The following is a 243,791-nucleotide window of genomic DNA, read 5'->3' on the forward strand; positions in this document are numbered from 1 at the left end:
GCGGGGCTGCCTCCATGTCTCTGGATGATTGTTATTCCTCAGAAACCAAGAGGGCCAGGTCATCTTGCCTGAGGCGGGCACCGAGGGGGCTCATTAAGCCAGTCCATGAGCATAGCACATGAGGTCCACAGGGAAGGATCGGGGAAGCCACACACATGATGTAACTAAGAAGAGACAAAGTCTGTGGGGCAGGGGGGTAGTGGCTAGGGCCCAACTGTTCCCCACCTCAGCCCCCAGCCCCAGACCTGGACCCCCAGTCTTCCCCTCTGCAGACCCCAGCTTTGGGTGGAAGGGAGACGGCAAGTGTGCCTGTGGCCCCTCTCAGGAGGCCACAACCCTGGAGGAAGTCTGAAGGAGGCCGTGTTTATGGCTGGCTCTCCCTGAGGCGTGGCAGGGGTGAGGGACTCAGAATTGGTAATGTTTAACCATGAACGGTGGTGCGTGGCTTCCCCCGGGAGGTGGACGCCCTTCCAGGCTGGCAGGGCAGGCTTCAGGGTCAGCCAGTGCAACCTCTCTCTCTTAGAAGGTGAGGAGACTAATGCCCAGAGAGGCCAGCGGGGGCAGAGCAGGAGGGAGGACGCACCTCTCTCCTCTGCCCTGAGCCCTCCTCCACAGCCAGTGCGAAGGGCCTGGCCCTCTAGCTCAAAGCCCGCAGCCCCCGGGGGGGAGGCTGGGAGGCCTCCCCAGACCAGGGCTAGGGAGTGAGCTCTTGGGCAACAGGGTCGCTTCCTGTCTTACTCTCTGAAGTATCGATCCCCTGACTCCACAGAAGAGTGTTCAATTGAATAAATGAATGCTAGTCCCGCAGACAGCTTGCCAGAAGCCCCCAAAAGCTTCCTGGATGAGTAAAGAGACTTCTGCCTTACTCATTCCTACAGGACCTGCCTTGGGTTCCTGGGGGTCTCTCCTCAACCCACCTCCTCATTTTACCAGTGAGGAAACTGAGGCACAGGGAGGCTACAGTCACACAGCTGGTTTGGGAGATGCCCTGTCCCAGTTCCTTCCACACCTTATGGGCTTGGAGAGATGATGGGGGTCTCCAGTTGTTCAGGAATGAGGACCCTCTGTCTGCCCCCCCCCCCCGCTCTGTGCACCCCTCATTTGAGGCCTGGTCTTCTCAGGACAGCAGAGAAAGAGGCCAAGAGGGTGGGATGGGGCTGAGGCTGGCTATGGACTTCCCACTTGCCACTGAGGATGGCCTGCGTGGGAGCAAAGCCTCAGCTGCTACCAGTTCACACCCATCCAGGGTGTGAGACACACACTGAGCACATCAGCGTGGGGGGGCCATGGCAGCAGAGGCCACTTCCTCCTGGGGAGACCAGAGAAGGCCTTCCAAAAAAGAAACTCTTTAGCAAGGACATTGAAGGATAAGCAGGCTCCCTCCTGGGACCTGGAACTTGATCTCGAGCAAGTCACTTAACTCTTCATGCCTCTTCTGTCAAATGGGCACAGTGAGACAAGGATCTGATGAAGTAATGTATGTCAAAGGCTTAGAACAGTGCCTGGCACACAGAGAGTCACAGGCACTCAATAATTATCTGATAAATTTTTGTTCACATAACCAAAGGCTTGTATTTTATTTCATTATTATTACGTATTTTAAGAAAAAAATGATGGAAGGGCGCCTGGGTGGCTCAGTCATGTAAGTGTCTCCCTTCGGCTCAGGTCATGATCACGGAGTCAGAGTCTTGGGATTGAGCCCCGAGTCGGCTCCCGGCTCAGTGTGGAGTCTGCTTCTGCTCCCATCCCTGCTCCCGCTCTCCCTCTCTCTCTAATAAAAAAATCTTCAAAAAGAAAAAAAAAAAGAAAAAAAGAAAAAATGGTGGAGTACATGAGGGATGAGGTGTTTTTTTTTTCCCCTAATGAAATACCTTTTTAGGGGTACCTTTTTAGGGGAGCCACCTTTTAGGGGTGGCTCAGTTGTTAAGCGTCTGCCTTCAGCTCAGGGCGTGATCCTGGAGTCCTGGGATCGAGCCCCACGTCGGGCTCCTCTGCTGGGAGACTGTTTTTCCTCTCCCACTCTCCCTGTCTGTGTTCCCTCTTGCTGGCTGTCTCTCTCTCTGTCAAATAAATAAATAAAATCTTTAAAAAAAAAAACACTACCTTTTCAGTGGGGAAAAAAAAGTATTAATAAAAGATGGGGAAATTAGGATTCTCTGGATTCTTAGTTTTCTCAGTGATCTAACTCAAGCTGAAGTTACTGACAAGTCTAGAGCAGACCAGCTTCAGGCACAGCTGGATCATGACACCCAAACCATGTCATCAATGTCATCAGGGGCCAAGGTCTCACCCTCGCTTTTCTAGTAAGATGGCCACAAGGAGGGCGCATCCCTCCACCCCCTGCCACTTTCCCAGAAGTTCCAATAAAGGGCCACCACTTGGGTTTGTCTTAGGTCATGTGGCTATTCCTGACATCAGTCACTGTGGCCAGGAGATAAGGTAGGATAGGCAAGGCTGGGGTCCCAGGCCCATTCTGGAGCCCAGGAGAAGGGGTCGGCCCCGTCTTAACCCTAGGGACTAGGGGTGAGGGAAGGGCAACCCCCACAGAGCTGTTGGCGGGAGAAGAAGGAACGGATACTGGGCTGACGCCACCCCCTTGGCTCAGATTCAGATATGAAGAAGCTGCCACTGGCGGTCCATCCCTTGGCGGAGTCACATTCCCAGGTGGGATGGACTCCATGCCCCCACGTCTCTGACACGAGCCCTGCACCCTCTCTTTCCATTGCTTCACGGGGACTCACGGGTGGGAAAGTGGAGGCTTGCTCAAGGGCAGATTCCAGATGAACCGAATGCTGGGCAGGGACAAGGGCAGCAACATGGTGGGGACTCCCCAGGGCCAAGGGAGGAACGGACTGACTTTCACTTCAGCACAGCACCCTGGGAACACTCATCCAGCTGCAATCTGCAAATAGTCGGGCTTCCCAGGAACTGCGTGACTTCACCAGGGCTCAGTGATGGCGTCACTGCTCAGTTGGCAGTGGGAGCTGGGGCAGGCGCCAAGCCCTCATTCTGCCAGGCCCTCTGCTGCCCCCAAAGCTCTGTGCTTTCGACTCTCTGTCCCTTAAACATACACATCTTTCCAGAAAGCGGACTCAAACTTTTGGGAGCAGACAGGGAGTATAAATAATCAACAGCTGAGCGCTAGAGTCAGCAAACCTTCCGGGCCTTTGCAGGATGTGGCCCTGGTGACCGCAGCTCCTGGATTTTCCAGGTGGTCCAGGTGGTCCAAGTCCCGACAGGCTAGGGGTCAAATCCCTCTGCCACTTCCAGCTGTCTGACCTTAGACACGGCCTATGGTTTCTCTGGGACTCAGTTTCCTTGTCTGTAAAATGGGGATAATACCCTTGCTTTGCCAGAGGGGTCATGATGACGGAAACCACGTATGGAAAGCAGTCACCGGGGACTCCTGGGTAGCTCAGTGGGTTAAGCGTCCGACTCTTGATTTCGGATCAGGGCATGATCTTAGGGTTATGGGATCGAGCCCCAGGTCAGGCTCTGTGCTCGTTGTGGAGTCTGCTTGAGATTCTCTCTCTCCTTCTCTTTCCCTCTGCCCTTCCCCCTGCCCACACACTCTCTCTCAAAATAAATGAAATAAAATCTTTAAAAAAAAAAAAAAAGAAAGGAAGGAAGGAAGGAAGCAGTCACCAGCAAGTTCCCTCTTGTCCCAGCGTCCCTGGCTGGCTCTCCCTTGTCATATCTCCACTGCGTGCTGCAGATCGCAGAGAAGCTCAGGCTGGGTGCCCTGCTGAGATTCGAGACACTGGACAGGAAGGACTGTCACCTTGGCCTTTGTGGGAGCCTTTCCACTCCCCAAATGGCTCCCCCTCATTTTGTCTTTGGTGTTGGTTCCCACAAGAGCTCTGAGCGGCTAGTGGAGGGAAACGGCCAGCCAGGGTCAGGAGCAAGAGCCTGGAGGGCCGAAGTGGGGTGGGATACACAAGCCCGACTCAGCGTGGCCAGTGTCTCCCACGCAAGAGACAAGGGAGCACTTGCCTTGGCTGACCCATCCCAAGTACTGTACCAAGGGCGCCGAGAGCTTTGTCAAGGCAGGTTGGCCCTGAGTCGTGGTCAGAAGATTCTGGAGATTGTCCATCCAGTCTCCTTGCTTTATAGGTGGGGAAAGTAAGGTTTGGCGAGAGGAGGATGGGGAACGCTCCTCCTTCCTATGGAGAAAACCCGCTATGGGTCTGTAGGGGAGAGACTGCTGACCCACGGTCAAGCACCCATGAGGATGGGCCCTCCCACAGGTTCTGGGGCAGGGGCCCTGAAGCCCAAGGGGATCCCCATGCAGAAGAAACCTAGGAAACTGTCCCAGGAAAGCTGGATACACTGACAGCTCATGTGCTATCAGGCACGGGGCCTCGGGCTGCCTTGTGCCCTCTCTGGGGCTCAGTTTTCTCATATGTAAAATGAAAGAATGTGACAACTCACCTTTCAGGGCTCCTCTTGACTGGCTGGAGGCTGGGGCCAGATGGAGGCCTTCTGGGAGACGGACCCCTTGCAGCTTGGGAAGCCCATGCCATTTGAGAGAACAGAGGAGGCTTGCTTTCTTTCTTTCTTTCTTTCTTTCTTTTCTTTCTTTCTTTCTTTCTTTCTTTCTTTTTTTTTTCCTTAAACAACAGACATTTATTTCTCACAGTTCTGGAGGCTGGGAAGTCCAAAATCAAGGAGCCAGTTGATTTGGTTCCTAGTTGGGGCACTCTTCCAGTCACATAGACAGCTACCTTCTGTGTCCTCACCTGGTGGAGAGCAACAGAGGAGGCTTTCTATCAGACAAGGGGACACTAGACTGAGGGTGGGTACGTGGGCATAGGAGGCCTGGGCCCTCTCCTGGCACTGTCACCTACCTGACTCCCACTCTAGGCCTCAGCTCCCCTGCTGCACCATGGTGGGGAGGGGGGTGCCCAGGAGATGCCCTTTTCAGTGTGGGCCTGCTCTGGGAGTTGGCATCTGTGGGATCTCAGCAGCCAAGGTCGGGGCCAGGTCTGTCTTGGTCTGGAGGCCAAGAAGCCTGGTGGTTAAGACCAAGGTTGACAGGGCTCTGCTGCTTTCTGGCAGAGTGAGCTGCAGAGTTAAGGGACCCTTCTTACTCAACAGATTTTACCGAGCATCCTGCTATAGGTGCTGGGAGACATCTGCTTAAAAAAAAAAAATAGGGGTGCCTGGGTGCCTCAGTCAGTTAAGAAAAGAATTGAAGATAGGGCGGTGACTGGGAAGTATGGGTTTGGGGCAGTGGGAGGAGTAGGTGATGGGGGCACAGAGCCTCGTGGGCCACTCATGCAGGACTTACAAGCTGCTGGAGACCTCGGGCTCTAACTCTGGGAGATACAAGGGAGCACCCAGAGACAGGGGACGGCTTTGAGCAGAGGAGGGACAAAATCTGGGCACAGGATAAAAAGGTCCCTCTGCTGGGGAGAAGAAACAGGAAAATGGCAGGTGGAAAGGCTGCGGCTGTGACTGGGCCGGTGGAGCTCAACTGTCAAGGGAAGAGCAGAACCTGCCTCTCGGGTTGCTGAGGGAAGGCATAGCCACTGTGTACCCCACCAGCCCCTTCACCCCGCCAGGCCCTGTGGCAACGAGAAGCCTCAGCACAGCCTGGCTCTTGAGGATGCCACAGGCTCAGGTGAAGTGGGCGTGGACATGTTTGTTGGAAGAGCTTGGGTTCTCAAGTCCTTTCCCCACTCCTAAGGTTCTGGAAAAGCCTGAGGATGCCATGTGCCCTTGGATGGATGACGCCGGTCTTTTCGTCATCTGTAAGTTGGAGAGGCTGCCTCCTCTGGCTCCATGTGAGGCAGCTGGGCTGAGGCCAGGAATGAGGATGCGTGAACACTCGGGCTTGCCCTGTGAGGCATTTGGCCGTGGCCGGCACCTCGAACACACCCGCTGGGGACAGGGCCTTTCCTGGATCCTTATGGTTTCCAGGAAGACCAGGGGTGGGAGTACAAGAACAGGGGTGGGAGTACCAGGACAGAACTGTGATCTGTAGGCCATGGCCATTCCAGTGATTAGGCTGCACATTCAACCTTCCAGCTCTTTGTTTACTGATTAGTAGGACAAAGCCCACACTTGGGTATGCTGCCACCAAGTGCCAGCTGGTGCTTCTGTCATATGCCTGTGCTCCACAGATGTGCCTCAGCAGGGAGAAAAAAATGATTTCTCTTATCAAAGCTGTGACTTTAAACAACGTCCATGAGCATTATACTTCAGAAGAATCAAATAGAAAATTCATTTAGAGCAAGCTTAAAAATAAATATTTATATACACAAATAAATAAATAAAATACTTAGGTATGGTTCTTGCCAGTGCTTAATGACCAGCAATTTCATTAACACAGGGTTTTCCCTGGCTTGCTGTTGCTCCAGGATAAAAAGAGTTCTGTTACTTTTCTTTTCTGATTATAAAGGCCATACACGAAATGTATTGCTGACTCAAAAAGGCGACACCTCTTACAATTAAAATTATACTGCCAAAATTTCCTCCCCAAACATTGGGTAAACAAGCATGCCTTTTTAAAAGGCATCTAGAATTCTGTCCTCGAGCTACAATCCACTTACTTGGCCTCAAGAAACTCTCCCTTCAACAGCAGATTTCACAGCTGTTAAGATTTGGTATTGCAATTTCCCGATTCTTCTCTCTGGTGAATATATATATATTCAGTTATATATAGCTACAGCTCTATAGATCTTTCCAGTTTTCTTCCAAAGGTATTCCCGAAAGATTTTACTTCCTTAAGAGCACCCTTTCTTCCTTTCAATGAGACAAATGAAAATACTGCTTGTCATTCGCTAGGCCCCATGCACTGGTCTTTAAAAGCCCCTCCGCCCCTCCTCTCCACCCTCCAATCTAGATTTCTAGCTACAGGCAATTATAATTTTTCAAAGATTTTATTTATGTATTATTTATTTTAGAGAGCTAGAGAGCGAGAGAGAGTATGCATGTGTGTGATGGGGGGCGGGGGGGGGGGGGTAGGGAAAGAATCTCAAGCGGACTCCACACTGAGATTATGGCAGGAACCCAAACCAAGAGTCCAACGCTTAACCGACTGAGCCATCCAGGCGCCCCCAGGCAATTATTATTCAAAAGTTAAATACAGGGCCGCCTGGGTGGCTCAGTTTGTGAAGCATCTGCCTTCGGCTCAAGTCAGGATCCCGAAGTCCTAGGATCGAGTCCCACATCGGGCTCCTTGCTCAGCAAGGGAGTCTGCTTCTCCCTCTGCCTGCCGCTCCCCCTGTTAGTGCTCGCTCGCTCTCTCCGACAAAGAAATTAGTGAAATCTTCAACAACAACCACAACAAAAGTTAAATACAGTTACATCCTGGCCCACTATTTCAGAGCTTCCAGGTTTTTTCTGGTTTTTTTATTGCTATCCATTATAATCCTACCCTGTGGCCCGTGGGAAGCTACAACAGCTTGCACAGGGCAGGGCTTTCATCCTGATATTTAAACAAGGATTTCAGTACTAGTCGTAGTCGTAAAGTACAACAATCCAGATGTGCTCAAGGTAATAATTATTTTAAGCTTCCTTCAAACCTACGCCAGAATTAACAGTTGAACTGCAGTGATCTTCAAACTTTCATGACTAGGACTCTCGCTAAGAAGTACACATGTATATATAAATATCTAGATTCTTCAACAAACATGACTAACCTTTCATCCACGGGCAAAGGCAGCAATATTGTCTAGTCTGTTCATTCCACATAATTTTTTGGCTAATGCTGTTAGGTTGAACCATATGAAACTGACATCTTTGTAGTCAAAATGGTCAAATATGGGCGATTTCATGGGGCTCAACTAATTTGTGACACTAAAGTAGTTTCACATTCCGTTTAATGGGCTGCATCCCGTAGGAAAACGCTGTTTCGTGGGTCGTTGTTATTGCTATTTTTAAAATTAAAATGGGATTGAAATGTTTGTTTTCACTTAACATGGCATGACATCTTTCCATGCAAGTACGTTATGCTCCATCTCACCTTTCTCAAAAGCTTCATGGGATCTACCACATAGGCGTACCCCAGCTTAGGTAACTGATCCCCACAGAAGGCACTTAGATTTTTTCCCAGTTTCCTGTTGTTCCAAACCCTGGCACAGTGAACTTCCTTGTCATAAATGTTCACGTGCTGGTGCTGGAGCTGGAATTTCTGTAGCACAGACTCCTGGAGGCAGGATGGCAGGCATCTTGTGATCTTAATTGTGTCTCAAAGCCTTTGAATAGGAATTAGGCTCACTGTCTTCCCTGGGGTGTGTTTGGTGGAGGGTAAACAGTACTGACCGAGGGGGTTCAGCCAGGCACCCTGTTCTATCCATCCCTCATCTGTCCACAACCTTCTGCTGCAGGACTGGAAGCTCAGGCTTGCTCCAGACTTCTCCCTCTCTAGACCGACACTATGGAGAACCCCTGAAAAACAGGACATTTTACTGTCAACCAGACCTGAGTTTCCACTGTTGCCCAAGCTCCTTTTAAATTCTCTGGACTTCACTATCACGTCTACGAAAAGGAAACAAACCTCTCAGGGTTGCCAGGAGGATGAAACAGAAAACGTGGAGTGCTTTATAAACAAGTCACAGAAATCAGCCATTATCTTCAGCTCGTGCAGGGCTGTTCTTTCCCAAGCGGAAGAGAGGAAGAGAGAGACTACTCCGTGTTGTCTACTCACATTTACCCCCTAGTGGGCTGGGGGAAGGGCTCTACGTAAGACAAGAAGTTTCGCTCACCCTTCTGAGTTTACAATTTGCCTAGTCCCTGCCCTCATTTTCTTCACTTCTCCAGGACTTGAGGGCTGAGGTAAAGAACCAAATTCTTGGACAAAGTCATTCATTGGACAACAGGTATTTATTGAGTACCTACTATAGGCCAGTCACGGTGTACCTCAATATTCTCACTGGCAAAATGAAAAACAGTGCTTCTCAACGGAGAAACAATGGGCATCCTGGGTGGGATAATTCTTTGTGCGGGTCTGCCCCCTGCTCTCTAAACCACAGGGGCTGTACCTTGCAATTGGGACAACCTAAAAATGCCCCCGCACATTTCGAAACGGCCCCTAGGGGGCACTTTCGCCCGATTTGAAGAATCCCCGACCCACCCTCGAAGAGTCCAGAGACCGGGAAAGGGGGAGGACCTCTAACTGGCAGGTTTAGGATGCTGGCGAGGTCCAAGACGGGCAGGATCTGGACCGTGTTTCCGGGGAACGGGGCCTTACATTGGCCCCCGAACGAGCTTGTCAACCTCCTTAGGGCTATGGATTCCGACTCCTGAGTCAGAACTCCTGCTTCCTATGCAGCCAAGACACAACGCGGGTTTCTGTTCCCAGACGAGCCTGGGTTCCTGAGGAGGAGGGAATGGCGGTGCTCTCGTCCCCCAAGCCTTCGGGAAGCGAAGGGTTAAGGCAGGTGGCGCCCCAGAAGCCCCCGGCGCCGCTAGAGGGACCAACTCGGCAGCACCGCGGACGGCTTCGCGGTCACGTGGGAGCGAGGGCGGGACCAAATGAGAGGCCGGCCAATAGGCTGCGCTGTCGGTGGGCGTGATAGCCAATAGGAGCAGGGAGAGGGGTCCCGGGACTAGGAAGAAACGGCGGCCGGGAGGGGGCTACAGGGACCATGGGGCTTCTGACCATTCTGAAGAAGATGAAGCAGAAAGAGCGGGAGCTGCGACTGCTCATGCTGTATCCTCCTGGACGCCGGAGCCGCGAGGGTAGCGGGGGGACCCCGCCGGGCGGGCGGTGCCAGGCGCCCCCTACCGGGGGCGGGGTCCGCGGCCGGCGCGTACCAACTGCCCATTGTGCGTCACGCACGTGGGCCCTACCAATCGCCCGGGCGGGGGGCCGGGAGGAGGCCGTACCACCGGCTCGGGGCCGCGGGGGGGGCACTCCGTTCCCAAGGCCAAAGGTGAGGGCCTAAATGCCCAACGGCCGGACCAGACGTCCCTATGTAAGGGGGGAGGGGGTCCTGGAGGCGACTCGGATGTCACCACCCGTCGGTCTGGCTCGAGCGTGAGGCCGCTGTCCTCCTTGGCTCTGACCTTCCTCCCCCCGTCCGAGGGTGCCAGGCCCCGGCCCCGCCCTCAAGGTCGGAATCCCGGGGGCGTGCGGGCCCCGCCCTGCGCTCCTAGGGGAGGCGGGTGTAGACGCTGGGGGCTGTTTGTCCGTGTGTCCAACTCTCCACCTCTGTGGACGCACTGCTGGTCGCTATCCCCCCAACCCCCGCCCGCAACTGACGGCTTGTAGGCCCGAGTGCCCCGCCGACCTTCTGAGTCCGGTTAACGGGCGCCTGCGCTCGTCTCCCTTTCTTTGTGACAGGCCGTGTCAGGATTCTGCAATGCCAGAGCTGGGCGGGTCTCACCCGCAGCTCATCTAGCAGGGCAGAGAAGACATTTAAATAGGCAGATAACTTGATAGTACTCACCTCGTGTCTGGTTTAAAGAGCTCAGAGAATTCACTCATCCGCTTAAATATTTATTGAGTGCCTACTAAGTGCTAGGCACTGTCCTAGGGGCTGGGGTAAAATAGCAAAACAAATCCTTATCTTCATGGACGGTCTATGATGCGGTGGGGGGAGCGATGTTAACAAAGCAAATAGGTAAAATGTATAGGATGCATGAAGAAGAATGCAGCTTAAAAGGTCAAAGAAGGCCACAATGGGAAAGCGACCACTGAGTAAAGACAGGGAGGTGAGGGATGAACCATGTAGATAATCTGGGGAAATTTGTTTAAGCAAAAGGATCGGCAAGTGCAAGGTCTGGAAGGAGGAACTCAGCTGGTGTCTTAAAAGAATGCCAAGGAGGGCCATGTGGCTGGAGACAGTGCAAGGAGAAGATTAGGACAGAGAGGGGACGGAAGAGCCTCCTCATGTAGGGTTTTTGGCTTTTCCTTTAAATGAGAATTGCCGAGGGCACGTGTGATCTGAGATGAGTTGCTGCACCGCCGGCAAGACAGGATGGTGGCTTGGACCAGGATGGAAGCAGCGAGGTGATGGAAGTTGGGGGACCTTTTGACCAGAGGCCCAGCAGGCATTGCTGCTGGATTGAACTCGAGTGTAAGAGGCAGAGTGAAGTCAAGCTGACTTCTAGGTTTTTGGCCCGAGCAGTGCAAAGAACGAGGAACCACTTGCTGAGATGGGGAAGGGGGCAGGGAGCAGGTTCAGAAAGATGGGACCTCAGGGTTTGACCATACAAGATGCCTCTAAGACATCCTGTAAGTGTCAGATGGGCAGCTGGATAGAGGAACTGAGCCCAGGGGAGCAGCTGGGTGGGATGTGTGCATTTGGGAGTCATCAGCATAAAGATGGTATTTGAAGGCGTGATCCTGGGTGAGAGCGCTAAGGGATGAGAGTGGACGGAGGAGAACTGAGGCATACCTGGATAAGAGGTCAGGGCGAGGGGAGCCAGGCAAAGGATTGGAGGTAGGGGCAGGCCCCTCTGTGAGGTGCTGCTGATGGAGAGGAAGAGGGGGGCTGAGGACTGCCCACACAGCTGGAGAACAACTTGAGATCTTTAGAGACCTTGGCAAGAGCAGTTTCAGGGAAGCAGTGGGAACAACGGTCTCATGGGTTCAAGAAAGAGCAGGAGGACAGAAATGGGAGAGGGTGAGTATGGACAGCGGTTTGGGGGAGATTTGCTATAAGGGGTAGGAAATAAAGGAATAAGTAGAGGGGAAGAGGGACCAAGTGAGGGTGTGGTTTGCTTCTCCTAAGGTGGGAGAGACACCAGCTTGTCAGCTGTTGGGAATCATCCAGTGGATGGTGAGCTTGTGGGGTGAGAGGGGCAATCGGAGCGAAGCCTTGGTCTCTGGAGAGCTTTTGTCACCCTCATTCTACTGGTTTGAGTCACCTGGGCCCCGTCCCAGCTGCAAGCCCTCTTAAGTGTTGCAAGGATGGGATGGGGGAAGGTTCTCTCCAGCTGCTGAACTCACCCATTTGTTTGCACACTCACTTAGCAGCGAAGGGTTTAGAACATTCCAGAAACAGAAAGGTGAGGGTGGCTCCCTCCAGATACTTGCTCTCGCCCTTCACTCTATCTGGAAGACTCTTCCCTCAGTCCTTTGAAAAGCTGGCTCCTTGTAGTTTGGGCCTCAGCTGGAGACCCTGAGAGAGCTCCTGCAGCCGCCCCCTCCGAAAGCCTCTTAGTTGTGTTTTTTACACAACCCAGGAGCTGACGGTGCCTTGTTTCTCATTTGTTTGCACTCTGTGGACGGTCTCTGTACTAGAGCAGAAGCCGCACAAGGGTGGGGACTTCGACTCTGGGGTACCCCCGGCACCAGAAGAGGGCCCGGCACATAGTAAGCATTCAATAAATACTGTAGAGTAACTTAGGAACCTTTGGTTAGTTAGAGATGAGAAAAATCTTTATTTCTCGATCCTTTCCCACTTATTGTGGACCAATAAATTGTGTGTCAGGCACGTGCTCAACTAATGTGATACGTGGTAGGAAATGACTCGTTCCCTAAAAGAGGGGCCATGGGATGATGTCACCACCCTGCAGAGCACAGGGACTTCTCCTTAACCTGCCGCGCCCCAGCGGCCTGGACAACGCTGGCAAAACGACCATCCTCAAGAAGTTCAATGGCGAAGACATTGACACCATCTCCCCGACGCTGGGCTTCAACATCAAGACGCTGGAGCACCGAGGGTGAGCGGGGACCCTGCGGTGGGCTGGCCCCGAGTAGGGCAGGGAGCGCGGGTGAGGGGCCAGGCTGACCCTCTCGCCACCCCCCTTCCTGCCCAGATTCAAGCTGAACATCTGGGATGTGGGTGGCCAGAAGTCCCTGCGGTCCTACTGGCGGAACTACTTCGAGAGCACGGACGGCCTCATCTGGGTGGTGGACAGCGCCGACCGCCAGCGCATGCAGGACTGCCAGCGGGAGCTCCAGAGCCTGCTGGTGGAGGAGGTGGGCAGGGCGCCTGGCTGAGCAGGGGAAGCCAGGCTTCAGCCACATCCGGGCCCCGATACTTGGTGCCCGTACGTGGATGTGCGAACACCTTCCTCAGCGGATTCCCCGAGGGGCCCCTGACCCCAGAGGGACACCTAGGGCGGGGTCTCTTTCTTCACAGAGCCCTCACCGTGTGCCCAGCACCCTAGGGGAGGCAGAGACCACCTGTGTGCTTGGTACCAGAGAACCCCACAGTGCTGGGGGCAGGACGTGCTATGAAACCTGGTCCAAAACACTTTCCTTTAAATAAAATTTTAGATTTACAGAGAATTTGCAAAGATAGTGAAGAGATGTCCTATATACTTTTCATCTTCCTTCCCCTAATGGTAACATCATAGGTAACCAGTGTGCATTTGTCAAAACTAAGAAATTAACATTGGCAAGTTATTCTTAACTACAGGTTCTATTTGGATTTCATCAGTTTTTCCGTTAATATCCTTTTTCTGTTCCAGGGTTTGATTCAGGTTACTACACTTGCATTTAGGTGAAAACCAGGACGCTTTCAAGAACGAAAGAGGGACTTGTTAACAGTTATGCAGGGAAAACAGGCATAAACAGGACTGTTCTGGGCACACAGGGATGCGGTCACCTGCTCTAGCACTAGCCACCTCTAGAGGGTGTCCAGCAGGTCCAATGAGATCATGGCTGTCCATGCTCAGCCCTGGCCTAGCACCTCAAGGCCCTTTATCGGGCCCAGATCCACCTACCTACCCGGAGGGACTCCCGGTCAGAAACACGCGTGGAAGTAACTGGAAGCAGAGGCAGAGTGAGGCCTGGCAGGGTAGTGAACAGCGAAAGCGCTCCATAACCTTGGAAGAAGGAAAGGTCACTCCCAGCAGACCCCATGGCCCCGGACGGTTGCATTCTTTGTGCAGGTCAGGTCATCACATGCAAGCAGTCTAGAACCAAGGGCTCTGGGATCATCTTGTCCATCACCCCCTCCCCATTTATGGAGGAAGAAACTGAGGCATGGAGGAGAGAGGTGCCCACTGGGCCCCCGCCTAGGGCTCCCTCCCTCCCCCCGCTCCCACGTATGGTTGGATTCACAGGCCACGTCCACACCGCCTACCCCACTTGGGGCTCTCCTATCACCCTGGGGCCTTGCCCTGATTTTCCAGATTGATCTCTGACCCCACCTGCTCTGGGTGATCAGAGGAGGGGCCGGGCTGCCCTCTGAGCCCCCACACCCTGCCCCACCCCTGTTTCTCTCCCCCAGCGCCTGGCTGGAGCCACCCTGCTCATCTTTGCCAACAAGCAAGACCTGCCCGGAGCACTGTCCTCTAATGCCATCCGTGAGGTGAGTCCAGGCCTTAGCATAGGCCCATGGAGGAAAAGGGGCGCACGTTTCTTGGTTAAGTTATTTAAAAAGCGTGTATTAGCTCCTCTAGCGTGGCAGGACCTATGCAGGACACGGGAGAGTGCGTGATTAATAAGAGCTAGTTGTACCCTACCAGCGGGGGGAAGGCAGACGTGCAAACGTTACCCTACAGGGTGACAGCAGCCGGCCAGTAGTGAGTACTCGCTCTGTGCCAGGCTCCTGGTGTGGACAAACTCACTCAGTTCTCACCCCAGCCTCCTGAGGGAGGAGCCGTTACAATCATTCTGCAGCTGGCAAAGCAGGTTTAGAGAAGCGAGGTCACGCGGCCGGTAAGCCGACAAGTCAGGATTTCAGTGCAGGCCTGTGGGACCCACATCATATCCTGCCTCCTGCTCTGGACCGTGAGCACCAGAATGAGAGAGGATGGGATTAGAATCTTGGTTCTGTCACTAGCTGCGTGACGTCTGTGGGGCGCATAGCACAACACCCAGATCCTAGCAGGTGCTCAGGAGCCCGGGTTGCTCTGCTGTTACTGGGGGTAGTGCTGGCATGGCGGTGAGCACGGAGCCCAGGTGCCCTGAGGTGCGGACAGATCTTCACCAGGGGCCCAGGGAGACTTCTGAGAGCCTGGAAGGAGGCACGGCTTTCCCCTGGGCCAGGAGAGGGAAGGGGCTCTGAGTGGCAGGGCCTGTGGTCACCGGGGCCCACCACCCTCTCCCCCTTGCCCCCCAGGCCCTGGAGCTGGACTCCATCCACAGCCACCACTGGTGCATCCAGGGCTGTAGCGCCGTCACCGGCGAGAACCTCCTACTCGGCATTGACTGGCTCCTGGATGACATTTCCAGCCGCATCTTCACGGCCGACTGAAGCACTCCAGATGCCCCCCACCTCACAGTCCAGCTCCCCCCACCCCAGCCCTCGTCAGGCACCATCCATGGGGGAATGGGAGTCAGCCAGCCTGATGAACACCCCCGACCCCACTCCGTAACCTGCTGTTGCTGCTAATGCCGCCCACTGCTGCTCTGTGGCCAGCCGGCTCCCGTGGCTGGAGGGCTGCCGCCCTGGCTTCGCCCTGGCTCCCGACCCAGCCCGCCTGCAGCTGCCATAGCGAGAGAAGAGGGCTGGGGCTGGGAGGGGGCTGCCTCTGCTGCTACCAAGGCTGTGGGCCTCATCCTTTGCTCAGCTGTGAGAATAAACCGTTCCTTGTCCCAATTCCCGGGGGAGTCATTTGTTGCTTCCACAGCTGTACGAGACCACCAGGAGCCCCCAGGGTAGCAGGGCACCGAAAGGAACAGATCATTCCAGTCAGAGGGTTCACTGCTGCTGTGTCAGAGGGACACACGAAGAATTACAGAAGCACAGGACAGGGCAGCAACTAATTCCATCTGGAAGAGTCCAAGCAGGCTTCCCGGAGGAAGTGACATTCACGTTGGGCGCGAAGGCTAAGTAGAAGTTCTCTGTGTAGAGGAAGGGGGTGGACGGTTTACCAGAACAACTGCTGCCCTTAGAGTGTGAATAAGAAAAAGGGACCAGGCCCCCCATCAGGGCTCATGATCTGCTGAATGGAATATGGGCAGCATTTCATCTCCCAACTCCCCACCGTAGCCAGGAACCCGCAGGCAGTGGACTACCTACACAGATGTGTGGGCGGCGCTGGCTCAAGCAGAGGGACGCACGTGACCTGACCTGACCAAGAAATGAAGCTCAAGGGCTCTTGGGAAGTGGGGAGGAGAGAGGACTCGGGTGTAAGGACATGCGCATCAAGCAGGGCTTGCTAACTGAGCAGAGCAGGGAGGGGTCCTTCTCTGAAGACTAAGGCGCTGTCTGAAGCCAGGTGGCCCCGCAGGTGGCCCGACAGATGGGGGTCTTCATAGGGCCCCCTGCTCTGGTCCTACCGGTGGCAGCTAACTCTGCCGGGTTCTGTTCGAAGCTCTCCCCGCTATCATCACATCCGAGAACAGCCCTAAGCAGTAAGGACCCTCCGGATCCCGTCTATGGGGGAACTGAGCCTCTGGGCGGGAGGTTACGTGACTTGCTCAAAGCCAGCCAGCTATAGGAAGTCGGGGAGCTGGGATTTGGACCCAGCACATGTAACTGCTACACCGTACTATTCCAGGTTTTTGTCTCTCTGCTCAAAGCTCAGATGGCAGAGAGGAGGCCTAATGTGTCCAATGAGGAAAGAGTAGTTTTCCCAAGGAAAAGGAGAGGGAGAGACAGATTTGCTCCTAGATTGGCACCAGGATCCCTTCCTGGAGAGGTACACAGACACGTGCAAAATCTGGGCTCTGTTAGGATGGAAGAAGGGAAACCGATGTTGGGTAGAAGACAACCTTAGAACATAAACTGTCCGTCAGTGTGGAAAATCAAAACCGCCTGCCCTGTCCTCTGCTCAAGACAGACACGGTCGTCCCCGTGCTACCCAAACCCTGTGGTGAGTGAACCCACCCAGGCTCCAGAGCCAAAGCCCAGCCCACTCCCTGGATGATGCTGAGCAAGCGCCTCACGTTTGTGCCTCGGTGTCCCCATCTGGGGAAAGATAAGGCGCCCACCTGCTAAGGGTGGGACAAGGACCAAACGGGTGGGTGTCTCGTGTGTCGCAAGCAGAATGTTAGCCATCATGTTCATTATTTGAACCGGCAGGAGCTCAAGCACACCCAACCAACATGAACTCAGCCATGCACTGATCCCGCTGAATCACCCCAGGGTTCAAGTCCTCCTGGGGGCCCCTAGGAAGCAGCAGTCTTGATTTAAAATGTGATTTCTGCATGGCTGAAGACAAGGAAATAACAAGGTTATACTCATTACCAAGGCCTGTGGATGGGGGGGGGGGGGTCTGAGCTGTGGCAGCAAGCCTCCATCCTGTGGTCAGCCCGGTGGGGGTGGGAATGTGGGGGGCCGGGCTGGCGGCTGTGTATTTGCAGCTTTCCTCTTGCCTCCTGCCAGCTAAGAGGGCTCTTCTGTTTGCTTCTCCCGGTGATGGCAATGGTGGAGTTGGAGTTGGGGGGGGGGGGGGCACAAACTGATCTAGAAAGGAATGGGCTTGGAGGGGACAGAGCAAAAGAAGAGAAGAGAGAATTGGGAGCTGCAGGGTCAGGGAGGGGAGGGAATGATGGGCAAGAAGACGGCCAGTCCTGCCAGGAGAGCTTGAGAGAGCAGAAGTGATGTCTAAAAGGGGTCCTAGAGGTGTGTGTTGTTCAAGGGGATGCCACCCCATCTAAGCCTCCTCCCAAACACCTCCTGGATAATCTACCCTGTGTCTGAGCTTCCATGAGTCTCATTTGGGAGTTGGCTTTGTCTCTTTCTGGAAACCGGCCGTACAGTGTCCACTGTAAGAGTGGCCACGAGCCCTTGAGTGCTTCACCCACACTACCACTTTGAGGCTTCACAAGCTGGCGGTCGTGGTATCCGTCGCTGTCCTCAACGGTCTGCCCCAGACATGCATCATAACTGCCTTCAGCAGAACGGACGGTTCTTGGAAGGATACTAAGAACTCACAGCATCCCGACGGAGGTCTCAGGATGCCGGACACCAGGTTTGGAAAGCAGCGTGTCCAGAGGCTGGGCAGCTAAACCCGCAGCCAACACTGCACACCAGGAACAAACCGGTCCCCTTGCCAGGCCCTCTGTCCCTCACTCAAGAAACTCAAGATTCAGGCTTCAGGAGAGAGTCCCCCACCCCCACCCAGGACCTGGGGCAAGGAAACGAGATGGCTGTTAGTTTTTTTCTTGTCGCCAATGAAATCAAGACCGCAAGGCAAACAGGGTTCAAGGGATGAACTTTATCGCAAGCACCCTCGGGCGAGGTTCCGCGACTCAGGAAAGAGCCCAGGGCGACGCAGCGAGGGTTTTTATTGGGTACTGCTGGGGGTGGGGAAAGTCACTAGGACGGGTTTCGGTTTCCCGCCTACGTTTTGGTTTAAATCTTGGCGGGAAAGTCGGCCATCTTGGGTGTCTTGGCCCCTTTTTCTCGGCCAGCCCAACATTCCGACCTTTTGTTTTATATAATGGTATCGGGGGCGTCGACTCCATTCTGGCTACTTCCTGCTGACGGTCGGGCGTCATCATAGGGGTAGTCGGAGGTGGGCAGGCGAGAATAGGGCTATAGGAGCAGTTGGTTGACTGACACCCGAGTTACTTCCCGCAAGCGTTCCTGTATATGCTGAATAAGGCAGGGGGCAACCGAGATTAGCAGGAGGATTAAGCAGAGGGGTCCCGCTAAAGGGAGAAGCCACGTTACCCAGGTATGGGGGTCTAGGCCCCATATGGAGGTGTCTTGGCGCCTTGCTCGGATCCGGTCCTTGAGTTCCCGGATCTTGGAGGTGACTATACCCGACTGGTTGACAAAATAACAGCACTCCTCCTTTAGGGAGAGGCAGGTTCCTCCGTTTTTGGCGGTCAGGAGGTCCAGGGCGCATCGGTTTTGTAGGGCAATGGCAGCTAAACTGGTGATCTGGGTCTGTAAGGCAGTAAGGGAGTCGGCGATCCGTTCCATGTCATCGTTGAGTGCTTGGGAGAGTTTATAGTAGAAATTTATTGACGTCCCAAGCCCAGCCGCTCCCATCGCCACCCCAGTGGTTAAGCCCGCCCCTATCAGCAGGGGAAGGAATACGCCCCCCCCCCCCCCCCCGGCGGTGGGGGAATAGTATGGACAGGAGTTGGGAATGGGAGTAGATGTTGGTAGATGGGGATATAGGATAAATACACTGTCTAGGGAGTCATTAGTAGTCAGGCAGCGATAGATTCCCTTGGGGCACGAGAGGAACACCCCCGAGGGAGTGCAGTAAGGAAGGGAGGAGGTGATGTTGGCGGTGCAAGGGGTGAGGGTGTAGGGGTGAGGGTGTCGATGGTGGAGGAAAGATTAAGGATTGGTATGGTCCCTCCAATGGGTCCAATGTGGACTGTCTTATTGTCGATGGTGGAATTGGGGAGGGGCCACTGGGTTGGAATGGGTATCCCCACAATGTTAGAGAGAGTAGAGAAGGGGAAACAGATCCAGCAGTCGCGGTCCTGAGAGACGTTCCGCCACAGGTTATAGCTGTAGTTTAAAAGGACCACTGTCAGTTGCTCAGTGGTGGGAACCTTCTGGATGCTGTCGAGACTGATTCCCTTGTAGGTGGAATAGGCCTGGGCTTGTGTTGCTCATGTAACCTCCTGACTATTTGCCGGCTTTGGTTACGGCCGGCCTGGTCCTGAACCCCTCCTCCGTCGGAGAGTCCTATCTGGGCCAGATATGTCCAGCAGACCTTCCCCGTCTTGGGGTAAGTGTCGCAAGGGTGACTGTACCTTTCAGTGAAGTCAGACATCCAGAAGGTTCTTCCTGGGGCGTGGACAGATGTGCAGGTATATGGGGACTTTCCTGCATAGCATTTACTAGGCATATAGGTGAATGACTGGAAGTACCTTGTGCGTCCGCTGCCACGCATGCATTCACATTCTGTCGCTTGGGTCAGGGGGCTCAGGAGAACCAGAGGGAGGAGCCCGTACAAGCGAAGTTTGGTAGGGCCCACCATCTGAGAGGTCCAGTCATTACCTGCAGTCGCCCGTTTGTTGATGTGTACCCACGCCTGGTGCCCCAGCAGTTTTGCCGCGGTTGGGGTGGTAAGGATGACAGTATGAGGCCCTGTCCATCGTGTCTGCAAGGAGCCTGGGTGCAGATTTCTGAGGAGGACCTGGTCCCCTGGGAATAGCCCTTGAAGGGGGGCTTCCTTATGGTCATGGTCGTTCGGGGCAGGGATGACAGCATCAGCATGGGCCCTCAGGAGAGCCCGCAGGAGGGAAGGTAAGGCAGGTAGGACAGGAGAGGTGGGGGAACGGCTGGGAGGTTATGGCTTATAAGGAAGGGTCGGCCGTACAGCAGCTCAAATGGGCTCAACCCTGAGGGTCTGCGAGGGGTTGCCCTAAGCCTGGTGAGGGCCAGGGGCAAGAGTGTGGGCCACGAAAGACGGGTTTCCAAGGTCAGTTTGGTGAGCTGTGCCTTGAGGAACCCGTTGGCTTTTTCTACCTTACCCGACGATTGAGGGTGGTAGGGGATGTGGTTTCCAGGTGATGTTGAGACTCTCTGCCACCTGTTGGGGGAGATGAAAGCAGGTCCGTTGTCTGACTGCAGAGTTCGGGGTAGTCCGAATCTCGGAATGATGTGCTCAATGAGAATTGTGGCCACTGTATCCGCTCTCGGGCTGTGGGATATGCCTCGATCCAGCCTGTGAATGTATCGACCAGAGTTGACAGGTATCGAAGGTTCTGTGACGGGGCATATGAGTGAAGTCCAGTTGCCAGTCTTCTCCTGGCTGATGGCCACGGAGTTGATGGTTGGGCCCTGGTCTGCGGATTCTGCCCTGTGCATTTACGGCCGAACAGGTTTTACAGGCTCTGTGAACGGTCTCAGTTACCCGAGATAAGGAAGGGTGGTGAAAAAGAAGTTGCAGGAACTGGTGGAGGGCCTTTGGGCCAATGTGGAGAGACTGGTGAATGTCTGTGATTAGGGTGTGAGCTATGTTTTCTGGCAGGGCAATTTTATTCTGGATGTAGATCCATCCCTTGTCTCCGGGTTTTCCCCCTAGGCCTTGGAGGGTTTGCACCTCCTTTTCAGAGTAAGAAGGCCGGTGGGGGGTGTTGAGGAAGAAGATCGGAGCCAAAGAGGTGTTCAGGGCCGTTTGCCTGGCCACTAAGTCTGCCCTGTTATTGCCTTGGGAGACCGGGTCCTTGGAGGTCCGGTGGCCACGGCAGTGGACTACTGCTACCTCGGTGGGCAAGCTAAGGGCCTCGAGTAATTTGGCAATGAGAGGCCCGTTAACTATAGGAGTGCCCTTGGTGGTCAGGAACCCCCGCTCCTGCCAAAGGACGGAGTGGGTGTGAGTTATGAGATAGGCGTACTTGGAGTCCGTGTATATAGTGACTCGCTGTCCCTTAGACAGGTGTAGCGCCCTGGTGAGAGCTATAAGCTCAGCCTTCTGGGAGGTGGTCCCGATAGGAAGGGGAGCTGTTTCTATTACTGCCTCCGAGGTGACTACAGCATAGGTGGCATGTCTTTGGCCGTCCAAGGCCAGGAGGGAGCTGCTGTCCACGAAGAGCACGCGGTCAGGGTTAGGCAACGGCTGATCAGAGAGCCCTGGGTGAGAGGGAGTGAGGTCCTCCAGGAGTTGCGGGCAGGAATGAGTGGGTTCAGGGGTGAGCGAGGGTGCAGGCAAAAAAAGTAGCAAGATTTAAGCGAGGGGAGGCAGAGAGGGAAATTTGCGGATTTTCGACGAATAGCAGATGGTACAGTTGCAGGCGGGAGGGGGTTAACTGGGCCAGGGATCGGTGGCTGAGGAGATCCATGAGTCCGTGGGGAGAGTAGACTACGAGGGACTGTCCCAGAGTAAGTTTGAGGGCCTTCTTGGTCAGAGAGGCGGCGGCCGCCAGTGCTCGGAGGCAGGGCTGCCATCCTCGGGTGGTGGTGTCTAACTGTTTAGATAGGTAGGCCACGGCCCTGTATGTGGGCCCCGCTGGTTGGGCTAGGAGGCCAGTGGCTGAGCCGGAGCGCTCATCGGTGAACAGGTGGAAGGGTTTAGAGCAGTCAGGTAGCGCCAGGACTGGTCCGGCGGTGAGGTAGTCCCGCAGCTTGGAGAACAAGTGCCGGACTGAAGTGGGGTCAGTGAGAGGACCCTGGGGGGTCTCCTTGGCCGCTTGGTATAAAGGTCGGGCCAGGATCGAGAAATTTGGAATCCAATGTCTGAAAAATCCTACAAGCCCAAGAAAGGAGAGAATTTCCTCCGCGGTTTGAGGAGGCTGGAGTTCCCGGAGGAGGTGGATGCGGTCCCCGGTAAGGGACTTAGAGGTGGGAGTCAGGAAGATACCCAGCTACGTGACTGAGGGGGTGCACAGTTGGGCCTTTGAAGGGGTGACCCGGTACCCTTTGCCCCCCAGGAAATTGAGTACGGTAGAGGTGTCTTCCTGGGATAAGGAGAGAGAGGGGCTGCAGAGGAGGAGATCATCCACATATTGTAGCAGGGTACTGGCCTTAAGGGCACACTGCTGCAGGTCAGTGGCCAACGCCTGACCAAAAATATGGGGACTGTCTCAGAATCCCTGAGGCAGGACTGTCCAGGTCAGCTGCCCGGAGACATGTGTGTCCAGGTCCTCCCAGGTAAAGGCAAAGAGGAAGTAGGAGCCAGGGTGCAGGGGGATAGTAAAGAAGGCATCCTTTAAGTCTAATACAGTAAAGTGAGAAGTGTTAGACGGGACATGAGACAATAGGGTATACGGGTTGGGGACGACCGGATAAAGCAGGACTATAGCCTCATTAATGAGCCGCAGGTCCTGCACCAGTCGGTAGGCCCCCGAGGGTTTACGGACTGGCAGGATAGGGGTGTTACAGGGGGAGCTGATGGGGATCAGGAGCCCCTGCCGTCTCAGCCGGTCTATGATAGGCTTGAGACCCTGACGGTGAGTCAGGGAAATGGGAAACTGTGCTTGGGAGGGGAACTTGGAGTTATCTTTTAGCTGTATTTTAACAGGGGCATGGTGGGATGCAATGATGGGTTTAGAGGTGTCCCAGACCTGGGGATCCACTGCAGGAAGGTTATCTGGGGCGGGGGTCGGATGGGCAGGAAGGAGGGGTAAGACGAGGCATTCTGAGGTCGAGGGGGAGGGAGAGAGATGAATGGTGGCCTGCAGTTTTTGGAGGATATCCCTTCCCAGTAGGGGGACCGGACAAGAGGGAATTACGAGGAACGAGTGGGAGAAGGGGAAACCATCCAGGCTGCAAGTAAGGGGAAGGGTCACCCTGGGAGAGGAGGAGGTCCCATCGATCCCCGTGACAGTGACCGGTGAGGTTCGCGTAGGTCCCGAGTAGGATGGCAGAACTGAGTAGGTAGCCCCCGAGTCCAGCAGAAAGAAGATGGACTTACCCGCTACCTGGACCGTGACCCTGGGCTCGGCCTGGGTGAGAGGGGTGTCCGAGTCTGGGCTCCGTCAGTCGTCCTCCAACCCGAGTAGCTGGAAGGCCGGACTTACCATCTCAGGGTTGCCCCCACGTAGAGGCGCCAAGGATCCCCGGAGGTTAGGGCAGTCCGATTTCCAATGCCCCATCATGTGGCATTGAGGACACAGTTGGGTGGGCGTCTTTGGGTTGGGACATTGACGAGCCCAGTGTCCCTCAGCTCCGCATTTGAAGCATGCCCCTGGTGGGGTACGGTTGGCTGCCACCCTCTGCTGGCTCCCGGAGCCAGCCGACCGCAGGGCCGCTACCAAGGCCTGGGTCTGTAGCTGAACCTTCTGCTGGAGCCTGGCCTGCCGTTTAAGCTCAGCCGCCTCCTCTCGGGAATTAAAGACCTTAAATGCCATTTTCGCCAGGTCGGAAATGGGGGTCTGGGGGCCCTCCTCGGCCTTCTTAAATTTTTTCCGAATATCTGGTGCCAACTGGGAGATAAAGTGAGTGGCTGGGACCGTGGCCCCCGCCGGAGAGGACGGATCTAGACGGGTGAATTGGGTCAAGGCCTCGGTTAGCCGGTTAAGGAATACAGCGGGGTTCTCGTCAGGGGTCTGAACGATTTCCCTGATCTTATCATAATGTACAGCTTTATTGGAGGCCGCCCTCATCCCGGCGATGAGGCACTGGACCATGCGGTGGCGGCGTTGTGGCCATCTTGTCCGTTCTGATAGTCCAGCCTGGTTCCACGGCTGGGACCGCCTGAGCGCCGACCGACACGGTGGCGTCGGTAAGATGAACCTGGTCAGCATGCTCTCGGGCGGCAGCCTGGATACGTTCCCTCTCCTCGGTGGTGAGGGTGGTGGTCTGGACAACATGTAAGTCGTGCCAGGTAAGGTCGTAGGCCTGGGCCAAATACTGGAATTCTTTGATGAAATTACCTTGGTTGGCTGAAAAAGAGCCCAGGCGCTTTTCGATTTGGGAGAGGTCCTGCAGGGAGAAGGGTGCATGGACTCGGATGACCCCCTCGGCCCCGGGGACCTCCCTCAGGGGACAAACCAGGTCGGGGGAAGGATTCCGGGACTGGGTATGAGTGGAGATGGGAGGTGAAGAGAGAGAGTGGGGGTGAGCGGGGCTCGGTGGTGGTCCGGAGGGGTAGAACTTCAGGAGCCGTTGGAGTAGCCGGAGCTGGGGACGGCTCTGGGGTCTGCGGAGGATTAGGGGATACAGGCGGCTGAGGAACGGGATGGTAAGGGGGGGTGGAGGTACGAGGGGGGTCCTTGGGGGGGGGCGGCCGAGAGGTTCTCAGGAAGTTCAGAGAGAGGAGAGAGAGAGGGTGGATCAGGGTCCTTGGGAGCTGTAGGCGGAAGGGTTGGAGGGGGAGAGAGGGCGAGGAGGGCCTGAGAGGTCGAGCAGCGGGAGCATAGTGAAGGCTGAGAGCGTAAGGCCCAGAAAGCCTGGACACAGGGGACCTCGGACTATTTGCCTTGGCGTCTACAGAGGTTGTCAAGATCCACGAGCACCTGATAATGGAAGGTGCCTTCGGGGGGCCATTGTGATTGGTTGTCCAATTGACATTGGGGCCAAGCGACAGTACAGTAATGTATGAGGCGTCGCCTTCGTAGGTCCTGATCCAATTTTAGGGTTCGAAGATTGTCCAGGAGACAGCCCAGGGGAGTTTTAGGGTCAAATTTGGAATGGGAGGTTCCCGTGGCCCCTTCGCCTATCAACCCAGGGCACGGAGGAAGGCGTCCCTTCGTCCGTGTGCTGAGTCGCGGTTCGGAGGGGAGGGTAGTAGCCCGGAATGGGGACGTCTCCCGATTCCTCCGGAACTATGAGGGCCACCAGGTGGCCGGAGGGGGGCGGCTCGCCCTGACGCGGCCGCGATTAGGACAGGGTGTGCCGGAGGAGGATCGGGGACCAGGGAACACTCACCACAGCAAGTTCCGAGAGATGTTTAGAGAGGGAGAGAGGGGTCCCAGTCCGCTTGAGAGGAGGAGAGAGCCTCCGTGCCGAAGCAGGGGCTCGATCTCCTCCCGGGTTTCTGCACCAAATGTTAGTTTTTTTCTCATCGCCAATGAAATCAAGACCGCAAGGCAAACAGGGTTCAAGGGATGAACTTTATTGCAAGCACCCTCGGGCGAGGTTCCGCAACTTAGGAAAGAGCAGTGAGTTGGAGAAGTCGTGCCCAGGGCAAGGCAGCGAGGGTTTTCATTGGGTACTGCTGGGGGGTGAGGAAAGTCGGTAGGACAGGTTTCGGTTTCCCGCCTAGGTTTTGATTTAAATCTTGGCGGGAGAGTCGGTTATCTTGGGTGTCTTGGCCCCTTTTTCTCGGCCAGCCCAACACTGGCATCTTTGGATTCTGGGGTAGGAGGCTGAAGGGCTACACCTAAAGAGAACTACCTCCAAACAAAGATATGGTGCTAACAGAGACGTTGGGGGCGGGATGCTGGGCAGACCAAGAAGGGGAAAAAAGCATCATCCTCTGAAGTAGATTCTATCATAAACATCCCCTATTATAAACACTATCAACACCCTAGAGATGAGAAACTTAAGTTAAAGGAAACTCATACAGCTGGTAAGAAGTGTGACTTCAAAACCTGTGAAGCCATCCCGCTTCTCTGGGGTTCTTTTTGCTTCCCCTACCCTTGCAGAAAACATGAATTAGCGAATCCGATGGAGGGAGACAGGGAAATGATTTGGCCACATCTGGCACGCTGAACACAATAAAAGTTGGGGGGAGGGGATGAGAGAAAGGTACTGGGAAGCAGAAAAGAAGTCGTTTAGACACGTTGGATGGGGCGGGCTTGAACACTGCTCGGAGCCCAGTGATCAGCCTCCCCAGTCCTTAACTCTTAAATCACCTAGTTCACGCTTTACCAGCCACCGAGAACTTTTTAGACGCTCCCTGGCCAAACGCCGAGGCCGAGAACTGCGCCGTCACTTGCGACCAGCTCCCTGGGCCCGAGGCTGGAGGGCGCAGGCTCCGGAGAGGCAGTGGCTGGCGGAGACTGACCCGGAGGGGCGGGGGCGGCGTGGAGGAGGCCGAAGCCGGCGGTCAGCTCCACTCCGGCTCGGTTGCCATGTCCCGCCAGGCGAAGGACGACTTCCTGCGGCACTACACAGTCTCCGACCCCCGGACCCACCCCAAGGGCTACACTGAGTATAAAGTGACCGCGCAGGTGAGGTGGGGCCCGGCAGGGACCTTTACCCTTTTAACAGGAGCGGGGCAGTGTTTTACCTTAAGGCAAGGCACTGCTGGACGCTCCCTTTTTAGACGACAGAAATGGATTTCCCTTTAAGGGGAGGTTGCCGAAGGAGGCTTCGTTTACTTCTTTAGCCATCAGGGGGTGCGGCCCTGGGAGGGCGCTGTCCTTTTAAAAGGGCGTGGACGGCAGTTCTCGGAGTGGGAGGGGTGGGTTCCCACGCCCAAAGTGTGGTGCCTGCAGAGCAGGCTGTGAATTTATTTAAGTTAACACGAAAACTCTGGCTCAGTCCAAATATTAGTTAGTTCTCCAATCTCTTGGAGTAAGTTGTGTTATCTGGTTTGTTTGATATTTACCTAAGAGCCCTTTTTAAAAGTTTAATTTTTAATTAAAAAAAAAAACTATGACTTTAAAAATTCATACAGCTCAAGAGAAATTTTCAAGAGCAAGTCTCTAGCTTCAGTCACAGCTGGAAGTCAGCAGAGAAAGACCGAAGTTGATTAGGAAGCAGTAACAACGTTAGAAGCAGATTTTATAGATACATGGGGGAAGCTATGTGAAGAATTTAAAAACAGAAAGAGTATAAAAGAATATCTGTAGAATGATATAGGAGAACTGGTTGGGGGAAGACTTTTCACTGTAAGTTGTTTTGTACCTTTAGAATTTTAAACTAGGCAACTATTAAACTGTGCATTAGTTGTTAAAGGGAAGCAAACCCACAAAGACACTTCCAAAGTGATTTAAGTGCAGAATCCTAGATGTTTAAAAATTTTCCCATATCTTTTATGTCTTTCCCTTGCCCCCCCCAACACACACACACACACACACACACACACACACACACACACACAGATAGTCCCTAGGAAGACCAGACTGGGGGGTGGGAAGGGTCTGTACCCTTTTCCTATAAAATCTTTCTGTTGGTTTGTAAGCAAGTAACGTGCATAACTTCCATATGTTTTTATAACTTTGAAAGAGAGGGGCGCCTGGGTGGCGCAGCGGTTAAGCGTCTGCCTCCGGCTCAGGGCGTGATCCCGGCGTTCTGGGATCGAGCCCCACATCAGGCTCCTCCGCTGGGAGCCTGCTTCTTCCTCTCCCACTCCCCCTGCTTGTGTTCCCTCTCTCACTGGCTGTCTCTTTCCTGTCGAATAAATAAATAAAATCTTTAATAACTTTGAAAGAGAAATAGTTTTCCCTCCTTTACCATCCCCATTCGTCTGCCATCTTGTTGACAACCAATGCTTCCAGTTCCTTATTTGTCCTTGCAGGTAAACCCTACATTTAAAAGCAGATATGAGTATCTAGTCTATTATTTACACACAGTTCCGCAAGTCACTTGCTGGGATTCCTCAGTTTTTCGTTGTTTCCCCTTATAAATTGTTTACACTGAGACACCATTTATATAAGCGTACAGAGCTCGGTAATTTTTACCTATGTATGTATCTGCGCAGGTAATGCTCAGATCAGGAGACAGACACTCTCCTCACCCCAGAGACTCTCTTATCTTTCCGATCTATAGTTCTCTCACAGAAGTAACCACTGTCCTGACTTCTGTCACTGTAGATTAGTTTTGTCTGTTGAACCTCATCCGAATGAAATCATGACACAGAAAATACTCGCTTGTGTCTGGCCTTTTTCACTCTCTATGTAATGTTTTTGGAATTCATCCCTGTTGCACGTGTAAGTAGTGTGTTCTTTTTTATTGCTATGTGATCGTAGTCCCCTGTAGAAATATACCACCATTTCTTTATTCATTCTCCTGTTGTTGGACATTTGGGTTGTGTCTAAAACATTTTGTAGTTGTTACAAGTAGAATTGTATGAACATTCATGTACAAGTCTTTTTATGGACATGTACACCCATTTTTTCTTGGTATGTACCTAAGAGCGGAATTGCTGGGTCATTTGATAGCTACATGTGTAGTTGTTCCGGGCGCTGTTTGCTGTTGGTCCTAGCTGAAACTGACAAAATATTTAGAAGAGTGTTTACGGAGCTCTGTGGTTGGAAGTTGGCCAGGTTGGTGGTTGATATTGAGACCTGATTAGAACTTTTTTTTTTGGGCTTCACCCCTCTGCTAAATGTACCCAAAAGGACAGAAAAACTTTCCAACATAGATGGATGTGTCAGTCTTTTGATATCTTTTAGGTGGCAAGCCAATTCCCTGAGGAATTAAAAACAGCTGTCCTTGTTTTACACCTTGAATCTTCACAGGACTCAGGTGTGGCTCCAGAAAATTCAAAATCTGCCAGTCTTTTTTACCAATCCCTAAACCAATCCCAATTCCCTATTTATCTCCAAAGGCTTGTCCTTGTGCCTCTGAAATGTAATTGTGCGACCTGGTCCTTTCCAGGTTCTTTTATCTAGGTCATCTCTTTAAAATACCAACGTCAGGGGCACCTAGCCGGCTCAGTCGGTGGAATGTGTGACTCTTGATCTCGGGATCGTGAGTTCCAGTCTCACATTGGGTGTAGAGATTATTTAAAAATAAAATCATTAAAAAAAGAAGAAGAAGAAGAACCGGTTTTCCAAAGCGGTACTTTCCAAAGTACCGTTTTATACTCCCATTCTCACCAGCACTTGGTATCATCAGCACCTTCAGTTTTTGGCATTTTAGGTGGGTGGGTCGCGTACTATCTCACTGGAGTGTAGTTTGCATTTCTCTGACGACTGATGATGTCGAGCATATTCTCATAATCTGATTGGCCATTCAGACACCTTTTGTGGGAGGTGCCTGCTCAAATATTTTGCCCAATTTTAAAAGTTGAATTGTTTGACTTTTTAGTGTTCATCTATTGTTCTTTATATATTCTGGATAGGACTCCTTTGTCAGGGATATATATTCCTCAACAGTTTTTAAATCTAGTTTCTTTTACCCAAGATATTTCAGGCTGAGTCTATTGTGAAAAGGAACGGCCAGGGTTTCAGCCCTAACAGTCCCTCTTACTTGGTTTGTGACTTTTTAAAAAAACTTTTAACTGAGGTATAGTTGACATACAATAATATGTTAGTTTCAGGTGCACAACGTAGCGATTCGACATTTATGTTCATTATGAAGTGCTGACTATGGTGAGTGTAGTTGACCCTCGGTCGCCACACAAAGTTATTGCAATATTAGTGACTATATTCCCTGTATTGTACTTTTCATCCCTCTGACTTATTTACTGTACAACTGGAAGTTTGTACCTCTTAATCCGCCTCGTCTGTGTCACTTACCCCTCCATCCACCTCCCCTCTGGCAACCGCCAGTTTATTCTCTGTCTTTAGGAGTCTGTCTCTGGTTTTATTTATTTTGTTTACATTCTATATATAAGTGAAATCATGTGGTATTTGTCTTTCTCTGTCCACCTTATTTCATGTAGCATAATACCTTCTCAGTCCATCTGTCTTGTCACAAATGACAAGATTTCGTTCTTTTTTACGGCCGAGTAATATTCCGTGGTATAGATCTACGACATTTTGTTTATCCATTCACCTATTGATGGACACTTAGACCGCTTCCATGTCTTGGCTGTTGTAAATAATGCTGCAGTGGACATCAGGGTGCATGTATCTTTTTGAATTAGTGGTTTTGTTTTCTTTGGGTAAGTACCCCAGAAGTGGAATTACTGGGTCCAGTGGTATTTCTATTATTAACTTTTTAGTAAATCCCACACTGTTGTCCACAGTGATGCTCTGATTTACATTCCCACCAACACTGCGCGAGGGTTCTCTTTTCTCTACGGTTTCACCAGCACTTGTTATTTCTTACCTTTTTGTTCTGACTGGTGGAGGCGAAAGCTCATTGTGGCTTTGATTTACATTTCCCTGGTGCTTAGTGATGTGAAGCATCTTTTCATGTGTTTGTTGCTTATCTGTGTATCTTCTTGGGAGAAATTCTATTCAGGTCCTCTGCCCATTTATTTTTTAATATATATTTATTGAGTTACCTTTACCAGTGTTCGTCCTGTCCTCTCCCTCTCCTTTCCTTCCTTCCACGAGCCAGTGGGGGAGACAGAGAGAGTGGGAGAGACAGAGAATCTTAAGCAGGCTCCACGCCCAGCATGGAGCCCTGCATGGAGCTCAGTCTTATGACCCTGAGATCATGACCTGAGCCGAAATCAAGAGACCCACACTCAACCGACTGAGCCACCTGGGCACCCCCTCTGCCCATTTTTAAATTGGATTATTTTGGTTTTTTGGTGTTGAGTAGGAGTTCTTTATATATTTTGGATATCAGCTCGTTATCAGATAGATCATTTGCAAAACGTGCTGTGCGATCTTGCACAGGTCACGTCCCCTCTCTGCGCCTCCACTTCCTCATCTGGTCAATGGGCGTGTTAATTGTATCTGCCACCTCCGGATCTAGGACAATTAAGAGGAGATGTTTGGAAAACTATAAAGTAGTCCACACTGGAGAATGTTATTTTCTAATTATTACGAATATACCATAGTGAGTACAGAGCCTTCTTTCCAGCTCAGACCCATTCTGCTCTTCCCCGGGTCGCAACCCCAGGGTTGCTTTCTCCCGCAGCCCCACAGAGACTTTCTCACTGAAGGAAGGAGTGGCTCCTGGGACAGAACCTCATTCTTCAGAAGACTGGAGGTTCTTTGGTTTCAGAAGGAGATGCCGGGCCTTGGCCCTTCGAGGGAAGTGAGACAGTGCTGGCTTCGGCAGCACACATACAAAACTGGAATGATACAGAGAGGATTAGCGCAGCCCCTGTGCTAGGGTGACACGCAGATTCGTGAAGAACGGGGATAAAAGTTGGGCTGAGGACCAAGGGGTCTGGATGGGATCCTCCCATCTGGCAGATGAAGAAACCAGCACATGATAGAAAAACTGCTGGTGACACAAAATCTTGAAGCCAGGACACCTTGATACCAGCGGCCAACGGCCAAAGGCCACTGCCCCTTTGACGAGGGCTGGGAGGCACCTGGGGCATCTCTGGATTTTACTGGGCGATGGGGTGTCGGATGTCAGTCTCTGGTCTCACCTGGTTCTTGCCTCTCTTCCTCAGTTCATCTCAAAGAGGGACCCAGAGGATGTCAAAGAGGTGAGGCTCCTGGGAGGAAGGGGACCATTCCCCAGTTCCAGATGCAGGAGCAGCAAAGGAACAACTGGTAACTCCTCGGCCCTGGGAGGAGCAGCTGCTGTGCCCCAAGCCACGCACGCACACACGCACACAGGCACACGGGCACGCACGCATGCAAGCACGCAGGCGCTGGCCCAGGCTGGGGAGGGGGGAAGCCTGTTTCCACCATCACCATTGCCAGCCGGGGTCAAGGCTTGTGTCCCTGGCAGGTGGTGGTCTGGAAGCGGTACAGCGACTTCCGCAAGCTGCACGGGGACCTGGCCTACACCCACCGCAACCTCTTCCGCCGCCTAGAGGAGTTCCCGGCCTTTCCCCGCGCCCAGGTGTTCGGTGAGTGCTGATCTAGGCATTCAGGCCAGAGATGGAGGGGACCCCTGCTGGTGGGGGCTGGATGGGGGGCCAACACCCCCAGCCCTTAGAGACAGCCTCATTTCACACGTGGGGGAACTGAGGCTCAGAGCAGCCTAGCCTTCAGTGTGTGTGGAGCCCTTCAGCATTCCGTCTTCCTTAGCCCCATTTTCAGGACAGGGCAGCTGAGGCTCAGGGTCATAAAGGGGCTTGGCTGTAAGTGGCAGAACCAGAATTCCTCCCCGGGAGCTGGTGTCGCCTCCAGCCCTGCGCTGTTCAAAGCAGCAGCCGTATGGGTCGAACACACAGTGAAATAGATGGTGAACCGTGGCGATAATTTATATATTGATCACAGGTGCCAGGGAGACTATTTTGGATATACCGGGTTAAGTGGAATATATTATTAAAGTTGAGTTGACCTGTTTCCGTTTAACGTGGCTACAAGAAAACTAGTAACCGCACACGCCGCTCATGATGTGTTGCTGGTGGGCAGGACCGATCTGTTATTTGGGTCTCTAGACTCACGTGAGATACTCTTTCACACAAGGCGAAGGGTTGCTGCCGGCCGGTGACGCCAGGCTGGGGGCCGTGTAGCCAGCTACTAGGTCAGAGTTAGCTCATTCCGCAGCATACCTAGAACAGAGCAGGGAGACTGTGAAAAAGGAGCTACTTGCTGTGTGACCTTGGGCAAGTCACTTCTCCATTACATCAGGAACATCTGAAATGATCTTGTTTCTTGATGGTTGCCCACCGCCTCCCCTGTCTAGGACGTGAATCCATGAGAGCAGACACCTTGCTTCCCTCCCATTCCCCTTCTGAACCGAGCACGTTAGTAGGTGCTCCATAAACGTCTGGTACCTGGAGGACTGGACTAGGGAGCTTGGTCCCTGCTTGCAAGCACCCCAGCCCCCTCCCCCCCCCCTCCCGGGAGGAGCCAGGGAAGATTGCTGGCAGACTGGGGAGGAGAGCAGCTGGTTGCTGGGATCCTCTCCGGAGGAAGCAGGAAAGTGACCCGTGTAGATCACTGCTTCTCTCCCCACCCCTCGTCCTGGGGGGCTGCAGGCCGGTTCGAGGCCTCAGTGATCGAAGAGCGGCGGAAGGGGGCCGAGGACTTGCTTCGCTTCACTGTGCACATCCCTGCGCTCAACAACAGCCCCCAGCTCAAGGAGTTCTTCCGGGTACGTGTCCGTGCTTGTCCCTCGTCCCCAGCTCCTGGGAAGCCTACCTGCCCACTGGGCTGTACCCTGAGACACCCCCCCACCCCACTCCGTCCCTGTCTTCTCTCCTGCAGGGTGGGGAGGTGACCCGGCCCTCCGACTTGTCCAGACACCTGCACATCCTGCCACCCCCTCTGATCCCCACACCGCCCCCTGAGGAGCCCTGGTTGCCCCAGCCGCTCCCTGCAGAGAGGAGAGGCCTTGAGGAAGTGGAGGTGCCAGGTACATGGGGGTTGGAGAGGGAGCCGGGGCTGGGGGGTGTGGGGGTGGTGGAGGGCACACACCTCCTCAGCGAGCTTAGTAAAAGTTCTGCGGCGTGTCCCAGCTCCTCTACCAGTAACGTGCTGAGACGCTCTCAGCGGGCCATTTTCCTTGTCTAGGCTGTAGTTTCTTAGTCTGTAAAAGGGGTACAACCCTTACGAAGAGGGGGCTCGTCTATGCCCTTGGGTGCCACAGGAGTTAGTGAGAGGGGAATTGCATTTTGAAAGCTGGGAAATGATAAGGACAGGCATGAAGGTCCCCAATGATTTATTCCGCAGCGGATCCCCCACCCTCCAGCCCTGCCCAGGAGGCCCTGGATCTCCTCTTTAACTGTGGGAGTACCGAGGAAGCGTCCAGTTCCCCTGCCCGAGGCCCCCTCACAGAGGCTGAGCTTGCCCTCTTCGACCCCTTCTCCAGGGAAGGTAACAAGCTGGGACAAGCGGGGGGTGGGGGAGAAGCTGAGGTAGGGGCAAGGAGGGGGGGCAGAGCCACCGACTAGCATGTGTAGTGCCTGTGTAAATCCTAGAAGGTCGCCCCACTGCGGGCAGTTGGCAGCCTTAGCACTGGAAGCAGGCGCCCGGTGCCAGGGTTTGCGAGCTGGGTGCCGCTGGACAGTGAGCAACCTCGGAGGAAGGAAGGGGAGATCTCCTCAGGGAGAGGTGGCTCTTCTCCCTGAGAGAGCTTTGGAACAGGCAGGGGTCACACTGGCTTGGGAGGATTTGAGTTCCGTCCGTTGGGAGCCCAAGCTGGGGTTTCCTGGCCGGCTCGGGGTCGCACTGCAGATCCTGAAAGCAGGAGAGGCCTGTTGGGCAGGGCCGTGAGGCTTGGGCTCAGAGAGCAGCACAGGAGGCCCTCCCACGGGAGGCCCGGGCATGTGGGGGCATCCCAGACCCGCCATGGAAGGGGGAAGCCCCCCGCCTCTTCCCATGGAGGTCTGGGTCCTGGAGCTGAGAGTCCCAGGCTCTGGGACAGTGGCCCCTTTCATTCTCAAGGTCTGTTCCTCCCGCTGGGCTGTCGGAACGGCTGATCTGCTTCAGGATCCTCATGATGAGAGGGTTTCAGTTTGGAGTCCTCCCATCTTTTTAAGCCCATTTTGTTGGCCTTCTTCTTGGCCCTTTGGTGACCTGCTGGGCAGACCCTCAGCTTCGTGATCGATTTCAGGCATTGGGGTTCACTCACCCCGGGTCCGACCCAAATCGGGACCTTAGTCTTCCACCAGTTACGCTGCTGCACACCACCGCCCTGTGCGCCTGGGAGGAGAACTCTTTCCTCTTCTACTTCTGCTTCCTGCTGTCCCTGCTCCTTCAGCCCCTCCATGGCTGGCTTGGGGAAGAAGGGATTAGGGGGAAAGTGGGGGCGCGGTCACTGGCGTGCCCAGTGGCCAGGAGCCTGTCAAGACTCCTAGAACGTAGCTCCCATCAGACATTCCCTCGGCCCATAAGAAAACTCCCGAGCTCTTGCTGAGCCAGAGCCTGGAAATACAGTTTGCTTAGCTGCTGCCTCATCTCCTTGCCCCCCTGTTGTGGGCGCCTCCAGCAAGTCCCTCAGCGTCAGAATCCCCCAGCAAGCAGCTGGCGCTGGTCTTTCTCTTCAACACATGCGTCGAACTCTCGTACTCACGTTAGGGCCTCCCAAGAGCTCTTCTGCCCTCTGCTCCGTGAGCAACACAGGAAGGGCTGTATGTCCAGCTGGGAAGTGAGAGGTCATCTTCCCTGCCTGCAGGAGGCCCCCAGTCTCCTCACGGGGTCACTGGGATGGGATTAGAGACCTGCCCACCCTTCCCTCTCTAGGCCACTAGTGTGCCATGGCTTCCTGTTCTGGTACCTTCCCTCCAAAGGCCTTTTCACCAAAGATGGACCAAATCTCTAGCCTTCTCTTGTATAAGCTGCAGAGGGGATGTTTGTCCCCCTTTTGGCCAGTCCTGGGGTTTAGAATGAGACCTTCTCTCCGGAATGTGAGGATGCCCGCCCCCCACTGTCTTCATAGTTGGGTCCTCAGCTGAAGTTGAAGAGCTGAGATGCTCTGAATCTATTATTCTGACATTCCAAGGTTTGGAGCGTTTCTGCCCTTGGCCTGGCTTAGTTGGTCTAGCATCCTTCAGTTCAGTTTTGCGGAGGGAATTCTTGGGTTTGGATCTACTACAAAAGATCAGCCGTAGTCAGGAGGAAAGTAGGCCCAGTGACCCAGACCTCACAAACTCATGTTAATATGTACCTAGAGAAAGAATCAGGAAGGTTCTTTACAAAATCACAGGAGCTCCACCATTAAATCGATCATGGCTAGTCTGTTATTCATGAGTGGCTTTCGAATTGCTCAGAGACTGCTTCCCTCCACCAGGGGCAGCTTGGTACTTTGCGGGGCAAGAAAGGTCTGGGGATGGGCCGCCGGCCCTGGGAAACGGAGGGCAGTTTGGCCTGAGTCGTCCGTATCTGATCGTAGAAGGTGCAGGCCCCAGTCCCATCCATGTGGGTGAGCTGGCGGCGATGGAGGCAGAGTCTGAAAGGTTGGACCAGGAACCCTGGGAGCCTGGAGGGCAGGAGGAGGAAGAGGACGAGGAAGGCCGGCCGGCCCCTGCCTATCTGAGCCAAGCCACAGAGCTCATCACCCAGGCTCTGCGGGATGAGAAGGCAGGTGCCTACGCTGCGGCTCTGCAGGGCTACCGGGACGGCGTGCACGTCCTGCTACAGGGCGTTCCTGGTGAGTACGGCTGCAAGGTGGGAGGTCAGGCCTAGAGTCTCGGACGGTGGAGTGAAGGGAAGGGAAAGTGAAAGACAAGTCAAGGATCAGAATTGCTCATCACTGACCAACCGTGTAACCTTGGGCAGTTTCTTTACCTCTTGTGACCTCAGTTTTCGTATTTGTAAAATGAGGAGCATAAATCTGAGTCCCCGGGAGGTGGGGAAAGACACATGTTCATGCTCTGTGAACTGTAAGGGGCTAGACCAGGGGTTCTGAAACCAGGGATCTCAGCTGAGCCATTCTCTGTTCCCAGGTGACCCATCACCAGCCCGCCGGGAGGGTGTGAAGAAGAAGGCAGCCGAGTACCTGAAGAGGGCAGAAGAAATCCTGCACCTGCACCTGTCCCAACTCCCCTGCTGAGAGGGCGTGAACCTGTACCCAGGGCTCTAGCTCCAGCACTGCCAGCGACTCCCTTTTACTCTCCCTGGGGCCTGGCCTGATATCCTGGTCTTGTAACGCTAGGGGTCATTTCTGTATGTAACTGGACCAAGAATGAGACAAATAATGATTCAAAGCTCCTTGACCACACCTACCACTTTGGAATCAGGACAAAACACTTTTTTTTTTTTAATTTTTTTTTTTTTTTTTTTAAGATTTATTTGAGAGCGGGATAGTGAGAGAGAGAGCACGAGCAAGGAGGAGAGGGAGAAGCAGGCTCTCATGACCTGGGCCGAAGGCAGACTCTTAACTGACTGAGCCACCCAGGCAGCCCGGGACAAAACACTTCTGATCCTGCCTGTCCGTCTTGTGTGGGCAGCACCCCTGGTCCTAAACTAGCGGTTGACCCATCTAGAACAGGGGTCTGCAAACTAAGTAAGATACCTCCTGCATCCTACTTCCCACTGCAGTCACATCTTGCCCAGGGCCCTTTTTTGTAAGGCCCATGAGGTAGAATTGTTTCTACATTTTTTAATAGTTAAAAAAAGTCAAAAGAATAGTATTCTGTGACATGAAAATTACATGAAATCTAAGTATTAAAAATAAAATTCTGTTGGAAACAATCGGACTCATTCACTTAATACTGTCTGTGGCTGCTTTCCCACTACACCAGCAGAGTTGAATAGTTGCCTAGTTGCGACCTGCAAATCCCAAAACATTTACTCTCTGGCCCTTTGCAGAAAAAGTCTGCTGACCCCTGAACTAGAAAACGGGTAGAGTAGTCTCCAGGGAAACAAGAGTAGAGAATGACAGTAAGACCGATTGAACCAGGTTACTGGGTGAAGGGGATGATGGAGAGGAACCCAAATTGGGGTTACCCATTTGGGGAAGTGCCCAAAGGATAAGAGCGAGGGTTCAGGGTTCGGTGCCTTGAAGCCTGGGAGGGCATGGCTCCATGCCTCTCCCGCCCCTCCTGCAAAGCCATTGGTTGCGGGAGGGACTACAATCTGGTGCATCATGGGAGTGGGCTGGACTGTGCGCGGTGCATCCTGGAGGCTTTAGAGGCGTCTGAGTCGGAAGTGGCGGCGCTGAGCTACAATGCAGTGTGTCCCGGGAGGCCTACTCCAGGCTTTGTGGGAGGGGACAAGACTCGGTGAGAGGGCGGTGGTGGCCGGGTAGGCGGGGCCCAGCTGGGATCCGCGCGCCCCGGCGCCCGAGCCCCGACCGGCCCCGCCAGCCCTTGCGTAGAATGGGGCGGGTGGCCGCCCCGGTCTCTGGAATGTTGAGAGCCTCTGCTTTCCCCTCAGCGCCCCCATGGCCGCCTGCCAGCTGCCCGTGGGCACTTGCCCAGACATGTGCCCGGCCGCCGAGCGCGCCGAGCGCGAAAAGGAGGGCCGCCTGCACCGCTTCGAGGTGGCGCCGGGGTGCAGCGGCGACCCGCCCCGCGCGGATCCGCAGCGCGCCGTGAAGGAGTACAAACGACCCGCCGCCGGCAAGGCGCGGCCCCCGCCGAGCCAGCTACGGCCGCCGTCCGTGCTGCTGGCCACCGTGCGCTACCTGGCCGGCGAGGTGGCCGAGCGCGCTGACGCCTCCTGCGCCGAGGTGGCCAGCTTCGTGGCGGACCGGTTGCGCGCCGTGCGGCTGGACCTGGCCCTGCAGGGCGCGGGCGACGCCGAGGCGGCGGCGGTGCTGGAGGCGGCGCTAGCCGTGCTGCTGGCCGTGGTGGCGCGGCTGGGGCCGGACGCGGCGCGCGGGCCGGCGGACCCGGTGCTGCTGCAGGCGCAGGTGCAGGAGTGCTTCGGCTCTCTGCGGCGCTGCTACGCGCAAGGCGCCGGGCCGCATCCCCGCCAGGCCGCCTTCCAGGGTCTCTTTCTGCTCTATAATCTGGGTGAGTCGGGGTCTTGGCAGCGGGGCGGACGTGGTGCCTCCTTGGGGACAGTGGAGGCCGGGGAAGGAAAGAGAAGCTTTACTATCTCACCATTAACTCCCTCCCCATGCCTGCCTTCTAAATGTATGTCGAGGCAATGCACAAGAGCCACTGAACCCCCACGTGGGCCTTCTGGCCTGTCCCTTCCCATATTTGGGTCTCAATTTGGCGGCGGGGGGGGGGTTATAAAAGTGGAGAGGTCGGTGTTGGAGCGGAAATACTGGCCTTGTTTGATTTTCAAACTTTTTTAAACTCCCTTGCAAAACAGCCAAGAATATATCTGACACATTAGTTTCAAGATATTAGATCCTTCCTGTGGATGGATGGTGCATTCTAATAAACTCTGTTGTATTTGATTGTAATAAAATGCTCTTGGGGGACGCCTGGGTGGCTCCCTCAGTTAGGCGTCTGCCTTCGACTCAGGTCATGATCCAGGGTCCTGGGATCAAGTCCTGCATTGGGCTTCTTGCTCAGCAGGAAGCCTGCTTCTTTCTCTGTCTGCCGCTCTCCCTGGTTGTGCTCTCTCTCTCTGACAAATAAATGACATCTTTTTTAAAAAATTTAAAAATAAAATGTTCTTGGTTTCAAAACCCACGAATGGGTCAGAAGCCTCAGTTTACAAAAGTGGCCCAAGGTTCCGGTGTGCATGATCCTTGTGGAAGGGAAGCGGAGGCAGAATGTCCTCGGGGAAGAGGCCTTATGGGGTGGGCCGCTGAGCCAGCCTCCTCATCTGTGCCGCAGCTAGGGCAAGTGGGGAAAGGGCTGTGGGTCTGAAGTCTGAAACTTGGATTGTGTTGTGTCAAATTCTCCTACATTTGAACTCTAAGACAGCCTCAGGCAAGTCGTGAACTTTTCTGGGCCTGTCTCCCTCATCCAAACACAATGCCTCACTTCGTGGATCCAGTCTGGATGCAGACTGTTTGAAGGGGCTCTGGCAACTCATTCAGATAAGGCTCTGGAAGGGGCTGATGGAAAAAAGGGGGAGGGAAGGTGAGCTTGGCCCAGGGGAAGGGCGTGGCCAGAGTGGAAGGTAGGTGGGGCAAGGTCGGAGTTGAGCTGGGTGGCAGGCCAGAGGTGGGCCTGGCTGAGGACCCCAGCCTTTGGGAGGGGAGACGGGGGAGGCCTGCTGGGATGGGATGGAAGGTGGCCCGGGATGGGAAAGACGAGGAGTTCTCACTCTGGCTTCTGCCCTCACAGGCTCCGTGGAGGCCCTTCATGAGGTTCTGCAGCTCCCTGATGCCCTGCGTTCCTGCCCGGCCCTACGCAGGGCCCTGGCTGTGGACTCGGCCTTCCGCGAAGGCAACGCCGCCCGTCTGTTCCGCCTGCTCCGGATCCTGCCCTACCTGCAGAGCTGCGCGGTCCGGTGCCACGTAGGCCGTGCCCGCCGGGGAGCCCTGGCCCGCCTCGCTCGTGCCCTGAGCACCCCCAAAGGCCAGACCTTGCCTCTGGGCTTCATGGTCCACCTGCTGGCCCTGGATGGGCCCGAAGAGGCGCGGGACCTGTGCCAGGCCCACGGACTGCCCTTGGATGGACAGGAAAGAGTTGTGTTTCTCAGGGGTCGCTACACTGAGGAAGGGCTGCCACCTGCTGGGACCTGCAAAGTGTTGGTGGGGAGCAAACTTGCAGGGCGCACCCTGGAGGAGGTGGTCATGGCAGAGGAAGAAGATGAGGGTGTGGACAGATCGAAGTCCCCAGCATGAGGAGGAGCTCTGCCCTCTCCCAGAGCCCAGGACTGGATCTAATCACTCAGGTTTCTTTTTTCATAATTCCTACACAGTAAAAGGAACTTGTTTTGTAGGGACAATAACTCTGCTTGGTTTATTCAGGGGAGGGCAGGGAGGAGTTGACACACGATAGGGGTATATGGGGAGAAGAACCCAGACTGCCCCTACCGGGCCTCAGTTTCCCTGCTGGTCCCTGAGGGGTGGCTCTGGTGGTCTCTGGTTGGCATTACGCATCCCATCCTTACCCACCCACACCCCACCATTCCTGTCTCCTGTTCTTCATCCTCTGCCACCCAAGAGCCAGAATGAGGAAGGCTTCTCACTCCCCTCAGGTGTCCACAACTGGTGAGACCCTACGCTGTTGTCTCCGAAGCTTGATAGGGTCCCGCGACTGTGCCTCAGGTTGGCATCAGGGAAGACCGGGACACACCCAAGAAAAGCTGGAGTGGGAGAGCATTAGGATGAAGGACGGTGGGGAGCTGGGGTCAGAGGTCAGCCACAGGCCTTAGGGTGGCTGCCGCGCCCTCCAGGGCCACCACCAAGATGCTGAGCTGCCTCTGCACTTCAGCCCAGGCTGCAGACCCAAGGCCGGTGTCCATGGCCCTGGAGCAGGCATTGGCCAGGCCGGGGAATGTGGCTACGGAGCCGGTGCGGGGCGCCCAGAGCACGTGGCTGACGGGAGACACGGGGGAGAGATGAAGTCACTCAGGGACCAGGAAAGAGAGGAGCTTCGGCCTGGCACGGGCTCGTCTGTGTATAGCAAGGCACAAAGGCGCCGCCCCACTGCCTCCGAAAGCTGGGACCCTTCCAGCAGTGGTGGTGAGAGATGCAGGTTATAGTTCCAGGGTGACCTTGACTGATTGCCTCCCATCCTTTGAGCCGGATTCCCCAGCTGTTTCAAGGGGCTGGGTTGTGCTCTGAAGGCCAGCAAACTCTTAGATTCTCCTCCCTCAGGTGGGTGCCCACTGCCCAGCCTCGCCCCGCTGCACTTGCCGGGAGCTTCGGGACAGGCTCACCTGTAGTAGCGTTCCTCCGGGAAGGCTCGCGGGTTTAGGAAGGTCCGCTCCAAGAGCATCAGCTGGTCGTTGAGCATCCGGACCTGCAAGGGGCTGGAAGCGGCAGGACCTTCGTCACCCTGGAACCAGCAGCCCAGCTGCCAGCCTGCATCCTGCCCCGGATGCCGCCCTCCCAGACACCTGCTTGCTGCCCTTGCTCACTCAGGGCTGCCCTTCTGCAGCGCGGATATGTGTTGGTCCAAGGCCGCGGCTGCCCCCTCAAACTTCTCCACTGCAGTCACCAGAGGCCCTGTGGGGAACAGCCAGCGTCTCAGCCCTGGAGGAGCAGGGCTCCCCGTACCCCCATGTCAAGGGGGCTCCGTACCCAGACTGATGCCATGCTGCTCCAACAGGCCCTCAAGGTTCTGCTGGGCAGCCTGCAGAAAACTTCGGAGGGTCTCTCCATAGTCACTGACGTTCAGAGGAAGGAAGAGGCTGTCACTGAGCCTCAGAAGCACGTTCCCTGCTGTCCGGGCCACAGCCTGGTGGCTGCTGAAGCCTGCAGGGAGGGTGACCAGGCCAGGGCTCAGTCTTCGGCCCATCCTCCCCCAGCCTCAGGATTCCCTTTGCCCCCTCCTCACCAGGGTCCACAAATTTGTCCACGTAACCAAAGGTGTCGAAGGCTGTGTGGTAGGTGGGGTAGATCCTGGCTGAGGTCTTGCTCTAGGGGAACAAAGCCAAGGTGACAGGCTTGGGATGGGGGGGGGGGTGTACCAACAGTGAGCTACGACACAGGGACATTATCTCAAATCATAATTCCTACTTTACAGAGGAGGAAACTGAGGCTCAGAGATTAAGTCACCCGCCTGACCTCACAGCTAATAGCGGCAGAGCTGGGTCAGCTGCCAGATCTCCATTTCACATGACGGAGAAGAGCCTGAGGCTTGGGAGTCAGATGAGAGGATTCAAATCCCAGCTCGACGCCCAGGAGCGGTATGGCCATGAGGGGGAGAAAGGGCGTTTTGGAGCATCAAGCAGGGGGAGGCAAGCTGGGCACCCCACATCCCTTACCTCATTTCAGCCCGCACACCGATGCTATGAATCCATCCCTGTTTCATACTGTATTTAATCTATTCTGGGGTAAACATTTTTTTCATTTTTTATGATCTCTGGAATCAGAATGCCTCTTTTGTTTTAAGATTTTATTTTTTTAAGTAATCTCTACACCCAACATGGGGCTGGAACTCACGACCCCAAGATCAAGAGTTGTGCGCTCCACGGACTGAGCCCGCCGGGGGCCCCAGGATGCTTTTTAAGTCATTGTCATCCTGCAACTAACTGGCAGTGTGTGGCCCCCTCCGAGAGCGCATATCGCAATGTTGTCAGTAATGCCTTAAATCTGATAAAATAATAGGCGAGCATAAACATGCTCAGAGAGGTTAAGAAACTTGGCGAAGGGAGCACAGCTACTGAGTGGTGGAGCCTGACTCAGTCTGCACTAGAGAGGCTCTAAGAGAGGAAGGGGCTGGGGGAGCAACGTACTGAGCTGTGGGACAGAGGGGTACCCACTCACCTGGTCATAGGTGTAGGCGATGTCCATGGAGGAGATGCCCAGGAAGTGAATGAACGGTGCATAGTCGCTGCCAGCACCCAGAGTGCCCAGGCTGCGGAAAGAAAGATGGTTGGGCTGGAGGGTGCTGGGCCAGCCCGCCCTCCCGGGGGCCCCGTCCTGGCCCTGGGCTCACCTGGGGACCAGGCCGTAGGCTGCGCTGCTACGGTTGGAATGCCGGATCCAGTTGTCGTAGATGCTGAGCCCCACCGGGTTTGGTGCGGGGATCTGACCGGGAGGGGAATCTCGTCTGGGGCTGGCCCCTCCCCAGGCCCAAGAGGAGGTCCCCCGCCGGGCCCACCCGAGTCTCCATCCTAAGCACAGGCCCGCGGGTCCTACAAGGCCTTCTCCCAGCCTCAGTCCCACCGCCAGGCCCCTCTAATAAGGACCAGCTCCAGCCCCGCCCACCCCGCCCTGGCCGTCGTCCCCGCCCCGCCCCCCTTTCACCTGTTTGGCGGCGGCGAAGATGACGCTCTGGACCGGGGGCGTCCCCTGCGCCCTCAAAGTGGCATTGGCTGTGGCAAGACCAGAGAAAGACTATTCGGGCCGCCGCCCCTTCGTTGCCCCTCTCCCCGGGTCAGCGCAGCCGTCCCCCGCGCCGTACCAAACACCGAGATGTCCACGTTGATGTAGGCCACGGTGCGCTCCTGCAGCTTGCTGAAGAATTCCTGCGGGTGGGGGCCCGACGTGAGCCCGGCCAGGCCCCGCCTCGGGAATCCCTCCACCGCCCGCCCCGCAGGCCTCACTCACCTCGGTGAACTCTGTGGAGCCAATGAGCCCAAACTCCTCTGCCCCCCAGCTCGCAAACACTATTGATCTGCGGGGACGCCAGGTGCCTGGGGAGGGAGATAAGGGGCTGGAGGACAGGGTCGCCGGATCTCGGGGTGGCTTGGGGGACAGGCTGGGGATGTGGAGAGGAGGAAGGGCCGGCCGGGGCGGGGCAGCCAGTGACAGGGGGTAGGTCCCGCTGCGTCTCCAGCCCAGTCTCCAGCCCAGCCTTCTCCGAGGCACCGTCCTCCTTTTCCCAGCCTCCCGCCCGTGCTGGGAACCCCCCAACATTGCCCTCTATACCAATCTCAGGTGGTCCCTTCTGCCAGAATGCCCTGGCTCCCCCTTCCTTAGCGGTATGCCTTCAGGAGACCTCCGGACCCTCCACTCCCAACTGTCTGCTTCACGCATCCCAGGCGGAACCCTCCTGCAACCTCCGCTCCATAATACAGTGAGTTTCTCCTTAAGCGTTATCCATTTTGAGCCAGTCCTTACAACAACGCCTTGAGGGACAGAGCCTTGTTGTCTCCATTTCACAGATGAAACTGAGCCGCACAAAAGTTAAATGACTTGCCCAGGGTTACACAGCTGGTAGGCATGGAGCCAGGGTTCAAATCCAGGGTCTGGCTCCCGAGTCCAGGGGCTTAAGGAATTGGCCACACCGCCTTCCACAGCCTCCGGCAGCCTACAGCACGTCCTGTTCCTGGTTCTGCTCCCATCTCCAGTTCCAATTCAGTACCCTTTGATCATTTCTCAATGCTTTGTTTTAATTTTATCTTTTTAAGTAGGCTCCGTGCCCCAATGTGGAGCCCAACGTGGAGCCCAACTTGGGGCTTGAACTCACGACCCTGAGATCAAGACCTGAGCTGAGATCAAGAGTCGGACACTTAACCTTGACCGAGCCACCCAGGCTCCCCTCTCAGCTTTTTGTTTTAAATGAAAATTGTATAAGTATTAAAGGGTTCTATGCTGCCATCACAAATTCTCACACCGTTTCCTGCCCAAAATGCATAACCTGAATCGAATCAGACGAATCCAGATTGAGGGACACTCCGCAAAATAACCTCAGGATCGTGAAAGACAAGAACTAAGGAGCTATCACAGATGACACACGCCACTACCACAGGCAATGGGAGATCCCGCATTGACCCTCGGGTCAGAAACTTCTTCGCTCTAGAGGTCATCATAAGAACAGTGGGCAACATTGTTCATTTCCTCATTCTGATCATTATCCTGCCGCCATGAAAGAAAATGTCCTTATTTTCAGGGAATGCACAGTGATAAGTTTATGGGTAAAGGTGTAGCATTTCTGCAACTTTCAAACACTCCAGAAAACAATAGAGAGAGAAAGAGCCAACATGGTAAAATCATAATATCAGGAGTATCTGGGTGAACGATGTCCAAGGCTCCTTTGTACTATCTTGGCAAGTCTCGTGTAAGTCTGGAATTATTTCAAAAGAAAACACTTGAACAACAGAGACAGAAATTCCTACACTACCGAAGAGGGGAAAGCCACAAGCCCAGCCTCTCTCCACAAGCTCGTCCCCCCCCCTCCGATCTCAGTTGATCTCAATCACACCTGCTGGTTTTACATGTCATTGATGTCACCGACTCCTCAGTTTCTCTCTGGAGTCTCTTTTCCGACCCTGGAGATCAGCCCCTTCAACTGCCTGCTTGCCCTGTCCCCGGGAATGTCTCTTAGGCACCTCAAAATCACTATGGGAATGGGCACACGTGCATAAACGGACATGTAATTTGTGACATCAGTACCATAAAGGGGAAGGGCAGAGCTTTACAGGAGTAGAGCTTTTGTATGAGATTAAGTTGGTATCAATTCAAATTATATAGTTATAACTTTGGGATGTTATATGTACCGGAAGGTGAAAAAGTCCTACAGATGGATGGTGGTGATGGGTGTACGACACCGAATATACTTAATGCCACTGAATTGTACATTAACAATAGTTAGAGGGCGCCTGGGTGGCTCAGTCATTTGGGGTCCTGGAATCAAGTCCTGAGTCGGGCTCCCAGCTCTGCAGGGAGTCTGCTTCTCCCTCTACCCTTCCCCTCTGCCCGTGATCTCACTCTCTTTCTCACTCAAATAAATAAATGATATTTTTTAAAAACATGGTTAGAAAGGTAAATTTTAGGGGTGCCTGGGTGGCTCAGTCAGTTAGGTGTCCAACTTGATTTCGGCTCGGGTCATGATCTCGGGGTTGTGGGATCCAGCCCCGTGTTGGGCTGCCTGCTGGGCGTGGGGCCTGCTTGGGATTCTCTGCCTCTCTTTCTCTCTCTCCCTCTCTCTAAAAAAAAAAGAAAAAAAATAAAGGTAAAATTTATGGTATGTATATTTTACTACAATTTGTAATAAGCTAAAAAAAAAAAAATCAACATGTGACGAACAGAATTCACTTTCTTCCCCCTAGATCTGCCCTCTGCCCCTGATTTGTTTTTCATAAATGGCACTGCCATACACTAGGTTGCTCGAACCAGAAATTGGGGATCCGGGAGTCCTCCCCTTGTCCTCTCCCTCACCTCTGTCATCAACAGACCTCCTTCCCACAGCCCCCACCTTGGCCCAAGCCGCACTATCCCTCCGGGCCCTGAGGATGACAAGGCCTCTGACTCGTCCCCACAACCTCCCCCACTGGAGCAGGAGAAAGTGTGTACAATTGGGACTCCATCAAGTCACTCTTCTGATTAAAATCCCACACCAGGGGCGCCTGGGGGGCTCAGTCGGTTAAGCGTCTGCCTTCGGCTCAGGTCATGATCCCGGGGTCTGGGTCTCGAGTCCCACATTGGGCTCCCTGCTCAGTTCGGAGCCTGCTTCTCCCCCTGCCTCTGCCTTCGCCTCTGCTCCCCCCGCCCCAACGCTTGGGCTCTCTCAAATTAATTAATTAATTAATAAAAGTAAAAACACGTGGGAAAAAAATCCCGCACCATCTTCCCGCCAACCTCAGACTGAACTCCAAACTCCCCCGCAGGCCTGCCACCTGGTCCAGGCCCTCCTTTCCACATGCTGTGCCCTCCACCTGGATCCCCACCCCACGCCAAACTGCCAGCTCCACAGAGAGGCCTTCCTGAGCTCGGGCTTGTGTGCAGAAAGCCGCTTAGATATTCTTCCAGGGTTGTCTCTGCATGCAGCAAATCGGGTGTTCGCTGTGGGGGTCTGCTGTGCCGAGAACTGGCTTGGCACACGGTAGGCACACGGGACATACTTGAATTAACGACTGTTATCCCTGCCTCAACTGGGCTTGAGGCCCCCCGAAGTCAGAGCCTGGGCACTGCCTTGCTCAGGGCGGCGCTGGAGGGGCACGGGAGGCTCTCGGAGGCCACTGCACAAGGTCCCCATATCCCACGGGGCGACCTGAGCGAGGCCAGGGCTGGCGTCCATGCAGGTCGGCCCCCGGGGCCCTCGGGCTTGGCACAAGTGGGCACTGGAGCGTGAGGCAGAGGAGGTGGGGCAGGACGCCTGCGAGCTCAGGGAGGTGTGGGCTGGACGTGACCGCCTGCTGGGACAGTCCCTAGACCAGGCACCGGGGCCGCCTCACCCTTCTTCACCAGGGTCCCCAGGACTCGGGAGAGCTCCAGGATGACGGCAGTGCCACTGCTGGGGTCCACGGCCCCGTGTACCCAGCTGTCCCTGTGGTTTCCGTACAGCACGTAGCGGTCTGGCGAGAAGGGCAGAGACTCAGAAACCGGGGAGGAGCGAGTGTGGGCGGGGCCCGGCGGGCGGGGTGCAGGGGGCGTGGTCAGAGGATGCTCGGGGCGGGGCGGGGCGGGGCGGGGCGGGGCGCGGCTCTAGAGTGTCAGGGAGGCCCGAGCTGGCGCTCACCCGGCTCCACAGCGCCGCGGATGATCCCCAGGACGTTAGAGGAGTTCCGCAGCTCCAGGCGGTTGTGGACACTCACGTTCACCTGGCTTGGGGAGGCGAGGAGGCGACCAGAGTCTTGGGCCTGCCCACTCCCCCTCCCAACACAGTGCAGGGGAAACTGAGGCCCAGAGCACGAAAGGGACACCACCAAGTCTCTGGCCCACAAGTAACTGGAGAGGCAGCAAAGCCCTCCCTCAGCACCCCTCCTTGCCCTCCCCTCCACACCCCAACCCCAGGTGATCCGATAACCAAAGACCTTTCTTATGCCGGAAGCAAAAACTAAAGCTTTTTGTGGGCTTTTTCCTCCGCCACTTCCCACACCCCCTGATCCTCCTCCTTGCTCCACCCCCTGGCCCCGGGCTGGAAGCCCTCCCTCCACTTAAGTAACAGGGTTTTTTTTTTTTTTTTTTTTTTTAAGACTTTATTTATTTATCAGCGCGCGAGAGAGAGCGGGAGCGCACAAGCAGGTGGAGAGGCAGGCAGAGGGAGAAGCAGGCTCCCCGTTGAGCAAGAAGTGTGATGTGGGACTGGATCCCAGCGCCCTGGGATCACCTGAGCCGATGGCAGACACTTAATGGACTGAGCCACTCTGGAGTCCCTGAAGTTAGTTTTAAATGAAAGTTTACAGTGTCCGTTGGTGGCCCAGACCCTGTCTCCACCCTTCCTCCACCCCACCCTGAGGTCCCTGGGCCTCAGCAGAGGCTGGGGACCCTGCTCACCCCCACTCTGATCATGGGCAGCCTGGAAGAAGGAACAAGGGCAGAGGGAAAGAAGGTGCACAGCCCTAGCGGTTCTCGGCTCCTCGGGCGGTGGGCCCTGAGCCCTGGTCCCAACCCTGGGCTGCTTCCTGGGTGCTCTCCAGACCCCTCACTAGGACCAAGTCCCCCATCACGCTGGAGCGTGGATTCCAGCAAAGGAGCTGGAAGAGAGGTGAGACTCCACAGACCCCCTATGGGGGACCCCATTTTGGCCAAGGATTGGCTGTGTTGGATGCTCATGATACCTCAGGCCAGGCCCCTTTGCTGAGAAGACTCCATGCACTATTTTCCAAGAAGCCCCTACATACACCCCTGCACAAGCCACCCCTCCTGAGAGGCAGGGGGCCCTTGGCCCTCTCCCCTATGTACTACTCCCCACCTGTGTTCTGTTTGACCAGCACAGAAATATTAAATGTCCTCTATTCACCAGAAAGGAAAAAAAAAAAAAAAAGAGGAAGCAAGCCCCACTCTTCCTCTCCAGTTCTTTTCACAGACGCAGTGAAGTACTTACTGGATACTTAGCGTAGGCAAGCACTGGGCAGTGACTGGGACAGACACAGCCCCGCCCTCTGGGACCTCCCTCCCCTGAGCGAGACAAAGCCTGAGGAAGTGAGCCACTGCAGGGGTGAAGTGGCGTGGGCAGGACACTAACAGGCCCACCTGTGAGAGGATACCTGGTGGCAGGTGGGGAGGTTGGTGCTGGCCAGGAATGGCAGGAGTGTGGGGAAGGGTGTTCCAGGCAGATGGAACAGCAAGTACGGAGGTGTTGGTTTGGGAATGAGCTTGGCATGTTCAAGAGAGGGGGTGGCTGGAGCATGGAGGTCAGAGGTGAAGTGGGGGTGAAACTCCGCAGGGCCTTGTGGGCCATGCAGCTTTCACTGGCTTCCCCCAAAACAGGACAGGTAGTCTGGAGGCAGGGGAAGGTGGGGAGAGAGAAGAAAGGGAAAGGCTAGGGCTTGAGGTGGGCAGAGCAGCGTAACAAGGAAAGAGGAGAGGAGCCTCGAGGAGGGGCCCCACCTCACCTGTCTGCTGGGAAGTCACCATCAGACCGGAAGCCAGGCCCCAACTTGTAGTCACAACCCAGTGCTCCCTGCCAGGCATCGGGGGCCACGGTCCCCTGGAGGTTACTGGGGAGGAGGTGAAGGGTGTGGGGATTGAAGGTTGGGGGCCACTGGAGTGGGGGGGAGCGGGGGACCCCGGGGGACACCAGAGCTTACCAGAGAAGGATTTTTGCATCATCGAAGCCAATGGGTTGAGTGGGAATTGGAGGAAATCCAGGGGCATCATCGGGGTCCAGGCGGAAGGAAGAGGGATTGGCTGGAAGGTAGGGAGTCAGGGGATCCCCAAAATACTCAAAGTAGGAGCCTCGCTCCACCCCAGACGGGGGCAGGCCCCAGGAGTTTGGGAAGGTCTCGTTGGCGGAGCTCTGCCCATCGTTGATGTCTGCGGGGTCCGTGTACACCAGCACCCCGGCGACCCCATACTTGGCGGCGTTCACAGCCTGTGGGGGGTGGATGAGGCTGTATTCAGGGCACGGGGGAGGCGGGCTCAGGGCCTGCTCCCCGCTTCCTTCCTCTGTATGGCCGATCTATCTTCCCACGGGCAGGAGGATGTTTGCACCAATCATTCTCTGCCGCGCTGCTAGAGGTGGCAAAGACTGTGGGGCAGAGGCGGGCCGGTGCCTGGCAGCGCGGCTGGTGCAGAAACGGAGGCGTCCGGCCACAGCCCGCGGGGTGGCTGCCTGGAAGAGCAGCGTGTGCTCCTGAAGCCTCGGGCACCAGAGCCACAGGTGCGAGCGGCCCACGCGTCCACCGGCAGAAGGAGCAGATGAGCCGGTGTGCCCGGCGTGCAAGAGAATATTACTCAGCCTTCAAAAGCAGCGGCGCGCTAACCCAGCACCGTCGGGCCCTGAAAACCTGACGCTCAGTGAAGAAGCCAGACACAAAGATAGTGTGTGATTCCCCTTACGTGAAGTTTCTAGAACAGGCAAATTCGTAGTTTCTAGAAAGTGGGCTAGAGGTTACCCAGAGCTGGGGAGGAGGTAGGAAGGGCGTGAGTGTTTAATGGGCACGGAGTTTCTTTTGGAATGAACGAGAGTCCTGGGAATGGATGGTGGAGATGGTTCCACAACATTGTAAAAGTACTTAAGGCCACTGCGTTAAACACTTAAGATTTATTTTATAATTAGGTTAGATTTCATTTTATGCTGCTCTATTTTAGCGCCATAAAAACAAAACAGTACCTCAAAAAAAGAGAAAGAACAAGGACTCAATTTATGTACCAATTGAGAACAATCTCCAGGATGTATTAAGGTGAAAAAAAGCACAGCTTGAAACAGTGGATATAGTATGCTGCTTTTATAGAAAAAGATGGGGAGGGGCGCCTGGGTGGCACAGCGGTTAAGCGTCTGCCTTCGGCTCAGGGCGTGATCCCGGCGTTATGGGATCGAGCCCCACATCAGGCTCCTCTGCTATGAGCCTGCTTCTTCCTCTCCCACTCCCCCTGCTTGTGTTCCCGCTCTCACTGGCTGTCTCTATCTCTGTCGAATAAATAAATAAAATCTTTAAAAAAAAAAGAAAAAGAGGGGGAAATAAAAATACACATTCGTATGAGCCTTTTCCAAAGAAACTATGGGCAGATCTCCCATAAACTAAAAAAAAAAAAAAAAAAAGTGGTTACCTCTTTGGAGGATGGAGAACTTTTCCACTCTCAACTTCTTTCTAAAACTGAAAATTCTGTAATCTGTATAACTCCACCACGCCTCTTCCCTCTTTTCTTTTCTTTTTCTTTTTCCAGATACCATAAAATTTATGGCACTCTCCACTTCAATTTTTTTTTGAAGATTTTATTTATTTATTTGACAGAGAGAGAGAGAGCACAAGCAGAGGGAGCGGCAGGCAGAGGGAGAGGGAAAAGCAGGCTCCCCACTAAGCAGGGAGCCTGATGCGGGGCTCGATCCCAGGACCCCGGGATCATGGCCTGAGCTGAAGGCAAACGCTTAACTGTCTGAGCCACCAGGCGCCCTGCTCTCCATGTTATAGCACAAAGTTCAGCAGGATGAAGGACGTGCAGGTTATTACACGGCTGTCGCCACCACCCACTGAATTCTTCATCTTGCCAGTCTGAAACTGTAGTCACGAAACACTAATCCCTGGTCCCTTCCCTCACTCTATACCTTTTTAAATTAAAGAGAAAACAAACCCACATTTTTTAAAAACCATGGACGTGACATACTTAGTCAAAATTTTTAGCTGAAAAGATGCGGGCTGGGAGGGAGGCAACAGGAGGGATTTAAGTTGAATATTCAGAACTACTTTGCAGGAGAACTTATACTCCAGCAAGGTGGAACATTTTGCCTGATCCACCTATTTCCCAAGGCTCAGAGGGGTAGGGGAGGCATCCAGGGTCACACAGCACATCATGAGTGGTAACGGTACAAATACAGCTCGCCTCTTCCGCCCCAGCCCAGGGCTCTGCACACCACCCAACCCTGCTCTGTCCCCTCCCCGTCCCTGCCTCCTATTGGCAGCTGGCCCTCACCCCAGACCCCCCACCCAGCTCCCCGCCCTGGGGGCTGCCGCTCACCTTGGCCCCCCGTCCTGCACCCCCGTAGCGGGTCAGAGCAATGGTCCCTTCCAGTGCAATGCCCTGAGTATATAGACTCAGAAAGTCTTCTTCCGTTCCACGGTTGGCATAGACGAGGAGGCCCTGGTCCCAAGAGGAGGTGATCGTCAGAGCCAGGCCCAGGAAAAAGGGGGTGAGGAAAGGAGAGCGAGGCTGCGTGGCAGGGTGATGGAGTTGGATTCTGTTTTCCCGCCTCACCCAGAGCTTGGAAGCTCCCCAGGAACAGAGTTACCCCTGGTTTTCTGTGTCCAGGTACCCGGAAGCCAGCCTGGTCTTAAGTAGGGGCCATTAGCGTTTGCAGAATGACTAGGTGATGGGCCAAAGGAGTAGCAATGGAGTGTGCATGTAGGGGCCCGGGGTCAGGAAGGGAGAAGTTGGGGTGCAGCCAGAGGGAACTGGGGAGGGGATGTTCCAGGCCCACCTGCGGGGTTCCCGGGGGAGCATAGGCAGCATACGGCGGTATCACATCGGGCCCCGCCTGCTCCCCGGTCAGGTTCTCTTCACTCTGGCGGCAGGAGAAGAGGACCCCGCCGGTGGGACCCACTGTGGAGGGGAACAGGTGTCAGGGCTGGGCCTGGCGGCTCCCCACCACACAGGCATCCCCAGAGCCGCATGGCACCTCACCAACGGTCACGAGGTTGGGCTGCTCCTGGCTGGGGAAGGACAGCAGCACCTCGTAGGTGGGGGCCTCGGCCGAGTCCAGGCCGGACTCCGGGTCCTGCCAGCGCTGCAGCAAGAGCTGCACTAAGGCTTCATCTCGGGGGCTGGAGGCCAGGTGAGGCTCCCTGGAGAGTTCTCTGCAGGGCGGACAGAGGGCCAAGCCCGGGGTTAGGGAGGTGTCTGTGGCGAGCAGGAGGGGAGCGGGGACGGCCCTCTCACCTGAGGTTCTCTCGGATCTTGTTGGCATCTAGCTGTTGCATGACGGTCTCGAGGGTCTCCAGGTCCAGGTCCTGGGAGACGCTGGGAGTGGGGACATCGGCCCCTTTGGGGATGGCAAAGTGGCCCAGGATGATCCCCAGCCCCACGAGGGCGGCAGCCCCCACCACCCCCCCAAGCACCTTCACCCACTGCATCCTGTGGAGTCTTGGCAAGCTGGGGTCACTCCTTATAGATGGGTGTCGGGTCGAGTTAACCATTACCCTGTGGGTGGCCCTGCCCTTTGGCCCCCAGCTGGCAGGGAGAGTCGGGGAGCATCCTGCAGGGAGGGCCAGGAGCATTCACAGCCGCCTCGATTTCTGCATCAGTCACCTAGAAGGGACCCCCAGGGGTATCAAGTCCACACAGGCACACTGAGGCCCAGATAGGGACAAGGTCTCAGCCAGATCTCCCAGTAAAACGGAGGCCAAGCCCGAATAGGAACTCAGAGCCCCTGTTAGAGCAAGACTGGGCCAACTCCCGGCCATCCCCACCTCTGTCTCCTCAGTGCCACTTGTAATATAGTTTTTAAAGATTTTATTTATTTGAGAGAGAGAGAGAGAAAGAATGAGCAGGGAGAGAGTGGGAGGGAAAAGCAGACTCCCCGCTGAGCAGGGAGCCCGGTGCGGGGCACGATCTCAGGACCCCAGGATCATGACCCAAGCCAAAGGCAGACTCCTAACCAACTGACCCACCCAGGCGCCCCTCCTCAGTGTCGTTGGATTCCTGGCATATCCAGCCCTGGCTGCTGGAGCAGGTTTTGAATTCAAATGCCATCCTTGCTGGACATAGGTTGTGTGACTTTGGGCAATTCACTTAGCTTCTCTGAACCTGTTTTTTTTTTTTTAAGATTTTATTTATTTATTTTGACAGAGATAGAGACAGCCAGCGAGAGAGGGAACACAAGTAGGGGGAGTGGGAGAGGAAGAAGCAGGCTCATAGCGGAGGAGCCTGATGTGGGGCTCGATCCCATAACTCTGGGATCACACCCTGAGCCGAAGGCAGACGCTTAACCGCTGTGCCACCCAGGCGCCCCTGAACCTGTTTTCTTAGCTGTAAAATGGGAACAATAGACCTATTTCACAAAACAGGTGCTGTTTCCATTAAAGAAGACCACATCGATAGAAATATCTAGCCCAGTGTCTGCACATCAAAGGAGCCTGGTAAATTTTAGCCACTCCTGCCTCACCTGGATCCTAAAATGCACAGACTGGCGTTAAAGGAAGAAAGGGGATCTGGAAGAATTCTTTGTCTGTATCCTGCAGGGGTCCCAGCTTATGGGAGGACATGGAACTCTTAGAGGGGGGCCATTCTAGAGGACAGAGCCAGGGAAGCCCATTCTTCCTTGGCGAGGTGACTTCCTCCTCCATCCCCTGACTCTATCTGGAATCCATTCGTCTGTTCAGCCATCCATCCACCTATTTATTCACCCATCCATCCATCCACCCACCCACCCACCCATTTATCCATCCCCTTTTCTATCCTCCCACCCTCCCACCTCTCCGTTCGTCTAGTCACTCCTGCACTGATACCTGCAAGCTTCCTTCCTTCATTCCGCTCTGCGCAGGACCCATGCTAGGCCCTGAGAAGGAAAAGGTGCCCAGGTCCAGGTCCTGGGAGACTCAGATTCAAGTACAGCAGGGAGACAGGCAGGCTTTGGGCTCAACCATGTGGTAGGTGCCCCCATAAAGGGAAGACCAGCGTGTTCCCAGTGGGGAGGATGAGGAATTCCACCTGAGAGGGGATCTCCCAAGGTTGAGAAGGCATTCAGCATGCAGAGAAGGCGGGGGGCAGACCATCCATGCAAATGGCCCAGCCTGCTCACAGGGAGAGGGAGAGGAAGGCACCCAGTACTCTGTACACACGCTGACCTGCTTCCAGCCGCAGAGAGCCAGGCAGGACTGGGGAGGTCCCTGGGGCTGTGCCTCCTCCCACCCTCCATGGCCTATTCTGCTTTGGGCCTCTGCCCAATGGTTGTCCCAAAGATGCCAGAAGAGCCAGGGGAGCTAGGCCGCCGTACAGTGTGTGTGTGTGTGTGTGTGTGTGTGTGTGTGTGTGTGTGTCTGTGTGATTTCACGGCCCACTCTCAGAGCAGCCCCCTTCCTGCTCACAACCCTGTTTCATGGGCGCCACCTGCCCCTCCCCCTCCCGTGTCCGTCTCCCCGTGTGCTGCTGGTCAGGAGGATTACATGTTAGCCCAGGAGGACTACGGATGGGGTCTAGCGTGATCGGTGACATCACAGAGGCACAGCAGGAAGCCAGTTTTGGGCCTGGTGATTATCAGCACTAATCACTCAGGATATGACCTTGCGTCTTATCAGAAGCTGGTCTGCGTTGGGAGCACACACATTCCTGAGGACGCAGAAGGCAGACGGGCAGTGGGAGGGACATCAAGATCGGCTGATAAGTTGAAGAACAGACACGGTAATGACACCACGAGGCAGCACCCCGTGTCCCTGCCACCCCCTCCTGGAAGGATTTAGCTGCTTGAACATGGGACGTTCCAGACACGATACGTGGAGAAGAGTGTGTAACATGTGTGTGACTATCTGAGAACTCCAGCTCAGGGCGTTGGAATCAGCTGCCGTCTACACTGCTGTAGGCAAGGGACATAAATCGGTCAATTTTCCTTTCCCCATCCTGGCTCGGTGGGTGGCGTGGCCCCTCCCTGAACATTTTTTTAAGACCATGTTACAGCATTGTAAGTCAAAGCCAAGCATTGTAAGTCAAAGCCAAGGTCTGGAGCACAGGGAGGAGAGGGCTGGGGTATGTACCCTGCTACAAAACCTGGGGCCCGATATGCCTTCGTCCGGAGATTCCAAACACCCAAAGTACAGGGACGAGCTGTTGGCAGCATGACTCAAGATAGGTTTTCCAAAATTCCTAGAACAAGTAAAGTTGAATTTGTCTCTTAAAAAAAAATCCCCTTTTGTGGTAGGAAAGAAAAGAATGAAAAGGCACATAGGGATTTAAAAGAAACACAAAGAATGGAGTCAGAAGAGATCTTACAAATGTTAAGTTGATTTACAAGAGCTGCTCTGGGCAGTTAACAGTTGACAAGAAGAGCTAACTTTGAACCTACCTACATGGCACTTAGAAGTCCTTGTGGCAAGAGAAAGCCACGGCCGGCCGCGGCAGCCAGCATAAAACAGCCCGACAGAGTGGGGAAAGCGTAGGGATGAAGGCGGGGTTTGCTTTTTATTATGAAAGAAAGAGTGACTTCTCGGGAATCTTAACAGAGGAAAGGCTTATCTCACGCCCAGAGACGAGGCACCAGGATACAGAATGACAGGTGTTCCGACTGCTGGGCTGTCCCCATCGCCTCACAGAGCCCAGGTGGGAAGGGGACATTTGAAGCAAACAAGCGAAAGACAAAGGCTCAGAAGCCCTACAGATAGGATTAAAATCTAAACTTCTCTTTTGCTTTTGAAAAAATGTTAATCTATCAAAAGGCCCGCGTTGACGGCATTAGAAAATAATCCTAAGAGCCCCTTGTCAGTACCGCGCTCGAGTTGACCAGGTAACTTCTTTCTAAACCTCCATGTGTACATGTATGTCTTTAAACCAAAGCCTGGGGGGCTCAGTCGGTTAAGCGTCTGCCTTTGGCTCAGGTCATGATCCTGGGGTCCTGGGATCAAGTCCCACAGTCAGGCTCGCTGCTCGGCGGGGAGCCTGGTTCTCCCTCTGCCTGCCGTTCCCCCTGCATGTGTGCGCGCTCTCTCTCTCTCTGACAAATACATAAATAACATCTTTAAAAAAAAAAAGGACTTTTGCTTCTAAAGTGGGTCAATCCATCCTGACGCCGAGCTTGTCTTCAGGCGAGGGCCATTTCGCCCCAGGTAAGGGAAGGACTTACAGGGGGTGGGAGGGTGGGGGTGGCATTTTCCCGCCTTGTTCTCTTCTAAGTCTCACTTTTTTTTTTTTAAGATTTTATTATTTATTTGACAGGACGAGAGAGCCCAGGTAGGCAGAGGGAGAGGGAGAAGCAGGCTCCCCGCTGAGTACGGAGCCCCATGTGGGACTCCTAAGTCTCACTTTTAATGGAAAATCGGTTATAACCTTACAGGAAGGGGAACTTCCCACCAGGAGGGGAAATCCTAACGTGACCCCAGAGTAAGTAACCCCCCCCAACACTCAGCTACCTCGAAGAAAGAGCCCTCCCCTTCCCTTCACAAACTCTATGCTCTGTCCGGAGAGCTACGCCTTTTGGACAAACACGCCTGATTAAATGGAAACAGTGGTCATGTCTCCTCACGCCCTCCCCACGAACGTACTAGACCGCTTCAGTGACGGAAAAAAGGGGGGGATGTAAAAAGGTTAAGAACTTGACCCCTCTCTCCTGGCCAAAGAAAGCAAGAGATATTCCCTGGGCATGAGGAATAAAAAAAAAAGACCTGGCTATTTCACCCTTTGAGTTACGGCTACCAGGCCAGTCACGAGAGGGGCAAAAAGGGGTGCCTGGGTGGCTCAGTTGTTAAGCGTCTGCCTTCGGCTCAGGGCGTGATCCCGGCGTTCTGGGATCGAGCCCCACATCGGGCTCCTCCGCTGGAAGCCTGCTTCTTTCTCTCCCACTCCCCCTGCTTGTGTTCCCTCTCTCACTGGCTGTCTTTCTGTCACATAAATAAATAAAATCTTAAAAAAAAAAAAAGAGAGCGGGGCAAAGGGGAGGCAGGGTGGAGAGCTGGGAGGGGTTTGATGGCTACAAGCCTAGTCCACTTTGTTTTTGTACTGGGAACATTTGTCGCGGGCTTCTGTCACTAGAAAGGGGGTCACAGTTGGCAGAGGGCGACGGTCTTCCAGGTAACCCTTCTCCCGGTCGACAGTCTGGGGAATGCGGATGTGGCCCCACGGTTGGCCGGCGGAGAAGTCGATGCTGTTGGCTGTCTCATGGGATCCAGTTAGGCGCCGGGCATTATGCAGGCCCCCTCGGGATTGTAGGCTCCAGTGTGGTACTGGTGCTCGGTTTCTCGATGGACTCCTCAAGGTACTTCCAACCGTTCTCCTCTCGCGTGGCCTTGGTGTCAAAGTTGGTGTGGACACCTGCACCATCCCAGTTCCCGGCAATGCGCTCAGGATCAAAGGTCGCTATCATTCCAAAGTCTTCACAGACTCGACGCAAGATGAAAAGGGCCACCCAGAGATGATCTCCCAGGTCAATGCCTTCTCGGGGTTCTGTCTGGACTTCCCCACTGGGCGGGCATGACCTCAGCATCTGTCCCAGCAATCTTGGTGCCGGCGTGCAAGCAGGCCCAGCAGAACCTCTACAATACCCCTGCCATAGGCTTTGTCGGCTCCCACGCCCCGGTAGTACGGACCTTGGGCCCTCCCCGAACATGCTGGATTGTGGTGCTGATGGAAACCACTTAAGGCAGCAAACGCATTTCCTTTTTTCCTACTTCGCTCCTTGATCCCACTGACGGCAAGAGTTCTCGGGTCCCTCCAGGAGCCCTGATCCATTGGTGCGAGCTCTTCCCATGTCCCCTCTCCTCCCTCTGGCCCAGCCCCTTGCAAAGCCTCCCCCCAGTCATCTCTGCCTTGGCTACCTTCACTGGGAAAAAAAACCAGACTCTCCGCCCACCCTGCACCTGTACCCTTGACCCTGAATGTGCCTGCAGAGTCACATGACCTCACTGGTCTTGCTGTAAACTTATGATCTCAAACCTCAGCACAGCCCAGCAATCCTGCTGTCTTTCCCCGTCCCGGCCTGCTCACTCTTCCACGCTCCTAGAGAGCAATTCCTCCGTCAGCTGCAGCTCAGGCTTCCTGGAACCCTGCTCCCCCAGCCCCATCCTCAGGGCTCCTCCCTCGGTCCTCCGCATCTTTGCTCCAGTGTCGCTTCTCCATGAGATTGTCCTGCTGCTTTACCTAAACCATGTTCCTTCACCTCCCTCAGGCTTCCTCCTCCCTTTCTCCTTCCATGTTTCTTCATCACATCTGTCCCCATCTGACTTACCCATTATTTCTCGTCTCCCCTCTGAGGATGGAAGTCCTACTGGGATAGGGCTCTTTGTTTTATTCACTGCTCGACCCCCGGAGCCCAGGACAGAGCCTGGCACACAGGAGACACTCAGCAAATGCCTGTCAAACAGAGGAGAAGCTGACTTGAACCAGCACAGCTCCCCTAGGATTTAAGGAGTGTCTGGGACAACCTCAAGGGATCAAAAGGTGGGCTCAGACCCCCGGGAAACAGCCCCATCTGAAGGAGCCCCGGCAGGACTGCTGAGCCAGCTGTGAGGGGGGCTGCCTAACACAAGTGCCCTCCTGAGATTGTGACATGGGACCCAGCAGTCCTCTGGAGCAGGGTGTTTCCAGATGATGATGCCACGGCATAGAGGGTGATGCTGCCGGGCTGCAGGGGTGCGCCCCCCTCTCAGGCAGGGAGAGCAGCCCCTTTAGGCTGGGCAGGCGTTGGGGGCCTGCTGGGGTACCCCACCCACCCTGCGCTCACAGGGCCTCTGAAGCCGGGGCGGAGGCGTGGGTCGATCGCTGGCAGTCGGCTAACAACACTTACTGGCAGTGCCAACCCCTGCGCGAGGCCGCACTAGGTCCCCAGGCCTCCGAACGGCCTCCGTGGTGGCCGCTGTGCTTAACCGCGTGTGACAGACAGAGAAGCCCGCGCGCTTACTCAGTAGAGGTCACGCCGGCTGGCACCGCGGCAGGGCTGAGAGGAGGACTCAGGAGCAGGGCCTCCTGTCCTCAGAGCTGCGCCACCTCTCAGCGTCGGGGCGGGGAGAGGCATCCCGGGCTGCCCCTCACGAGACTCGGAGTCATGGGGACACAGGAGGCTGATTTGCGAACCGGGCCTCAGTGCCTCGATGACAGAGAGGGCACAGCTTGCGACCCACACAGTAGCCTGCTTTGACTAGCAGCTCTGGGGAAGTGTGTGTGTGTGTGTGTGTGTGTGTGTGAGAGAGAGAGAGAGAGAGAGAGAGAGAGAGAGAGAGAGAGAGGAGACCTGGTAGCACGCTGGGGCCCACACAGCTTTGCCATGGGATCCCCCCCCCCCTTGGAAGGGCCTTCCTGACGGGGAAGCGGGACTGTGGGCTGCTGTGTCCACAGCAGTGGCTGCAGGGCCTGCGCTCAGGGCGGACGATGCCGCGGCCTCTGGGCCATCTGTCGGAGGGACGTCTGGGGTGGAGAGACCCCTCTCCTGCAGTAGTCACGTGCCGCGCGCTTGCTCCCTCCCGGGCTCAGATGGGACCCCGCTGACCACTGTGTTGGTAGAAGCCCTTCAATGGTCCCATTGATTTAACCCTTTCACTGTCTGTCCCACAAACCCCCTCAGTCTGAGGATCAGCTGATTCCCTTTGGGAAAATAGCAACAGGGCTGCTGGTGGAGGACTGGCCTCCAAGTGGGAGGTGGGGACTCCGGGAACCTCCCGGCGGGGAGGGAGCTGCTGACGGGTGTGAGGGCAGAAGGATGGCCACTGTCCTTTCCGCGTCCGACTACAGGACTTCTGCCCGGGGACGTAGCAGCACCCTTAGGGTTTATGGGGCTCTGAAAAAAATCACTCGGGAGGATGCTGACCCCTTTTTGTCTAATTTATTTTTTTTAAAAGATTTTATTTATTTATTTGACAGAGATAGAGACAGCCAGCGAGAGAGGGAACACAAGCAGGGGGAGTGGGAGAGGAAGAAGCAGGCTCCTAGCAGAAGAGCCTGATGTGGGGCTCGATCCCATAACGCCGGGATCACGCCCTGAGCCGAAGGCAGACGCTCAACCGCTGTGCCACCCAGGCGCCCCCCTTTTTGTCTAATTTAGCAAGCTTATTTCAGGATTCCTTCTGTTTTCTCCCTTGACTGTATATATATGTCGATGTCTCGTTGCCTCCATTAAACTAGTTCTGTCAGCTTGCTGGCGCCATCATCTTCCTCACAAAACAAAACTGAAGCACACTCCTTTGTTGTGTGGGAATTCTCTCTCTCTCTCTCCCTCTCTCTCTCTCTGGGAACACTGGGGAAGGGGTGCGGCCTCCGGACTGTCGGGTGTTGGGTGTTGGACCCTTGTGGAGCTCCCACCAGCAGTCCCCACCCCCGCCCTTGACTTGACCTCCAAAGGGGAAGAGATTTATTCAAGGTCTCAGGGCGGCTAGTGGCTCTTACCGCCCCTCCCTAGTCTCCTTCTGCCCTTTGGAGTTAGACCAAGAGACTCCGTTCTGGGCGGGGGGTGGCCCCCTTCCAGTCCCTCCCCAGCGCTTATCACTGGGACATTGCCCTTGAGGCTGACACCAACCAGACGGGGAACTTCTGGGGTGGTGGGAGCTCAAGGAGAACCAAGGATTGGGGTGGGGGACGTCAGTGGGGGCCCAGGGACCAAGCTCATTCTGGAGCTGGTGACCTCCCGCGCTACCCGACTCCCAGGGCCTACAGACATGCAGCGAGCGACGGCTCAGCTTTGGAGAAGTTTATTTCTGTGACCTGGAGAGGAGCCGCTGGCATGGCTTCCCAGGGAGGTGTCTAGTCTCCAGCCTGGGGCGCGGCCAGGGCTGACGCTGGTGTCTGTGGGTCGGGGAAGCCCCAGGCTACAGGAGGAACAGGGCTGCCTGCTGGGAGCCGGGCTGCTACAGGCACAGGCTGCTGAGTGCACGGCTGGGGAAGGTGTGCCCTTCCTTGCCACGGGCCACGGTGGGGCTGCCCGTGCACCTGGAACAGTGCCACCCCCTGGACGGCCTGGGCATCCTCCTGTAGGGCCTGGGCATCCTCTGGGAAGACCTGGGCATCCTCGGGGAAGGCCTGGACATCCTCGGGGAAGAGCTGGGCTCCGTCTGAGACAGCCTGGGCTCCCTCCAGAACAGCCTTCACTTCCTCCTCGAGGACCTTTGCTTCCTTCCTTAGGCTCTCATATGACAAGGTCGGCTGGAACGAAGGGTTGCGAGGCCCGGAGGTGGGTTCCCGACCCCAGGCAGGACTGTCGGAGGTGCCCTCACTGGGCTGGGAGGCAGGGAGGAGGCACCACAAAGAAAGGGGGTCCTGGGCTGAGGGCCTTACCAGGTTTTGCAGCCTCTCCCCCAGGGCCCGGTTGTCTGCTCGGACAGAGCTCAGTAAGTCCCAAAGTCTAGAATTGAAAGAGACCCCTTCAGCCCGCAGCCTCTTGTCCGAAGCAGCTTCCTCCACGCCCAGCACCCGCCTCCTGTGTGAGCTGTGTGACCTGAACAGCCACCTGGGAGCAGGGTCCGCTCTCGTCATGGCAAAGCCACAGGAGGGGAGGGAATGTTCTTCCCAAGTGACTGGCGCAGGAGACCCAGATGGAGATGACATGTGTTTTTTCTCTTCTTTAGCAAGAGAAGGGCCGGCCGCTCTGGGGCGCGGGTTAGCCATTCCACTCTGTTGGGCTGGAGTGGGGACCGTGACAGAATTCTGTGTGCTTCCAGGCCAGCAAGAGAGTCAAGCCTGGAACCCGCCCTGCCTGAGTGCTCTGGGTGTGAACGGAAGTGCTGACCGCTCAGATCCATGCTATGGGGGCCCACGTGCTGCCCCGAGGGACAGTGTCACGCGCTGCCCCACTCCCTAATCTCTGGCTCCAGGCAGAGATCTGACCCTGGTGTCACTACAGAGGGGCCAGTGCCCATGGAATGTCGCAGACCTAAACTCCAGAGCCTGATATCCAGAGACCAGACCCCCCACCCCTGCTGCTCCACTGACCAAACTACCCTGTCAAGTTCTTCGGCAATTAAAGGGGGGAGGTCCCTTACAGGCGGCCTGTAGACTGCTTGCAGACCAGGTGTGTCAGCATGCAGTTGACTGATGGGAAAGAGCGGTGGCCCCAAGCCCCAAGCAGTGGGGCAGGTCCTGCTCACACAGGACACTGATGCTTGGGAGGGAAGGGACCTGCTGGCCAGTAAGGAGGTCACACAGAGCAGAACAGTGAGAAGGCATGGGACGGAGGGAAGGAGGAGGGGCAAGGAAAGGTGCTCACCCACAGCCATCAAGCCCCAGGCCCTGACCTCAGTGGGGGTAAACCCTGTCACCCTATCTGTCCCCACCTGCCCCAGCCCAGCCCAGCTCACCTCATGCAATCATTCTGCAAATGGCCGATTTCCTTTGAGGTCCGCCGGGGCCCCCAGTCTTCCTTGTCCAGGAACCGGCACTCCTGGGTCTCTAAGTCCCTGGGATGCGTGCACAGGGAGGGTTCGACCAGAGGGTCTAGAGGCTGAGGGAGGGTGGGGTGGGCAGCATGGCGGGGGGGGGGGTGTGGAGGCAGCCCGAGGCACAGGGCCTGCCCCTGGGTCTCCCCTCTCCCCACCCCAGGTGGAGCCCTGGCCCAGGTCTGAATGTTAGCGGAGAGAAGCCCCCTCTGCGCTCCTCCCCTGCGCACATGCACGTGGCCTTACTCTTCAGGGTCTTTGGACTCAGTGGGCTCCGCCGTGCTCAGGAGGGTAAACAGGAAGGTCACGGTGGGTTCTGTTTGCGGGTCCGGCTTCTGCTCTGGAGTAGACGGCTCTGGGGGAGGTGTCGCGGCCCCATAGCCCAGGCAATGCCACCCTTCCTGCCACCCCTGCTCTCTGCCTTGGGAAGCCCTGGGGCTTCCTGTCACCTCTAAGCCTGGCTCCCCGGAGACCTGAGGGTCTTCTGGCTTCGGCTTCTCAACACGCTCTGCCTCCGGCTTCACCACGGGCTTGGAGTGGGCTTTCCATCTGCCCCTGGGAGACTGAAGGACACGAAGACCAGTTGGCAGGACATGTCCACTGTCCTGCCGGTTTCCCCCTTGCCGGCCCTGTCTGGTTTTCCTGGGGCAGCCTCCGGTCTGGAGAGCTGCCACCCCCCAGTTCTGTCCAGGAAACCAGACCCCTCAAGATAAGGGTAAGCACATTTAGCAACTAAAATACAAGGACACATGGAGCGATCTGAATTTCAGATGAAAACCAAGTACTTTTAAAGGTATCAGCATATGCCATGCAATGTTTGGGAAATACTTATACTAAAAAAATGATTCATTACTTATTGGAAATTCAAATTTCGCTAGGTGGCCTGCTTTTTATCTGGCAACATGCTACATGCTAACAATATTTCATGAACTAGACTCAGTTCGTGAACTTGCAAATGCCAAGTTATCGGGTATGGGGGCACAAGGGGCGCCCTGTTGAAAGGAATCCTATAGAACCTTGTAAAAAAACTGGAGAATCCCTCCCATTTTGGGTATAGAAATTATCAACTGGACACAGAGAAGCAAATAGTGAGGCATTCAAGCCCCTGTGTTATGAACACACCCTTGCTTGTAACCCCCTAGATAGTCCGCTGTCCCCGAACAGGGGTCTGCGCAGACCGGCCAGGAGCCTCGCTTCCCAACACCAGCCCGGTGTCCCCACCTCCACGCTCTTGCGCATGCTCTCCTCCCCTCTCCGCAGGCTGAACTGGACCTGCTCTTTTCTCTCCAGAGCAAACGCGCCTCCCCTGGGACCCCCTTGGCCAGGTTCACAGGGGAGCCAGAGCTGGGCTGAGCCTGAGGATGCGTCTGTCTCTACGTGGTGGGGTTAGATGTCCCACCAAGCAGGCTTGAAATAGCAGCTTCTCCCCACGTGGCAGGTCTCAAGTCAATAGATGGCATCATCCCCATTTTTCACTCCCAGATTCTTCCGAATCTTGTACATCTGCAGGCCTAACGGTGGAGGACAATCCAATCAGACAGCAGGTAGTGACCTCAGATGTGTCCTTCACGCCGAGCTCCATCTGGCCTTTGGATAGGCCCGTGGGTTGCAGCAGGGATCCCATGTCATGAGCTCTCGGCAGTACATTGAGCCTTTCCAGGTGGCCTAAAATATTGTAATTCTTGTCCACACGATGGTAACAGGATCTTGGTGGCCGGCGAATCCTGTGGGGGTGGCGGAGGGTTGCCTAACTGGGGACTCACTGAGCTCCAAGGTAATACCAATGCTCACGTCACCGGGTTTGACTTGTCCCAGGGGGAGCTGGCAGTGGGTAACGAGATCTACGGAACTAACCAGGACCTTTGCCCCTGGTAACATCACTTTGGTAACTAGGTCTAAAGACATGACTCCAAAGGAAATAAAAATAATTTACACAGAGGCCAGTTTACACCAAGAAGAAAAACTGGAAGCAGGCTAAAGGGCCCCAATATAAGAAAAGGTCAGTAAGCCATGGCATGAACGTGATCGAGCACAGTTCACTGTGCAGTTAATGGTTCCCGGGAAACGCTGGTTGACCAACGGCTGTCTGGGGGACACGCCTCGGCAGGGTCCTGAGAATACAGACAGACAGGTGAGTGTGACCTGGTTCTGCCCAGGAGAAGCTCCCAGGGCCGGGGGAGGGCCCAGGTTCCCAGGTGACCCCAGCGCAGGGAGAGGTGCCTGAACAGAAGCTGGTACAGACCGCCCCGGCCACGAGAGAAAGGAGCCACACGTTGGGCTCAGAGCTCCAGGGACTCCACCACGAATGTGCTGGTTAAGCATCAAGAAGTGGGGGATCCTGGCAAGAGGAGAGCAATCCAAGAGGGAGCAGTTTGCAACAGGCCAGTGCCAAAGGGCACCCCCGCTGGGACATAGCGTGAGGGGGCCTGGGCCATGGCCCCCAGGGGACAAGAAGGCACCGGCGAACTTTGTGTGTTTCTGTGTGGGTTGTTGGGGCCATTAACTGGGAGGGATGAGGGAGACACTGGGGGCAGGAAGCCGAAGATCGTGGGAATGGAGAGGCAAGCACACCCTGCTCCATGTGACAGGTGTCTACACGGTGAATACCAGGGAACATGTGCAGTGCAGGAGACGCGGTTACACCACAAAAGGAAGCCTCATGATGGTCTGTATCTCTTTGAGACCCTGCTTTCCATTCTTTTGGGTGTTATACCCAGAAATGGAATTGTATCGAAGGTTGTTTTAAGCAAAGGAGAAACAGATCATATTTTGTCTTCTAGGAAACAGTCTGGCCGCAGTGTAGACAGGAGGTGAGACGTGGCTAGGAGGCCAGTGCTGTCCAATGGCTGTGGGGCAGAGGGATGTTGAAGTTAGGGCTGATGGGACGGGGTGAGGGAGAGGGTAGGGCTGCGGACGACCCCTGGGCTCCCGGATTGTGCTGCTAGGTCAGCGGGGGGATGCCGGCGGCATAGGCAGCACAGGTGAGGCGAGCTGGTGGATGAGCTGAGTTTGAGAGGACTTCTGAGTTGAAATGTAGTTCTAGAGAATAGTTCTAGATTCTGGTTCGGAGCTCAGGAGGGAGGTATGGGATGGAGATCAAGACTGGCCATGAATGAGCAAAAGCGTGGCCCAGAGAGCCTGTCCTCGTCTGGGCAGAGCCAGCAGGTTGGAAAGAGGGCCCAGGACTGAACCTGGGTGTCCTGATATTTCAGGGGAAGTCAGAGGGGCCAGCAGTGCCATGGCTGAGAGTGTGACAGACCCTACCCCGTCTCACTGATCATCAGGGGGGATGCTGGTTGCTTCTGCCTGAGAAGTAGTGGGAGTGGCCTTGGTACCTATATCCCTGGGCCTCCCTGAGCCAAGTGGGAGAATTCCAGATGGAGGGGCTGGGGCTCCCCGGAGGCCTCCTTTGCAGGCAGCCCTACCTTGTGGGAGCAGATGGGACTGCACAGAAAAAACCCATGTGAGGGCAGAGCAATGATCACAGGGCTCCTAGAGGCCAGGCTGGTAGTCCCCCGTACAAGGGGACAACCCTAGTGACACAGCCCGAAGAAGGCTTGGCTTCCTGGGTCTCCCACCTTCGCCTCTGCCGCTGCCTCGATTAAAACAGTCTTCAAATAAGCAGAAACTTTTTAATCGGGATTTTTTTTTATTCAAACAACAGCAACACAATTTTTCCTTATATTCCACAGTCTTAATTTTTCAGGGACAGAGAGAATTTGCAACGATGACATCAACTCCACATCACCTGGTGACTCCCGACTCTGCAGGACTAGGACACTTCCCAGGAGTTCCGCCCCACCAGCCGGCAAGGACAAGAATTCTTCGGCTGTCCAACTCCGGGGCATCCGCGCCCGCCCCGGCAAGGGGACTTGCTGGTGGCCAGAGTGGGTTTGACAAAGCACGAAGCGACGAACAGGTAGCCCCGGGCTCCCAGGCCTTGCAAGGGCTTTCATTAGTGCCCGCCAGGCCTGCCCTGGGGTCTCAAGTCCCCTGACTGAGCACGAGCGCATCTTCCCCGACATTCTGCTACCCATTAGCCCTGCCGCGTTCCTCGCAGCCTCTGCTGCCATGACCCTGGGAACGTCAGGAGATGCACCGGCGTGGAGGTAGCTAGAAGGTCTAGGATAAGGATTAGGGCCGTACAACCTGTTTTCCCCTCTAGAGTGTGGCAGACTCTTGGTTTTATAAGAAATAGGTATGAGTGACAAGCAGGCACCTTGGGCCACAGCCCCCTTCCCTGGGCAGGTGTCTGGTCCAGAGGCCCGGGCCTCAGTTTCCAGCAACTGGCGGCCACACCCGGACACGCAGTCTTTGCCCCAAGCAGCCAGTGCCCCAGCCGCCTGGCGTTTAACCGAACGTCTCAACAGCGGAGCACAGTGATCAAACACAGCTTCTCCGAGTAAACGCTTCTGGTCGGAGACCCAAGTCAAGGCTTCCTCCCTCCTTCAACATGTAAAATTCTAGTGTCCAGTGTCTTCCTCTCACAGACAGAACTCTCCCCAGCCCACACATTCTCTCCTGGCTCATCTACAGAATCTAAGAGGGAATCCAAGCCTCTTTACATAAATAGGCTGGTGGCTGGGAACCAGGACCCCGATGGAAAACAATGCAGGGGGAAGGCCTGAGGCCGCTGTGCCTCGGGGCTGGGGTCTGGCTGGTGCAGAGTAGTCCCTTTCCCAGCAACGGCCCAGGTCCCCGCTCACCAGCAATCCCAGCCCTCTCCCCTCCTCCGGCTGCGCCAGCAACTCCTACGCCCTAGTGTTTGGCCCAGCTGGAAAGTGGCGAGGCTCTGCTGGGAGGCAGGGAGAGGCTGGTGGGTCAGGCCAGACACAGGACAGCAGTGCGTGGCCGGGCCCAGCGAGCCCCATTTCCTGAGACGGCTGTTGCCAGCGCACGAGCCCTCAGAGGAACGCAGGCCTCACGTAGCAGCAGCTTATGTACAGGGCACGAGGCCACGGGAGGGGCCCCAAGCATCTTCCCCATGGGGAGGAGGAGCTATGCACAGGGAGGGAGAGGACGGCCAGGGACATCCCCACATCTCATTCAACCAGGAGGTCGAACTGCTCAGCAGCTTCAAACTCCGCATTCATGGCCGCAGCCCATTCATCCAGCTCAGATTTCTAGGGGGAGAGAAAAAGGGGGCAGGTGAGTGAGAAAGGGGGAAGGGGGCATGCTGGCCAGAGCACTCGTACCCAGACCCCGCAGGCACTGAGCCCCAGGCCGGCCCAAGCCCGGCGGCCTCCCGGCACGTCTGGTGCGACAGCGGAGCAAAGCCCTGGCCCTCACTCACCAGGATCTCCGGCACCTTTCTCTTCTTGCGCTTCTCCTTCACGGCTGGCGGGGAGATTCCGGGGAGAGTTGTATCTGGGGCCCAGGGCTTCACAGGGACCCTGGGGGCCTCGGCTAACTTGGAACACACCACAGGTGAGACTTGGGCCAACTCTTCTGACCCCAGCAGCCCCTCGAAACCAAAGCAAGACCGGCGGCCCGGGGTGGAAGTGGAGGCGGAGCCGAAGGTCTCCAGCCGGCTGTAGGATCGCCTGACCTTCTTGGACATTTCCAAGTCCCTGGCGTCCAGCTCTTCTTCCCTGGAGCTGGACTCAACGTTCAGGGGGTGCAGCACCGGGGTGGTGGTGGGAGTGACGGGTAGGTCACGTGCCTTGAAGAGGTCCTCCTTAGCAGGCTCCTTGCTAGGAGGGTTGTTTTCCTTCTCCAAGAAAAAAGCAATCTGCACCGGGACAGAGAGAGCGCGCCTCCTTGTTAGTTAGTGGTTATTACTTACTTCCAGAAAGGTCTGAGGAGATTTGGAGTAGAAAGACCCATAGGACACTTTAAAAGGAAAAGGGAAGACAGATCAGGCAACAAATCGGACCTTGAGACAGATGTGGGGAGGAGAAGAAAAGAAGAATCTGTCCTTGCTTCTGAGCCCACTCTGGTAATGCAAGGAGACCTCTCACCACGGGATGTTGTCAGCTCTGCCTCCCAACAAAGAGACCAGAATCTAGCCTCCCCTGCTGACCTCAAGCCCCCATCACATCACCTAGACCTGACTGCTCTGCCTGCTTCCACCCGGGCCCTCTGGTCCACATGTCACACAGCTGGCAACGGCTTTCCCTAACATGTCCATCCAGTCAGCGACCACTTCCCTGTCACCGGCCCAGTTCCAGGTAGTTTCTAGGCACTGGGCCTACAGCCGGGAATAAAACAGCCCTGTCTCCAGGGAGCTTCCATTCTGGTGGCGGTAAAACGGGTAATGAACAGGGAAAAATCACGTAGCACGTTAGAAGCGTTAAGTGCTTTGGAAAAAACCAGAGCGATAGCACTGGGGGTGGGTTGGGATTTTAAGTAGGTCGAGATCGACGTAGGCCTCACTGGGGGGCTGTCTGAGCTAGAACTTGAAGGAGGTGAGGGAGTGAGTCACATGGAGGTCAAGTGTTGTAGGCAGAGGGAACAGAAGGTGCCAAAGTCCTGAGGTGCGGGTATGCCTGGAAAGGTACAGGAACAAGGCCAGAGGCGAGAAGAAGTGAGGAGAGGAACTGAAGATGGGGTCGAGAGGTAATGGGGGCTGCTAGAGGGCCTTCTGTAGGACACTGGAAGGGGAGGCCCATGGAAACCCTTGTTCTGAGACCCAGGGAGCCACGGCAAGGTTGTGAATGGGGAAAGGCCTAGTCTCACATGTGTATTAAGAGGTTCACATGCTGGCTCCTTAAAATTCCACTCTCAGTTCAAATGCTGCTTCCTCGGAGAAGCCATTTCTTACCACAGAACAGGGACCAGCCGCTCGGCCACTGCTCTTTACGTCCGCCCCAACCACCTCTCCTGTACGCTGGTCACCTATCACCCTGATGAGAACATGAGCTTCTTGAGAGCAGGAATCTTCATCTGTCTGGCTGACCCGGCCTCTGGCCAGCACCTTCCGCAGAACCCTGTGTGGGACAGGTGTTCAATACTCACTGACTTAATGTACCCAAAACGCGGCACTGAGCTTTCTGGCAACCAAGACACCATAGGAAACAGGACAAATTCGGTCACTCCTGTGGTCTAACAGAAGGAATGACTTTGGTTATCAAGAGAGACACTTCCTGGCTACAAACACGGGCAATCTGAGGCTTAGTAATGAGTCTGAGTAAAAGGGAGGCTGTGCAAAGCAGGGGTTAGCCCTGACGACCTCTTCCTCATCCCCTACAGCAAGCAGTCCCACAAGTCCTTTGCAGCTTCGTTTCCTCAAAAAGTCATCAAACTATCGCTCAACCCACAAGAATGAGTGATTACCACGGGAAGGCAGAAGTCCCTGCCTGCAGGACAACATGCGAGCATTCAGATTCAGAGAAGGCCTAAGGAGAAACAGGACAGTGACGGGGCACAAGTGGTCAGGGGAGCCTTCTGGGAGGTGTCCTTTCAGCGAAGTACTGTGTGATGGGAAGGTCATGTGATGAGAGGAAGGGCGGAGCATCACTCTGCCCTCACCTTACTTCAGGCCTCCGCCATCTAGTTGCAGGGTTCCTGTCCAGTCTCCTTACCTGGTCTTGGGGTCCCCAGCAGGCTGTTTCCACCCTAGTCTCCACCCAGACCCCAGAGAGATTTTTTCCGAAACACGCAAGCATGCCTTAGTGACTACCTGGTGCGAGACTCCCCAAAGGCTCCCACGGTGCCGGGGACGAAGCCCAAGCTCCTGAGTGTGGCGTTCACACCTTCTGGCTCAGCGTGCTCCAACCCCTCACAAGATCCGCCACAGACACACCAACAATCCACTGTCCTCCAGACCTCAGGATTTTCTTTGTGAATTCCAGGTGTCTCCCAACCCAGCTTCCTTTGCCCAAACACTACTACTTGTCTTTAAAGACTCAGTTGAAATATTTCTTCTTAAACAGCCACAGGGCCAGCTGGTCTGCGTTAGGGTGCCTTCATAATTCATAACATCTAGTACTTTCTTATTGCAGTCCTCAGCACGCTGTGCTGTTATCACTTGCTCGTCTGTCTTTCTCCCCACTTGACGTAAGCTCTGTGTGCTTCTAAAAGGCAGCTACCATTTCTCACTTATTTTATCTGCAGGGACAGGTTTTCTGCTCACGGAACATTCTTTTTTTTTTTTTTTTAAGATTTTATTTATTTATTCGACAGAGATAGAGACAGCCAGCGAGAGAGGGAACACAAGCAGGGGAAGTGGGAGAGGAAGAAGCAGGCTCCTAGCGGAGGAGCCTGATGTGGGGCTCGATCCCAGAATGCTGAGATCACGCCCTGAGCCGAAGGCAGACGCTTAACCGCTGTGCCACCCAGGCGCCCCTGCTCACGGAACATTCTTAATAACGTCTGCTAAAACAGTAAAAATGCTGTACACTTATCTTACAACAACCTGTTCTCGCAAATTGAGATGGACTAGAGAAAAGGAATACTTAGGACACAGCTCAGGTCTTATAGGAAGACAGTAGAGAACATCAGTACATCAAGACTTAAACTATAATATAATATAGAGAATATTACCACTTAAACTATATTATATAAACCTATAAATATAGGTTTATCAGGATGTACACCCCCCCCTCCCTCGGTCCTAAGTGGAGGAAGATCTGTACCTCAAAACTGCTCCCTGGGCAGGTGTGATCAGCCAGTACATCCTGGCCCATCTCTAGAATGCCCTGGATTTCATCCCGCTAAGCCGATAAAAATGAACTCACCCTTGGGCTCCTTCGAGGCGTGTGGACAGGCGGGATCTGTGGAGACAATAAGAATTGATAACATAGCCACCCCCAATTTTGGCTCCCAACCCACAAACCCTCTCTCAATCCTCACCTCTACAGAACGGGCTACAATCTTCTTCAAAACGATGGGCTTTCTGATTGGAGCCGCATGGGGTGCCTAGAAAAGAGGAGTGAATATGAGCTCCACGTTAGTCCAGCGGCCTCCGGGGCAGAAACTGAGGAAGCCGGGGCTCACCTTGGGCCAGATTTCAGGGAGGGTGCTCGGGAGATCAGAGCCTGATTTCCGCTGGGATCTCCGCAGAGACTGAGTAGGAGATGGGGCCACGGGCCCTGGGAAGAGAAAAAAGTTAGGACGTAGGGGAAGACTCTAGGCCTCAGAGTCTAGAGAACAGGTTCAGGAGTGAGCGAGAGAAGGTTCCCAAACAAGCTCCTTCCCGGGGGAGTGAGCCTCCTAGAGCGGTGGGGGAGGGCCTCCTCACGGGACTCCGTCCCTCAAACGGCCCGGCCCCAGGCCCCCACGCGCCTTCCGCTCACCGGAGCGCTGGGCGGCCCCTCCGGACCGCGTTCGCCTCTCGGACATGTTAGCCTTGGTCTGGATCTTGGCCGCCGTCCCTGCCGCCGGAGCTCGCGCCAACCCAGAGTGCCGACGGAGACCTAAACGTTCGAATTACCCGCTCTGCCTGGAGGAAGCGGAAGTGACGCAAGGCGGGCGGGCCGCTGTGTTCCGTTCACCGTTCAGCGGTCTTCACGTACAGCGTCACAGGGGCGGGGCCAGCGGCACGCTGTCGTCATCAGAGCGCGCCGCACCCGGAAGAGACGTGGCAGCGGAGGGATAATCGGAGCGGCCCGAGGTAGAGAGCGCAGAGCGGGAGCTCAGCTGAGCGCGTTGTCTGTCCTTCTGCGCCTCAGGCCAGCGCTCGCGCCCGTCGGGACCGGTGCGGCGGTCGATCGGTAAACACGGAGAGAGGGGTCTGTGTGGAAGGTGGGGGCGGGGCTTGGAGGGGGTGGGGCTCAGGCGGAGCCCCTGGGGGCGGGGCCGGTGATATGGGAGACTCGCTGATGGAGGGACCCGGCTGGGGGCGGGATCCAGGAGGAATGAGGGGTCACCGCAGGTGGGATTCGTTCGGGGGGCGTGTCCCGGAATGTACAGGGGCCGTGGGCAGGAATTGGGGGTTGGGGCGATTATGAGAGGTGTTTAGGGGAGTTAAGAGTGGAAACGATCTGGGCTTGTGAGTTTGTAGTGGGGGACACCGGAACCTGGCTCCCGGTCAACTCAGACCCCTTCCTCAGGGTCGAATATGGGACTTTGCAAGTGCCCCAAGAGGAAGGTGACCAATCTGTTTTGCTTCGAACACCGGGTCAACGTCTGCGAGCACTGCCTGGTAGCCAATCACGCCAAGGTGGGGCCTTCAGGGGAGGGGCTGAGCAGGGCAGTGGGTGGGCAGGTCGTATTGGTTTCCTCCAACTCCATGAAGGGCCAGGGTTTGGAATGAAGTTCCAGGAGGTCAGGAACTTGGTATCTTTTGTGCTCGGCTCTATCTCCAGCCCTTAAGAGACTCTGGCACACTGTCGCTCAATAAATGTTTATTGATGGAACAAACGAAAGGGTGATTCTCCTCTGTGATGAGAGACAAAGAAGCAGCTGGGCTTTGAGGAGATGGGCCGGCGTTGTGACCTCTCTCTCCCACTCCAGTGCATCGTCCAGTCCTATCTGCAGTGGCTCCAAGATAGCGACTACAATCCGAACTGCCGCCTGTGCAACATACCCCTTGCCAACCGGGAGACAACCCGCCTCGTCTGTTACGGTGAGGCCTGCCCAGCTTGGTGACCAGTTTCCAGGTCCTCTCTAAGCAGCAGGGCAATGAGATCTCCCCATGCTTGGCAGGCTGGATCCCCAAATTCTAGTCCTGCTATGTTATTTACCTGCTGTGTGAGCTCAGGCAGGTCATTTTCCTAGGCCTCAATGTTTTTCCCTAAAAATTAAAGCTCCTAGTTTCTTACCTGCCCATTTTGAGGGTTGAGTGAGAGCCATTCCAACTTGTGGGTATCATTTTGGCTGTGAGCAGTAGCTGGCTGGACCAGTAGGGAGCTGAAGGCATGAGGCTTTGGACATCTGGGATCTGTTACTCATTCCAGTTGCACAGAGAGGAAGGGAGTTCCTCACAGGACAGTCAGTTAAGGGAAGTCAGCAGTCACCTATGTCATGACCTTGATTTGACTCTGGTATAAGAGACTTAACTCCATTTTTTGAAGGAGCTGGTGCAAAAGAGCTCCGTGTGTGTTTCTCAGTGTGATGAGCGTGTGCGTATATGTGCGTGAATTTAACGTGTTACGACTTTACATGTGTTAATTAGTACCTTAGTACCTGTGGGTGAGTGAATGGGTAAATGTGTGTGAACGTAAGAACACAGGTGTGTTGTGGGGTTGCAGGAGAATGTGTGGGTGACAGTGCTTGAGTTTTAGCAAGCGTAAGTGTATAGATGTGCATGTGTGGGAATTAGTGTGCCCACAAGTAGACGTGCAGGGGATGGTACTTGTGTCTGATTGTATGCATACAAGCACGTGTGCATTTGTGCTTGTGGGTGTGTACGTGAACACGTGTACTGTGTGCGCCTAGGAACTTTTTCTTTTTTTTAAAAGATTTTATTTATTTGACAGAGACAGCCAGCGACAGAGGGAACACAAGCAGGGGGAGTGGGAGAGGAAGAAGCAGGCTGCCAGCAGAGGAGCCTGATACGGGGCTCGATCCCACAACACTGGGATCACGCCCTGAGCCGAAGGCAGACGCCCAACGACTGAGCCCCCCAGGCGCCCCCCTAGGAACTTTTTCTGAAACTGTTCTTGATGAGTTGGTAGCCTGAGGAGCTTGTGATGAGTGCACATGTTCAGAGAGGACTCACGTTAAGAGTCGCTGACATCTTCCCATCCTAGTGGGCTTCTCCCTCCTACTGCACTGGGGATCTTGGTAGCATCTGCCTTGACTGAGTCAGGTAGTGGTGGCCAAGAAGGCTGAAGTCTTGGGGAACACTGGTGAAACAGACCTCAGTGAGGACAGGAAGGAGAAGGCTGTGGGCTTACGTGTGCGCGCGTGCACGTGTGTTCGCACGTCCATGTAGCAGGCTAGGGGCTGTTGCTGGGCTAGATGCCCTAAGTGTCGTCTTCCTCATGCCTCTCTCCCCTATTTCATGGGCCCTAAGACCTCTTCCACTGGGCCTGCCTCAATGAACGTGCCGCCCAGCTGCCCCGAAACACAGCGCCTGCTGGCTACCAGTGCCCCACCTGCAGTGGCCCCATCTTCCCCCCAACCAACCTGGCTGGCCCTGTGGCTTCCGCACTGAGAGAGAAGCTGGCCACGGTCAACTGGGCCCGGGCAGGACTGGGCCTTCCTCTGGTGAGAATCTCTCTATCTGACCGTCTGCCCTGGGTCCCACCTGGGCCAGATGGGTGGGTAGGGACCGCTCCAGGCAGGCTGGTGACATAGGCTCCTTCCTCCAGATCGATGAGGTGGTGAGCCCAGAACCCGAGCCTCTCAACACCTCTGACTTCTCTGACTGGTCTAGCTTCAATGGTAGGTGGGGGTTTGCACTGCCCTTGGGGGCCCTTGCCTCCCTCCTCTGCTGACCTCTCTCTCCTTGCCACAGCCAACGGTACCCCTGAACAGGAGGAGATAACCAGCACCTCTGCTGCCCCATCCTTCTACAGCCAAGCCCCCCGGCCCCCCGCTTCCCCGAGCCGGCCCGAGCAGCACACAGTGATCCACATGGGCGGTCCTGAGCCCTTGACTCACGGTGAGCCAGGGAATTGGCCAGTCTAGAGAAGGCTAGAAAGGGAGTGGGGTGGCTCATCGGGGGGAGCTCAGGGTTCCAGAGGCCCACCCGGGGACCCCACTCCTCATTCTTGACAGAGACATTACCTCCCCACAATTCTGAGATGTTCTGTCGGGCTGAGAGGGCAAGGAGCTCCCGCCCTCCCCACTCCCCACCCTGCTACAGGCCAGTTTCGCTGAGCCTGTGGATACCGGTGGCTCTGCCCCTGCAGCCTCAGCCCCGAGGAAGGTGTATGACACGCGGGATGATGACCGTTCACCAGGCCTCCACGGAGATTGTGATGACGACAAGTACCGTCGCCGGCCTGCCCTGGGCTGGCTGGCCCAGCTGCTCAGGTATGCAGGGCCGGGGGGCCGGGATGCCGGGAAGGGGGGGGAGAGGAAGCGAGAGCCAGCAGCCCCGGGCATGCTGATTGCATGATAAGAGGGGCTTCGTCTGGGTGACAGTAGTACCCGGTGTCTGGCTGTGCAGAGAGGCCTGAGCTCAGCTCTAGAAGTCTTGAGTCTGCTCCACTGTAGGGCTGTTTCCTCGCCTGCTAGGTAACTGAGGCTTGAGGTTGGGCTCTTTGAGGCCCCTTCCTGCTCTGACAGCACCTGAGCCTAGTGACTCTAGCGAGCCTGACAGATTCTAGTTTCCAGAAGACTTGTCGCTGCAGCTGGTTGGAGCTGCACGGTCCCCTGTGTCACAAGCGGGTGCAGGGACGAGCCCGCACACCCGAAGCAGCAAGGCTCGGGAGTGGTGGCACCAGGGCCGGAAGACAAGTGTCACGTCCGGGGTTCCTCTCCAGGCCGAGTGGCCGTCAGGGATTGGGAACCTGACCTGACTTTCCCCTCGTCCCCCCAGGAGCCGGGCTGGGTCTCGTAAGCGGCCGCTGACCCTGCTGCAGCGGGCAGGGCTGCTGCTGCTCCTGGGGCTGCTGGGCTTCCTGGCCCTCCTCGCGCTCATGTCTCGCCTGGGCCGAGCTGCAGCTGACAGCGATCCCAACCTGGACCCGCTCATGAACCCTCACATCCGTGTGGGTCCCTCCTGAGCCCTTGCTTGTAGCCGGGCCAGCCTAGGACCTGGGGCTCTGAGGTGGGGAGGTCTGGGGACTTTTTTTTCTGCTCTTCTTCTTCAAGCCTGAGACACTAAGATCCCAGGCCCAGTCAAGTCCACTAGTCGTGGCAGCTGGCTGGGCCTGGGGCCCCTGCAGGTCAAATGTTTGTGTTGACCTGCTTTCCCTGGGTCTCTAGCCTCCCACCCTCCTCCCCACAAAGGAGAGGACAGGTGGAAATAAACGACAGACTTTATTAAAACACCGAAGCCTCCTTTTCCTTCCCCCTTCTCAACCCAGTCTTCAGGCCTCAGTGGTTCTCCTGCCGGTACTGGATGGCCAGAAACTCAAGGGACAGGCGGTTGAAGAACAAGAGTCCATTTAGCGCTGGGCAGAGGAGGGAGCCCCTGTCAGCGTTCCCTGCCCACTCCCTGCCGCGTCTCGGGGATTCAAAGCTCCCCTTTCCCCCTTAGCACGACCCCCTCCCCCACTCACTTAGGATGGTCAGGGCAAAGCACCGAAGAAACTTGTCATCTGTCATCTCAGCGTAGAGTGACCCCATGGCGGCCCAGCAGATGCTGATCACCTGGGAGAACTGTAGGCCCCATCCGGTGGGAGAGTGGCCCCCTGAGACAACAGCGGGCTTTCCATCAGCCCCTGGGCCTCCCCTGATCGGCCCTTGAGCCCTGGCCCCAGTCTACCATCAGGACGACCGTGTAGCGGAAGCTCATGCGGTCATAGTGGTGGGTGACGCAGAAGTTGTACACGTCACTGGCAAAGACACCGAGGTGTATGAAGAAGAGCGTGAGGGCAGCCGCAGTCAGCACCATGCCTTGTGGGAAGAAGAGCACAGCCAGCCGGTCCCGCCACCTCATCGTGGGGGCTGCGTAGACTCCAGTCAGACGGTGGAACCTGGGCAAGCCAGCGCTGTTCAGGAGAAGCAGTGGACCCCTCCGGTTCTAGAGTGAATGGTCTGGAACCATGGTGGGATGCTAGAACCATGAGGACGTGGGAGGGGACAAGATTCTAGAATACGGGCAGGTTGCAGCCAATACAGGAGTGGTTCATGGGTGGCCAGGGGGGCTCCAGATTACAGAAGGTTGGACGGAGGGCTGAAGGTACGACCAGCAGGAGTGGTGATGAAGGGAAGGTGTACCTTCCTGTCCTGCCTGTGTGCACACTGTTTGCTCTCGTGCACGTCCTCTCACTGAGTCCTCTCGACGGTCCCACAGAAGAGGCGCTGTGGGAAGATTTCTACAGAGCGGGGCTCAGAAAAGTGGAAGGGCATGTTCTAGGTCCACAGCAAATCTTAGGCCAATGAGAGACTAGGCCCCAGATTGTAGCTGGAGGACATTCCCAGGCGAGGGGAGGCCTGGGCTGAATGGCAAAGTCCAGGGATTTGCTCTGTTCCCGAATGGAGAGGAATGAAGCAAAGGGAAGAGAGAAAAGCTTCCCCACAGCTGTCCTGGGACCTTCCCCATGCCCTCCCTAGGCATGGCCCAGAGAGCAACTGGCTTTTCCATCCTCCCCTAGAAGTCCGAGGACCTGATGCTGACCAGCTTTCCCCTCTCTGCCACCTTCAAGCACTCAGCACTTCACATCCATCACCCCTGTCCTTTCCAAGAGTCCCAGATGAGGTTGGTGGCATAAATCCCATTTTGCCCACAAATCTGAGGTACAGAGAGGGCGTGTCAGCCCAGGTGCGGCCGTGAGGGAGGGAGGCAGTACTGAGATGAAGATCCAGGTCTACCCAGGCTGTGACTGGGCAGGGACGCTTACAAGCAACAAGAAAACATTTCTTCCATATGTGGAAGAGGTGAAAACTCGAGGACTCTCAGTATCACCCAGAAAAATGGGCAGAGATGGGGTGGAGGGACACGAAACTCCCAGGAACTAGAGTAGAAGAAGGATAACTTGAACTCAGCCACCCCCATGGCGTCCTTCCTGTCTGCCTGCCCCAGAAGTTAGGTTCAAGGTCCGGCCAAGGCCCGAGGTCTCCTGCCGCATCCATGCTTGCTGCCCAGTGTCAGGCATCACAGTCCCTCAGACTCCCCATTCTGACACATTATAGGGGTGACCCCCCAGTGCTCAGCCATTGGCCCACTATTGAAACCATTGTTCGCACCTCTGTTCTCATGTGAATACAAATGAACTTTTATACATTAGGGCTTCTGGCTCAACGCCATTGAAAAATTACCCAAGTAGCGTATGACTAGGTTCTTGTAAAAGATTCGCATAATACACAAGCATACAGAGGACCTGGCAATGACCTCCCCCACCTCCTACCTACCTACCTAACAGGTAACCCCCTCAACAGTTTGGTGAGGGGGCATCTTTTGGGTCCCTTCTTGATGTCACTTCACGTACCCATGTGTACATACACAGGCACAAATTTAAAAAGCGTTAGCACCATCCCATACGTATTGTCAAGTGTAATTTGCAAAAAGTGAAAAACATGCTAGGTCTGGAATAAGCACGTAACTAAGATATATTAACCCATCAGTGAGGGGTTCCGCCTCAGTAACGTGGTAACGCATCTCGGGGACCCGGATATGGATAGGGATTTAAAGAGGAATGTTAGAGGGGCGCCTGGAACCTCAGTTGGTGAGGTGGCTGCCTTCGGGGTCCTGGGATCAAGCCCTGTGTCAGGTTCCCTGCTCAGTGGGAAGTCTGCTTCTCCCTCTCCTGGGCTCTCTCTTAAGTAAATAAAATCTCTTTGAAAAAAATAAAGGGGACTGTTAAGAGTATCATTCTAGGGGCGCCTGGGTGGCACAGCGGTTGAGCGTCTGCCTTCAGCTCAGGGCGTGATCCCGGCGTTGAGGGATCGAGCCCCACATCAGGCTCCTCTGCTATGGGCCTGCTTCTTCCTCTCCCACTCCCCCTGCTTGTGTTCCCTCTCTCACTGGCTGTCTCTATCTCTGTCAAATAAATAAATAAAATCTTAAAAAAAAAAAAGAGTATCATTCTAGGTTAGACACAAAACTGGTTGATGTCCTACAGGACAATAAGACAGAACTTTTGTAGTTATTTTTTCCTTTTTTTTTTTTTTTAAGATTTTATTTATTTATTTGAGAGACCACAAGCAGGGGGAGCAGCAGAGGGAGAGGGAGAAGCAGGCTCCCCACTGAGCAGGGAGCCCGACATGGGGCTCTATCCCAGGACCCTGGGATCATGACCTGAGCTAAAGGCAGGCTCTTAACTGACTGAGCCACCCAGGCTCCCTGAAGTTATTCATTCCACCAGATACGTTTTGTATCTCTCCTGGCCAGTATCTACTTGTAATATCAGCATCTGAACATGTAATGGTAAATAGCAACATCAAATGTTCAAGGCCCCAGGATGGCACTAGCAGGACATGTTACACGCTTGGTCTTATTTCCAAATTTTGGATAATCTTTCTTGCCAATATTCTGCAATTTTTTTTAAGTTTATAGACTTCTCGGAGTAGATCTAAATCTTCGTACCCTCCATTTTCTTAAGATTATAGCATCATAGGCTGACACTGCATTTTTTAAACAACTTCTGAACATCCTTCGGAGCATAAATGGGACATCTGTGAACACAGATTTCAGGGGTCAGCAAACTCCTGTAAAGGACCAGATACTAAATGTTTTAGGTTTTGCCAGCCCTAAGGTCTCTGTTACAACTACTCAACACTTCTGTTGTAGGGCAAAAGCAGGCATAGATAATATATAAACAAATGGGCATGACGTATTCAAATAAAACTACAGGCACTGGAATATTTCATATAATTTCACATAATTTTCATATTTTATGAAAATTGCCTTTTAAATTGAGATAGACATTAACATTACATTATTTTCAAGGGTACAACATAATGATTTAATATTTGTGTATATTTCAAAATGATCACAATAAGTCTAGTTAACATCTGTCACCATACATAGTTAACAAAATTTTTTTTCTCCTGATGAGAACTTTTAAGATCTACTCTGATTATATATGAATTGTGCATAATTTTAACGTCATGAAATATTCTTATTTTTTTAACCATTTTGAAATGAAAAACCCACCAGTCTTAGCTCACAGACCACATGGAAACAAGTGGTAGGATGTGTTTGGCCTGCAGGACCCCTGCCGAAGAATAAACAAGGTGGTTTCCATTCCAACACCCGCCCCGCCGCCAGCGCATCACAAGTAATGTTTCAAGGACCACGTCGATCAAGTCGTTTTCTCTATTAAAACTCATCGCATCTCGATTTGGTCTTCATTACCTGTCCGATGGAGCGCTGCACCTTGGTGAACCCCTGCGTTTTGTTGAAATCGGACACCTGAGAATTACCCTCCAGGTCTCCACCCAGCCCCTCACTCAGCACGGCCCACCAGTCACTGAAGATCTGCCGGGTCGGTCCTCGAAGCACCTATGTTGAGGTGCTTGGGGACTTAAAAAAAAAAAAAAAAAAAACAGCAGCTAGGTCTGGGGGAAGCCCAGAGTCTGAAGGCAGCTCTGACCCGTGTCAGAGGACCGGCCCCGAGAAACCGTGTCCTAGAGGCCCCGCGCGCGCCGTACGTGCATCTACCCTCGCGGCCTCCTGTGAAGTCGCCCCCCCATATTAGGAATGGGGTAAACTGAGCCGCCACCCAGGTGACGAGCCAATGCCAGGATGTCAGGCACCTGCTCTCTGGCTCCATGGCCGGCGCTCCGTCCACGACGCCCAGGGACATATTTCAGGGGCCTCTGCCCGCGCGCGTGCGCGGTTGGGAGCCAGGACCCGCTTTCCTTCTGGGAGGGAAGCACCCGACCAGTTCCGCTCAATCCTTCAGCTCGAGAGGCTGGGGGAACCCAGGGCTCTCCCGGAACCTCTTGGCTCGGGAAGGAAAGGTACGGGGGAACGCTAGTCTCGAAGCACCCAGGGCTGCAGGGGGACGTTTCAGCTGAAGGACTGCCTCGTTACAACAAGAACTTTATGGCTCCCGGAAGTGCCTCCTCCCGGTCCCTTTCCCAGCCTCACGCCCGTGGGCTGCAGTTGGGGCGATGGCGGCGGCTGCCGCTGGGCCTGGCCCGGGGTCTGGACCTGGGGACTCTCCCGAGGGGCCCGAGGCAGAGGCCCCGGAGCGTCGGCGGAAGGCGCACGGGATGCTGAAGCTTTACTACGGCCTCTCGGAGGGGGAGACGGCGGGGCGCCCCCCAGGGTCGGACCCCCTGGACCCGACGGATCTCAACGGGGCGCACTTCGACCCGGAAGTGTATCTGGACAAGGTGTGTGTTTGTGTGTTGGGGGAACCAGGCCGCCGATACATTGCACCCCCAGATCACGCGTTTGACTTTGTTGCGGGGGTGAGGGAAGCAGGGGTTCCTAAAAACAAGACCACCCTCGGACCCGAAGCAGGGGCAGAGCTGGAGTCGAAGGGGAGCATGGGCAGATTTGCACCGTCCTGAGGAGGTGCGGAGTGAGGTGTCCCGGGCTGATGTTCTGATAGGCCCGGGGTAGGGGGCGTGGCCCAGGCGCTGACAGGCTCTGGACCGGGCCGTGGCTGAGTCTGAGCATGTCGACGGCTGACAAACCCCCAACAGGGTCGAATCCAGCAGCTCCTCACCTATGCCACTGATAGGCCCCATGTCTAGGATTCCTAACAGGGGTGGGATGAGGGTTTTCTTGCACTGAAAGCCGACGAGCTAGGGGCAAGCCAAGGGCCATGAGGGCCCCCGACTTGAGCATTAACACCCCGATTTCCTCCAGCTGCGTAGAGAGTGCCCCCTGGCCCAGCTGATGGACAGTGAGACAGACATGGTGCGGCAGATCCGGGCTCTGGACAGCGACATGCAGACCCTGGTCTATGAGAACTACAACAAGTTCATCTCAGCCACAGGTGATTCCCCCTGGGACACACCCTTCACAGTCCCACTTACCTGTTGTCCTGTGTTGGGGAAACCAGCAGGGGATTCAGGGGGAGGAGACCCAGATTCTAGTCCTTCCCTGACATTAATCCACTCTCACCTCTCAGAGCTTTTGTGGTCAAATGACTATAGAGGTAATAGCTGCTCTCAGAGTGTTTTCTGAGGACCAAAGGGGAGAAAAAACAAAATGAAATGTTAGACTGATATGGATTTATCTGAACCACTTAGAATCCCTGACACTAAGGATGTCTCAGGAAGGGTTCGTTTCTCTCATTAGTGGTAGCTTTTTTCTCTTGCCCAGGTCTGTCTTGAGGGTGGGCTTGTCTCTGTCTCTCTTTCTCTCTCTCCCTCCCTTCCTCTATCCCTTTCCCCCTTTTAAATTAAGCAAAGAGACAGAAAATTTGTGACATCAATGGACCCAAAGATCATGTAAAGGGGTTTTGTTCTGTTTTTCCTTCTTGCCCCACTTATTCTCTGTCCAGGACAGTGCTAGACAGTGTTGAGCTACTGCTGTCTTATGGGGGTGAAATGCAGTACTCAGACTTTTGTGATAATTTTGGACCCCTGTGTACTTAGTCGTAGGGCAGATCTTGAGGGTCTGCCTGTGGTCCATGAGAATGTTGGGTGGACCTCTGTGAGGTTCATTCTGACACCTCTTACTCTACTAGTGTCACAGTGCTGGGAGTAGTCATTGTTCTTTTGTCTGATTTGAAGCAGGTCCAATGAGTAGGCACCTCTTTATTTGCTAATACCAGCATCAGCCAGCAACAAATCATAATTTCTGGGGGCGCCCGGGCGGCTCAGTTGGTTGAGAGTCCAACTCTTGATTTTGGCAACACTCTACGCTCAGTGGGGAGTCTGCTTCTCTCCCCCACCCTCTCGCCCTCTGCCCCTCCCCCACAATGCTCTTTCTCTCTAAAATAAATAAATCTTTAAAAAAAATCATCATAATTTCTGAGCTGTGAAATTTCTCACAGGAGTTTTGCAAGCATTACATTTTCCATTTGTTAGAATTTGTATTGTGTTGACGTTTAGCTCTTGCTTAATCAGGATGGGTTGTTATTTTATCTTTTTCTTAAGGGAGAAAATTATAAAGTGAGTGTTGGAATCAGGGGTTCTAAATCTGTAAATACTGTAAAGTCTTCTATCCATTCACGAAGTATTCATTGAATGCCTCTTTTTTTTTCCCTTTTCCTTTTTATTTTCTTTCTTTCTTTCTCTCTTTCTTTCTTTCTTTTTTTCTCTTCCTTTCTTCCTTTCTTTTTCTTTGCCAAGAGCTGCTCTGCATACGGAGGATACAGCAATGAGCCAGCTAGATCAGGCTGCTTCCTGCAGCCTGCAGTTGAGGAGACAGAGAATGAATGAATACACAAATAGAGATGGTAGTAAGTGTGAGAAGAAGGAAATAGAGTAGGGAGAAGAGAGTAATGTGTGTGTGGGTCTGCCTTTAGCTAGGGTAAGTATGAGCAGGCCCCTCTGAGGTGGTGACGTTTGAGCAGGACCCTGATGAGAACGAACCAGCCCTGGTGGGGGAGGAAGCAGCAGGGGCAGAGGCTCTGAAGAGAGGGCATGTCAGGCATATTCAGAGTACAGCAGGGAGTTTAGGGGGAGCGAGGGAGGAGGAGAGTGGTAGGTGATAGGGTGGAGGGCTAGTGGGGACCAGATTTTATAGGAACTTGTAAGTGGTTATAAGGATCCTGCTCTTTACTCTGAATGAGATGGAATGAGAAGAATGGGGTGACCTAACTTTTGTTTTAAAAGGACCCCTCTGTCCACTCGGTGGGGAGTGGACTGTAGGGAGGCAAGGGTGGCCAAGACCCCCATCAGGCAGCTGTTGCAGCAGTCCAGGCAAGATGCTGGTGGCACGGACCACGACGGCCGCAGTGGAGAAGAGGAAGGATTCAAGATTGTTTTTGGATTGCTTTTTTGAAGGATCTGGAGTCCAGAGAAGGCCGGAACTTGAGGTACAGGGAATAAGAGGAGATCTCCCAGGGAGGAAGTGTACAGAGAGAAGAGACGAGGTCTAAGGACTGAGCCCTGTGGCATCCTGACATTCAGAAGTATTGAAGAGAAGGAGGAGCTCACAAAGGAAGCAAGCATTTTGGGGAGGTTTGAGGACAATCAGGAGCATGGGTGTCTGAGCGGCCACATGAAGGAAGCATTCCAAGAAATAGAATCAATAAGCTTGGGTGAAACGTTTGTGCATGGAATGCTTATACATGGTGCCAAGAGAGAGGGAAGATGGCAGGAGCAAAGTCTTCAGGAAAGGGGAGGGGATAGAGCAGTGCATGGTCGAGGCGTTGGCCTTAGCCAAGGATCAAGAGCTCATCACTACAGCAGGGAAAGCTGAGTGTGGGCAGAGCTAGTCGGGTGGGCACGTGTTGTGGAGTTTAACCCTCAAGAGCATATGAAGGAACTTTGCCTTTTTCCATACTAAGCACTAAGCCAAGCAAGGAGTTCAGACATACGGGTGATGAGGCAGATTTGTGTTCTGGAAGGATCCCTCCAGCTGCGCTGGGAGAGGTGTCTGGAGGGAGGCCTTTTCGCTAGTCCAAGCCAGAGATTTTGGGAGCGTACGTCAGGTCGGTAGTGGTGGAGATGGACAGTGATGGGCAAACTGAGAAATATTTGCGGCAATATTGACCGGACACGGTGTTGAGAAGCAACAGCATGTGAAGAATGACCCTGAGGTTTCAGCTTGACCACAGGATGGTGGGTGTGGTGCTCAGGAAACTGCGAGAAGATCAGGTGTGGGAAGAGGGACATAATGAGCTAGGGTTTGGTTTTGGCTTGGTTTTGTTTTATTATTATTTCTAAAGGGGAGCCAGGCATGAAGTGAACCTGGATGGTCTTGTGGGTCCAGATCACGGAGGCCCTTGTAGACCATGAGAAGCATTTTGGTCTTTATCATAGGAACTCTAGAGATCATGTCAGATAATAACAGCATCTCCAGTCAGAAGGAATCTTGATGGATCTAGTCCACCCCATCTCTGCTTTCCTTAGAGTGCCTCCAAGGAGTGGCCTTCTGACTGGCGCTGGAGGTGGGGGGCCTTTATTGATTTTATTTTTTTTTAAGATTTTATTTATTTACTTGACAGAGAGAGAGACAGCCAGCGAGAGAGGGAACACAAGCAGGGGGAGTGGGAGAGGAAGAAGCAGGCTCCCAGCGGAGGAGCCTGATGTGGGGCTCGATCCCAGAACGCCGGGATCACACCCTGAGCCGAAGGCAGCCGCTTAACGACTGAGCCGCCCAGGCGCCCCGTGGGGAGCCGTTATGGAGGGGGGATCTCGTAGCGCTGAGGCCAAGGGAGTTAGAGTGAAGTGGTCTTGGAGGGAAGGTGGTGTCAGCATGACTGTACGTCCCTTTGACCGATTCATTCGTTTGTTCACTTACTTGCCAAATATTTGATCGCTTGTGTGCCAGGCACTATTCTAGGCACGAGGATGTAGCTGCAAGCCAGACAATTCCTCAGCCGTCATAGAACATACGTTCTAGAGAAAGAGACAGATCATTTGGCTCGACGAGAGCTCTTGAAGTGAAACAGGTTACTAGAGCGAGAGTGGGCGGTGGGGCGTGGTGTGGAAAGGGTGGCAGAGAAGGGTTTCGTGAGGAGGTAACAATGAAGGTGAGCAATGAAGAGCTGAGCGTGGGAGGATTTGGAGGCAGAGCGGCTCAGGCTGAGGAAACCTGTGCAGAGGCCCCGAAAACGCTCTGACCAGAGAAGAGCGACAGGATGAAGGGAGCAGGACCCGACTGCATAGGATATACATGGCGGGTGGCAAGCTTTTTCTGAGTAAAGTCCACATTTTCAGCTTTGTGGGCCCTCTGGTCTCTGCTCTTGTGGCCTGAAAGCCACTGTGGGCAGTAGGTGAATGAGTGCCGATGTCTGAGTCCCAGTGAGGCTCGTTTACGCCAACAGGTGTGACTTCCAGGGTGACGTCAGCAAAAATGGTGGAGCAAGTGCACTTGAAAATCTCCCTTCCATAAAAGCAACTGAAAAAACGGGCCAAAATGGTCAGAATCAACTTTTTTTCGGAACTCTAGAAATGAACCAAAGGTTTGCAACAATCTGAGGAGCCTTTATTTAAGAAAAACAGCTGAATCTTGGTAAAAGTGGCAAATTTGGTGGTGTTATTTTTCCCCATAAAGATTTGTTTATGAGAGAGAGAGTGAGAGAGCACGAGCAGTAGGGGCAGAGAGAGAGGGAGAGAGAATCTCGAGCAGACTCCGCACCAAGCCCAACTTGGGGCTTGATCTCAGGACCCTGAGATAATGACCTGAGCCGAAACCGAGAGTCTGACACCTAACCAACTGTACCACCCAGGCGCCCCTCCTGTGGTTTTTACCCCACAATTTCCTCTCCAGCTCAGTAGTAGCCTTGAAAAATACCCCATTATTTCTAATACTGGAGGGACCAGGATAGGGCTGGAGCTCTTTGAAAGCCTCATGCTGAAAGAACTGTCTATGTAACCTATCTGCTGGTTTCCTGAAAGACTCCACTCCCTAGGTATCTCTTTATTTGACCTGACCTTGAAGTCACCCAGTACTAAAAGCCTCTCACCAGGGGTGTTTGTCAAAAACAGTTACGGGCAATTATTGTGTCTGCCTGAAGTGATGGATAATACTTGGGGCAAACAATAGACTAACTTAAAAGCTTAAAAAGAAACGCCGAGGAGTGAGACCTCCATATTGAAATTTGAAGGTCACGTATAATGTAAGGTGGTACACGTGCTTGAAAGGCCTGAGGGGCGCCCGGGTGGCTCAGTCGTTAAGCGTCTGCCTTCGGCTCAGGGCATGCTCCCAGCGTTCTGGAATCGAGCCCCACATCAGGCTCCTCTGCTGGGAGCCTGCTTCCTCCTCTCCCACTCCCCCTGCTTGTGTTCCCTCTCTCTGGCTGTCTCTGTCTTTGTCAAATAAATAAAATCTTAAAAAGAAAATTAAGAAAGGCCTGAGAATGCTTTAAGCTCGCTCCCCTTCAGGCTCTGCGCCAGCGGTAAGCGAGGGCCAAGGCGGGTTGTAAACTGCGTGCTTGAGTGTCTAAGTTCTGCCCCAACACAGACGCGCACGCGCACACACCCCCTCAGCAAAAACTAAAGAGATTTATTGATTCCGGGTATTTAAACAAAGCTGACCACTAAGCTAACCACGTAATGATTTCAGTGGCTATACACAAGGAAGCATACAAACTTTCTAGAATTGGTTCAGAGACTAATAGTAGAGGTTTAGTAACTCAGAAAAATAACTAAACAAGCAATAGGATTAAACAGCCACAACAACAAACTCTGGGCAGGAGAGAGAAGCTGACTTCTAGATTTACCATCTGATAGTATTTACTATGTCTGTTGTTCAACAGAACTTCTTGAGACCAGCAAATGAAGGAGAAAATCTGGCCAATACACAGGAAAAAAAAAATCAGTAGAAACTGTCCCTGAAGAAGCCCAGGCATTGAATTTACTACAGAAGGATTTAAATATGCTATTTTTAAAAAAGATTTAATTTTATTTATTTATTTGCTAGAGAGAGAGAGAGGGAACACAAGCAGGGGGAGTTGCAGGCAGAGGGAGAAGCAGGCTCCCTGCTGAGCAGGGAGCCCGATGCAGGACTCGATCCCAGAACCCTGGGATCATGACCTGAACCGAAGGCAGACGCTTAACCGACTGAGCCACCCAGGTGCCCCTAAATGTGCTATTTAAAAAATATTATTTATTTATTTATTTATTTGAGAGAGAGCGTGCATGTGTGCGCACAAGCAACGGGGAGGGGCAAAGGAAGAGGGAGAGAATGTCAAACACGCTCTGCAGCCCAGCACAGAGCCAGATGCAGGGCCTGATCCCATGACCCCAAGATCATGACCTGAGCTGAAATCAAGAGTTGGAAGCTGAACCGACTGAGCCACCCAGCTGCCCCGGGGTAGTGTAGTCTTGTGTAACTAAGCCCTTAGCCCATAAGATCTGACACTAACTCCCAGTAAATAGTGTCACAATTAAGTTAAATTGTAGGACACCCAGTTGGTGTTGCAGAATCGCTTGGTGTGTGGAAAACCTACACATCTGGTGTCAGATGTGAAGTAGCGTTGGAGTGTTGAGAATGGAGGAGACACACAGTAGTGTCTTTTCTTCCTATAGACACCAAGAGCATAAGTAACCAAAGGAAAAACATAGGCAAACTGGACTTCATCAGAATTAAAATTTTGTGGGGGTGCCTGGGTGGCTCAGTCGGTTGAAATCCGACTCTTGATTTTGACTCAGATCATGATCTCGTGGTTGTGAGATAGAGCCCCACGTCAGGCTCCGTGCTTAGCATGGAGCTTGCTTGAGATTCTCTCTCTCCCGCTGCCCCTCCCCCTACTTGTACACACACTCTCTCTAAAAAACAAATAAAATCTTAAAAAAATTTGAAGTTTTGTGTTTTAAAGGACACTATTGAGAAAGTAAAGGATGACTCATAGAATGGGAGAAGGTATTTGTAAGTCATATATTTAACAAGGGTGTAATGTCCAGAATATATAAAGAACTTTTACAACTTAGCACTAAAAAGACAACCCTATTTGAAAATGGGCAAAGGGGGGCACCTGGGTGGCACAGTGGTTAAGCGTCTGCCTTCGGCTCAGGGCGTGATCCCACGTTATGAGATTGAGCCCCACATCAGGCTCCTCCGCTAGGAGCCTGCTTCTTCCTCTCCCACTCCCCCTGCTTGTGTTCCCTCTCTCGCTGGCTGTCTCTATCTCTATCGAATAAATAAATAAAAAATCAAAAAAAAAAAAAAAAAGAAAGAAAGAAAGAAAATGGGCAAAGGATTTGAATCGACATTTCTCCAAAGAAGATAGACAGATGACCAATGAGCACATGTAAAGTTGCTCAACATCATTAGTTATTGGGGAAATGCAAATCAAAACCACAGTGAGGGGCACCTGGGTGCTCAGTCAGTTAAGCGTCTACCTTTGGCTCAGGTCATGGTCCCAGGGTCCTGGGATCGAGCCCCACATCGGCCTTCGTGCTCATCAGGGAGCCTGTTTCCCCTCTGCCTGCCACTCCCCCCTGCTTGTTTGTTCTCTCTCTCTCTCTCTGACAAATAAATAAATAAAATCTTCAAACAAAAACCCACAGTGAGATACCACTGCCCACCCACTGGGATTTCCAGAAACTGGAATATAACACATGTTGGTGAAGACGTGGAGGATTTGGAACTCTCCTACATTACTGGTAGGAGTACAAAATGGTGTACCTGAAAATACTGTGGCCATTTCTCAAAGAGCTAAGCACAGAGTTAGCACAAGCCCCAGAAGTTCCACTCATGGGAATATACTGGAGAGGACTGCCAGTGTGTTCACACAAAAGCAGGTCCGTGAATGTTCCTAGCAGCGTTATTCATAATAGCCGAAAGAAGCAATCCGAATGGCCACCAGTCGGTGGGTGGAGAAACAAATGTGTATCCACACAATGGACTATGACTCAGCCAAAAAAAAGTATGACATACTGATTCATGCTATAACGTAGAGAACCTTGAAAATGTGGTAAATGAAAGAAGCCAGGCACAAAAGGCCACATTTTGTCTAATTCCATTTCTGTTAAATGTACAGAACAGGCAAATCCATAGAAATAGAAAACAGATTAGTGGTTGGCAGGGACTGAGGCATGGGGAGAAATAGGGAGTGGCTGCCAAGGGTTACAGGGCTTCTCTTTGGGCTGATGAATGTTCTGGAACAAGATCGTGATAGTGGTTGCACAATCTTGCGGGTATAGTAAAAATACTAAAAACCACTGAATTCTATGGTGTGTCGATTATATCCCAGTTAAAAACCAAAAAACTAAACAGGGATCAAGTCAGGTTTGGCCTCCAGGCTGTACTTTGCCAACATCTGGCCTCGACATTTAGTTTATGTAATAATGCATCTGTCTGTTTCAAAATTGAAAAGGTCTCAAAGGTTGTACGGTGAAAAGCCTCTTCCCATTGCTCTCCCCAGGCAATGGCAAAGCAATCTTTAACAGTAAACTCTGTTGAGGATTCACAGACATACAGAAAAGTGCACGGGTCACAGGTGGACAGCTCCATGAATTTCCCAAATGGAACGTGTCTGTGCAGTCAGCACCCAGGCTGGCAAGGCCCCCTCCAGCCTCCTACCAGTTACCACCCACTCGTCTCCCAAGCTCGTATCTTGGTGTCCAAACAGTTACCATTTGCCCTACTGCAAGCTGCTTTTCTTAACAAGCTTGACATAGTTCAAGGGTATACAGTGTAGTCTTTATTACTCAGTGATGTGGTTGTTGCTGTTGTTGTTTTTTAACATGGTACAACTTTTATTTCCATTTCAGTGGCTCTGTGCCTGTGCATTCAGCAACAATGACACCAGCAGTAGGTTTTCTTTTACTCTGTTTCAGTGACAACTTAGTTTTTGGATTTTTTTTTTTGTTCCTTTGGAAGTCATATTCAAGTTTCCTTGAACCTAAGTGTCCCGGACCCAAACACGCACTCCAGGAAAGAATCTGCTCTTTTAATGGTATCTTTTGACAGATGTGGAAGGAGGTTATGTCAACAGGTTAAACTGCTTATAAGCGAAATCAGAATTTGGCGGGGGGGGGAGATGAAATGCCTCTTGAACTTCCTGGCTTCTCCATGACCATTAGCCCATGATCCGTCTGGTACCTCGGCTTCCATCTTCTGCCTTTGCTCTCCTTTTATTCAGTTTTTAACTGCAGGGCACTCTGTGTGCTGTGTTATTTAATTCACTCGCCGTGGCTTGGCAATGCAATCATTTTCCAAAAAATACAAGCACCTCCAGACTGGGGCCCCACCGAGTACTATGGTCATCCCGTTTGTGTAAGCTTAGTTTGTAGTGACTTGCCTCTCTAGAGAATCATCTCTAAGAATAAGGGTGAGTGGGCTTGTGCCATGGACTCCGTTGCTAACATGAAAAGCTCGTTTCGCTAATTCACGGTCTGCCTCCTTGTGTAAATTTTTAAAATCCCTCATTGCTCCATAGATTTTAGCTCCATGGGTTCTTCTTGCGCATTTCCATTTTAGCTACTCTATTTTTCCCCTGCAACTTTTGTGTCCGTTCCCTTTTATTTTCCTTGTCATTGTCATTGATGTTTTTCTCCTCACCCTGCCTCTCTTGCTGTCTCCCCAAGCTGGGTTGCTGCCCCAGCCCTGCTTAGAGAATATTCCCATGGTCCAGGAGCCACACACAAACCAGGTATGGGTGGGAAGGCTCACAGATGACTGCACGTAGATGTTGCCAGATTCCTTTCCATAAATACCAGTTTGCACAACCACCAGCAACTAACAGAATAGCTCTTTCTAAACACCCTGGTCAACACTGTTATCAACATTTTTCATCTTTGCCAATCCCGTAGGTGAAAAGTGAAAATCTCTGTGTATTTTCTTTTCTTTTTTTTAAGATTTTATTTATTTATTTGACAGAGATAGAGACAGCCAGCGAGAGAGGGAACACAAGCAGGGGGAGTGGGAGAGGAAGAAGCAGGCTCCTAGCGGAGGAGCCTGATGTGGGGCTCGATCCCATAACGCCGGGATCACGCCCTGAGCCGAAGGCAGACGCTTAACCGCTGTGCCACCCAGGCGCCCCGTATCTCTGTGTATTTTCACTTTCTCTTCTGACTGAGGTGGAACATCTTTTGCCTGTTTAAGAGCTGTTTGTTGATATCTTTGTCTGTGAACTATCTGTTCATGTCTTTTTCCTGTTTTTCTATAGAGTTGTTGTTCTTTTCCATAATGATTTAGAAGAATTCTTCACATACTAAGGAAAAATAGCCCTATGTGAAATGACTTGCCGTTCTTTTTTAACTTTATATATTATTTTTTTAAAGATTATTTTTATTTGACAGAGAGAGAGCGTGCGTGAGAGAGAGAGAGCACGTGCAAGTGCACAAGCAGGGGGAGTGGCAGGCAGAGGGAGAGGGGAAAAGAAGGCTCCCTGCTTGGCCTGGATCCTAGGACCCTGGGATCATGACCTGAGCCGAAGGCAGACGTTGAACTGACTGAGCCACCCAGGCCCCCCCATAAGGGTAAATTCTGTTTTTGTAACAAATTACTCATTTCATTCAAGATTTTTAATTTCTTTACATGGAATTGAGCAAATAATTGTGATTATTCTAATTTGTGAATTGCACCCCTTATTTCTTATTTTTCCCCCTTTAAAGAAGTTAATTTAGCTAACATTTTATAAATTTTTTTATCCTTTTATTTTTTTTTTAGTGACCCTGATCTTTGATTTATTAGTTCTCCCATTTAAAAAATGTATTAATCTTGGGGTGCCTGCATGGCTCAGTCAGCTAAGCATCCGGCTCTTGGTTTTGGCTCAGGCCATGCTCTCAGGCTTATGAGACTGACCCTCACGACGGGCTCTGCGCTTGGTGTGGAGTCGGCTTGAGATCCTTTCATCCACCCCTGCTGCCCCCACTGCTCCTCCCCCCCTCCTCACACTCTAAATAAATAAATAAAATCTTTAAAAAATGTATTAATCTGTGCTTTTAGCTTTACTTATTCCTTAATTCTGCTTTTTTAAAATGTGTAGTGTTTTTTCTAACTTATTGAGTTGAGTGTTTATTCTAATTTATTTTTATAAATATTTAAAGCTGATTTCCTCTGAACATTGCTCAAGCTGTGTTCTATACGTTCCGATCTGTAGTGTTTTCATTGCTGTTATATGCTGTTCTTTGTTTTGATTTCCCTTTTGACCTGATAGCTGATTAAAAATGAAGGTTTCTTTTCTCCAAATGATGGGGTCTCTTCGCTTTGTAGTTTTGTTATTAATTTCCAGTTCAATTGCATTGTGGTTAGAAAGTGAATTTCTTATCTTTGTAAATTTATTGGGATTTTCTGTAAGACCTAATATGCTGTGGTATATTTTATGGACTCTAAAAAGAATTCAATATAAATCAAATAGGTCGTCCATATTAGTTCTTTAGATCTTCTGTAGCCTTTCTTGGCTTTTGCCACTTGATCTGTCATGGATTGATAGAAGCGAATTAAAGTCGCCTATGAGAGATATGTTTCTGCTTCATCCTTGCTTCCCTTCATGAACATATTTTTAAAGTAATCTCTATACCCAACATGGGGCTCAAAGACTCACGACCCTGAAATCAAGAGTCCCAGGCTCTACTCACTGAGCCAGCCAGGCAGCCCTCCTTAATGAATATTGATGATAGGTTCAGGAGTAGAGTTAGGGAAATTATTTGGGAAATGTTGGCTGTAGTTGGACAAGAGATAATGGTGGCTTGGAAACAAAATGTTGGAGGTAAAACTTACAGGACTTGCTGATGGAGTAAATGTGGGTTGAAGGAAAGATAAAAATTAAAAAATGGGGGCGCCTGGGTAGCGCAGTCGTTAAAGCGTCTGCCTTCGGCTCAGGGCATGATCCCGGCGTGCCGGGATCGAGTCCCACATCGGGCTCCTCTGCTGGGAGCCTGCTTCTTCCTCTCTCACTCCCCTGCTGTGTTCCCTCTCTCGCTGGCTGTCTCTCTGTCACATAAATAAATAAAATCTTTAAAAAAAAAAAAATTAAAAAATGACTCTGAAAATGGCCAGGAGCCAAGATGAAAAAATTTAGTGGAAGACCAGTTTTGGGGAAAGTCAAGAATTCTGTTTTGTTCATGTCATACTTTTTTTTTTTTAAGATTTTATTTATTTATTTGACAGAGAGAGACAGCCAGTGAGAGAGGGAACACAAGCAGGAGGAGTGGGAGAGGAAGAAGCAGGCTCCTAGCGGAGGAGCCTGATGCGGGGCTCGATCCCATAATGCCAGGATCACGCCCTGAGCCGATGGCAGACGCTTAACGACTGAGCCACCCAGGCGCCCCTGTTCATGTCATACTTGAATAGCCTGTTTGCCATCCCCATCAAGGTGTTAAATGGGTTGTTAGGCTGGACTCTGGTCAGACTGGAGACAGTAATGTCCACGTCACTACAGCCATGGGACTGGATGACACCCCTCAGGGAGAGGGAGGCAGAAGGCACAGATCTTTCCCCGTGCTCTGCAGATTTAGAGGGATTGGTGTTTGCTTGTAGCTTATTTGTAAAATGTGAAGCAGAGTCACCAATTGAGAGTTGGGGGCATGTATTGGAGTTTTAAGGACTCTGGAGAAAATGTTATTTTGGAAAATGGGAAAGCACAGGGTTTGGAAGGATGGGGGAACTTGAAGTCATAAATTTAAAGGAAGGCCAGTTGGCATGGTTTTATGGCTCAGTTTTAGCCGTTTGGGTGCATGGGGTGGGTGGCTGGTTGGGCTTAACCTGCTGTAAGGTTTCACTAGCAAGTAACGGAGGGAGGGGACAAGAGAGGCAAGGGGGCTTGTACATGCCCAATGACGAATGACCCTGGTGGCAGGTCAGAGATCCCGGGGAATGAGTAGGGAATTGCAGCTGTGAGAGGTGTCAGGAGTAGTGACACTGTGCTAGGGTCACTGGATCTGGAGTTCCTGGAGAGGCCAAAGGACTGTTAGAGTCGGTAGACAGGGTGAATAATCAGAGTTACAGAAGCTGAGGGCAAGGAGACGGCGGCACAGATGAGGCAGAGGCAAGCGTGCGTGGGATTGGGGAGGTCGTGAATGGAGAGTCAGGAATGTCTGAAGCGTCGTCCATGTGGATGTTCTTGTCCACAAGGAGGTGACAGTGATCAGCAACTGGGAGGTGTGGCAAAGAGGACAGTAGAGATGGCAACAAGAGGGGTGTAGTTTGATGGTATGGTCTTCAAAGAAGCTGGGGTCCTAAAGGGAAGAAGAGTAGAAACTAGAAATGTCAAGGGGCCAGGCCCTGAGGTGCTGGGTGTGAAAAGAACTGTCTCCTTAGGCAGGTTTCCCTTAAGACAAAAGGGAAAAGACCCTTCAGAGAAGGTCGGCTGTGTTCCAGAAGGTGGGGTGAAAGGGCTCGGGAGGACTGGGAAGGACACAGGGTGTCTCCTCTGTGCCAGGCAGTGCGTTGGACACGGAGGAGGCCCCTCTGAAGGAGCACACAGGTTCCTGCCAAGCGCTCTGTGCCCTCCTTTGGCATCTTCTGAGCTCAGGGACTGTGGCTCCATAGGCCTCTCCCCACGCACCAGGACACGCAAGGGGTGCTCAGAAAATGTGGCCTTCCCTCTCATTTACTGTGACCAAGCACCATGGCAGCCCCTTTGGCACTCAGTCATCAATGTGACCCTTGAGGAGCTGGCTCAGGGGCATCTGGGAAGGAGGCGTGTGTGCGTGCACGTGCATGTGTGTGTGGCGGGGGGTGGCAGGGTGGGGGAGGAGCATTTGAGGGCTGCCCCCGTGCCAAGTCATCTCCTTTGCCCTCTCCCGCTCCCTTGCCCTCCCAGACACCATCCGGAAGATGAAGAACGACTTCCGGAAGATGGAGGACGAGATGGACCGGCTGGCCACCAACATGGCCGTGATCACAGACTTCAGCGCGCGCATCAGCGCCACCCTGCAGGACCGCCACGAGCGCATCACCAAGCTAGCAGGTGGGCCGGGTCCCGGAGCCGGTGCCACAACGGGCCACCCGGGGCGCTGGGGCTCACAGCACCTGTCCCCGTCCCCCAGGGGTCCACGCACTGCTGCGGAAGCTGCAGTTCCTCTTCGAGCTGCCCTCGCGCCTCACCAAGTGCGTGGAGCTGGGCGCCTACGGGCAGGCGGTGCGCTACCAGGGCCGCGCGCGGGCCGTGCTGCAGCAGTACCAGCACCTGCCCTCGTTCCGCGCCATCCAGGACGACTGCCAGGTCATCACGGCTCGCCTGGCGCAGCAGCTGCGGCAGCGCTTCAGGTGTGGCCCGGGGACCCTGACCCACCCCGCCGGGGTCCCGGGCCTGCCGGTGGCGGTCCGTCTTCCCCACCCCCCACCCCGAATTCTGTCAGCCTGCCCTTCACCGCCACCTCCCACCTCGCAGGGAGGGCGGCTCGGGCGCACCCGAGCAGGCGGAGTGCGTGGAGCTGCTGCTGGCCCTGGGGGAGCCGGCGGAGGAGCTGTGTGACGAGTTCCTGGCGCACGCCCGGGGGCGGCTGGAGGCCGAGCTGCGGAGCCTGGAGGCAGAGCTGGGGCCCTCCCCTCCCGCTCCCGACGTGTTAGAGTTCACGGATCACGGAGGAAGTGGCTTCGTGGGTGGCCTCTGCCAAGTGGCCTCGTCCTACCAGGAGCTGTTCGCGGCCCAGGGCCCGGCGGGTGCCGAGAAGCTGGCAGCCTTCGCGCGGGAGCTGGGTGGCCGCTACTTTGCGCTAGTGGAGCGGCGGCTGGCACAGGAGCAGGGCAGCGGCGACAACTCGCTGCTGGTGCGGGCGCTGGACCGCTTCCATCGGCGCCTGCGGGCGCCTGGGGCCCTGCTGGCCGCTGCGGGGCTGGCCGAGGCCGCCACGGAGATCGTGGAGCGGGTGGCCCGGGAGCGCCTGGGCCACCACCTGCAGGGCCTGCGGGCCGCCTTCCTGGGTTGCCTGACCGACGTGCGGCAGGCTTTGGCCGCACCTCGCCTGGCTGGAAAGGAGGGCCCGGGCCTGGCCGAGTTGCTGGCCAACGTGGCCAGCTCCATCCTGAGCCACATCAAGGCCTCCCTGGCAGCTGTGCACCTCTTCACCGCCAAGGAGGTGTCTTTCTCCAACAAACCCTACTTCCGGGTATGGCCTACCTCTGGGCATTTATCCACCCCCCCCAACCCCCCTTATTCCGGGCATTCTTGTATACATCCTACAGTTTGTCAGCTATCAGGGCACACAGTCGTCGCCCAGGCACTCTGGATGTGGTTTCAGGCTGTCATAAGGAAGGCTGGCACAGCCTGGAGGGGAGGGGAAGGCTGGGAGGGCACCTGCAAACAGGGTCCCCAGCGCTGGCTTTGTCTCTGCGCACTCCACCCCTGCCCCCCAAGCAGGGGAGCTGCTCTTGGGTCCTGGAATGCAGGATGAAGCTGTCCCTTGGAGAGGGGCTAGGGCATTTAGGGTCCCAGAAGAGGGTCGCTAGCAGCCCCTGACTGGAAGAGGGGACCCGCTATGGATCTGGGGCCCTCCTCCTCACAGGGCGAGTTCTGCAGCCAGGGTGTTCGTGAGGGCCTCATCGTGGGCTTCATCCGCTCCATGTGCCAGACGGCTCAGAGCTTCTGTGACAGCCCTGGGGAGAAGGGGGGTGCCACACCGCCTGCTCTGCTCCTGCTGCTCTCCCGCCTCTGCTTGGACTACGAGACAGCCACCGTCTCCTACGTCCTCACCCTCACTGATGAGCAGTTTCTCGTGCAGGTGAACCGCTGGCTCACAGCAGGGGGGGGGGGGTCCGCCGTGGACAGTGCTGTCATGGTCAGACCCAGGCCAGCTGCCTAGGCCCAGCCCAACCTCCCCCTTGCCCAGCCCGTGCCCTGCTCCTGCTTGGCAGTGGCCCCTGAGCTGCCCCCAGCACTCACTGTCTCTCTGTCCTCTGCACCCCTGGCTCAGGACCAGTCTCCAGTGACACCCGTGAGCACACTGTGTGCGGAGGCCAGGGAGACAGCGCGGCGGTTACTGACCCACTACGTGAAGGTGCAGGGCCTGGTCATATCACAGATGCTGCGCAAGAGCGTAGAGACGCGGGACTGGCTCAGTACGCTGGAGCCCCGGAACGTGCGTGCTGTCATGAAGCGGGTGGTGGAGGACACGACGGCGATCGATGTGCAGGTGCTCCCCGCTGGCCCGGGCTGGCCAGGGGGGTCCTGATGCAGGCTGTGGGTGTGGGGGAAGCAACCCTCGGAGGATCAAGACATCAGTGCCTGCGTCTGTGGCCTCGTTCCTCCGCAGCCCTGACTTGGGGCGTCATTGCCCCCGTTTCACCTGTGAGAAGGCTGAGGTCTAGAGTCACCAGGGAATCAGGGCGGGCAGGGCTAGCACTGAAGATTGGGCCTCAGTACCAAATCTTATGTCCCGCCTTTGTCCCACTCCTCTGGTTCTATAAATAGTGACCAGGTACCAACCAGATACCAGGTCCCCACTACCCTGTGACTCTCATAACAAATGAGTTTGTAATTTAGGGTGTCCTGGGCCCTCACCCTGGGCACCTGGTGGGCTGGAGGCTCCCCTTGCTCTGGCCTCCTTGCAGTGCCTCCTTCCATCACCAGGTGGGGCTTCTGTACGAAGAGGGTGTCCGCAAGGCCCAGAGCAGCGACTCCAGCAAAAGGACCTTCTCTGTGTACAGCAGCTCTCGACAGCAGGGCCGCTATGCACCCAGCTATACACCCAGGTCTGGCTGGCCAGGGTAACCCCCCGGGGAATGGACAAAGGAGGATGGGGGTGCAGGGTGGGCTCTGATTGCTTGTCTCTCCCACCATCCAGCGCCCCAATGGACACTAATCTCTTGAGCAACATCCAGAAACTGTTCTCTGAACGTATTGACGTGTTCAGCCCTGTGGAGTTCAACAAGGTCTGAAGTCCCCAGTGACCCCACCTTCCAGGGGCCCTTGGGAAGGTTGGCTGAAGCAGTCCCACACTGAGTCAGGGAGCCTAGGACTCTGTCCCCACCCAGGCTCTGTCTCTGTGGGCTGTTTCTAGGAGTGAATGGTCATCCAGAGCCCCACCATATCCCATCCCGCATCACCATATCCCACAGCCTTCTGCCCTGATCTTGGTGTGCTCCTAGCCTGGGTCTGGACACGGATCTAGAATGCCTCTTTGGCTCTTGTTCTTGTCGTCACAGTAGTCCTGGGTCCTCCCCAGGGATTCCTGTCCACACCATAGTCTCTGCCCACATTCTAGGACCTGGTGGTCTTTTGCGTCTAACTCAGCGAGCCCCTCCGTCAGTGGTGACTCCCATCTCTGCTCCTCTGATTGTTGGGCCTTCCCTGTCTGTTCTCCAGATAATGGTGCCAACATTGCATCTGTCCCTCCCTCTTACGGGGGTCCTGGGACGTTTACACCCCATCGCAGCTCCCGGCCTCTTGCTGTCTCTCTGGCCCCTCAGGGACCCAGTGCCCCCTCCCAACACCTGCTGGCCCAGGGCTGCATTCCTCTGTCCTTGCCCGCAGGTGTCGGTGCTGACCGGCATCATCAAGATCAGCCTGAAGACGCTGCTGGAGTGTGTGCGGCTGCGCACCTTCGGGCGCTTCGGCCTGCAGCAGGTGCAGGTGGACTGTCACTTCCTGCAGCTCTACCTGTGGCGCTTCGTGGCCGATGAGGAGCTCGTGCACCTGCTCTTGGATGAAGTAGTGGCCTCGGCTGCCCTGCGCTGCCCGGACCCGGTGCCCATGGAACCCAGTGTCGTCGAAGTCATCTGCGAGCGTGGCTAGGCCGGACCGCTGCCATGCACGGGCTTGCACAGTCGCCCCAACCTCCCCATCCCCTGGTCTCCCGACGGTCCGCTGGCCCTGCCCCGCCGGCCTCAAGACCCGCTAATAAAGATGTGTTGTCTCCTCTTCCCTCTCGCTTGCGGGGGCGGGGCTGGGGGGTGGAGTTGCGAGGTGGCTCCTGAGGCACGCGCGTCAGACCCGCCCCCCAAACCGATTGGCTGGATGGCTGGGCCCAGGATGGGCCGGGGGTGGGTCCACTTAAAGACCTCGGGACTCGAGCGGTAGTAGTCCGAGCTCAGGGATCAAGCAGGTGTCTGTGCAGCTGGCTGATCCGCGTCTCCAAGCTCATGGCCTGCGGGATGAGGTGGCCTGGGTTTCTCTGACGGACCCTTGTGTACCCTCACCCCTCTCCCGGTGGAGCGGAGACCATGGCCTCTCCTCAGGGCTCCCGGGCTCCGCTGGAATTCGGGGGACCCCTGGGTAATGGGGCGGGGGTGGAATCTGGGGTCAGGCTCCGCGAGGGCGGGGAGAACTGCAAACGGCGGTGGGGGTGGGGGTCGCAGAGGAGCAGGATCTGAGAATGGAAGGCTTTGAAGGGTCTCCAGAGGCAGAGGGATCTGGGGGTCCGGGGGACTGTCTGGGGAGGGGGCTGCGCACCGGATTTGTGGAGTGGAGGATTGTACCGAGAACAGGAGCAAGATCTTTGGGGGGAGCGAGGGGGTGGGGCCCAAGATGGAAATCAGGGAAGGGGCTGAGGGCTGACAACGGGATATGGAAGAGGGCGGTGGGAATGCTGAGGGGGCCCTGGAGACGACAGGCACCTGGGGTGGCGGCTCGGAGGGCAGTTGCGGAGGGGACGCCTGACGCCATCGCCCCCCCGTCCCCAGGCGCCGCGGCGCTGATGCTGCTGCTTCCTGCCACCATGTTCCACCTGCTCCTGGTGGCCCACTCGGGCCCGGCGCGCCTCCTGGGCCCACCCCCCTACCTGCCCGGACCCGAAGTGCTGTGGAGCCCTCAGACGCTGCTGCTGTGGCTCGCCTGGCTCGGCCTTCAGGCGGCTCTCTACCTATTGCCGGCACGCAAGGTGTGGACGCGGCTCGCGGGGGAGGCGGGCGGAGGGAGGGGGCTCCGCGGGAGAGAAGACACTCTCACCCCTTACCAGAGCCGCTTTGTGCCCGCAGGTGGCCGAGGGACAGGAATTGAAGGACAAGAGTCGCCTGCGCTACCCCATTAACGGTGCTTGGACGCTGGGGGGTTGGGGGGGGGCTTGCGCTAGAGTTGCGCCAGCGGGGGTGGAGCTCTAGGCCCAGTGGAGATTAGCCCCCACCCCCAAGCTCCATTAGATGCCTATTTTACGCTCTGCGTCCCGGGTAGCCTCACTGTCCCTCTCCACAACCGTTGTTCCTCTACCCCCACCCGCAGCATTTGCTCTTACACTATGAGCAGTGGTTGGGGTGACCCACTGAAAGCCAAGGGCAGGGTCATTGACCCCCCTGGGCTTTGGACTGTGTGTGTTGTTGGGGGGCGGAGTGAAGGGGAAGGGCAGAGGTGTAGGAGCTCAGCCCCCAGGACTCATTGTGTACTGTGGTTCAGGCTTCCAGGCCCTGGTGCTGACAGCCCTGTTGGTGGGCTTGGCTGTGTCGGCTGGGCTGCCTCTGGGGGCGCTCCCAGAAATGCTCCTGCCCTTGGCCTTCGCGGCCACCCTCACCGCCTTCATCTTCAGCCTCCTTCTCTATCTGAAGGCTCTGGTGGCCCCTGCCTCGGCCCTGGCACCTGGGGGGAACTCAGGTGAGAGGGGTCCCAGTAGGGTGCAGACGGAAGCAGATGGGGGTGCTGGCTTGCATCTTCAGCCTCCGTTATTCTGCAGGCAATCCCATCTACGACTTCTTCCTGGGACGGGAGCTCAACCCGCGCATCTGGTCCTTCGACTTCAAATATTTCTGTGAACTGCGGCCTGGCCTCATCGGCTGGGTATGCTGGGCACAGCTATGCGGGCCAGGAGGAGGGGTGGGATGGGTAAGCAGTGCTTGGGCAGGACAGGGCAGGGCCGCTATTGCGCAGATGCAAACTATTAATCATTCATCCCACAAATATTTGTTGAGTGCCCTGGGCACTACTCTAGGTATAAGGAGACAAAGGAGAAAAAAAGTTACAGGAAAGAAAAAAAAAATCTCTGTCCTCATGAAGCCTACATTCTATTGGGAAAGACAGACAAAACATAAGTGAAATACATGTAGCAGGGCAGGCGTGCTGCATGCTAGGGAGAAAAAGCATGGAGGGAGTTAGGTGAGCAGGTGCGACTTGAAATAAATCAAGCTCAATCTATTTTGAGGACAGGAGAGGCTGATGCTAGGCTGCCTGCTGGTCCTAGCGGTGCAGAACTGAAGACTGAGCATTGGGCGTAGCAAGCTGTCCATCACTAGTGGCCTTGAGGACATGCCAGCTGTGGTTTGGGGTTATAATCACCCATGCTGGACGGTGATCATGATTTCCCAAAGGGTCTCTTGGGCAAGGTCCCTCATGTCACCCTGGAAACTAGAAAGGAGAGGAGGCCAAGGGGCCACCATGGATCTGCACCCTGGCCTCCAAGGTGATTTCTCCGTGTGTGAAATGGGATAAAGTCAGAACTGCCTGCGAAGGTTGTGAGGATGAGAAGTGGTAACGCTAATGACAGCACCAAACCCAGTGCTACCAGGACGGGTTTACTCATGAGTATTTCCTATGTGCCAGACACATCCTGCTTTGTGCTGCCCATGCATTGTGTCAGCGAGTCCGCAGCTCCGTGAAGCAGGTCCATGATTATCTATTTTCCACAGGGGGTGGAGGAAAGGCGGGCGGGGGAGGCGGTAGAAGAGGGTAAGCACTTACCTTGAAGAGGGTAAGCAACTTGCCCAAGTGGCAAAGCGGAGATGCAAAACCAGGCCTGTTTTAATCCTCAAGCCTGAAATGTCCAGTGGCTTTCTATCTTGCTCTCCCTAAAGGAACATTACGCGACATGGTAAGAGCCCACAGGCAGGGAGCACCTCCAGAAGCATCTGTGGCAGGCTTTGCCCCGGGGTACAGGGGCTGGATCCACTCCGCAAAAGGCCGAGGACTTAGTGACTGAGAGCCGAGAGAGCTAAGGGGATAGGCTGGCCACTGCCCCACCTAGGTGCTGCCACCTCCGTGGAGGCCGGCTGGGGACAGACTGCCATGTCCTCCCTCTTCCACAACCCCAGGTCCTCATCAACCTGGCCCTGCTGATGCAGGAAGCGGAACTTCGGGGGAGTCCCTCCCTGGCCATGTGGCTGGTCAATGGCTTCCAGCTACTCTATGTGGGTGATGCCCTCTGGTATGAGGTGAGGCTGGACTGTGGGAAGAGGCAGGGAGGGCATTTGAGGACCTCACGGGGACTAAGCTGGTGTGTCTGGGTCCCATCCCTGCAGGAGGCTGTTCTCACCACCATGGACATCACACACGACGGCTTTGGCTTCATGCTGGCCTTTGGGGACCTAGCCTGGGTACCCTTCACTTACAGCCTGCAGGCCCAGTTCCTGCTCCACCACCCGCAGCCCCTGGGGCTGCCCATGGCCTCAGTCATCTGCCTCATCAATGGTCGGTTGGGGGGGGCTCCTCCTGCTTTCATTCCTTGTGTTCTGTTTCTTCAGCACTGGGGAGGTCCTAAGCCTCAGGCGCTCCTCTGGGGGGTGGGGGAAGGACTGGGTCCTAGGCCTCCAGGCCCACTGGGCTGTGGGTGGATGGTCAGGGTCAGGTAGAAGGCTCTAAACCTCAACGCTGACCACTTGCTCGTGCTTTCCCCTAGCTGTTGGTTACTACATCTTCCGAGGAGCCAATTCCCAGAAGAACACCTTCCGGAAGAATCCTTCTGACCCCAGAGTGGCTGGTGAGCTGGGTTTCTAGGTGCCATGAGTGAAGGGGTGCAGCTGGGCTTCCTCCGGGTCCCCATCCCATTCCCTGTCTTTCCCCAGGCCTTGAGACCATCCCCACAGCCACGGGGCGGCAGCTGCTGGTGTCTGGGTGGTGGGGTATGGTCCGCCATCCCAACTACCTTGGAGACCTCATCATGGCTCTGGCCTGGTCCTTGCCCTGTGGTGAGTGGGTTGGGAGGGCACAGGATGGAGGCCACGCGACGCGTGTGAGGGACAGAGGTGGTGACCACAGGGTGCCCAGTCTGGGTGTGGAAGGGAGAACGGGGATGCGCCCCAGTGGAGGGAGCAGTCAGGAAGCTGGGAACGGACTCGGTGAGTGGCTGGGGGCAGACCTCCATCTGCCGAGCTGAGCCAGCGCTTTGCGGCAGACCTGGACCTTTCACCAGAGCCCCAATGTCCCTGTGAGCCATTCGAAGTGGAAACCTTCGTGAACTGGGGGCCTGCTGGGCGGTCACAGCCTCCACTTCCCCACAGGAGTGTCTCACCTGCTGCCCTATTTCTACGTCCTCTACTTCACGGCACTGCTGGTGCACCGCGAGGCCCGGGACGAGCAGCAGTGCCTGCGCAAGTACGGCCTGGCCTGGCGCGAGTACTGCCGGCGCGTGCCTTACCGAATCCTGCCCTACGTCTACTGAAGCGGCTCCACTTGCCCCCGAGCGGGGCACGTGCCCACCCAGCTGTCAGCGCAGCCAGCACCAGGCGCCTGGGCCCCACCCTGCTCTGAGCTCCAGCGAGCAGGGACCAGCAGCCTCAGAGAGGTGCTCTGGAGCAAGGAGAAAGGCAGCCAGTGCCCAAAAATGGGAGTGGAGGGGCTGCTCTGTCTCCTGGGATAAACGTCTGGAACCCGTGGTACCACTTCGCTCCCTTTCTGGGGCCAGGGTGTTTACAAACTGGCTGGGTCAGCTCTGATCCAGGACAAGCCGAGAGGTGGCTTGTGGGCCCGAGTCTGGGGGGGGGGGGGGGAAATAACTGTTCCTCAGAAGCAGGCACTGCTGACAGGGCAGACCCGTCACAGCTTTATTAATGACAGATCCCAGTTCAGCCTGGGAGTTCCTCGATGAGAATTCTTGGAGCAGGTGGCAGAGGGCCTCCCCAAAGCTGCTCCAACTCCCGGGTGAGGGCTGCCACCTCATCGGCCGCCACAGCATGGGCTCGATGGGCCCTGGCACAGTCCAGGGCCAGGGGTGTGAGGGCCATCTCATTTTCATTGGTCCAAGCCAATAGAAACTGGCACTTCTTCCGCGCCCGGTAGAGGCGATCTCGCTCTTCCGTGGCCACAGCTTGCTTCCGGGCCCGGCCCAGGGTCTGTGCCAAGTGCCCCAGGGCTGCCAGCGTGTAGCCTTTCTGGTCGGTCGGGCCTCTGCCCATCAGGATGCGAGCGGCTTCGCGCATGGCACCCCATGTGCCCAGAGGCCCAGGCGGATGCTCCCCTGCTTCGAGCACCTGGGCTGCGGCCTGCAGGGCTTCCTCGGCAGAGGCGAAGACCTGCTGCGCACCCAGGGTTCCGGAAACGCCGAGCAGCGTGGCACAGAAGTCCGAGAGCAGCGCATCGTCGCCGCCGTGATACAAGGCAAGAGTGTGCGCGTAGGCGAACAGCACGTTGGGCAGCTGGAAGCGCACGAGCGGCGAGGCCGGGCTGCGGCTCAGGCTGGCCAGCGTGGGGATCCGGGTGGGTACGGTGGGCGCACAGGCCTCGGGAGCGTCTTCGAGGAACGGCTCGGCGGCGGCCTCCTTCACGGGTTCCGGTGGCGTCCTCGCGGGGGTGGGTTCCAACTCCGCAGGGTCACGGCCCGCAGCATCATCCACCTCCTCCAGAAGCCGCGGCCCGGCCCCGCGGCCCCACCACCACGGCCGCCACGGGGGCAGCAGCCGCCCGGCCTCGCCACGGCTCAGCAGCTGCTCGAAGGCCGCCTTCTCGGCCGGGGCGAGCAGCTCCCAGAACCTGGTGAGGCCGCCTGGCGCCGGGCCAGGCTCGCGGCCTGCGTCCTCGGGGTCGTCCTCGGTCTCGCGTTGCTGACGCAGCCGCCGTAGGGCGCTGGCCAGGCGGCTGGGCGAGGCGCTGCGGCCGCGGAGCTCTCCCAGCACCTGGTCCCGGTAGAAGTCTTCGGCGCAGGTGCCATGCGCCCGGTAGCAGCGCAGCGAGCAGTAGGGCACGTTACAGCGAGGACAGGTGTAGCGCGCGGGCTGGGCCTCCCCGGCCGGGCAAAAAACCACAGGGCCCGGCCGGCTCCATGGCGACTGGCGCCCCGCGCCACTTGCGAACGCTCACAGGCCACGCCGGCCAACTTCCGGTGCTAATCGGTTACTTCCGGCGCCTTGCGAGGCCGACGGAGCGTAGTCAAAATCCCGAGGACTCTCGGCAACTTCCGCCTACACTCGGAAGCCAAGCCCCACCCCTCTGTCAAATAGCGTTTGAGCAGGCGCAGGAGCGGTCGGGACGCACAGGCCCCGCCCTGCGCGGTGAGGGAGGGAGGGCGAGCGCACCGGGCCGGTGCTCCGCTGGTACCAGCTTGCCCCCTAGTGGTTCCCTTTTTAGCACGATAAAGGGCCCGGGCGGAAATCGATCTTTGCGAAGCACCTACTCTAGGCCCCTAATTGCGCCAAGCCCAAGGGGGATGAGGTGCATCCCTGCGCTGGAAGGGCAGCCATTCTACTAGGGGACACAGACAAACAAAGGGGAGTGTAGAAAAAAGGTGAAAATGGACTACTTGGCCTAGACTGTGTATGTGTGTGTGTGTGTGAAGCATTTCCCCTCTTGAGAAGAAAGCAACTTAACAGATACCTGAGCTCGTTTGTTCCCACCCCCCCCGCCCCAAATCTATGGTTCATACAACGTTAAAGTGCAGAATCCATACTAGGTGCCAAAAGCACATCAAGCAGCAAAGAGATGGGGTCCTTGCTGTCCTAATGGAGCTAAGTTTGTGGTAGAGTGGGGGTGATAATCCACACAAACCATGTCAAGAGCCCTGAGGACTTGATTCATGGCACCCACGAAAGTGAGCTCTGGTTCTTTTACCAACCCCCAGTAAGTTCTGCCTTCACACACCTTGTATTTATCTCCATATGCATCATCTATTTCCCTATCAAGATCTGGGAGGATTTGATGAACTTTAAGTCTGCTCGTTTTCTACACCCCCATTATCCCTGGTGGTCTCAGCTACTAGTCCCTTAACTGGTTCCTTAACTTTCTTGCCAGCCACCCGGAAAAATCAGCCAGAGAAAGTATTGGATCACAAGTCAGATCACATCAGGCCCTTGCTTAAACCCTTCCCTGTACTTGGTGAGCCTCCATTGCACTTGGACTCAAACCCGAACTCCTGTCCATGTCAAAACCACACAGCTCTGCACATAGTTCTCTGGGCTGCACCTCTCTCATCATCCAGTTGATAGGTTTCAGGCCTCACACATCCCATCTTTAGAGAACTTCCCTAGGCTGTTATGTCTGCCCACCCCAACCAGCCCTCTTTCATTAACACCCTGCTTACTTTGAGGCTCTTAACACTTGTTAACTAACTAGCTTCCTCACTTAACCCACAAGAATCAGAACGCCTAGAAGGGCGTTTCTAAAGATTACTAGAGATAAAAATAGCCTATGTGCTTGCACACTTACTATGTGGCAGGTGCTGATCTAAGACCTTCACATCCTTTGTTTATTCTTCACAGCAACTCTCAAGACATGATGGCAGAAATTAAGTAATTTTAAGGTTGGACAGTCAGAAAATAAATGAAGCAAAGATTCAAACTTAAGGTAGTCCAAGTCTAGATCCAAGGTCTTCGCCTCATGTGATACTATATTCCAAGCACCAGCTGATTCAAAAATCTTCACAGAACAAATGGGTACCCATGTTGCTAGGGGAACCTTGAATCAGTACCAAAGAATTCCACTCCCAGGAACACTCAACCAACCCACCATCCTGAGCTGCGATTAGGTTAATGAAGCTAGCTAGCCAGGCGAAGGTACAAACAAGGTTACCACAATGCCAATGTAATCAGGCAATGCTTTCTGTAGAGGCCGCTTTTAGGCCACAGGCTTGGGCAATGGAAGCCCAAGTAAGTTCTTGTAGAAGGGCCCACAGTGACCACCTAGCCGAATGCAAACAGGTCCACCAAGGCGACCCACCTCAAAACAGCCATAAGCCCTCGCTGCCCAATGGGCTGCTTACAACCAGGCATGGGTACTAAAAAAAGGTAAAGTCCCACGTATTCCCCTACCTCCTCCCCCTTAACTACAGCCCCCCCCCCTCCTGGCAGAGCCTCTCCTCTGCAGTCCTGCCCGCTGCTCCCTTGCAGTGTACCCAATAAACTTCCATCTCCTCTGTTTTGCCTCGGGTGAATTCTTTCAGGGCCGGCACTGCTGACCTCCACCCACCAGGGTCGCCCCATACTTTCCAAAGTAGGGACATACTAGACCCCTGCCCTGGACGCCACTAAGGCTGGTCCCAAGTTCAGGAAAGATCAGACTGGCCTTCCCTGATAGATCTTCTACTCAAACTTCTCTACTGATGCCTCCACAATCCTCCCACAGAGGATTCCTATCTTCTGTGTAAAGAACAAGAACGGGCGTGCCTGGGTGGCTTATTCAGTTAAAGGTCTGACTCTTGGTTTCAGTTCAGATCCTGAGATGGGAGCCCTGTGTGGAACCCCATGCTCAGTGGGGGTGGGGGGTGGGGGTCCTGCTCGAACATTCTCTTTCTCTGCCCCGCTCTTGTTCTCTCCAATCAATCATCCAAAAAACAAACAAACAAAAAGAACAAGAACAAAAAGGGATTTGGGAATTATCAAGTTACTTGCATTGGGAAATTTCCTCAACTCTCCCCCTGAAGACTTGCCATCTGGGGTTACCAGTTTTCATGGTAAGCCTTTTCTTGTAGTTTACCACTCCTTCCCCAACCCAGCTGAGGGCCCCTGCCTCTTCCAACCTGACAGCGCCAAGACCCCAGAACCAGGCCTCTGTTCTAATAAATACACCACCAGCCTTAGAAGCCGTGTATCTCCCTGAGGCCCTGCACATGATGATGAAGCAACGAGATGACTGAACTAAGTGGCTTTATTGGGAAGAGCCAGGATTACAACGGACTTAAGAGTTGGCATTGGGACCCTTCTTCTTGCCAAAAGTGGGCACGACGTTGACAAAGCGCCGGTTGTACTGCATCCGTCGCTTGGCTCGGCCTGTCTTCTTCTTCTTTTTTTCCTGTTTAGCCACCTGGGAAAAGGAAGGGATGATCAGACCTTGGTTGACCTCTTCCATGTCTTCCCTCAGTCTTAACTCCAGGGAGGGAGAAGGCAAACAGAGGAAAGACCAAAGGTCCCGGCTTAGCTTAAAAACAAACAAAACAAAGCCCGCACACAAAAAACAAAAACCCAAAGTCTAAACACCACCACTAATACTCTCACCTACCTTGGGAGTCTGCCCTCTTACTTTCCCAGCACGGGCCAGGGAACCATGGACTTTACCTGTGGTGGGAAGGAGGTAGGTAGTTAGGAGAGCAAGAAGGCCCCACCTAGCAGAATCCTTTCTCCCTCAACTCAAGCCTTTAAAGATAAACAGGGACCATCACGGAACAAGAACAAAGTTGCAAAGATATGACCTCTGACCAAGAGTGTTTAGTACAGTACATTCCAGGATTTCACTTCAGGATTTTCCAGCTGGACTTTAAACAAGAACTGAAAAGCACCTTGGAGAATCTAGTCTGGCTTGATTTTAGTGAGCAAACAAGGGACTAGTAAGTAACTGAAACAGAACTAGGCTCTGGCTCAGTCTCCCATGGACCTCTTCATGAGGAAGGTAAACAGGAAGAACCACCCTGGGGTTAAGACACTGAACTCCACACTCCACACTCATTTTGAGCTTACAAACATTTCAAAGCTCCCCAACTCACCTCCAAGCATGCGACCGGCTACTTCCAGAGTGGTCAGAGCCTCCACTCCACACTGACCTAGGGTAGCCTCATCCTCCAGGGGCGTGCCTGCCAGGAGCACGACCTGATCTTCTGGAGCGATGCCCTCCAGCAAGGCTACATGAGCCTACGGGGGGGAAAATAAGACTCATCAGCGTTCCGGCGGGAGGGGGTGGAGATTGAAGAACACCAGAGGACGGCGCCCGGGAAGCACCACGCAGCCTTACCTTGATCTGGGCGACCGTCTCCTGGCCGGTCACCTCGAGGGTGTGTAGCTCCTGGGCGCGGACAAAGAGCTGCATGTCGGCGACTGAAGAAAGAAAGGCTGGTAAAAGAATGCTCTGGGAGAGAGGGGGTCGGGGGAAGGCAGCGGGCAGCACCGATCGCGCCGGGATATAGGTGGTCGCGGGATCTCACGTGGGTAAGGCCAGGCCTGCCAGGGAGGTCGGCTGGGACCGGAAGCTGGCCCTCAGAACACACCCTGTCCCTCTTTTTTTCTCGCGCCCTCTGACTTCGCAGCCAACCTGCTATTAGGCTTCCAGATCCAGCGGTGGCCCGAATCTTACCTGAACTGCGGGCACCGCAGTCCGTACCGCGAAGATGGAGTCGAGAAAGAGGAAGAAGCAAGGGCGCGCACGTCCTCACCGCCTGCTGCGTGCCACGTCACTGCTGAGCGACCGCTAGAGCCTTTGGCTTTTGTACCGCCCACGGCAGTCCTAGCTCCACCTCTTTACGCTCTGCGCAGGCGTTCTTTTGGTTCCGGGGGCGCGCCCAGAAAGGGGTGGGACCTGGCCGGCTGCGCGCGCAGACGGCCAGTGTACGGGAACAGTTCAAGATGGCTGCGGCCATGTTCCGGGCTGCGCTGAGAGGGTGGAGAACTGGCGTCCAGCCGGGCTGCGGGCTACGGCGGCTGGTGAGAACGCTGAGCCTGGAGGTGGGGGAGGAGGGCTGCGTTGAGTCTCGCTGTTATTCCTGTAACCCTGGAGCTCACGTACAAGGTAGAGGCAAGGTACAGGGCCTGCAGTGCGCCTGGCTGTGTGGGGCTTAGAACCTGATTGATGGACAACTTGGGTTAGTCAGAACTGGGAAGGGCTGCACGTCGACTCCTGCTAATTTATTTTTTAAAGGGATGCCGTTCCACAGGGTAGGGGTCGGCCTTAGGTCATTGGCGACACTAATGGGAACCTAGAGTTCTTATGTTATACGGGCCACTTCATTCTCCTTCCCTCTTCTCGTAACCCCGGGGCCTGTCCGGACTCCAGGGCATCTATTGGGAGAAGTGTCCAAGAAGGATCCTCGGGCTGGAGGATGGGAGGACAGATTGCGGAGAATTACCTTAGGTAGATTTTTTATTAATGTCTTAATTTTTCCTAGATGGAAAAAGGGGGTAATAAAATACCTAACTTGTGTCATTGTAAGAATTAAGTCAAAACAGTCAGTGCCCGTAATACATTTAGTCCAGTGCCTGGCAGTGTTTCTATGAGGCCAAAATGTTACACGTAAGCGAGGGTCATATCGGATGATTGTGAGTGGGATTATCACGATTGCTGAAAGTGCCTAATCCAGAACTAGACTATTTCAATAGAATACTTAGAGGAAACTTTAAAATCCTGAAAAATGCTATGTCGGTCAGACAGTAAATTGACTTTGACTTTTGAGTCCCACAGACGTTCCGAGAGAGGCGAGCCTTTCAGAGTGCCTGAATTTATTTTCCAGACTCACCTCCACCCTGGCAAACTGAAGTCTGGGGCTTTTCTATCTCCAGGCTTTTATTTATGCCATTCTTTGCACCTGTAGTGTTTCCTTTTTTTACTTAAGTTCTGTCTCTTCTTTGTTGGGTGGGTGTGTAGTGGGTGGGCCGATGGGAGCAATGGTTGTTTTTGTTTTGGACCTCAGAGCCAGACCCAGGGGCCTCCTGATTACCCCAGCTTTGTGGAGTCTGTGGATGAATACCAGTTTGTGGAGCGCCTGTTACCCCCTACCAGCATCCCAAAGCCCCCAAAGCACGAACACTATCCCACTCCCAGTGGTTGGCAGCCACCCAGAGGTGAGCTGGGCGATGGGGATGGCTTGAGGTTTACAGGGGGGAAACCTCTCTCTCCCTAGTGGTCTACCTCACCAGCTGAGGCTCTAGATTCCCCAGTGGGTTTGGGACTTGTGTGGAGGTCTCTCAGGGCTTAGCATCTGTCTCATGTTCAAGGGAGGGCCTGGGAATGCAGCCCTGTTTTACTAGTACCCATCCAGCCACACTGGCGGGATGAGGTCTTCCCATTCAGGAAAAGTGAAGCATAGAGAGAAGAGCTAAGAGTGGGACCCCCACTCCCACTCCAGTAGGCCTTGTACCATAATTGAGAGCACAGCTTGGGAGTTGGGCAGTTCTGGGTTCAAATTTGGCTCTGCTATTCATTGCCAGTGTGATCATGAGTTAGTCATTTAGCTTCTCCCATCCTCAATTTTTAGCAAAATGGAGATAATCTGCTCAGTACATAAAGCACTTAGCACAGAGCCCGGCATGTGGTAGGGTAGGTGTTCAGTGCTGTAAATCCCCATTTCTTTGCGCCAGAGATTGATAGTAGCCTCCCTGATCCAGGGGAGAAGTGCAAGGATTGGCCTCAGATGGGGACCTAAAGATCTAGGGAGGCATGGCCCTAACTTCATTTCTCCCTGAGCACCTTCTGCCGCCAGGCCCTGTGCTGGGCCTGTGAGGTTACCAGGGCAAGCCAACTGGTCCTGGCTTAAATTTCGGGAAAGAGCAGGTCTTCTGATCTGAAATCTAGAGGTGGCTTTACCATTGGGTGCACTGATTCTCTGCAGACTGTGAGGGGAAGGGCATCGGCTAAGGTGGCATAAAGCCTGGGGAGATTTGGCTTCTCACCGTTCTTCCGTATAACAGACCCCCCACCCAACTTGCCCTACTTTGTGCGGCGCTCTCGAATGCACAACATCCCCGTCTACAAGGACATCACACATGGCAACCGCCAGATGACTGTGATCCGAAAGGTGGAGGGGGACATCTGGGTAAGTGAGGGCATGGGTCAGGGGCTGATACTGACCCTTTTAGGGCTGAAGGGATGGGAGTCTACTGGAGGGGGTGGTCTGACCAGGCTTGATTTGTCATCTTCCCCACCTCCCTCCCCAGGCCCTGCAGAAGGATGTGGAAGATTTTCTGAGTCCACTGTTGGGGAAGACACCTGTCACCCAGGTCAACGAGGTGACAGGTACCCTGTGGGTCAAGGGCTACTTTGACCAGCAGCTCAAAGCCTGGCTCCTGGAGAAGGGCTTCTGAGGCCCAGCTGAGCAGCCTGCATGACAGCATCCGCCACAGACTGGAGTCCAGGGGGGGGTCTCAGGAGGAGGGAGGTGACTGTTGGAGCAACTAGGACGGGAAGTCTAAATGTCAGGGCTAAAAGCTTGGGCAGGGCAGAGTCAGGGCTAAAGGGCTTCAGAGCAGGCCTCGCTCACATTAAGGGGGAATGGGACCCTCTCCACAGGTGCCAGCAGTGAGGGAGGGCTGTCTGACAGTGGAGACCCTGCCTTCGTGGGAGCTCATTGGGCTCAGCTGTTCAAATTCTGGAGGTTGTTGACTGGTGAAAGTAATAGCCCAATCCATTTTAGGGGAGGGTAGCACAGGGCAAACCCACTGAGTACATTTCTTCCTTGGCCCTCAGACCCCCACCACTGCAGACATTCTCAAGCCCTTGCTCCAGGCCGGACCTGGTTTGGTGGAGGCTATGGAGAACACAGAGGACTCAGGCATGGGTCCCGGAGGTCTTCAGTTCCAAGTGCAGTGTTGGGCACAGGCATAGAGGGCTCATGTCAGCCCCTGGGCTCATTCCTCTTACCCGTGGAGAAGTAGAAGGCCCAGTCACCTCGGCTCCATTCTAGGGGAGGAGTTGGGTCTGACTGCATTTCTAGCTCTGAGAAGTTAAGCGATTAGCTTGAGCTGGTCTCTTCACAAGGGGGTGCTCAGGAGCATCCAACAGAGCGAGCCTGCCTTCCCGGCTTGCTGGCCTGGTATCAAGGCTGGACAGGGGCTCTGCAGAAAGAAACGTGCTGGCCTTTTGCCCCTGCCATCCCGTCCCACCCCCAGCCAATGAACTGTTCCACTTGCCCCATCATTGGGAGTTACAAAGGTCAGAGGCCTGAGTTCCCACCCTTATCGCACCCTCCAGCTGGTTAGGGACAAGGTTCGAAGCCTGGCTCCCCTACTTGTCCTCTGACCTAAGGCAGGGAACTTAACCTCTCTGGGACTCAGTTTCTTCATATGCTAAATGGGGATCTCTTCATCATAGTTTAATGACTTGTCTAAAGAAACCCACACCCCTGGGGACTCTGAAGTCGGCAGCCTGAGCAAGAAAGAGCAGTTTGGCACGCGGATCCCGTGACTCCAGCTCCAGCAGTCGTTAATGCGAGTCTTTATTGGCTGTATATACAATTTAAGCTATTAAAATTTGTACAATATTTACAAATTAAATAATCATCTGAAACTGTCTCCAGCAACTCTTGTAACACAGAACCGAGGGAAAAAAAGACGGGCAGGCGGGCCTCGGCTCCTGTGGTCCCTGCCTGGCCCAGTGCCTTTTCTAAACTGGAAAGCCCAGGAGCATGACACTCCTGCTCCTCTTTCCTAGGGTCAAGCATTCAAGTTCAAAGACCATTTTAAGCCAAAAGACAACAGCAAGGAAGTAGTTCCAATACTTCTAAACCCCAGAGAAGTTCTGGAAGTCGAGAAGTGGCTTCCACGGACTCTGCGGCGTGCAGTGGTTCGGGAGCAGACACATGAGCCCTCAGCCTGGCGGGAGGCTGGGCAGTGGTTGCTGGGTGAGACCAGGAACGGTCCCACGGGACAGACAAACCGCAGGGAGACGGTGGCGTGGGGGGAGGGGAGGGGCACCTCAGTGCTGCCCCCCTGCTCCTCCACCCTCGAGCCCCCCTTTCCCTGGGCTGTGCAGTTGCCAGTAAGACACGGAAACACCACAGGGCATGAGTGACACAGCCACCGTCACAAAGGGCTTCTAGGGAGTTTAGGTAAGAAAAGGGACAGCAGTACCAGTCTTGGTGGGTGGCCCAGGGAGCAAGTTCCTGGCCTGCCTCCAGCCCCTTAAGTTCACACATGGGATCGGGGAGCTAATACTGTTCAGCACTGAAGCGACTTCACACACACACACACGCAAGTGGGGCCTGGAGGGACTGCCCCTTCTCCCAGAGAGGGGTGAGGGGGTAGAGGGCTTCTCAGAGACTGCGCCTTCCTGCCTTCACGGCCCCAGCAGAACAGGCTGAAGGTGGGAGAGAAAGGCTGGAACTGACCCAAGATCCCCATGGCTGCCCAGGACTGGAAGGGCTGGAGTCAACTGGGGCCTCAGGCGTCTTTCCACTTGGCCTAGGGGATGCCACCTCCTTTGTCTCAGAGCTGGGGGTCATTACTCCCTGGTGCACAGAGAGAGGGAGCGGGCACTTGGTGGCAGGACGTGTTACAGCAAGGGCTGCTCAAGAGAGTGGAGGCAGGGGTAGGACTGGGGTAGTGTCAGTGGGCAATCGGGGACTCCAACTTCTGCAGGCGGCGGCGGCGGAGCTCCGCTGCGTCGGGCTCCCCGTCCTCAGGCAGCTCCTCCGTGCCCACTGACTCAGGAGCTGGGGACAGAGTTCCGAAGTGGGACTCAGAGAAGTTCCTTCCCCATTCCCACCCCCCACCCCCAGGCTGACCGAGACTACCTGGAGGCTTTTCAGGCTCAGGGGCTGGCGAGGAGGCTCCAGGGGATGGGGTGGTGGCCTCGGAACTGGGGATGCTGGTGGGGGAGGCAGCGGTGACAACTGCAGGGGCCGTCTCCTCAGTGGGGCTGACAGAGGTGGCAGGCCGAGGGGGCCTAGGAAGACGAGAAGGAAGGGGCAGGTGAGGACTTGACATCCTGGCGTGATTGGGCAGTTCTTCTGCCCCTTGGAAGCCTTGCGGGGCAGCGTCAGCACTGACGTCCGTCTGCAGCCCGAGTTAGCAGCGGACACAGGCGAGCACATGTCGTGGGAGTCATCGTGAGCCCCTGCTACAGATGGGCCGTAAAGCACTCGCTGGCGACAACTGTTGGCCTTGTTCACTCTGAAACCACAGCGTCTAGTGGGGTGCCAGGCTCCTCACGGGGCGCCCGGAGACTTTCCACTGACCAAAACCACACTCAAATCTCAGACTCCAGCTCCTCTCCAAGCCTGTGCGGTCACTGCTGTGTGCCAGGCACTCTGTGCACGTGACCTGTGGACGGGACTTAGAACTCTTCTATTCAAATAAGGTGACCGTGCTCACCGAGCACGTGAGTGGTGGGACCAGCACTTGAACTTAGGCTAGGCTGGCTCTCGGTGACTTTTTTATTTGCTGACTCAGATCAGGGTCAGTGGTTCCCAGGCACCGGGTCACCGTATGTGAGAAGGGTAGACATGTTGAACTAAAGCCCTGAGAACGAGGACTAATTTGATTTTAGAAAAACATAAAGGAACAAGATGGGAAATCAGCTCTCTCATGAACGTCAGTCCTCCTGGGACCCAGGCAGGCCTCTGGCAGCAAGAGACACAGGCCTCGAGAACCTGGAGATCCTGGTGTGTCTACGGACAGGCCGGCCTGAATCAACAGGCGTCACAGGCCGGCAGGAGAGGGACCAAGAACCCCGGCCGGGAGCCTTCCGCGGGCGGCCGGGCGCGCGCACGTACCGCAGGGAGGCGCGCACGTACCCCAGGGAGGCGAGCACGGTGAGGTACTGGTTGATCTGCAGCATGGCGGCGTCCAGCAGCGTGTGGATGTTGCGCAGGCTCTGCAGCCGCGCCTCCAGGTGCTGCCGCTCGTGGCCTTCCAGAGCCCGCAGCTCCTCCGGGGTCAGCCCGGCAAAGCCCGCGGGGGGCACGGGCATCGGGGGGAAGGCTGGAGAGAGGCGGAGGCTCAGCCTGGGCCTGACACCCCCGACCCTGCCCAGCAGCCCCGAGCGCGGCTCCGCTTACCGAACGGCGGAGGCAGGGGCATGCCCATCCAGGGAGGAGGGAAGGGGAAGCCTGGGCCGGGGCCGGCCTCCGGGGCGGGGGCGGAGCCAGGGGCCGAGGCAGCGGGGCCCGCTGTGGTGGTGGCGGCTCCACTGGGCCGAGGAAGGGCCGCTGAGGGTAAGAACAGGAAGTTGGGGAGCGTTAAGAGGCCCCCGCTGCCATTCCTCCCACCCCTTGGCTGTCACGGTCCCCAAAAGACACTCACCTGCACTGGTGGATGGAGGAGCCACAGCCTCTCCTGAGCTGGGGGGAGGTGGGACAGGTGGAAAGGGGGCCATGGGGGGCCACAGCGGGAACATGCCTGGAGGAAAGGGAGGCAGGAGGCCCTGGGGGACTGCAAAGAGAGCACAGAGCACGGGGCAGTGAGAAAAGGTCCGGAGTGAGACAGACGCAGATCACACAGAAGGGGCTGGCCCTTAGGAACTCTGTCCCTGCTCCCAAGGGCCTCTCGCAGCTCAGCACGATATGACACATGACCACGACCCGCTTCCCCGCCCAGACTGAGCTTCTAGAAGACAGGGAGTCTGATTCACCTCAGTGTTTCCCATACCCAGCTCGGGGCCAGTACTCTACAGGGCGTGTTGGATGGCCAAGTGAGGGGGCCACTCACAGTTGGGGGGCTGCGGCAGGAGTGGTGGGGGGTGAGCGGCCGGCGGGGGCCCCTGATCTGCAGGTTCCGGGGGGCGGTGGTGACTGGGTCGGCAGTGATGCCCGGAGGACATCCATACGACACGTAGGGCAGGTCTGCTGCCGCTGGAACCAGGAACGCAGGCAGCTGTGGGGTCAACACCGGGCGATGGCTAGCAGGTCCCTGGGGGCCTGCCTTCCAGAGCCTCCCCCCTGGTGTCAGGCTCCCCGGGGCCCCTCCCACCTGGTGTGGAAAATGTGGTTGCAGGGCAGTCTCTTGGCACCAGTCACCATCTCTTCTCGGCAGATGATGCAGACATTGTCCATTGCCTGGAGTTCCTCCGGGGTGGCATCCGGATACCTAGTTAGGACAGGCCAAGGACAGGTCAAGACCAGAGGTGTCTTGGGGGAGCCCGGGGCAGAGCTCGGGAGCGCAGGCGGGCCACTCACAGTGTGTTCATGTTGCGGATGGCTCGGCGAGACATGATGGCGTCTGTCACAGCCTTCTTGAACTGCCTGAAAGGCCAGTGTTGGTGAAAGTTGGGTGAGGGCGGTACGGATAAGGGCCGGGGCAGGGGCGGGCCAGGCCGGGCCGGGCTTACCTCATGGCCAGGTACATAGGCCGGATGGCAAAGAGAGGGAAGGTGTGCACCTTGATCATGATGGTCATGAAAGCCATGTACAGCAGAACCTTGATGAAGCCTGGGGGCAAGGGGAGGTGCAGAGAACAGCAGTCGCAGGGCCTGGGGGGCGGGGCCGGGGACGCTGGTCCGGTCCGGGGAGGCCCGGGCTCTCCTCACCTGTAAACAGCTCCGTGTAGAGCATGTACACGGCCTTGTTGTCCCAGGGGTTCTCGCTCTGGAGGTCCACGGAGTGCAGTACGTACTTGATAAAGATGGTAAGCACCATGGTCATCAGGATGGCGTACTGGAGGGAGAGGGGACGCGGGGGCATGAGCACACACCTCCCCCAGGCTGCAGTCACACTGCCGGAGCCCGGGAGTTGGTGGGGCGGGGCGCCGTGAGACCAACCCGGGCTCGGCCACAGCTGCGTCCTCCCAGCTCGTCCACTCCCCAGACCTCTCCAGCCCCGCCGGCCTGTCTGCCAAATGACAGAATTAACCGTCCCTTTGTTAACGACATGGCTTTGCCGATGAAAAGATGCAGGTCAAGTGCTCAGCACAGGGTCTAGCATACAAGCGAGCACTCGGCCAATGGGAGCTGTTAGCACCGGACACACCTCCCCAGTTGTCCATCAAGCTAATTCCTTCCCGCTGTCAAGGCCAGCTCCCCCAGGGGTCCATGTGCAGGAGGCCCTCCCTGAGCGCCAGGTCAGGACTGCTCCCCCACACGTGCCTCTCTGTGCTTCCCCTGCTCCAGGGTGTCTGTGTGTGGAGCGCGGGAGCTGAGACTGACTGATGGGTGCTCCTTGGTGGCCTGCACAGGCCTGGCCCCAGAACAGGTGCTCAGTAAGGGTTTGTTGGCTTATTGAAGGCACATTCGGTGGGCTTGTCCTCCCAACCTCCCAAGCCAGTTTTACCTCAAAGCCAAACACCAGCTGCACTGAAGCCCCACGGGTCAGGATGCTGTGATAGGCATGGCTGACGAAGAGGAAGTCCAGGATACCCAGGAGGAACATAAGGGCTGTGGGGACCCCCCAGATGGGGGGTTGGTGGGGTCAGCCCAGGGCCCAACAGCCACTTCCGGCTTTAAGACCCCTCCCTCACACCCTCAAGCCCACCATGGCCCTAGCCATCTAGTCAGGTGGCACACTCCATTGACCCCAGCCCCCTGGGAACTCCAGTTTTGCCTGGGAGGGTATTAGAGCGGCCCGAGCTCCAGGTGAGGAGGCCAAGAGCTAAGGGGCTGGGCAGCTGAGAAGCCCTGGAGTGGAACAGGGCAGAGATGATGCAAATTAACTTCCCAATTTATCTTTCCTGTACAGCTGTGGGTTGAGGGGGACGCCTGTGCTCTGGGGTAGAGGACCATGGTTAGTGACTTGTCATGTTCCAATTGTCCACGGTGCCTCTTCTCCCTCCAGCTCCCTCCTCTCCCCTCCCATGGATCTCACTCACAGATAATGCGGCAGTGAAAGAGCCAGGAGATATTGGGGCTGCGTTCCATCTGAGGCAGAGCAGAAAGGGGGCCCATCAGGAAGGCCGGGGCTCACCCCACATCCCCAACCCAGACTTCACTGTGCAAGCCTACCCACCAAGCCACTCCCTGGCTCCCATCTGCTTCAGAGAACCCCCTGACCCAACTCACAAAATCCACACGGTCCTCAGCCAGCCAGTGAAAACACTTGAGGAAGAGAAGGAGAGTGAAGAGTGCAACAAAGCGGGGGCTGAAGTCGTCCCGAAAGACAGTGAAGGCCAGACAAGTCTCAGTGACAGCATACCAGGAACGTTCCAGAAGGTGCTGGGGGGTGGACAAGGAATGATGAGGAACCCAAGGCATTCTGCTTGCCCAGCTCCCTGCCCCTCACTTCTGGAGTCATGAACCTCTTACCTCCATCTCTGCTGCCCTCAGCTGTCCAAAGAACACCTTGCCCATCACTTTGCCCAAGAGAAAGACAAGGACAAAGGCCTGGATGTAGAGGACCTAGGAGTGAGAAGAGGCTATGGTTTGAGGTCACTTTCTGCTCTGCTATGTCTGGGGCTCGTCATTCGGGAACCTCCCCATGGCCCCATCCCCAATTAATTCAAAGTCAGGCAGCTAGTGGGCTACTTCGCGTCTCTCCCACTTACCTGACCTCTAGCTCCGCCCCTGCCTCAAGCGGACTCCTCCTCCCCTCCCAGGGAGTCCCCCCCACCTTGAGCCCTGAACTCACTGCCATGCTGGGGCTGGACTTGGTCAAGTACACCACGGTGGGGTAGAACTGGTGCTTGAGGTAGTAGGCATGAGCCACCACGGCCCCGGTCAGCGCCAGGCTGGCCGCCATCATCACTGCGGTGCGGAACATCGTCCTGGCCTGGAGACCTGCGTGGGGACAGGGAAGGAATGACCTGTGCGGGGCGCACGCCGTGCAAACCCAGCACAGCGCCCGACACGCAGTGTCACCGAATAGGAGGGAAAAAAAACCCGCCTCACCTCACCCTCACAGTCGTGACGTCAAGAACAGCATATGCTCCCCCGATTTTACAAATAAGAAAATGGAGGCTCAAAGGGGTTACGAGCCCACTGACGCAAGGCCTGGAGCCTGGGTCCGTCTTGTTTCAAATCTAGGGCTTTCCACGCCGCCTGCCAAGCCGCCGCCTCTAGGGAGGCTCGAGGAGAGGCGAACGTGCTGGAGGAGGGGGAACCGCTACCACGGCCTCTAAAGTGAAGATGATGGGGAGGATGCAAACGCAGAAACCTCCAGAAGCAAGAACGTGCCGCCTGGACTGGGAGAAGCCAGGCGCTGGGGGGCGCAGCCGGGCAGGCGACAGCGCCGATGACAGCTCGGCCAGGGTGGGCAGCTGCGACGCGCGCCTCGCGGGAGCGGGCGGGGTACGTCAGCCTGGAACCCTGGCGTCCACCAACCCCCGGGGCAGTGTTCTCTCGGGGGCAGCGGAGAAACGGCCGATCGCCGGGATGCAGCGCGGCACGGAGAGGGACCCGGGGCGCCCCCGCACCTGTAATCGCCAGGAGCTGCGAGCGTCGCAGGCGGGGCCCAGCCTCTGGACAGCGGCCGCGCGGACGCCGGAGGTCTACGGCCAGCTGACAAGCCGCGAGCGGGGCTGAAGGGGAGCGCCGACCCCGGAGCCCTCCAGGGGAGGGCCCAGGTCCCGACTCCCAACCACAACCCGGGCCCGACCCCGGCCGACTCACCAGGAGCCCAGCGCCGCGAGCCCGCTCGATACCCGCGACTGCGGAGGCGGCTCCGGTTAACAACACTCCCCACCCCCTGCGAGCCGGAACTTCGGGAGTGAGACACCTCACTTCCGGTGGGGAGCAGTGCGGATCGTACCAAGTGCACCCCTCCTTTGGCCGCACCGCGCACCCTCCGTGGTGCCGGGAGCGGTGGTCCCACCACCGGATCGAGGCTTCGTGCCCAAGGCCGTAGTAAGAGATGCGACAGGCGGTCGGAGCGGAATAGGGCAGCCCGGCGGCTGGTTGGAGTCCCCCCGTTTATGAGTCCCGGATGGTATCGCCTCCGTCTCCGAGTGGACTCAACCCAGCGGAGGACTCAGGCTCTCGAGGCGGGGAGGAAGGTGGGACTTTGTGCGGACCGTACCACTTGGAGGGGAGAGCGTGCAAGGGACGGACGTTCTGGGCTTAAGAGAAATAAAATGCTTTAGAGTCTCATTCCAGAAGATTTCACAACAATTTGACAATTGAGATGCCTTCCTGGAGAACTAGATTCAGAAAAGAAAAATTTGCTCCTCCACGATCACCCCCAAATTGTGTGGGAGTATGTTGGGTCCCCGTGGCTGCTACTCATTGGCCGAGATAGAGTTACGCGGATCAATAAGAAAAAGGAAAGAAATTTGCGGTCCTATGGAAAGAGAAAAGCAGGTGAGCGGTTGCTAGGCACTAAAGGCAGCGTTGCCTAGGTCTAGGTCCAACCTCAGTGGGCGGACAGCCGCCGGAGGGGGCGGGGGGCTCTGCCATCCGTGGGCGGGTGATCTGTGTCTGCCCAGGGGGAATGTTTGCTGCGCCACGAAAGGGAGGCGCAGGCTGGTGTTTCTAGGGCTAGGAAGGCAGATATTTAACACCGTCTAATCTTGGGATGGTGTTCTATGCAAAGGGATCGACTTCAGCTTCCCTGTGCCTACAGCCTTGCCCTCCTTGTATAGTCCACTACCGGGCCACAGTCGCAGCTACCACTGGTCTTGGGCTGCCCAGTATTTCGGTTTGTGTCTCAGTCGCAGCCAAGCCAGTCTGTTCCTTGACAGAATGAAGCCAACACGCCCAATTTGTGTCTTACATTTTCCTCTGTCTCGTAGCAATCCAATCACTGAAGTGTATGGGCTAGGGGATGCTATGCTCATTTTGTACGTGGGACAATTGAGGTTCAGGGATTTTACAAGATCTGTTCTAGGATTGGCCTCGGGTCTGTCTGACTCTAAAGTCCTGTCCTGTTGGCCTCAGCCACCTTCACCGCCTCCTGAATTGACCTGAGCAGTTTAGCTTGTAACCTGTCACAGTGTTGGCTCCCCGACAAGGCCATGTGTTACTTTCTAGTGACTTCATCCAGTGGTCAGCTTTCAGTTCTTGCCTGACTCGACCGACCTCGCTCCTCTTTTAAAAAGTCTCTTCCCTGAGCTTCTGTGATCCCACAGGCCTCTGCTTTTCTTTCTGGCTGTGCATTTAACCCCTTTCCTCTCTGTCTTTCCCGTCTATCCTAGATGTTGGTGTCCATGTTGGCCCCTTCTGTTTGTTTTCTCTGCATAATGCCCTCTGCTCCTGTGGATTCAGTACCCCCATCATGTGCTGATGGCTTCCAGGTCCGCTCTGCAGCTGGAATACCTCCTGCTTTTAAAACATTTCGGTGTTCTTAGTCTTCCACCCCTACCCTGGCTTCAGACACCGGGGCATCTTGTTCACCCGCTCCCTCTCCATCTGTCCCCACACCCGCACTGGTCATTAAATCATTTATTCAGTTGTCTACAAATATGTGTCGGATGCAGCCTGTTCTAGGAACTTAGACAAAATAATGATCTCTGCCTTTGTGAGGTCTTACCCTGGTGGATGTGATGGGGGATAAACCCTGTACATAATATAAGTGAATCTCTACTGTGTTGGGAGGTAACGAGTAGGTGCTAAGTGCTGCCGGCAAAAAAGAGCAGAATAAAAGGGGTCAGGAGTGTGGTAGGGTGCTTGAAGCAGGTTGCAGGATCCGTGAGAAGCTGAACAAAGACTTGAAGGAGGAAGGGGCATGAACCAAAGGGATTTCTGGGTAAAGAGTCGCAGCCGGTTAAGAGCTGACCTGTCCTGGTTTGCTGGGAGGAGGCGAGTGTGGCTGGAGTGGAAACAGCAAAAGGGTTAGCAGGAGGAGGAGGAGGAGGCAGACCCAGAAGGCATTAGCCAGGACAAGGACTGTGGCTTTTACTCTGAATGACATGAGGAGCCATTGGAGGTGCTGAGTAGAGGTGTAACCTGCTCTACTTAGGTCTAAAAGGATCACCCTAGCACCTGTGTTATTGAATGTAGTGGGGTGGGGGGCAGAGGTGGGAGCAGGGAAACCAGGTAGGAGTTCTTACAGTCTGTTACTCAAGAGATGAGGTCCTGTTGAGTCAACCTCCAAAGTGTCTCTAGAAGTCATTCTTTCTTTTCCATCTTTATCTCCTGGTCTTAGTCTAGACCATCATCTTCTCATGCCTGGGCCAGTTTAACAGCCACCCAACTGGTCACCTTTCCTATACTCTACTCTCCGCTTATTGTCCCCACAGTGGCCAGAAAGATCCTCTGCCCCCTCATCTCACTCCTGACCTCCCCCCCCCACACTCTGCCCTTCAGGCATATGCCCTGTATGTGGGGACCCCCGATGTATCATACATACAAAAAAAGGTTTAAAAAAGTATTTTCACCAAATCATTACATCTATTTCAAAATTAAATAAATTCATCACGAATTAGATTTTTTACAGGGTGGAGAGGGGCAGATGGAGAGGGAGAAAGAGAATCTCAGGCAGGCTCCATGCCCAGTGCAGAACCTGTCACGGGGCTTGATCTCACCCCCCTGAGATCACGACCTGAGCTGAAACCAAGAGTCGGACATTTAACTGACTGAGCCACCCAGGCACTTCAGGCACCCCACAAATTAGATTTTTAATAAGTTAGGTAACAAATAATAATATTTGATTGGTGAGGTTAAAAAATTTAAATACTGGGTACAATAACATGTAAAATGGGAAGGAAGGTTTGATAAGAGAGAAAAAAATCCCCACGTGTCCATCAGGAAGAGAATGGTTGGATCCATCTATTCCAATAATGTTTAATGCATTGAAAAGGCAGATTTAAAAGAAAATCAGACACTTGCATGATTAAAAATAACCAAAACTAAAGGGTTTTCTATATATAGTATCATGTCATCTTCAAATAGTGAAAAATTTACTTCTTCCTCACTAATTTGGATGCCTTTTATTCTTTTTTCTTATCTGATTACGGTGGCTAGGACTTCTAGTACTATGTTGAATAAAAGTGGCTAGAGTGGACATCCTTATCTTGTTCCTGATCATGGGGGAAGCTCTGATAAATGAATTTAGTAAGGTCAAAGGATACAAAATGAATGTACAGAAATCTGTTGCATTCCTAGACACCAATAATGAAGCAACAGAAAGAGAAAATAGAAAGCAATCCCATGTAAAATTGGACCAAAAATACTAAAATACCTAGGAAGAAACTTAAGCAAGGAAGTGAAAAACCTGTAGTCTGAAAACTATGAAACACTGATGAAAGAAATTGAAGACGATTCAGGGGCGCCTGGGTGGCACAGCGGTTGAGCGTCTGCCTTCGGCTCAGGGCGTGATCCCGGCGTTCCGGGATCGAGCCCCACATCAGGCTCCTCCGCTACGAGCCTGCTTCTTCCTCTCCCACTCCCCCTGCTTGTGTTCCCTCTCTCACTGGCTGTCTCTATCTCTGTCGAATAAATAAATAAAATCTTTAAAAAAAAAAAAAGAAATTGAAGACGATTCAAATGGAAAGATGTTTCGTGCTCAAGGATGTAAGAACAGATATTGTTAAAATGTTCATACTACCCAAAGGAATCTACAAACACAACTCAATCCCTATCACAGAACTACAACAAATAATCTTAAAATTTGTACGGAACCACAAAAGACCCCAAATAGCCAAAACAATTTTGAAAAAGAAAAACAAAGTTGGAGGCATCACAATTCCAGATTTTGAGTCATACTGCAAAGCTGTCGTAATCAAAAAGATATGGTACTGGTACAAAACTAGATACCTCGGGGGCGCCCGGGTGGCTCAGCTGCTTAAGCATCTGCCTTCGGCTCAGGTCACGATCCCAGGGTCCTGGGATCAAGCCCCGTGTCGGGCTCCCTGCTCAGTGGGAGTCTGCTGCTTCTCCCTCTCCCTCTACTCCCTGCTCGTGCTCTTTCTCTCTCAAATAAATAAAATCTTTTCAAAAAATAGACACATTGATCAATAGAACAGGATAGAAAGCCCAGAAACAAACCCACAATTGTGTGATCAATTAATCTTTAACATAAGAGGCAAGAGTATACAGTGGGAAAAAGAAAGTCTCTTCAATAAATGGTGTTGGGAAAACTGAACAGCTACATGCAAAAGAATGAAACTGGACCACTTTCTTACACGATACACAAAAATAAACTCGAAATAGATTAAAGATCTAAATGTGAGTCCTGAAACCACAAAAATCTTAAAAGAGAGCAAAGGCAGTCATTTCTGTGACATCATTCACAGCAACATTTTTCTAGATATGTCTCCTGAGTAAGGGAAATAAAAGCAAAAATAAACTGTTGGCACTATATAAAAATAAAAAGGTTCTGTACAGCAAAGGAAACAATCAACAAAACTAAAAGACAACCTACTGAATGGGAAAAGATATTTGCAAGTGACATATCCAGTAAAGGGTTAGAATCGAAAATATATAAAGAACTTATGCAACTCAGTGCCCCCAAAACAACCCAATTAAAAAATGGGCAGAAGACATGAACAGAAACAGGCATTTCTCCAAAGAAGACACCCAGATGGCTGACAGACACTGAAAAAATGCTCAAAATCACTCATCATCAGGGAAATGCAAGTCAAAATCACAATAAGATATCACCTCACACATGTCAGAAGGACTAAAATAAAAAAAAGAAGAAACAAGTGTCGTCAAGGATGTGGAGGAAAAGGAACGCACGTGCCCTGCTGGTGGGGATGCAGACTGGTGCGGCCGCTGTGGGGAACAGTGTGGAGGTGCCTCGAAAATAAAAAATAGAGCTACCCTATGATCCAGTAATCACACTACTGGGTATTTACCCAAAGAATATGAAAACACTGATCCAACAGGATACGTGCACCCCTCTGTTTATTGCAGCACTATTGACAATAGCCAGGTGAGCCCAAGTGTCCATTGATAGATGACTGGATAAGGAAGATGTTCTATACATGCACATGGAATATTACTCAGCCATAAAAAAGAATGAAATCTTGCCATTTGCAAGAACATGGATGGAGTTAGAGAGTATAATACGAAGTGAATTAAGTCAGTCAGAGAAAGACAAATACCATATGATCTCACTCATATGTGGAATTCAAGAAACAAAACAGGGGCGCCTGGGTGGCACAGCGGTTAAGCGTCTGCCTTCGGCTCAGGGCGTGATCCCAGCATTATGGGATCGAGGCCCACATCAGGCTCCTCCGCTACGAGCCTGCTTCTTCCTCTCCCACTCCCCCTGCTTGTGTTCCCTCTCTCGCTGGCTGTCTCTATCTCTGTTGAATAAATAAATAAAATCTTAAAAAAAAAAAAAAAAGAGAAACAAAACAAACAAAGGGGAAAAAAAGAGACAAACCAAAAAACAGACTCGTAACTATAGAGAACAGAGGGTTACCAGAGTGGAGGTGGGCAGGGGGATGGGGGAAATAGGTGAAGAGGATTATGAGCACACTTATCATGGTGAGCACTGAGTAATGTATAGAATTGTTTAATCACTCTGTTGTACATCTGACACTAAGATAACACTGTATGTTAACTACATTGGAATTAAAATGTAAAACTTAATAAAAAATAAAAATAAATTTAAAAATAACCCAAACTAGGGGCACCTGGGTGGCTCAGTCAGTTAAACATCTGACTCTGGCTTTCATGTATGAAAAACACATATCTAACATTATACATAATGGTAAAAGACTGAATGCTTTCCTTCTAAGATCAGATACAAGAAAAGAATGTCCACCCTTGTGACTTCTATTCAGTATTATACTGAAAGTTTTAGCCAGGTAATTAGGCAAGAAAATAAATAAAAGTCATCTAATTGGAAAGGAAGAAATAAAAGTAGGTCTATTTGCAAATGGCAGAATCTTGCATATAGAAAACCCTAAGGAATCCATCAAAAAACTATTAGAGTTAGTAAGTGAGTTCAGCAAGGTTGCAGAATAGAAGATCAATATGCAAAACTCAGTTGTAGTTTTATTCACTAGCAATGAACAATCCACAAATGAGATCAAGAAAATTCCATTCACAATGCACGAAAAAGAATAAAATGCTTATGAATAAATTGAACAAGAGAAATGTAAGACTGGTACAGTGAATAATACAAAACATTGTTGATAGAAATTAAACATCTAAATAAATGGAAAAATATCTTATAACTATGGACTACAGAACTTAATATTTTTAGATGGCTTTGTCCCCAAAATTGAAATCTAAAATTCAGCAGTCCCTGTCAAAATCCCTGCTGCCTTCATTGCAAAAATTAATGAGGTGATCTTCAAATTCATGTGGAAATGAATGAGACCCAAAATAGAGAAAACATTCTTGAGAAGGAAGAAGAAAGCTGGAGTACTCATATTCCCGATTTTAAAACTTAGTACCAAGCCACAATAATCAAGATTATGTAGTACTGACAAAAGGACAGACAAATAAAGCAATAGAGTAGAATTAAAAGTGCAGAAATAAGCACAGACACTTATGGTCACTTGATTATCAACAAGGGTGCCAACACAATGCAGTGAGGAAAAAGTAGTCTGTCAGCAAATGATGCTGGGAACCCTACCTCACACCATACAGAAGCAATTAGCTCAAAATGGATCAAAGACCTAAACGTAAGACCTAAAAGTACAAAAGTCTTAGGAAAAAACAGGCATAAATCTTCATGACCTTGGGTTAGTTAGATAATGGTTTCTTGGATATGACACGAAAAGCACAGCCTTTTAAGAAAAGCTAGATAAATCAGACATCATCAAAATTTAAAACTTTTGTGCTTCAAAAGACACCATCAGGAAATTGAAGAGACAACTCACAGAATAAAAGAAAACATTTGCAAATCATATATTTGATAAAAGATTTGTATCTAGAATGTAAAAAGAACTCTTACAACTCAGTAATAAAAAGACAACCCAATTCAAAAATGGCAAAGGATTTGAACAGAAATTTCTTCAAAGAAGACATGGCCAACAGGCACACGAAGGAAATGCAAATCCAAACCACAATGAGATCACTGCACATTCACTAGGATGGTTACAATAAGAAAGACAGGCATGAAAAGAGCAACAATAACAAGTGTTAGCAAGGATCTGGAGATACTGGTACCTTTGTGCATTTCTGGCAGGAAATCTCAGTTCTCCTCCAAACTGACCTAAAATTTCAATCTAGATCAAAAGAGTTTTTCATGGAACTTAAGAGTTTATTTTAAGATACGTATATGTGACTCTTGATCCCAGGGTTGTGGTTTCAGGCCCCACGTTGGGTGTAGAGATTACGTTATAAAACAAAGAAAAAAATGTGGGGCTCCTGGATGGCTTAGTCAATGGAGCATCCGACTGGTTTTGGCTCAGGTCATGATCTCAGGGTTGTGGGATCGAACCCCGAGTCAGGCTCTGGGCTCAGCGAGGAGTCTGCTTGAGATTTTTTCTCTCCCTCTCTCTTTGCCCTCCCTCCTGCTCTCTCTCTCTAAATAAATAAAATCTTTAATAAAACCAGAACCTCTTCCTTTCCTAAGCTGGTGGAGGGCACATAGGTGTGTCTACTTTGTTTTTTTTTTTTTTAAGATTTTATTTTAAAGCAATCTCCATAACCAGTGAAGGGCTCAAACTCACAGCCCCAAGATCAAGAGCCCCATGCTCCACTGACTGAGCCAGCCGGATGCCCCAATACCAAGAATTTTTTAAAGTGAGAGGAATATATATGGTATATAGTATATCACGGATAAAACATTTAGATTTGTTTTAGATTTTATTTTTAAGCAGTCTCTACACACCATGTGCGGCTCGAAACCACAACCCTGAGATCAAGAGTCACGTGCTTCACCGACTGAGTCAGCCAGGTGCCCCTACATTTTTCTCTTTTTGTAGTCAGGAATCTTTCTTTAAGTAATAAGAATGAGGTAAGTCTACATAGCCTGATGTAGAAAAACTTCTAAGACATTTTATTAGGTTAAAAAAGTAACTTCCAGAATAATGTTAGAAGTATGGTCTCATTGATGTAAAGAAAAAATTAGCTCTGTGTGTGTATTTATATACATATTTTGTATTACATGCGCCTATTGACAAGGATTACACTTCCAAAGGGGACACCTAGGGGTGCCTGGGTGGCTCAGTCCGTTAAACGTCTAACTTTTGATCTCAGCTCAGGTCTTGATTCCAGGGTCTTGAGTTCAAGCCCCATGGTGGGTTCCAAGCTGGGCATAGAGCCTACTTAAAAAAAAGAGAGAGAGAAAAGAAAAAAGAAAAATAAATAAAGGGGACATCTCTAGGGAAAAGAGGAGGAGGTGGGACGGGGGAGGAGTGTTGTGAAGAGAGATGTCTGTTTTTTTTTTTTTTTTAAAGGGGGAAAGGATTTTCCTCATTTTTATTTATTTATTTTTTAAGATTTTATTTATTTATTTGACAGAGATAGAGACAGCCAGCAAGAGAGGGAACACAAGCAGGGGGAGTGGGAGAGGAAGAAGCAGGCTCCCAGCGGAGGAGCCTGATGTGGGGCTCGATCCCATAACGCCGGGATCACGCCCTGAGCCGAAGGCAGACACCCAACCGCTGTGCCACCCAGGCACCCCGAGAGATGGCTGTTTTATCCTGCATACTTATGAGCAGCTTAAAACCATATGAAAGAGAATGTATTCATCTATTACTTGTATAATCATTTATAAAATGATTTTGAGGATTTCAATGAGTCCAAAAAAAAAAAAAATGTGGACACCCCATGACCCAGCAGTTTCAATTCTAGGACTCCATCTTAACAAAGAATTCACTGAAGCACAGTTTGTAAGAGAGAAAATTTAGAAACAACCTACATGCCCATCAATAGGCAAATGGTGAGATTTATATAACCTTACAGCAGAATGGTTAGAGTAGTAACCAAAGTTCGTCAAATGCAGAGTATATGCCAGACCCTACATTCGTGTGTTCACTTAATCCTGGCAAGGTAGACACCATTACTTCCCTCATTTTATAGACAAGGAAACGGAGGCTCAGAGAGCTTGAGCCATTTGACCAGTCACTTAGAATCGAAGTGGTAGACACAGGATTTGAACCCCGGGAGTATCTGATTTCACAATCATCCACCTTGACCACTGGGTCTCCTAAACGCAGGCATTAAGAAGGATGAGTTCAGATCAATGTCGCTGCCACGAAAAGTTGTCTATCCTGTTATAGAAAAAAAAGATCGTAAAATGGTTATACAGTAAGATTTCAATTTTGTGAACTGAAAAAAAAATAATTCGTAAAATATCTGGAGGAATATTCACCAGCTGTTACTGGTGGTTATGTGGGTAGGAGGTAGAGATAGGATTACGTCTGTTTATGGGTTATGTTAGAAATTTCTGTAAGGTTTGAGGTTTTCACCAAGTAAGGGGATTCCTTTCATAAACAGAAAAATAAAGATTTAAAAGTGAAGGCAGCAGCAATTCTGGGTTGCTGGGAGCTGCGTGGCAGGGTAAGCCTGAAGCTTCATGGAGCACCATTGGCTTTCCGGAGGACAAACAGCCTTCCGATCAGAGACCTGAGCTGCCTGCCTGTAGGCACATCTGGCCCGTGGTCGAGTTTTGTTTGACCCGCACAGGACTGACAATGTTTTATCCATTAGTTGTCATTGCTTAAAATGTGTAAGATTTCACATAAGAAGTAAGGATGTCTGGCTCCTCCAGGAAACTTGACTGGCCCCACTGGGCCCACCTTCCTGGTAAGAGCTGCTTGGATGGGGCCAGTGCTTTTCAGTCCCTGGAGGCCAAGGTCACTCCCGCTCATTACCTGTCCCAGCTCTGTGGGCATTAGCTTTGCTACTTGGGGCACGCGTTGAAATGGAGACATGCTTGGCACTCCTTGACCAGCCATGCTCACCCCTTAATTCAGCGGGGTATTGGCTCCAGGAGCACATATCGGGAATTTGTCCCATCATTTATCTGACACACGTTTATTACATTGTTTCTTCCTAGAGTAAGCCCATGCTGGTGTGAAAATTGAGAAAAGGAAACCTCATTTAGAATGGAGCCAGGAGGCCGGCAGGGGGAGCTCTCACGCCCAGCCCTGGCTGTCTACCGCAGACCCAAGGGGAAGAGAGGAACCTAGCAAGGGGATACTCCTGCACTATTCCAGCAAGAGGAGGGAACATTTCTTCTTGCCCCAGCAACAGCCCAGCCAATGACGGACAGTCACAGCCCAGCCACTGAGAAACCGCTATACTTCAAGCTCCCAGTTTACTCCAATGGACTTTTAGTTTATAACCCCCGACTCCCCCCCTTTCCTCTATAAAAGAGTGGTCCTCTGCTCGGTCAGGGAGTTGCTCCTGGTTTTGCTGGAGCCTGCTTGTCCCAGGTTGTAATTCTCGGCGATTCCCGAATAAACCCATCTGTTGCTTGTAAAATAACCGGCTGCTCCAGATGATGCCGCATGGAGGAGAAAAGAGCTCTCCGCGGAGGGAGCGCCTTGCCCAAATTGCAAAATTGTAAGGAAACACATGGTGGTTATTGTTGCAAACCTTTCAGTTTGAGGGTGGTCTGTTTCATAGCAATGGATCACCGAAACCAAAGCGGGCACGATGTCTGGTTTGTCTCACTGTTCCCAGCCCCAGGTCCAGGGTCTGGGACACAATACGAGTTCAGTGGATATTGAAAGAGTGAATAAACAAATGTTTGGATGGGGGAATAGATGGCTGGATATGGTCATTGACTCGGGCCTGACCGCCCTGGGGTGGTAGGTTTCGGCAGAATCAGGGACCCGGGGCAGCAGCTTCTTGGGGGACTGAGGGGACAATTCCTGTTGGGATTGGTTTTTTGTTTGTTTTTGCTTTTTTTGGGTTTTGTTGTTGTTGTTGTTGTTGTTGGGTTGTTCAAACTCATTTCCTGGGCAGGGTTCCCATCAGAGCCCCTGGAGGGGGCATATCACAACAGATGTTCCCGTGAGGTGGTGACTGCTGTCAGGGACCTAGAAGCTTCCATAGCACCGTGGTTCCAGAGCCGCACCATCCGTGCTGGAGCCACACCAGCAGAAGGCAGGCCTGGGGCTGGGGCGGGGGGGGGGGGGGCTCCATTTCACTCAGTTCCAGAGTTAAGTCTCACATGATTGCAGTTAAACAGCTGGAACATTTTTATTTTTCCATCCCAACCTTTGCAAGCCAGGAAGGCATCTGGGAGGGGGCTGGGTCGGGTGCCACGTGAGCCAGATGGCTACCCCCACGTCCACTCACTGCTCTGCCGAAGGCCTTCCTCACTGGGCATTTGGATTCCTGCGTGTCGGCTTCAGCCTGCCGCCCCCACCGTCGTGGCCAGACTTTGTGTCGTGGCCAAACTTAACTCGTCCTCATTCCTCACACTCTGCTTGTCTCTTCAGCGTAGCTTTCTTCTCTTTCATTCCTCCTTCGTGTGAGATGCTTTCCTCCTTCCGTTTGCCGGGAAAATGCTTAGTGCAGCTCCAGAGACACTTCAATGACTCTCTCCCTCCCCTTGGTGCCCGTGGCACTGAGCCAGTGGGAACACAGTCTCATCAGACCCTACGTTGTCATTACTCCTGTGTCTGTGACCTCTGTCAGGGCAGGGTTCGGAATACTAAGAATAACTCCTCTGCGTGTGGTGTAAATTGTAAGGTTGGCCACACAGCCCATGTGTGTTGAGCTCTGACCGTACGCCTGGCTTATCACAATCCTACAGACCAGGTACCATTAGCACGCTTCTTTCCTGGTTGGGGAAACTGAGGTAGAGAAAGATTAGGTAACTTGCCTGAGGTTTGCACAGCTAACAGAGAAAGACAAAGTCAGGATTTAACCCAGGCAGGGTGGCCCCTCAGCCTCTTTACTTTGCAACACATGCATTTTCTCGATCCCTGTGACAAATTGCCATTTTTCCCTGAAGTAATCTGTAAGCCCAACGTGGGGCTTGAACTCATGATCCCAAGTTCAAGAGTCGCATGCTCTACTGACTGAGCCACCCAGGTGCCCCCCAAGTTACCATTTGATTGATGAGAAAGCCAAAGCTCAGAGAGGCTAGGAGACTTAGCCAGTCAGCCTGCTGGAGAGTGGCAGAGCTAGGACAGTTGTCTGGTTCCCCCACACTCCCCTGCACTTCTTGCGAGCCAACAGCCCCCACTGTCTGGACCTGACTCCCCCAGGACCTGTGGTGAGTTGCACCCCCAATCCAAGCAGTGTCTGGGGCTCAGTCATTACCCACAGTCTTTGGGCAAAGCCGGGGAGCAGTCACCACTGGGCTACACAATCTGAGTGTCCTTGGAGGGCAGAGCAGGGACAGGGAGCCCAAGTCTCTGCCCGCGGCAGGGGGCAGGTGGCCAGGGGTGAGGCCATGTCATAACTCTAAACGCAGACCCTGAGGGCATCTATGAAAGGGACAAAGAATACAGGGGTGGAATAAGGAAGGCCCAGAGACAGCACCTGTTACCCAAGTGTATTGTAAACAAAGAAAGTTGTGGGGGAAATAAGTTGCTGGCTTGGGCAATCAGTTCGCACTCAGCCAATCAACACACATTTACAGGGCCTGTTATGTGCCAGGCACGGAGCTGTGTGCTGGGGACTCAGTAGGGAGCAAGAAGACACTTTCTGCCCTCATGAACCTTCTTGCCCAGTGCAGGAAATGTGAGATACATACTTTTCGTCCTGCCTTTTTGCCATTAGAATGGAGTCTCCCTGCTGCCCCTGATTCAGTCATTTCTTTATCCAGCAAGTGTTTAAATTTAAATTCAATTAGCCAACAGAGAGTATATCATTAGTTTCAGAGGTAGTGTTCAACAATCCGTGAGTTGCGTATAACACCCAGGGCTCATCACATCACATGCCCCCCTTAATGCCCATCACCCAATTATCCAGCAAGTATTTACCGAGTGCCCACCACGAGCCAGCCCTTGTGCTCATTGTAGAGAACGCATTCGTGAGCAGAACAGGTAAAAATCCCTGTCCTCCTGGAGCTTCCAGTCAACAGACAACAAATAAACAAGGAAACACATAGAGAAGTGTTGACGTTGGGGGATCGAGAGGGGAGGGGAGGGGAGGTGGAGCAGATGAGGAGGACTCAGAGTGTCTGAAGGGAGGAGAGACAGTCCTTCTGTCCCTGTGGGAGGTGTGCACAGATGTGGGTTCAGGTAGCTCCAGGAACAGGACAAGGGAACGAGTGTGAGAGGTGGGAGGAGCGAGGAGAAGTTGTGACCAGTCATCGCCGAAAGCAGGACCAGGATCTGAGCAGAGAAACACGGGAGAATTCCAGGAGGTGGGTGCCCAGGGACTCCTGCACCCCGAGGTCACGGCGAGACAGCCCTCTGGTTCTCTGATTTGCTTCGTCTCAGGGGCACGTACCACGTAGATGGATGAATGGGTTCAGCTGGGGTGTGGCGTTTCTAGGATATATCCATGTGCTCTTGATTCTCCTCTTTCCAAGAGGTGGCCCCTAATTCCCCCTCCTTGAGTGTGAACTGGGCTCAGTAATTCGCTTCTAATGAGTAGATGAAAACAAAAGTGATGGCATGACTTGTGAGACTTGGTCACAAAAGGCACTTTGGCTTCCTGCTTGCTCTGTGTCTCAGGTCACTCACTCTGGGGAAGCCAGATGCCATGGCAGGGAGACAGGCAAGCAGCCCTCTGGATAGGACGACGTGGTGTGCAACGGAGGCCCCGCAGCCCCCAGCCATGTGAGTGAGCCCCCAAGGAGGGGGACCCCGCAAACCTCCGGCCCCTATCAAGCCTTCAGACGATGGAGGCTCTGGCCAACATCCTGACTGCAAACCTCAGGAGAAACAGTGAGTCAGAACTTCCTAGCTCTGTTGCTCCTGAATTTCCTAAGCTATGGAACAGGGAGGTAGTAAATTCTTTTTCAATTTATTTATTTTTTATTTTTTTAGATTTTTATTTATTTATTTGTCAGAGAGAGAGAGAGAACAAGCAGGGAGAGTGGCAGGCGGAAGGAGAAGCAGGCTTCTTGCTGAGCCAGGAGCCAGATATGGGGCTTGATCCCAGGACCCCAGGATCATGACCTGAGCCGAAGGCAGAACCTTAACCGACTGAGCCACCCAGACGCCCCTTTTTTAATTTAAACCACAACGTTCTGGGGTAATTTTTATACAACAAAAGATAACAAATACACCAGTGGCTTCGATAGAGAGAGGAGAAATTGGAGGGCAGGCTTCCACCTGGTGATGCAAGAACCCAGGCTCCTTCTGTCTTGTGGCTCTGCTATCCTCTGGGTGCCCTGGAGATCTGCACTGGGCTGGAAATCTGGGATATAGAAAATGAGGGAGATTGTTAGAGCAGTTTTCAAAGGCCATACCTGGTAACGAATAATAAAAAATAATGAAAAATGGGATGAGGAGGTCACATGTAAGATGGAACCAAAAGAAGATGAGAGCGTAGGGTGGGTGGAAGGGAAAAAGGAACAAGGATCAGTAGGAAGACCCTCTGGCCTGAAAGTGTGGGTGTATTTTAGGAAACAAGGAGAACCCCTGAGTGATGAGCTGGGGGAGTGACGCTGAGAATGGCCGAAACGGACTGTGAAGAGGTGAGTGGAGACCGGGCACGCTTGGCCTTGTTAACAGCCAGACTAGGGTCCGTGGGAAGATGCTGCAGGGTCCAAGCCGGAGACAGGAGCAGGTCTGCCCTGGGAATGTCCTGAGGGCCGCAGTAGAGGGAGGGGCTGGAGGAGGGAGGGGGTAGCCGCTGGAGCAGGAAGAGTGGTCAGGAAGCTGATGCAGCCCTCAGACGGAGATAAAAACAGCCTGCTGTGGTCTGGGCGGGGTGGACAGACACCCTCCAGGCATAGAGAGGGCCAGGATGCGGTATTTGAGTAAATGGGGGAGGGAGAGAAAAAGGGAGAAGCCAAGCAGCCCCAGGCTTCCGTGGGGAAGATAGAATTAGTATCTAAGACGTGGAATCCCAGAGACTACGGGTTGAGAGGCAACCTGTTGAGTTCACTTGTTAAAATTATGAAATATTTGATATGTACAAAATAATCGATGTCAGATATTCGTAAGCAATGGAGTGAAATAATAAATTAAACACCCGGCTTGAAAAACACAACATCAGCGACATCTCTGTTTCCCCATTTCCTCCTCCCAACACATCTCCCCGGCCACCACAACCCTACTTTATATTATTTTTAAACTCATTACCTTGCTATCATTTTTCTCATAAACTTGAGCGGCTGTTTTATTACACATATGCTTACCAAAATATTCCAGTTAAGAATTGAAAGGATTTGCTTTTTCGGTATAAAACTGACCGCACGCCCAATCAAGCTCCCGGTATCCAGATCCCGTTTCAACAACTGGCTCAAACTTTCTGCCCAGACACTCCCTCTCCTGTTGCTCTCGGCCACACATCCCTACTGGTGCGGTGTGCCCTTGGGGTGCGTTTCACTGGGCACGGCAAGATGCATTCCGTGCATTCGTTGAGGTGATGCAATTTTTCCCCTCTATCTGTTAAAGAGGTAAATTGCATTCATTATATTTCTCATTTCTAACCTGGCCTTCGGATTGATTGATTGATTGATTTTAAGTAGGCTCCATGCCCAGCTCAGAGCTCAACAAGGGGCCTGAGCTCACGACCCTGAGATCAAGACCTGAGCTGAGATCAAGACCTGAGCCGAGATCAAGAGTCGGACGCTTTGGGTGCCTGAGTGGCTCAGTGGGTTAAGAGTCTGCGTTCAGTTCAGATCATGATCCCGGGGTTCTGGGATTGAGTCCCTCATTGGGCTCCCTGCTCAGCGGGGAGCCTGCTTCTCCCTCTCCCTCTGCTGCTCCCCCTGCTGTGCTCTCTTGCTCGCTCTTTGCCAAATAAGTAAATAAATAAATAAATAAATAAATCTTAAAAAAAGAAAAGAGTTGGACGCTTAACCGACTGAGTCACCCAGGCGCCCCTAACTAACCTGGCCTTTTTAGAATAAATCCAATTTGGGCACAGTGTGTTATCTTTCCTGTATATTACTAGATTGAGTTTACTAATAATTTGCTTAGGGTTTTTACATCTATGTTTCTGAGCCTGAAGAATTTCTTTTATAGTCTATTGGCTTTTTGGTATCAAGTATATAGTACCCTGATGATGTGTGGGGGATGGGCCCTCTTTTTTTATACTCTGGAATATTTGTATAAGATGCAATTATTTGTTCTTTGAATTTTAGTTAATCTTACTGGTGGAACCATATAGGCCTGGATTTTCTTTATAAGATTTTGTCTAATGATTCAATTTGTTTAGTGTTATAGGACTAAGCAGAATTTCTATTGCCATCTGTTTTATTTTTGGTGAGTTATATTTTTCTATAGGGACTTATCTACTTTCATATAAACAAATATAAGTATATAAAATATGTTTCTTTTTTAAGATTTATTTTATTTATTTATTCGAGACAGAAAGAGAGAGTGCGCACGCAAGTGGGGGGGAGGGGCAGAGGAACAGGATCTCAAGCAGACTCCAAGCTGAGTGCAGAGCCCAATGTGGGGCTTGATCTTACGACCACGAGATCACAACCTGAGAGGTTTAACCGACTGAGCCACCCAGGAGCCCCAGTATATGTTTCATATATAAAGTATAAAAGTTGTCATAAAGTTGTTTGTAATATCCTCATATATTTATTTTCTAATATCTGTAGTTACAGCTCCCTTTTCATTCCTATTATTGTTAATTTGTGCCTTCTCTTTTAAAAATTATTCTGAATCAATCTTGCCAGAGGTTTGTCAATTTTATGGGTATTATAAAAGAACCAAATTTTGGCTTTTTAATTTTTTCTGTTTTATTAAGTTCTACTCTTTTATTCCTTCTGCTTTCATTAGGCATATTTTTGTTCTTTTTTAAAACATTATTTATTTTGAAATAATTTTAGGCTTACGAAAAATTGCAAAAACAGTGCAGAGAGTTCCTGTCTACCCTTCACCAAACTTCTCTTAATGCTAACATCTTACACAACCACAGGACTGTTATTGAAACCGGGAAATTAACAGCGCTGTAATACTATTAGCTAATCTATAGACCTCGTTTTAATTGTGCCAGTGGACCCATTCATGTCTTTTTCCTGGTCCAGAATCCAATCCAGGATTCCAAATTGCATAGCACTGGTATATTATTCATTGTTATGTAACAATTATGCTAAAACTTGGGAGCTTAAAACAACAAATATTTATTGTCTCATAGTTCCTGTGGGTCAGGAGTTTGGGAGCTGCTTAGGCGGGTTGTTCTTGGTCAGGGTGTCCGATGACGTTGCATTCATGACGTCAGCCAAGACTGTGGTCATCTGACGTCTTGACTAGGACTGCGGGATTTGTTTTCAAGATGGCCTGTTTACGTAACTGAAGACGCTTCATTCAGTTCATCGCCATGTGGGTCTCTTCATGGTGCTGCTCGAGGGGCCTCATGACATGGCAGCTGGCTTCACCCAAAGAAAGTAAGGCTTAAGTTGCAAAGTCCTTTATGACCCAGCTTCAGAAGTCACTCTGTGTCATCTCCACAGTATCCTTTTGATACACGGGTCAGCCCTGTTCCATGATCAGCAGCATCACTCAGAGGCCATTTTGGAGGTTGGCTACCATACTTGTCATGTCTCCTTGGTCTTCTCCAATCTGGGACGATTTCTCAGATTTATTTTTCTTCCGTGAACCTGACACTTTTTTTGGAGTATTAGCAGAGAGGGAGACTCTGAGCTAAGACAGAGTCTTAGACAGCAGAGCCTGACACAGGGCTCGATCTCAAGAGCCTGAGATCATGACCTGAGCCGAAAATCAAAGAGTTGGTCGCTCAACCGATTGAGCCACCCAGGTGCCCCCTCTTTCCCCCTTTTACGGCTGCACAATACTCCATTGTCTGGATGTACCAAATCCCTTCACCCAGCTCCCATGTATAATATAGTCTGTAAAGCTTGCTGCAGTTATTTGCAATGACAAACAATGCTTCAATAAATAATCTTGTGCGTATATATTTTCATACTGTCAGAAGTATATCATCGGGGGAAATTTCTAGATGTGGCATTGCTGGGCCACAAAGTAAGTACATGTGCCGCTTTGTTCGATGTTGCCAAATGTCCCTACAGAAGGGTTAGACCAGTTCCCACTTCCATTGGCAACACGAGGTCTGTTTCACCACAGCCTTGCCAACAAAATATGTTGTATTGTCTGCTTTTTACCAGTCTGATAGGTATTTCGGTGTTGACTTAATTTGATTTAAGTGAGTTTGAACTTTTTTCATATGTTTGAAAAAGATTGTTATGTCATTTATTCGGTGAATTTTCTGTTCAGATCTTCTTCCCATTTTTTAAAATCTAGGTTTTAGTCCTTTGTCTCACAATTTGTAATGGTTCTTTCTATGTTAAGGACATAGGTTGAAAAGTTTTCTCTTAGTTTGTCAGGTGTCTTTGTTAAGAAGCAGTTTAGCAGCTTTTGTTTTCTATTTTGTATACAATGTTTCTATTGCTGGAATGTTCGAGTATTAACATGAGATAATTTCAACAGCAAGCAAAAGGTTCCTCTTCTGAACGCTTTAAATTAAAGGACATTTATTATTTCATACAACCAGAAGTTCAAGTAGGTGGTGAAAGCCTGCAGTAATTAAGTGGCTCGATGATGTCATCAGAGATCCAGGATTTTCATATCTTTCTCCTCCAACATTCTCAGCATGTTGATTTTTGTCTCCTGACCTGTCCTCCCTGGGTCCTAAGGTGGCTGTCACAACTGTTCATGGTGTGTTTGCCGTGCGAAAATCTTTTCTTCACTTGAGACGGTCAAATTTATGAATCTTCTCTTTTACTGTCTCTGAATTTTGAATCAGAGTTAGAAAGCCGGTTTCTACGCAGAGGGGAATGAGGAATTCACTCGTGTTTTCTTCCAGGGCTTCTATGGTTCTGTATTTGACATTTAGACTCCTGGTATACCTGAAGTGTCTTCTCAGGTGGAGGGTAAGGAATGGGTCTATTTTTTTCTCTGTCCAAACGGTTAGTGGGTGGTCGCACACCATTTATTATAAAGGTCACCTTTTCTCGGGTGGATTTGAGATCCGTCCTGTGTCTCCTGTCCTATACCAAATTTCCACTGTCCATGGGTTAGGTTTTCTCTTCTATTCGACTGGTTTGTCTACTCCTGTACCACGACCATGCTGTGTTAATTGCAGAGGCTTTACCCGTGTTTTAATGTCTGCTAGGACTCGTCCTCTGTCTAGCGACCTATTGTTGTGATAGCTAGCTATCTCCTGTGTTCTAGCAGCTTCTGTGGGCACCTGGAATCTGGGAGGGGCCTCGTTGAGGGCTGTGGCTTGCGGTCTCTCATGAGCTAATCTGAATGAGTTAACTTAATGAGTTAAGCAAGGCTGCGGTCAACTCAAGGATCCACGGAGGCTGAGGCTTGGAGAGTCACCTTCTAAGCTCCCTCACGTGGCCGTGGGCAGGCCTCAGCTCCTCCCCAGCTGGAGACCTCAGTTCCTTGCCATGTGGGCCTCTCCATGGGACTGCTCACAGCACAGTTTCCCTCGGAATAACTGATCCAAGAGAGAGAAAGTGAGAAAGGCCCAAGAAGGAAAACTTTTTTTTTTTTTTTTTAATAACCTAGGAACTGAGAATGAGAAGACAAGCCACAGACTGGCATTGCGTCAAATAAAAACAGTTCCTTCGGGCAGAACAAGAGAGTTCTTCCTCCTTATGACCTGCCTTTCCACCCTGGGCAGAACCTCTGCCTCACCCTACGGGACCTAGGGCTGGGGAGAGCAGCCCATTATCCTGAGCGAGGCCCTGGCTCTAGAAGCTGGTGGGGGAGGGGGACAATAGCCAGAGGTCTTCTCGACTTTCGCTCCTGGCATGGAATCCCTGCGCTAGGAGAAAGCTGGGGTGTGAGTCATGGGGATCCAGGATTTTAGGCCTGTCATGCCTGGAGTAGAGCTTCTTCCGACAAGCGTGGGTTGGGCGTGGGGAAAAGATGCCCGGTTCTTTTTTGCCGCACTTTCCCGGACTAGAGAGCTTCCATGACAAGGGGGTCACACACACTGATGGCTTGCCCCTCCTGGAGTGAAACATTCGCTCTACCCTGGGACGTGGCGATTGGAGTGGGAGAGGGAGGCCCCTGCTTTCTCGGCTGCAACGCCCCGAAGTAGAGCTTCCAGAAAAGACAGGAGGGGGAGGGGATGGGAAGAGAAAGGAGTGGGTTGTGGCCCGATGATGCCACAAGCTCTCGCTGTTCTTACTGAGATTTCCTTGAATGAATTCTTCTACATTTGCTGGGTGTGCCTGTAGGAGAATTTCCAGACATAAAATAGTTGGGTTTTCAGAAATATTTTTTCCCAGGTAAATGGTTGTTTCATTGCGGAGAGCGTGTACTGAGCTCCTCACTCTGACCTTTTGGAAATGAACCTTAAGATGTAAAAGTATTTCTTGGCCCACGGTTTTCCTCTTGTCACTTCTTATTTATTATAAGTGTGTTCTCCCCCCTTTTCTTTTTCTTTTTTTTTTTTTTTAAGATTTATTTATTTATTTATTTGACAGAGAGAGACAGCCAGCGAGAGAGGGAACACAAGCAGGGGGAGTGGGAGAGGAAGAAGCAGGCTCATAGCGGAAGAGCCTGATGTGGGACTCGATCCCAGAACGCCGGGATCACGCCGTGAGCCGAAGGCTGACGCTTAACCGCTGTGCCACCCAGGTGCCCCATGTCCCCCCTTTTCTTAAACAAGGGAGCTGGTACTTTTTTCTATATGCTAACTTTTCTGAAAATCCAAGTCCAATTTTTATTCTACAGTCCGTTCATCTTTGTTTTTTGTTTTTGTTTTTTTACTGTTTCCCCATTTGTGCTTTCTTTGGGTTTACTTTATGGCTCTTTCTCTAGTCCTGAGCTGGGAATTACATTCATTTCTTTTCATTCTTTCATTTTAATGATGCAAGTGTTTAGTGCGGCGAATTTCCCTTTGATCGTTGCTTTCAACAGATTTCGCAGAATCCAATAGGAAGTATTCTCATTCTCATTATTTTTTAGAAATTGGTATTCCCGTTTATTTTCACCAAAATCTTTTTGGTTTTGTCTTTATTAATGATTTCTCATTGTATTATGTTGTGCTCAGACAATATTGTTCATAATATTTCTACTTTATTGAACTTACTGATGATTTCTTTGTGACCTGACGTGTGATTCATTCTTTTTTCGGGGGGGGTGGGGTATTTTTCTTTGGATTCATGGTTTTTTTGTGGAGGGAGATTTCTAGTTTGTGTATTTTTATTTTCCGATTTTTTTTTTGTATGTCTGTATGTTTGTATTTAGTAAGCTCCATGCACAGTGTGGGGCTTGAACTCATGACCCTGAGATCAAGAGCTGCATGCTCTACCAACTGAGTCAGACAGGTGGCACCGCATTTTTTTTTTTTTTTTTTTTTGGTTTTTAATAATAACTCCATACAGATCTGTTAATAATCTTCTTTTTCATTTTTGTGGTCTGGGTGTTTTACACGATTCCTAGTTCAATAGCACTCTTATGTCAATAGAGCAAAGTCTACAGTTTAGTGGATTTTCATTTATTTGTTTGGTGAGGGGAGGGATTTGTGGCCTCCAACTTTTTTGTTTCTCTTTTGTCTTGTAAGACCCTAAATTTTCCCCTTTTGTTGTTTACCCCCTTCACCACTCAATTGCTCAGGGATACCTCTTGCTCATTTTTGCTTTTGTTTTCTTCTCCCGGAACCTAGGTGTTTTTTTAAAAAAGATTTTATTTATTTATTTGACTGAGAGAGAACACAAGCAGGGGGAGGGGCAGAGGGAGGGGGAGAAGCAGGCTCCCTGCTGAGCAAGGAGCCGATGTGGGGCTCAATCCCAGGACCCTGGGATCATGACCTGAGCCAAAGGCAGATGCTTAACCGACTGAGCCATCCAGGAGCCCCTATGCGTTTTATTTTATTTTTAAGTAAACTCTATGCTCAATGTGGGGCTTGAACTCGTGGGGCTTGAATTAATGACCCAAAGATCAAGAGTCACATGTTCCACGGACTGAGCCACCCAGGTGCCCCAGAACCTATGCATTTTAAAAACTGACCCCCTCAAATCCCACCCACTTTGAAGTTCTTGCCTGTGACGCCAGCTCTGACCTCCCCAGACATTCTCCTAGTATCTTCGGGTTATAGGAAGACAGTCTTTCCCATGGAGGTTCTGAATCTACCTTGGGCCCTGCTGCAACCCCCTCTCCCTCCCTGGTTTCTCCAGGCACAAAGCCGGCTGGTGGGTGGGGTGAGATCTGCACTGAGATTTGGTGTGCTTTCTTTTTATTTAGTTATTTTGAAGGGTGAACACTGTCTACTTTTAAGTTACGTTGAGGCTGTGTTTTCAGCAGTGTTAGTTCCCACTCTTGTTATTCTGATTTGTTTTGGGAGGAAATGTTGAAAAATGGGGGCCCAGCCAGCTGCTATGGTCCCCAGATACCCAGAAGTCCCCCAGCTCTTTTGTTTTGTAACTTTCTTTTTTTTTTTTTTAAAGATTTTTTAATGTATTTGACAGAGACAGAGACAGCCAGCGAGAGAGGAAACACAGCAGGGGGAGTGGGAGAGGAAGAAGCAGGCTCTCAGCGGAGGAGCCCGATGTGGGGCTCGATCCCAGAACGCTGGGATCACGGCCTGAACCAAAGGCAGACGCTTAACGACTGCGCCACCCAGGCGCCCCTAAGATTGATTTATTGGGGCACCTTGGTGACTCAGTTGGTTAAGCAGCCGACCCTTGATTTTGGCCCAAGTCATGATCTCAGCGTCCTGGGATCAAGGCAGGAGGAGGAGGGGGGGCGCTCCCACCCAGCGGGAGTCTGCTTGAGATTCCCCTCTCCCCTTACCCCTCCCCCCACATGCTTGCGCACACGTGCACATGGTCTCTCTCTCTCTAACATAAACAAATGGGTATGGTTGTTTAACCAACTGAGCCACCCAGGCACCCCTCATTAGCCTTCACCCTTTCTTAGTTCCTAGTATTTGCATTAAAGGTCATAAATTCCTCTCTGAGAATTATTACCTGTGTCCCCCAATTTGGATAGACGATATTTTCATTATGACTTGCAATCTAAACAACACAAATCTATTATCTATTTTCTAACTTTTGCTGTGTTTTTTTCCCTTAGTTTCCAAATACGTACTTTTTTTTTCTTTCTGTTTATCTGTTTGTTGACGACGTTTAACTTAATTGCATTGTGGTCAAAAAACACAATGATTTTAATATTTTGAAATTAGTTGAGTTGCATTATGATTGAGAATTTAATCAATTTATTGGAAGATGTTCTGTGTATGTTTTTCTGCATTTAGGTGCAATGCTCCGTGTTTGTCCACTAGGTCAAATTCATTAAACACATTATTCATATCTTTTATACCTTTGGTAAATTTTTGCCTGCACATGCCACCAAATCTTTTTTTCTTCTTTTTTGACGTGCCATCAAATCTACAGCTGTGATTTGTCTGTTTTCCCTGTGGTTCTATCCATTTATATATATATATATATATATATATATATATATATATATATATATGTTTTATATATACAAATTTACATATTTTTATGGCTTTATTGCTATTTATTTTTCCTTGTGGTTCTACCTACTTATATATATGTATATACTTACTTATCTTTATTGCTTACGGACCTTATTTTTTTTTAAGATTTTATTTATTTATTTGTCAGAGAGAGAGAGAGAGCACAAGCAGGGGGAGCGGCAGGCAGAGAGAAGCGGACTCACTGCTGAGCAGGCAGCCCGATGCAGGACTCCACCCCAGCACTCCAGGATCATGACCCGAGCCAAAGGTGGACACTTAACCGACTGAGCCACTCAGGTGCCCCCACGGACTTTATTTTTAAGAGTAAGTAAGTTTTAAATTGCTATCTATTTTAGAAATCATTATGTACGCACCCTCTTTCTATCTAGTAATGCTTTAACCTGGAATTTATTTTTTTCTGATACTAATACAGCTATTTCATCTTCCTATTGTATTTGCCTAATTTTTTTCTCAATGCTTGTACTTCCAAATTCTTTATATCCTTTTTTTTTTTTTGAGAGAGAGAGAGAGAGAGAGCACGAGCAGTGTGGGGAGGGACAGAGGGAGAGAGAGACTCCTAAGCAGGCTCCAAGCCCAGCAAAGAGCCTGACCTGGGGCTTGATCTCACGGCCCTGAGATGGTGACCTGAGCCAAAATCAAGAGTTGGCCACCCAACCAACTGAGGCACCCAGGCGCCCCCATATCCTTCTGTTTTATGTGTGTCTTTCATAAATAGCATGTAGTGCTAATACATGATTTTAGAAATAGTGGATTCAGGAGCATAGCCTAAATTATGCTGTGATAAATGTGGTGGCCAGAATAGTGGCCTCTCAAAGGTATCCACATCCCAGTTGCTGGAAACTGAGAACCTTACCTCACATGGCAAAAGGTCCTTTGCAGATGTGATTAGTCTAGGATCTTGAGATGGAGAGATGATCCTGGATTATTCAGGTGAGCCCGATGTCATCGTAAGGGTCCTTAAAAGTGGAAGCGGGGTCAGAGTTAGAGATCTGAGGACACTGCGCTGCTGTCTGTGAAGACGGAGGGTGAGGCCACGAAGCAAGGGATGCAGGCCACGTCCACGCAGAATGCGACCTTACAGACACCTTGATTTTAACAGAGTGAGATGCATTTTGGACTTCTGACCTCCAGAACCTGTAGGATAATAGATCTGTATTGTCTAAAGCTATGCCATTTCTGGCAACTTGTCACAGCGGCAGACAGAGAGCCAATACAGTAATAAGCAACTCCACAACCTCCGTGGCTTTCAAAAACCAAAGTTTCTCTCTTGCTCACATTCCATGCCCTTTACAGGTTGGCTCTGGACCCGTTTCATGTCTTTATTCCAGACTCCAGGCTAGAGAGGCCGCCCAGCGCAGGTGGAAGAGAGCAAGGGTAGAATCACTGTGGGGCTCTTACAGCTTCTGCTCGGATGTGGCAGAAACGTTTCTGCTCAAATTCAGTAACTGAAGCAAGCCACTCCGGTAAGTATAAAATGGGGGAGGGAGTAGAATTGTCCCAGAGGAAGCAGAGCGGTCTTATTGGGGGGCGGGCTAGCATGTGTAAAGGCCCTGGGGCAAGGAGTGGGGGACAGAGTTCAGAGAAGAACTGAAAGAAGCCAGTCTGGCTGGAGCGTAATAGCTGGATTTCTAAGCGACAAATTTTAATCAAACAATCTTTACGGGAACTCTTTGTATAATGTGTTATATACTTCCGTGTCTAACTATGCTTATTTATTTGGTTTCCTTAGTCGTGTGGTTTTAATTTGCATTTCCCTAATGGCTAATGATATTGAACATCTTTTCACATGCTTATTTTCAGTTGTGGAGTATGTTGTTGCCCCCCCCCAAAAGATATGTTAGTCACCCCTCCTTCCTCCATTTCCTGTGAATGGGATGTTATTTGGAAATCGGGTCTCTGCAGAGGTCATCAGGTAAAGATGAGGTCATACTTGATTAGGGTAAGCCCTAGCGCAATATGACTGGTGTCCTTAGAAGGGAAGAGACGCAGAGACAGACACACAGAGGAGAACACCAGGCGAAGACAGACACGTGGTTGTCAAGAGTTTATATGTAGAGGATGTCAGAATAATAAAAAAAATGGTGGAGAAGGTACATATCCATTTATAGGTAGAAATAACTAGCAAGGCGTGAAAAGAAAGAAAAAAAGAACGATAGGACTAAAACAAAGAATACTGACAATACCAAAATTGTCTCTGAAAAACAGTTTCACAGTCTCTCTTTTTTTTTTAAGATTTTATTTATTTATTTGACAGAGATAGAGACAGCCAGCGAGAGAGGGAACACAAGCAGGGGGAGTGGGAGAGGAAGAAGCAGGCTCCCAGCGGAGGAGCCTGATGCGGGGCTCGATACCAGCAATCCAGGATCACGCCCTGAGTCGAAGGCAGACTCTGCTTAATGACTGAGCCACCCAGGCGTCCCAGTTTCACAGTCTCTTATAAACTTAAACATACATTTACCGTATGAATCCTCCTAGGTGTTTATCCTAGAGAAATAAGAACTTATGTCCATGTAGAAACCTGTACACAGATGTTCACAGCAGCTTTATTTGTAATAGCGCATTCTGGAGACAACCCATTCCAAACCGTGGAATACTACTTGGTAATAAAAATCCGTGGTCATAAAAAGGAGTGAACCTTTGATACATGCAGCAACCTGGATGGGTCTAAAGGGCACTATGTTGAATGAAAAAGCCAGCCTCGGAAGGTCACTTACAGTATGATTCTAATTATGTAAAGTTATTAAGTGATAACAGGCGATGAATGGTTGCCGGAGGCGGTGGGTGGGACAGAGGGTGTGACTCTGAAGGAGTCAGAAGGGAGTTCCTTTGGGTGATGGAATTGTTGCGTATCCTGCTTGGGGTGGTAGGTACACCAATCCATGCGTGTGATAACATTTATAGAACCAGACACCCCAAAAAAAAAAAATCAAAAAGCGAGTGCTTGTGAAAACTGATGAAATCTGAATGAGGTCCATAGTTTTGTTGTACCAATGTCAATTTCCTGGTTCTCTCTGTTCTCTGGTTATATAAGATGTTACCATTGGGGGAAGCTGGGGGAAGGGGACACAAAAACTTTCCATACTTTTCCTTTTTTTTTTTTTTTTTTTACAGAAGCATGGGGTGGGGGAGGGGCAGGGGGAGAGGGAGAGCGAATCCTAAGCAGGCCCCCTGGTCAGTGCAGAGCCCGATCTCATGACCCTGAGATCATGACCTGAGCTGAAATCAAGAGTTGGATGCTTAACCAACTGAGCCACCCAGGCGCCCCTCCATACATTTTAAGCAACATCTGTGTGGGTCTAAAATTCTTTCAAAATAAAAAATGAAAACATTCTCTCCATGTGGAGTGTGGAAGCCCAAGGCTGGCACTGAAGGGAATGGGCCTGAAGCCCACCTACAGGCTTTTTTGTACCCACCGAGGGGGAGAGGTTGAAAACACAGTTGCTCTGGGGGATTCATTCGTTCGTTCGTTCGTTTGTTCGTTCTGAACACCTTCGTTGTGTCGGGCTCTGTCGGGAAACAGCACTAGACCAGACAGCCAGGCCTCCTGGCTTCGGCTTCAGTGTGGGGCCTGGGCCAGACAGCCAGGTTGAAATGTGGCCCTCCACTCACCAGCTGCTGGCTCCTCAGGGAGCATGGGAGGTGGCCCCAAGGAGAGGACTCAGACCAGAGAGACTGAGACCAAGAAACGAAGAGATTCGGAGACACTCAGAGAGACTCAGAGACCCAGAGGTTCTAAGGCACCCAGGGACTGAGAGATGTCCAGAGACCCAGAGTGACCAAGAGATCCAGAGATTGAGAGAGCTCCAGAGATCCAGAGAGACACAGCCTGAGAGAGCCAAAAAGACCAAGAGCACCAAAGAGACCCACAGAGATCCAGAGACATGAAGAAACTCTGAGACACGGAGATGCCAAGAGACCCCAAAACACCCAGATCCCTAGAAACGCAGAGAGATTGAGAGACACAGAGAGATCAAGAGATTAAGGGACTCAGAAACCAACAGAGACCGAGGGACACAGAACAGGAGGGGCAGGCCCCAGGAATGAAAATTCCCACGGCAGCCAGGGTCAAAGCCTGAGACTAGGAGTAAAGCAGAGACGGCTGCCGGGTGTCCAATCAGTGAAGAGCAGCCAGGTCACCGGAAGGAGCCTGCATCTGCGGTCCGGGGACCTGGGCTCCAAACCTGGCCCTGCGCTCACCACCCACCTGGCCCAGCCTTCCTCCGTCATTCGGATGTTGTCAGGTTGAGGCCCCAAGTCTCAGTTTCCTATCTGAAAAAAGTCAATGAGAACCACAAAACCGACCTCCCAGGGGCAGATGTGTTGGTCACACGACTTGAGCCTGCTTACGTTGTCACCAGTGGTGCGACTTTGAGCCTAAATACTTCAACTTCTTTCTGGCCTTCATTTCTATTAAATACATATTTTTTTTTATTTTTTAAAAAGATTTTATTTATTTGAGAGAGAGTAAGAGCAAGAGAGATCACAGAGGGAGAGAGAGGGGGAGAAGCAGACTCGCCGCTGGGCAGAGAGCCCGACGCGGGGCTCCAACCCAGGACCCTGAGATCATGACCTGAGCCGAAGGCAGATGCTTAACCAACTGAGCCACCCAGGCACCCCTAAATACATATTTTAAAAGTTACCTATCACCACTTCACACTCATTAGGATGGCTACCATCAACAAAACAGAAAATAACAAGTGTTGGCAACAATATGGAGAAGTTAGAACCCTCTTGGGGTGTTTGTGGGACTGCAAAATGGTGCTGTCACTGTGGAAAAGTTTGATGCTTCCTCAAAAAATTAAACATAGAATTATCCCCTGAGCCAGCAATTCCACTTCTCAGTGTATACCTAAAAGAATTAAAAACAAGGTCTCGAGGTATCTATACACCCAAGGTCATGACTGCCTTATTCCCCAAGGTAGGGAAGATACAGCCAAGACAGGGAAACAGCCTAAGTGTCCCGGGATGGATGGATGGATGGATGGATAAGCAAACTGTGGTCTACACGCAGAATGGAATATTACTCAGTCTTAAAAAGCAAGGAAATCCTGACATATGCCAGGGCACGGATGAACCTTGAAGACATGCTAAGCGAAATAAGCCTGTCAGGAAAAGACAACTCCTGTGTGATTCCACTTGTAGGAGGTCCGTAGAGCAGCTGAATTCACGGACACAGAAAGCAGCATGGCGGTTGCCCTGGAGTGGGGGAGGGGAAATGGGGAGCGATTGTTTAATAGGTATGGACACCCAGTTGTGCAAGATGAAGAGTTCCGGAGATGGACGCTGGGTGATAATTGCACAACAATACGAATGTACTTAAACCACCCAATTTAAGGGCCAAGGTCGTAAATTGTATGTGGTGTGTATTTTACCACAATAAAAAAGGGGGGGGGGAAAGTGTCGTCTGTCAAATGTGGAAAGTAATGCAGGCGCTGACTGTCTCATAGGATTGTAGAGAGAGTACACGAACCAGGGCTGACGGTAGGGCTTAAGATCTGCTAGGGCCTGGGGGTGGGGTGGGAGGGGCTTGCTGGTCTCTGGCAAAGGCCTCCTCTCCCGCCTTAGAGACACTGGCTAGGCTCCCCCTGCCACTAAACCATCTTGGGAGGGAGGGGGATGTGGACTCTGGGAATTCTCATGCCAAGACACTGTCCTCTCTGCCTCCTAGGTTTTGAGGTTCCTGGATCTGAAACAAACAGACCCAGCCAGCGACCCTGCGGCACCAAGGCACAGTGAATCGTGCCCAGGTCTCGTTTCCGGCCCGCACCTTGGCTCTATACAGAGGTGGGGAGGGGACCGAGTCGCCATTCTGGCCCTGGGGTCCCGCCGGCCTGCCTTTACCCCTTTTGCAGGTGATGAAGCCTTGGAGGAGCTCTTAGCTTGGGGGGGCCTGCATCTGAGAGGCGAATGTGGAGACCAAGTTCACGCCCGGTAGAGGTGGGTGGTGATGGCCCAAGCCCCACCCCCTCCCTGGGAAGGGGCCTGATTGGTGGAGGGCTGTGGGGGCGGGGCGGCGCTAAGGCTATATAAATGCCGTCTAGCGGCCCTGGAGTCATGCTGTAGGTAATCCTCTAGCTCAGGTGAGGGGTTTTAGAGGAGGAGGAGGAGGTTGGGCTGCTTGTGGGAGCCTAGGTGAGGCCCCCACGTTGGCCACACGGTAGTGGGCAGCAACTTCTGAGCCCCTGGAGTTGGCGTCTCTCCCCGTAGCCTGAAAACTTTTGAGGTGGTCCCACCTCAACTGACTCTAAATGTAGGTATTTGTCTAATAACATCCCTCCTCTGGGCTTCAGTTTCCTGTCCATGAAGAAAGGGGTTGGTGGTCCTTCCAAGTATGTGGCTTTGCTGTGGGGTGAGGGGGTATTTGAGAGTTGGGGGGCCAGAGGAGCAATTAAACTCTTTGGCTTTGGGGGTCGGGCAGGCCCACCTTTCAGTGGCCGTGAGACTTCCACGCTTCAGCTTCCGTGTTTGCAAAATGGGGATTAGCCTAGACCCACCCACGGGATGAAGTGCGATAATGCCCTCAGGAATTGAGCACAGCTCCAGGCACTTAGGAAGCCCTCGGTGGGGCCTGTTGCTGCTCTGCTTCCTCTCCAGCCTGGCCTGGGGTGCCAGGATGGGGGGGGGGGGGGGCTGCAGCCTCCAGGAACTCTGCTGCTTTTCTGGCCCTCTCACCCCGCACATAGGCCCGTTTCTGTCTGCTCCGAGCACCGCCCCCGCCCCCCCCCGCCCCCCCCCCCCCCGCCCCAAGTCTCCACGCCCATCTCACCACCTTCTGGAGGTCCTCTGTCAGGCCAGCCTCATCAATGACCTGTATTTGTGGGGGGCAAGGGGGTAGGTGCCAAATCCTGGGGCTGCTTTTCTCTACAGGCCGCCTTGCCCCGCCCACCTGCCCCCACCCTCTATGAGATGAGTGACACTCAAGACTTGGCCACTTTCCCCGCGGTTGCCACCCAGGTGAAGCCGGGGGGCTGGAGCCGTCAAGGTGGGGGGAGTGGGTCTGTCCATCAGCGCCGGCACCAGGAGCTCCAGGCCTTTCTTAACCTGCTGGGTGAGTTCACTTGGGGGCTGGCATGGAAGGGGCTGTGGGGCTCGCAAGTGAAATCGACCTGAGAGGTGGGATCTCACCTGCCCATGCGTGCATCTGAGATCTCTGCCCCTTCCCTTCTCAGGTGACCCCAGCTTGGCAAGGGGAAGGGAGGGGTCCTGGCAGAATGTGGGTTCAGTGGGGGCTCGGGCTTTGGAACTCTGATGCCACTCTTGTCTCGTGGGGGCTGGTGGTAACCCCACTCCACCATCTCTCTTCTCTACCCCAGAGCACAGTTTCCTCCAGGAATTCCTTTCCAAAGATCCCTGTTTCCAGATTTCGGATAAGGTGAGGTGACACTGGGAATAGCGGCTGGGAGTCACCTGGGTCAGTTTGAATGCGTGGGGCTTGAAGGCTGCTATTTCATTGGGCCTCCCAGTCTGGTGGAGGGAGCACCTCCCTTTTCCATCTTTGTTCCCCTCTCCCCCCCCACCACTTCCCCTGGGTTTTCTAACTCACACCCCTGCTTCCTTGGGAGCAAGTGGGCCTGGCGCAGTCGCCTCTCCCCCCAGGCCCACCTGTAACTCTCCCCCTTTCTGTGTCTGCAGTATCTCCTGGCCATGGTGCTGGTCTACTTCCGGCGCGCCAGCCTGAGGCTCCGCGAGTACACCCACAGCAACTTGTTCCTGGCTCTGTGAGTGGCCATGGCAGGTGGGGGGGGGGGCGCTTGCTTACTGGGACTGTGGGAAGGGGCAGGCCTGACGTTATGGCCTCTGCTATCTGCACCCTGCCTCTATGGCCAGGTTTCTTGCAAATGACATGGAGGAGGATGTGGAGGACCCCAAATGTGTGATTTTTCTGTGGGCCCTGGGAAAAGATTGGCACCTCCAGGTGGCAGACTTCCTGCATCAAAGGGATAAGCTGTGGGCCCGGATGGGCTTCCGTGCCATGGTGAGCCGCGAGTGCTGTGAGGAGGTGAGGCCCCATCATCATACTGGGTTGGGGGGCACAAGGCTGGTCCCCCCACCCCCATTTACTATGCACTCTACTCATGCCAGGTCATGGCCAAGGAGCCGTCCCACTGGGCCTGGACTCGAGAGCGACGCCCCCAGCACGGTGGGGCTCAGAGGGGTCCAAAGGCCCGGGGCCCCCTCCCTGGGCCCCCCAGCCTCTCGCCACCTCACTGTTCCCTCTGTGGCTGGCCCCCTTCCCACAGCCACTGCCCCCACCAGCCCCACCCCTTGCCTGTCTTATCAAAGTGCCCTTCCCCAAACCCTGAGTGGCATTGCCCTCCCCTCCAAGCTTGTCTCTCAGTGGCTGAAGACCCCTTGGTGGGGGGCTTCCTCATCATCCCGCCCCCCCAATTGCAACTGGAGCCAGGCACCTACAGTCTCCACAGTGAGTTGGGGACAGCAGCTGGGCTGGGCTTGGGAGCCTAGGGGGCAGGTGTGGGGTCTGACAGAATGGGAAGGAGGGGGACCTGGGGACCTGGGGTCTCAGCTCTGCCACCTAACCGTCGGTACTTGGTAAGTTTCCTCTCTGAGCTTCTCTTTGTTCTTTCTCCCCAGTCCTCCCGAAGCCTCCACCATGCCCTGGACACTGACACTTGTGGGGTGAAGAGTAGCCCACCTGCTTACCTGCTGACCCAAGCCCTACTGGCTGCAGCCCCTACCCCAAGCCCTCTGTCTTACTGGCCTCAGGCTGGCAGAGCTGCCCAGGCCCCCTGTCACCTCCTCCCAAATGTACCCACTCTGACCCCGGCCCCTCTAATAAACTCGTGTCTATAGGACACCGACTATGCTTAGGCCCTGGCCTGGCTCCTTGACCCAGGGTAGGGGTAGGGAGGGAATGGGAGGAGAGGGGGGTCTGCCAAGTTTAGGTACCAGTGATGAGACTCATGAGTACAGGCTCTGTAATAACAATTCCCCTTTCCAATGATGACCAGTCATCCCGAGCCTCAGTTTCCCCTCTATAACATCACCTGTGAATGACGAAATCTACACAGTATCAATGAGGTTGAATGAGAAGAGTTTTTTTTTTTTTTTTTAATTTTATTTATTTGTCAGAGAGAGAGAGCACAAGCAGGGGGAGCCGCAGGCAGAGGGAGAAGCAGGCTCCGCATAGAGCAAGGAGCCCGAAGTGGGACTCAATCCCAGGACTCTGGGATCATGACCTGAGCTGAAGGCAGATGCTTAACCAAGTGAGCCCCCAGGCGCCCCTGTAGTGCGGTTTGAGAGCGTTAATCCTAGAAGTGTTTGGAACTGTCTCAAACGTGGAGCTCAGATACAAACCCTGCGGTTACCCGGTATAGGGAATGGTTGTCTAGGGAAAGTCTGGAGGGGAGGGTGTGTTTGGGGAGTGGCTGGAACTGAAGCTGGTGAAGCCTACCAGGGCCAGACAAGGGGATCTGGACACCATTCCCCTGCACACTCTCTGAGTGGCTCCCAGGAAGCATGAATGTGAGAAAGCCGGGAGATTGCGGGCATGAGAAGCCAAGACAAGGGCTGCAAAGTACTTTTGTTTTTCAAAGAGGTAATATATTCACGTGTACATTTTAAATTTTGAACCAGGGTTCACCTCTACCCCTGGTTTCCCTCCCTGGAAGCAGTAAAACTAGTAGTTTATGTCCTTCCAGAGAAAGAATATAAACATACATAACCAAATGTGGTGTGATTAAAAAAAAAAAGTATGGATTTGGTCTTTGTCCCCGGTTCCTGGCACGGAGTCACTAAAACCCTTCCAATGTTCTGAGTCACAATGAGCCCCTTTGAGCCACACCTGAGTTCGTGCTAATGAAGTGACTCAGGGTGGGGCCTCTCCTGACCCCAGAAAGACCAATCAAGAGCAGGGACTTTCAGCTTCCCCACCTCCTCCAGGGAGGAGAGGGGGTCTGGAAATTGGAGCAGTACTAGATTGGTGGACATACAGGTGCTGGGAGGCTGGGCCGCCTAGAGAGGGCACGGAAGTTCTGCACCCCTCCCTGCCATCCCTCGCCCTAGACACGTCTTCTGTTTGGCTGCTTCAAAGTTGTATCTTTAAAAAAAAAAACAACTCATAAGTAAAGCACTACTCTGAGTTCTGTGAGTCTTCTACCAAAGGATCAAACCTGAGGAGGGGGTTATGGGCACCTCAGGTTTAGAGATGATTCTCTAAGCCGTATGTTCCTTTTGACGGCTGTATAGTATTCCTCTTTATGGCCGTACGAAAATGTAGTTCCTTATCCATTGACATTTAAGTTGCTTCCGGACTTCTGCTATTCCAAACAGTCCTACAGAGTCACCAAGACTTTGTAAGGACATCATTATTCAAATGTGAAAAGATATCCGTAGTAGGAATTCCTAGAAGAATTGCCCCAGCACCATGTCCAAATGGTCATTTTTACAATTCTTGCCAAATGTCCCTCTATAGAGGCTGTGCCCATACTGACCCCTACCTCTAGCAGTACATGTGAAGTCTGTTTTCTAGAACATTCACCAATCGGTGACATACCAGAGTTTTTGTCTTTACCAAACTGGTAAATGAAAAAATGGTCCCTTGGTGAAGTTCTAATTTGCATGTCTTCTTTTGAGTGAGTTCAAGTTTATATGATTAAGAGCTGTTTGTCTTCTTTTCTGTGAACAACCCTATTCTTTGCCGTTTCTCCCATTTTTGGTTTCTGTTCGACATATAACGGTTTTGGGGGGGGAAGCCCTTCAAGATGTCAATGGTATTTTCTTCAATTTATTGCTGACTTTGCTAGGCAGATTTTTTAGTGTAGTAAAATAAGCTTTTTTGTGGTTTCTGGGTTTTGTGTCATGGTTAAAAAGACCTTTTCCACACTGAGATGACTAAAGAATCTTCTCCCTTAGCTCTTGGCTACATTTTTATTTTTGTTTTTTTACATTCAAATCTTGACTTCATCTGGAATTTATCATATGCGAAATTCCTTCCCATTTTCCTAATGCCTTTTATTTAAAAACTCATCTTTTCTCAGCAGATTTGAAAGGCTACTTTTATTAAAAACTAAATTCCTGTGTGCATCCGGATCTATTTCTAGGTTTTTCCTTTTTTTAGGTAGGCTCCACTCCCAGCGTGGAGCCCAACGTAGCGTTTGAACTCAATGACCCTGAGATCAAGACCTGCGCTGAGATCAAGAGTCGGATGCTTCACTGACTGAGCCACCTAGGTGTCCCCTACTTCTAGATTTTTCTAACTTCCAATGATCTACATGTGTCGGTATCCCTCATGAATTATGACATCTAATTATTATGGATTTAGTGTGTTTTAATATCTGGTAGGGTTGGTCTCCACTGATTTCCCTTTGTTTTCAGAAGTTTCCTGGCTATTCTTGCGTGTTTAACTTTCCATATGGACCTTAAGTCAGCTTTTCTAGCTGCCCCGATCAGTTAGAATGAGAATTGTGATACATCCATAGATTGCTTTAAGGAGAACTGACATCTTGAGGAAGTATCTTGGTATCCAGAAATCAGTGCCTGTCCCCTGATCTCTGCTTCTTTCAGGTGGCACCCATGGCCAGTGACTCCCAAATTTGTACCTCTATTCTGGGAGCTGTTCCCTCCTTGGGCCCCTCTGCTTGGAGGAGGTGTTCCCAAATGTCTTCTGCTGCCCACCCAGCTTGGTGAGTCCCCCGTGCTCCTTAATCCACTCAGGTGGTCAAGCCAGATCAAAGGTTTAGAGTTGCCATATCTAACCCTAATTAAGCCCTATTCGTGTTGTTGGAATTTTTTCTTAAGATTGATTTTATTTTAGAAGGACTTTTATTTTTTAGGTAATCTCTATACCCCACGTAGGGCTTGACCTCACAACCCCGAGATCAAGAGTCACATGCTCTACTGACTGAGCCAGCCAGGCACTCCAAATCCTATTGGTGTTTTTAACAGGTTTATTGAGGTCTAGTTGACATACAATAAACCACACACATTGAATATATATATTTTTGTTTTGACATGTAAACATCCATAAACCCATATCCATAATCAAGATAGTGATGTCCCCCCCAAATTTCCTCAAGCCCCTTGGTATTCCCTCCCACCCTTTCCCACCTGCCAGCCCCCTCTGTCATGCCAGGTAACCACTGATCCGCTTTCTATCTCTAAATTGGCCTCCTTTTTCTAGACTTTTCATATACGTGAAGTTATATAATATGTACTCTTGTCCGGCTTCTTACATTTGTTATAACTAGTCTGAGATTCATCTGTTCTTTTTACTGCTGGATAGTATTCTCGTGTAGATGTATACCGCTGTTTGTTTATCTATTCACAACACGTGGATGAAGATTTGATTGGTTCTAGTTTGGGCTGCTATGACTAAAATTGCTATGACTAGCTTTCCGCTCTCTGCTCTGAGGCAGCCCGGGTGCACCTTCTTTGCTAGTCCTGAGTCTGGCTTCATCCAGCACCAGCTGCCTCCACCCTGCTACCTCAGTTTGACCCCAGGGAGATCAAAATCATATCCCTGAGATGCATGGGCGGAGAGGTCCGTGCCACGTCGGCCTTGGCCCCCAAGATTGGCTCCTGGGGTCTGTCCCCCCAGAAGACTGGAGATGGCATTGCCAAAAGCAACTGGGGATTACAAGGGACTGAGGGTGACAGTGAACAGACAGAACCAAATCGGAGTGGTTATCTTCTTTTTTTTTTTTGGCGTAAAAGAAATTTTATTTAATTTAGTGAGATACATATAATAACTCAAATCAGGCTATGATATTCCTTTGTTCATTGGTTGGGTGGTACCTTCTTCCTCTGCCCTCCTCATCAAAACCCTCAAGAAACCACCAAGAGACAGAGCAGGAAAACATGAAGCACAGTGGAAACATCACTTTTGGTAAGATTGTCAAAGTTGCCAGACAGATACCCCACAGCACTCGGGGATCATTACAGAGATCGTGGGGGTTGCCCAGTCTGTGGGCGGCGCGGGGTTGACGGCCCGCCACTCTCCTGACACCATAGATGACGTCAGCAGTGCTGCAGTGGAATGCCCAGCTACAAAGGAGATTACAAGAAAGGATCATTTGAGACCAGGAAAGAAAAAAAAAAAAAGCTATGAATATTCACTCAAGTCTTTGTGTGAACATATGCTTTTATTTCTCTTGGGTAAATGCCTAGGAGTGGAATAATGGGTCCTATATGGTGGTGTATGTTTAATATGGTAGGTGTATGGTTTTTTTTGTTAAGATAGACTATTTTTTTTTAAAGATTTTATTTATTCATTTGAAAGAGACAGAGTATGAGCAGGGGGAGGGGGAGAAGCAGACCTCCCCATGGAGCAGGGAGTCCTACATGGGGCTCAATCCCAGGTCCCTGGGTTCATGGCCTGAGCCGAAGGCAGTCACTTAACCGACTGAGCCACCCAGGCGCCCCAAGATAGACTATTTTTTTAGAGCAGTTTTAAGTTTACAGAAAAATGACTGAGAAAATACAGAAAATTCGCATATACTCCCTCTTCCTCACATTGTTTCTCCTATTATTAGTATCTTGCAGGAGTGTGGTATATTTGTTGCAGTTGATGAGCCAGTATGGATACATTATTATTATTAACTAGAGTCCGTAATTTACGTTAAGATTTACTCTTTATGTTGTACATTCTATGGATTTTGACAAATGCATAATGTCATGTAATGTATCTACCATTATAACATCATACAGAAGTTTCATAGCCCTAAAAATGTCCTTGTGTTCCAGCTCTTCATCCCTCCCTTCCTCCCGCAAACCCCTGGCAACCACAGATCTTTTTTTTTTTTTTTTAAATCTCTAGTTTTACCTTTTACAGAATGTTATATAGTTGGAATCCTATACTATAGTTTTTTTCTGGCGTCTTTCACTGAGCAGTAGGTATTCGAGATTATACCACCTTTCTGTAGCTTCATAGATCACGCCTATTTATGGCTAAATATATGTTTAACTTTTTAAGAAACTTTCAAACTGTTTTCCAAAGTAGTGGTGTCATTCTGGAATTTCCACCAGCAGCATTTGAGAATTTCAGCTCCTCCACACCCTTGCCAACATGGTCAGTCTTTTTCGTTTTAGCTCTTTCAGTAAACGTGTAGTGGTGGGGGCGCCTGGGTGGCATAGCGGTTAAGCGGTTAAGCGTCTGCCTTCGGCTCAGGGCGTGATCCCGGTGTTATGGGATCGAGCCCCACATCAGGCTCCTCCGCTGTGAGCCTGCTTCTTCCTCTCCCACTCCGCCTGCTTGTGTTCCCTCTCTTGCTGGCTGTCTCTATCTCTGTCAAATAAATAAATAAATAAAATCTTAAAAAAAAATGTGTAGTGGTGGTCCTTTGGTTGTTTTAATTTGCGTTTATGAATGTGTTGAGTTATGATAATGAATGTGTTGAGTATTTTTTCATGCCTTTTTTGCCATTTATATATCTTCTTGGGTGAAGTGTCTGTTCAAATCTTTCACCCATTTTCACCGGATTATTTTTTAAGTTGTAAAAGTTCTTCATATATTCTAAAGACACATCCCTCACCAGATACAATTTTTGCAGTAATTTCCTCCTAGTCTGTGGCTTGTCTTTTCATTTCCATCACAGTGCCTTTCAAAGAACACAAGTGTTTTATTTTGATGAAGTTCAATTTAATTTTTTTTTATTGTTTCTGGGTTTTTTTTGGTGTCATGTTTAAAAAGTCTTTGCTAACCCCAAGACCCATTGTTAAGATGTGTCCTGTGCTTTCTTCTGGAAGTTCTATAGTTTTAGGGTTTATATTTAGGTGTCTAACCCAGTCTCAGCTGGATGTTGATATGATGTATCCTAAACAGTCACCAGATACATCTACGTCTCTCTCCCACCTACCACTTCCCTTGTGTGAGCCACCACTCTCCCTGGTCTTTTATCTGCACCCCCTGCTTCCTGTCTTGCCTCCTCCAACCCACTCTCTTGCAGCACCTTCTTCATCTGAACAAATCTGAGCAGCCTTCTATCCCAAGTAGAATAAAATGGAAACTCCCATGGTTCACCTAGTGCTGCCATAACTCTCTCTCTCCGCTCAAGTAACACTATGCATATTTAATTCCCTCCACTGTGCCAGTGCAGTTCCCCGACCTGTCATCTCACCTACCCCTTCATACCTCAGTGTCTGATTTATGCCTACTCTAACCCCTGGGCTAGACAGGGCTTAGCACCAATTCTTCCCAATTAATTATGGATGTCATAATTAAATCGATGTATACCTCCTTCAGAGGGGGTGAGACCATGAGTCTTCATCTTATGCTCGGGCGAGCACAGTGCTCTGCACATACAGGAAGTGGTCAGTGCCCATTTGGTGAAGAATCAAAAGCACTCAGTAGGAGTGATCAGTTTGTGAAGATGATTCTGGGGACTGTGGGGCACATAGGTAGAGCCACATAACCTCTCCAGAGCCTCTTTCTTCTTCCGGGCCCTTATTCCCTGTGATCTAGGTACAAGGAACACCTGCTGTTCCCCTCATTGACATGTGTTCTCCCAGCCTCTGGACCTTTGCACAAGCTGGTTGTTTTCTGCCAGGACACCCTCTCCAGCGATTCACTGCCTGTTAACTTCTACTTGGCCATCAGGACTCACCTTCCTGATCACCAAAACCAGGGGACCACGAGAGCCTGCTCCCCCAGCAGGGGCTGGTGTGTCTTAAGTCACGGGTCTCTGCTGTGCAGAGGCTTTGGCAGAAGGGTTTAGTCAAGATTGGACAATAAATGCTGACTGGTGAAGAGCAAAGAGCCCAGGCGCCGCTTAGGGCCCCGGGTGAAGGGGCTCGGCAAGTCACATCCTTCGGCCTCAGTTTTCCTCATCTGTAAAGTAAGACTGTGAATGAGGTCAGGTTAAATCAGTGACTCTCACCCTTCTTGGGGTCGTGGCTCCTAAAATCTAGGAAAGCTATGCACTGTTTCCCCAACAAGATGCTCGTGTATGCATCCTAGGAAAGCTGCAGCAGCTGCTGGGCCCGGGCCCCCGACGTCAGTGAAAAGCCCTGAGCTGGGGGAACGCCGCAGTCCTCCACTGTTGGGCTTCTGGGCTCCGCGACTTCTCCCAGCGCAGCTTGGGAGGCCGCAGGCAGGATCTGTCGTCTAGAGTGGGCCCGCCGACCTGCCTGCAGCCTCTGCCGCCCTCTCCTGGGTCAGGCGGCACAAGGGCGCTCCCAGGTGGGTGGGCCGAGGGCTCGGGGGGCGCGGGCAGGGAGCCCCACCGCTCGCAGGTTCCGGGTTCAAGAAATCCCAGAGCGCAAGGGAAACATGGGTTCCCGCAGCTGCTCGCCTCCGTCCCATTCTCGGCGCACACACCCGGGAAACCGAGGCTGGGGCGGGGTCGCGGAGGGAGGACAGGGACTCGCCCAAGGTCACGCAGCGAGCCGGGGCCTGGCGGCGGGAGGACGCGCGGAGCCGCTAAGGCGGGGTGGAGGCGCCCAGAGCCCGAGCCCGAGCCGCGGGGGCGGGCGGCGGCGCGGAACCCGGGTGCGGCGGGGCCCGGGCTGCCGTGTGCCCAGCGGCCGGCAGGGGTGCGCCCGCCGCCACCCCGGCCCCTCCTCTGAGCGGCTGCCGCAGCCTGAGGTAATCTCGGTCCCGCGCTGGGGGCGCGCGGGGGCGGGGCGGGGGGAGACGAGGCGGGCCGGGCGGCCGGGAATGCCCTACGGGGGTGCCGCGTGGGGTGGGGCGGCCCGGCCCTGCGACTGGAGCAGCTGCCCCGGTTAAAAATACCCCCAGCCCGGCCCTCCCCCGCGCTCCCGCTCCCCCTCCCCCTCCCCCGCGGTGCCCTTCCGTCTGGGCCGCAGCGGCCCCTCCCGGGGCACAGCTCTGCCTTTCACTAATTTGTCCCTTCGCGGAGTTCGCGGCGGAGGGAGGGGCGGGGAGACACCCGGAGGGAGATAGTCGGAGAAGGTGCAGCCGAGATAAGGGAGAGCAGAGAGGAAGCGGGGTAGGAGCCCGAGGAGGAGGAGGAGGGAGGGGGAGAGGAGGGCGGAGGGGCCGCGGGAGGAGGGCGGAGAGGAGCGCTCTTCCTGGTTGGGCCCTGCCCTGAGCCGCCACCCGGGAAGGCAGCCGCAGGGACTGCTGCGATCCCCCAAACACTGCTCCCCCAGGTAAGGAGCTGGGTGGCCGGGCCGCTGGCCCGACCCCTGGCCACTGCCCTCGGGCTGAGGGGCTGCCCCTGACCCGGGCCTTCTGAGTGCCTGGGACAGGGGCGGGGGCTCGGGAAGCCGCGCAGCCCAGGCAGCCGGCCCAGCCTGCGCTCACCACTGTCTCCAGGGGCTGGGCTGGGGCAAGGCCGGAGGGGAAGGGACGGAGGCCCGGCAGCCCCGGATCACCCAGCCCGTCTCAGGAGTCTGAGGAGGGGGGCCCTGGCTGCCTGGAGTTCTCAGCCTCCGAGCCAGGGAAAGGGGCCGGTGCCTAGGAGCTTGTCTGTTCAGGGGTTACTGTGTTGTTATCTCCAGGCTCTGCCCTGCCCCACCTGCCTGGCCGGCTGAGCACAGGACTGCAGGCCCAGGACAATGGGAGTCTGGGAAGGGAGAAGTGGGAGCCTTGTGTAGGGGTGGGGAGGTGGCCAGCACACCTAGGGATGGACCTGCCCCCTCCTGGTTTCTGGGGGCATAGGGAGGTGGCAGAGAGTCCTGAGTTCTGTAAGGCGAGTAGTGAGGTGGGGAAACCCCAGGTTTGGAAAGCAAGGGTGGTCAGCGGCAGGCAGGAGCCCCAGTTCGAGCCCTGGGAAGGCCTGGGTTCTAAGCAGGCTGGTCTGTCCTGCAGGATGGCTGAGGAGATCATCACCCCCGTGTACTGCACGGGGGTGTCCGCACAAGTGCAGAAGCAGCGGGCCAAGGAGCTGGGCCTTGGCCGCCATGAAAATGCCATCAAGTACATGGGCCAGGACTATGAGCAGCTGCGGGCTCATTGCCTGCAGAGTGGGGCCCTCTTCCGTGATGAGGCTTTCCCCCCGGTGCCCCAGAGCCTAGGCTACAAGGACCTGGGCCCCAACTCCTCCAAAACCTATGGCATCAAGTGGAAACGTCCCACGGTGAGAGAGACCCCCGTAGGTGGGACTCAGTTTAGCCCTATCCTGGGTGAGGAGTGGGAACAGGGCTCCAGGTCCCTGGTGGGGAGTGGGGCCTGGGGTGGCTGGGTTCCAGTTTCTAGGAGGGCTGGCCCAGAGACAGGACTCTGGGTCTCTTTCAGGAGCTGCTCTCAAACCCCCAGTTCATTGTGGATGGAGCCACCCGCACAGACATCTGCCAGGGAGCACTGGGTAGGCCCGGGGGCGGGGGGGGGGTTTCTGGCTGTTTCTTCCAGAGTAGTTCCCCATGCCTGTTCCTTCCGGCTCTGCCCTGACCCCTCCCTCCCTCCTGCAAGCTCAGGCAGGCTCTGGCTATCACTGCTGGGCTGGTTTGCCTGGATTCCTAGGTCTTTTCTCCTAGTGGAGGGACATGGCACCCAGGGAATCCCAGGTTCTCTCCGGCGTGGGCATTCGTGCATCCCTGAGAGCAGATTTGCAGAGCAGTCCTAATGTGGGTCCCTCCCATCCCAGGGGATTGTTGGCTCCTGGCTGCCATTGCCTCCCTCACCCTCAATGACACGCTTCTGCATCGAGTGGTACCACACGGCCAAAGCTTCCAGAATGGCTATGCCGGCATCTTCCATTTCCAGGTGAGGAGCCCCGAATCCACCTAGGACCAGGGTGTGGGGGAATGAGGGGTAGCAGGCACTGGGGGAGGTGAGGACCAGTGACCCACAACAGTCTGAAATTAGGGTGGCTTAAGTCCACACCCTGCAGGCATCCGTCCTCCCTCAAGAAAGAATTTGACCTCTTGATGCCATCTCAGATCTATCATGTGTGAAACGGCTGGGCAGGGCAGGTATTTCAACTGGCAGTTTTCCTGTGTGGTTGTGCGGATCAGGGACCAAGTGCTTGGAGGAATAGAAAGATCTCTATTATTTCCTGTGGGACAAACCCTTTTCCTCCACAGGGTCTCAGTTTCCCATCTGAAAAATAAATAGTGTTCTGCGGGGGAAACCAGACCAGCACAGGTGGCCATCCCCACCCAGGGCACAGATCTCCCCCCACAATCACCCCCAACTCCTCCTGCACTTTGACAGCCTCCAGCCTCTAACACAGCCCTGCAGAAAAGAAAGACAGGATTAAATCTGTTTAAACCTGCTCTTCCCTTTTTGCATTCAGGGCCCATTTCTCAAGTCACACTAAGGAATTCTCAGTGAGCTGATGTTGGGAGAGACACACCCCCAGCAACCCTGGATGAGACCCTCCGGCCCTAGTGGCCCCAGCCCTGCCCCGGGGACTCATGGGTACTCTCTCCTGCCGTCACCTTCCCTATTCCATCCTGCCCTCGCCCGAGCAAACCGGTGGTGCCAAGTGCGGCACCTGCCCGCGCCGGTTTGCAGGGGCGTGGCCTCACTGCCCCTTCCCCCGCCCCCTTCCCTCGCTCCTCTAATCCGCTCCTCCCTGGCCTCCTGATTGGCCCGTTCCACACGCCCCACCCCCACCCTCACTACTTGGGCTCACCTCCTCCCCTTGTCCCATTGTTCTGTGCTCCTTCCCACCGCGTTAGGGTTGGTCGCTTGTGGCCCCAGCTCCTGCCGCCTCTGGCCCTGGGAAACCAGCCTCTCCCGCCATCTCTGAAGCAAATCCCCCCTCCATGCGGGAACCACGCCCATCTTGTGGTCTAGAGGCCACATTTTTGATCCACACTTTATTTACATATGTATCCCCCTACACACCCCCTCCAGATATACATTCTGACCTAGAATAAGCTAGAATGCAGAGGGGAGAGGTAGGGGTCTGGTTCCTCGAGAACCAAACCCCCAGGGCTTTCCAACCTCTCCCTGCCTGAGGAAGCACCTTGGTCTGTTCAACAATATCAGTAATGCTGCCCTAAAAGCTTTACCTTTGTGATCATGGTTGGTTTTCCCTTGAGGAAGGCCCCGCTGTTCCCTTTTATGGCTAGGGAAACTGAGGCTCCAAGAGGAGACCTCAGTCAGGCTCCTGGATTTAGGGTACATGATCAGGCACCTAGCAAATGGCAGAGCTGAGGCTTGTGCCCCGGCCGGAACATCCCACAGCGGGTGCTCGCTGTGCTCTTGTCCCCTCCAGCTGTGGCAGTTTGGGGAATGGGTGGATGTGGTCGTGGATGACCTGCTGCCCATCAAGGACGGGAAGCTGGTGTTTGTGCACTCCGCCCAAGGCAACGAGTTCTGGAGTGCCCTGCTCGAGAAGGCCTATGCCAAGTGAGTAGGGGCCACGGGCCGCTGTAGGCCACCGTGCGGTCTGGGGTCCTGCTTGCTGCCGGAGTGCTGACCTGGGGCTGCCCGCAGGGTGAATGGCAGCTATGAGGCCCTCTCTGGGGGCAGTACTTCAGAGGGCTTCGAGGACTTCACAGGCGGGGTCACCGAGTGGTATGAGCTACGCAAGGCACCCAGCGACCTCTACCAAATCATCCTCAAGGCCCTGGAGCGGGGGTCCCTCCTGGGCTGCTCCATTGACGTGAGTGCACCCAGCCCTGACCCTTCCGCCCCCACCTGTGACCTTTCTCCTCTTTCAGACGCTTCCTCTTCCAGCCCAGCCCGGCGTCATCCTGGCTGCAGGCTTGGCTCCAGACCCCATCCTTTCCCTCACCCCATCTCTGGATTCTCTCACCCAGCCTTGTTCATCATTTCAGTCCCATGTGCCTTCTTCATGGCTGGTGTCATTCCTGTCCCCCAGACCTCAGACGTCAGCTTGTTTTCCCGCTCTTCTGTTGCCTGGTCCTGTCAGCAAATGCTGTGCCCATCCCCTGTCCAGCTCTTCAGCCTCCAACGTTAGCTCTTTCCAAGCCTCAGCTCCCGCCGGCCCAGCCTCCTTCACCCCCCCATTTGCTGCTCTTCTGTTCTCACCACTTACCTTTTTTTTTTTAAAGATTTGATTTATTTATTTGACAGAGATAGAGACCAGCGAGAGAGGGAACACAAGCAGGGGGAGTGTGAGAGGAGGAGTGGGAGAGGAAGAAGCAGGCTCATAGCAGAGGAGCCTGATGTGGGGCTTGATCCCATAACGCCGGGATCACACCCTGAGCTGAAGGCAGACGCTTAACCGCTATGCCACCGAGGCGCCCCTCACCACTTACCCTTGATCTCAGGCTCCTCCCGCTGCATCACTGCATCTTCAGCTCTAACCCCACCCCCACCCTCCACCTTCTTCCCCAGTCCTGGCTGACTCTAGCCTGTTCTCACCCCCTTCTCCGCCTCACTGCATCCCTCCCCGCGAGGGCCTCGGCGCTCTGGGGGACCTCTGTACCACTCTGTGTGTGTGCACGTGTGTGTTTGCATGGGCTCTGGCCAGCTCTGGCCAAAGCAGTGTCAGTGGGCTGCCCAGGCCCCCTTACCAGTAGTGCTGTTGGTGGAGTGACCCCCCTGTTCTATGGGCAGTGTATGTGGGGGCGTTAGGCGGAGTCAGGGTCCCTACCTGCCACTCCCAGTAGCTGTTGTCTGTGCATGGGTAATGTCTGGAACCTGTGATGCTGGGGGCTCACCTCCTGACTGGGGATGGGGATGCCCATGGTCCCTGGAACCTGGCCTCTGACCGCAGCACATGTGTCTCTGCAGATCTCCAGCGTTCTGGACATGGAGGCCATCACCTTCAAGAAGCTGGTGAAGGGCCACGCCTACTCTGTGACAGGGGCCAAGCAGGTACCAGCCCCCATGGGGGCCTTCCCTGGAGGGTGCTTCCTGCCTCCTTGCCTGCCTTTGCCCGTCTGGCCTGTGAGCAGGGCCGTGGGAGGGGCTGACCCTTTGATCTCCTGTGCCAGTCACTAATGTGTCTTGCGGCCACTAATCCTAAGGTGTTGATCTTACTCTGCCCTGATCATCTGTGGTCTGTGTGCATGGCTGCCTCCCTCCATGGCGAACTCTGGAGGAAGGACTGTCCTTCCCCGGGTGCGTGCCGGGAACTGAGCAGGGCTCCTGAGGGAGGGGGGCAGGAAGGGGTGTATGATGTGCATGCCAGAAGCAGGCGCTCACGGGAGCTCTGGGGACAGGTGAACTACCAGGGCCAGATGGTGAGCCTGATCCGGATGCGGAATCCCTGGGGCGAGGTGGAGTGGACGGGAGCCTGGAGTGACGGGTGAGGGGCCGGGGATGCTGGCCGGGGAGGCTGCAGGAGGCTGGTCAGTGCCGCTGCCATCTCTGCTGGGGCCATGCTCAGGACTGAGCAGGGGGGCCCTTCTCCACGTTACTGGGTCTCTGGGGGACTGTCCCGACACAGCTCAGGCCAAGCATCCTTGGAGCTGGCCCTCACACGACAACCCCTGGAACTGGGACCTCGGGCTTGAGCATATGGGGGCCTTCTGACCTGGGCTAAGGGAGGACAGGCCCCAGGGACTGAGGGTGGCCGGTGAGTTCCCGCCAGCGCCTGGCAGCACCCTTCTCCCCCCAGCTCCTCGGAGTGGAACAGTGTGGACCCTTACGAGCGGGAGCAGCTCCGGGTCAAGATGGAGGATGGAGAGTTCTGGTGAGCGGCCCCTCCCCCGTCTGGCCCCTCTCGGGGCTTACGCCCCAGCTCCCGATCCCCACGAACCCCACACATGCCTCCTCCCTCTGTGCCCTGGCTGGGGACCGTGGCTCACCTCTGTTCCGGGACCCCAGGATGTCCTTCCGAGACTTCATGCGTGAGTTCACCCGCCTGGAGATCTGCAACCTGACGCCCGACGCGCTCAAGAGCCGGTCGATCCGCAAATGGAACACCATGCTCTATGAGGGGACCTGGCGGCGGGGGAGCACCGCGGGCGGCTGCCGGAACTACCCAGGTGACCTGACCTTGCGGCCCGCAGGGCACCCAGGGGTGACGTCTGGGCCCGGCTGTCTCCTGGCTCGCGGGCCTCGCCCCCCGTGCATTTCCGCCCTGATCCTCGGTTATTCTCATGGTTGTACTGACCTCTGTAATTTGCTTTGAGGAGTAGAAGGTTGAATATCCTTTACTCCTTGTTCTGGAACCTTCTCTCCTGGTCTGCTGTCTTCTTGCCTGGGCCTCTGTCACCTTTCTCTGGGCTTCTGAATCCATGCGGGTGACTTGGGCCACAGCCTGGGCTCTCGATTCATCCCTATCCTCACCTACAGTGACCTTTTCTTCCACCTTAGTTCAGCCGCCCCCCTGAAGGCCCACCGGCACCCGGCCAGACGTTGCAGCCTGACCTCTGCCTTGACCCTTTGGGCTTCCTCATCCTGCAGCCCTCAGCCTTGTCTAACCATCTGGTCCGTTAAGCCCACTGTTGCTCTGTCCTTCATGTTTCATTGTGTCTTCTCTTCTCCCCAGTTAGAGTCATTATTGTAATTGTGGCCCCGCAGACACTCTGGCTCCTGTCTGTCTCTGCTGCTCCTCCCCCGCCCCCTGGCACCCGCAGAATCCTAACTGAACCCTCTCCATCAGCTCCAGAACCACTGAGTGGGGCTAGAGGGAAAATCACGCAACGGGGGCAGCATTTCCCTGGTATTTTCACAGCCGCACCCCCCAGAGGACCACATTGCGTGGTCCCCAGCAATTCCACTGCCGATTAGGACCGTACCCACTCCCTCAAACCTGCCTCCGTGGTTACTCCCATCTGCGGACCCGGCTTTGCAGACCCTTGAGAGGTAGCTGTCTTCAGCAGGGCGCCTCTTGTATCCGCCCCGCCTGTCTTGGCCCGTGCCTGTCATTTCTGCTTTCTCCACGGTGACAATGACAGAACTGTCGGCGCCTGTGGGGCCCCCTCCTCCCCCCCCCGGCCCCCTTTCTCCCATGTGTCCGAAAGCCTTTGGCTCCGTCATCCGTCACCTCTGGCTCCTGTTCTCCATTATGGGGAACCCCCTGTTGTAGAGCGACTCTCTCGGGACCCCACTTCCCTGCTCATCGCTCTGCTCCCCTTCAAAGCAAAAGGTTTCAGCTTGCCACACTCCCTGCTTCCTTTCCCGCTTCTAGTTCAGTTTTTTAACCCCCGCGGTCCAGCTTCCATCCTTAACCTGTGACCGTTACTGCTCTTTTAAGGGCCACCCACATCTCTGGCTTTGCCAGAACCCCCATGCTTGTCCTCACGTTCTGCGTCCTCCGTGTTCCCAGCATGGCTCACCGTCCTGTTTTGAAGCATTCTTCCCCCTCCGGGGATCCAGTTTCAGTTTTTCCTCAACATAGATAACAACTGTTCCCTGTATCGTTTGTGGAGAAATCCGTCCTTTCCTCGCTGCCTTGAGTGACAGTTCTGTCCTGTAGACCCATGTATGTGTGGGTCTCCTGGGCTTACCATTCCATCCCTCGGGCTTTCCCTCTGCTGATAGCACGTTGATCTCCTTGCTAGAGATTTATAAGAAGTCCTGCTTTGTGGGCAGGGCGAGTGCCTTCAAGAGTCTCTTAGCTGTTCTTGCCCTTTGTTTTCCTGTATGAATTTTAGAATCAGCTACTAAGTCTTACAAGGAATCATTTTGAGACTTTAATTTGGGATTGCGCTGAAACTATAGATTGATTTGGGGAGAACTGATGTCTTTACGGTTTTGAGTGTTATTATCTAAGAATGTGGTATATCTATTTTGGTCTTCTTTGTGTCTTTCAGTAAAATTTTATAAATTTTCATCTAAAGGACTTACACATCTCTGAGATGAATTACTAGATGCTGTATCATTTTGTTGCTGTTATAAACGATATCTCTTATATCTTCCAAATAATAGTTGCTGATACAGTAACATGGCAGTTGACCTTTTAAATTTATTTTGTATCCAGCAAACTTTTTTTTTTGAGAAGAGAGTGAGCGAGTGTGGGGTGAGAGGGTAGAGTGGGAGGCAGGGACAGGCGCAGGGAAAGAGAGAGAACCTTAAGCAGGCTCCACCTGGGTGTGGAGTGGGTCTGGAGGTAGGGCTCGATCTCATGAGCCTGAGGTCGTGACCTGAGCTGATCTCAAGAGTCAGACACTTAACCGGCACAGAGCCACCCCCCTCCCCCCCCAAACCTTTTAAACTATAGTTAATGTTTTTAGAAGATTTTATTTATTTGAGAGAGGCAGAGATAGTGACAGAGATAGCTAGAGAGAGCACAAGCTGGGAGGAGAGGGAGGAGGAGACTTCTTGCTGAGCAGGGAGCCCTACACTGGCCTTGATCTCAGGACCCTGGGATTATGACCTGAGCCGAACAAAGGAAGACGCCTAACTGACTGAGCCACCCAGGCGCCCCTGGGCTATTCTTTCTTTGTAAACACCTAAGGTGATACATTTCCCTCCAAGTGCAGCTTTGAGTGACACAAGTTTGATACGTAATGTTTCAAAACCTTGTGATAAAATTCACACACTGTAAAACTCACTTAATGTGTACTGTTAGTGGTGTTTAGCATACCCGTAATGTTGGGCAGTGACCCCCACTGTCTCACGCCAGAGCCTGTTCACTGCTCCCCAAAGAAACCTCATATCCCTCTCTCCCTCTGTCCCCCTAAGCCCCTGGCAACCGCTAGTCTGCATTTTGTCTCTGTAGGTGGTCCTCTTCTGCGCATTACCGTAGATGGGATCATATAATACGTGGCCTTTGGTGCGTGACTGCTTTCCCTTTGTTGGAACGTTTTCAAAGTCTGTCCATGTTGTAACCTGTGTCAGTGCTTGATTCCATTTTTACGGCTGAATAATACTCCACAGTGTGGATAATACACATTTTGCTTATTCATTCATCAGTTGATGGACTTTTCAATTGTTTCTAGTTTTTGGCTTTTACGAGTTAATACTGCTGTGAACACTCATATACCTGTATTTGTGTGAGGGGATGTTCTCTTGGGTCTCTTAGTAGCTCCATGTTTAACTCTGAGTGACAGCACCATGGTACGTTCCCGCCAGTGGTGTCTGAGTTCCAGTTTCTCCACATGCTTGTCAACACTTGTTGTTGCCCCTGTTTTTTATGATCGCCGTCCTGGTGGGTATAAAATGGCATCTCGTTGACAATTTGCATTTCCCTAATGGCGAATGATAAGAGTGTCTTTTCATGTATTCATTGGCCATTTATATATATATGTTTTTCAGAGTTTCTATTCAAATAGTTTGACCATTTTAATTTAATTTAATATTTTATTTATTTATTTGACAGGGAGAGAGAGAGAGGGAGCATAAGCAGGGGGAGCGGCAGGCAGAGGGAGAGGGAGAAGCAGGCTCCCTGCTGAGCAGAGATTTTCCCCATGTGGGGCTTGATCCCAGGACTCTGGGATCATGACCTGAACCAAAGGCAGACGCTTAACCGACTGAGTCACCCAGGCGCCCCGAGTTTGCCCATTTCTAGATTGGGTTGTCCTTTTATTGTTGGGTCATAGGTGTTCTTTATACATTCTGGATATGATTTTATGAGATTGAGGATTTGCATATAATTTCTCCCATTCTGTGGGTTGTGTTCATTTTCTCGATAGTGTCCTTTGAAGCACGGAAGTTTTTCATTGTGATGATGCCCAATTTTTCATTTTTTCTATTGTTGCTCATGCTTTTGGTGTCATATCTAAGAATCCATTGTCAAATCCAAGACCATGATGGTTTATCCTTGTGTTTTCTTCTGAGAGGGTGACAGCGGTAGCTCTTTTTTTTTAGGCCATTGGTCCGTTTTGAGTTAATTTTTGTAGAGGCATACCTCGGGGATAGATACTGTGGGCCCATTCCCAGACCACCACAGTAAGGCAGATACTGCAATAAGGCAAGTCAGATGAATGTTGTGGTCTCCCGGTGCATATGAAGTTATGTTGGCTGTGTTGTATTTTAGTAAGCGCGCTATAGTATTTTGTCTACAAAAATGTACATACCTTAATTTAAAAATACTTCATTGCTAAAAATACTAACAGCCGTCTCAGCTTTCGGCAAGTTGTAATCTTTTTACCGGTGAAGGGTCTCACCTTGATGTTGATGCCTGCTGATGGATCAGGGTGGAGGTTGCTGAAGGCTGGGGTGGCTGGGGTGGTTTCTAAAAACGAGATGACAATGCAGTGTGCCTCTCCTCTTCACGAACCTCTTTCTCTGCAGCACGTGATGCTGGGTTTGTTTTTGTTTTTGTTTTTTGAAGATTTTATTTATTTATTTGACAGCCAGCGAGAGAGGGAACACAAGGAGGGGGAGTGGGAGAGGGAGAAGCAGACTTCCCGCTGAGCAGGGAGCCCGATGCGGGGCTTGATCCCAGGACTCTGGGATCATGACCTGAGCCAAAAGCAGATGCTTAATGACTAAGCCACCTAGGCGCCCCCGCGATGCTGTTTGATAATGTTTCACCCTCTGTAGGATTTGCATGAAACTTGGAGTCAGTCCTCCCAAACCCCGCTGCTGTTTTATCAGCGAAGCTTCCGTAGTATTTTAAATCCTCTGTTGTCATTCCAGCAGTCTCCACAGCATCTTCACCAGGAGTAGATTCCATCTCAAGAAACCACTTTCTAAGCAGCTCCTCATCCATGAGAGTTTTATCATGAGGTTGAAGCAACGCAGTCTCGTCTGTAGGCTCCACTTTGGATTCTAGTTCTCTTACTGTTTCTACCACATCTGTGGCAATTTCCCCCACTGAAGTCTTGAGCCCCCAAAATCATCCATGAGGGCTGTGGTCAATTTCTTCCAAACTCCTGTTAATGTTGATATTTTGACCTCTTCCCCTAAAAGTCAAGTGTCCTGAATGGCATCTAGAGTGGTGAATCCTTTCTAGAAGGTTTTCTTTTCTTTTTCTTTTTTTCTTTTTTATTAAAAGTTTTTATTTATTTATTTGAGAGACAGCATGAGTGGGGAGGGGGGCAGAGGGAGAGGGAGAGGCAGACTCCCTGCTGAACAGGGAGCCTGACACAGGGCTCGATCCCAGGACCTTGGGGTCATGACCTGAGCCGAAGGCAGAGGCTTAACTGACTGAGTCACCCAGATTCCCCTCTAGAAGGTTTTCACTTAACTTTGCCATGATCCATCAGAGGAATCACTATCTTCCTTACGAAATGTATTTCGTAAGTAGGAAGACTTGAAAGTTGAAGTTACTCCTTGATCCAGGGGCTGCAGAATGGGTGCTATGTTAGCAGGCATGAAGACAACATTAACGTCATTGTATGTCTGTTTCCATCAGAGTTCCGGGTGACCAGGTGCATTGTCAAAGGCAGTCGTATTTTGCAAGGGATCTTCTGAGCAGTAGGTCTGAACAAAATGTTCAGTAGACCATGTTGTAAATGAGCATGCTGTCACACAGGCTTTGTTATTTAAAGAGCACAGGCAGGGGCGCCTGTCTGGTTAGGTTGGAGGAGTGTGCAACTCTTAATCTCGGGGCCGTGAGTTTGAGCCCCAGGTTGGGTGTAGAGATGATGTGAAAAAATGAAAAAATGTGGAGAGCGCAGGCAGAGTGGATTTGGCATAATTCTAAAGAGCCCTGGGAGTTTTGGAATAGTAAACGAGCACTGGCTTCAACTGTTACCAGCTGTGTTAGCACCTAACGAGGGAGTCAGCCTCTCCTTTGCAGCCTTGAGACCAGGCATTGACTTCTCCTCTCTAGCTATGAAAGTCCTAGATGGCATCTTCCGATAGAAGGCTGCTTTGTCTACATTGGAAATCTGTTGTTGAGTGTAGCCGCCTGTGTGAATGATCTCAGCTCGAACTTCTGGAAGCTTGCTGCAGCTCCTACACCAGCACTTGCTGCTTGCCCTGGCGCTTCCTGTTACGGAGCTGGTCTTGCCTTAAATGTCATGAACCAACCTCTGCTACCTTCACACTTTTCTTCTGCAGCTTCCTCACCTCACTCAGCCTTCATGGAATTGGAGAGAATTAGGGCCTTGGTCTGGATTAGGTCTTTGCTTAGGGAATGTTGGGGCTGGTTTGATCTCCTGTCCAGACCACTAAAACTTCTTATCAGCGATAAGGCTATTTGACTTTCTTACCGTGTGTGTTCACTGGAAGAGCGCTTTTATTTTTTTTGAAGATTTTATTTGAGAGTGCAGGCATGCGTGCATGAGCAGGGAAGGGGCAGACTCCTTGCTGAGTGGGGGCCCGATGTAGGGCTCAATCCCAAGACCCCAAGATCATGACCTGAGCTGAAGGCAGATGCTTATCTGACTGAGCCAGCCAGGTGCCCCTGGAATAGCACTTTCAGTCTCCTTCAAGAACTTTTCCTTTGCGTTCACAGCTTGGCTGTTTGATGCAGGAGGCCTGAGCCTTCTGCCCCTCTTGGCTTTTGACCCGCCTTCCTCATTAAGCTTAATCATTTCTAGCTTTGGATTTCAAGTGAGAGACATGAAACTTTGATTTGAACACTCAGAGGCCATTGTAGGGTTATTCGTTGGTCTCATGTCAGTATTGTTGTGTCTCCAGGAATAGGGAGGCCCCAGAAGAGGGAGAAAGATGGGGGGACAGCTGGCGGGTGGAACAGTCCGAACACCTGCAGCATTTATGTAAGTTCGCTGTCTTACGTGGGTGCAATTTGTGGTGCCCCCACACAAGCACAATAGTAACAGAAAAGATACTGATCACCATAGCACCATATGTGGTGTGAGGTAGGTGCCCAACTTCATTCTTTTCCATGTGGAAATCAGTTGTTTCAGCATGATGTGTTGAAAAAATTATTCTTTCCCCAATGGTCTTGGCACCCATGTCAAAAATCAATTGGCCGTCGATGTATGGGTTTATTTTTGGACACAGTTCTTTTCTTTTAGTTTTTATATCCTTTTTTAAAAAAAGACATTGTTTATTTGTTCATTTGTTTGTTTATTTATTTATTTACTTACTTCGACAGTGTGAAGGAGAGGGAGGGGGAGAGGGGGAGAGAGTCCCAAGCAGACTCCATGCTGAACGCAGAGCCCAACGCAGGGCTCGATCTCACAACACTGAGATCATGATCTGAGCTGAAATCAAGAGTTGGACGCTTAACCGACTGAGCCACCCACATGCCCCCCCATATATCTATTCTTATGCCTGTACCACACTGTTGTAATTACTGTAGCAATTACTGTAGCTTTGTAGTAAGTTTTGAAATCAGGAAGTGCAAGTCTTAGAACTTACTGGGGTTTTTTTTCATAATCATCTTGACTTCTGGGCCCCTTATAATTCCACACGAGTCTGAGGATGTGCTTTCCCACCTCCGTGAAAAAGGATGTTGGAATTTTGATAAAGATCACATTGAATCTGTAGATCACTTCTGGTAGTGTTGACATTGTAATCATATTAAGTTTTCAGGGCACCTAGGGGCGCCTGGGTGGCTCAGTCGTTAAGCATCTGCCTTCAGCTCAGGGCGTGACCCCAGAGTCCTGGAATCGAGCCCCATATTGGGCTCCTCAGCTGGGAGCCTGCTTCTTCCTCTCCCACTCCCCCTGCTTGTGTTCCCTCTCTCGCTGGCTGTCTCGCTCTCTGTCAAATAAATAAATAAAATCTAAAAAAAAAAAAAAGTTTTCGGGACATCTGGGTGGCCCAGATGATTAAGTGTCTGCCTTCAGCTCTGGTCATGATCTCTGGGTCCTGTGATTGAGCCACACGTTGGGCTCCTGGCTCAGTGGGGAGTCTGCTTCTCCCTCTCCCTCTGCCTCTCCTCCTGCTCATGCTTTCTCTCTCTATCACTCTGTCTCGAATAAATAAAATCTTTAAAAAATAATAATATTAAGTTTTCTGATCCATGAACATAGGATATCTTTATCTTTTCATGTCTAATTTCTTTCAGCAATGTGTTGCAGTTTTCAGTGTTAAAGTCTTTCAACTCCTTTGTTAAATTTATACCTAGGTATTTTATTCTTTTGGATACTATTGTAAAGGAATTGTTTTCCTAATTTCTTTTTTCAGTTGTTCATTGCTGGTGTGTGGAAACACATCTGATTTTTGTGTCTTGAGCTTGCAACCTGCAGCTTTGCTGAATTTGTTATTCTAGTAACTTTTTTGTGTTTTTCTTTATACAGGATCATGTTATTTGCAAATAGAAATAGTTTTCTTCTTCCTTTCCAGTGTGAATGCCTTTTTTTCCCTTGACTGATTGCTCTAGCTAGAACTTTCCATGCAGTGGTTACATAGCAATGGTGTAAGCAGGCATCTTGTTCCTGATCTTAGGGTGAAAGCTTCAGTCTTTCACTACCAAGTATGATATTAGCTGGCTTTTCCATAAACATACTTTGTCATATTGAGGACCTTCCCTTTTATTCTTAATTTTCTGAATGTTTTTATCATGAATGTGTGTTGGACTTTGTGAAATGCCTTTTCTGCATCAATTAAGATGATCATGTAGGTTTTTTTCCCCTTTGTTCTATTAATGTGGCACATTACACTGATTGATTTTCTTATGTTGAACTATCCCTCATTCATGAAATCCTATTTCATGGTGTCTGATCGTTTTAAAATACTCTTGGATTTGATTTGCTAGTATTTTGTTGAGGATTTTTACATTTATAAGTGATGTTGTCCTGTGATTTTCTTGTGAAGTCTTTATCTGGCTTTGGTATCAAGGTAATGTTGGCCACATAGAATGAGTTTACCAAAAAGAAATGCTAATGTAAATGAGAAATCATGCAGAATAGTAATAAAACACTACATGCCTATATTAGAAAAGAAAGATCTGAAATCAATAACCTGATCTTCTAGCTTAAGAATCTAGTAAAAGTAGGGATGCCTTTTATTTATTTATTTGACAGAGAGAGAGACAGCCAGCGAGAGAGGGAACACAAGCAGGGGGAGTGGGAGAGGAAGAAGCAGGCTCCCAGCAGAGGAGCCCGACGTGGGGCTCAAGCCCAGAACACTGGGGTCACGCCCTGAGCTGAAGGCAGATGCTCAATGACTGCACCACCCAGGCACCCCAATAAATAAAATCTTAAAAGAAACAAAAACAAAAGAATATAGTAAAAGTAGGGGCACCTGGGTGGCTCAGTTTTTAAGAGTCTGCTTTTGGCTCAGGTCATGATCCCAGCGTCCTGGGAATGAGTCCTGTGTCAGGGTCCCTGCTGGGTAGGGAGCCTGCTTCTCCCTCTCTAGCTGCCCCCCACCGCCCCCCCGCTTGTGTTCCCTCTCTTGCTGTGTCTGTCAAATAATTAAATAAAATATTAAAAAAAAAAAAGAATCTAGTAAAAGTGCAAACTAAACCCAGAGTAAGCAGAGGAAAGGAAATAATAAAGACGAAAGTCCAAAGAAATGAAATAGAGAACAGAGAAAGAATAGAGAAAAATCAGTGAGACCAACAGTCAGTCCTTTGAAAAGCTCAGCAAAATTGGCAAATCTTTGCCAAACTAAACAAGAAAAAAGACAGGGGACTCCAATTACTAACATCAGGAATTAAAGAGAGAACATCACTACCAACCCAACAGAAACAGTTGGGTTATAAGGAAATACTGTGAATAGTTGTGTGCCAACAAATTAGCTAACCTAGATGAAATGGACAAATTCCTACAAAAAAACAAGCTACCAAGATTGACTTAAGAAAAATAGAAAATCTGAATATACCTGTAACAACTAAGAGATTGAGTCAGTAACCAAACCTCCCAGTTATAACCTGGTAATTATTGTTTTATTGTTGATTTCTAACTTAATTTCCTTGTAGTCAGAAAACACAATCTATATGAAATCATAGCTTTGAGATAACCGTAAGCTGGTTCTGTGGCCCAGCATGTGGTGAGTTTTCTTCAGTTTCCCCCCATTCTCGAAAAGACTGGTCAACACTTACCTATTGTGTATTATATGCCAAGCATTTCTCTAAATAGTTTAAATATAATAACTTGCTTAACTCACACTGACTCTATGAGATAGGTACTATTATTATACCTGTTTTACAGTTAAGGACTCAGGATTTTACCCCTGCAGTTTGTTCTCTTGACCATTACACAATTCTGAGTGTTAAGAGGAACATTTTGTAATTGTCCACCGTATCAAACTTAATATTTTGTCTGCTTAATTTGTCAATTACTGGAAGAGGGAGGATAAAATCTCACACCCCCTTGATGGTGTTGGCAGTTTCTCCTTTTATATCTATCAATTATTTTTCTTTGCATATTTTGCATTATGATATTAGGTATATCAAGCTTAGAATTGTTACAAGTTGCTAGTGAATCGAACCTGTTTTGTTGTTATTTAATGGCTACCTTCTTCGGTAATAATTCTCCTACTTCTGAGTATATGTCAGTCGATGTCACTATAGCAATTCCAGGTTTCTTTTTTTCTTTAAAGATTTGCTCTTTTTTTTTTTTTTTTTTTTTAAGATTTTACTTTATTTAGTTGACAGAGAGAGAGACAGCCAGCGAGAGAGGGAACACAAGCAGGGGGAGTGGGAGAGGAAGAAGCAGGCTCCCAGCAGAGGAGCCTGATGTGGGGCTCGATCCCACAACACCAGGATCACGCCCTGAGCCGAAGGCAGACGCTTAACGACTGTGCCACCCAGGCACCCCGCAATTCCAGGTTTCTTTTGGTTAGTAATGTAGTGGTATGTTTCATTATACTCTTTGGTGTCTAATCTTTCTATATGTCAGTGTTTTAGTTGTTATCTCTTGTGAACAGCCTGTAGCTGGCTTTTTAATAAGCCATTTGAAAAATTTTGCTCTTTGATTAGAAAGTTTAATCCACTTACATTCACAGTGATTACTAATAACTTTGTTTTTATTTCAGCAGACGTAACTGCACATTTTCTGTTTGTCCCTCCTGTTATGCCTTATTTTGGATTGAGTTCTTAAACTCTACTAGCTTTTCGATCTATGAGTTTAGAAGATATAAGTGCTTTAATTAATACATTCGAAAATTAGTTGATCTGTATCTTTACCCTTCTCCTAAACAATGTAAAGACCTTAGACTGCTTAACTTGGATGACCCCCTCCCTTTGTTTAATATGCTGTGTTTTTAATTCTAAGCACTTTTCTTGCTGCTGTGAGTTAAGTATCATCATCATCATCATTGATATCGCCTATAGTCATTGGATTGTCCACATAACAGTATTTTTGCTCACCATTTTCACAACTTTGATCTGAGATCATTTTCCACCTCCCTGAAATATACACTTTGATATTTCTTCTTCTCCTTCACCTCCTCCTCCTCCTTCCTCTCCTTCTATAAACTTTCTCAGTATCTCTGTAAAATGCCTTTATAGGGTACTCATTCTTGACAATTCTCTGGATACACAATTCTGGATTGTGTTACTTTCAGCTCTTTATTCTGCTTCTCTTGTTGCTCTGTGAGTCAGGACTCTGTCTCACTCCTGCGATGCTTTGTCTTTTCTGTTTTAATATTGTTTATCTTTGATGCTCTGTCATTTCACCATGCTGTATTGGGGTGTGGATTTCTTTTCATTCTGCTTTGAATTCATTGGGCTTTCTCGGTCTGAAATTTATGGATTCGCAACGACTCTAGAAAATTTTCAGTCATGATCGTTTGGATCGCAGCTCCTTACACTCTTCATTTTCCCCTTTTAGGATTCCAATCTAAAGGAAGCTGGAACTCCTCACTCAGTCCTCTGTGTCTCTTAACATCACTTCAGTTTTCCATCTAATTTCCCTGGGTTGCATTTTGGATCGTTCTTCAGATCCAGTCTCAGTTCACTAATGGTCTTTCTTGCTGCATCAAATCTATTGGTTAATCCTTCTAACAGGTACTTAATTTCATTAAAAAATGTATGTCTTGAAGTTCTAATGGCTCTTTTTCTAACCTTTTCACTCTTCCTCATATTTTCAAGCTTTTCATTTATTTCTTTAAATAGAATAAGCCTAGTCTGTTATATTCGGTGTCTGATTTTTTCAGTATCTGAAGTGTTGGTGGGTTGGTTTTTGTCGATTGTGGCTGCTGGTTTTCACTCATCATACCTTCTTTCCTTGTGAGATTTGTTGAGCCATTTGGCCTATAAGTTCATCGATGGGAATTCTTTGAGTCCTGGCGTGAAGTTCGTTTCCTCCAGTGTTTCTGTCAGTCACCTGGGATGCTGCCAACCCAGGACTGTTTCAAAAGTCGTTTCTCTCCTTAAGGTTTTCTTGACATCACAGGCAGCATGAGTTGAAACTGGAAGCTCACGTGAAGGCTCATGGCTATAAATTCTCCAGAAGATTTGTTTCCCTTCTTCCCAGTGGGGTTTATTTTCCTTTCACACTTAACGCCTTTGGCATTCCTCATCGGGGTCCCAGCTTTATCATAAGGATCTCCTATTAGACTTTATCTCCTGTCCCCTTACGCAGAGCTCAGGGTCTCTGGGAGTCAACAGAAGTCCTTTGGCATGGCTCCTAGTGTCTTTTTTTTTTTTTTTTTTTTTTTTAAGATTTTATTTGAGAGAAAGCATGAGCAGGGAGAGGGGCAGAGGGAGAAGGACAAGCAGACTCCCTGCTGAGTGGGGAGCCCGACCTGGTCCCGATCCCAGGACCCCAAGACCGTGACCCGAGCTGAAGTCAGACACCGAACCTTCTGAGCCACCCAGGTCCCCCTCCTAGTGTCCATTTTTCAAAAAAGGCCTTATTGAGATGTAATTCACAAACAGTACAATTCACCTACTTAAAGTACGGAATTCAGGGTGGCTTTTCATACATTGTGCGTCTCTCACCACATCAAGTTTCGAACATTTTTATTACCCCCAAAAGAAACCATACACCTTATAGCCGTCACTCCTGAGCCCCTCCTCCTCCTCATTCCCACGTAACCACCAACCTGCTGTCTCCGTGGGTTTACCTGTGTGTGTGCTTACCCACGTTAGAGTATGTATCAGTACTCCGTTCCTTTTTGTTGCTGAATAATACTCCATTGTTTGGTTACACCACTTTTTTTTTTTTTTTAATCCATCCCTCGTTCGATGGACAGTTGGGTTATTTCTACCATTTGGGTATTGTAAATAATGCTACTAAGAATATTTACATACAAGTTTCTGTGTGGACGTATGTTTTTGCTTATCCTGGGTATATACCCACGAGTGGAATTGCAGGGCCGTATGGTAATTCTGTGTTTAACCATTTGGGGAACTGCCAGACTTTTTCCAAAGTGGCTGCACCATTTTACATTCCCACCAACAGTATATGAGGTTCTGATGTCTCCACATCCTGGCTAATACTTGACAGTATCTGTCATTTGGGTTAATGTCCCCTTGTGTGGGGGGAAGGGAGTGCTCTGGCTTATTTGTGTCTCCAGAAAGCGGTTTCATGTTTCGTATCCAGCACCTCGTTGTTTTAGGGGTTGTGGGCGCAGCTGAATCACCAGACTACCAGGAATGTCTTTGTCACCTTGGCAGCTCTGAGGCCTCCTATCAGACCCTGCTTTCTCTTTTTCTTTCCTAAGTCATTGTCCACTCAGCAGTTCTAGCTGCCTTAGCAAATCCGAATCCATTCGTGCCCCTCCTGGTGCAAGCCTGTCGGGGCTGGGGAGGTCCTTTTGCTCTGTGATTCAAACCACGCTCCTGGTCACCCACCCTGCTCCCGCCCCTTTGCCACTTTTCTGGATCCCCGGTGCTCGTGCTCGCTGGAGCCAGATGCTGCATTAGACCCTGGCTCTCCCCTCATGTGTGGGGCTCTTGGTTCTCTCTCCTGCTGCCCGGGGTCTTCGCAGGGCTTCTCCTTCCGATCTCTCTCAAATGTCGCTTCCTCAAAGACGCCCTACCTGACCAGCTCCAGCTTGCTTATTCTTCGTAACTGTTCTGTTAATTACACTGACTTGCTTATGCTTCGCCTCTCCTCCTGGAAGGTGAGCTCGTGAGTGTAGGGACCGTGTGTGTCCCCACTGCATGGACACTTAGCAATGTTTGTGGGATGAATGAATGAACAGACACGGGGGAGGGAAAACCTGGAGAGGGGGGAGGGACTACTCTGCCCTGTTCCTCCTCTGATTCCTGCCCATAATCCATCTCCTGCAGCCACCTTCTGGGTCAATCCCCAGTTCAAGATCCGGCTGGAGGAGACCGATGATGCGGACGATGACTACGGGGGTCGCGAGTCAGGCTGCAGCTTCGTTCTAGCCCTCATGCAGAAGCACCGTCGCCGGGAGCGCCGCTTTGGCCGCGACATGGAGACCATTGGCTTCGCCGTCTACGAGGTGAGCCGGGGATCGCTCAGGGCGGGGAGAGCCGGCCTCCCGGTGCACTGTAGGCGAGCCCCCAGTAGGGGGCGCCGGAGGACACTGCCTCCATAGCCCTCAGGCATGTGGCCCTGGACACTGTTCCCTGGAGGCACCTGCTGAGGCCGCTGTTGTGCAGAGGGATCTGGCTTAGTTGACAACTGGCAGGTAGCTTCTAGGCGACAGACTTGGGCTCAGCTTCAGAAAGAGGTAGGCAGGTGCGCTGTCCTGGAGGAGTAGTGAGCTCCCTGTCTTAGATGTATGTAAGCAGAGGCTGGCCTAGGAGGGCCCTGCTTCATCCTCTGTGTTTAAGACAGAAACTTCTAGACCTTCTGATGGGTACAAAGAATGGCCACAGTCTTGGCCCAGGCCCAGAGCTCCAGGCCACAGACTGGTAGACCTCTGATGTCCCTGGACTTGGGGACATTGCAGTTGGCCACTCTGGGGGCTGTCCTGGGTGCTCTGATTCAGGGCCAAGGCCTAGGGTGTTCTGAGGATGGAGAGGACCCTCCCTGGGCCCCCTTTCCTGAGGTCCTGAGGTCCTGAGGTCCCTGTCCGGTGTGAAGACAGGTCTGGATCACCAGTGGCCCAGGGCCCTGCCTCCTGGTCTCTTCATCCCATCGTTCTTAAGAACACAGGGCCTCTGCCCAGCGCACGCTGCACCCCCCACCCCTGGGCCAAGCACACATCTCTAACTCCTCCATCTCTCCGGCAGGTCCCTCCGGAGGTAGGTGTGATGCCCGAATCACCTGGATTTACATACCTGAACACAGAGGGCCTGACGGTGCTCAGAGGGGAGCGAGATGGCAGCAAGCCAGCACGTAGAATTAAGAAGTCACCTCGTTGTACTGCCCACTAATGGCTCTCCTCCCCCACCCGGGGCAGGGGGCAGACCCCGCTGTCCGCGGGACTGGGGCAGGTAGTGAGGGAGCTGGATTTGAACCCTGGCCCTCCGAGCCCCGCCCCAACCTGAGGCTCTTCCTGTCTTGCTGTTTCCACCGAGTAAGTGCTGGCTGCATATTCCGCGCCCTGGAGCAGGCCGCCTGAGCTCTAAGCCTCCGTGGCAGTGTCTGTTAAATGGGCACAAGAGCGCCTCCTCACAGGGCTGTCGTGAGCTTTAAACGCGGGGCCCCATGGAAAGTACCCTGAGCTGGGTGATGGCGGCGTGATTTCAGTGGCGTCCTAGCACCTCCATCCATCCACCTCCATAGTGTCTCCTCGCCTCCGCCCCGTGCGGTGGGCAGGGTTGTCGCCTTCACCTGACCCATGAGGAAACTGAGATGGCATGATTTGTCAGGGTGGCGTGGCCTGCGGGTGACAGCCGTGGGCAGCTCTCCAGCGCCCGGGCGAGGGCTCGGAGCCCGAGGTCTGGGTCGCTGGGCAGCTCCCGAGGGGGGTGCGGAGCGGCCAGCTGCAGCCCCCGCTCCCTCCTTGTCGCCCACCAGCTGGTGGGCCAGCCGGCCGTGCACCTGAAGCGGGACTTCTTCCTGGCTAACTCGTCGCGGGCACGCTCGGAGCAGTTCATCAACCTGCGTGAGGTCAGCACGCGCTTCCGCTTGCCGCCCGGGGAGTACGTGGTGGTGCCCTCCACTTTCGAGCCCAACAAGGAGGGGGACTTCGTGCTGCGTTTCTTCTCCGAGAAGAGCGCCGGGACCCAGTGAGTAGAAGGCCCCTCGCCAGGGCCCGCTCCCCACCTGCCGCGGGTCCCCCAGCACGCCCTCCTGACCGGCCCTCTCTCTCCCCACCTCTGCAGGGAGCTGGACGACCAGATCCAGGCCAATCTCCCCGATGAGGTGCGTGCCCTGCCCCCCCACCCTGTGCTTTCCTGCTCTGCCTCGCCCTGGGTGTATCATGGGGAGCTGGGTGTCCTGGCTCCTGGGAGGAGCCATAAGAGGAATCCTAATCCCTCATCTGCCCAGCACTTGACAGTTTGCAAAGGACTTTGAGATAATAGTGGTGTGAGGTCCCTGAGCCCTTGTCTCTGCTGGGTCTGTGCTGAGCTCTTTACTTGGTCACCCCGTTAGCTTCGTAACAACCCTGTCAGGGTGCCGTCACCATCTCTCCCTTTGGTGAGAAACTCAAGTTCAGGGAGGTTAAGGAACTTGCCCAAGGCCCCACCCCCATCACAGAGCTCCTCAGGCCACAGAGCCCTGGGCGGGAGGACAGTAGGGTCTAGATTCCCACTTTACAGGTGAGAAGAGTGAGGCTCAGAGACTCGATGAGGCGGGCACGTGGCGACGAGTGGTCCCAGCCTCGTCCCAGCTACTGCCATGCGGGGGCGGGGCTGGAGCACCCCTGACCTGCTGTCCCCCTTCTCTCTGTCCAGCAAGTGCTCTCAGAAGAGGAGATTGACGAGAACTTCAAGGCCCTCTTCAGGCAGCTGGCCGGGGAGGTAGGCTGGGTGTGCTGAAGCGAGGGGCGAGGGGGCACCAGGGGACGGCCTTTCCCCAGGGCAGGTGCCATCTTCCCTCCCCCCCCAGGACATGGAGATCAGCGTTAAGGAGCTGCAGACCATCCTGAACAGGATCATCAGCAAACGTGAGCGTCCCGGCAGCCCTCCCCCGTGTCCTCATGTCCTCCGAGCTCCAGAATCCAGGCTTCTGCTCCCACGTTGAGCCAAACCGCAGCCCTTGGTCTTCATGGGCGGGGAAGCCCCCACTGCCTTTCTGAGCCTTGCTCACCCCCCCTTTCCTCCCAGACTCCTTCCACCATCTTGCCTGACCCTGTTCTCTATGCCCAAGTGCTGGGACCCGGTGTGCTTAGAAGCCGAGCTGCTGACAAGCACCATAGTACGAAGGAGCAGGCCCCCTTCCTCCAGAAGATACACCCCAGGGCCGGTCTGGGTGGCTCTGAGCAGAACGAGGCTGGCTTCACCCCCCAGTGTGCACGGCCAAGGGCAGCCACCCCCCGACCTTCCCTTTGCCCCTACTTCTGACCTCCTTCCACGCTGCTCCCTGAGTCCAGAGCCCTCTGCTCTTGCCCCCCTTTGGGGCCTGCGGCAAACCCCAGTCCTGCCGTGGCCGCCTTGGCCTCACGTTTCTGCTGCGTTTGTCCCACTTCTGTTTGGCCTTGACTTCCTTTCATTCGCGGCTCTTCCGTGGCAGGGACACAGCTGCTGGGACACTGGCTTGCTTGCTCAAATACTTTAAACTGTGCTAACGATAAAAATGATCTGACACACCCACTTTGCTAGACTTTACGCACCGGCGCCATGGACCGGTGCTGCCCCGTCCCCATGGACCGGTGCTGCCCCGTCCCCGTCCCCCCGGGGCCCCGCCCTGGAAGCTCGTTGGTTGAGGTGTGGGGACGGATTTTCTTGCAGACAAGGATCTGCGTACCAAGGGCTTCAGCCTGGAGTCGTGCCGCAGCATGGTGAACCTCATGGACGTATCCTTTGCTTTGTCTCCTGAGGCTGCTTTGGTTTGGGGGACGGACGCCCCGTGACCTCTCCCAGGAACAGTGCAGAGAAAGGCACGAAGCTCTGTCGAGTGTGGACGGCCAGTTCTTTTCCTGGGCAACTTCCCGTTGATTGGGAGGGGGAAACTGAGGCCCGGACTCTGTGTTGAGAGAGGTAGAGCAGGGCCTAGCGCCTTGAGAGACCTTAAGGCTGGTGCTTTTTGCACCCGTCCAAGCCCAACCCACCTGGCTGTGCGGGCGCCTCCCCCTCCCGCTCCCCTCATCTTGAGGTTGGTCTCCCCTTCTTCCTGGTTGCTCCTCACCCTGTGCCTGGTTTAAGCTTCTTTTTTTTTTTTTTTTTAAAGATTTTTTATTTATTTATGTGACAGACAGCCAGCGAGAGAGGGAACACAAGCAGGGGGAGTGGGAGAGGAAGAAGCAGGCTCCCAGCCGAGGAGCCCGATGTGGGACTCGATCCCGGAACGCCGGGATCACGCCCTGAGCCGAAGGCAGATGCTTAACGACTGCGCTACCCAGGCGCCCCCTAAGCTTCTTTTTTAAAAAGAAAGACTTTATTTCTTTATTTGAGGGAAGAGGGAGAGAGCGAGAGCGCGCGTGCACGAGCGGGATGGAGGGGCAGAGGGAGACTCCCCGCAGAGCAGGGAGCCCGATGCGGGGCTCGATCTGGGCCGAAGGCAGATGCTTAACAGACTGAGCCCCGCAGGCGCCCGTGGTTTAAGCCTCTTAACAGTAGCCCCCCAGCGGGACGGCAACGGGAAGCTGGGCCTGGTGGAGTTCAACATCCTGTGGAATCGCATCCGGAATTACCTGGTAGGTGGTCCCTGGGCCCTGCCGGGGCCTCCCGCCGCGGGGCCCCGCGGGCTAGGCCCTGCACCCTCAGCCAGCCCCCACCCTGGGGTGGATCGGAAGGCCTGGGGGCCTCCCTCGGCCTGGCCCTCACCCTCTGCTCCCCGCTCCAGTCCATCTTCCGGAAGTTCGACTTGGACAAGTCGGGCAGCATGAGTGCCTACGAGATGCGGATGGCCATCGAGTCTGCAGGTGAGGCCTGAGGGCCAGAGGCGGATGGCCCCAGGCCGATTCCCTCCGGGGACCCAGCTCAGCAGCCCATCCCGCCGGGCCTTGTCCTGGGGTGCTGATGGTGATGGGGTGTGGCAGTAACAGCCATCTTGTGCCTTCTTCCCATGGTGACGGAGCTGCCGTTGGCCCTCCTTGCAGCCTAACCCGGAGAGAGGGTCTCTCACGATCTCTGCTGGACACAGAGGAAAGTAGGGCTCAGAGAGGGAAAGCGACTGGCCTGTGGCCACGCAGCCAGGGAGGAGTGGGGCTGGGCTCCAGAGCCTCCAGTGAGAGAGGTGCATGTCAGGATGAGGCCAGGGCGTTTCACACAAATAAAACTGGGCCCCGGGCCCTCCCCGGCCAGCCGATTCCGTGGGGCCGTCGGGCCCTCGCTCCCTCTGGGACTGGCACTTGCGTGCACAGCCTCTCCCGGCGCCAGGCCCTACTCAGGAGGTCTTCAGGCCTCAGCTGCAGGCCTCACCCCCCCAGTCCCCCTCCCTGTCCCCTCGGGCCAGGCCACACCTCCCTGGCCCTTACCCACTCTCCGGGCCCAGGCTTCAGGCTCAACAAGAAGCTCTATGAGCTCATCATCACCCGCTACTCGGAGCCGGACCTGGCCGTGGACTTCGACAACTTTGTGTGTTGCCTGGTGCGCCTGGAGACCATGTTCCGTGAGTGCCCCGTCCGGCTCCGGCCTCTGGTTCTGTCTCCCGTCACTGCGGGGGGAAACGACAGGGAGAGACAGGACACGCGGGCCGTGGCGTATGCCAGAGAGGCGAAGGTCTCTGCCCTTGGGACCCTGAAGGCTGAGTGCCAGGAGGCTGGGGGAGCGGGGGCCTGGCAGCAGGGGGGGCTCAGATGGCAGGAAGGGCTGTTTCCCGGCAGGGGCAGGTGAGGGCTTGGGTGCTCTGGGGATGTGGGTGGAGGGGCAGGGGGCAGGGTGGGTCCCGGCCCCGGATAAAGGTCCCACTGGGTTCTCAGTACCAAAGCATCTTCTTTTGAATGTAGGGTTTTTCAAAACTCTGGACACAGATCTGGATGGCGTCGTGACCTTTGACTTGTTTAAGGTGGGAACTCTGCTTGGCTGTGGCAGGGGAGGGTGTTAGGGGTGGTGGAGCTTTCTCACCTGTCTGGGGCAGGAGCCTGTGGCCTCAGAACCAGCCCCAAGTTCTGAGGGCCTCCTGAGTCCTGGAAGGATGGGGTGGGGTCATCTGGGTCCTGGGAAGGGAGCAGGAAGGGAGGGCCAGGCTTCCGGAAGTCTCCATGGGAGTCAGCACCCTGGTCTCCCAAGGGTTAGAGGAGGTAAGAAAGTGCCCTCCTTCCCCCAGAGGGTCCCCTGCCACCTGCCCTCAGTGGGTGAAGCGACAGTGGCTTCTGGGCTGGGAGGCTGGACTCCGCGTTTCTCCCATCGCCGGCTGACCTGTCCCTCTCTCCTCTGCAGTGGTTACAGCTGACCATGTTTGCATGAGGCAGGGGCTCGGCCCCCTTGCTGTGCTCCTCTCCCTCCTCTGCCAAGCCACGCCTTCCCGCCACGCCACCGCAGGCCACACGAGCTGCAAGTGCCTTCCTCGGAGCAGGAGGCGGCCTTGTCCTCCTATCCCCTCTCCTCCCTGCTGCCGCGGTTCCTCTGCCCTGCGCAGAGCCGTGTGGCCTTCCCTGCCTTCGCCAGCCATGATGGGCTCGGGGGGGGGGGGGGGGGACGCCCCCGCCCCTCGCGTCGCCAAACGAGGAAGGCAGCTTTCGCTTATTCCTGCCTCAGGATGGGGCTCCAGGGGTTGCCGATGGCCCCAGGCCTCCCGGCGGTCCCGATGTGTCCTCTCCCCTCGCTCCAGAGGCCACCCACCTAGCCTCCCTGCCCGGCCTCACCTGCAGACTGTAAAACAGAACCACTAGCTCTGCACAGTCTACGATCCAGATGTGCAGGGGAATGCCCGTTCCCTCCTGTGCAGACGCCAGAGCCCCTCGCCTCCGTGGCCTGCCCCCTCCCAGCCCTGCCCCACCTGCCAACCAGGAGTCACCTGGACTGAGGGGTCGTCAGGTGCTCCCTCCCGTGCTCCCTCCTTTTTTATATTAGTGATTTTAAAGGGGACTCTTCAGGGACTGGCGTACCAGTAACGGGTGCCAGAGGTACCTGGGGGTGGGGTGGGGTGGGGTCTCACGTTTCCATGCCGAGAAACCCCAAACAATAAAGGAAAAGGTCCCATACTGTCTCTGGAGTATATTTCTGCCCAAAGCCACTGCCCAGAAGGCATCAGCGAGCCTTGGCCTGCAGGGACAGCCCGCCCCCCCCCAACCCTGCCCTCCATCTCCTTCCCTGATGCCCTGGGGGCTTTCACCCCTGCTGGAGTCCTGGGTATCTAGGAAGTTGGGGAGGATGGGGCCCCAGCTGCAGGGACAAGGCCACAGTGCTGAGGTCCGTGTGACCCCACTGGTCCTATACGCCCTCCTCGCAGCCCCAGAGGCCTGACCCCTGCCCTCCCTGTAGCCTCTGGCCCAGGAGGCTCTGGCTGAAACCCGAACTCCTACTGAGCACAAACCTGACCCCCCAGGAAGCTCCCAGAACACAAAAGCCGCCTTCACCTAGACACCTGCCACTTGCGTAAGCGGCTCCAGCCCCTCTGGGGTCCTGGCTTTTCTTACCAGAGATTAAGAGTGGGTTGAGGTGAGGGTAAAAGAGAGAATAGTGTTTGGAAGCGGGGGCGGGGGGTGGGGAGGGTAAGCCACAAACTAGAACATCTGCAGGGCAGAGGCTGATGGAGCCGAGGTTGGGGGTGCAGGCTGCCCTCAGCTGCTGGGAGCCCCAAGTGGCAGACCCCCCCACACACACACACTGCTCCCTAGCCTGGAAACTCCTCCCCCCACCCCCGTCCTGAGCCTGCATTTTGCCCTTGGGAGTCCTAGAGCGGGTCCTGGGCCTTGGCGTCCTGTCAGGGGGGGTGCCCATCACTTCCTGGGAGTCTGGGCTGGGGTGGGAGGGTGGGAGGGCTGGGAGGGCAGGCGCCCTGGGCCCCACCTGCTATTTCTCTGTATTGGGGTTCTGGTTGATGAGCGGGTTGGAATACTGAGCGGTCTGGATGATCCGGTGGACCTACCCCCTCGCAGACCCCCACGCTGAGCCTGAGTGCCTGGGACGGAGGCAGGGAGACTGGGGCCTCCCCTTGGCTGCCCTGCTTGAGCATTGTTAAAGGACTCCCCCTCCCCCCACCCCAGCGGCTCCTGTGCAGCCTCTGACTTCCTGGGGGTTCGGGCACAGGGACTGGGTCCCCTGTGCTGAGGCTGGATCGGGCTCTTGAAGATGCCTCACGATGGCCTCAGGATAAAGGGGAGGGTGACGACGGCACCGCAGTGACTGCTGGGGTCCTGCTGGTGCGGGCAGTGGTCGGCGGCTGGGCCTGCAGATCTGGGCGGTGGGCTGCGAGGCAGTGCTCTGGGACCCCTGCTTTTCTAACACGGAGGGGAGATGGAGAGAATTGAGCAAGGCCCTGGAGGAAGGGGGAGCCCTGCAGGTATGGGGATGCCCAAGGCCTCCCATGAGGTGTAACCAGACCCCTGCGACCTGTCGGACACCGGGGTGTCTGCGGTCCTGACCCCCGGCCTGTTCCTCCACCTCCCGGGGCCCCGTCCTTTACATAAGGCTGCGGGAGGCTGGGCCGTGGGCCAGGCCCATGGCCATGGCCTTCACGGAGCTGCTGGACACCCTGGGTGGTGTGGGCCGCTTCCAGCTAGTCTACACGGCCCTGCTCCTGTTGCCCTGCAGCCTGCTGGCCTGTCACAACTTCCTGCAGAACTTCACGGCCGCCGTGCCCGGCCACCACTGCCGGGGCCCCGCCAACCACACCGCGGCCGCCGCCAACCACTCGGGGGCCTGGCTGAGAGCCACGGTACCCCTGGACCGGCTCGGGACCCCTGAGCCTTGCCAGCGCTTCACGGAGCCTCAGTGGGCCCTCCTGAGCCCCAACACCTCTGTCCACGGGGCGGCCACGGAGGGCTGCAAGGACGGCTGGGTCTATGACCGCAGCATTTTCCCGTCCACCATCGTGACGGAGGTCAGCAGGGGGCCGGGGCGGTGGCAGGGAGGTGGGGGGGGGGGGTGCTGCGGCCCGAGGCCGAGGCTGGAGCGTCCCTCTCGCTCCCCTGCAGTGGGATCTGGTGTGTGAGGCCCGCCCCCTCCGCGACCTGGCTCAGTCCATCTACATGGCCGGGGTGCTGGTGGGCGCCGCCGTGTTTGGCGGCCTCGCGGACAGGTGAGCCTTGAGGGAGGAGGGCCCCAGCCACCTGAGCCTCTTCGTTTTACTTGATTGACGTTGATTTGTCTAGAGATAATACATTCGCATGGTTCACCATTCTGGAAGGTGTGGGAGAGTCTGCAGGGAAGTGTCTGTTCCTGTCCAGTGATTTCTGGAGGGTGGTCTGGTTTCTGTGTCTCTTACCAGAGATATTTTACGATTTTATGTAATCCAAGCCCCGGGTACATGTGCTCTGTCCCACCTTTGTCACACAGATGGTGGTGCACCCCACGCCTGGCTTTTACTCTCCCTTTGAGGCTCTGCATGTTCCTTTAGGAAGAGCTTTCTGGTCCTCCCTACTGTCCCTGCCGAATTCTGTTGTACAGATGACCAGAACTAAGCAGACTGGCCCCTGAGGATAGCCGCCAGCCCTTCTAGAGAGACCCCGGGAAACCCAACATGGCGCTTGGCTCCAATGGAGTGGGCTCCACACCTCCTCCGTCCTCCCCTTCTCCCTCCCCCTCTCCTCTCCCCTCCCTGCCAGTTCCGGGGGGCCCTCCCGCACCCTGGAGTGCAGACTGCCCCCACCCCACTCCTGTGCTGCATGCCTCAGGCCCCTCGTGGGCAGCTCTGTCATGACCCTGGTCATAGTGGGTCGCAGCACAGCGTGGCCTTCCCATGGACGAGCTTGTCTCTTATCCCTGGTGTCATGTTTGTCACCAGCCCCCAGTGCAGGACGGTTACCTAGAGGTGATCGAGTCATGTTTGCGTCACAGAATGAATGAGTGAACGAACGAGTGGATCACGGGCTGGGCAGTCTGTGGCCCCCTTCCTGGCCTGCTGCCCTCCCGGCCACACTAGGGCTCTGGTCCTGGACCCTCACAAATGGGGCCATGCCCAGGCCAGACGGGGTTAACCCTGCTACCCTGAACCCTGCCTTTCGACCCCTTTGTGGGGTAACAAGCCCCCGCCCCACCCTGACCTCCCCAGCATGACCAGTTCAAATGAGGACTTGACGCTGGGGTCCTGCTCCCACTGGCCCGGGAGTCCTGGTGTGAGGCCTCTGTCCAGCCAGAAGTTCACTCAGGGGACCCTCTCGCCACCGGCTCTACCTGCCTCTGGACCTTCGCAGAATCCCTGCATTTCCCCAAGCCCCGAAGAGTAGGAGCTGGGTCAGGGGGCCAGAAATGCTCCTTGAGTGAAGGAACAAAAGAGAAAAGACATCTCTTTGGGTCTGGTTTTGTTCCACACCACGCCTCTCCCTCCCTGACCAACCTCAGCCGCCAGTGCCTGGGTCCCAGTCACTTCTGTGAGGAGGGCCTGGCCTGGGGGGCAGCTTCCTCCGCCCTCCGTCGGCAACCCCCATGAGGGATGCGGCTGCTGCCCCCGGGAGCTAACCCCGTGCCCGGCGCCCGGCTCAGGCTGGGCCGCAAGGGCCCCCTGGTCTGGTCCTACCTGCAGCTGGCAGTCTCGGGGGCCGCCACGGCCTACTTCGGCTCCTTCGGCGCCTACTGTGTCTTCCGGTTCCTGATGGGCATGACCTTCTCCGGCATCATCCTCAACTCCCTCTCCCTGGGTGAGTCCAGCCAAGGAGGGGCCTGGAGGGGAGGAGGGCTCGCGGAAGTGGGGGTGGCGCCCTATTCGTGGACGTCTTTCCTGTTGTGTGTTGGGATTCTCGTCCAGTGACTTCCACTCAGAACCCCACCGCGGGGTTCTTGGGTGATCTGGACTCTCAGCCGTGGACCCTGGGTTGCAGTGTGCCCCTCTGTGTGCTGAGAGGGTTGAACTATTTCCTGTGTGCGATAGTCCACAATAAGCACTTAGTAAGCACCTCCTGTATGCCAGGCTCGGTGTGGGCTCAGTGTGGGGACGCAGAAGGGAGCTGAGACACAGTCGTCCCCAAGGCTGTAGGCAGCCTTAAGATTCTGTGGCTCCAAAAAGGGCAGGGCTCACCCAGGCTGCAAAGGTGGTGACTCCTTAGCGCCATGGGGAAGACCCGGCCCCCTGGAAGCCAGGTGGGAGTGTCCCCCACTCGCAAAGTGACAGGGTCTGTCCTCACTCCAGGCTGGGTTCAGGCAGCTGCTGGGAGCACTGGTGTGGAGCGCTGTGAGGCAGTGGAAAGCCCCCGTGCGCACAGGCCTGCCGCCCGCTTGTGCTAAGGGCTTAGTTTGCACCTGGGACACCTGGGCCGCCACCAGGCTCAGGGAGGGTCTGAGGGACCCAGAGACGGCTGCCAAAGATGGAATGGCTCTTTCATTTCAGGGATAGGGGGGAATCTTTGGGCTGGAGAACCAGGATGTACCAGGCTCGCACAGCTGACACCCCCCTCCCTGAATCAGGACACTGAAGGCTGTTGATCTCACGCACGATCCCAACAAATCCCAGCCCACTCGCCTCAGTCTCCAGGGCGGGCGTCCAGCCGCGGCTCATGGGGCCAGAAGGCAAAGGCAGGTGCTTAACCAACTGAGCCAGCCAGGCGTCCTGAGGAGGGGGTCTTGTGGCTGGAGCAGAGCATGGGGTGGGAAGCGGGGAGGGGAGTGGTGACAGATGAGGTCAGGGAGTTAGGGGTGCAGATCCTTAGGCCCTGTGACCACTTATGGACTTTGGCTTTGACTCTGAGCAAGACAGGAGCCATTGGAGGATCCCGAGCTGAGGAGAGGCCTGACTTGGTCTGACTCAGCATTTGCCAGGGTCCCCGTAGAGGCCAGTTCCGGGGCTCCTGCGGTCACCAGCCAGCAGCAGACTGGCTTGAGCTGAGGGGGAGCAGGAAGAGGCGGGAAAGGCTTGACTGGATTCTGTTGGTCGAAGCAACAGGATTTGCTGACTGACGGGACACACGAGCTGGCTGCTCGTGGGACAGAAGCGTCCTCGTTAACGTGCTACTGTTGCCTTGTGAGAGAGTGCGGGATTCATTAACCAGTCCCCCATGCATGGACAGCAAGGTTGTTTCCAAGCTTTGCTATTTACAAAAAAATCATGTAATTAAGAGCCATTATATTTCCTTTCCCACCAACCGTTTACATCTTTTGCCTGTTTTTTTGTGGGTTTTTTCTTTTTCTTTTCTTTTTGTTTTTTCTTTTCTTTTCTTTCTTTCCTTTCCTTTTTTTTTTTTTTTTTTTTTGCCTTTTGGTCGTTTTCCTATAGATACGTAAGAACCCTCCCAATATTAGGGAAATTCACCCTTTATCTATAATCTGAGTTGCAAATTTTTTGTTTGCCTGTTTTTGCTGACGTTCGACTTGACTTATGGTGTTTGCTTTTGTTGTTAAAGACAGTGAAGGTGTTTGTTTTATATGCAGACACTCTTATTTTTATAAAGTCAAGTTTGTTGACTTTTTTGTTTTGTTTTGTTTTTACTCTTTCTGAGTTTTGTGGCATTCTTAGAAAAGACTTTTCTGACTCTAAGATTGAAAAAAGAAATTGCCATGATTTTTTCTAACATTCTGGTGGTTTTATGGGTTGTATTTAGTTCTTCGGTGCACTTGTGTCTCAGGAGGTCTCTGGAAGAATTTCAAGTGGCCACGGAGTCGCCCTGAAGGGCACAGGTGGATTAGACAATCGTGGGGGCTATGAGTCCCACTGATCCTGTCCTGATTTTCTCCGCAGTCGTGGAGTGGATGCCCACGCGGGGCCGGACCGTGGCGGGGGTCTTGCTGGGGTACTCCTTCACCCTGGGGCAACTCATCCTGGCCGGAGTGGCATACCTGATCCGCCCCTGGCGGTGGCTGCAGTTTGCTGTCTCTGTTCCTTTCCTCATCTTCTTCCTCTACTCGTGGTACGTCCCGACAAATGTGACTTAGCCTCACCCGTGACGATCTGGGGCTCTGCAATGACTGGGACTTGTTGGACGTGTTGGGGACTTGAAAGAGGCTCGATGCTTGTGGGGACCACGGGCTCACGGGCACTGCCCCTGGCTGTCGGGAAGCTCCGATCAAATTCCTTCCGTTAGTGTAAGGCTCCAGAACGTTCGCGTGGTTTTGCCTCCTCAGTTCCTTTGCAACTCACAACAGGAGGGGAACTGAGGCACAGCCCAGGGAGGGCCCACGACTCATTCAAGCCACACAGCAGGGTCAGAACTGGATTCAAAACTGGATCTGTGAACGTTTCTAAGTGCCCTTCATTGTTCCCTGCCTGCTGTGCTTTGGGAAAGGGAAGCCGGCGTGTCCCCCAGGCTTCTTGAGTCTACAGGCAGCAGGACGGTGTGCTTTTTTAGGGTCTGAAAGAAGGGGAACGAAGGTGTACTTGGGTTTGGAGGATGGAAGGAGCTCGACTCAACCCCGCCATCCTTGATCCTTCTTTTGGTGCCAGGTGGCTGCCGGAGTCATCCCGCTGGCTCCTCCTCCACGGCAGGTCGCAGCTGGCTGTGCAGAACCTGAGGAAAGTGGCCGTTATGAACGGGAGAGCGGAGGAGGGCGAGAGGCTCACCAAAGAGGTAGGCACGTGGGTGGAAGGGGGTGGGACCGTCTGCTGGCCTCTAGATGGGCCGGGACTCAGCAGCTTCCCAGGACGCACCCACCACCCAGGTGAAGAGGGAAGAGTTCCGGTGAGGCAAACAGGTGGAACCACTGAATGGCTGTGTGATCGGAACGCAATAATTTAACTGTTTGTTCATCAGTCCATCCATCTGTGCCGTGGAGAAATGACCCCTTCCCATTGACACCTAGCCGAAATTTAAATAAAATAATAAAGTGACAATGTTAAAGTAGAAATCATAAAATGAAATTATCAAAGAATCAGTAACAAAAGTACCCTTTACAATAAATACCAGCATAAGATAGTTACCAGTTAGAAGATAGTTACCATTTATTATAAATAAGGACGGTTTCTCAAGCCCCGTGCTGAGCGCTCTGCTAAGGGCTTTACGGACATAATCTCATTTCATGTGTTACTTTTGCGGTTGAGGAAACTGAAGTTTGAATGGGCCAGGTCATTTGCCTAAGAACACACAGTGGGAAGTGGCAGAACCACTCAGAACCCCTGCCCTCCACCACTGCCCAAGCCTATCTCAGCGTCTCTAGCAGGAATGAGACGTGAGGGTCCCTCGAGAACCACAGGTGGTAATTCCAGCCCAATCACCAGGCAGCCCAGGAGCCTTGGGGCTCACACTGGAACTTCTCTGCTTCATCCCGAAGCTCTGGAAGCAATTCGTTGAGAGCCATCCGTCTCAGGATGGAGAGACTAGAACCAGCCATCTTGCCGGGGAACCTCAACCTTGACCTTCCTCTCCACAGATGAAGGGACTCCTCACAGGAAAATAGGGTCCCAGATCCTTCCCTTCTGCTGATCAAACTTTCCTTGTCCAGGTGGTGAGCTCTTACATCCAGAGTGAGATTGCGAATGTCCGCACCTCCAACTCGGTCTTAGACCTCTTCCGAACCCCGGCCATCCGAAAGGTCACGTGCTGTCTCATGGTGGTCTGGTAGGTGACCTGCTTGAGCCCAAGTCTTTGACCCGAGGCAGGGACACGCCTTCTATCCCCACTTCCAGACTCTGTTCTCAGATACTCTTTTTAAAGATTTTATTTATTTATTCGACAGAGATAGAGACAGCCAGTGAGAGAGGGAACACAAGCAGGGGGAGTGGGAGAGGAAGAAGCAGGCTCATAGCGGAGGAGCCTGATGTGGGGCTCGATCCCAGAATGCTGGGATCACGCCCTGAGCCGAAGGCAGACGCTTAACCACTGTGCCACCCAGGCGCCCCTGTTCTCAGATACTCTTAATGCAATGAGCAGGTGAGCCTTGTGAATTCAGTCTTGTTCCCTACCCTTTCTCTAGGGGCCTCTGGCCCTCTGCTCGGTGCTGAGATGTGGTCATAGATGAGCCATCTGTGCTGACCTAGGGACCCCACATCTGGACAGTGGGTCTCACCTTAGTGGGGGGGGTTACCCATTGGAATCACCCACAGAGCTTTTCCAAATTACACCTCATCCCAACCTGATAGAGCCTTGGGGTTTCCAGGAGATCTGGGAAGTGTCGCACTCTGGAGAAACACTTGTGGGTCCAGAAGGGACAGACAGGAAACAATAACGTCTATGAGGTATGACAGGTGTCCTTATGGCAGTTCTCCTGACTGGGGCTGCTGAGGGCTTCGTGCAGGAGATGACATCTAAGCGGATTTTACAGAAACGGTTGTGGAGTTTGCCAGGGGACAGGAAGGAATTCACAGCAGCCACATAGATAAACAGGAAGTGTAAAATGGATAAAAGCACAAGGGTTCTCTGTTCCCATTAGCACAGACTGGCAGCTGGCAAATCCTCAGATGAGAAACTGATTGATTTATTTTTTTTAAAAAAGATTTTATTTATTTAATTGAACGAGATAGAGACAGCCAGTGAGAGAGGGAACACAAGCCGGGGGAATGGGAGAGGAAGAAGCAGGCTCCCAGCAGAGGAGCCTGATGTGGGGCTCGATCCCGGAACGCCGGGATCACGCCCTGAGCTGAAGGCAGAAGCTTAACCGCTGTGCTACCCAGGCGCCCCAAGAAACTGATTTAAAAAGGGGTTGGGGGGCACCTGGGTGGCGGAGTCGTTAAGCGTCTGCCTTCGGCTCAGGGCATGATCCCGGCGTTATGGGATCGAGCCCCACATCAGGCTCCTCCGCTATGAGCCTGCTTCTTCCTCTCCCACTCCCCCTGCTTGTGTTCCCTCTCTCGCTGGCTCTCTCTCTCTCTGTCAAATAAATAAATAAAATCTTTTTAAAAAAAAGGGGGGGGGGACGTAGGGGGGTCATTTTAATTGCACTTGACGGGATGTCCCAGATACATAAATAGTAAGGGTTGCTATTTGTAAAGTAGGGAACACGGGCTATCGGTTATCTGTTCTCTGGAGGAGACCCAGCACTCTTGTTTTGTGGTTACTGGCCAGGCTGTGGTAGAAGACCAGACTACCTGGGTGACCTTGAGCAAGTCAGCCGGCCTCCTGGTGCCCCAATTTCCAACTTATATACCTAGCCCTAAGGTCCTTTTGAGGACTGAGTGCTTAGACATGTAACCCTCCCAGACCTGGCTGGGGTGCGTGCTCTGGTAGAGTCTGTTCTCTGACAAAGTTCGGAGCTGTGTCCCCTGCACACTGGAAATGTGGGATTGTCCACCCCTCTGGACCTTTAGAGGGCTTCTGCCCTGGGCAGCCAGAGAGCTCCTCAGAAGCCAAGTCAGGAAGGTGACCCTCTCCCACCAGCACCCTGCCGGCCCACAAGCCCCTACCTCGCTGTCCTCTTCCCACCGAGAAGCCACATCACGAATGAACAATTCCAGGGTTGAAAGTCCCCTCTTCGGTCCTTCTGGAAAGAATAAGCTAAGGCCCATTTCTGTTAAAAGGAAGTAATTCGGGCAGCTAGTGACTGGGTCACCCAGACGGAGTTTCTGCCGGCAGGTGGGGAGATTTGGGAGGAAGAGGAAGTATGAGGAACTGGTAGACGTTCACGCACTTCTGTGGTAAATGCTTCCGTTAACTTGCATTTCTTTTCCTCTACTGGTTTTTTCCCCCTAAATTACAAAAGCGCTGCATACTCATTGAAAAAAAAATTATTTTTTCAAACAACCCGGAAACGTATAGGCAGGATGGCGTCTTGGTTGTGAGGCAGAACTCAACTGTACTTCAGTTTAAAAAAACAAGACAAAACCAAAGGCAGGATTCTGGAACCTGACTGCTTGGATTTGAATCTCAGCTCTGCCACTTATCTGCCAGCCCTGTCTTGATCTTGGGCGAGTTACTTAACCTCTCTGTGCCTCCGTTTCCCCAACTGTAACATCGGTATCGTAAGAGTACCTACCACGTAGGGTGGTTGTGAGGATGAGAAGCATTAATGTATGTGCAGCCGATAGAACAGTGCCTGACACTTGAAAACTCAAGATGTGACCCTGCTACCCCCGTACGAGAGGAAAGCGAACGCCCCCCTCCCGCTGCTCCCCCAAGCCCCAGCAGCAAGCCCTGCCAAGCATGAGCCTGTATCCTTCCAGACCCTGGTACACACAAGACACGCACATGTAATCTTACAAAAATGGGTTAATACCATACATATCTGCTACTTGCTTCTAATAACTTAATCGTACCTGTAAATATCTTTACAGTGTTACATGAATCCAGACCTGCCTGGGGTCAATAAGAATTACTGTATCACCTTTCTAGAAATGTCTTCTCTTTTTCTCCATCCCCCTGACTCACAGAGCTGGGGTAGGTGGGAGTGATGGTAGGCGTTTCTTAGTAAGTGCTAAGGGGGCAGAGGCTGGGTCCTGCTTGGAGAAAGCCCCCTGCCAAATTCCATTTTCCCACCCCCTTCCCCCATACGTTCCAGAGCCCGTGTCTGCATGTGGTCTTGCAGGGACATGAAACCAGGCCGACCCGCCGGGGTTCATGAGGGCCAGTTCCATGCTTTTATTGTTCAGTGGGAGAAATGACACAACAGAAAGTTCGGCATCGTACTGTTGATAACCGCGCAGTTCGGCTGCGTTCTGTGCTGATTCTGTCTGACGGCTGAGTAATTACCCCCGTGTACCACATGCTGTTTGTCCATCCATCGGTTGACGGACACTCGGGGTTGCTTCTCCCTTTCTGCTCTTGTGAATAACGCTGCGATGAACACGGATGTACAAATAACTCTTTGAGACACTGGCTCAGGGACATGTTACATTTCTCTGGAGACCCCCGCCCCCCGCCCCGTGTGAGAACTCCAGACCTTTGCCATCAGATTGACCGTAAACTCCGTTGGCAGAAGCAGCCATCTGCAGGAGCAGATTTCTCAGTAAACGTTGGGAGACGCTGTGAGGGTCCAATGGGGTCTTGGCCTGGTTGGAAGGTTCTCGTTTTCTCCTTCCAGCTCTTAGATATGAAGCTCAAATCAGCCACTGAAGGCTGCAGGTGAAGGGGCTAGAGCAGAGCAGATAGGGAAGACATTCCCACTTCAGAACGCATGGATTTGGACTCGGGGGAGCAGGTGGTTAAGCAGGGACAGGGAGGGAGGAGCCTGGGCTCTAAGAACCAAGTCAGAGACCTGGATTTGGCGAGGGGTATGGCAGGCAGGTTAAATCCAGGGGATTTTAACTCTCTGAGAATGGCGTCTGAGTCCAGAACCGTGGAGCCTGGGCTGGAGCAGGACTGTTCTGCTGCCTCTTCCAGGTTCTCCAACTCCATGGCTTACTACGGGCTGGCCATGGACCTGCAGAAGTTTGGACTCAACGTCTACCTGGTGCAGGTCCTGTTCGGGGTCATAGACATCCCGGCCATGTTGGTGGCCACCACCACCATGATATACGTGGGCCGCCGGGCCACCGTGGCCTCCTTCCTCATCCTGGCCGGGCTCATGGTGATCGTGAACATGTTTGTGCCGGAAGGTGAGCCATCTGCTTCTGCCATGACCGCCCGGGAGCCTCTGGGGTCCGGGGTCTGGTGGGCAATGACTACAACAAGGGAACAAGGCTGAGGGATGTTCTTCTGGATCTGGAGAGGAAGTGACCGTCCATTAGCAGAGTTTTTACTAAGCACTTAGCGCTTGGTATCAGGGTCATGGTGGAGAATTGGCAAAGACATGGGTCTTTGCCCCCAAAGCATTTACCATCTTGTCAAGGAGATCAGGTTGACGACCTTTGAAATTCGCGATGCCCAGGGGCTCCAGGCCAGTGCCACCAGTGTCCGGGAATGGGACCCAACCATAGGTGTCCAAAGAACAGTCCAATGATTCCAGCAAGAAGCCAGGGTTGAGTATCAGAGTCCTAGAGCTTGTGCGAAGCCGAGGGCCCATGGCCTTGGTCAACTTGTCTGATTTCTCGGTGCTTTATCGCCTTCCTGTAAAGGGGATAGGTTATTACTATTGGTAATAATTGGTATTTTGACATATTTTCTTCCAATCTCTTTTCCTTTTTGTAGATTTTGTATTTCACATAATTGAGATAATATTATATAATGTATATACATATATAAATAGGATTATATAAGTATGTATGTGTATGTCTTCTTTATATATATATAATATATCCTATTTCACTATGTTATAACATAAATATGCTTTTTCATGTTATTTATTTATTTTTATTATTATTATTATTATTGAAGATTTTATTCATTCACTTGAGAGAGAGAGTGTGTAAGTGCCTGGCAGGGGAGGGGCAGAGAGAGAGGGAGAAAGAGACTCCCTGCTGAGTGGGGTCAACCCCAGGACCCTGAGATCAGGACCTGAGCTGAAGTAGACTCTCAACCAACTGAGCCATCCAGGATGCCCTATATATTATTATTTTTTAAGTAGGCTCCACGCCCACCGTGGGGTCCAATGTGGGACTTGACCTCATGACCCTGAGATCAAGACCTGAGTTGAGACCAAGAGTTGGATGCTTAACGGACTGTGCCACCCAGGCGCCCCAAGAGGCTCGTTCGTGTTCATACAGATGTTCCATGGCCCTGATTTTGTATTACGATGGAATAATTCATCCAGATTGGTGTTTCACAGCTCTGGCTGCACGTTGGAATCTCCTAGGGACCGTTAAAAAAATACCCAAACTTGAGGCTATCCCCAAGAGGCTTTCATGTAACGGAGAGGGGTAGGGCCCAGGTGTGGGTGTTTTATAAACCCCCCTCCTGGATCCAGTGTGCAGCCTGGGGATGTACCACCGTTTCCTTGACCATTGCTTTGGTGTCGGGCGTGTGCGTTGGGGTTTTACTATCATAACCGAGGGCAGGACAAGCCAATGATGGTAACAGCAAACAATGAGTGAGCGCGGAGCTCCTTGCACTCACGACATCACGGAATCTTAGGACAGCCCTGCAAAGCAGGTGCTGGTGTTTTCCTCATTTTACAGTGGAGGACAGGGAGGCTCAGAGAGATTGAGTGACAGAGACCGAGATCACCCAGCTGGGTCAGAGCTGGGATTTAACCCAGGCCTAACTCCAAAATTTGTCCTGCCTCGGGAAGGGGAAAAGGAGGCAGAAGTGAAAGAAGGGCAGTGCAGGGCATTCTGGGGCCCCGGTGAGAACGCGAGGTAGTGGGAATCCCAATCCCCTCTACCCATTTCTCTGCCTCTCTCCTCCCTTTTCGGGGTCTGAGCCTCAGCCTCTGCCTCTTCCCATATCCCGTCCCTTCCTGAGCACCCCTGCTCCCACCACTACCCCTCTGCCTCCCCGATCGCCTTTGGGCTTCTGAGCTCCCCCTAACCCCCGGCTCCGCTTACCCCCCTGCAGACATGCAGACCCTGCGCACGGCCCAGGCGGCGCTAGGCAAAGGCTGCCTGGCCAGCTCCTTCATCTGCGTGTACCTGTTCACGGGAGAGCTGTACCCCACAGAGATCAGGTGGGTGCACAGGGGGAGCACATCAGCCCCTGCCCCGTGGGAGGCTCTGGAGCTCCAGGTTGATACCTGCTGAGCTTGCTGAAGCAGGACCCTTTCTCCTTTCTGTCTGTCCCCTGACACCCAGGGCCTGGCACTCCCGGCCCTCTAGGCAGCCTGGGCCATGGCCACTGACCAGTCCGCACTTTTTAGGCAGATGGGGATGGGCTTTGCCTCGGTCAATGCCCGCTTTGGGGGTCTGGTGGCACCCCTGGTCACCACGCTCGGGGAGTTCAGCGCCATCCTACCGCCTATGAGCTTCGGGGCCACTTCGATCCTGGCCGGGCTGGCCGTCTGCTTCCTGGCTGAGACCCGCAACGCGCCCCTGGTGGAGACCATCGAGGCCATGGAGAAGAGGTAAGGAGCCTCCGGGCATGGTGAGGGGGGATGGCCAAACAGGCTGCAGGTTCCCGTGAAACAACTCGGGGCAACGAGGGTCCTCCCGCTGCTGTTACAATGTCATGGTTGGTGGGTGGGAGCGGTGCCGGGAAGACCAGCCTCGTCTACCCACGTTTGTCTAAGAGGCTTGGCTTTCATCAAGGACAGACCCAGCCATGAATGGTGAAACAGCATGAAGGATAAACTGGAAACCAGGCAAAGCAGGAGCATGAGTTGAAGTCAAGCCTGGCAGAGAGGTGGGGATGACGGTTTGTGGGGAGGAGAAGTGCCATATTCTCAAGCAAAGACAGGTCCGTGTGGCTGCGTTGGTGGCCTTCAAATTTGGCCCAAGCTTCCTGGCAACGGAAAGAGACCCTGTTAATGACTTTTGTCATATTGTCAGAGAGAAAAAGGGCTACCAGTTCTCTGGGGAAAGTGAAACTTTCCTCAACAATTAGCACTAGAAGAAATTTCTCTCGTGGATCTCCTTAGGGAGGTCACCGAGTAAGGTGATGTCCTTGATGATGTTTCTAAAAGTGCCAAGCGGACTCATTGCATTTCTCAGCAACAGTGGGGTCACTGAAGCCCCTTGGTTGTGGGGAATGGGGCCGGGGAAGGGAACAGGACCCAGGTCTGTAGTTTTCTCTGAGTCCAGCTTGATCCCACAGCTGGAGCCATCTATGCGCAGAGACCTGTGAGGTGGACCGTGTCTGAAATCCTTGAAATAATCCCCCGTGAGCATCCTCCATCTAACCTGAGCCATGGACTAAGGCTGGACTCACATAGATCAAGGACATTTCCTTTGGCAAGTCCTGGCAGTTCTGCCTCCAAAATATATTTAGAATCTGTCCGCCTCTCTCACCCCTGGGACCATCCCCCTCTGAGTCTGGACAGCTCTAAAAGCCTCATATCTCCCCTGTCCCTTCCACTTTCTTCTTTATACAGCAACTTGCCATGTAAAGAATCACATCATTCCTTGCAGCCCTTCCCTGGCACCCTCTTATGTTGAAGATAAAATCTGAAATCTCACAAAGCTCCCAGGATCTGGCCCCTGCCAACACCAAGGCTGCTCTCTCTGTCTGGAACATTCCTCCCCGTGCTCTCTGCCCGTTTAATTCCCATTCATGCCACAGGTATAGGGCTAGACACCCCAGATGCTGGGTTAATCTTTGTCAATAACCCGATCCGGAGCCTGCTTGCAGGTGCTCTGAGACGTTGCCTGAGGGACCCAAGTACATGAAGAGACAACTGGAGGGTGTGCCCCCGCCCGCCCCGATATTACTGTAATGGTTCTGGCCTGCGCCTTTTTAAAGTCACATTTTGCTTACCTGAACTACGGGAAAATCCCAGTAGTGCCAAATGAAATTTGAGTTTTGGGTAACAGAGCTTCCTTTGATCCTGCCGGGAACATTTATTATAAAGCTATGGTAGGTTGTTACAGATGTGACCCAATTACATGATGGAGATGATTTACTAAAAACAATTTAATTTAATTTAGTTTAATTTAATTTAATTTAATTTATTTGCTGAGAGAGAGTGTGTGTGCAGGGGGAGAGGGAGAGAGAGAATCTCAAGCAGACTCTATTCCAAGCACAGAGCCAGGCATGGGGCTCGATCTTACAACCTTGAGGTCACGACCTGAGCCGAAATCAAGAATCTGATGCTTAACTGACTGAGCCACCCAGGTGCCCCTAAAAATAATTTTAGTTTTTAAAATTGTTGAGGGGCGCCTGGGTGGCTCAGTCGGTGAAGCGTCTGCCTTCGGCTCAGGGTGTGATCCCAGAGTCCTGGGATTGAGCCCCACGTCATGGGGCTCTCTGCTCAGCGGGGAGTCTGCTGCTCCCCCTGCTTGTGCTTTCTCTCTCTCTGTCAAATAAGGAAATAAAATCTTTAAAATAAAATAAGATAAGAGAAAAGAGTTGGGAACAAGCCATTCTTTCTCACAACAGTTTGCTGATTGGATCTAACCTAGCTGGTCCTGTTAGGAGTCGGTGGGTCCCAGGGGGTGTGGACCAGCTTGCCCACGCTGGGAAACTAACTGATATCCCGAATGCAGAAAGCTCTCTGAAGTTCCCCAAACGTTGCAGAGTAGTCCCAGACTTTGTATTGCTTTTATTGTTTATTTTTTAAATTATGTATGTGTGAGGACATCTGCGTCCGCATCTCTGTGTTCCGTGCGATCCGGGACAATCCCAAACTTACACTCCTTGTCTGAACCCCCGGAGAGAAAGTTGTTGAGACTTCTCTGCCAGATGCCCGACGGTGCGATTCTGTCAAACAAGGGTGTTCTGTTACACAGCCTCAACAGAACCATCACAGTTAGAAAGCTAATGTTGATACATGATTTGCATTTAATCCTCCCTCGTTCAGGTTCTGCCAGTCTGCCCCACCCCCACCTCCCCGCGCCCCCTGCTCCCCCACCCGCCGACATCCTATAAAGCAAGAGGATCCGGGTCAGAATCACAAGTGGCATTTAGATGTTGCACTTTGTTCAGGCTGGACTAGGTCCTCGGGGGTTCTTGGACTCTCTCGACTCCAATGGTTATACAAGGTTTTATAATAGGAAGGCCAAGCATGAGTCCACAAGCACCTTGTATAAGGCTTTCAGGAGATGAGGAGGAAGAAAGTGCAGGCGAACATCAGGAAGGCCCCGGGCACGCAGGTGCACCGCCCCGGGGTCCTCTCTGCCCTCGGTTTGGTCCCTCACCCGGGCTGTCAGCATGAAAGGGAGGCATCTCAGTCTCGGGGCAGCCAAGGCATATGTCTGCCGCGGGGTTTTTTTTTGGTATCCTGTTGGTCCCAGCGAAAATCAGTTTGTAGAACCAGGTAAACTAATTACAGACCAGAAATCCATAATTCTCAACAAACAATATTAAACAAGCTGGGAGAGGCTGCCTCCAGAGGGAGCGTCACACTCACAGCACATGATAAATTCCTGGCTAGTCCGTTTCACCCTTGCTGTGGTTGATGGTCCGTGTCTTGGCTCCGACGTCTCTGAAGGTGAACGCCCAGGACCAGCTGTGAGTTAACCATGACCTTGACTGTTTTGAAGATGCCGACCAGTTATCCTGTAGATTTTCCCTCGGTTTGGCGTTTTCTGATGTGATAGGTTGTAGCTTATAGCGTCTCTGGCCATGTTACTGCAGACGTGAGGCCGAGTCCTGCTCATGGTATCCCATGAGCTGGCACGCGATTCTGATCTGTCCCCTGATGGGTGATGTTCCCCTCGATCCCTTAGTGAAGGAGGCACCTGCCCGCCTCTTGTGCTGGAAGGTTCCTTCTTCCCCCTCTGTAACTAACAAGCGTTTTGTGGTGAAGTACTTTACACAGTGGAAGTATCCCCTTCCTTATCACACTTCAACCTATTATGTATGCATTTGTATCATTACGGATTCATAAATCCTTATTTTTCAATGTATTATACACTGCTTATTTTGAGGCTCAATTTGTCCTCAATTTGGCCAGCACGACCCTTTTGACTTTTGTGTTGTTTTGAAATTCTTTTAAGCATGTCCGCGTTCTCTGCTGCAACCGCGGAGTCCAGGCTCATTTCCCCGTAGCGGTCTTGGCAGCTACCATTTCTCGGGCTGTCTTGGTTCATCTTGGTAGAGAAGGGTATTTAGAAGCCAAGATCCTTGGGGCGACTGGGTGGCTTGGTCGGTTAAGCGTTGCCCGCCTCTTGATCTGGGCTCGGGTCGTGGTCTCAGGGTTGTGAGATAGCCCCCCCCCATTGGAGCTCTCTCTCTCTCAAATAAATAAATAAATAAATAAATCTTAATTTAAAAAAAGCCAAGATCCAGGTGTGAGGGGCTCATTATGATGGGGTTTTCCTGCTCTCAAGCCTTCTCAGCGGACAGAAGTAGGGAGTTTATGAATATGCATGCAGACACACAGACCCATACATCTTTTTTTCTGTATCCGTAGATGATACTGAAAACCCTGAGTCACACCACTACCTCCAGCTCCAGCCCAGCACCACCCACCACCAGGTTTCTCCTAGTTTGCTCCCTTTTCATATTTAACTCCCTTCTCTGACAATGAGAAATCTGCGTTCCCTCAGCCTTAATGTATTTGCCTGTGTGATCCACCCCCCAGCATGTGACCCATCCTCTCCTTCACGGACCCCTCCGCACCCCACCTGGGCTCCAAAACCCCATCCTGGGCCAGCCCTCCATGTGGACACCTACCTTGCTCTGCCCCATGTAATGGCTTTAAGATCAAATTGTTCAGGAAGAGAAGGGAAGAAAAGTTTTCCATGTATTTTTGATGACACAGGTTGTCATTCTCATAAACAGATAAAGGACAATCCCCTTGACCTCCCCACTCCTCCAACCTCACACCCCTCTAGATGCCCCCTTGAGATTATAGCAAGTGTAACAATGCCAAAAGGTAGACGAGCCTATTTGCATCTCATATAAACTTTTGCATAACAAATTTAAACCTGTGACTTATTTTTTTAAAAGACTGTATTTATTTATTTGAGAGAAAGAGAGAGAGCGTGCACGAGCAGCGGGAGGGACAGAGGGAGAGGGTGAAGCTGACTCCCCACTGAGCGCAGAGCCTGACGGGGGCCCGATGGGGCTCGACCCCAGGACCCTGAGATCATGACCTGAGCTGAATGAAGTCAGACGCTTAACTGACTGAGCTCCCCGGGCGCCCCTAAACCTGCGACCTATTAAGGAGGAGACAGACATGGTGCTGTTTTAGCAAATAGAATGGGCTAACATCTTGGGGAACAAAACCTACTTTTGGGGAGACACCAGGAGAAGCCCGTCCAGATGGAGCCTGCCACAAGTGAGCTGATAAACGTAATGGACAGTGCTCAGGGAGCTGTGGCCAAGTTCTGGAGGCCAAGGATTTTACCTGGTGTTCAGTTTAGCCTTTTTGAGATCTAATCGATGTATTAAATCTAATCTATGTATTATTATTCATGGAGTTGCTACAGTGGGTCAGACACAGTGCTAAGTGTGGGGTGCAGAGTCAACAAGACAGATGTGATCTCTGCCCTCTCGGAGGTTACAGAGGAAGAGAGGAACAGAAAGAACAAAGACAGAAATAAATGTGTAAGTAAGAGAGAATCATTGAGTGGTTGGGGATGCCTCTAGACTTAAAGGAGGAGGAGAAGAAATTAGCCAGGTTGAGAAGGGGACAAGTGTGTCCCTGGAAAAGGGAACAGCTTATGCAAGGCCCCCTGAAGTCCCAGGGAGCTGGGAGGAGCTGAGTGATGGCCAAGCGTGAACTTGAAAGATGAACCTGGAGAAAGGCAGGGACAGCCCTAGAGACCACTCTGAGAATTTAGGCTTTTAAGTCGATAGAGAAACCACTGCAGGACTTGGAGGAAGGGATTGATGTGGTCTGATTTTTAAAAACCCTTTCTGTCTCCTTTGCATTAGTAAATCTCAGCCTAAGTGGGGCCTTGGGTCTAGGAATTTAGAGCAATTGCTTTAGAACAGTTTCTCAGCTGTGTTCCATTATCACCCCTCCCATCCCCACTGCGGGGACCTTTCTGTATATAAATTTTTTTTCCCTAATCACACCCCCACCCTCCCGATAACAGTTTAATACCACAGATACACTGTGTATCTGTTCACGTACCATGGCCCTATGGAAGGCCACAAACCATTGTAATATCTCAGATTTTTTATCCCCCCCCCCGCCGCCAAGAACCAGTTTTCGCCCCCCTGGGGGCCATATCACCCCCATGAAGAATGAGTGTTCTCCAACAATGATTACCTGTTCCAACAGCCATAGGACCTCTTGCAGTTAAGATTTTTAGAGCCTCTGAGGGGCATATAATGAGATACACATTTAATATGCTCATGCACGATTCTCGAGTGTTCTGGTCCATGGGCTTCTTCAATAACCTCTCCGGGGTTCTTCTTGACAATTCCCTTCCAACCAAATATGAGACAGAAAAGACTCAACTTGTTTTGGTTTGGTAGGAAACGGCAATGTTGGGGAACAGGAGGCAAGAAACGTCTTTCTCATGAGTCAGTTGAGTAGAGTTTTTGATATCAGAACAATAAGAATTCAAGAACTCCTCAGCCCATTTCATTTTTCTCCATTTCTAAAATCACCAGATAACTCTGAGTGCTAGCCCCGGGCCTTGGGTGTCAAAGATTAAGATGAGAAGAAAATGGCTCTTTCCAAGTTCCCGTTACCCATCTCCAAGATGGCCGCAAGCCAAGAGGGATTAGCTGTAGCACACCTTCTTCCACTGGTTCCTGGGTTGCGTAAAGACGTAAGGGAACTTCCTCCATATTTATTTCACAGGCTGACAAAAATCCATTTGTTAATAAATTATGTCTGTGTAAATTGCTCCTATCCTTCATTAACCACAAGACCAGATCCTGTTTCTCCAGAATGGTCTATATTGCCTGGTGTGGGGCCACATCAGCCTCCATGACCCAATTGGGCTTATGGCCCAGTTTGATGGAGCAACATAGCAAAGGAGGAGTGGACTAGCCCTGCTCAAAAAATCCTTTTCTGTAAGAATAGAACATGCACAAAGGAGGAAATGCTGATAGAAAATGAACAGAGGACAGGTATTCATGTCAGTCAGAATCAAAGAAATGTAAATCAAAACAGGAAAGAGGTCATTTTTAAATATCCAATAAGGAGAACATTTAAAACATAGTAGTAGTCAACAAGGATGTATAGACAGAAAGGAGGAAATTCCTGAAACTTTCTGGAAGTTTCGTTGGCATTACTGATCATGAGATGGGAAAATTTTCATATTCTTCTAAGTGGCAACGACATTTCCAGGACTCCACCCTAAGCAAATAAGCTGAAATGTGGACAAAGTTTATTTACAAGGATACTCATCACCATGCTTAATATGCCTGGGACAAAATGCAAACTCTCCAGATTGCCAACGACTTGAATAAATTATGACCTACTGCGCAGTAGTAAAACGTTATGTTGATGAAGACTTCTTTTAGGGCACAGGGAATGTTTATACTATACTGTTAAATAGTATATTAATATTAATTACGGTATTTCCCAATCATGTGAAGAAATAGAGACTCAAGGGGCACCCGGCTGGCTCAGTTGGTGGAGCCTGCAACGCTTGATCTTGAGGTCATGAGTTCAAGCCCCACGTTGGGTGTGGAGATTACTTAAATAAATAAATGAAATTAATAAATAAAAATAAACTTAAAAAAAAGAACTAGAGACTCAAAAGAGAGAAAGAAATAAGTTAAAACGGGGACAGTCATTGCCTCAAAGTATGAGTGACATTTAATTTTTTTCCCTGGATACCTTCTATTTTAAAAATTATCTCCAGGGGGGCGCCTGGGTGGCACAGCGGTTAAGCGTCTGCCTTCGGCTCAGGGCGCGATCCCGGCGTTATGGGATCGAGCCCCACATCAGGCTCCTCTGCTATGAGCCTGCTTCTTCCTCTCCCACTCCCCCTGCTTGTGTTCCCTCTCTCGCTGGCTGTCTCTCTGTCGAATAAATAAATAAAATCTTTAAAAAAAAAAAAAATTATCTCCAGGGCACTTGGCTGGCTCAGTTAGAACGTGCAACTCAGTCTTGCAGTCCTGAGTTCGAGCCCTGCCCTGGATAGAGATTAGTTAAATAAATAAAACTTAAAAAAATTAATATAAAAATTATCTCCAAATTGTCTATATTAAGCAGCTTTTCTTTGGTAACCAAGTGGGAGAAGCACAAGATGAAAGCAATTATAAGAATTCAATTAGGTCGTTTCCCAGACACAGGGGAGCCCCTCTCAAGGCCCAGAAGCTAGGGAAGGGTCTGGGAAAGCCTGCCGAGATGGTGGAAAGACCCGGATGAGAGGCAGCAGGGTCTGGACAAAGTTGCGAGGCTCCATTCGGTGAGCTCCCATGGAGTTCCTCCCACTGGTAGTGGGGGCTTAGAGAGGTGAGGGGTGGGGGATGAGTTTCAGCCTTTCAGCGCTCCACCAAGGTCAAATCCCAGGCCATTAGTCAGCTGGGACCTCCTGCCACCCTCTCACCGCTGGTGAACCCCAGTTTCAGGGCCGAGCCCAGCCTGTTTCTAATGCTTATTGTATTATATTTCGAACATTAAAAAAAGAATACCATGGATTTCAGGTCACACAACAGGCCTCCTCTGGTCATCTTTGCTCGTATGATGAATTTTAAAAATGGTGTGGAGCAAGCCTAACCATTGTAGCAGCTGAATCTGGAGAATGTCTGCCTCTGGGTTTTTAGTAATCATCTTTCGAAGGGATGGGGAGTCTACAGGCAGGAGCTGGGGAGAAACAGGCAGCTGGGACAGGCTCCTGTCCCTCATCCCCCACCCCGCAGGCACACAACAGGTGAAACCAATAAGCTGAATGGACCCAAGGGACAGAGTCAAGATGACTACAAGGCTTCAAGTGCAGAAAAGAGAGACACGGAGGACAGTCAATCGAGAAGAAAGAAACATTTCTTTGTGATTATGGGAAGAAATAATCACACACAAAAATGGCTTAAACCTTTGGACTAAAAGGTTAGAAATAAAAGAGTTACAAGGTAAGGATACAAACTCTGATCAAACATTTGGAACATTGGAAAACGGTCTCAAACTGTAGCCCCCGAAAAGTAGACCAGAGAAACTGACAAGAGGTGTAAATGATGAAAACGAGAAGAAAACGAAGACTCACATAATTACGTAGAACAAACCATTCTCAGTCTGCACAATTCCAGGATGAAATGAAAGAGACCAGAACACACATTATTTCAAAGATAGAGGGATACAAGCGAAAAAGGCAAAACTGCACCTGTTCAAAGGACAGAAAGCCCCACGGGGCAGCCCTCCCACTGGAAGGCTATTCCAGATAATTTCCCTGCTGTCTCCCAGCCCCTGACTCTCCTCCCTGCTCCTGCCTGGCTGATTCTCTACCTGGGGCAAAGGGAGAAGGGCCCTGGCAGTACCCAGTCCCCCGGGGGTGTCTGCAGGTGCCCCTGGTCCACAGGGGAGCGAGGCCCAGCACCAGTAAGTTCAGGGAGCCTGGTGCCCCATTCACCAGCTGAGTGACCTTGAGTGCATGTCTGGCCTCGGGTCCTCATTGGAAAACTTTTTGACCTTGCAGTCTTTCCCTAGGTGCCCCCACGAGAACTAGGGGAAGGGCTGCTGTGGCTTCTACCATCCCTGGGGGTTTGGGGATAGTAGAGACACATGTCTTGAATGCTGTGCACACATGACCTGCTTCTCACCACGTCTTCTCTGCCTTTCCGTCTTATTTTTCCATTGGCTTTTCCATTGCAACAGAGTCAAAGGAGGTCTTTCCAAGAAGGAGGCAGAAGAGAAGAGGGAAGAAATTTCTCTCCAGCAGCTGGGATCTTCTCCCCTCAAAGAAACCATCTAAGCTGCCACAAACCTGGTTCTGCTGGTGGCACCTGATCTGGTGTCCCGACACCCCTGGGGCTTTTCCTGATACTGATGGGGGTGAGGTGGGCCAAGGACGGCGGTGGCTTTTCAAGTCCATGACAAAAGAGCTACCCACAAACCAGGGCTGTGGTTACCGGAAGAAAACTGACCACCGGCAGCCAGTTGGTGGTCAAATGCGTAGAAAGTCAGGGCGCCTGGGTGGCGCAGTCGTTAAGCATCTGCCTTCAGCTCAGGGCGTGATCCCAGCGTTCTGGGATCAAGCCCCACATCAGGCTCCTCTCCTGGGAGCCTGCTTCTTCCTCTCCCACTCCCCCTGCTTGTGTTCCCTCTCTCGCTGGCTGTCTCTGTCAAGTAAATAAATAAAATCTTTAAAAAAAAAATGTGTAGAAAGTCAAGAGAAACCATGTTCAGGGACCAAAGGAGGACCTCTTTCCCTTTCCCATCCCCAATCCTGCCCCCTTAAAGCCTCTGTTCATTCTTGTTCCACTCCAAACATTGTGTCATTGCAAGGTTAGAGTGGCGGACAGTTGTGCCCCTGGTTGTCCCGGGACAGCCCCACCCAGCTTGCCCTTGAGAACTCATTCTGCTCCACCCCTTGGCATTTACTGTCTTGCTGTATATACAATTAAAGCTCTCTTCCCCTAGTTATGTATGACTTACTTTCTCAACTAGCAAATGTGGGATTTGCACACGGCACGTGTGTAGTAAGTAGTTGGTAAATATGTGATGAAGCCAGACTCAGGCACTAGATGGAGACCTCTGCCCCTCACTGGCATTCCTGGCAATACCCCCTTGCAGAAATGAAATGGGGTGTGGCTTGGTTCTCCAAACGTCTCACAGAGAGACGAGTTCCTGGTGCCCCTCTGACCTCAGATGCTTTTCCAGCCCGGATGTTGGACATGTGCCTGCATCCCTGACCTTGACCCTCCCTGTAATTCAGATTAGATTCGTGAGGAATCCAAATCCTGGCTCACTGAGTTGTCTTGAGCAAATTTCCTCCTCTGAGCCCTTCCTCCTGGAATTGTCAGAGAATCGACGAGATCAGTGCTCCGCCCCTAAAGCTCAAGAAAAAAGCACAATCTGGGAAAAAAGTAAGAAATCACAGTTTGGGCAGGAACCACTGCAATATGGCATTTTTGGAGAATTCTCCAAAAAGCTGTCCCAAGGCATGAGGCTTGATGCACCAAATCCTCAGTCCTCCCATAGATTGAACCTCTCATTCAGCGATTTTTTATGTGGGCTTTCCTATTTGAGTGGTTCTCAACCCACAGCCCTCAGCAGATCCGTGAATTTGAAAGGCAGAGTGCTGCTGTCATACTTGAAGATTCACCCTGCGAGGGGCGCCTGGGTGGCGCAGTCGTTAAGCGTCTGCCTTCAGCTCAGGTCATGATCTCCAGGTCCTGGGATCCACCCCTGCGTCGGGCTCCCTGCTCAGCAGGGAGTCTGCTTCTCTCTCCTTCTGCCTCTCCACCTGCTCATTCTCTCTCTCTCTCTCTCAAATAAATAAATAAATAAAATCTTTTAAAAAAAACAGATTTTGAGTAAATTTGAAGATCTAATCAACTTCAATCAACAATTCGTGAATCAGGCAACAGCTTATCCAGAACGTAGAAAGGCGCTCTGAGCATCTATACGAAATGGAACTTTTATGGACAGAAGAGGACAGGGATACGGAAGTCATAAACAAAAGAAAGGATTATTTCAGGCAAGGTCACCTTCCTTTAGGCGAAGGACAGGGGGGTCTTTCAAGCAGATGACCCCACTAGGGTTGATCAGGAAATTTCAGACTGGTTTAAAATTCCACTCCTCGGAGAGGCTAAAACTGCAATTAAGTCTTGGTTTGTGCGGGGCTTAGCATAAGTGACTTCATTTTGGGCTGTTGTTTCTTTTTTTAATGATTCCCCCTTTTAATTAGACTCTCAGCCCCGAGAGATGTGATTAAAATTTAAGGCATTAGTGCCACTCTCGGCTACTGTAGTTCTCACAGCGTTTACGAGTCCTCTGGGTGACGCAGAGGTCACAGGTCAGGATAGGTTTTGCAAGGTTTTTTGCTGAATCTCTGTGGTATTCGCAAGTCATGACTTCCGGGTTATAATTTTTTAGTCTTTATTCCTTTCTGATGTTCTGGTCTGAGATCATTTCCATGGTGGTTAGCAGCTGCCAACATGCATTTTTTTTAAAAGATTTTATTTATTTATTTGACAGAGAGACAGCCAGCGAGAGAGGGAACACAAGCAGGGGGAGTGGGAGAGGAAGAAGCAGGCTGCCAGCGGAGGAGCCTGATGCAGGGTACCCAGGTGCCCCTGCCAACATGCATTTAAACGTTTGAGAGAATACAACATGCCAGGGAGATTAGTATGGTTATTATAAACAGAATAATTTCCAATGTCTGATGCACACTTCAGAGCCATGGTCCCCAAGACCCAAACCAATAAAAATCAAACGAGTCAAAGACCCTTTTGAAGGAGCCACCTTTTTAAGCCAAACAGCTTGCTCGACGTAGTTTATGTACAATTGAGTCGATGTAATTGGGTTTCAACTTCCCCACAAGTGTTAATCCAGGTGTAGCAGGTGGTGTCGGCCACAGCACAGGCACCTTGCTCGGCTGAAACATTGTGAAGGGTCCTCCTATTATCAAGAATAACTTGGTCCAGAGAATCTCAGGATTTTTGTTGGGCAGCAAATTCTGCAACATTTTCAAGAGTTAAGAAGACATCCCTGGGGCACCTGGGTGGCTCAGTTGTTAAACGTCTGTCTTCGGCTCAGGGCGTGATCCCGGCGTTCTGGGATCGAGCCCCACATCAGGCTCCTCCGCTAGGAGCCTGCTTCTTCCTCTCCCACTCTCCCTGCTTGTGTTCCCTCTCTCGCTGGCTGTCTCTCTGTCAAATAAATAAATAAAATCTTGAAAGAAAGAAAAAAGAAAGAAAGAAAGAAAGAAAGAAAGAAAGAAAGAAAGAAAGAAGAAAGAAAGAAAGAAAGAAAGAAAGAAAGAAAGAAAGAAAGAAAGAAAGAAAGGAAGGAAGGAAGAAAAACGTTCCTGATCATAGCCTCATTTACATTTACTCCTAACCAGGGAAGTAGGGCCCTGCCAAAGAGCATAAATGAATCATAAATGCCTCCTGGTAATTCCTGCTTGCTTCCGGACTGGAAAGGTAACATCCACAAGGCCAGGAAATATTTAAAGGGCTACAGACCACGCAGGGAGTTTTATTCCAGCTACCTTCACCTGTGTCCCTTTGTTTGCATACAGCCTAGACACAGAGTCCCCCAAGTTTGGCACCGTTAACCAGCAACAGCGAAATGGACCAGGGGGTCTCTGACATCATGGATAGGTCAGAGTTTTTGATGACAGATCCAGCAGAAAGATGACCCTCTTAGTGATGGCCTGGGAGATACAGATGATGGTGTTATCTTTCCAGGCCAACTCCAGAGTAAACGAAAGAAAAGAGGAAAGGATTTCGTGAGTTAAAGTTTGAGGGTTTGTTTTTTTTTTTAAGATTTTATTTATTTATTCGACAGAGATAGAGACAGCCAGCGAGAGAGGGAACACAAGCAGGGGGAGTGGGAGAGGAAGAAGCAGGCTCCCAGCAGAGGAGCCTGATGTGGGGCTCGATCCCAGAATGCCGGGATCACACCCTGAGCCAAAGGCAGATGCTTAACCGCTGTGCTATCCAGGCGCCCCAAAGCTTGAGGTTTTGACAGAGCATCTTGGGTAGAAGCACTCAGCGTCAACGGCAGCTGCTTCTCCTCCCGGTCAGTTTGGCTCAGAGGTTCCCCGGGTCTGCACAGGACCCTACGGACCAGGGAGGGTCCCTTTGAAAGAGATTTGAGGGTGGTTCTTGTTCTTAGCGATTCCAGATCAGAAGGGTGGGAGAAAATTAGCAACATTTGGGGAGTCATAGCCAGATATTTGAGGAAACTAGAAGAATTCAGGATTGAGTCCAGCTTACAGGTATGGCCCCAAACCCCAAAGACAATGAACAAGATCAGAATCTGGTATCTCTACAATGGGCAAACAGAATTTTTCTCTCTACAATCATTTCTGCCCCTTTTATTTTTTTTTACCAAAGATAATCACAGTAAAACTAATTGATTTGCATTAAACTTGGTCTGATTATTTACACAAGTGTAGCAAGAAGAGCGATTGACCATATAAGCTCTTTTTATGGCACCTTTATGGGAACTTTTTTTTTTAAGATTTTATTTATTTATTTGACAGAGAGAGAGACAGCCAGCGAGAGAGGGAGCACAAGCAGGGGGAGCGAGAGAGGAAGAAGCGGGTTCCCAGCGGAGCAGGGAGCACCATGTGGGACTCGATCCCAGGACCCTGGGATCACGCCCTGAGCTGAAGGCAGACACTTAAGGACTGAGCCACCCAGGCGCCCCACTTTATGGGAACTTTTTATAAGGAATCTCAGATTGAACTCTTTAAAGCCTGAGGCCAGGAAGCCAAGCCAAGATTAAAGCACTTCCTTAAAGCTGTCTGGTCATATCTGAGCCTTGTGTATCTCTCTCAAATATGACATTCCAATCAAAGCTTTGGTAATATAACCAGAATCTCCAACTGTGTCCTGTTACAAAGAGAATAGATTCGTATGGAACTTATGCACATAACTAACCATATTGCCTTGGAAAGAATACTCAAGAGTTGCTGGAGGGATCAGGTAGGGCGAGAAAATTAATGTTCCATCTTCGTTTACAAAGGTATACCTTACCAAATTGTTATAAGCCATAGTAAGAGAAAAGAGAGCAAAGTGCTCTTAAATCTGGGAAAAAAATGTTAAGGAACCAGCGATGTTTCAAACAAAAAGTCATAAAAATTATAATCAACCTCATCAGTTCATTTGGTCCCACTTTATTAATTCTCGTTCTGCTTGAATCCAGTTTTTTCCATTAGTGCTGGAAATTCTTACCCAGTTCGGTTTTATGACCTTAAAGTTATTTTAAAAAGAACACCAACCCTGTATTGTAGAGTACTTTCCATGACTTTCCTTGAAGATGAAGTGTTTCGTAGGAACACTTTTGTAAAAGCATCAGAGTAGAATAATAACTCTGTAAGTGACAAAGATTTTTAAATGTCCATTATTGGGGCGCCTGGGTGGTGCAGTCGTTAAGCGTCTGCCTTCGGCTCAGGGAGTGATCCCGGCGTTATGGGATCGAGCCCCACATCATGCTTCTCCGCTGGGAGCCTGCTTCTTCCTCTCCCACTCCCCCTGCTTGTGTTCCCTCTCTCGCTGGCTGTCTCTCTGTGTCAAATAAATAAATAAAATCTTAAAAAAAAATAAATGTCCATTATTAAAGATCTGATGAGAGTTCATTATAATGGAATTGATGAGAAAGTCTGGTTATTGACACAATATTTTATTTTATTTTATTTTATTTTATTTTATTTTATTTTATTTTTAAAGATTTATTTATTTGAGAGAGAGAGGGAGGGGGGAGAGTACTAATGGGGGTAGGGGCAGAGGGAGAAAAGGAGAGAGAATCTCAAGAAGACTCCCTGCCAAGCACGGAGCCCAACATGGGGCTCGATCTCAAGACCCTGAGATCATGACCTGAGCCAAAATCACAAGTTGGCCACTTAATGGGCTGAGCCACCCAGGTGCCCCTTAGTATAACTTCTTACTTGACAATGTTTCCTATGTAATTTAACATGTCAAATCAGCCTGATTAGTTTCACATCTCCCTTCTTATAAAGAGAGAGAACAAACCTTTTGAGATGTTCCAAGGACCTCCGAAAAATCCCAAAGTTAGTTTGAGATCAAACAGACTTCACTGGGGAGCCTGGGTGGCTCAGTCAGTTAAGCATCCGACTCCTGATCTCAGCTCAGATTTTGATCTCAGGGTTGTGAGTTCAAGCCTGGAGCCTGCTTTAAAAAAAAAAAAAAGACTTCATTTAAGAATTTGATTCTGGGGAAGTTTGTCAAAAATATCAAAAGTTTTTGGAACGCCTGGGTGGCTCAGTTGGTTACACATCTGACTCTTGATTTTGACTTAGGTCGTGACCTCTGTCTTGTGAGATCGAGCCCTGCATGGGGCTCTGTGCTGAGCGTGGAGCCTGCTTGAGATTCTCTCTCTCCCTCTCTCTCTGCCCCACCCCCATACACATATGCTGTCTCACACACATGCTCTCTCTCTAAAAGAAAAAAAATCAAAAGTTTTTAAAACTTTTGGTCAAATGGGATCATGGGTCACTGTAAAACATTACTTAATTATTTATTTAACCAAAGTGACAATTAAAGACTTCACAGGCAAATCTAGACAGTTACATAATTCTGAGAAGAACTTAGTTCTGTTAATATTGAGAGCATTAGATTTACGTAATCAAAGACCAGAGGAAGACAGCAAACACAGGAAATAGTTTTGATAAAAAAGATCAAAGGTAGGGGTGCCTGGGTGGCTCAGCTGGTTAGGCACCCAACTCTTAAATTAGGTTCAGGTCAGGATCTCAGGGTCCTGGGATTGAGCCCTGCATCGGGATCTGTGCTCAGTGGGGAGTCTGTTTCTCCCTTTACCCCTCCCCCTGCTTGTGCTCTCTCTCTCAAATAAATAAATAAAACCTTTAAAAAAACAAAGGTAAAGAAAACCTGGTGCGCCTGGCTGGTTCAGTCAGAAGAGCATGTGATTCTTGATCTTGGAGTTGAGAGTTCAAGCCCCACATGGAGTGTAGAGATTACTTAAATAAATAAACTTAAAAAAAAATAAAGAAAACCCAAGAAAATGTGTCCTTTTAGCGGATGAAAGAAAAAAAATTAAGGTTTAGTTTCACGTAAGTATGCTATTGATGTTACAGCTTTTTTTAACCTTTAAATTCACTTAGCCTGCCCACGCTACAAATCCTTTCCCAAGATTCCTTTCCACAAAACTTCCGCAACTTTGTTTCTTACATTCAAATTTGTCCTGTGTTTTTCCTCTTTCGACAAGTAGCCTCAGATTGGGACAAAATTACTTTGTTTTCCCTCAACACAAAAACATGCCTCCAATCCTTATACTTTCTCTTACCGAAAACACACGTCTTACTTTCCTTGTATGTGGAATATTTACCTTATTATTTCTAGTAGCTTACATGTTAGAATTTTTCATTCTTGAAAGAAAGAGAAGCAAAACAAAGAAAAAGAAGTGAACAATGGGAAATGTGACTCTGGCATTCTCTAGATTGGCCACTTAACGAATACATTTAGATTCTAGACAAAGTCAGTGGTGCCTGGGTGGCTCAGTCAACTGAATGTCTGACTCTTGGTTTTGGCTCGGGTCATGATCTCGGGGTGGTGGGAGCGAGCCAGGCTCCGTGCTCAGTGTGGAGTCTTCTGGAGATTTCCCTCTCCCTCGTCCCTCGCCCCTCCCCCCAGCTCGCACTCTGGTGCATGCTCTCGCCCTCTAAAAATAAATAAATAAAATCCTTTTAAATAAAAAAATATTCTGGACAGTCAGTCATTGTCTCGAGGTCTTTCTCCTGCTGACAATTTCGTAAGCAATAATAGGAACTTACCAGGCCTTTAGTAAGCCTCGGTGGAATAAAAATACTATATTCAATGCTAAGGACTCGAAGGACACGGCTGCGTTGATTAAACCAACAAGCTTAAACTAGCTTTAATACCAAACATTTCCCCACGTCACAGGACCCTGAAATTCATCGGGATTTTCTTTTTTTAAAAAATATTGATTTATTTCTTTGAGAGAGAGTGAGTGTATGAGCTCACGGACGTGGCAGGGAGGGGCAGAGGGAGAGAGAGAATCTCAAGCAGACTCCCCGCTGAGCTCGGAGCCTGACGCAGGGCTCGATCCCGCGACCCGGAGATCACAACCAGAGCCGAACCCAAGACTCAGATGTCCCACCAACTGCACCGCTCAGGCGCTCCCATCTGGATTCCGTTTCTATTAGACTTCTGAGAATTGAATGCATATAAGCACTTAATTTTCTTTAAGCCAGTTAAGGGGAGCTCTTTAACAAATTAATTTTGGCAATGCCGTCCGGAGATAGACAATGCCACACAGCTACCACACACGCACACACGTGCAGACCCACGTGAACGTGCGACACAGCGAGGCCTCGTAGCTTCCACTCGCAGATTTGCACCACGAGACGAGCGTTTGTGCAGAAGACGCTCAAAGTTGCCATTGTTTTTTATTTGCTTAAATTTCAAATAACCTTTCCTTCTTTTGCTTTTCTTCTGGTAAGAATAGACAAAAGTTCCTGGAGAGGACCAGGTAGCACCCTTACGTTTCAGAGGCACAGGGACAAGCCTTTGGAGATAAATAGGGGAGGTTTGGGGAATTGGTAAAAAAGACTGGCAGACTTTGAATTTTCTGCAGCCGCGCCTGAGTCCTGTAAAGACTCAAGGTGCAAAACAAGGACAGCTGTTTTTAATTCCTCAGGGAGTTGGACTGCCACCTAAAAGACAGCAAAAGACTGACACATCCATCCATCTACGTTGGAAAGGTTTCCTGTCCCTTTGGATACATTTAACACAGGGCTGAAGGCCAAAAAAAAAAAAAAAAAAAAAAAAAAAAATTCTTATCAGGCTCTGAATAACAGCCAACAACCTGTCCAACTTCTAACCACAGAGCTACTTAAAAATTCTTTTAAATATTCTGTCCGTTTCAGCTAGGACAAACAGCAAATATTTCTGGCAGTATTAAACAACCCCGTGGGCCCAAGAGTCCTCCTCAGGGAGGGTGAGAAAGATACTATCTTCACAAGATCCGGAGTCACTCCCGAAAATCGATAACCATTGGCCTGGATTGGGAAAGGAAAGGAGAATGTGGCTCTGGCTCTCAGCTTGGCCTTTGATTCAGGAGCACGAGATACCCGAAGAGGGTCTTCTGTAGCCTTGAGTGGTCTCATTTCAAAAGGCACCTGCTTACCAGTCTCTCCCGAGGGGAGAGGCAATTCGGATGGGATTGGAGAGGCTCAGAGTAGGACTGACGGGAGCAGGAGGCTGGCTTGCTTCGGCCTTACAGTCTTTTATTCTAGGTACCTTTTACATCTTTAATTTTTCATTAGCCTTTTACCATAAATCGTAGCCTTTGGGGGAAAAAAAAATCTTAGCCTTTTGGAGGTTTCTGCATGCCGACTAAAATGGGTATCCCGTTGTGCTTGTTTAATCTGAAAACCTTTACGTTCAAGTGCACTTTTAAAAGAACCAGCTTACCTGTTGGAACGTTCCCTGTAATGACCATTGTAACTTCCGAGTGTTTTAATTAATTAATTTATTTATTTTTAAAATTTTTAATTTTTTTGAAAGATTTTATTTATTTATTTGAGAGGGAGAGAGAGAGAGCAAGAGCAGGGGGAGGAAGAAGCAGACTGCCTGCTGAGCAGGGAGTCGGACTCGATCCCAGGACCGTGGGATCATGACCTGAGCCGAAGGCAGACACTTAACCAGCTGAGCCACCCAGGCGCCCCTAAAATTTTTTAATTTAAATTAAATACACTACAGCTTACCTGTAGTGTATTACTAGTTTCAGGGTTAGAATGCAGTGATTCATCAGTTGCAGATGACACCCAGCGCTCATCACATCACAGGCCCTCCTTAATGCCCATCCCCCCGTTACCTCATCCCCCCACTAACCCCCCCTCCAGCCCCTCAGTTTGTTCTCTATCGTTAGGAGTCTCTTATGGTTTGTCTCCCTCTCTGCTTTCATCTTATTTTATTTTGCCTTCCCTTCCCCTATGTTCATCGGTTTTCTCTTAAATTCCACATATCAGTGAGATCATATGATAATTGTCTTTCTCTAATTGACTTATTTCGCTTAGCCTAATACCCTCTAGTTCCACCCACATTGTTGCAAATGGCAAGATCTCATTCTTTTTGATGGCTGAGTAGTATTCCAGTGTGTGTGTGTGTGTGTGTGTGTGTGTGTGTGTGTGTATCACACCTTCTTTATCCGTTCATCTGTCAATAGACATCTGGGCTGTTCCCATAGTTCGGCTATTATGGACATTGCTGCTATAAACATTGGGGTGCATATGCCCCTTCAGATCACTACATTTGTATCTTTGGGGTAAATACCCAGTAGTGCAAATGCTGGGTCGTAGGGTAGCTCTATTTTCAGCTTTTTGAGGACCCTCCATACTGTTTTCCAGAGTGGCTGCACCAGCCTGCATTCCCACCAACAGTGCAGGACGCGACCGGCTTATCCTAACAGTCTCTGGGTTAGGCGGCAAGTGTTCTAACAGCTTTTAAATGCTTTAAATGAAAAATAATAATAATTTAAAAATAAGTAAGTAAATAAACAAACAAACGAAGGCTTTAACTGCCCACCAATTTTGGTGGACTTTTTTGACTTCCGGAGTTCTCATGAGCAACAGCCTTTATCGATACGGGACAAGACAAGGAAACACGTGCACCTTAATAGATGAGCAGTAACCGAGACACGTTACTACGTCCTGGCCCAGCCAATGGCCTCTGCACAGCCCCAACAATTCCCTTGGAACCTCGAACTGGGGAAAGAACCGAAGCAGCAGACCCCAACAACTGGGGACTGGGGACTGCCACTAACAGTTCCCATGTGGATCTTCAGAAAGAATTAAGGGCAGGGTGTGTTCCACTCGAAAATCTGGGAATCGCAGTCTAAAAGGCTGGAGGCTCGGCTCTGGGCAGAACCACCTGTCAGCTCAGGCTGACCTGTCCCGCATCCGAAAGCCGATTAGAGCAGGAGCTCGGAACCAAGAGGAACTTACCCGTAGCGTCAGAAACAGCAAGAAAGAGAACTCAAAAAAGAGGTTTTAGGGTACCACCCCCATGTTTCTCATTGTCCCCAAATGGCATCAGAAGTTTGGTTTTGGGGATGCCAGGCTGGCTCCGTCAGTAGCGTCCTGTTGCGTGGAGCCTACTTAAAAAAAAAAAAAAAAAGGCGTTTGGCTTCGGATCCCGTCACTACTGCCAAATTAAATTTGAAGATCTAATTGGCTTTATTCAATGATTCAGGACTTGGGCGGCATCCCGCCTGGCAAATACAAAGGAGCTCCAAGGAGCTGTACAACATGGAAGACTTTTTAAGGCAAAAAGCTTTTTTTAGGCAGCAACATGGAAGTCAGAGACGAAAGAAAGGATTATTATAGTCACCTTCCTTTGGGGGGAAGGACGGGGGTCTGTCTAGCAGATGACCTCACTAGTGCGATCGGGAAATGCCACTCTGGTTTAAAATTCCACTCGTAGGAGAGGCTAAAACGGCAGTTAGGTTAGGTAATAAGTCTTGGTTTGCTGGTGTGGGGCTTAGCACAAGTGACTCTATTTGGGGAAAGTGGCTTCTTTTTTTTTTTAACAGTTTTAAAAACAAATCCGTGATAAACACCCATATTTTTTATTTTTAAAGAAAATTTAAAATTGTGATTCTCAATCCTGGAATCACTTGCATGCTTTTAAAAAATATCAGTGTTAGGTCAGGCCACTCCCAGGGATGCTGATGTCATTATTTGGGGTTGAGAATCACTGGTCTAGAAATAGTTTTCCTAGCCAGCAAGAAAACGTATAAAACTTGAGCCAGTTGCGAGGGTTAATTTTGGCTGTACTCCGAACACCTGGTTGGTGGAGTAGTTACCATGGGTTGGGCAGGACAAAGGCAATACATAACTTCAAGTTGTTTTTCTCTAATAAACATCCTAACAAGGAAGGTTCCTATGAAAAGTAAGAATAATCGTGAGGTTATAGGTCACAGTCCATGGGAAACAACCACAAACCAAAAATACTGGCCAGAAACTAAGTGACGACAAGTTCTCGATGATACAAGAGTGAACTGTTTAAACAGGATTCCATTTGCCTGCGGTCCCCTATAATCATCTTTACGGTGACTGGCAAATAGCCCCCAGACTTCTCTACCTTAACCTCCAAAGGCACTGACCAGCCAGGGCACTAGTTTTCAAGAGCCTGGGACAACAGTCTTCTGAGCATCTCTAAGTCGTGGCTGCAGGGAGATGGTTTGCGATGTGCCCGGGATCCGAGTATCAAGGATCGCCTGGGCAGGGCAAGATCAGGAAAGGTCAGCTGAGGGCAGATCAGCTATGGTAAGGGCTGATGGGGTCCGGGCCACTGCTGCTGACAGTTGTACCTGGGAAGGGAACTTGGCTGTCTGGGCAGAGCCGTGGGCTGTGGTGCGGCCCCAGAAAGCAGCCCCCACAATGCACCTGGTTACATTTTCACTGACCCAGGGGCAGTCAGCCTGGAGCCTGGCAACGGGAGGATCGGAAGACGTCACCAGGCCCACAACCCCGTCTCCATGACCCACACGCAACATGAACTGGATCAACGTGCTGATACTGCCTGGGCTGCCTGGCGGCAGGTGCCACCAAAAAGTGGGCTTTAAAAGAGACACTGGAAAAGGCAATTGGATGTCCGGGGTTCGGCGCCTGGGGCAGCGCACCCAGCTTTAAATTCAGTGGTTCCCCCCAAAGAGTTCCCTAGCTTTAATAGAGTGCTTGATTTTGAAGTTGGGGAGGGGCGAGGAGGCCCAGACTGGCTCTAAGAGGCCAAACCACATAATGAACCTGCCACCTTCTACTTTTCCCTTCGCATGTCCAGCCCTGGGCACCCGGGCTGCTAGCATTTGCAAGTAGCACAGAAAGGCGGTGGGGATGGGGGACTGTCACCTGGTGCTTCTTTTGCGGCCACTATGCTCACTGGTTTGGGCAATTAATAGTGTTGATTCTGATGCTAATGGCCACAAATGAGAGGTGGAGACTCCTAAGGTGACCCAGCAGGGCCCACGAGGCGGGCAGTGGGAGATGATTTAGGATGGTACATGGGACAGAAGGAGGAAACCGCTGAGTCCCCTGGGGACAAGCCTGGGCAAATGGTAAGACATGGAGAAGACTGGAAAAGGGCGACGTGATTGTTGAGGACCAGGCATGGGGGTGGCGGGACTGTGGGAGGAAGGGAACACCTTACATCTGGAAGGTCATGTCACAGATAGGGACGCTAATCTCTTTCTCTCGGCTCTTGTTCATGGGACATCTGGCCAGTTTAACCCAGCCATTCGCTGCCACCCTCAACTGGACCACTGACTAATAAAGAGTCTTTTTGGGGGTGAGGGGAGGAGCAGAAGGAGAGAGAGAGAGAATCTTCAGCAGGCTCCACGCCCAGCATGGAGCCCAACGCAGGGCTCGATCTCATGACCCTGAGATCATGACCTGAGCAGAAATCAAGATTGGACGCTCAACTACCCAGGTGCCCCTAATGAAAAGTCTTAATCAGACACCTGCCACCAACTACTGAATCCAAGAGGGAGCAGCCTCCATCCAGGAGGACAGAACAAGACGAACTTTCTGGACATCGGCTCGGTCCCTTTGGTTTCCTCTTGTTATTGTTGAATGGGTTTTTATGTTTCTCACAGACCGGTTGCTCTGAACTCTCCAGCACAGGTGGCAATGGGCAATCACATTGCCCTGCACTTCCTGTGGGCTTGTCAAGGTGAGGTGTGTGGCTGCAAGGCTCTCTTGCTGCATTATTTGTTCGATGACCTGTTTGCTGGCTTGGCTGTGAATGGGGACTGGGCTGTGTAGGCCTGGGCAGCTCACAGAGGGGCAGCCGTGCCTACTCTAGTCTGATGGTTTCTCAGACGAGGAAAGCAGAGTTGGTCCATGGTAACCCACAGAATGGGAGAAAATATTTGCAGCTCATATATCTGAGGTGGGATGGATATCCAGAATAGATAGAGGACACCTAAAACTCCCAACAAAGACAACACAATTCAAAAATAGGCAAAGGACTCGAATAGACATTTTCTAAAGACAGACAAATGGCCAATAAATGAGCACATGAAAAGGTGCTCAACATCACTGATCATCAGGGGAATGCACGTGGAAACTACAATGAGACACCACCCGACATGCATTCAATGGCTGCTATCAGCAAAATAAAATAACAGGCGTTGGCGAGGATGTGGAGAAATTGCAACATTTGCTCACTATTGGTGGGAACGTAAGATGGGGCGGCCACTGTGGAAAGCGGTATGGCGGTTCCTCCAAACATTAAAAATGGAATTACATAATGATCCAACCATTCCACTTCTGGGTATACGCCCCAAAGAACTGAAAGCGGGACATCCAATAAATATCTGTATATCCAGGGTTATTGACAGCATTAGTCACAAGAGCTAAAATGTGGAAGCAAACCACGTGTCCACTGATGGATGAACGGATAAACGGAAAATGGTATAGACAGACAACGGAAAATTATTCAGCCTTAAAAGGAAGGAAATTCTGAACACGCTACAGCGTGGATAACCACAAGGACATCATGCGAAGTGAAATAAGCCAGTCACAAAAACCCAAATCCGTATTCCTCCGTTTATATGAGGTGCTTAGAGTGGTCAAAATCATAGAGACAGGGAGTAGAAGGATGGTTGCCAGAGGCAGGGGGTGTGGGGGATGGGGAGTTAGTGTTTCATGGAGACAGAATTTCAGTTCGACAAGGTGAAGAGTTATAGAGGTGGACACTAGCGATGGTTGCATAACATTATGAATGTACTTAATACCGCTGAACTGTGCATTTAAACATGGTTAAGATGGCAAATTTTATGTGTATTTTATCACAATTTTTTAATCACAATTTTAAAAATTGAAAAAGTACTTGGTTCAAGCCCCTATCCATACAATTAATTTCAGTCTCTGATGGGGTGGCCTCGGCTGCAAGTAGAAGGTCGGGGGTGGAGTTTTGGGGGAATGTGTTGGCCATGGCCCCCTGGTGGCCCCACACATGTCCACACAGGCCCCGCAGACAGAAGCTTGAACCACAGCTCGTCTGATTCTGGGGAAGAAGCTGTGGTCCTCCGGGACACCAGAGGGTGGGAGGACTGTGGGAGCCACCACGTGGCCATCTGCCCCTCCCCCACCTATGTACCCGGAAGCATCATGAGACTTTCCTGTCGCCTCCGTGTTCTGATGTGGTCTGAGGCCTCTGACCACCCCCCTCAGGAGAGAGCTGCAGGATATAAAAGCACTCAGCCGTAGTCTGGAGCAGGCTTCTCAGCTGCAGGGCACCCCACAACTCACCTTGCAGAACCCTGAACCCCTTTGGTTTCAAGGTCATCCTTTTTGATACATAGGACAAGAGCCTCAGGGAGCTGACACCTTTGGCTTATTCGCTTTCTCACTGTCTGTGTAAGTGATAAACCTTAAATCTGAAAGTGGCTCCTTGTGTCTTTACCAGCCCAATTACTCAGGCCTTGACCTTGGCCTGGCTCTGTCTCGTGTGCGAGTTTGACCCTGGCCCACGGTTTTGCCTCTCATCTTAACCAAGGCTGACTCAGAATTTATCACTTTTTTAAAAAGATTTTATCTATTTATTTGACACAGAGAGAGAGAGAGCACAAGCAGGGGGAGCAGCAGAAGGAGAAAGAGAAGCAGACTCCCCACTGAGCAGGGACCCTGATGCAGGGCTCCATCCCAGGACGCCGAGATCATGACCTGAGCCAAAGGCAGACGCTTCACCGAGTGAACCTCCCAGGCGCCCGAAAATTTACCACTTTTTCTTGCCACACACACGGCCGTAATGATGCCTGTGAGCCTGGGAAGGGTAACCAGTCCGCAGGTCTTCCGTAAATATTGACAACCGACTTATGCAATTAAGACGCAGGGACCGTACCTGGAAGGCTTCCATTTAAATGGTCATGTGAAAAGTTTATTCCTTGAAGAAATATTTTTATGTAGAAACATCTTATTTCCTGATGGAGGACAAATAAAGTGTGATGATATCATGGCTCTGGAGAAACGCCCGGAAGCTCTTTCCCAAGAACCCACTAGAAGGAGGTGAGAGAGTATATAACATAGGCCATGAGCGTGTGTGTGGAAATGTTCTGTCACAGCTGTGGTGGAGAGAGCACCATGGGGTTCTCGGAGTTGCTCCACACCATTGGCGGCATGGGGAACTTCCAGATCTTCCAGACTGCTCTCCTTCTGTTCCCTGCCGTCCTGATCGCCTGTCATAGCTTCCTGCAGAACTTCACAGCCATGACCCTAGGCCATCACTGCCGGCCGGCCAACTGGACCAACGGGTCTCATGTCCCGGGCGGTGTCGGCGAGGGCGACCTGCTGGGAGCCTTCATCCCGCTGGACAAGGACCAGAAGCCGGAGCCGTGCCTGAGGTTCTCTGAGCCCCACTGGCAGATCTCAAACCTCAATGACACCTCCGCTTTGAGCTTGGACACCGAGGCCTGCCTGGATGGGTGGGTGTATGACCGGAGTGTGGCCTCCTCGATCGTGTCCGAGGTGAGGTAAAGCTGCAGCTGAACGCTGGGTCTTCAGATGATTTTTTTGTTTTATTTTAATGGAGATATAACTTATTCTGTTAGATGCTCAAAGTAAGCGTGCGGCTGGATGGATTTTACAAATGTAAACGCCAGATCGAAATACAGGGTATGTCTAGAACCCCTGAAGGCTCCCTTGTAACCTTCTGCATCACTCCTCCCCCCCCCATTCCGAGTATAACCACCATTCAGACGTCTGTCACCATCACTTGGTCCCGCTTATGCTTGAGTTTTACACGAATGGAATCATAGAGTATGTGTTCTTCAGTGTCTTGGGATTTTTTTCATTCAATAGAGATTTTTAAGAGTCATCCATGTTGGTATATGCTTTGGGACTTGATATTTCTCAGTGCCGTGGAACATTCCATTGCACGAATATGCCACAGGGTATATGTCCGTTCTACCGATGAAACGCACCCGTGCTGTTTCCGGTTTGGGGCTCTTATGAATATCATAGTCACGCACCTTCTTGTACATGAATTGGGGTGGACACAGGTGTTCGTTTCTGCTGGGTGCACGCCCAGAGGTGGGACTGTAGGATCATAGAGTGGCCCCAGATTCTGCCCACCAGTTTTCTGTGTGTGTAAGATGTTCAGACATGTTTGGTTGCTCCGTCCCTCACACCCCCTCACTTGGTCTGATGGTTTTATTTTGCCCTCACTTAGCTATTTGCAAAGCAGTCAGAAGAATCAACATGACATCCATTTTCTTTGTTTCCTTTTTTTAAAGATTTTATGTATTTATTTGACAGAGAGCAAGAGAGCACAAGCAGGGGGAGGGGCAGAAGGAGAGGGAGAGGGAGAAGCAGGCTTCCCGCCGAGCAGGGAGCCCGATGCAGGGCTGGATCCCAGGACCCCGGGATCATGACCTGAGCTGAAGGCAGACGCTTAACTGACTGAGCCACCAGTCATGCCTGTTTTCTTGTTTTCCCCCAAATTTCTCAGACAGCTGAATGAAATGAGAGCAGAAAGAAGGAAAAAATGAAGCATTTCAAGTAAACTGGGTCTAGATTTGTCTTGGTCATCTTTTTTTAGGGTAGAGGTTTCCTAAGACTTGGGACCATGGGTTTTATAAAACATCTGGGATAATGTGCTTCATTCATCACGGTGACATTGATATAGAGGTTTGTGCCATTTAAAATAAAAGAGCCAGTGCTCATGACGTCAGCGTTATGGGCTTAAGGGCGAGCTGTGGGACTGTCAGCGTGTACGAGGTGACGAGGCAGCTCTTAGGATTCTCTGGAAGCCACATGGTGAGGCTGCACGAGCCACCTGCTGACACTTCTCTCTCTTTCCCCCAGTGGGACCTGGTGTGCGAGCACAAGTCACTGAAGTCCATCGCCCAGTCCATATACATGACGGGACAGCTGGTGGGAGCCATCGCCTTCGGCATCTTTTCTGACAGGTGAGGGGAGGAGGCCTGAGGAAGTTTCCAGAAGCTTCCAACTAGGCTAGAGTTCACGCTATCCCCACACTATCCTCAAAGTCTCAGGACTCCACTTGAGAAGACCCCCCATTTCCTTCTCCCCGCCAGACAGCCAGGGTGCCATCCAACACTTCAAACACAGGGGCCAGGGTAGAGCACTCACCCCTCCCTGCCCGGGTCCTGGACACCCCACTTTTCTAGAAGACAGTCCCTGGCCATGCACCCGATGTGGCTCCCTGTTTTGTTCTGCAGTGAATTGCAATCATGAATCTCAAATTACTCTCTGCTTGTCACGTGGCAGAACGCCTTCGTCGTGTGAAAGGTGATGAAGCTGGGTCCGTGGTCTCATTTCTGCCAACCACGATTTCCCCGCAGGGCTGCCTCCCCAGGTCGCTTCCCCAGGGAGCAGGAGCCCCGTGATGATCATTACTGTTGTGAACAGCTAGTTCTCCTGAGCGCTCTCGCACATCCTCCCAACAGTCCTGGGGAGCTGCTCCCATTTTACAGATGAAATGAGGCTTAGCGCCACTGGTCCTCTGGAAAACTGATTCCAGCTCGGACATTTAGTCAATGTTCTCGGAAGTGACGATTATGTTCCCGTGAGGAAGGAGCTCTGTGCTCGATGCCACATCTGGACAGATAATCCTGGTTAAAGCTGAACAGACCAGGGCACATTTCTGAGAAAGCCAGCCCTGGGTACCTTGAGCCTTTTATCTCTCGTGATTTTTGCCAGCCTGCTGGATGCGTACTCCCCCCACCCCACTGCGGCAGAAAGGATTTCAAGAGGACATCAGCGGAGCTGGGCTCTCCCCCTCTATGAAACCGTAGAAGATTCACTTAGCTCTTGGGCCATTTCTGTACAATTGAGGGGCTCTCCCAGTCACCCAGCGGCCCCAGTCGCCCCTGTGCTGGGATGCCCAGCCTTAAGCTTTGGGCAGGAGGGACTAGTAAAGCAAAGGCCTTGCTCATTGGAAAGGAGGCCACCTGGAAGCCCCAGGCTCTGTCCTCACCCCGACCCTACCCAGAGGTGAAAGGAGGAAACTAAGTCATCTCCATGGGGCTGGCAGGGAGCTCTTGCCTTAAAGGCCAGTCTCCAGTAACAAGGGGCCTGCAACCTGGCCAACTAGTATCTTGTATTCAGACAGCTGAGAGCCACAGGGCATCCAGGGTAGAGCTCCAGGTCCATAGCACCCACCTCTGGACAGAGCCCAGGTAGGGGGTGGGAATGACCTCCAGACTGTGTGAACCCACCTCTTCTCCTGATCCCTTTTGAGACATTCCCTTGGCTCCCCCTCTCCCATCCCTTCCCTCCCCCACCTCTCCCCTCCTCTCCAGTACAGCAGCAAACCCTGTTGGCTCCGTCATCATCATAGACCAGGACCCACCTCCTCCCTTCGCCACCCCCTAGGCTACCATTCTGGGAGCAGCCTCGTTCATCCTGCACCTGGCTGGCTGAACACCCTTTGAAGGAGCCACCCTGCTTCTTCCTACCCTTGACCCCTTCTGTTACCCTCAAATCGATGGGAAGAGTGATCTTGTTCGATACAGAACAGATCCTGGTCCTCTTCTGCTCAACCTTCCCTGGCTGCAGGTGTGGGCGCAAGACGGCACTGCAGAGCGGGACACTGCTAATGATCACCATGGGCACCAGCGCCGCCTTGGCGCCCAGCTTCCCCGCCTACTGCGTGCTCCGCTTCCTGAGCGGGATGGCGATGACCGGCATCATTATCACCAGCCTCTGCCTCAGTGAGTGTCCCTGCGGAGCCCCGGCTCCTCCACCCACCGCTGTGCGACCTGGGGCGGGGGGTGGGGGGCACTTCCGTTAACCTGCCTGGGCCTCAGTGAGTGTCCCTGCGGAGCCCCGGCTCCTCCACCCACCGCTGTGCGACCTGGGGCGGGGGGTGGGGGGCACTTCCGTTAACCTGCCTGGGCCTCAGTGTCCCCATCTGTAATATGGGTGATAATGATAGTACCTTCCTCCTCCCACACATACTTACAGAATGATCCCTGGCACCCACGAAGACCTCAAGAAACGTTAGCTATTTTAAGGTAGTGGCTTACGCACCCCAGGCTCAAATTCCCAGCCCCAGTGACATGTTCCTTGCGTGTGAAGGGGGAGCGGCTGCATAGGGGGTCTTACGAAGATCAAACGAGATGGCAGAAGTTGCTAGGGACCGTGTGTCCTGTGTGGCACCGAGCACGATCAGAGCCCACCCCTCAACTGGGTTCCTCCGGGGAAAGTTCCACAGGACCACTGCCTGCGGTCCCTGTCCCTGACTGACCCAGGCTGACCTCTGTCCCCAGCCCTGTGGAGCTGATTACCAGCAACGCCTAACTTGTCATCCCTAGCCATGGAGTGGACCCCGACGCACAGGCGGACGCTGGTCAATATCTACGCCATGTATATGATCACACTGGGCCAGGTGGTCCTCTCGGGCCTGGCCTACCTCATCCGGCAGTGGCGCTGGCTACAGGGCACCGTATCCGTCGCCTACGTGATCATTCTTCTGTATTCCTGGTACGTCAGCTCCCAGACGCACAGCGTACTGGGCACGCTTGCCTTGTCTGGTCTGTCTTCGTGGGAAGTGTTTGCTGACCTCAGAGCTCACTCCAGCTTGGGTCTGCGGAGATCTGACCTCCTTAAGGAGAGGAGGGAGGACCCTTGGTACATGAGGTGTCTTCATTTGATTTTTTTTTTCTCTCCATACCATCCTTGGTGAACAGTCCTGTGCCACTTGGCTTCTAAGTGGCTTCACATTTGACCCCGTACCAAATTCACACCTGAGCGAGCGTGAGGCCCCTCATAAGCCCCAGGCTCACTCGGGTCTATGCAATGCCTCATGAGGTCAGACTTGAAGATTTCTGGCCACTCCACTCAGCCAGTGAGAAGAGGTTTACCATATAAATCCAGAGCCACAGTGACAGTAAGAACTCTCACAAAAATGACAACGAGGGGCCACACTAGTGCCGCAAGAGACACTGGGAGTGTAGCATTAAGTGAGAAATGCAGGTAACAGAAGATGCGTCCAACTTGGGGATACTTTTGCAAAAACAAACACGTGCCTGCGTCTGTATCCTGTGATGTGACAAAAAGGAAAATGGGGGAAACAACCCCTAGCCCGTTCACAGTTGCTCTCCTTATTCCTCCCATTTTGCTTTTTGGGATTTTCTCTTGGATCTCCCTGTTTTCTAGTGGGCCAGCCCTTGACCTATGGTGATCAGGACAGTGAGCCCAGGACTTGTGTGTGTACCGTGGGTGGAGATCCCGTGGCACTTCCCGCCGGTCAGGGTTAGGGGTGGGCAGGAGGCTGGGCCCTGTCTGATCACGCCTCCAGATCACTCCTTCCCTCACCCCATTCCCTCTCACTATTAGGGGCCTGCCAGAATCAGCTTGTTGGCTCATCACCCACAACAAAATTGACAAGGCTGTGAAAAATCTGCAGACTGTGGCAAGATTAAATGGCAGAAAGGAGCAGGGGAGGAAACTCACTCCAGAGGTATGCGCAAAGGGAACCCACACACTACCTGAACCCTTCCTCCGGACCTGGTGGTAATTCTCAGGGAGGGCTTACGTTGGCCTGCCGAGGGTGAACAAAGAGGTAAGTTTCTACATCCAGAAGTAGTAGCTGTCACCATCAGATAACCAGAGGACCTGTGGGAAAATTGTCCTGTTACGCCCTTTCTCAGAAGCTACCGCAGGGTACATTCCACCAAAACAAGAATGTAAACCAGGGAATCCAGGAAATAGAAAATCCGAAATAGGAGAAAGGGAAAGAGGAAGGGAAAGAGTTGTATAGAGAACCTAGAGAACAATCAGTCTGTACTGAAGCAAAAGAATAGACATATGCCGGAGGCCTTTCGTGAAGAAAAAATTGATGCTGGTGGATTGTTTGTCATACTTAATCTTACTAGCAGGAGTTTTGTGTTCTATCGAAGAATTTGGGGGTAAATTTGTGCAAAGTACTTAAGAAATCAAGAATGTAAGCAAGCAGGGGCGCCTGGGTGGCGCAGTCGTTAAGCGTCTGCCTTCGGCTCAGGGCGTGATCCCGGAGTCCTAGGATCAAGCCCCACATCAGGCTCCTCCGCTATGAGCCTGCTTCTTCCTCTCCCACTCCCCCTGCTTGTGTTCCCTCTCTCGCTGGCTATCTCTCTGTTAAATAAATAAATAAAATCTTAAAAAAAAAAAAAAAGAATATAAGCAAGCAAATGCACAAAAGAGGCAATTAGTAACTCCAGGAAAATCAAAAAGTCATGTCACAGAAATATAATCAGAGTACACTACATGGTTCAACTCTGAATGAGATTTACATTGGGAGAATTACAGAAGGGAAGGTATAGGTCAGAGGTGGTAGAGTAAGAGGGTTAAATCCTCATTCTTTCTTAGTATAAATCAATCTAAAGTTGGAAAATTGAGCCATAGCAGTATAGCATTTTATCTGGAAATAGGAGATAAATATGAGAAGAAACACCTAGAAGAGTAGAAGGCAGTTGCTTCTGGAGAGTCAGAATTGGGAGTGGTGCTAGAGAAAGGGAAGTCAGGGACCTTTCTAACTATGAACATGAAGAAGCAAAATAATGGCTAAGATCCCAGGCTTGGGGCCGTTCACCTGGGTTTGACTCCCAGCTCTCCACGTATAGCTCTGCGATCTCTGGCGTTATTGAACCTTCTGAGCTTCAGCTTCCTCATCTGTAAAAAAGACAATAGAATCTCCCTTACATTAAATAAGTTAGCTCACATCCAGTACTTAGACCCCCATCTGGCACATAACAAGTCAGTAAATGACAGTCATTGTTGACCATCAGAAAAACTAGTTAAAAGGAGAAGTTGCTACCTAAGAGAACACACACCCAGAATGTGAAGCCCTCTATTTTTCCTTGGAGGTGTGTGTGAAGGAATTGGCCAATGCGGGAGGAATCAAGTAACTGTATGGCATCAGAAAGTGGAAGGACTAAGGGCCAGAGCCCTTCCTCCCGGCATCCCCACTCTGCTCTTTTCCTGCCAGGTGGTAAGGATCCACGTGCAGGAGGACACGGCCGCTGTGAAGGAGTCCCCATTCTTCCTAGATCTCTTCCGCACTCCGGGACTCTGCAGGACGACTTGCTGTATCGCCCTGGGATGGTGAGTGGGGCCCCAAAGAGTGACCCCGAGGCATTCACCTGAAACCTGCTCCTGAGTTGTCATGCCCTGTTGCCCCACTGGCTTGAAACAGAGATGCAGGTAACAGATCGTGGCTAAGCCATCTGAGAAGGTGGGGAAACCTGGCAAAGTCTGGAACCCGAGAGGATTTGGTTCTAGAATAGGGTCGCCTCCCATCCGTGGCCGAAAGGCTGGAGAGACTCCTTCCATTGAAAAGAAAGGCAAACCATGGGCCACCTCTGGAGTATGAAGTAAATTGCTGGCACCTTCTCTCTTCCAGGTTTTCTGCAGGCTTTTCCTTCTATGGGCTGGGTTTAGATGTGCAGAAATTTGGGTTCAACATCTACTGGACCCAAGTGGTGTTTTCAGTTGTGGATATACCCACGAAGCTGCTGACAGGCCTGAGTATGGGCTACTTTGGCCGCCGAATCACCACTGTCTCCCTGCTGCTGGTGGCCGGTTGCGTGATCCTTGTCACCGCATTTCTTCCTCAAGGTGAGGTTTTCTTCTGGGTCTCGTGAAAATTCTCTTCCGATATGAAGGACAGCATGGTCGGGTTTGATGATTCAGAGCAGACTAGAGAACCAGATGAACCTGTTTTTAAGTGGTTTCCAGTGATCGTGGACAAGTTGACTCACTTACCCTCAGCTGACCCTCAGAGTTGTTTAGGAAGAATAATTAAGTGGCCCTTTTTTGGGATGGACTGCATGCCAGGCCCTGCGCTAGCACTTCACATGGATCAACTCATCTGATCATCCCAAGAACTCCATGAAGTGCTTTTATAACTGAAGCATAAATAAATAAAGCACAGAGAGGTGAAGTGACTTGTCCAAGGTCACACAGCTAATAGGTGTTAACATTGGGGAAAACAACATGATGGCTTCATGGGTGTTTTTGTTATATCAACCTCTATAGTTTTCCATATGTTTGCAATAATTTTTTTAACAAATCATAAAAGATCATGTGTAAAAGTTCTCATCCTAGTGCCTGGCTCATGGCAAACGATGAATAAGTTTTAGTTGTCATCATATATGTACATTTATAAAGATATAAATTCAACCTTCTGGGATCTAGTAGCAAGGGATACTAACCTGAGATGGTCGTAGGAATCACAGAAATCTAGAATCCTGCAAGTGAGAGGTGTGTTGAAGACTGGCACATCTATCATTTTACTGATGAGAACACTCTGTCCGTGGGGCAGTCACCTCCCCGACTCCCCAGGACAGGGCTAATCTCAGCGTCCCTCCCTCCCCAAATCCCCCTTCCTCATCTGAAAATACCAACTTTGTTTGGTTGTTACTTATTCACAGCTATTTCTTTATTTTTTTTTTAAGATTCTATTTATTTATTTGACAGAGAGAGGCAGCCAAAGAGGGAACACATGCAGGGGGAGTGGGAGAGGGAGAAGCAGGCCTCCTGATGAGCAGGGAGCTCGATGCAGGGCTCGATCCCAGGACCCTGGGATCATGACCTGAGCCGAAGGTAGACGCTTCACCGACTGAGCCACCCAGGCACCCCATAGCTATTTTTTTTTTAGATTTTATTTATTTATTTGACAGAGATAGAGACAGCCAGCGAGAGAGGGAACACAAGCAGGGGGAGTGGGAGAGAAAGAAGCAGGCTCATAGCGGAGAAGCCTGATGTGGGGCTCGATCCCACAACGCCGGGATCACGCCCTGAGCCGAAGGCAGACGCTTAACCGCTGTGCCACCCAGGCGCCCCTCCCACAGCTATTTCTTGAGCACCTGCCTACCCTGGGCTCAGACCAGACCCAGGCTCAAGGAGCACAGAGGGCTCAGGGAGACAGACGGTACCCAATTGCTTCATTGTATCAATTGCATTTGGTATCTGCCTCCGAGATGTCTGGGGAGTCAGGGAATATACGGTGGGCTCCGTCCAGTGAACGGGGTCAGGGAAACCTCTTTGCCAAAGTAGCATTTGAGTTGAGATCTGAAGAAGGATGAGAAATAAGCGGGTGAATAGTGGGAGAAGAGCACGCTGAGGAGCGAGAACGCGAATGCAAAGGCCCTGAGGCAGGGAGGGGCTTGACACATTGAGCTGTCAGAACAGGTGATTGCATTGACATTTCATTAACTCCCTTTTGTCTACACCCCACCCTCTGCCTTCTCTCAGACATGAATACCTTTCAGATGATCCTCTGTTTATTAGGAAAAGGGAGCCTGGCCGGCTGTTTTACTTGTCTCTACCTCTTCACCATGGAGCTCTTCCCCACCGAAGTCAGGTAAGAAGATAGATCGGCGTCTCTGGGACCAAGAGGGCGGCCTCTGCCCCTCAGAGCTGGACCACTTGGGAAACCAGCCTCCATTCGGAAATGGTTTTGTGGTGTCACATCTCAAAGGAGCGGGTTCATGTCACTATTTTATCGTGATTTTGGTTATCATAGGACTTTGCTCTTGGAATAGTGACTGGAGCTTGGCAGGCACTCCATAAATGGTCTCATTTCTATAACTTGAGAAAAATGTAAATATCCTAGATAGTGGCAGGAAATCAAGGAGTTGAGGATGTCGAGTGCTGGAACCGTGCCTCGCACAGAACACGTGCCCAGCAAATGTTAGCTGTCAGTTTTTCCATTATTATTGTGGTTCCCAATAAGCATCCTGCAGGGCCACGTCTGAGATGAATGTTCCCTTCCCCGTGATGTGCCCCCACATGGCCCCTACCAAGATCTGGCCCTTTGCCACGCAGCCTTCTTATCTCTCATGGGCATGCAGGGTCCCAACCCTTCCTATGCTCTCTCTCACCGCAGGCAGATAGGGATGAGTGCCGGGATCTTCAGCACCCGCCTGGGCTCCCTCTTGTCCCCCCTGGTCTACATCCTAGGCAACCACAGCCCAGGGCTGCAGCCTGTGATGTTCGGCCTGGTCCCTCTCCTGGCGGCTGCAGCAGCCTCCTTCCTAGTGGAGACGAAGAACCAGCCATTGCTGAACACCATCCAGGAGACAGAGCAGAGGTAGGACCCTTCCTGCTCATCTCAGAAAGTCCTTGGAGCAGGGGGAATGGGTCTGCTGGGGTGCTTGCTGCCCTGATAGGAGTGGGGCACCCTCTGGGCCCATGTTGGGGCTCGGGGAGCTCCCACTGCCCCTGCCCCTCCATCTGTCAATGGAATAATGGCTTCAGGTGTATTAAACTTGGAGGGGACTGTCTGGAGCCTGTTGAAGCATTTGGAGGTAAGTCACGCGGGAGGCCATCTACAATGCTGCCAAATTCTCCTTTTATTAAATACATCATCACTTTATATGCGGAGGGGACCTGTCACCTGGCTAAAGTCCCTCCTCTCACCTATATCCTATGGCTGCAAAACCACGTGGTGGTGACCAAGTGAGGTCAGTCTGTTCTTCCAGAAGAATTTCAGCCATGCCTTCTCTTTTAGAAGGACAACGGTCATCTGACCTACGCACGGAACACTTCTTTGCGAGTGGTTTCCTTGTCTGTGGCTTGGCGGGTCTGGGCTGGGCTTGGGTGTGTCTGCAGGCTGGTGGGGCTCTGCTCCAGATGGGCTGGGCTGGCCTGGGGGCAGCTCTGCCTCTCCATTTCATCCTCCTTCTGAGACGAGCAGGCCCCTCCTTCTCAGGGCAGTGACAGAGACCCAAGAGCCCTTCCACCTAGGAAGCTCTCGCTTTTCTACTCAGAGCATGTTGTTCTATGCCTCTCCTTGCCCAGAGTGAAAATGGCTCGTGACAAGCAAAGAAACGTCAATGAAAATACCACCAAGAATGGATTGGTCTCACTTCTCCCAGAAAAGCCAAAAGTAGAATGCACAGTGTGATTTCCCTGGACCCACACTGAACGACCCCGCCTCTCTTCCCAACTTGCGGGCATTTTGAAATGTGAAGGGTCTTGCCAAGGAAATGCTGTGGCACCGCACTTGACCATCTAATGGAAAAAGCAAAGATAGTGCTGCGATCTGGAAATATTATAAGGTAGCTAAGTCATTTGACTTAGAAACCAACTGAGAAAAGACATGTATTGGACAATCAGGGACATCTGAATATGAAGAATGAGCCTTAAATAAATATGAAGGTATCTGCTGATTTTGCGAAGTGCCATTAGGTTATGTAAGCCAATGTCCCTTTTTAAAAAAGGAAAAAGATGTTAAGTGGAAATATTTAGGAAAGAAATGAAACATTGGGAATGTGCTTTAAAATACCAGAAACGTGCACAGAGTGAGTGCCAGGCTTGAAGCAGGGGTTCACTGTACGTCCTACTTTTGGATGTTTGGAAATTTTTATGATAGAAGTAGTTCTCAAGTCTAGCCGCTTTTTCTATGGTTAATCTAAAACGATGGCTTGATGGCTGACAACATCGCCCAGGCTGCCTCCCCAAGGGTTTTGTCTCCTCTGCGGTGGCTCTTGTCGGACCACGTAGCCCTTAGTAGCCACAGGTCAAGGCCACATCCCACACTGCCTGTGGACAACCCAGCCAGCCCTGCGGTGTGCAGCCCCGGGCCAGCTGCACCCACTGCCCAGATCACGGCACAGGTGCCTGAGACTGCGAAAGGCCAAGAACCGAGCAGAGCTCCCGACGGCCGGTGGTGGACAGGTGCGTCCAAGCTATGGATTGCAGCGCTGTCGACATAGCACCCTCGCTAGTCACTGATACTGCTCCTAAGTTTGGTAATGGTCCTTTTGATATATAAGGACACATGCGTGAGACCACGACCAGAAAGCCCCCGCAGGGCTACTGTATGGAGAAGAGCCTCCTGAATTTCTGGAAAGTCACGGGGTCCGTTTGTTATCACTGAGGTTCTCTGTTCAGCATGGACGTGTAAATGTATATTTTCTTCCACCACCTAAGTTTTTCTAACATAGAAGACATACGGGATCCTTGCTCTGTTCATGTTTTTGTTACTAGCATCTGATGTTAGATGTTAAATAGAATATAATAAATTTCGCTAAGTTTCTCAATTGCTAATTCATATGTTATTTGTTTATTATTATTTGTTTACTTATTTATCAACTTTAAGTATTAGCAATGAGCCCATATCCGATTCTTGTTTGAATTATGATTATGAATTATAATTATATTATTGTTTGTTTTTAGAAATAAAAATCCCTTTTTTAAAAACAGATAATAATTGAACATAATTGGATTAAAGTAGTATATCACAGTGGACTATAACCCTTGACTGCTTCAGAAAATCTACGTTTAGAAAGATTTTGGTCAGGGGCACCTGGCTGGCTCAGTCAGTGGAGCGAGCAACTTTTTTTTTTTAAGATTTATTTATTTATTTGAGAGAGAGTGAGAGAGAACACGTGCACATGCACACATGTACACACACACACAGACACACTCACGGGGGGAGGGGGAGAGGGAGAGACAGAATCTCAGGCAGACTCCCTGCTGAGTGTGGAGCCCAATGCAGGGCTCGATCTCACGACCCTGAGATCATGACCTGAGCCGAAGTCAGGAGTTGGACACCCAACCAACTGAGCCACCCAGGTGCCCCATGAGTGACTCCTGTTCTCAGGGTGGTAGGTTTGAGCCCCACATTGGGTGTAGAGATTACCTAAAAATAAAATCTTTAAGGGGCACCTGGGTAGCGCAGTTGTTAAGCATCTGCCTTCGGCTCAGGGCGTGGTCCCGGCGTTCTGGGATCGAGCCCCACATCGGTCTCCTCCGCTGGGAGCCTGCCTCTTCCTCTCCCACTCCCCTGCTGTGTTCCCTCTCTCGCTGGCTGGCTCTCTGTCAAATAAATAAATAAAATCTTTTACAAAAAAATAAAATAAAAAAATAAAATCTTTAAAAATAAATAAATTAAATATTTTGATCATACCTGAGTTCAAGAATAAGTCCTATATAAATATGATTTCACATATCATATGAATTTTTCAGAATTTTAATGAATAACTTTAGTATTTCCTATTTTGCTTGTTCAATGACTTCAAAATCTGTACGACGTTTATTTTTATTTTTTATATATTTATTTTTGGTGGGCAGCAGGGCAAGGTTTATCGCGCGATAGAAAAGTGATGGTACAAAGCTCCCGAGAAGGGAGGGGACCCGAGAGGGTTGCCACCAGAGTCTGTACGTCTAGGGGTTTGTACGGGCTTGTTGGCGGGCTGTTTTCATCTGATTAACCCTCCCTGCGCCTGTCATCCAATCAGATTTCTGTCACCTATCTGTCATATGGGAAAGGGTGGAGGGCTCCTTCCAGGGCGGTGTAAAATCCTTCTAAGGGAGGTTTCCTCTTAAGGTGGGGGGCCCCTTGTCCCTGCCTGCCTGCCTTCCGATTACCCTTCATCATTCCCCGCTCTGAGGAGGTAACCCTAACTGCTGTTCGGGGAAAGGGCGATGACCGATCATAGCTACTTCCTGCGGGTCAGGGGTATTGGACGGGGCGGCCGTCAAGGCTCCTTTCGTCCAGATCTATCAAGGGGTCCCCTGCAGGCGTCTGGTTTGCCTTCCCTGTGAGGCTCCGTGTGAACCACCACCATTGGGAGTTTGATGACCTTTATTCTGGAAGATGGAAAGTGGGCTAGGGCATTTAGGAGGCAAGGCTCAGAGCACAACGCAAGACCGACTCCAGCCAGGGGTCCGGCGGGAGACAGAGGATGTTTAGTGAACGCCCCACACACTGTGAGGAGAGGGCAGGCAAAAGGCTGATCTGTGTCTTGTCGTTTCAAGACTAGTCTGAGGTCCTCTCTGGGTTCACAGAGGGATGTCAGGCGTCCAGGCTTCGCTGTCAGGCCCTTCGCTGTTGGAGTTACTCAGTCACTGTATGTGGACCTTCCCAGACCCGTTCCAACAAGCGCTTGGCCCCCAGGGTGCAATGGGAGAGGTTGGTTACTTGGGGCTGGGAGTTGCAGGAGGGATGAAACGATTTATTACATTAAAGACTTCCCTATCAGCAGGTCATTTACAAGGAAAAGTCTCCCGTATAAGGCAATGGGGGTAGAGACACCCAATTTGTACTTGTTTCTTGTGCTACTTTTTTCCTAGGATTGAGGTCTTCAGGCACGGGGGTTAGATAAAGCCCCAAACCTCGGATACTCCCCTGTTATCACTCCGCGGGGCCTGGCGGAGTCCACACCAAGAGGTCTTCTGAGGCTTCTTGGTTCTACAGGGAAGGCCTTAACTCAGTGCGTGAAAGTATCTACCCAAACCAGGGGCACCTGTCCCTTTGCCAATCTTCCCCAGGCTAACTTCCTACTCGCTGTATGCCTCTGGGGACTTGCGAATGGGAGAACTGGTTATTCTTCACATTTTTCCTGTCCCAGAGTTAGTTTCCCGGCTTCAGGAATCAAGAGAGCTGGCAGCTACGGCTGCCCCTAAGGCATGCTGGCCAGCCACAAGCCCCCAGATCTGGCTCTTTGCTTAAACAGCCCACTCGCTGTTGAGCTGGCCCCAGGGCCTGGGTTGGGACGCCCAAGGCCATTCCTGTCACATCCCTCATGGTAGAAAGACTTAAGCTGGGGCACTGCGCAAGGCTCTCTTGAGATTTTTTTAAAGCTTTTTCTGACTCTAGATCCCACATTAATAGATGGGCACTGGCTGTCTGGGTGTCTTGATGAATCGATAGAGGGGGCGTGCTCTTTCTCCATGACAGTTTCCTATTATGCCCAAAAAACCTTTCCCACAAGGACAGTTGTGGGGTCCTTAAGGTGTATGGGAACGGGAACTGCTGTTAAGGCCCGACCCACTTCAGCCTGAGTTGCCCAGACCTGGGAATTAATATCAGTCTCTATGCTGGGGAGGCAATTGCTAGTTTGCCCAGGGGCTATCAGTCTGAGAGTTAATATCTCTACCTAAGAGAAGTGTGGGCTCCCAGGCAGCTCTTCCTGCCCCTGGGTCCTGTCCCCGTGCTTTATTAAGCCCCTTTTTGCACCAAAGACTTCTCAAGAACAGTAGCTAGCCCCCTCAAGGTCCTGGAAACCTTGCTTCCAAAACACACTTACGCTATCCCTAACCCCCTCTCAACTAGAAAATATATAATGGGCCACTTCTCCTGACCCCATTGCAGCTCTTTCTGCCCGCGGGTCCTTTCCCCGTGCTTTTATAAAATCACTTTTTTTGCACCAAAAAAAAAGGGGGGGGAAAGAGTGAGAGAAAATTAGATTTCCCCAGGTGCATCCCAGAAGGCAAGAAAAAAATGTGGCTAATAGGTCGCCCACCCAGTGACACCTTTAACGACGGCACTGCAGTCAAGCAGTTGGCCCAGGGCAGAGAGTAGAACAGAAAAGCTGGCTCCAGTATCAAGAAGGAAATCGACTGGTTTTCCTTGTATTTCCAAAATTAGCCGAGGCTCTGGGCTCCCTCTGGTGAGCTGTTTCGGAGAAGCCACCATGGAGTGCCCCAGGCCCCATCAGTCCTGATCAGGGGCGCTGGCCACCTGAGCCCTTGAAGACTGAGGTCCCCAAGGGCATTCAGATTTTCAGTCCACCACCGCCGGACAAGGGTTACAGGGCCTTGGTTTTTGTCATTGGGGGCACTCTCATTCTCATGGCCACAGTGATGGCATTTGGTGCCAGAGCCTGGGGAGGCCGCCCTGGCACCGGCATGCAAGGCGGTAACCAGCCTCAGGCTTCCTCTTTAGCTTCTCTTCCTCACTCTCCTCTTGCTCCCAACTGTAAAAGACCCACTGGCAGCTCATTAGAGCTCTTCTAGGGCCCCCTCGGGGCCAATAGCCAACTTTTGCAGTTTTTTCCGAATCTCTTGGCCTCAGGAGAACTGGCGGAGATCGCTGTGTATTCAATGAGAGCCTCTCTCAATCTGAGAAAATTGTTCTGTTTTCTTCCTGGGTTTGGGTTGACAGTTAATTTACCAACAGACCCAGATGTCCTTTACCAGAGACTTTGAAAGCCACCTCCTTAACAATTGCCCATGAAACCCTTGAGACAGACAAGATTAACCGCCATTTTTTTACCAACAGACCCAGATATCCTTTAAAGGCACAAACCTAGGGGCGCCTGGGCGGCACAGCGGTTAAGCGTCTGCCTTCGGCTCAGGGCGTGATCCCGGCATTCTGGGATCGAGCCCCACATCAGGCTCTTCCGCTATGAGCCTGCTTCTTCCTCTCCCACTCCCCCTGCTTGTGTTCCCTCTCTCGCTGGCTGTCTCTATCTCTGTCAAATAAATAAATAAAAAATCTTTAAAAAAAAATAATAAAAGCACAAACCTATGTCCGGTAGTCAATGCTTTAGCACTTTATCCTATTTGGAAAAGACCTGGATGTAATCCCATTGATCATCCAAGTAAAACTTTCTTAACAATTGCCCACGAAACCTTTGAGACCGAGAAGATTAACCGCCATTTTAACTCGAGCTTATTTGACCTTCAGCAAACCGAGACAGAATCATTCCCAGTTCTAAACCTCATCAGCTTGGACAGATGAGTAGATGCCATGCTTTTTTTCCACCAAAGTGGAAATATGCAGTCCATGTCAGGCTGGAGAAGACAGAATTTCTCCCAAAAAAGGCAGTTTCAGCAGCTGCTTGGGAATATTCCTTAACATTTCCGTCCTGTGGTAGACTAACCACAGTTGGCTCCAATGACAGCCATTAACCTGGGAAATGAATGAGGGAGAAATCCCCAGTACTGCTCAATCCCTCTGTGATTCGAGCTTGGAAGAGACGGTGATACCAATGTCCAAGGGGATCATTAGGATCTTAATTGGGGTCTTGAGAGGATCCCCAGTTGGGGTCTTGAGAAGGTACAGCTGGGGCTCCAGTTGGAAAGTGAAGCCACCCATGGGCTCACCCATCTCTTGATCCCCGTATCTTTCAGCAATGGCCAGAACCCCACATTTTTCTGCTTCGGAGAGGATCTGATTTAACAGAGCATTACATCCACGTTTGGAAAACTTTGAGGTCCCCCTTTATCTCAGGTCTCTCCTTGGTCCCCCTTGGCACACCACCTGTTCTAGCAGAGGGTAAAGCCCTCGAGCACCAGCAGGGGTTCCAACATAGGGTGGGAGAGGGAGGGGACGTGATCTTATCCTGGGAAGGATGGTACCTGGATGGAGATTCCCCTGCAGACTC

At 52.3% G+C, this 243,791-nt stretch overlaps 19 protein-coding genes, 1 long non-coding RNA gene and 1 other non-coding gene across 34 annotated transcripts; 12 read left to right on the forward strand and 9 right to left on the reverse strand.

Moving 5' to 3' along the window:
• Positions 1 to 280: 280 nt before the first annotated feature.
• Positions 281 to 9,359, reverse strand: LOC123778347 (uncharacterized). Of its 2 annotated transcripts, XR_006775907.2 has the most exons (6): positions 8,504 to 9,359; positions 8,269 to 8,394; positions 6,555 to 6,634; positions 4,432 to 4,739; positions 1,886 to 2,060; positions 281 to 1,784 (listed from the first exon to the last, which is right to left on the reverse strand). It is a non-coding gene; the product is annotated as an uncharacterized LOC123778347 (long non-coding RNA). The 2 variants fall into 2 exon arrangements; XR_015721461.1 differs by lacking the exon at positions 8,269 to 8,394.
• A 170-nt stretch (positions 9,360 to 9,529) lies between these two features.
• On the forward strand, positions 9,530 to 15,449 carry ARL2 (ARF like GTPase 2). Its single transcript, XM_045775599.2, has 5 exons — positions 9,530 to 9,658; positions 12,508 to 12,618; positions 12,715 to 12,877; positions 14,136 to 14,216; positions 14,970 to 15,449. Exons 1-5 carry the CDS (start codon positions 9,594 to 9,596, stop codon positions 15,102 to 15,104), a joined length of 555 nt encoding a protein of 184 aa, XP_045631555.1. The 5' UTR covers positions 9,530 to 9,593; the 3' UTR covers positions 15,105 to 15,449.
• Positions 15,450 to 18,011: 2,562 nt separating this feature from the next.
• On the reverse strand, positions 18,012 to 25,349 carry LOC123778313 (uncharacterized). Of its 2 annotated transcripts, XR_006775894.2 has the most exons (3): positions 25,080 to 25,349; positions 23,125 to 24,134; positions 18,012 to 20,301 (listed from the first exon to the last, which is right to left on the reverse strand). XR_006775894.2 is itself a non-coding variant. In XM_045775562.2 (2 exons), the coding sequence occupies exons 1-2, from the start codon at positions 25,214 to 25,216 to the stop codon at positions 23,189 to 23,191; spliced, it is 1,083 nt and encodes a 360-aa protein (XP_045631518.1). In that variant the 5' UTR covers positions 25,217 to 25,349; the 3' UTR covers positions 22,689 to 23,188. The 2 variants fall into 2 exon arrangements, 1 of the variants encoding a protein (XP_045631518.1); XM_045775562.2 differs by lacking the exon at positions 18,012 to 20,301 and having other exon boundaries at positions 22,689 to 24,134.
• A 739-nt stretch (positions 25,350 to 26,088) lies between these two features.
• Positions 26,089 to 36,988, forward strand: SNX15 (sorting nexin 15). The gene is made up of 8 exons (XM_045775563.2): positions 26,089 to 26,326; positions 31,348 to 31,383; positions 31,632 to 31,752; positions 32,833 to 32,948; positions 33,062 to 33,209; positions 33,527 to 33,670; positions 35,688 to 35,945; positions 36,241 to 36,988. The coding sequence occupies exons 1-8, from the start codon at positions 26,228 to 26,230 to the stop codon at positions 36,345 to 36,347; spliced, it is 1,029 nt and encodes a 342-aa protein (XP_045631519.1). The 5' UTR covers positions 26,089 to 26,227; the 3' UTR covers positions 36,348 to 36,988.
• On the forward strand, positions 30,989 to 31,097 carry LOC123778534 (U6 spliceosomal RNA). The gene has a single exon (XR_006775938.2). It is a non-coding gene; the product is annotated as a U6 spliceosomal RNA (small nuclear RNA).
• Positions 36,989 to 37,392: 404 nt separating the features above from the next.
• Positions 37,393 to 40,099, forward strand: SAC3D1 (SAC3 domain containing 1). The gene is made up of 3 exons (XM_045775554.2): positions 37,393 to 37,518; positions 37,673 to 38,253; positions 39,490 to 40,099. The coding sequence occupies exons 2-3, from the start codon at positions 37,680 to 37,682 to the stop codon at positions 39,990 to 39,992; spliced, it is 1,077 nt and encodes a 358-aa protein (XP_045631510.1). The 5' UTR covers positions 37,393 to 37,518; positions 37,673 to 37,679; the 3' UTR covers positions 39,993 to 40,099.
• A 138-nt stretch (positions 40,100 to 40,237) lies between these two features.
• On the reverse strand, positions 40,238 to 52,717 carry NAALADL1 (N-acetylated alpha-linked acidic dipeptidase like 1). Its single transcript, XM_045775503.2, has 18 exons — positions 52,524 to 52,717; positions 52,269 to 52,441; positions 52,066 to 52,187; positions 51,606 to 51,728; positions 49,238 to 49,521; positions 49,043 to 49,147; positions 47,224 to 47,309; positions 46,940 to 47,059; positions 43,371 to 43,456; positions 43,225 to 43,288; positions 43,068 to 43,135; positions 42,757 to 42,848; positions 42,585 to 42,675; positions 41,653 to 41,734; positions 41,397 to 41,570; positions 41,234 to 41,321; positions 41,033 to 41,125; positions 40,238 to 40,688 (listed from the first exon to the last, which is right to left on the reverse strand). The coding sequence occupies exons 1-18, from the start codon at positions 52,715 to 52,717 to the stop codon at positions 40,502 to 40,504; spliced, it is 2,232 nt and encodes a 743-aa protein (XP_045631459.2). The 3' UTR covers positions 40,238 to 40,501.
• Positions 52,718 to 60,101: 7,384 nt separating this feature from the next.
• Positions 60,102 to 63,883, reverse strand: LOC123778382 (uncharacterized). The gene is made up of 4 exons (XM_087855215.1): positions 63,866 to 63,883; positions 62,891 to 63,327; positions 62,567 to 62,665; positions 60,102 to 61,614 (listed from the first exon to the last, which is right to left on the reverse strand). The coding sequence occupies exons 1-4, from the start codon at positions 63,881 to 63,883 to the stop codon at positions 61,017 to 61,019; spliced, it is 1,152 nt and encodes a 383-aa protein (XP_087711341.1). The 3' UTR covers positions 60,102 to 61,016.
• A 2,404-nt stretch (positions 63,884 to 66,287) lies between these two features.
• Positions 66,288 to 72,026, reverse strand: LOC123778324 (sororin). Its single transcript, XM_045775592.2, has 6 exons — positions 71,881 to 72,026; positions 71,582 to 71,676; positions 71,438 to 71,503; positions 71,323 to 71,358; positions 67,938 to 68,375; positions 66,288 to 67,767 (listed from the first exon to the last, which is right to left on the reverse strand). Exons 1-6 carry the CDS (start codon positions 71,924 to 71,926, stop codon positions 67,687 to 67,689), a joined length of 762 nt encoding a protein of 253 aa, XP_045631548.1. The 5' UTR covers positions 71,927 to 72,026; the 3' UTR covers positions 66,288 to 67,686.
• Positions 72,027 to 72,137: 111 nt separating this feature from the next.
• ZFPL1 (zinc finger protein like 1) lies at positions 72,138 to 76,470 on the forward strand. 2 transcript variants are annotated; one of them, XM_045775584.2, is made up of 8 exons: positions 72,138 to 72,297; positions 72,637 to 72,746; positions 73,040 to 73,151; positions 74,544 to 74,737; positions 74,842 to 74,914; positions 74,988 to 75,134; positions 75,385 to 75,508; positions 76,017 to 76,470. In XM_045775584.2, exons 2-8 carry the CDS (start codon positions 72,645 to 72,647, stop codon positions 76,201 to 76,203), a joined length of 939 nt encoding a protein of 312 aa, XP_045631540.1. In that variant the 5' UTR covers positions 72,138 to 72,297; positions 72,637 to 72,644; the 3' UTR covers positions 76,204 to 76,470. The 2 variants fall into 2 exon arrangements, with proteins under 2 accessions (XP_045631540.1, XP_087711138.1); XM_087855012.1 differs by lacking the exon at positions 72,138 to 72,297 and adding an exon at positions 72,371 to 72,458.
• A 25-nt stretch (positions 76,471 to 76,495) lies between these two features.
• Positions 76,496 to 78,710, reverse strand: CATSPERH (catsper channel auxiliary subunit eta). Its single transcript, XM_045775612.2, has 3 exons — positions 76,908 to 78,710; positions 76,702 to 76,801; positions 76,496 to 76,593 (listed from the first exon to the last, which is right to left on the reverse strand). The coding sequence occupies exons 1-3, from the start codon at positions 77,079 to 77,081 to the stop codon at positions 76,517 to 76,519; spliced, it is 351 nt and encodes a 116-aa protein (XP_045631568.1). The 5' UTR covers positions 77,082 to 78,710; the 3' UTR covers positions 76,496 to 76,516.
• Positions 78,711 to 81,065: 2,355 nt separating this feature from the next.
• Positions 81,066 to 99,414, forward strand: VPS51 (VPS51 subunit of GARP complex). Of its 2 annotated transcripts, XM_045775485.2 has the most exons (10): positions 81,066 to 81,427; positions 81,909 to 82,038; positions 95,377 to 95,523; positions 95,603 to 95,822; positions 95,947 to 96,664; positions 97,061 to 97,276; positions 97,469 to 97,687; positions 98,125 to 98,246; positions 98,339 to 98,426; positions 99,028 to 99,414. In XM_045775485.2, the coding sequence occupies exons 1-10, from the start codon at positions 81,203 to 81,205 to the stop codon at positions 99,286 to 99,288; spliced, it is 2,346 nt and encodes a 781-aa protein (XP_045631441.1). In that variant the 5' UTR covers positions 81,066 to 81,202; the 3' UTR covers positions 99,289 to 99,414. The 2 variants fall into 2 exon arrangements, with proteins under 2 accessions (XP_045631441.1, XP_087711137.1); XM_087855011.1 differs by lacking the exons at positions 81,066 to 81,427; positions 81,909 to 82,038 and adding an exon at positions 91,910 to 92,089.
• A 131-nt stretch (positions 99,415 to 99,545) lies between these two features.
• Positions 99,546 to 104,069, forward strand: TM7SF2 (transmembrane 7 superfamily member 2). Of its 2 annotated transcripts, none has more exons than XM_045775556.2 (10): positions 99,546 to 99,652; positions 100,176 to 100,372; positions 100,470 to 100,524; positions 100,882 to 101,076; positions 101,156 to 101,259; positions 102,507 to 102,626; positions 102,714 to 102,882; positions 103,091 to 103,171; positions 103,257 to 103,379; positions 103,692 to 104,069. In XM_045775556.2, the coding sequence occupies exons 2-10, from the start codon at positions 100,190 to 100,192 to the stop codon at positions 103,850 to 103,852; spliced, it is 1,191 nt and encodes a 396-aa protein (XP_045631512.1). In that variant the 5' UTR covers positions 99,546 to 99,652; positions 100,176 to 100,189; the 3' UTR covers positions 103,853 to 104,069. The 2 variants fall into 2 exon arrangements, with proteins under 2 accessions (XP_045631512.1, XP_045631511.1); XM_045775555.2 differs by having other exon boundaries at positions 99,552 to 99,768.
• A 135-nt stretch (positions 104,070 to 104,204) lies between these two features.
• Positions 104,205 to 106,012, reverse strand: ZNHIT2 (zinc finger HIT-type containing 2). Its single transcript, XM_045775561.2, is given in 2 exon segments — positions 104,205 to 105,425; positions 105,427 to 106,012. Coding segments are annotated over 2 exon segments (1,194 nt in total). The 5' UTR covers positions 105,451 to 106,012; the 3' UTR covers positions 104,205 to 104,255.
• A 2,238-nt stretch (positions 106,013 to 108,250) lies between these two features.
• On the reverse strand, positions 108,251 to 109,814 carry FAU (FAU ubiquitin like and ribosomal protein S30 fusion). Its single transcript, XM_045775606.2, has 5 exons — positions 109,681 to 109,814; positions 109,342 to 109,424; positions 109,097 to 109,241; positions 108,616 to 108,671; positions 108,251 to 108,420 (listed from the first exon to the last, which is right to left on the reverse strand). The coding sequence occupies exons 2-5, from the start codon at positions 109,414 to 109,416 to the stop codon at positions 108,295 to 108,297; spliced, it is 402 nt and encodes a 133-aa protein (XP_045631562.1). The 5' UTR covers positions 109,417 to 109,424; positions 109,681 to 109,814; the 3' UTR covers positions 108,251 to 108,294.
• Positions 109,815 to 109,876: 62 nt separating this feature from the next.
• Positions 109,877 to 113,606, forward strand: MRPL49 (mitochondrial ribosomal protein L49). 3 transcript variants are annotated; one of them, XM_087855018.1, is made up of 5 exons: positions 109,904 to 110,123; positions 111,011 to 111,161; positions 112,008 to 112,132; positions 112,254 to 112,332; positions 113,407 to 113,606. In XM_087855018.1, exons 1-5 carry the CDS (start codon positions 109,950 to 109,952, stop codon positions 113,409 to 113,411), a joined length of 534 nt encoding a protein of 177 aa, XP_087711144.1. In that variant the 5' UTR covers positions 109,904 to 109,949; the 3' UTR covers positions 113,412 to 113,606. The 3 variants fall into 3 exon arrangements, with proteins under 3 accessions (XP_045631558.1, XP_087711144.1, XP_087711143.1); XM_045775602.2 differs by having other exon boundaries at positions 109,877 to 110,027; positions 112,254 to 113,606; XM_087855017.1 differs by having other exon boundaries at positions 109,906 to 110,123; positions 112,254 to 113,606.
• Positions 113,514 to 120,526, reverse strand: SYVN1 (synoviolin 1). The gene is given in 17 exon segments (XM_045775520.2): positions 113,514 to 114,745; positions 114,827 to 114,978; positions 115,829 to 116,015; positions 116,093 to 116,242; positions 116,337 to 116,465; positions 116,742 to 116,814; positions 116,816 to 116,906; positions 117,003 to 117,119; positions 117,209 to 117,274; positions 117,361 to 117,460; positions 117,559 to 117,685; positions 118,298 to 118,401; positions 118,833 to 118,881; positions 119,023 to 119,175; positions 119,266 to 119,358; positions 119,588 to 119,736; positions 120,372 to 120,526. Coding segments are annotated over 16 exon segments (1,830 nt in total). The 5' UTR covers positions 119,720 to 119,736; positions 120,372 to 120,526; the 3' UTR covers positions 113,514 to 114,638.
• A 28-nt stretch (positions 120,527 to 120,554) lies between these two features.
• On the forward strand, positions 120,555 to 153,148 carry SPDYC (speedy/RINGO cell cycle regulator family member C). Of its 4 annotated transcripts, XM_087855013.1 has the most exons (13): positions 120,555 to 121,254; positions 130,802 to 131,310; positions 134,388 to 134,492; positions 135,284 to 135,355; positions 144,452 to 144,627; positions 145,618 to 145,787; positions 149,993 to 150,261; positions 151,192 to 151,372; positions 151,638 to 151,696; positions 151,957 to 152,042; positions 152,152 to 152,323; positions 152,407 to 152,746; positions 152,917 to 153,148. In XM_087855013.1, the coding sequence occupies exons 7-13, from the start codon at positions 150,232 to 150,234 to the stop codon at positions 152,949 to 152,951; spliced, it is 903 nt and encodes a 300-aa protein (XP_087711139.1). In that variant the 5' UTR covers positions 120,555 to 121,254; positions 130,802 to 131,310; positions 134,388 to 134,492; positions 135,284 to 135,355; positions 144,452 to 144,627; positions 145,618 to 145,787; positions 149,993 to 150,231; the 3' UTR covers positions 152,952 to 153,148. The 4 variants fall into 4 exon arrangements, with proteins under 4 accessions (XP_087711139.1, XP_087711140.1, XP_045631542.2 ...); XM_087855014.1 differs by lacking the exons at positions 134,388 to 134,492; positions 135,284 to 135,355; XM_045775586.2 differs by lacking the exons at positions 120,555 to 121,254; positions 130,802 to 131,310; positions 134,388 to 134,492 and having other exon boundaries at positions 135,239 to 135,355.
• Positions 153,149 to 160,438: 7,290 nt separating this feature from the next.
• CAPN1 (calpain 1) lies at positions 160,439 to 187,922 on the forward strand. 4 transcript variants are annotated; one of them, XM_087855019.1, is made up of 22 exons: positions 160,439 to 160,459; positions 162,053 to 162,320; positions 162,479 to 162,548; positions 162,828 to 162,946; positions 164,409 to 164,542; positions 164,630 to 164,798; positions 165,896 to 165,979; positions 166,327 to 166,412; positions 166,725 to 166,799; positions 166,934 to 167,094; positions 181,047 to 181,225; positions 181,962 to 181,973; positions 182,692 to 182,903; positions 183,000 to 183,039; positions 183,573 to 183,638; positions 183,727 to 183,784; positions 184,569 to 184,633; positions 185,405 to 185,473; positions 185,623 to 185,701; positions 186,274 to 186,390; positions 186,728 to 186,786; positions 187,161 to 187,922. In XM_087855019.1, exons 2-22 carry the CDS (start codon positions 162,054 to 162,056, stop codon positions 187,185 to 187,187), a joined length of 2,148 nt encoding a protein of 715 aa, XP_087711145.1. In that variant the 5' UTR covers positions 160,439 to 160,459; position 162,053; the 3' UTR covers positions 187,188 to 187,922. The 4 variants fall into 4 exon arrangements, with proteins under 4 accessions (XP_087711145.1, XP_045631458.1, XP_045631457.1 ...); XM_045775502.2 differs by lacking the exon at positions 160,439 to 160,459 and adding an exon at positions 160,735 to 160,864; XM_045775501.2 differs by lacking the exon at positions 160,439 to 160,459 and adding an exon at positions 161,054 to 161,228.
• Positions 187,923 to 188,729: 807 nt separating this feature from the next.
• On the forward strand, positions 188,730 to 211,366 carry LOC123778298 (solute carrier family 22 member 20). The gene is made up of 10 exons (XM_045775531.2): positions 188,730 to 189,765; positions 189,860 to 189,963; positions 191,367 to 191,521; positions 193,552 to 193,720; positions 194,254 to 194,377; positions 195,249 to 195,364; positions 199,058 to 199,272; positions 201,110 to 201,218; positions 201,408 to 201,611; positions 210,867 to 211,366. The coding sequence occupies exons 1-10, from the start codon at positions 189,385 to 189,387 to the stop codon at positions 210,961 to 210,963; spliced, it is 1,674 nt and encodes a 557-aa protein (XP_045631487.2). The 5' UTR covers positions 188,730 to 189,384; the 3' UTR covers positions 210,964 to 211,366.
• A 14,836-nt stretch (positions 211,367 to 226,202) lies between these two features.
• LOC123778381 (solute carrier family 22 member 20-like) lies at positions 226,203 to 238,271 on the forward strand. Its single transcript, XM_087855020.1, has 10 exons — positions 226,203 to 227,193; positions 228,532 to 228,635; positions 230,248 to 230,402; positions 231,006 to 231,174; positions 232,030 to 232,153; positions 233,660 to 233,775; positions 234,074 to 234,288; positions 235,927 to 236,035; positions 236,561 to 236,764; positions 237,475 to 238,271. Exons 1-10 carry the CDS (start codon positions 226,759 to 226,761, stop codon positions 237,578 to 237,580), a joined length of 1,737 nt encoding a protein of 578 aa, XP_087711146.1. The 5' UTR covers positions 226,203 to 226,758; the 3' UTR covers positions 237,581 to 238,271.
• Positions 238,272 to 243,791: the final 5,520 nt, after the last annotated feature.

The sequence above is a fragment of the Ursus americanus genome, chromosome 24, assembly GCF_024610735.1.
Source record: "Ursus americanus isolate L20-20 chromosome 24, mUrsAme1.1.p, whole genome shotgun sequence".
Classification (NCBI taxonomy): domain Eukaryota; kingdom Metazoa; phylum Chordata; class Mammalia; order Carnivora; family Ursidae; genus Ursus; species Ursus americanus.

Bases quoted from the DNA above. Each gene is read 5' to 3' on its own strand.
- TM7SF2 (XM_045775555.2), top strand. From the start codon at position 99,717: ATGGCCTCTCCTCAGGGCTCCCGGGCTCCGCTGGAATTCGGGGGACCC. The intron at 99,769-100,175 runs GTAATGGGGCGG...CCCCGTCCCCAG, and splicing joins GGAATTCGGGGGACCCCTGG to GCGCCGCGGCGCTGATGCTG. The intron at 103,172-103,256 runs GTGAGCTGGGTT...GTCTTTCCCCAG, and splicing joins TTCTGACCCCAGAGTGGCTG to GCCTTGAGACCATCCCCACA.
- SAC3D1 (XM_045775554.2), top strand. From the start codon at position 37,680: ATGGCCGCCTGCCAGCTGCCCGTGGGCACTTGCCCAGACATGTGCCCG. The intron at 38,254-39,489 runs GTGAGTCGGGGT...CTGCCCTCACAG, and splicing joins CTTTCTGCTCTATAATCTGG to GCTCCGTGGAGGCCCTTCAT.
- MRPL49 (XM_087855017.1), top strand. From the start codon at position 109,950: ATGGCTGCGGCCATGTTCCGGGCTGCGCTGAGAGGGTGGAGAACTGGC. The intron at 110,124-111,010 runs GTACAGGGCCTG...TTTGGACCTCAG, and splicing joins ACGTACAAGGTAGAGGCAAG to AGCCAGACCCAGGGGCCTCC. The intron at 112,133-112,253 runs GTAAGTGAGGGC...CTCCCTCCCCAG, and splicing joins AGGTGGAGGGGGACATCTGG to GCCCTGCAGAAGGATGTGGA.
- NAALADL1 (XM_045775503.2), bottom strand. From the start codon at position 52,717: ATGCAGTGGGTGAAGGTGCTTGGGGGGGTGGTGGGGGCTGCCGCCCTC. The intron at 41,571-41,652 runs GTGAGGAGGGGG...CCCTCCCTGCAG, and splicing joins GGACAAATTTGTGGACCCTG to GCTTCAGCAGCCACCAGGCT. The intron at 41,126-41,233 runs GTGAGCAAGGGC...TGCCGCTTCCAG, and splicing joins CTGCAGAAGGGCAGCCCTGA to CCCCTTGCAGGTCCGGATGC.
- VPS51 (XM_045775485.2), top strand. From the start codon at position 81,203: ATGGCGGCGGCTGCCGCTGGGCCTGGCCCGGGGTCTGGACCTGGGGAC. The intron at 95,524-95,602 runs GTGGGCCGGGTC...CCCGTCCCCCAG, and splicing joins GCGCATCACCAAGCTAGCAG to GGGTCCACGCACTGCTGCGG. The intron at 98,247-98,338 runs GTCTGGCTGGCC...CCCACCATCCAG, and splicing joins GCACCCAGCTATACACCCAG to CGCCCCAATGGACACTAATC.
- LOC123778313 (XM_045775562.2), bottom strand. From the start codon at position 25,216: ATGAGAAAAAAACTAACATTTGGTGCAGAAACCCGGGAGGAGATCGAG. The intron at 24,135-25,079 runs GTGAGTGTTCCC...TTCTCCCTGCAG, and splicing joins ATCTCTCGGAACTTGCTGTG to GACCTCTCCCAAATCGAAAA.
- LOC123778381 (XM_087855020.1), top strand. From the start codon at position 226,759: ATGAGCGTGTGTGTGGAAATGTTCTGTCACAGCTGTGGTGGAGAGAGC. The intron at 233,776-234,073 runs GTGAGTGGGGCC...TCTCTCTTCCAG, and splicing joins TGCTGTATCGCCCTGGGATG to GTTTTCTGCAGGCTTTTCCT. The intron at 236,765-237,474 runs GTAGGACCCTTC...CTCCTTGCCCAG, and splicing joins ATCCAGGAGACAGAGCAGAG to AGTGAAAATGGCTCGTGACA.
- CATSPERH (XM_045775612.2), bottom strand. From the start codon at position 77,081: ATGAGGTGGCGGGACCGGCTGGCTGTGCTCTTCTTCCCACAAGGCATG. The intron at 76,802-76,907 runs GTAGACTGGGGC...TGGGGCCTACAG, and splicing joins GCTACACGGTCGTCCTGATG to TTCTCCCAGGTGATCAGCAT. The intron at 76,594-76,701 runs GTGAGTGGGGGA...TCCTCTGCCCAG, and splicing joins CTTTGCCCTGACCATCCTAA to CGCTAAATGGACTCTTGTTC.
- LOC123778324 (XM_045775592.2), bottom strand. From the start codon at position 71,926: ATGTCCGAGAGGCGAACGCGGTCCGGAGGGGCCGCCCAGCGCTCCG. The intron at 71,504-71,581 runs GTGAGCCCCGGC...CCTCTTTTCTAG, and splicing joins TCCCTGAAATCTGGCCCAAG to GCACCCCATGCGGCTCCAAT. The intron at 67,768-67,937 runs GTGAGTGAGGGC...CTCTCCCCCTAG, and splicing joins GAAAGGTGCCGGAGATCCTG to AAATCTGAGCTGGATGAATG.
- LOC123778298 (XM_045775531.2), top strand. From the start codon at position 189,385: ATGGCCATGGCCTTCACGGAGCTGCTGGACACCCTGGGTGGTGTGGGC. The intron at 194,378-195,248 runs GTAGGCACGTGG...TTCCTTGTCCAG, and splicing joins GCGAGAGGCTCACCAAAGAG to GTGGTGAGCTCTTACATCCA. The intron at 195,365-199,057 runs GTAGGTGACCTG...TGCCTCTTCCAG, and splicing joins TGCTGTCTCATGGTGGTCTG to GTTCTCCAACTCCATGGCTT.
- FAU (XM_045775606.2), bottom strand. From the start codon at position 109,416: ATGCAGCTCTTTGTCCGCGCCCAGGAGCTACACACCCTCGAGGTGACC. The intron at 109,242-109,341 runs GTAAGGCTGCGT...TCCCCCCCGTAG, and splicing joins AGACGGTCGCCCAGATCAAG to GCTCATGTAGCCTTGCTGGA. The intron at 108,421-108,615 runs GTAGGTGAGAGT...TCCTTTTCCCAG, and splicing joins TAAGAGGGCAGACTCCCAAG to GTGGCTAAACAGGAAAAAAA.
- ARL2 (XM_045775599.2), top strand. From the start codon at position 9,594: ATGGGGCTTCTGACCATTCTGAAGAAGATGAAGCAGAAAGAGCGGGAG. The intron at 9,659-12,507 runs GTATCCTCCTGG...GCCGCGCCCCAG, and splicing joins GAGCTGCGACTGCTCATGCT to CGGCCTGGACAACGCTGGCA. The intron at 12,878-14,135 runs GTGGGCAGGGCG...TCTCTCCCCCAG, and splicing joins AGAGCCTGCTGGTGGAGGAG to CGCCTGGCTGGAGCCACCCT.
- ZFPL1 (XM_045775584.2), top strand. From the start codon at position 72,645: ATGGGACTTTGCAAGTGCCCCAAGAGGAAGGTGACCAATCTGTTTTGC. The intron at 73,152-74,543 runs GTGAGGCCTGCC...ATGGGCCCTAAG, and splicing joins AACCCGCCTCGTCTGTTACG to ACCTCTTCCACTGGGCCTGC. The intron at 74,738-74,841 runs GTGAGAATCTCT...TCCTTCCTCCAG, and splicing joins CAGGACTGGGCCTTCCTCTG to ATCGATGAGGTGGTGAGCCC.
- SNX15 (XM_045775563.2), top strand. From the start codon at position 26,228: ATGTCCCGCCAGGCGAAGGACGACTTCCTGCGGCACTACACAGTCTCC. The intron at 26,327-31,347 runs GTGAGGTGGGGC...TCTCTTCCTCAG, and splicing joins AGTATAAAGTGACCGCGCAG to TTCATCTCAAAGAGGGACCC. The intron at 31,384-31,631 runs GTGAGGCTCCTG...TGTCCCTGGCAG, and splicing joins ACCCAGAGGATGTCAAAGAG to GTGGTGGTCTGGAAGCGGTA.
- SPDYC (XM_087855013.1), top strand. From the start codon at position 150,232: ATGTGGAGACCAAGTTCACGCCCGGTAGAG. The intron at 151,373-151,637 runs GTGAGTTCACTT...TCTCTACCCCAG, and splicing joins GGCCTTTCTTAACCTGCTGG to AGCACAGTTTCCTCCAGGAA. The intron at 152,324-152,406 runs GTGAGGCCCCAT...TACTCATGCCAG, and splicing joins GCCGCGAGTGCTGTGAGGAG to GTCATGGCCAAGGAGCCGTC.
- CAPN1 (XM_087855019.1), top strand. From the start codon at position 162,054: ATGGCTGAGGAGATCATCACCCCCGTGTACTGCACGGGGGTGTCCGCA. The intron at 162,549-162,827 runs GTAGGCCCGGGG...CTCCCATCCCAG, and splicing joins CATCTGCCAGGGAGCACTGG to GGGATTGTTGGCTCCTGGCT. The intron at 166,800-166,933 runs GTGAGCGGCCCC...CCGGGACCCCAG, and splicing joins ATGGAGGATGGAGAGTTCTG to GATGTCCTTCCGAGACTTCA.
- LOC123778382 (XM_087855215.1), bottom strand. The intron at 62,666-62,890 runs GTAAGGCCACGT...CACGCATCCCAG, and splicing joins GAGTCCAAAGACCCTGAAGA to GGACTTAGAGACCCAGGAGT. The intron at 61,615-62,566 runs GTGAGCTGGGCT...TTTCAATTCTAG, and splicing joins TTGCAGAATGATTGCATGAG to ACTTTGGGACTTACTGAGCT.